Below are 288358 nucleotides of genomic sequence, written 5' to 3' on the forward strand. Positions count from 1 at the left end.
TTGTCTAAAGACCAATCTTAAAAAAATGTGGCATTTCAACTGACATGGGAGCATGATGCTTGTGACAGGAAAAAAGTAGCAAAAGATGGTTCACAATGGCATGACAAAGCTTGAAGCAAGTTGTTTTTAGCTAGCTGAAGAAAATAGAGCCCAAAGCAAATCAAGGAAAGATCAGTCCTTAGGTCAACGTGATATTTGATGTCCTGTGTGTGGGAAAACATTCCGTACAAAAATCGAACTGTGGTTGCTGGGTCAATTGAAATTTTAAAGACTGAGATTGATAGATTTTTGTTAGGTAAGGGTATGAGGGAATATGGATCAAGGTGGGTAAATGAAGTTGAGGTACAGATCAGCCATGATCTGATTGAATGGCAGAATAGACTCTTGGGGCTGAATGGCCTCCTCCTGTTCCTTGAAGCACTAACATTTAGTGCATGAAATTAGTTTGTACCTGTAATCCTCCCCCCCAGCGTCACTCACCTGTGCCTCGCAAATGCAGAAATTGTTGGAGCCAAAAAACATTCGTCTAAACATCTGGTTTTGAAGGTGAATGATGATGAAATTGCTCTGTGGATCAAGCTGGTAGCAGCCATGTTTCTTCTGACCCTGCTGCTTTTGCTTAATAGTTGGATAGATACCGAAAGTGGACCATGACAAGATGACAGGATTCAGGGTTGTGCTTCCAACATCTGGAAACCCAACCACAAGTCAAAGGGAACAAAATCACAGTATGAATCTATCACTGGTCTCAACAGATTATTATAAATAGATTATTGATTAGATAGAGAGATGGACATAGGAAGTACATGGCTTGGCATCAGCAAGACAGCTGATGTTGGTTTCCAGACCAAAAAAAAAGTTAAAAACTGGACCCTACCTTGATTTAATTGGGTACCCTTACTCTGTAGGTTATGAATAGTGATGCCTCAGTACATAATGTTAAGACTCTGATGCATGCACCCACAAGTTCCTATCTGGAAAAGTTCTAATTTTGGGATGATTGCAAACAGGTCATTGTCTCTCTGAGACACATACTGGAATCTGAATAAACACAGCAGCGCTAAAAATTTAGATCAAATTCTAGAATTCCAATGTTCCAGTCTTATTAATTAGTCTCATTAAAGTAGAACTAATGATTCATATATAAACTATTTACTAGTTATGTCTATTAGCTCATTTTTTTATATGCTACAATGAATCAGCTTCTTAATCACTGCTAAATATGAGCAGAAATGATCGGACACAGTTGTGTACCATACTAGTTCTGGTTAAAGTCCAGCATTTTCAGCCATCAGTCATTTATCATGCACCTATCATAAAATTCCAGTCAAGCATGCAAGATCAAAGAAGAATCATCAAAACATTAAATATTACAATAGATGCATCCTTTATTATTGTGGAAATGATTTTGTTTTACAGTCAGTTTAAAACACAATGAATTTTATTGTATGGAGTTATTTGAACATATGTTCTTTCCTTCAGAAAATGTTCAACAGTGGAAATCATTTAGTAGTAAATTAGAATGTATGGTAGTGAAAATGAGAAAACCATAAACAATTTTTAAAAACTTAAATATTTAATGTAACATCGTTTCAAATTTTTTTTTCAAACCTGCTTCCTCATTTAATAATAAGCTGGATGCAGACATGTTTCAATAAGATCTCTTTGTAAACTAACCCTTATGGTTTATAGGTATTCAAAAACAACCTTTTAAACAAATTGCCATATCAAGTACGCATAGTAAAGGAGTATTAGGTCATACTAACATTCTCTGGAAAGTACATGTATTGTACTTTATCTGCAGTAAATTATGTAATTCCTTATTCTTTTCAAAGAAAACAAACCCAAAAGAAAGTATGGTTAATTTAATATTAAACGCTACGTTGCGTTTAATTGCAGTTTATATTAAACTGAAAGGAATCTCCTCACTCATTCAATTTAAATGCATTTCAATTTAAATGTATGACATCGGAGTCCATCGCTTAATTCAGAGACGAAAAATAAGTAAACAAATGTTTTAAAATATTTGATCATATTTTCACCGAAATACTTTCAGCCATTTTAACAACTGGCTACAAGTTATTTTCCCACTGAGAATGAAAGAGTGACCTCTATCGTGTAATCTGTAGAACAGCACTAAAGATACAGGCAAAAATCATCAAAGTACTATAATTTAAGGGAGCACCATAGTGCACAGATAAATTAAACATAATTGAATTATTCATTGTCCAAAGTTCAACATGATATGTTTGACCATAGGATATCAGTAATCTGAACGGCATTAATGTGATGCTCCACATAACAACTTGCTGCAGAAATAGTCTCATGTAATTTATTTATTAAATCGGATCTCAACATTTCAAATACTATATATACTGAATTTGTAACAATTATCTGTTTACCCGTGCTTGGCTTTGAGTCAGAACGGTGTAGCAGAGTCATCAGCATTCCGTCACAAGCTGCTTGCGCATTTACAGCAATTCACCATTCGGAGAGGATCAAGTATCTGACAGCTCCACTGCAGAACCCAGCTGGTCCAGGTAATATAAATGGGGATGGAGTGATCCCGGGCAAGCGTCGGGGGGCAGCAATATTTGAGGGGCCAGGAGGAGGATTGGCCCGACGAAAATTGTTTAAAAATCTTTTTTGAAACTTTTCCCGAGCATCCCTTTAAGGACCTAAGAACAATGGGATTAATACCCCAACAAGTACCTCTGGGCAAATCCTTAACCCTTCACCTTAACTCCTCGTCGAGAACTCTCTGGGGTTTACGACCTAGTTTAGGCGTAGTGGTTAATGATGCCTAAATTTGGCACTTTGAACTGTCTTACATCAATATCGGATTATATTAGCATTTACACAACCAACCTCCCATCAGGATCCCCACAAGCTACTGAATGAATGAATTAACCCTTTCTTGCCAAGTATCAAAGGAGAATTCAGACAAAATCATAAACTAACAATTGTTTATTAACCTTAGAATCACAGTTAGCTCGTTAACATTGAGTATTCAAATAATTAGAACACAGGGTTAATTGATGAGAATGAAGAGAAGGGCAAAGTCGCAGGAAAAGGGGTCAGCCATTTAAGACTGATACGAGGAGGAATTTCTTCTCACAAAGGGTTGTGAATCTTTGGAATTCTCTACCCCAGAGGGCTGTGGATGCTGAGTCATTGAATATATTCAAGGCCGAGATAGAGAGACTTTTGGACTCGAGGTGAATCAAGGGATATGGGGATTGGACAGGAAAGTGGAGTTGAGGTTGAAGATCAGCCATGATCTGATTGAATGGCGGAGCAGGCTCGAGGGACCATATGGCCTACTCCTGTTTCGAATGAACTCATCTGCTTTGTAAGTCTATCTATGGCCATCCATTGCCATTCTTTTGTCCTTTCCCAGTCCCCTCTCCTCCATTGCTTAAGATCCCCTGCCCCAAACTGTGAATGCATTTTAGTTCAATCCAAAAGTTCAAGCTACAAGCTGAAAGCTATACGTGCAGAGCACATTGCCCACTCCCCACCCCAGCTTTATATCTTTGCTGCACTCCTTTCAATATCTGGAACTCTGCTCACATTTGATTTCCCAGACTCCTAGGGTTCAATTTTCCTAGAAAGTGAAATCAGTGTGGGACGAAGTCCGAAGTGGGTGGCGGACCCAAATCCCATCGTCGTTGTGAGGCCTGGCCGCTTTTAAATGCCAGACCTAATTATCATATGCTTGGCAGGCTGGCCAGCCAATTGTGTTGGCAGCAGGCCGCCACCCACCTGACGGGCATAATTTCCGGCAGAAGCCCTGGACCATCACATTTAACAGGTGAATGCACTTCTTAAAGGAGTTTGACAACTTCAAATTGCGAATCTGTTGGAGCTTACCGATGGCTCCAAAAAGGGGTAAGGTAACCCCCAGAATTTTGACACCTCCCTCAAGGTGTTATTGTTCGAGGTGAGGGCTAGGAGGGATGTGCTTCTCCCTTAATTTGGAAGAAGCTACCCAACAGTTTGTAGAAGAAAGAATAGCTAGATGTACCAGATCAGGTCAATAACAGGAGCATTACCCCAAGGACCTGGATACAGTGGCACAAAAGATTCAAATGACCTCACAAAGACAGCAAAGATGAGTGCAACAACTCAGTTTCCCATTCCTTGCATTGTAGCTGGTCACAGACCCCCTTCTCTAGCATTCAGAACAATCACTAATTACAAAGGCACACTGTGCCACCTAACACACACTCGCCTGCTGTTTGCCACCTTCACTGCTGCCACTAACGGCATGCACTTCTCACCTGCTGTCAATTGCAGAACCTGCAACTCCTCTCATGAGCTCTTACTCAATACACACTCAAGTCAGTTACTTCACTCAAAATATAGGAACAGGAGTAGGCCATTCAGCCCCTCGAGCCTTTTTCACCAGTTAGATCATGGCTTATCTTTATCTCAATTCAATTTACCCACCTTTGATCCACATCCCTTGATACCCTTACCTCATTAAAAAACCTGTTGATCTCAGTCTTTAAAATTTCAATTGACCCAGCACCCACAGTTTTTGGGGGGACCGAGTTCCACACTTCCACTACCTTGTGTGTGAAAAATTGCTTCCTGATTTCAGTCCTGAATGGCCTCGCTGTAATTTTAGGATTATGCCCCCTTGTGCTTGATTTTCCCCCTCAGAGGAAACAGCTTCTCTTATCCTTTTAACATTTTAAACATTTTGATCAGATCACCCCTCAACCTTCTAAACTCAAGGGAATACAAGCCAAGTTTATGCAAACTGCCCTCATAATTTAACCCTTTGAGTCCTGGTATCATGCTGGTAAATCTGTGCTGTACCCCCTCCAAGGCCAATATATCCTTCCTGAGGTTTGGTGCCCAAAACTGAAGTACTCCAGATGGGGTCTGAGTAAGGCTCTGCACAACTGAAACATGACTTCCTCCCTTTTGTATTCCAGCTCATTTGAGATAACAGCAAACATTCCATTAGCCTTTTTGACTATTTTTTGTACCTGTGACCTAGATTTTAGTCATTTATGACCTGGACACGCAAATCCCTTTGCTCCTCCGCAATTGCTATTTTCTCACCATTAAGAAAATATTCTTGGATCTTGGACCTCATTGATCACCATCTGCCAGAGATTTGCCCACTCACTTAATCTGTTTATGTCCCTTTGTAACTTTCTGCTCCCACATGCACAACTTACTGTGCTTTCCAACTTCATGTCATCTGCAAGCTTGGATATACAAGTCATTGATATATATGGTGAAAAACTGAAGCCCAGTAGTGATTTCTGGGGAATACCACTTGTCACATCTCACAAATCAGAGGACTTTTCCTTTATCCCTACTCTGTCTCCTACCTCCGAACCAATTACCAACTTATGTCACAACAACCACTTGCATTTATATAGTGCCTTTATTATTGTAAAACATCCCAAGGTGGTTCACAGGAGTGATTTTCAAATAAAAAATGACACTGGCCCACATAAGGAGATATTAGGTCAAGTGACCAAAAGCTTGGTCAAAGAGGGATGCTTTAAGGCGTATCTCAAAGGAGGAGAGAAAGGTAAAGAAGCAGAGGGGTTCAGGGAGGGAATTCCAGAGCCTAGGACCTAGGCAGCTGACTGCACGGCCACCATTGGTGGAGCGATTAAAATCGGGGATGCACAAGAGGCAAGAATTGGAGAAGCGCAGAGATCTTGGAGGGTTGTAGGGCTGGAGGAAGTTACAGAGATAGGGACGGGCGAGGCCATGGGAGGGATTAGAAAACAAAGATTTTTAAAGTAAGAATTAAAAAAATCGAGGTGTTCCCAGACCAGGAGCCAGTGTAGGTCAGCAAGAACAGGGGTGATGGGTGAACGAGACTCTATGCAAGTTAGGATATGGGCAGCAGAGTTTTGGATGAGCTCAAGTTTATGGAGGGTCAAAAATGGGAGGCCGACCAGGAGAGCATTGGAATAGTCAAGTCTAGAGGTAACAAAGGCATGGACGAGGACCTCCAATTCCATGAACTCTCATTTTTGCTAATAACCTCGTGATTATCAAATGCCTTCTAGAAGTCCATATAGACAATCCCGAGTCCAACATGTTAGTGACCTCAAAAAAATCAACTGGATTAGTCAGACATGACCTACCCATCACAAATCCACACTGACTCTTTGTTCAGCTCATACTTGTTCAAGTGCTCATTCACTGTGTCCCTGATGATAGATTTCAGTAACTTCTCCACAATTGACAGATCTGTAGTTTCCTGGATTTCTCTCTGCCTCCTTTCTTAAATAATGGAGTGACATTTGCAATTTTCCAATCCAAAGATACAATTCCCAAATCTAAAGCGCTTTGGAAAATTACTAATGCATCTGTAATTTCCCCACCTGTTTCTTTTACTACCCTAGGATGGAAACCATCTGGTCATGGAGACTTGTCTATCTTAAGTCCCATTATTTTCTCCATTACCATTTTTCTTTACTTATGTTAAATCCACTAAGTTCCTCCACTTGATTTATTTTTAGGTTCCTTTGTACTGCTGGTATTTTGCCCTCTTCTTCTACTTGAAAATGGATACAATGTACTCATTTAACAAGTCTGTTTATTACCATTATAGCATTACTGGCATCTTTAATGGGCCCACATTCTCCCTTACCACTCTCTTTCTCTGAATATATTTACAAAAACTTTTACTGTTAGCTTTGATATCCCTTGCAAGCTTTTTTTATATATACATACTCCCTTTTTGCACCTCATTACTTTTTGTATCTTTTTGTTGCTTTTTATAGCTCTTCCAGTCTCCTGGGTTTCTACATTTTTTTTTGCATTTGTATAAGCCTTTTCTCTTAGCTTGTTACTGTCTCTTACCTCATTTGTTGACCATGGTTGCTTAACTTCACAAGTGGAACTTTTGCCTTTTTTTTTAAAAAAGGGGTATGTACCGGTTTTATATTGTACCAAAAAACTTCTTTGAATACCTCCCATTGTTTGTCTGTAGTTTTATCCATTAACAGCTCAGCCCAGTTTACTGTAGTCAAATTATTTCTCACTCCTTTGAAGTTTGCTTCACTTCAATTTAAAATTTTAGTTTCTGACTCTCGCTTCACCCTCTCAAACCTAATATCAAATTCAATCATATTACAGTCACGATTCGCAAGATCTTCCCTTGCAGTCCGATTGTTAACTAATTCCAGTTCGTTACTCATCACTAAATACAGTATGGCCTTATCTCCTGTTAGTTTTAAACATATTGTTCCAGCAAACTGTCCCGAATATATTCTAGAAAATCATTGCCTTTACGAAAACTATTCTGCTTCTCCCAGTCCATGCGAAAATGAAAATCTCCCATTATAACTTTCTTTCCACTGCTGTAATCGCGCCTTTTATTAATATTACTAATCCTCCTTTCTCAATTTCCCTGTCCTTTCCAAAGATTCTATGGCCTGGAATATTTAGCTCCCAATCGTACCCAGCTTGTAGCCAGGCCTCTGTAATGGTTACTACATAAAATTTCTATGTGTTCAACTGTTCATTTACCGTTATTCTTTTCACAATTAAAGCCAAAAACAAGGTCTACTGTAATGTCATGGGCCTGATTTCTATTTCAGGAGCTGAATGGATGGCAATGGGTGGAAGATGAGGTCAAGTAAAAGATAACGGTGGAGACATACAGCAAGGACTGCTTGTACATGAGCGACTTTTGTTTTTAATTGAAATTGTTGTCTATTACACTTTGCTGAATTTTTCTTCTGGCTGCAGCTCCAGTGCAGCAGATACCCCTTCAGTCTCAGGCTCATTATCATCCTACATTGCTTGCCTGACACTTCTCTTCCACCCACTACATCGGAACATAGGAATATACCCTTACCTAACAAATCTATCCATCTCTGTCTACTGATCGACCTTTCTGGGTAGGTGCCACTGGGTGCAAACTACCTCAGCTGCAGGCAGTCCTGCCTCTACACATTCCTTTGGAACTCGGGTAAGAAAAAATCCCACAGGAATGCCCCTCTTTGTTCAAGATGCTTAAATAGTCATAAATTCATTTCATTGCTAGGTAGTGAAAAGAAACAATTAAAATAAATCCAAAAATTGCAAAAATACAAAATAAAAACACCAAAGTATATGGAACCCCCTCCCGCCAAAAAAATCTAACATCACAATCACTAACAAGTGACCTAAACACATCTTTAAGAAACTCATTCACAAAGGTCAATTAAATTCACATTTCTGTCTGTTTTATTCATGTCTTCAGCAATGAAGTCACATTTCCATAAAATTCCAGGTAAGTAAGTGCGAACTTCATTTACATCGTTTGTGAAGGCTTAAAGGCAGTGAATGCCTCCCCTGATCTCAGCACAGTTTGGCTGTGCAACCCTGGTGTAGGTAGGCAGCCTACTCTTGGGATTTTATGACCCTTCCCTCCTGCAGCACCGGTGCATACACTCAGAAAATCTACCTTAATTACACAGAAGCAAAAGAATACAGCTGTTGACCAGCATTACAATATGAATTTGACTGCCCTGAAACCAAATAATGAGTCTTGAATCTTCTAACCAAGTATCTGATGAATATAATGCAGGTGTTCATATCCACAGAGCCTCTCCACATGTCACATCATGGAAACAGGGAACCTGTATCTCTTATGCAATTCTTCGGAGTCTAATTACAACACACAAGATCGGCTCCAGACATCATTACAGCCTTGGCCAAACATGGACAAAGGAGCTGAATTCCAGAGGTGAGGTGAGAGCAACTGCACTTGACATCAAGGTAGCATTTGACCAAGTGTGGCACCAAGGAACCCTAGTAAAATTGAAGTCAATGGGAATCAGGGGGAAAACTCTCCAGTGGCTGGAGTCATGCCTCGCACAAAGGAAGATGGTAGTGGTTGTTGGAGGCCAATCATCTCAGCCCCAGGACATTGCTGCAGGAGTTTCTTAGGGCAGTGTCTGAGGCCCAACCATCTTCAGCTGCTTCATTAATGACTTTCCCTCCATCATGAGGTCAGAAATGGGGATGTTCGCTGATGATTGCAGTGTTCAGTTCCATTCGCAACCCCTCAGATAATGAAGCAGTCCGTGCCCGCATGCAGCACGACCTGGACAACATCCAGGCTTGGGCTGATAAATGGCAAGTAACATTCGCGCCAGACAAGTGCCAGGCAATGACCATCTCCAACAAGAGAGAATCTAACCACCTCCGCTTGACATTTAACGGCAATACCATCGCCGAATCCCCACCATCAACATCCTGGGGGTCACCATTGACCAGATACTTAACTGAACCAGCCACATAAATACTGTGGCAACAAGAGCAGGTCAAAGGCTGGGTATTCTGTGGCGAATGACTCACCTCCTGACTCCCCAAAGCCTTTCCACCATCTACAAGGCACAAGTCAGGAGTGTGATGGAATACTCTCCACGTGTCTGGATGAGTGCAGCTCCAACAACGCTCAAGAAGCTTGACACCATCCAGGACAAAGCAGTCCGCGTGATTGGCACCCCATCCACCACCCTAAACATTCACTCCCTCCACCAGCGGCGCACAGTGGCTGCAGTGTGTACCATCCACAGGATGCACTGCAGCAACTCGCCAAGGCTTCTTTGATAGCACCTCCCAAACCCACAACCTCTACCACCTAGAAGGACACGGGCAGCAGGCACATGGGAACAACACCACCTGCACGTTCCCCTCCAAGTCACACACCATCCCGACTTGGAAATATATCGCCGTTCCTTCATCATCGCTGGGTCAAAATCCTGGAACTCCCTACCTAATGGCATTGTGGGAGAACCTTCACCACACGGACTGCAGGGGTTCAAGAAGGTGGCTCACCACCAGCTTCTCAAGGGCAATAAATGCTGGCCTTGCCAGCAACGCTCACAATCCCATGAACAAATTTTTAAAAACACAAGATCAAAGAAGCTCTTCCCACTAGGCAGGCAAACATGTTAATAGTCAATTCTACCATTCAATTAGAGTATAAACAACAGTCTTCCATTCTGGTAATTTTGTTTGCTTTTGACATCTGCCTTACATATTAAACAATCTTACCTTTTCTCATATGGACAGTTTAGCTCCATGCACAATCTCCGAATGTCCAACAGGTGTCTGCAAGTTTGCATGTACGAGGTAATTTCCAATGGAATTGACTTACGAATACTAACATTGGCATTGAGATTATCCCTGGATAGATTTTGTATATGGTTTTTCTCTGACAAGGACAAAAGAACTCCATCAGTTTAGCTCAATTAGTAGCATTTCTACCTCTGAAGTTTGGAGATTCAAGCACCATCCAGCACTTTACACATAATTTAATGTAGTATTGAGGATGTGCTACAATGTTGGAGGTGCCGTCATTTGGATCAGACATTAAACTGAGGCCTAATCAGCCTGTTCAAGTGGATGTAAAAGTTCCCACAGTAGTATTTGAAGAACAGAGTGCTCTTCAGATATCCTGGCCAATATTTCCCCCTCAAGCAATATCAAAAATAAATTACCTATTCGTTCAACCCATTTGCTGTTGTGGGATCTTGCTGTGTACAAATTAGTTACCATGTTTACCACATTATGAAGTTGACTAATTCATTGTTTGTGAAGTGATTTGGAATATCCAAGGACATGATAAGGTGCTTTATAGATGAAGATTTTCTTTCTTAATCTCAGTCAACTTTAATATACATTTTTATTTTAAAGTCATATAAAAAGATACAAAACAGAAATGTTATGGTTTGTATCATAATAAGTTAGGATACAGCAGTGTAGTGGTTATAGTGCTGGACTAGCAGCCCAGTGGTCGTGAGTTCAAATTGCTTTGCAAGTTGTGAAACTGAATTCACTAAATCTGGTATTTTGTGGGCTGACACCAGAAAAATGACCATGGAAACTGCTGGATTGTTATAAACAACCAACTGATTCACTTGTGGTTTAGGAAAGGGATCCCCATCCCAGGCTGGCCTACATGCGACTCCGGTCCCACACTGCGTGGTTGACTCTCACTGCCTCCAGGGCAACTGGGGATGGGAAATAAATGCTGCCTTACCACCATCGCCCACATCCCAAGAACAATTAAAACAAATCAAATAAAAAATAATTGGGCTCTGCTTCCATTACCTCCATGTTGAAAATCATTAAATTGGATATAATACACAGTAACATCCAAAAAAAGTTACAACTGAGTATACAAGTCAAGCACAAAATATGTTTTATTTATATCTTTAAACAGTTACAATCTCTGTGATTTGAGTGCCACTGACCACGTCAGTAAAACAAAAAAAGTCAACTATTTAACAGGCAAAGCAATCCAATTGTTCTTAGTGCAAGCATTAGATGTCTGATTTTAGGTTAGATTTTCCATCTTGCTCATGAAGCATACAGACATAAATATAAACAAATAAATGCAAGATACAAATAACAGAGAACAGAAATCTCTTACTACAGGGTGTATTTTGCCAAGGCAGAAGACTCTGCACATTGTTCTATAAAATTCCAATTCTAACCGAATTGATGGAATATTAAAGGGTATAAACAAAACAAAAATAATTTAGACAGTAACAATCAGAAGTACAGTAACAATACAATTCTTCACAGCTTGGCAGCACAAGACATCTCTGCCTTTCAGCGTGTAGTATAAAATATTGCAGGAAAGAAATTAGAGCAGTATACCTTCAAGACTGATTTTGTAAAGCGTCACATCTACCTTGCTTACCTCTCATCTGCCTTTCTGTCCCCAAAGTGTTCCACTTGGTGTTTTATTTATTCAAGTTCTGCCTGAGGCTTAACAATACAACAGTAAGATTTGTTCCCTCATGCCATCAACAGATTATATTCAAAAATAATGCAACCTATATGCTGGATAAGTTACAATTTAACTAAACAGACAAAAGTCATCCAGTGCTATCCCAGTTACAAACAGACCTTCTGATCAATATTAATTTCAGCCAAATCCGTTCATGGTTAAGTATACATAAATAAAAAGTGTTCATATCTTTGAAAAGCAAAATATAATATGCAAGACATGACAGATTGCTGTGTAGTGTTAATACTGTTGGTATATCAGCAGTTCAAACAAAGTTCAATGCTTCTCTAAAACAATACCACAACTTAGGTGAACTTATGTGCAGATACTTAAACATAGCAGATAAAGGTCACATTTTTATTTTTCCCCTAAACAAATTTAGAATCAGAATTACTCTAGAGTTATCCCTACAGAAGCAAGTGGATTGAGCAGCAGCTAAATCATTTTGTATGCATGTGATATTAAACCCCTGAATAAAGGGAGACAATTCTAGCAGCATTAATTTAGTTACTTTCATGTGACAAAGACAGTAAAGCAACAGATATATTCATTGTTCATGTGCATGTAGCTAAATTACCACTAACAGACATCTTGTAAACCTTCAGGCCTCTCATAACTAAACTAAAACATGTGCCAACAGACCACAGCAGAAACTTAAAAAAAACCTTCCAAATATTTTCCAGCTGAAACTGAAAAGCATAATTCAAGGCACTGTACTCCTGCAGGGTTATTAAATTTATCTCAATATCCATTCAAGTAAGTTAAACTTAGTTTAAGGTTACTAGTGTTAAATGTACAAAGCAAAATATAAAGTGTCTGAATTGCAAGACAAATGCAACTATCACCCAAGAACTTTCTAGCTTTCAACAACTCTGTGAAAATATTTCACAGTGATTGCTCATTGCAATGTATGGCTATGTGCACTAGCAAGCCCACTCTGGCTGCCAATAGTATTCAGCTACAATCAAGTATATTTTATTTTGTCTTTATAAAGAAAGCAGTTAAACGAAACTGTTCTCAGAAATGTTTTCCCCTACGCCCTTATTATCTCAGATTCTTCACAATAAAGCTAGGTAGTCCTCATGTTGGATCCAGATGGGTTTATAATAGGTTTTTGGAGTGGTACTGGAAACATCTGTAAGCCTCCTTTGCTAAGAGATGGAAATGAGGATATTCCTTGAGTATTTAATACCCCAGGCTGTGAACTTGGACCTGAGACACCTGGCCACTGTACACCGTAGAGTGGTGCTGGGATCACTCCACCATATTGACACAGAGGCAGCATGTAAGCAGGTACTGTACCAGGGATAGGAGTAGCTGACATTCCTGCTGGTACTGTTGATTTTCCTGGTGCTAAAGCAGCTGACGTTGGGCATGTCACTGGAGCAGAGAACTTCCTAGTCATCCCTGGTGCAGATATTCCCTAAAATGAAGAGAACAGCGTTTTATAAATCTGGTTAGCAAATTGGTACGTTGCAGATGATGTATGGAAAAGCTTTCTGAAAATAGGTCAGAAATAATGCAACAAATACACTTGTGTAAACACATTTCAGAAATCCTTCCTGAAAAACTTGTTTAACAGAAGGGGAATGTAAAATAGACTGGTCTGTTGCATCCCAGTGGCTAGCCACAATACAGCTTCAAGTCTACTGTTAAACAGCATAGGATGCTAAACACTTTTCTGAGATTATGTTCTTAATTACTACAGCAATGGCTCCTATGTTTTACTATTAACAACCGTTTCGCTAATTGCGCAAATAAGGAAAGAACCTTTAAAGACCATGCATTACATGACCTGGAGGTTGTCTACCCACAATCTGAGCAATTGAATTACATGTCGTGTCGGAAACCTAAAGAGGAGAAAATGTGAATAAGGGAGTAAGCAACCTGTAACATACAATGGAGTCGACAAACATGTTCAATGGTTTCTCGGAATTAACGCTTTAAAATTGTGCTGTGCAATATTAGTAACAAGTGCATTATGATTAAAAGAAATTCCTGTCTATTTTGGTGTCTTATGTCTGAAATTTCTGACAAATGTGTTAAAATATTTAATGCCACTGCACAGCACGAGTTCAAGGCACAATTCCCTTAACACTCACATCAGATTGGGACGGTTTTTGCCTAGTTTCCATATCGAGTCGATGTTGGTTCTGCTTTAATTGGTTTAAAGAAGGCTTCAACTGTGCAGCTCCGACTGCTTCCTTGGTCCAATCATCTACAAGCTTGTGCAGGTCATCTGTAAAAGTTCCCTTCTTGTTGTTACTATTGTTGGTTTGAGTTTGCTGTTGAGGCAGCTGATGATGTTGGGGCTGGTGCTGTTGCAGGATCTGCTGCACTGAGTGATTTGTACTACTGCTACTTGAAGACCCTGAAAAAAAATGTTACAAGTATTGACTGTTGCACGGCAGCATTTTAGCCTGTTTATTTTATTTAAAAAAGTGCAACTGCAGATAAATATTCAGCCACTAAAACAAGAAATCAAAATGTTAGAATACAATGCTGATACAAATTAAATCTAACATCCACCATACATAAACAAACATAAGCAGAGGCACATGCACTTGTGTTGCTAGTAAAGCAAAATATTATGTTTACCAGTGACATGTCACCTAACCTAAAAAGTAATATTTGCCCCATGGTAATTACAGAAGCAGTTAATTTCTAGCCAAAAATTATACAGCTCATGCTATGTACAGCAAAATACAAAGAAAGAAAATTGGATAGTTACTACTGCGATCTTTGCCTAGACATAGCCGTTTCAGGGTAGACCCTACAAAGTAAAATGATACAAGACAAAAACAGTTACGCCTTAAAAGATTTCAAACAGCTCTGATGGAAAAGCTTTGCTGATGCAGTGCAGCGCCATTAATTTGATCAATTTTTAAAAAAAGTTCTCAGTGGTTCAAATGTTAAGAAATTAACAGGTTAATCCTGCTGCCCATTTTTTAAAAAACAAAATTTAATAAAAGTCATTGTGCAGCCACACCAGTAGAGTTTGCGTCAGTGACTTCTGGAAGAAGAGAGACACGTGATGATCAAGTTTTTTTTTAAAAAAGAAAAGATCTTATTTGATATTAGGGTATGTTAAAAATTTGTACATATTGCATAATGAGATGTTCCCTCCTCTTCTCTCCCCTATTAACAAAATGTGGCATTTTAGTATTGTTTGGGGGGGGGGGGGGGGAAGAGATTTTAACATTTTCTTTTCAAATGGATGTTTGAAGTATGAAGTTAAATGTTGCATCTTCGAAAAATACAATTTTTTTCTAAAACTGAAATCCTATAATCTTTAAAGAACACAGCCTTGAAATTAATTTATAAATGAAATATGCAGGAAATCAACATTATTAATTTCAAAAATATATTACATTTAAAAAAGCAACATTTCCTGAATTAAAACAAAATGACTGTTATTTTCACAGCAGAGTGGAAAAATAATTGCGAACTAATTATGTAGGGAATGGGGAGTAGATAAAATGCCACAAAGAATAATGGTTAATTTATGATGCCAGAATTGAGAATAATCTCATTGGTCTGGCTGCACGTAAACTGTAACACTCGTTATTCTTATAAAGATACATTGTTCTGCAGGTCCGTGGCCATTATATATCAATGGACGAAAAGTACATTGCATGCAACCTTTAAAACTTCAACTATTTTTGTAAGATACACAAATGCCGATTTAAGTTTTAACCACGACTGAAATTCAGTCACCGAGCTGCCTTCATTCAAATTAATTCAAATGCAAATAGCTAAATTATGGGACTTTTTTTTCTAAATGGGATTCCTCCCCTCCCCCCTCTGAAAATGTTTCTTTTTTTTCCTCTCACATAGATTCAATAGAACAAAACATGTTATGGCAGCAAATAAATACTGCTGATTTAAAACAAGATAAAACATCAGAACAATTTTGCACAATATGAATCAATAACTAGATATTACCCAGCCGATGAGTGCTATACTCTGAAAAGGCAAAGTTGGGGGACCTGGTGAAGAACTGCTTTATTTCTTTTACCTTTTTAATGCAGGCCATCTTCGCTTGACATTATTGATTACATTCTGATGCCATTGAGTTTATTCACCCTTCCGAGTGTGCATTTAGTCTGCAGGTTGTATCAAAATCTGCACAGTAGTTTGCAATGGTTAAAAAAAATACAAAATCTTCTTTTTTGAGCACTTTTGCCACAGTAAATTTGAGTGTGAAAACAAGTCTTCCTTCAGTGATCTGAACCCAGTCCAGACCAATGAAAGTTTCCTTTCTTTGCTGCCTGGAAGACTCCTTTGTAAATGATGTTGGGCCATAAAGAGTGCAGATGCACCCTCCCCCCAACTTTACCATTAAATAATAGTTTCATTTCAGGCCCTGGGCTCAGCTGGCTGGGAAATGCACTAGCACAACCTTTATGACATTGTAGCACATGGTTGGAGTAGGTATAGAGAGCTTTGCTCTATACCTGCCTCTGCAGTCTCAGGTCTAGTAGTGCTGCTCAATGCTGACACCAGGTGCCTGAAATACAGGGGTATTTCATTCCTCAGTGTTGACATCACACTCCCCGGTATACACAAACGAAAAACAAATGGAAAGTTAAAACTGCAGGACCCTTGCATAAATCTTGGGCCAGAAACCGCTCCCGAAATAACGGAGGAGCTCAATGGCGCTCTCAGTTTTTAGTGGTGAATTGAAGGAGCAAGTTTCCGCGTTTGCACTTGTGCAGTAAAACATGGAAATCGTGAACTTGCTCCTAGTGGCTCGCAAGCAATATGACAGCTTCGAATTAAAGGGACATCGCACACTGCAATCAGAGAAATCATTGAAAAGGTGCTAGCTTGCTTATCTGCCCAACTGGAAAGTAATTAATTGCACCATCAAACACGAACGTTTAAAAATACCAGGTCTAAACTAAATTTTAACAGCACGGTTAGTCTTAATGATTGCCAAACAACTAAAAATTCACTTTTAAAAATGTGGCGTTTCATATTATTCCTCATTTTAAACAGTTTTTGGTCATTAAAATTTTTTTTAAACAATTAAAAAATTTTAAAAAAACTTTTCCCTTCTGTCTCTAATTTAATTCAATTATTTCTTTGGGCTTTTTATTAAAAAAAAATATTTTTTTACAATGACATACAGAATACTAACTTCAAATGAATGAAGTCTGCTTGCCTGCTTGAGCAATGCAGCCTGAATCTGTGGGTGAGACTTTCTCTTCCTGACAGATTTTGTGGGTGTGTCTTCTCCTCAGACTTTTCCAGCCGTGTGACAACTCACGCTGCACAGAGGCTAGATTGATAGCGTACATTTTGTTTAAAATTCAAATTCAAGCAATTCAACGCCACAGAGCCTGCAGTAAGTATTTACTTAATTAAATTCGCTGGAGTTGCGGTGAGTGTTGCCTCGCCACTCTGCGCGATTTCTAACTCAATATAAATTTGGAGGAATATTATTTCTATCATATAGCTTGCTTCACAATGTGAAATGTGGTATCTGAAGACTATGGAACACTGATTTCTATACAGTAGCAAAATACAGCAACAAAACACTTTCCAGTTAGCCACAGTCACACCAGTCAAAAAAAAATCTCTACACGGTGAAGTCCGAGACATTCACTCAGCCAACTTTTAGCTGAAGCCACACTGCTCAAAAAGAATTAGACAAGTTTGATATGGTAAATTGTCCAAACTTTTGATTGCCATAGTGCATAAGTAACAGGTACATTGTACATAGTTTGAATAGGTGACACTACATGTATCAAAATGATTCCAACCCTACTTCAGCCCCGTGTTTGAGTTCCAAACAGAGATGAGTGGCAATGGTGGCTGCTGGGGACATCACTCCAGAATTCCACATATTTTAATCTTTGTTTAGCTTTTCCTTTGGTTGTACATTTATGTTGCGTCCCCTGTTGCCTCTTTACGCTACTTTCACTGAACTTACACGTTGGTATTCTTAGCATGGTTACAAGATGAATAGGCAATAGCTAATAAAGTACTGGAATTCTTTATGGTGGCAATCAAATCAATGGATAAAGCAACCAAGGCAATATAATTCACATGGATTTTCATAAGGGATTTGAAGTGCAGCAGACTGGATTTTTTTAAACAAGATAAGGATCTCAGATTTAATAGCAAATTAGCTAGTGAAAACTAGGTGAACAATAAAAGGTGGTATAACTGCATCACAGCCCCATCCTGCCTTACATTATAAAATGTCTTCTTTGTATGACATTTTAAATAGGCCAACATGTTGGGAAATTAAAATAAACTCAGCTGTATCCTGAAATAATTATTTCTTAGAAAAATAATTATTTTCAGTGGAGAAGTGAGACAATACCAAATCTATCTAGAGATAGTTTCAAGCTTTGGGGAGTGGGAAGTTTCCTATAGTGGTGTTAATTGCCTAAATATACAAGTTTCGATCATGGTTTTCAGACGTTAATGCATGCAAGCTTGCAGTCTCATATCTGTGTTTGAGGACTGCCAAACTATAGGATATGTAAATCAGTTGTTGAAATCATATCATCCCACAGGAGATTGGAAGTCTGACATCTGTCTAAATGGTTAAATTGATTAATATTTCTTGCCCAGTGGAAAAATATTCACTTTAGTTGGGGGACAGTCAGCCTGCTAGGAATAGTATAAGTGCTACCGGTTATCTCCAGTTCCGTTGCAATGTTGACATGGGACTATGTGGAGTTACATCAATCACAGTTCTCAAGTTAAAAGATGAGAAGGACTCATTTTTTTTAAACACTTATTTCTGAGACAATTTAAAGTGTTGTGCTGTTTAAGCATTATATCAATTATCGGCTGTACTTGTTTTGTTTGTGTAATTATAATGCTTGTACATAAAATTGGCTACTAGTTTTAGCCTGAATTATATGATTTGATGACATGGTGATTTTTTTACCTTTGCAATGGAGAGGACATGGTGTGCAATCCTTGCAACTTCCCAGTAATGAATTATCATGGTAAAAGGGTCATTCTTAATCTTATGGTGCACTATTCCCAGTCACAATATGCATAAATTTCAGATCATTGGAGATGCAGGTCCATCGATGAAAACCACATTTCAATGTGAACAAAGTTTGGGAGAAAACCCTTATTGTAACCATGGTGATAAAGAAGGATAAAAAAACTCCAGCTATGAGAGGTAATGGGGAAAAGGAGCAGCAGTCTGTGGAGATCTGCAGGGGTTGATTTGGACCCCGTGTTGTTGACACTTAATAAACAAAATGGAAGAGACCACTTTTTGTAATATTACAGAACTTGCTAACAAATGTTGTAACCACATGACAAGGATAAGTTAGATTGATATCATTCAGAAAGATCTAGACCAATGGAATGGATAGACTAAGGAATTACAATTATATTCTATATGGATAAATTTAACACACATTGCTACAGGAAATATGAAAGGTTTGTGCAATGGATCGGTGTCTATTGACAAAGATGAAGGAGGGGGAAATATTTGGGTGTTAACAATCATACACTAAATATCCAGTCAATGTGATGCTGTAATAAATATAGCTAATAAAGCACTGGGTGCATCTCAAAAGCATCGGAGTTGAAGAAATAAATTACTACAACCTTTAATAGTATGTTGGAAGGAATGAGCAGAAGACATAGATGAGTTTTCCTCATTTCATATTTTATGTTCTTAACTAACAAAGCCATTATGATGGAGCTAATTAACAGATTTGAATGAAAGTCTTGCATGCAAGGTATATTTGATATTTGTTGTAAACAGAGCGCCATGTCTCATGTCTTAGTGTGCATTGGTCACACCTCAAAGATCACATCACATGCAAAGTCTGTCACTTGATTAAAAATATTTGAGCCAAACAACAAATGACAACAGAAGTAACAGGTAGTGAAGCTACAAATGAACAAAAAGCAGTTATGAAAACTACCAATCAGCTAACAGCGACCAATAAAAGACCTGTCCATGAGAGCAAATATTTTTGAAAATTCTTTCAGCTGCCATCTGGTTTTGTCAGTAACCTGACGATATTGTAATAGGGCCAAAGCAGCTGAAGTCTTTGCCACCAACGGTGTGGCGCAGAGAGGGGATGAACAGAAGGCCAGAGTTGGTTGACCAAAGAGTGCAGAATGGGATGCAAGACTGGGAGAGGTTGCAGAGGTAGGGTAGGACAAAGCCATGGAGGGATTTGAAGATTAGATTTCGATTTTTAATTCAGTGTGTTGAGGGGCGAGTTTAGATCAGCGACGAGGTGATGCGAAATTAGGAGTTAGATTTTTTGGGGGGTGGTGGGGGGGGGGGAAAACAGGATACACGAAGTTACGTTTTGTACAAGCTGGATATTATGGAGGTTTAATTATGAAAGGGCGGCAAAGAGGACATTGGAGAAGTCAAGTCTAGAGGTACAAAAGCATGAACATGGGTTCTTCCAAATAAATTTTTCCCAACTCATTGGGAAGATTCCATTTGCCAGGGCCATTAGTACAGATATGATTTTCTTTAGAAGTAAATATTAGCCCTGTTTATTTTTATATCCTAGTTCACCTTAGTACTAAGCATCATTTATAAGCAGCAGTTGATAAGACAGGGAAATAAATTCCTGTGTAGAAACTTTTTTCCTCTAGAAGAATGGAATTTACTGATATGAAACTTTCCTTCTTATACAAGTCAGTTTGCTCCAAGTGCTTTGTCTCACAAACAAAAAAAATACAACTTCTACCTAGAGCCACCATTAAATATTCACCCAAATGTAGTCGTACTTCTCAGGATTTGGTCCCAGGTAAATGTGGCAAGGTTTTGCAGATCAGTTACAAGTGGTCACATAGTTATCAATTCAAACTGTGGCTGCATAAAGTTCTGCAAGTTGAAATTCAGGGATCTTTGAGGAACCGATTGGATATTCAAGTTATCTGAATAATCTGATGTCACTGATTCAACCCAAATGAAAGTCCCCCACTTTCTTAAACGCACTGCAACTGAAGTTGTCTAAATTAGCCTTCAGACAGTGGTCTAAAATTGCACACAACCACAGAAAATAAGTATAAGATGTAGATAAATTGCGCCAGTAAACAGATCGGCATCTCTTGCTACCATTTCTGAGCTAGTAGAGTATCTTCTTGAAGCCAAAAAAAGTAACACCTCAACGTTTAAAATCCAGCACAAGGAGATGCATCTCTTCAGTGGCATATAGGTTATGTTTTCAGTCCCAGACTTCCTCTCCAGTTGGACGAGCAATCCTTCTTTTGTATTGAAATCCATGTGCTTCTTCCACTAGGGTTAATAGCCGAGAACCAGTCCTGATTTGGCCAGTACAGTAATACTCAAGTGAAAAGAAGCTCAGTCATTCCTTAGTTTCTGAAGAGTTTTATTGCATTGATAGAAAAGGATGGACTGAAAAATGAAGGTGCCTGTGGTCAACTGCACAACAGGTCTTTGACCTCAAAGTATTTTTAACGTCAATATCTTGTACAGAAAAAAGGGACCTTGTCAATTAGATTTAGCTCTGGTATCCTGAATATTTGGACAATCTGAGAGTATTTGTTAGTTATAAGTCTAAGAGAGAGTAGTTTATCCATCAAGTTCATCCTCAAACCTGTTGTGCTCACTTGCGAAGTACAAAGACTTCACCTGAAAGTTTTATCTGCAAAATATTAAAATTTCCATACTGCACCACACTAAGTGTTGGAGATTTGGTGCAAGCTACATTTAAAAAAAAAACAAAGGTGATATGAGTTAACATTTCTACTGTTTGGTTCCTTTGGAGATGCTTGAAGTACTAAGGAGCCAAGCCCATTGGCATAATTTCTAAAACAAGGAGGCAATAACTCTTACCAGTTGCCCATCCAAAGTGACCATCCACGGTGTTCAACTTTCATTTAACACACCGTTAAAGAGTTAATTTTGTCACTGCATTCAGTTGGTAGCACTTGTCTCTCAGTGAAACTGTTGTGGTACAGTACTAAGAGACAAAAGTGCTACCAACTGAGCAGGTTAACTCATGATTCAGCACCATTTCAATTGCAGCTTTTTGCTGATTGGCTGATCAGTTGTGCAGCAGTTGCACCACATCTGAGATCCAAAAATGCATCATGTCAGAGGTACCAATTTTCAGATGAGATGTTAAACTGAGACCCAGTCTGCTTGCTTAGGTGGATGTAAAAGATCCCAAGGCACAATTAGAAGAGCAGGGAGTTCTTCCACTATCCTGGCTAATATTCCTCCCTCAAACACCACCAAAAACAGGTTATCTGGTCATTCATTCATTTCCAGTTTGTGGGATCTTGCTGTGTGCAAATTAGCTGCCACATTTGCCTACATAACAATGACTGCACCTCAAGAATTCCATTGGCTATAAGTGATTTTGAAGGTCCTAAGGATATGAGATACTATATAAAACTGATTTCTTAATGGATGTACAAATGCTATGAATAATCACTTTGCTATTCCATTTTCAGCTGGCAAGGCAGTTTGTATTTCCTTCCACTACACCTGGAAGTACTTACATTATTGCAGTTTTTGTTTCTGTCTGCAGAATTACATCTCATGGAATGAATATGGTTTCCTTGGAGAAGACAGCTTTCAGCAGGAACCACTGTGGGTATTCGACACTGGTAGAAATGCCTAGCCTACAGTTACTGTGGCAATAATTTTTATTTTCACCAGATTCAAAGCATTGTTTGTGTTCCACCAGAACACACAGCATATGCTCACCCTGCACCTTTTTTTCTTTTACAGAAAGCTTGCAAAGGAGGAAGCCAGCACTGTAGGGACCATCATGCTTACTTGAGCATTCCACATTATCCCTTTGAAGTTGCCATTCACTCAGACAAATTTTGCAAAGCATCAGTAAGTGTGAGAAGGGAGTAAAGGATGAATCAGGTGAAGAAGGATTATGTAGAAGTATAACATGGCCATGAACCCAAAGTCACTTTGCAGTTTCAACTTCATGGGGCCATCGACTAAATGCAAGCTCCTTCACAAGCATGAACAGGCAAGGATCTTGCCTCACTGCACAAGGCAACGCAAGCTGGTCTGGATAGTTGCAGATTCTGCCGCCCAGTTGGACAGCATTGTGCAGCTATGGTTGTCTATTCTGCAGACTTTCATTGAGCAGCATAAAGTATCAGTGGCATCTGCAACAGATACATCCGGCACATAGATGATGAGCACATTTGGAGAATCTTTCAGAAATGCTCCTGCTGATAATGTCAAAGCAGTGAAATCCACAGTCCAAGATATGAAGGAGGCAGGTTTTGATGTGTCTGGAAACACACTAAGGGCAGTCATAAGGAGGGATTCTGAAACCTATCAGTGCAATAGTTTCTGCATATGCAGATTCACTTCTGCAGTCAACAACTGCATAAGAACAGCAACAGGCAAATGGCTCTCAAATCATGGCCCATCCTTTCCCTTTGGGCAAGTGACAAGTAACAACCCAAAGCATGCAAGCTTTCTCAGCCAGAATGGGATTTAGTTTCTAGATAGGCAGCCAGTAAAATCACAAGCAGGTCCTCAGAAAACCTATCAGAGAACCTCCACAATTAATCTTTTCAATAGGGCATCACTTAGGAAAAGTACACCAGAAAGACCATGGGGCAATCATTCAATAAGCACAAGGGGATATCTCAGTGCCACATCATTTTAATCATATTGCACTTTTACATTAATAAAAGCAAATACTGAAAGTCTGTCAGTACTTTATAATGTAAAAAATGTTTACACATAACAACAGGGAGCACTCAGTATTGTGCCCCCAAAAAACATCAGGCAATTTTATTTAAAGTGTGAAAATTATGCATGATGTCCTGTTTGCAGAAAGAGACATGTGCAGATCTCAAGGGAACTCGTGCTAATTATCAGTGCTAATTACACCTCTGCTGCTCAGGGAACTCGTTGGAGTGCAGCAGGGGTTCATTATGTCCTCATTCTTTTCCTACAGCTTGCTTTGCTGCAGCTCTTCCTAAGCAAGCATGTGTATACCTCTTTCAATGGCAAATATTGTACAACACACAATCATTCTGTCAATTCATTCCAGATCATACTACAAGGCAGCAAAGTAGTCCAAATGCTGAAAATATTCTCAGTGGCCAAAGATTTTTTCTGTTATATTTCTGCCTTGCATTGTAGGCCCTTTCTTGGGAGGGGTGGGGGAAAAGAGGGCACAAGGGGAGGAGAGATCTGAGGGTTTGACAGAAGTGTCTGGCACATTTGTAGAGGGTAACCTATGTTGCTTGAAAACTAACTTTGCATTCTGTCTTCCTTCCCAAACACTTGTGAAATCCATAATATCCTCAAGATGTGAACGCCATTAACACTCCCAAGAAAACGAACATTAATTGGCCGGCGCGGACACGATGGGCCGAAGGGCCTCTATCCGTGCTGTATGACTCTATGACTCTAATTTGAATAATGTTTTGTTGATAGTCATACAGCATTTGAATATTGAGCAAATAACCATTTGTTGAAAAAAAGGAAGGGCACTGCCTGCACATACACAAATAGCAATATGGGTACAATCAAGTGTCTTTTACTCTAGGAATGCCACATGACTCATAAAATTGGGTTTCTCTCACCAGCTGGTATTACATGCAGTTATTGAATTTGAAGCATGCTGCTATGTATCAGAAAAGGGCACCTGTCATTTTAGTGATGTAGCAATGAACTGCAAATCTTCTGACCAAGGTGGCACCTGTGACGTAGAAGCTGAATGTGATGGTCTTTTTTCACTCAAGAGTGCGGTCGAGACATGACTCTGTAGCTGAAGGTCTTGTTCCATCAGCTGACAGCGGTCTGACATCAAATCCCTGACAAGGCATTTCCTCCTAACATACTGCTCTTAGCTGTGGTCCAGTAGGTGACCTGCTGTGATACTCACTCTGCACTGGCTAGTAGCAAGTCCTGCATCTGCCACCTACGACTGAGGTTCCATGGCTATGATCTACTGCTGCTCCTACTTGTTCTCCTATTTATTTAGCATTGCCAGATAGCTATGCTGCAAAGTTCATTAAATTATTAGAACAGGACGGTAAAATCCCTTGGGTAAAATCACCCATTCTGCTTACCATTGTAACTGTATCAGATAAATTTGATGCTTGGTCAGCTTTACATGGGAGAAATTAATGTGGGAATGAAGTAAATTTGTCAATACTTGGTTAATGCAAATGCACAAAATGACTGCTCTTTACTACATATTTATCGCATGTGCTAGCTCTAATGCACAGATCAAATGAAACTCCTATGTGATCATCTCAGCCTATACCCTTTCCAAATAGAGTGATTAATATTAGAGTCAAAGATAATTTGCATTCATTTTGATATTCCTTAGTGTTCTTCTGTTGAGTTTTGCAGGAAACCAAAGTGACTGGATACCAGGAAAAATTGTACCAGGCGATTCAGCTGAACAACATGTATTTCGCATACTGGTCCAACAATACTATGGGGAGTTGGAGTATTTGAATTTCATTTTCTTGCAGACAGTAATCTGCCTATGATGAAAATCCCTGTTGGTCTCAAGGTGGTGAGAACTTGATGTATTTATAGAGACACCCAGCCTGGTCTCATCTGGATAATATGAGCAAAAGATCCTGAGAAAATATCAAATATGATTTGGAGCATTTCACTAATATACCCATAACTATGTTAAGGCAGATTTCTGTTTAATTATGTTGAACAGTGTGTAAAGCTAGCCAAATACCAACAGACAGTTATGGATAGCTGAAATTCATCAGCTCCATCACAGGAAACAAACATTCTGTGGCCAGCAGCAATCCTGAAGGAAAACACTCTTACTTTTAACTGGTAGTATCAGCATACTGCAAAGTAATGATGTACATCTTCCTGGGAAGTGTGCACCTTTCATATCTATTGTGCACAATTCCAAACTTCTGGTTGAACTAATGTGTTTAAGAGAATTGTTTTAAATTATTCAACCTCAAGGGAATATTTCAAGAAAGGCTCACATGAATAGGTGTAAGGAGTCTTGGACTATAACCTGGTGTTGTAAGACTCCTTACATTTGTCCACCCCAGTCCATCACCGGCATCTCCACATCACATGAATAGGAACATTCCTCTTGTAACTGCAATGATCTGACACCAAAAATTAATTTAAAAAGCTTACCTGTGTCAGTTAATTATTTTCCAATAGCTGCCCCGATAGGATGGGAGGGGCTATCACAGGCTCTTGCACTCGGGCTTGGAGTGCTTTGGTGCCTAAAAATGATATGGCGATGCAGATGTGCTGGATTCAATATCCAACACTCCCTGGACTTTAGTGATGAGCCAGATGTTCAGTGCAAATCATTTGTTTTAATAACCGTATACCACCCTCTCAACAGCTAGTATATTTACATTTGTTTCTGTTTCTTGGAAAGAACAATGAAAAACAATGCAAATATTACATTTAGGATACTTTGGTGAAATTATGCAATCCATAAGATAAACTGAAATAAAAACAAAAAATTGATGGAAACATTCAGCAGGCCAGGCAGCATCTGTGGAGAAAGGAAGGCAGGGTTAACATTTCTGGTCTTATGACCCTTTGTCAAAACAACAAAGGGTCGTAAGGGTTCTAATGAAAGGTCATAAAACCTAAAATGTTAACCCTACCTTCCGCTCTCCAGCGATGCTGCCTGACCTGAATGTTTCCAGCATTTCCAGTTTTTATTCCAGATTTCCTGCACCTGCAGTGTTTTGCTTTTAGTGTATTAAACGGTCTCTTTTCATCTATCTACTATCTCATAAGGTAGTAGTGATACTAATCAGGTTGCATTGTCCAGGAATATTACCATCACTAGCTCAGTTTAGATGGTAATAATCTTGCAACATTGATGGGTTGAACTCATACTGTCTAAAATTAGTAAAAGTATTGTTACATTAAATAAATTAACATTTTCTAAAATGATAAAGGAATTTCATATGAATGCATTGGTGCTTTCGTTACAATATCTCAGCAGAATTTTAAATAGTAAGTTGGAATTGCTATAAAATGAATGTTTTATTACAGGATTTCTTTAGAAAAAATATTCCTCATGCACTCAATCTAAACAAAAGTACTTACATATGCAAGAAAAATCCACAATGAAAACCATAATTCATAAACACGTACCATTCAAAGCCTTCTTTACTAAAATCTAAATAGATTAGTTTAGTCAGAATGTCGACTTCTGGTCTAACTTGGTAATTCCAAAATTTTACCTGGACATTTCTTCCTTAAAAATAAAAACTTCATCACATTAAAATATTTATCACTTTACAATACCACAATGGCCTCCAGTACCTGATCAGGACAATATAGCTTTATATGTTCAAACCTGCACACAGATAGATTTACATTTTTTGAAAGAAACAGATACTTTTTTTTATTCTAAGTAAGAAAATGGTACAAATTGTGGTGCACAAAATGGGGTATAAAACTAAGTGCTCAGAGTGAAGCTTATGGATTACCATTTATATCTTGTACAAAATTCTAGATAAATTTAGCCAACTGCCAATCAGCAAATATGGAAAAATAATTACATTAATAATTTGAATGCTGGAAATAATGCCAGAGGTATGTGGTTGTCTATGGTTATCACCTCCTTGAGGAATTACAGGTTTACTATGCTATAGGAGCTTTGTGCATTAATACTTTGTGACCACTCAACAAACTAAATGAAAGAGCTATTCCTCATTCTAAATAATTTGTGAAGAAAGGTACTCTAATTATGCAGATTGTTAAACTGCATAAGTAGAGTACTTGTTTTAATTACTTGTGATGGCTCCGTATAAGTGGCTGATTATGACCAATCAGCCCTTTTTATAAATTCTAGTCCTGTCAACTTCACAGATGGGACTTCCAACAAATAGCTTGATATGCAGCCAGCACCAGCTCATCTGCCTGTGTGTTTTTAAGGAGGTGAGTGCATGCAGTCTTTACTCCTCACCCCTGTAATTAGGGGCCCATGGTTGGTGTTGGGAGACAAAGGCTGGATACCCCTGACTGTTGCCTCTGCAGAATAAAATAACCCTTGCCATATACCTGCCCAAGTCCTTGCATAGTAGTGATGTTTCAGAATAGAATAGAAACATTTTTTCCCAAAGTCTTAGCTTTCAAGCATCACTGAGAGCACAAAGTTTTGTTTTAAATAAAGTCATCTTAAAAATTAAAAGTGGATTTTATTGTGGAAGGATACTAGGGTTTTTTTTAAAAAAGGCAGTGTTTAAACAAACTACATCACAAATACTGTGGCAATTTACACAACAGCATAACAGAATTGATCAATTCTAGTGCTCCAGCCAGGATTTTCATAGTAAAGTATATTTGGCATAAAAATGATTATAACCCAGAACACACCAATTAGAACATCCTAAATATCTCAGTTACTTAACAGTTAATAAACTAGTAGGAAAATGGAGGAGTGATTACAAGTGTGATAAATGAGTAGAAAATATTCAAACGAATGTAGCTGCACAAAGCTTATTGAAAACAATGTTAGACAATTCTACTGAACACTAACTGGAGCACTGATGTATCAGCATTTTTCACATGCAGACATCTCAAAGATACAACAGTCTAAAAATATTAAAATATTCAACACAGTCCTTAAATAGGAGTTGTAGCCTCCAGTGACCCTCCTAGTATTGCATCAAGGAGATACACTGTTAAGTATCCAGCTTGTTACATGCAAGTCTTCATTGTCGAAACATGTGTGAAAGAGACCAGTCTTCTACAGGAGCTCTGAGTTCCCCATTTTTGATGAAATGAGATGCTAGGGGAGTAGACTTGTATATTTGTCATATTTAGAGAAAATTAAAAAAATTACTTAAAAACAAATTACACTAAAATACAAAAGCTTTGGTACACTCGGTAAATTTTCTGTGTAAACTTTACATGATAGCATTTTTTTTTAAACAGAAGATGAGCTCTTCCACATATGCCTTTAGTATTTAGTGATGAGCCAAAAGCAGTGCACTAAAGCATTTGTATGTGAAATGAAAATGTGCAATTATGATAACCAATAAATTAAAAAAATGGGCTAAAAAGCAGGCTTCCTGCAGAAATATAAAATGGACTGAGATAGCAAGAGAAGAAGATGGGATGATTAGTTTAAATACAAAAGAACAAATACAAACAGATGGACAAAGACACAGGTCCACTGAGGAATCTGGTACGAGGTTTGCTACTAGATTTATAGGTCACTCTCTCAGACGTTTGGTGGAAAACCGTCCAGCCTGCGAATGAATATAAAGGGGAAAAAAACAAGACACTAGTAAAGTACATACAACAGTGACTCGAGATCGTAAATAATTTAGCTGGATGGATATAACATCCACAGCTTTTTACTACTAATACAACTATGAAAGAGTTCTAGTTAAAAAGAAAATTGATAATGTGCAAATAGATGTAATGGAGGGGGAAAAAAAAAAATCAGAAACAAATTTAATTTTCATATCAAGGTTTTTAACTAAGGAAAATGGTTACCGAAAATTTACTGAACACAAATAACTTCCCTTAAAGATCTGCTATAAATCAGTGCTTCACGTTTAATAAATTAGTAATCTGCTCCCTCATATACAACTATATGTGGGCCATTTCAGAATATAAGCAATGCTTATAACATTAGTTAAAATGAAAAGCTGTTCTACCACTGTGTAATTACCAAGGTTTTAGTAAACTTGCAAATACAGAACTGATTTGTAAATGTTTTGTTCTTTCAAAGTCACAAAACAGGTACTGAAACATTGAGAAACACATTTGTACTAAATATGGTTCTTTCATCTAAGGTTCACTATCCTTGAACAGAATAATCCTCAGGTTATTCTGAAAAAGAACTACACATTTGTAGCTTTCCTTTTGCAACAGTTTGAAGACATATTTTATTGTCCAATGTACACTTAATATTTAACATATAGACTGTGAAATTGTCAGTGTGGTTCAGTGGTAGCATGTTGAGTCAGAAGGTTCTGGGTTCAAGCTCTACTCCAGATAGGAGAGTGTGCTGCATTTCAGAGGTACTATCTTTCAGACGAGACATTAAACTGAGGTCTTGTGTGCCTATTCAAGTGTACGTAAAAGATCCTATGGCAGCGGAGTTCTCCTGGTGTCCTGGCTAACAATTATCAGTCAACCAACACCACCAATAGAGGTTACCTGGTCATCTGCCTTATTGTTGTTTGAGGGACTTTGCTGGCTACCACATTTGCCTACAGTGACTACAGTTCAAAAGTAATTCATTGGCTGTGAAGTGCTTTGGGATGTCCGGAGTACATGAAAGGCACTATATAAGAACAAGTTTTTTTTATTTGTTTGAACATATTGGAAAAGAGTGCATTTTTAGTAACTTGGCCCTGTCATGTGATAACACATTTTCATGTAATGTCCCCTTCCTGTCATATGATGCAAAACTGCACTGCCCAGGCTCTACAGCTGTATTGGTGAACTATTCAACTCATTTCTAAACATTTCTCAATCAATATCTTTTACACCACAAGGTTCCCAAACATCAATTAATATTTATAGCTTTACTGAAATGTTATTGTATAATTTTATTGGCCACGTTATTCCGAGCAGTTGCCATGGTTCTACAACATGTTTTAGAAGTTGTTTCTCACCTCTCCCAATGCTTTGCACCATTTCCTGGTTAAGGACACAAGCTGACAAACCACCTTTGGTCGATGACACTCCAAATGGTCAAAAGTAGCCCAAATTGACAATTATTTTGTGCACAGTATCTCATTTCTGCTTGGCAAATCTGACAACGCAATATCAGAAACTTGCCATGTGGGAAATATCAGCTGCAAATCTATATCTTGCAGTTCTGTGGTGCCTTGTGTTCTCATAGCAACTGTGTTGCTGAACTACTGCATTGTTAAAGTGTTATATCAATATTTGTTTGGAGACTACAGCTTTATTCAACATTAGGCACTAGATCATAGCAGATATTTATGATCGTAATCAAGTACTGAATGGTACTACTTTAAACAATATTCAGTGATATGAGTAGGTAAATCAGTATTTTAATTATTTTAGTAAATTGGAAATGTACACAAAATGTCACTTTAAAACTAGCACAAAACTGGCTCAATATTGCTTTGCTTGAGTATTCACAATATCCTCTAGGACATCAGAGCTAATAAATCACTGTGGAGAATATAAAATGATACCACATTAGTATTAGATAGCATGACAATATTTTATTAGCACAAACTGCAACTACAACCATTAAACTGTATGTGTCAAAACAGCAACCTTGTCTGCCCATCTGTAAAAAGTACATATAACCAACAGAATAACCAGGGCTGGAAACACTAAAACCCACAGCATAACACTTCAAAGCCTGGATAGTTATGGTACCTAGACTTCTACCTCAAACCTACTTAACCTTCTTGATGTATGTTTGGCTTTTTCAAAACAAGCTAAGAGAAAATTTTTGTCCTCAAAACCTAACAAAGAATCTTTTATGTAGTTAAACTTAAAGTTGGTGAAAATGTTAGCATGATGGTCTAATAACTGTCTTTACCCTGGATCTGAATGCTAGAACTTCAGGTAACAGTGGCTATTTTTAACACCACAAATACCACAGTGCAACTTGCATCCAATGCAGACAGAAAAAATATTTCCTAAGGCTTAGTAGAAATTATTTATTTGTCACTGAACTAAAAGTTGGCATATTTTTTGCATGATAAGATTAAAACTATTTACTCAAAAATCAGGCATAATGTCATTTGTTACATTTTGATGAAAAAAATTGCCAGTTTAATTTGTATTTGAAAGAACAGAACAGCTTGAGATAAACATTGTTGCTGTCATAATTTGCTATCAAGGATTCTTCTAGAATACTAAAATAAACAGCAGGTTCATTTTTGCAATTTAAATGTTTTGCTAATTATAAATCTCTTCAAATTGTAAAAGCTGCATTCAAATCAGTATTTTAATACATCACAACTTTACAACCAACCAATAATATATCAAGTATATTTTGAGATATTTATAGATCTTCAAATTTTCTGGTTTTAAAAATGTGTATTTTTTTTAAATGCTTGAAAGTGTCTGCAATCTTTGAAAAAGGCACATTTTAATCTGGGAGAGGTCAGAGAAGTAAAAGGACGAGGAAACAATTTTCAATGAGCCAGAATGCATAAGCCCATAGTTGAGTCAGACAAGTTTGGTCATCCAGACACACTACTGCACTGTGGGCCAGCAGTAAATTTACTTGCCTATTAGCAGTCCCTTTCCATTTTCACATGTAAAAACATTTTGGATTTTCCTGTGAATCATTACAGTTGTGGATTTTCATTGGCTAGAACAAGTGTTGGAACTGGATTTCAAACAAACTCTTTGAAATTGACTCCCATCTTCAAAGTGGAGAATGGGATTCAGACGAACGAAAGAAAGGAGCTAAGCAGAGAGCTTAAAAGTTTTGTAGAACACAAGCAAAAAAAGGATAGGTTAGATTAAGTAGGAGAAAGGGGAAAATTGAACAGGGAATGGAAAGAAAAGGACAGAAGGGCAAGCAGAATTAGTGGTTTAAAATTTTCAGTTAAAAAGTTTTATTTTTGTGGTTTAGGGCTATAATCACTCGAAGGTTTATTGTGTAATACTGGTTTTGAGTTGCACAAGGTAGAAACGTAAAAAAGTATTTGGCCAATGAAGAATGAAGAATCCAATTTCCTTGGATCTGCCAGCAATGCACAGGTTAATTATGAAATTAGATTTTCACATTTTAAATCCTTTCCCCCAACTTAATGTGTATCTCTCAAAATGTTTACATGCTTTTTCAGTTAAATACATTACACTCTACATTACAGAATCCGTGATAGTTTCAGATGCCTAAATTGAGGGTCATATACAGTTACACAGTTCCATTCGTTTGTGTGGGAATACTTGGTGACAAGGCAGAGGTTATTCCTAGGCTAAGGATACATGAAATGGGGAGGAAGTTTCATCAGGCACTGGGCCAAGACAGTAGTAGTTGACTACAAGTGTTGAGTGGAACCCAGGGTCTGTCTCTTCAGCTATCAGCCCAGGTCTGACTCCAGCTGTGAGTGCATCATCTATCCGCAGTAAGGGTACCCATATTTCCTGATCTCATACACAGTCCATACTCTGATTGGCAAATGACTCACTGGTTGTGAGAGGTGTTGGGATATTGCGCATAAGGGGAATTCACTCACTCTCGGAAGACGACAAGGGAAGACTGAAAGGTGGGCAAATTATTGGAATAATTTCTGAGGGACAGCATAAACAGTCACTTAAAAAGGCACGAAGTAATCAAGGACAGTCAGCATAGATTTGTTAAGAGAAGGTTCTGTCTAACGAACTTGATTGAATTTTTTTTGAGGAGAACAAGGAGGGTCGATGAGGGTAGTGCATTTGATGTAGTCTACATGGATTTTAGCAAGGCTTTTGCCAAGGTCCTACACAGCAGACTGGTCAAAAAAATACAAATCCATGGGATCCAAGGGAATGTGGCAAGTTGGATCCAAAATTGGCTCAATGGCAGGAAGCAAAGGGATGTTTTTGTGACTGGCAGGCTGCTTCCAGTGGGGCTCACAGGGCTCAGTACTACGCCCCTTGCTTTTTGTGAAATATATTAATGATTTGGACTTAAATGTAGGGGGAGCATGATTAAGAAGTTTGCAGATGATACAAAAATTGGCCATGTGGTTGATAACTAGGAGGAAAGTTGCAGACTGCAGGAATATAGCAATGGACTGGTCAGGTGGGCAGAAAAGTGGCAAATGGAATTCAATCCGGAGAAGTGTGAGGTAAAGCATTTGGGGAGGACAAACAAGGCAAGGGAGTACACAATAAATGGGAGGATACTGAAGGGTGTAGAGGACCAAAGGGACCTTGGAGTTCATGTCCACAGATCCCTGAAGCGAGCAGGACAGGTCGATAAGGTGGTGTTTAAGAAGGCATATGGAATACTTTCCTTTATTAGCTGAGGCATAGAATATAAAAGCAGGGAGGTCATGCCGGGACTGTATAAAACACTGATTAGGCCACAGCTTGAGTACTGTGTATAGTTCTGGTCACCACATTACAGGAAGGATGTAATTGCATTAGAGAGGGTACAGAGGAGTTTTATGGGGATGTTGCCAGGGCTGGAGAATTTTAGGTACGAAGAAAGATTGGATAGGCTGGGGTCGTTCTCTTTGGAACAGAGGAGGCTGAGGATTGATTTCATTGAGGTGTCCAAAATTATGAAGGGCCTATTTCCCTTAACAGAGAGATCAATAACCAGGGGATATAGATTTAAAGTGATTGGTAGAAGGATTAGAAGGGAGCTGAGGAAAAAAATTTTCACCCAGAGGGTGGTAGGGGTCTGGACCTCACTGCCTGAAAGGGTGGTAGAGGCATAAACCCTCAACTCATTTAAAAAGTACCTGGATGTGCACCTGAAGTGCCATGACTTACAAGGCTACAGACCAAGTGCTGGAAAGTGGGATTAAGCTGGGTGGCTCATTTTTGGCCGGTTCGGACATGATGGGCCGAATGGCATCTTTCTGAGCGGTAAATTTTCTATGATTCTAGAAGGCTCGGTGATTAACCCTTAGAACCTCCACCTGCAGCAGAATCCTCCACTGCATATATTTCATCCTGGACAACTTCAGAACATTTATGAGCACCTTTCACGATTCAGGACGTTCCAAGGGCTTTACAGCCAATGAAGACGAGTGCTGGTAGAACTGTTGGCACAAGGGTACACTCCTGCACACATTCTGATCAAATACCAGCCTCCAGTCCTTTTGGACAGGAGTCCTGGAGACCGCAAGAGCTACCATTGGTCTTGCCATGTTCTCTGACCCAATCCCATGCATATTTGACCTGCTGTTGCCAGGTCGAGGAACCCCCCCGCAGTCACAGGCTTAGAGATTTTGTTAATTGAGCAAGAAAATCCAGCATATTTTTTTAAGAAATAAAAGGCAATGCAATTTCAAGCAAAAAAAGTCACAATGCTCAATGTAAATGCATATTGCTGTATTGCCTACAAAACAAAAGATTTTTTCTGAACAGCTACGTACATGCAGATATGCAAAATTTAATAGCTGACCCTTATTCAAGGCACTAAGGACAATTGGTCCAATAGTGCATTGTAGTTAGGTACAAACTGGTAGCAAACTAATCATTTGTGTTGCTTCTCTAATGAAGTATGAGGTACCATACATCTTGTAGTCACCATTTAGATTTATAGAGGCCTCTTCTATCTCCCTCAATTTGCTGTGCAGTTTATTTTGAAGGGTGCGCATAACCCAGTCATATTTTTCCTCCAATCTCCTTGAACAGAATTGCATATCCCCATTCTGCGTCTACCCTGATATCACAGCCAAGGTTCGAAACTCAATATGAGCAAACTGCAGTTGTGAACCCACATCCTAGTAATTTCACATAACACTCAACAGCTAGTGTGACATTTAATACAATGTGCTTTAACATATTTACAGTTAATTTCCACAATCAGAATTAAGTACTAATTTCGCCAGAATTTATGCTTCTGTCTATACTTAGCGCATTCTTTATATTTGTATTTATGTCTAAGAGAGTTTTTCCAAGGTCAAGCTGAATTCAAGTTAATGCTGTAGTTATATTGCCAATTTTGCATTCATGCAAAGTGGTTTTGGAGTGCATCTACACGAAAGTGAGTTAACTCAGGGGTATAATCCTGATCTAATTCCTGAGCACATTAAAGCCAAGGACACCATCTCACAACAGTTTGAGTTTGCATTGAGTGTAGTATAACTCCAACCCAGTGTGAATATGCATTTTAAAAATAAATATTCAGGGAGTGCCTGAGAAACAGGTTCTGTGCCTTTACATGGCTTTTTTTTTGGTGGGAGGGGGGGAAAAGAGGAGAGAGGAGGAAAGAAAAATTATGTATGGTTTGATTGTTGAATTACGAGGAATGCATTCCAGTGATCATTAAAGATTATTTGCAGCTGTAAGTTTTAAGTGCTTTCCTTTTCAAGTGCATAGATGATTTTTCACATTTTTAAACGTGGCTTGGAATCAGAACTTAATGTTTGTGTATTTTTTTCCCCAGTCGAGAAACTCGGGCCTTTTAAAAAAAAATCCCAGTCTTCATAGTACTTTGATTTCTGAACTAAAATACAAGGATGATAATTGTGGTAATATGTTCTGTATTAAGCATCAATAGAAATAGTTTTCTTATACTATTTTTAATAGCATTATTTTGCTGATAATTTGTCACATCTATACTGCTTCAGTAGCAAGGCTGAGACAGGATGATTATACAGAATGAAAGGCTAGAGTGAGTTACACATGTATACAAATTAAAAAATTTTTAGGCCAGCAGTAAATCAAAGTCTAATTCTTCCCTTTTCAGCAAACACATTCCATTTTTTATGAAAAGTGGTTATTCTGATGTGAGGTGAGTTAATAGTATTTTTGTTCATTACAAGCTATGTCATAAGTGCAACAGTACAATAGGTATTAGATGTAAGGATCTACCAGTTCTGGTGTAAGAATGTATGGATTGCAGTTACAGAATTAGAAAAGACAGTAAAACATACATTTTAATACTAGAATACCTTAATATTTTAATCACCATTGTCAAATTCAAGTAAAATGAAGTATTGAGCATCTCCATAGCTGCATTCATAAACAGCTCAATTCCAAAGGAACTTCATCATTCCATTCTTGACTGAGACCCACATTAAAACTTCCCAGAATGCGCAGGGGTTGCTAGTTTTCTACACATCTGATGGATGGAAAGGAAACTGGCAAGGAATGTTTGCGAGTCAACCCCTGCTGGAATTACCAAGAAACAGCATGGCATTTCTGAGACTAAATATCAGCTTAATTCTTTCAAATTTCTGTGTAAAATCAACACGTAGGCTAGGATGAGAAAACGTAACATAAAAGAAACTGTAAGCTGGAACAGATACTAAAGTCTCCTTGTATTTAAAACACCAGGAGTTCCTAATTTAAAAATCTCGCTTCATCCCTGACCTACCTTTTTCCTGGCCAGGGTGATCTCTGTGCTGCCCGATATTACGGTAAGCTGGTGAGCTGCACCGTGACACCTGTTCGCGGTGTGCAACTCGCCACATATACGTTAATGAGGCCCAGTCCTCGAAATGGACCAGGCCTCCCATTGGCACTATTGGGTGGCTTGCTGGCACACTCTGCTGCTGGTCTGTCCTATAGTTAAAATCTACCCCACTTTATGCAAAATAATGCTATTAAGAAAGATACAGTGGAGGAAAAACATTGGATCTATCTTAACTGATCCATCCAGAAAGACCCTTCAATTCCCCTCCAATTTCATATTAAATGATTTTAGGGTTTTCACCTCCAGTACTCTACCTGGAGGGCGGCTCATTCCACGTGTTGATAACTTGGTGTTGAGAACTTCCTGACATGAGTTCTAAATTTTCGTTTTACGAATTTCAACCCGTGTCCCCTTGTTGTACAGTCATTTATTTGTTTGTTCCAGATAGACCTTTTGCATACCATTTACTATCATATATCTCTCAGTCACTTTCTTTCAAGGCAGAAAAAACAGTTTCTCAAGCAATTTCTCGTAATTCAATTCTCTGATGTTACGGATCAATCTTCTGGTTCTTCTCTGAACTGCCTCCAGGTTTTGAATGTGTTTTTTTGGTTATATCATTCAGCATTCAATTTGCTATATTGATTGCTGCTCCTTAGCAACTGAACGTGTTGAGCGTCAAGGCTACTAAAACCCCATAATCTTTTTCAATTTCATACTTAACCATTTCAACTTCATTCTTGAAGTACTTACGTTGCCCATTTTCTTATGTGCAGTACTTTGCCATATTAAATTTCATCCGCCATTGACCTGGCCAATCACATATTTGCAGCAAAGATCAATTGTATTTGTATTTCTCAAGGAAGGTTTCCTGACATCGTTTAAAAAGAAATTTGGCAAAAACTGGTATTTGATCTTGCATACCATGTTAAAATCAAATAGATTTTCAGTAACCAAAACCTGCTTATTATGGTACCATATATTTAACAATAAACTGCTTATACAGTTACCTTGGCCAACGTCTCCTTGTGCAGCACCTGCCGTATCACTAATAAAGCCCGAACAAACATCGTCAGAGGATAAGGAGGACTTGATAGAGCAGGGCTGTTGTGTCTGCACAGCCTGAGATTGAACAGGTTCTGGTGTATCACAACTACAAGGGGCATCTTGAGCCGTAGAAACTGTGTAATTATCTGTTTGAAGAGCTATAACAGGAAAAAGAGCACATTCTAAGTACTTGAACAATTCCACATTATTAAGAAAACTGCAAGATCATGAAAATTGCAAGATATATTCAGTTGAACTTCTGGCTTTTAATTCCACTTGGTGATCCACTACAATTGGGTTTGAGACACAAATTTTGATACCTGGCCATATTCATTGTGTACCATTCTTTGCACACATTGATAGAATATTAATGACTTTTTAATGACGAACCATTCTGATTTTTGACTGATGAACTGTTCAAATATGTGCACTCACTCGTATTGGAGGCTGCATTCTTCAGTGACTGCACTAACGGATGAAGTAGCTTGCATGCTTTTAGTTTGTTCTTGCTGGCTCTCCGTCGTCGGCCTGTAGGTGGCACAGCTTGCAAAAATCCTAAAGCTGTTGGTAAAGGTTTCCCTAAACGTCTGTACAATTCCTCTATCTCATGTCTTTGATAAACTTGAAGTTCTGAGATCTCTTTCATGTGTCTAGGAAAGAGACATTAAAATGAATCATGTTTTAAAGTTTGTAACATACAAAAGTTACATGAATTACTGCTACACTGGTTAACAATAAAGAAAAATTTGCTAATTCAACTTGATCATCAGAATTTGAGTGCATAAATCAATGCAAAGATTTAAGGGAAATTAAGTGTACATCTGTGCAAATTAACTTGCATAAGTTAACGTGCGCCTGTTTCCAGCAAAACCATAGAATGTTAATCTACTCTATACTCCTCACAAACCAATATAATTTTTTTTCCATTTGTTGTATTGATTGACTTAAAAAAAAGGTTTTTATTGCAACTTCCAAAATAATATGCAAAATAATTATTTATCAAAGCAAAGACAAAGAATACTTGAACCGAAGTATTGGACAAACACACTTTTCTCGTAGTGTCTGTAGTTCTTTTTTCATGTCAGCATCTTCAAATTCAGAATCATTGTCGCTGCTCATGTAAGATGACTGGGAAGGCGATGCAGAATTAATAAGTATGGTTGGAGGAGGGGCTGCTTGGCCATTTGCAGGTTCAGGTCCCTGCGTGTCATCAGTCTTCAACAAAGCAGTTGATTTTCTTGGTAAAGGGAACTCTCCAGCTGATGTTTGAATAACCTTAGGTTTTGTACTGAATGGTTCATCAGAATCTGAAGAGGGCTGACTGCAAAACATAACTTCCACAGGAACAGAGGTTTGAGCTCGAGTAACCAAAGGCTTTAAATCAGGGCTAGTAGGAGATTCATTTGTATAAAGCTCAGGGGGTGCAGAATATCTATTGAAACGAGGATATTTTAAAGTCACTTCATCTCGTGTACTAATAACTGAAAACCTGCCAATTGTGTTGATTCTTGTAATGGACAGCAGCTTATTTTCAAAGTTTTCCTTCTTTGGATCTCTGTCTCCATTTGCTAATGATGAACAAAATGAATTTTCTGCTCGTGGATCTGGTGCTTCATTTGGCTGAGTTTCACTTTTTGCATAATGCTCAATTTTATTAACAACGTCCTGAGATGTTGGAACCACCTGAAACAAATTAGTAAAGAATGTTACTCATGAGATCAGCATCACTCTTTGGAGAGTGGGTCTCTGACACACTAAAATGTCTTACTACAACTATGCTTGCTTCATGCAATTTTCTGAGAAAATACAAGACAGCATGCAACTCTTGCTAACCCATTTTATATATAACAGTTTCCCCTCTTCCTCGACAACCTATTTGTCATGAATGTAAGGAATCTTACAACACCAGGTTATAGTCCAACAAATTTATTTTAAAATCACAAGCTTTCGGAGATTATCCCCTTCGTCAGGTGAATGAGTGAAAGGTTCTCAAATCGCATATCTTATATTAGGCTGGGACACCATCAAAAGGTGTCGTTGGTGTTCAGACAGATTAGCCACGGAGAACAGTACGTCCCAGTATACTGAATATACATTGTTTCAGATTACACAATTGTAAACAATTTTACAACACCAAGTTATAGTCCAGCAATTTTATTTTAAATTCACAAGCTTTCGGAGGCTTCCTCCTTCCTCAGGTGAACGATGTCGACATCGTTCACCTGAGGAAGGAGGAAGCCTCCGAAAGCTTGTGAATTTAAAATAAAATTGCTGGACTATAACTTGGTGTTGTAAAATTGTTTACAATTGTCAACCCCAGTCCATCACCGGCATCTCCACATCAGATTACACAGACAGAGAGAAAGAGACCCAAATGGCAGAGAGAGAGAGAATATTAAAAACAGATAACTTTTTTTTTTCCCCTTGCTGGTGGGGTTGCGTGTAGCGTGACATGAACCCAAGATCCCGGTTGAGGCCGTCCTCATGGGTGCGGAACTTGGCTATCAGTTTCTGCTCGACGGTTTTGCGTTGTCATGTGTCTCGAAGGCCGCCTTGGAGAACGCTTACCCGAAGATCGATGGCTGAATGTCCTTGACTGCTAAAGTGTTCCCCGACTGGGAGGGAACCCTCCTGTCTGGCGATCGTTGCGCGGTGTCCGTTCATCCGTTGTCGCAGCGTCTGCATGGTCTCGCCAATGTACCATGCTCCGGGGCATCCTTTCCTGCAACGTATGAGGTAGACAACGTTGGCCGAGTCACAGGAGTATGAACCATGTACCTGGTGGGTGGTGTCCTCTCGTGTGATGGTGGTATCCGTGTCGATGATCTGGCATGTCTTGCAGAGGTTGCCGTGGCAGGGTTGTGTGGTGTCGTGGACACTGTTCTCCTGAAAGCAGGGTAATTTGCTGCGAACGATGGTCTGTTTGAGGTTGGGTGGCTGTTTAAAGGCGAGTAGTGGAGGTGTGGGGATGGCCATAGCGAGGTGTTCGTCGTCATTGATGACATGTTGAAGGCTGCGGAGAACATGGCGTAGTTTCTCCGCTCCGGGGAAGTACTGGACGACGAAGGGTACTCTGTTGGTTGCGTCCCGTGTTTGTCTTCTGAGGAGGTCTATGCGATTCTTCGCTGTGGCCCGTCGGAACTGTCGATCGACAAGTCGAGCGTCATATCCCGTTCTTACGAGGGCGTCTTTCAGCGTCTGTAGGTGTCCATCGCGTTCCTCCTCGTCTGAGCAGATCCTGTGTATTCGTAGGGCCTGTCCATAAGGGATGGCCTCTTTGACGTGGTTGGGGTGGAAGCTGGAAAAGTGGAGCATCGTGAGGTTGTCCGTGGGCTTGCGGTAGAGTGAGGTGCTGAGGTGCCCGTCTTTGATGGAGATTTGTGTGTCCAAGAAAGAAACCGATTCTGAGGAGTAGTCCATGGTGAGTTTGATGGTGGGATGGAACTTGTTGATGTTATCATGTAGTCTCTTCAGTGATTCTTCGCCGTGGGTCCATAGGAAGAAAATGTCGTCGATGTATCTGGTGTATAGCGTTGGCTGGAGGTCCTGTGCAGTGAAGAAGTCGCGCTCGAACTTGTGCATGAAAATGTTGGCGTATTGGGGTGCGAATTTGGTCCCCATGGCTGTTCCGTGTGTTTGGGTAAAGAACTGGTTATCGAAGGTGAAGACATTGTGATCCAGGATGAAGCGGATGAGTTGTAGGATGGCGTCTGGAGATTGGCTGTTGTTGGTGTTGAGTACTGAGGCTGTTGCAGCGATGCCGTCATCGTGGGGGATACTGGTGTAGAGTGCTGAGACGTCCATCGTGGTGAGAAGTGTTCCTGGTTCAACTGGTCCGTGGGTGCTGAGTTTTTGTAGGAAGTCTGTAGTGTCGCGACAGAAGCTGGGGGTTCCCTGTACGATGGGTTTCAGGATGCCCTCGACGTATCCAGAGAGGTTCTCACACAGGGTTCCATTGCCTGATACGATAGGACGTCCGGGTGTGTTGGCTTTGTGTATCTTTGGGAGGCAGTAGAAGTCTCCCACGTGGGATGAGAGCACGTAGGATGCTTTGAAGGTCTGGATCGAAGGTCTTGATCAGTTTGTTGAGCTGGTGGGTGTGTTCTTTGGTCGGATCTGCGGGTAACTGTCTGTAGTGTTCCTGGTTGTCCAGTTGTCGGTATGCTTCTTTGCAATAGTCCGTTCTGTTCTGTATGACAATGGGTCCTCCTTTGTCCGCTGGTTTGATGACGATGTTGCGGTTGGTCTTGAGAGCGTTGATGGCATTGCCTTGTGCTCGGGTGACATTCTGGACTGTCTTGTGAGTGCGGCTGATGAATCTGGCATTGACTCATCTCCTGACAGCTTGAGCATACATGTCAAGCTTAGGGCAGCGACCCTCCAGAGGAGTCCAGTTTGACTCTTTCTTCTTCGGTTGCTGTACCGCAGATCCCTCTGTCTGCTGTTCCGGATCGTTGATTGTCTCATTGGGTTCGCTGCTGAAATCTTGGGATTTGTGGAAGAATTCCGGGGGTCTCATTCTCCTGATGAATTCCTCTGTGTCCGCCGCGAGACCGATGGGGTCCATTTTGGTGGTGGGGCAGAAATTGAGCCCTCCTCAGCCGCATCGACGACATTTTCTTCCTATGGACCCACGGCGAAGAATCACTGAAGAGACTACATGATAACATCAACAAGTTCCATCCCACCATCAAACTCACCATGGACTACTCCTCAGAATCGGTTTCTTTCTTGGACACACAAATCTCCATCAAAGACGGGCACCTCAGCACCTCACTCTACCGCAAGCCCACGGACAACCTCACGATGCTCCACTTTTCCAGCTTCCACCCCAACCACGTCAAAGAGGCCATCCCTTATGGACAGGCCCTACGAATACACAGGATCTGCTCAGACGAGGAGGAACGCGATGGACACCTACAGACGCTGAAAGACGCCCTCGTAAGAACGGGATATGACGCTCGACTTGTCGATCGACAGTTCCGACGGGCCACAGCGAAGAATCGCATAGACCTCCTCAGAAGACAAACACGGGACGCAACCAACAGAGTACCCTTCGTCGTCCAGTACTTCCCCGGAGCGGAGAAACTACGCCATGTTCTCCGCAGCCTTCAACATGTCATCAATGACGACGAACACCTCGCTATGGCCATCCCCACACCTCCACTACTCGCCTTTAAACAGCCACCCAACCTCAAACAGACCATCGTTCGCAGCAAATTACCCTGCTTTCAGGAGAACAGCGTCCACGACACCACACAACCCTGCCACGGCAACCTCTGCAAGACATGCCAGATCATCGACACGGATACCACCATCACACGAGAGGACACCACCCACCAGGTACATGGTTCATACTCCTGTGACTCGGCCAACGTTGTCTACCTCATACGTTGCAGGAAAGGATGCCCCGGAGCATGGTACATTGGCGAGACCATGCAGACGCTGCGACAACGGATGAACGGACACCGCGCAACGATCGCCAGACAGGAGGGTTCCCTCCCAGTCGGGGAACACTTTAGCAGTCAAGGACATTCAGCCATCGATCTTCGGGTAAGCGTTCTCCAAGGCGGCCTTCGAGACACACGACAACGCAAAACCGTCGAGCAGAAACTGATAGCCAAGTTCCGCACCCATGAGGACGGCCTCAACCGGGATCTTGGGTTCATGTCACGCTACACGTAACCCCACCAGCAAGGGGAAAAAAAAAAGTTATCTGTTTTTAATATTCTCTCTCTCTCTGCCATTTGGGTCTCTTTCTCTCTGTCTATGTAATCTGAAACAATGTATATTCAGTATACTGGGACGTACTGTTCTCCGTGGCTAATCTGTCTGAACACCAACGACACCTTTTGATTGGTGTGATGGTGTCCCAGCCTAATATAAGATATGCGATTTGAGAACCTTTCACTCATTCACCTGACGAAGGGGATAATCTCCGAAAGATTGTGATTTTAAAATAAATTTGTTGGACTATAACCTGGTGTTGTAAGATTCCTTACATTTGTCCACCCCAGTCCATCACCGGCATCTCCACATCATATTTGTCATGAGACATCCTATTCCTGCCAGAAATACAGGAGAGCCCTTGGGCCCGATGTTAGCAGGGCTGCGGGTTCTCGGCGGGGGGGGCTAACGGGCGCGTGGGTAACGCGCCCGGTGAAATTAGTCAGCTCCCCGCGCGATTGTAGCATACAATCCACTAATTGGATCCACTTATCTGCTCCTCCGGGTTCCCCACTGCTGATCTGCGCGGCGGGCGGACTGCGCATGCGCAGTAAGGTCTGTCAGCTGGAGGAGCTCTATTTAAAGGGGCAGTCCTCCACTGACAGATGCTGCAACAAACAGAAAAAATCACAGCATGGAGCAGCCCAGGGAGAAGGCTGCTCCCAGTTTAATGATGCCTCACTCCAGGTATCAATACATGGGGTGAGGAGGAGGGGGAGGACAGAGATCTTCCTCCCGGCGGGCGGGAGGAAGCGGCCTGCCTCTGCCACCAGGAAGGCCTGGCTCGAGGTGGCAGAGGAGGTCACCTGCACCACCAACATATCGCCCACCTGCATACAATGCAGGAGGCGCTCCAATGACCTCAGTAGGTCAGCCAAAGTGAGTACACTTACTCTGTCCCCTACACTCCGTCTGCCACATCACCGCCCCCAACCCACATCTCCTTCTGCACTGCCAACACTACTGTGTCACATCACCCCTCATACTCACTCAAACCTCATCCTCATCGTACCTGCACCTACTCACCTCGCCAGTACTCATCCCGCCACTACCACTCAACCCAATCCTCATACAATCTCATGGCTCTATCTCGTACTCACCCTCTCATGCATCTCTTTCACGGCCAGCTTCACTCAACCTGCCACTACCTGTGCTGCAGCCACTGGGCATGCATCACATATGTGCAGTCGGCAGTGTAAGGCAAACGTGTCGTGAGCATGAACGGGATGCACAAGGGTGTTTGAGGGTTTGTCATGGTTGTTACTTATATTGAATTTCTGACCAACTCACATCACATATTATATTGGCACCACTACTGCCATGTCTTCACGAATCTTGTCTGGTCTGTGCAATAATGCCCTTTCCTGAGGATCACTATGAAGACCCACAACTGATGCCACCCATTGTGTCACTGCAGAGTGGGTGTAGGTGTATTTGCAGGGCTCTTTTGCGCAGACGGCTGAGAGACGTCGGCGATGTCCCCGGTTGCACCCTGGAAGGATGCGGAGGAGAGGTTGTTGAGGGCAGTGGTGACTTTGACAGCGACAGGTAAGAAGATGGTGCTCGGGCCAGCCGGGAGCAGCTCGGCACGAAGGAGGCTGCAGATGTCCACGACTACATGTCGAGTGACTCTGAGCCTCCGTGTGCACTGCTGCTCAGAGAGGTCCAGGAAGCTGAGCCTCGGTCTGTGGACCCTGTGGCGAGGGTAGTGCCCTCTGCGACGCATCTCTCCCTGCGGTAGCCCTCCCTCCTGCTGTGCAGGTGGATGTGTCACAGCACTCTGTTGTGGAGCTCCACGTGTCAGAGGTGGACGGCGAGGCTGGTGATGCTGTTCGTCCTCCGAGGAGGTCATGACTGCAGCTACGGCGGCCCCCATCCGGAAGATGTACATCTGAGGGGGTCCGCAAGGTTGGTACATGTGTCTGGACACCGGGGTAAGTGTGCAAGTTGGTGACTTTGATCGTCAGGAGGAGGGTGGTGGAGGCCAAACTTTGTCCCAAGTGACAGTGGCCTCCTGCAATGAGTGAGGGTCTCCGCCCCCCCCCCCCCCCCCCCCCTCACCTGTCAAATGGACCTTTGCAGCTGCCACAGGCTGATGGCTGCAACAGGTCCATTTGAACTTAGAGTGTTTCCCCCAGTGTGGGAAACAGTCCCAGTTTGCTCTAAAATCCCACCCCTCCTCACATAATCCCTTAATCAGGTCAGTTAATGACCTGAAATACCTAAATAAATACTTTCAATTGGCATCCCACTGGCTTTAATTGCCTGCGGGATTCCCACCAGCGGGGGCTGCGTGCGCACGCCGGCGCTTCAGCGGGGAACCCGGAGGTGCGCGGGTTCGAGGCGGGCTCCGGTCCTGCTGCGGGATTTCACGCTTTTCGGGGCCCCCCCACCGCCAGGAACGCACCCGATAGCGGGTGCTAAAATGCTGTCCCTTATTTGACTTCATTTAGGCCTCATTGCATTAAGCAAGCTGGTCAATAATCAACTTTATTGGGAAGATGAAAGAACCCTTTCTGTTGTTCTAAAATCAATCCTTTGCAGAATGGATCAAATTTAAGTTTAGAGCAGAAATAGATCCGACAAGTGGTGCTTGTAAGTTTATATAAACCAAACCATAATACTAAAAATTTTCATTTTGACTTTAAAAATAAGGGAAACCAGTACATTATTTGATTTTTTTCAGTTGAAGGTCAGTCCATTTTCTCTCCAGTAATTCTCAACCAAGTAGCTAGAAGAAAACACCTGCAATCTTTCATTTGCTTTTGATGTGAACTGTATATTTCAATATATTTGGGTCAGATGCCCATTTGTGCAGTTGATCAGATTAGCACCCCCATCTTTTGACCCAGGTTGCACAAAATACTTCTATTTCCTTATAAGGAACAAAACACACAAGAGCGGGGGCGGGGGGGGGGGGGGGGGGGGGGGAGGAGGAGAGCGGGGGGGGGGGGGGGGGGAGGAGGAGAGCGGGGGCGGGGGGGGAGCGGGGGGGGGGGGGAGGAGAGCGGGAGGGGGGGAGGAGAGCGGGAGGGGGGGGGAGGAGAGCGGGAGGGGGGGGAGGAGAGCGGGAGGGGGGGGGGGGGAGGAGAGCGGGGGGGGGGGGGGGGGGGAGGAGAGCGGGAGGGGGGGAGGAGAGCGGGAGGGGGGGAGGAGAGCGGGAGGGGGGGAGGAGAGCGGGAGGGGGGGAGGAGAGCGGGAGGGGGGGAGGAGAGCGGGAGGGGGGGGGAGAGCGGGAGGGGGGGGGGAGAGCGGGAGGGGGGGGGGAGGAGAGCGGGAGGGGGGGGGGAGGAGAGCGGGGGGGGGGGGGGGAGCGGGGGGGGGGGGAGGAGAGCGGGAGGGGGGGAGGAGAGCGGGAGGGGGGGGAGGAGAGCGGGAGGGGGGGAGGAGAGCGGGAGGGGGGGAGGAGAGCGGGAGGGGGGGAGGAGAGCGGGAGGGGGGGAGGAGAGCGGGAGGGGGGGGAGAGCGGGGGGGGGGGGGGGGGGGGAGGAGAGCGGGGGGGGGGGGAGGAGAGCGGGGGGGGGGGGGGGGAGGAGAGCGGGGGGGGGGGGGGAAGAGAGCGCGAGGGGGGGGGGAAGAGAGCGCGAGGGGGGGGGGGAAGAGAGCGCGAGGGGGGGGGGAAGAGAGCGCGAGGGGGGGGGGAAGAGAGCGCGAGGGGGGGGGGGAAGAGAGCGCGAGGGGGGGGGGAAGAGAGCGCGAGGGGGGGGGGAAGAGAGCGCGAGGGGGGGGGGAAGAGAGCGCGAGGGGGGGGGGGAAGAGAGCGCGAGGGGGGGGGGGAAGAGAGCGCGAGGGGGGGGGGGAAGAGAGCGCAAGGGGGGGGGGAAGAGAGCGCAAGGGGGGGGGGGGGGGAAGAGAGCGCAAGGGGGGGGGGCGAGAGAGGCAGCGAGAGCTGAGAAAGAGGCGAAAAAGATTGGTGGTGACTATTTTTAAGAGCTGGATCACATCTCCCAGTAATGTTCGTTCCTCCAGCAAACAAGTGTCATTATTTAGTCTCCTAAGCCTTAGATTATTCTGCCTACTCTTATTCTGAATCCTTGCTACTGCACCTATATGCTTTTTGAGATAGGGTTCCAAAATTGCTTGCCATACTCACCACTTATCTGTACTGTCAGCAAAACTTGTTCAATCTTGGAACTGAATCTTCTTTAGAATTGTCCTAACACTTGATTTGCCTTACTGATAACTGTTTTACACTGACCCAATGCTTTCAGGTGTGATCAATAATCACTTACAAATCCTTTTGAGCCTGTGACAGTGGGTACCTTCTCATGTAATGGATATCGATTGTTACCTCTTTGTATATGCGTTATCCTATGTTTAACCACACCTCAGCCCAAGTCACCTTTCTATTCATCACCTGCTCACATAGCTTCAGGTCACCAGCAAATACATGATTATTATAACCATGATGTGGAGATGCCAGTGATGGACTGGGGTTGACAAATGCAAGGAATCTTACAACACCAAGTTATAGTCGAACTGTTTTATTTGAAACTCACAAGCTTTCGGAGGCGTTCTCCTTCATCAGGTGAGTGTGTGTATAACCTGGTGTTGTAAGATTCCTATGATTATTATAGACATCCTGTTACATATCATTCACAAATTAAATGATGGAAATGATCTGAATTTTCTGTTAGCACCTCAGCATAAATTCTATACAACACAGAAACCACCAGACTCAATTTTGGAAGACATTTATCCTCATTAAATTTGACTCCAGTTGCATTCTGTTAGAGCACAAAATACAAAACAGCATGCATTGTGTACTCCTGTCACTGTTCACTGAGTGAAAAATTTTATCCATGCCCATTCAATTACTACCCTCAATTTTTGGCAGCATATTAACAAGAGGATTCAGGAGAAAGGAAAAAAGAAAATAAAAAGCATTGCAAGGAGACAGCTGCTACATGTGAAAGAACACTGCAAATGCAAGTAACCTGTATGAACTACACAAAAACATTACTCTAATCTGAAATTGCACATGTTTGCTGAAGTGAAAAATCAGTATAAGCACTCCCTTGTCTTTAAAAAAACAGGTGGAACAGTAAGGGAAAACAAAATCAGAGAAAATGAAGTAGAAACATCAATATGACAATTAATACAAAAATACACTGAACATATTGAAATCCTTTGAGACATACCTGAAACCTATTTATTGCTGGAGGAACAAGATTCACTGTAGAAGATATAACATACATTGTATCGGATGATCCCGCCCCACTGATGTCAGCAATAGTTACTGAAATATATTAATAGAAGAATTATTAGGTTTTTGGCATTTTCAACATTTTACAATTGTCATGAACCATAAATGATCAACTCATTGCATTTATGGACTTTTTCCTGAAGAAGAATTTGAAGAACAAACTTATACATTCAGCTAGCACAGATGGAAGACTGGATCACTGCAGCCAACCTCGAAGATGCATAATCCCATTTGAATTATGCACCCTCGAGGCCAACTGTAGTGATCAAGTCTTCAAGAAATACTGAGAATAACTGTATGGTTAGATTTCTCAGCTTCTTCAAACTTTGCTGCACATTTCTTATACTTTGTATGGACAGCCAGTGATGCCGTGGGATTTCTCTTGAGTAACAGATATTTGAATATGATTCTTATTTAACAGAATATGTAGAAAACCATTTAGAATAAATATGAAGGACGGAGGCTTTTAAAATTCTAACAACAGTATACTAATCCAAGTTGAATCAATCATGGTCTTACATGTAACAATGAAGCTTGGAAAGCTTAACCTACAGGTTTGGACCACCTGCTTCCACCTCCATAATATCACACACATCCAAGCCTACTTCAGCCTACCTTTGTCTGCTTCCGACTTGCTCATTCCAATGCTTTCCTGGCAAGCCTCCCATCCTCCACCCACTATAAACCACAGCTCATCCAAAACTCTGCTGCCCTCATCCTATCCTGCATCAAGTCCTCTCTGACCTCTTTGGCTCCCGGTCCCCCAATATTCCAAATTAAATTCTCATCCTCATCTTAAAATCTCTTTTATGGTTTCGCCACTATCTCAAACCTCCTCCAGCTCCACTAAACACCCTCACAAACTCTCCGCTCCTCTGACTCCGGCCTCTTGTGAATTCTTCCTCCCCACTATTAACAGCTGTGCTTTTGGCCACAAAGGTCCCACTCTCTGGTATCCTTTCCACTTCTCCATTTTTCCTTCCTTTTTTTAAGATTCTCCTTAAAACCTATCTTTTCACCAAGCTTTTGGTCAGCTCTCTTAATCTCTCCTTCTTTGGCTTGGCATTAGTTTTTTCCTCACATCTCTAACAAAGCACTTTGGCACATGCTATTAAAATGCAAGTTTTTATTACTGCCCACATCTCTAATTCAATTTGATATATTTTAAAACACAGGACCGAAATAAATTCAGTATTAACCCATGGAGCACATCATTTTGGACTATAGATGCAACATAAGATACAATGTGTTGCTCAAAGACTTCATTTGTTTTGTGATCCATTTGATTTTGTACACAAAGTCTACTTTTGTTTGACGAATACAAGTAACAGTTGAGTTAACACACCTTGGCTGTTTAATATCGATGTTCCTGTGCACAATGCTGTCTGTGGTTGTATATAACTTTGAATACACTCTTTTACCTCTAGCTTTTGATTCTGTTGAGCAAGAAACAAAAATGTAAAAATATGAATTGGTGGATAAGCATATAGTTATCAGAGATGACAATTAAAAAAATATATATTTCAACTGCTTTATTGAAATGACTTGACTTCAAACAGAAGATGCAAAAATCTACTCAAGTACATTGCACAGGTTTATTGCCTTTTCTATATTTTATGACTTCACAGATTCTTAGATATATTACTGTATAAGTTCCCCTAGTCTCCCCTCTACCCAAAGTGTTTTGCTTTTCCTGCCATTACTTTGGGGCATACATCAGACCTCTATCAATAGCATTTGCAATCAGGTACCAGACGATTTGCACAAATCACTACTAATTAATTTAACCGTGTAATTTTTCCCACCTCTTTGAAGAATCCATTGCCTCACTCATGGCATTATTCAAGAGAGAAGGCGAGTTCTTTTGATAACCTAGCCAACATTTATCCCTCAAACACCACCAAAACAAATCAACTGATAACTTATCTCATTGCCTTTTGTGGGACCTTGCTGTGTACAAACTGACAGCCTTGTTTGCCTACAAAATAACAGTGACTGCACTTCAAAAGCACTTTGGGATGTCCTAAGGAGATGGAAGGTGCTTTATACATGCAAGTCTCTCTTTCTTTCTGTCCACTGCATTCCCCCTCAATGAGCTTCTGAAATCAGAAATTTATGGATGTGAACCTGTCATCATCAGGTTTGTACATCAGCAGCTTTGTAAGTAAGATCTTTACAACAATTAGCATAACTACAAATTACAAAAAAAAACACTAAGAAACCTCAGTGCTATTTGCGGTCTTACCATCAGGAGTACACGAAGTGGGAGTTTTAAGCGGCTGCATATGCTTGCTCAGTGAAGAACAGGCACTTCACCTAAACTGCAGATCATTATCATCCACAGCTTTGGGAACACCATTATAGAAAGGATATAAAAGCAATGGAAAAGATCCTACCAGTTATGAAGAGAGACTTGAGATGGGGCTTTTTCACTAGAGTTGAGAAGGTTAAGGGGTGACCTGGATGGGGAAATTCATAACAAATGGGCACAATCTTGAAATCAGAGCTAGACTATTCAGGAGTGAAATCAGGAAGTGCTTTTTCACACAAAGGGTATTGGAAATGTGGATGCTGGGTCAATTGAAATTTTCAAGACTTAGATCGACAGATTTTTATTCAAAGAAGGGTGTAAGGATAAAACCGACAACTACAGGCCAGTCAGTTTAACGTTGGTGGTGGGGAAGCTTTTAGGAACAATAATCCGGGACAAAATTAATAGTCACTTGGACAAGTGTGAATTAATAAAGGAAAGGCAGCACAGATTTGTTAAAGGCAAATCATGTTTAACTAACTTGATTTTTTGATGAGGTGACAGAGAGGATTGATGAGGGCAGTGTGGTTGATGTGTATATGGACTTTCAAAAGACGTTTGATAAAATGCCACATAGTAGGCTTGTCAACAAAATTGAAGCCCATGGAATAAAAGGGGCAGTGGCAGCATGGATATGAAATTGGCTAAGTGACAGGAAACAGAGAATAGTGATGAACGGTTGTTTTTCAGGCTGGAGGAAGGTGGTGTTCCCCAGGGTCAGTACTAGGGCCACTGCTTTTTTTAAAAAATATATAATCGACTTGGGTGTACAGGGCAGTTTCAAAATTTGCAGATGACACAAAACTTGGAAGGGTAGTAAACAGTGAGGAGGATAGTAATAGACTTCAAGAGGACATGGACAGGCTGGTGGAATGGGCAGACACATGGCAGATGAAATTTAATGCATTGGTGTCCTAGCCAACATTCCTCCCTCAACCACCAAAAACAGATTATCTGGCCAATTGTTCATTTGCTGTTTGTGGGACCTTGCTATGCACAAATTGTTTGCTGTGTTTGCCTATACAACAACAGTGACTGCACTTCAAAATTAATCCAATGGTCGCAAAACTTTGGGATATCTTGAGGATGTGATTAGGCATATTTTTCCTTCTTCTAATTAAGTTTATTTCTGCCTGAAATAAAATAAAGTGTTGTTGGTTTTGATTGTGATGCGTAACGCATTTGTACAATCTACTTTTTAACCACGTGAAAAAAAAGTTAGCTTACTTACCTTCAGTCTGGTGGGTCTTCATTCTTTGAAGATTATTTGCCACATACATTAAGATAGGTTAATTGACAAACAGGTTTAAAAATAGATCAGGGTCCTGTCCCTTTGATTTTTGTAATTTTGTGTGTCTGCAATCCTCCCTTGCTACCAACACTAATTAAATACTGTAAGCACAGATCAACCAACAATAACTTGCATTTATATAGTGCCTTTAACATAGTAAAATGTCCCAAGGCGCTTCACAGGAGCATTATCAAACAAAATTTGATACTGAACCACATAAGGAGATATTAGGACAGGTGACCAAAAGCTTGGTCAAAGAGGTAGGTTTTAAGGAGCGTCTTAAAGGAAGAGAGAGGGGTAGACAGGCAGAGAGGTTTAAAGAGGGAATTCCAGAGCTTAGGACCTAGACAGCTGAAGGCACGACTGCCAATGGTGGAGTGATGAAAATCGGGGATGTGCATGAGACCAGAATTGGAGGGGCACAGAGATCTCGGAGGGTTGTAGGGCTGGAGGAGGTTACAGAGATAGGGAGGGGCGAGGCTAAGGAGGGATTTGAAAACAAGGATGACAATTTTAAAATTGAGGTGTTCCCAGACCAGGAGCCAATGTACATCAGTGAGCACAGGGGTGATGGGTGAACGGGGCTTGGTGTGAGTTAGGATATGGGCAGCAGAGTTTTGAATGAGCTCAAGTTTATGGAGGTGGAAGGTGGGAGGCTGGCCAGGAGAGCATTGGAATAGTCAAGTCTAGAGGTAACAACGACATGAATTAGGGTTTCAGCAGTAGATGAGCTGAGGCGGAGACGGGCAATGTTACAGAGGTGGAAATAGGTGGTCTTGGTGATGGAGTGGATGTGTGGTCGCAAGCTCATCTCAGGCTCAAATAGGATGCCAAGGTTGCCAACGGTCTGGTTCAACCTCAGACAGCGGCCAGGGAGAGGGATGGAGTCAGTGGCTAGGGAACAGAGTTTGTGGCGCAGACCAAAGACAGTGGCTTCAGCCTTCCCGATATTTAGTTGGAGGTAATTTTTGTACATCCTGTACTGGATGTCGGACAAGCAGTGTGACAAATCAGAGACACTGGAGGGGTTAAGGGAGATTGTGGCGAGGTAGAGCTGGGTGTCGGCAGTGTACACGTGGAACCTGACATCGTGTTCTTGGATGATGTCGTGGAGGGGCAGCATGTAGATAAGAAATAGGAGGGGAACAAAGATCAGATCCTTGGGAACTCCAGGAGGTAATGGTGCGGGAGCATGAATAGAAGCCATTGCAGATGATTCTCTGGCTACGACCGGATAGATAAGAATGGAACCAGTTAAGCACAGTCCCACCCAGCTGGACGATGGAGGAGAGGCATTGAAGGAGGATGGTGTGTTCAACCGTGTCAAAGGCTGCAGACAGGTCAAGAAGGATGAAGAGGAATAGTTTATCACGGTCGTAGTCACAAAGGATGTAATTTGTGACGTTGATAAGGGCTGTTTCAGTAGTGGCGGGGCCGAAAACTGATTGGAGGGATTCAAGCATGGAGTTGCAGGAAAGATGGCCATGGATTTGGGAGGTGATAACACATTCAAGGACAGTGAAATGGTTAGTCCACTCATCAGTATATATCAGTTGAGGCCTTATCTGATGTTTCTTTGGCCCAGAGGTAGGCAACACGACAAAAATATATTCCATAAACCCTTTTAAAATGGATTCACTTAAAGCTTTATTGCCATAATGCAAAAAGAGCATGCAGATCCTAAAAGCCCTGGGTATATGATGCATATTTTAAATACTTAAAACAGTGAAATATGTTTCATTTTCAAGGGAATGGTAGCAGAGACACTTTCTGCATCACAATTTCTTGGGAGAGGTAAACTGCAGGAAATGTAAGTAAATAAGATGACGCGATAGATAAGCAGAGATGACAGCAGCACGAAATTTCAGTGAGTTTGGAAAGAGCTGTGTCTAGCACCATCAAACTACAAGAAGATTGCTGGTACCTTGCACTTCAGTGGATGGAGTGGTGGTTGTAGCTAGAGTGCATAAACCATTTCACTGTAAACATTCAACGTTGAAGTTCTCCTCAAAGCTAGTGACATTGCTGCAAGTGACTGTTGGAAACCCAATTCCTCTGGCTGGTCTCTCAAGAATCATGAATTAGAAAGAAATTGGTGACGGGGATTTGTTGCACCATGACTTAATCACAATGAACATGGTAATACTGAGGCCCAGTGTTTCAACATCTAAGTCTTTCTCAGCCAGTAGGGGTTACTGTGCTTCCTCTCACCAAATCTTCTGGATGACCCATACGATGTAGGTGAACTGGAGATTAGGCAATGTATATAGGAACCCTCCCTAGCCAGGCAATTGACAGACCGCCAAGGGATATTGCTCTATCATCTAAGGACCTGAGCAGAGTTCCAGTAGCTTCCTGTTCTGCAACACAGCCAACAGTCTATCTCCAGATAAATTTCCTCCACGTGAAGGGTCCATGCATACAGACTAACAAATGCAGGGGCCATAGACACTATTGCCATATCTATGCAGCACTGCTCAAGGGTACCAGGGAGTGCATTTTTAGAAAAGTGCAGGACTGGAAAAGACAGTGCATCTTGTCTGACTTAATGATGTAATGGACCACATCAAGTCAGTCCACATTTTCGCTGTCCTTTTCCAGGGCTGACTTACGGCCAGCTACATGCCCAGAATTCCAGCATTGAAATATCAGCCTCTGACTAATGCTGGAGGACTCTGTAGGGAATCTTTTTGCAGTGCGTCTATAAGAAAGCTCTCTAGCAAACATTTCCTTCTCATACTTGATTCCCCATTGAGCCGGGGGTTGAAAAAGCATCCTTTTCCAAATTCAAATCCAAATGTCTATATATCAGAACAATTTAAGTTTGGACATTCTGGCAGCCAGGACCGGTAGATGAATCAACGATGCTGTGCTTTGAGTTCATAATAGACTTCACACTTGGAGAAATCGTGCAACAGTCAAAGACAGTGATCTGAGGTCGTCCACATGAATTTTAAAGCCATGACCTAGCACAGAGCAACGGCTATGGTGGCGATCAACCAGGGTCAACTATGCAGACTTAAAGTAGCCTTGCTGAACAGAGTGCCCCACACAAAAGACTGTACTCCTGTTAGAAAAGTGCAGGACTGGAAAAGACTGTGCAGCTTGTCTGACTTAATGATGTAATGGACCACATCAAGTGGTCCATTACATCACTGGACAACAACTACATCTAAACAGTGTCAACCACTGGCAAATGTGCTTATGTACTGTCAACCTTAGCTAAAGAAAACCCTGGAAGTACAGCATGCACTCTCAAGTGTGTGGATTCCTTTAGGGGAGGGCAGTGCTAGGGTTCTTTTTCCTGTATATCAGTAACTTCCCATTCTTCATCCATACAAAGTAAATTACAAAAAGAGATCCTTATGCAATTCGTGAATTGGGAGGAGGGAGGGCAGGGAGATCATAAGCCAAAGACCCACAAGTAGAAAAGTCTAAAGAGGGATTGTTCATTTAATTCAAGTCAGGGATTGGAATTCTGAAATGGCCCAGCTACCCCAAACAACCAAAATATTCATCAGTATAATCAATTTTAAGTACGTCTTCACATGATTATCCATACTGGGTCAACAAATATCAGTTTTTAAAATTTTTTATCGTGTATTGTTTTCACAGAAATGAAATTTCAAAATTTATTACTCAAAATAATCTCTTAAAATTTGACACCAGTTAAAACAAAAGGAGATTACTTGTATTTGGTTGTGCAGTCAGAATGATTACCTACATTTCATATGGTCTTTCTGATTCTTTCAATGTTGCCCTTCATTCACATACAAATGAATAGGCTATTATACAAATGGAATGAATGCAACTGGGGCAATATTCCTTTACAAAGTTGGCATCACAGGTTAGCCACGTAGGTAGTGTTTTCCCACCAGCCCCAAGTGCACATAAAGCCATGTACCATACACTAGTTAATAATTTGATTCTACACTAACTTTAAACAATGTATTGGGATTTATTATACAAAATAAAAACAGATTTGTGTGTGTAGCTATTAAAGTATGGATCATTTTAGAAATACTAATTTTTATAATTCAACAGCAAATCAATTTCCAAAGATATAATTTCTGGCATAGCAGAAAGTAAACATGACTTACATTAATATCAGTGGATCCAGTCTCTGCAGTTTCAGAAGCCAAAATGGAGTCTCTGCCCACAGGTAATACTGGCGTTGTCACATGCTGATACAGAACCTCTCTAAGAACAACAGCTTGATTAGAAGTTTCTTCTGGCAAATCTGCAGGTAGAGTGGGTAAGCTTGGCAGTGATCCCACAACAGGAACTTGGGTAATTGGTAAAACAGAATGGATAGGTGCATCTATATTCTTCACATCGTGTACAGAAACAGCCACAGAAAGTGTAGCATTAAGCACGTCACCAAGGGGATCAGAATAAAGCAATTCTGTGCAACCCACCTCTCCCACAGGAGCAGTTTCAGAAGACTCTGCAGCAGGATGAACTTGGAGAATCCCCCCAGGTTCTTGATATAATAAAGTACGTAATTTTTCATCCAGTGTCTTTATTGTGTTATCTACAAACTCAATTTTACGTGGACCTTCACCATCTGATTCAACCACAAGAGAAAGCTGCTGTTGACTGCTAATAATACCAGTCATAGTAATCGACTGAGACTGTGCTTGTGCTGGATACTGTTGGTTAAGACCTGGAACTACTTGTGCAGGACTCTGGGGCTGAGAACCAATTGTTGTATTATTTACTGTTCCAGAAATGCCCATGGTTGATTGCATCTGGTTTGCAAAAGGTTGCTGCATTACAACAGGTTGTGGGATAACATCAGGCACATAGGTTGCTTGCGGAACAGGCTGGTGCTCCAAGACTAGGCTGTGAATTGGAGTAGGTTCAGCAGATTGCGTAGGAAGTGAAAGTTCTGTTTGGATAGATATTGACTGGATGGGAAGAGGCTGAACAACTGGACAACATGGCATGTCTACAACTGTAGGGGGACTAAAAACCGTATCTGATTGTTCTTCTACTGACTGCAATGGACAGACAATCTTTGGTTGAAGTTCTAAATGCTCATGAACTGCAAGCTGACTTTGAAGTGAAATATTAGATCCATTAGAAACAGCAGCATGAATCTGGTGAGTTTTCTGTTGTGCTTCATTTCCAGTCTTATCCTCTGTCTGGATTGGTGGCATAGGAATAACAGGGGACATTACCACCTGAACAGGCAAATTTGTTGAATGAGTAATATTAGTCAGTGGTGTTACCAAAGGTGGAGATGTAATGGTGTGGCCAGAGGTGATATCATTAGCAGCGAGTGAAGTTATTGCAGGGGATGTCTGTATTCCTAAAGAATCCACTTGCTCATCACCAATTCCATTTTCTGCTTCTGAAAATGTGAATATAAAAGGTGTTACTGATGAAGAATTTTTCTGCAAGTTTAAATGAACTGTTAAATTAAAAGACCTGTTCCTAAAATCTAATTTATTGATTCATTCCATATCAATTCATTAGAGCTCATTTGAACCTAAAATGTATAATCAATATTAAAAGTAGTAAATACTAAAATACTATCAATGTTCTGTTAATATTAAAAACCACAATCATCTAAATGAGATGTAAAATGTTGAATTATTTAAGGAACTTGTAGAAATTATTTACATACATCACATTTTATGAGGAACAGTTATAATTTATCATAGAATCATAGAAAGGTTACAGCACGGAAGGAGGCCATTTGGCCCATCGAGTCCACGCCGTCTCTATGCAAGAGCAATCCAGCTGGTCCCACTTCCCCGCCCTATCCCCGTAGCCCTGCAAATTCTTTCCTGTCAAGTACTTATCCAGTTCCCTTTTGAAAGCCATGATTGAATCTGCCTCCACCATTCCCTCGGGCAGTGCATTCCAGATCCTAACCATGCGTTGTGTAAAAAAGTTTTTCCTCATGTCACCTTTGGTTCTTTTGCCAATCACCTTAAATCTATGTCCTCTGGTTCTTGAACCTTCTGCCAATCGGAACAGTTTCTCTCTATCTACTCTGTCTAGACCCTTCATGATTTTGAATACCTCTATCAAATCTCCTTGCAACTGTCTCTGTTCCAAGGAGAACAACCCCAGCTTCTCCAGTCTATCCATGTAACTAAAGTCCCTCATCCCTGGAATCATTCTAGTAAATCTCTTCTGCACCCTCTCTAAGGCCTTCACATCTTTCCTAAAGTGCAGTGCCCAAAACGGTTGTGGCCAAACCAGTGTTTTATAAAAGTTTCATCATGACTTCCATACATTTGTACTCTATGCCTCTATTTATAAAGCCCAGGGATCCCGTATGCTTTTTTGACCGCTTTCTCAACCTGCCCTGCCACCTTCAACGATTTGTGCACATTTACCCCCAGATCTGTTCCTGTACCCCTTTGAGAATTGTGCCCTCTTGTTTATATTGCCTCTACTCGTTCTTCCTACCGAAATGTATCACTTCGCATTTTTCTGCGTTAGATTTCATCTGCCCACGTCATCAGCCTGTCTATAACCTCTTGAAGTCTATCACTATCCTCCTCACTGTTTACTACCCTTACAAGTTTTGTGTCATCTGCAAATTTTGAAATTGAGCCCTGAACACCCAAGTCCAAGTCATTAATATATATCAAGAAAAGCAGTGGTCCCAGCATCAACCCCTGGGGAACACCACTATAAACCTCCCTCCAGTCCGAGAAACAACCATTCACTACTACTGTTTCCTGTCCCTTAACCAATTCTGTGTCCATGTTGCTACTGCCCCCTTTATTCCACGGGCCGCAATCTTGATAAGTCTACCATGCGGCACCTTATCAAACACCTTTTGAAAATCCACATACATCACATCAACTGCATTGCTCTCATCTACCCTCTTTGTTACCTCATCAAAAAACTATCAGGTTAAACACGATTTGCCTCCAACAAATCCATGCTGGCTTTCCCTAATCAATCCACACTCGTCCAAGTGACTGTTAATTCTGTCCCAGATTATCGTTTCTAAAAGTTTCCCCACCACGGAGGTTAAACTAACTGGCCTATAGTTGCTGGGTTTATCCTTACATTCTTTTTTGAACAAGGGTGTAACATTTGTAATTCTCCAGTCCTCTGGCACCAACCCGTCTACGGATGCTTGGAAGAATATGGCCAGTACACCCGCTATTTCCACCCTTACTTTCCTCAGATACCAAGGATGCATCCCATCCAGACCGGGTGACTTATCTACTTTAAGTACAGCTAGCCTTTCTAGTAACTATCAATTTTTAGCCCATTCAGTATCTCAATTACATCTTCCTTTACTGAGACTCTGGCAGCAATTTCTTCCTTAGTAAAGACAGATGCAAAGTACTCATTTAGTACCTCGGCCATCCCCTCTGCCTCCATGAGTAGATCTCCCCGCTACGGTCCCTAATCGGCCCCACACCTCCACTTACTACCCGTTTACATGCCTGTAGATGACTTTTGGATTCCCTTTTATGTTGGCCACCAGTCTATTCTCATACTCTCTCTTTGCCCCCCTTATTTCCTTTTTCACTTCCCCTCTGAACACTATATTCTGCCTGGTTCTCACTTGTGTTATCAACCTGACATCTGTCATACCCCCCTTTGTTCCATTTCATCTTACTCACTATCTCTTGTCATCCAGGGAGCTCTGGCTTTAGTTGCCCTACCTTTCTGCCTCATAGGAATGTGCCTAGGCTGTACCCGAACCATCTCCTCTTTAAAGGCTGCTCACTGTTCAATTACAGTTTTGCTTGCCAGTCTTTGATTCCAATTTACCCAGGCCAGATCTGTTCTCATCCCATTGAAATTGGCCCTCTTCCAATTGAGTATTTTTACTTTAGAGTGGTCCATGTCCTTTTCCATAGCTGTTCTAAACCTTTTGATACTATGATCACTGCTCCATAAATGCTACCCCCCCCCCCCCCCCGACACTTGGCCTGCCTCATTCCCTGGAACCAAGTCCAGCAATGCATCCTTCCTCGTTGGGCCGGAAACGTATTGGTTAGGAAACTTATCCTGAACACATTTCAAAAATTCCTCCCCCTCTTTGCCCCTTATTATTGTTATTCCAGTCTATATTAGGATAGTTGAAGTCCCCAGTTATCAATACTCCATAGCTTTTGCAACTCTCTGTAATTTCCCTGCAAATTTGCTCCTCTATATCCTTCCCATTAGTTGGTGGCCTATAGAATACACCAAGTAGTGTAATGGCACCTCTTTTATTTCTTAACTCTAAGCAAATAGATTCTGGCCATGACCCCTCCAGGACATCCTCTCTTTCCAGTACAGCAATATTCTCCTTAATCAATACTACCACTCCCCCTACTTTCTTTCCTTCCCTATCTTTCCTGAACACCTTGTATCCAGAAATATTTAGTACCCAATCCTGCCCTTTTTTGAGCCAGGTCTCAGTTATCATCACGACATCGTGTTCCCATGTGGCTATTTGCGTCTGGAGCTCACCAACCTTGTTTACCACGCTTCGTGTGTTTACACACGTGCACTGCAAACCAGTCTTAGACTTTCTTGTACTCCCTTCTTAGTCTGATCCCACCTAATACTGTATTAGTACTTGCTCCAGTGCTATCTTTCTCCCCTGATCCTTTGTGCCCCTTGTTTCTAGGAGACCAATTCCATATATTGATAAAATTATGCCAAAATTTGTTTCTCGACTTCTGTTTCAAACCATATAACCTCAACAGTTACAAAGATTGAAATCATACCCAGAGCAGAAGTTGACTGTGGTTGAGCTGAAGGAATATCTGGTGCAGATTCTGACAGTTTTGTTGTAAGATTCTCCACAACTGGACATATAATAAACCATCTTCGGCCAGTATGCAATACTAATAAAGATTAAACAATGCATTAGAGTTTAATTGTCCTTCACTTTAAAGTACACTACATGAACTGTAATATCAAAACAATATTTGTTTTAACTAATATTCCAGCTCTTTTATTTTGAGGAGTTCCTCCACCACCTTAAAGAGGCTGTTCGCTACATTAGTCACTGCCATCTGATACAGCACAGGTTTCCTGTGGGGAGTGCTGTTTTATAACAGAGGGATGTAATGCCATGCAACACACAATGCACTATCACAGCCACTGATTTTTCTAGACACTTGCCTTGCTTTTCATTTGTATGGTCTCTACGTCTTGAATTCCAATTTGCTTCTGTTTTATTTTCACCCAAATCAACCAAATGCGATGGTTGAAGTACGACTGGGAGCACTTACAGGAAGTACATAATATTCAAGACTTTTAATATCCCGCTAGCAGATTTCTGTCCATTATTCTGCTAAAACCATAAATGGATGTATGCACTGGGGCAGACTTGGGCTTTTGCAGCATATGGGGATGGTCCTGGGATATAGCAGAAATAGAGAGGGGGTTTTGGAATATATTCTGGATGTGGGGTAGGTAGCCTATGTGGAGAAAAATACTATCACAGTCTTGGTCAAATGGCTTGTTTCTCTACTGTAACATTCAATGATCTATGAACTAAATTAAAATTGTTTACAGCAGGACTGCAGTGTGTGTGTGTGTGTGTGTGTGTGTGTGTGTGTGTGTGTGTGTGTGTGTGTGCGCGCGCGCGCGCGCGCGCGTCCCTCCGTTGTGCAGTTCAGTGGGACTGCCCTCACTTGGTTCTGCTGTTACCTATCCGATCATAGCCACAGCATCGCTCCCTGCCCTCACACTGTAACCTTCCGAGTCCCCCATGGATCTAACCTTGGACCCCTCCTCCACATGCTGCCCTTGGCGACATCATCTGTAGGCATGGTGTCAGCTTCCATATAAATGCTGACGACACCCAGCTCTAACTCTCCGCCAACTCTCTTGACCCCTCCACTGCCTCTGTGTTGTCAGACTAATTGCCTTGACATCCAATCTTGGATGAGCCACCATTTCCTCCAGTTAAACACTGGGAAGATCAAAAGGAATCATTCTTCAGCCTCTGCCACAGATTCCGTACCCTTGCCACCAATTCTATCCCCCTCCCCGGCCAGTGTCTCAAGTTGCTTGCAACCGTGGCAATCTATTCAACCCCGAGCTGAGTTTCTAACCTTGTATCCTCTCCATCAAAAAGACCACCCATTTCCACTTCTGCAACATCGCTTGCCTCAGCCCATCTGCTGCTGAAACTCTCAGACATGCAATTGTTACTTCAAGACTCAACTATTCCAATGCTCCCTTGGCCAGCCTCCCATTCACCATTCTTCGTAAACTTCAGCTCATCTGAAACTCTGCTGTCCACGTCTTATCTTGCACCAAGTTCCAATCATCCATCACCTCTGTCCTTGCTGACCTACTTTGGTCCCTGGCCCCCCCCAAAGTCTCAAATTTAAAATGCTCATCCTTGTGTTTAAATCCCTTCATGGCCTTCCACCTTCCTATCCCTAACATCCTCCAGCCCTCCAACTCTACCCAAACTCTGCTCCTCCAACTCTTGACTTTTGTGTCCCACTTCATTCCACGATTGGCAGCTGTGCCTTCAGCTGTTTGGGCTCCACGCTCTGGAATACCCTCTCTAAACCCCTTTACCTCTCCAACTCCCTTTCGTCCTTTAAAAGCCAACGCTTTAACCAAACGTTTGGTCACACCTCCTAATATCTGTTTCTTTGGCTTGGCATCCATGTTTTTCAGATTATGCCTCTGTGAAGCATCTTGGGGTGTTTTTCTATATTAACGGCACTATATAATTGCAAGCGGTTGTTTTGTTGTAGTTTGATGGGAGAGTAATTTTTTTTGTTCAGTGATTATTAATTTAATAGTTAAAGGTGACAGATGGGGAATTCTCAATATTTGTCAAGATACAGGCAGATGGAGATGATATATATATATATTATACATTCGGATGGCATGAGGATTAATTCAAGCAGACGGGCCTTTATTTGGATCACTCTTTCAGCTACACTGGTGATCGTATAATTCACTATCTTCAGCACAGTGTTCAGCAGTTACTTATCAATTAACAAATTCACAAAACAAGCCCACCTAAGATAAGCAAGTTGGAGTGAACTCAAATTCATGATTTTTTGATTAGAAATCAACCACCACCACTTAAGTTACTTTATTGTCCAGACATACATATTTTCAACAATGCAGCATTTCTGGAACATACTGATCGCACTCAGTAGAAATAACAAAAACAAAAAACTATGTATTTAATTTTTCAATAGGAGAAAATATGTACATTGCTTACCATTCTGTTGGCACTGCTGAGAAGCTGGTATCTGCAAAGCAACAGAGGAAATGGTACAAGCATTAGACTAGAACCTATAGGAACAAAAAGTCATGTGCGCTCAAGATGTTCATCTTTCTAATGTAGGATCCATCTTCATACAAAAACATTTCCTGGTGCAAACAATGTGAAATGTAAAATACTAAAAACTTATTTACAAATGGATCACTGTCAACAGATTATCATCTTTTTCAGAAAGTGTCCCAAAACCCAAGGGAGGGAAAATTAACAATTATTTTATTATTTCATTTCAGGCTACAGACAGGGGAACACAAACCAATAAGAAACATAAAATGTTCACTGTAATGGTCACTTACAATTGAATTTACATAGACCAAATCAGTTATTTCTTTGTACCACTGTCTTACCAAATAAATTACTACGACAGGGTAAAATTGTGTTTTGTATCGCTCAGAATCTTAGATTTATGACAGTTAGGATTCATTCCATGTTTGGAATTGCTGAATTGAACTGCTATATTCCTAGTTTGCTACCATAATTCAAATGCTTGAATGGATTTTTAAACAAATAATGTCATCTAACTCCGGGAAAAACAACAACAACTTGCATTTATATATTGCCTTTAACGTAGTAAAACGTCCCAGGGTGCTTCACAGGAGCGTTATCAAACCAAATTTGACACTGAGCCACATAAGGAGATATTAGGACAGGTGACCAAAAGCTTGGTCAAAGAGGTAGGTTTTAAGGAGCATTTAAAAGGAGGAGAGGTAGAGAGCTGGAATGGTTTAGGGAGGGAATTCCAGAGCTTAGGGCCTAGACAGCTGAAGGCAAGGTCGCCAAAGGTGTAGTGAATAAAACCAGGGATGCGCAAAAGGCAAGAATTGGAGGAGCGCAGAGATCTCAGAGGGTTGTAGGGCTGGAGGAGGTTACAGAACTAGGGAGGGGAGAGACTATGGAGGGATTTGAAAACAAGGATGAGAATTTTAAAAGTAAGGCATTGCCAGACATGTGGGTCAGCGAGCACAGGGTTGATGGGTGAACGGGACTTGGTGCAAGTTCGGATACGGGCAGCAGCGTTTTGGACGAGCTCATGTTTATGGAGGGTGGAAGATGGGAGACCGGCCAGGAGAGCATTGGAATCGTCAAGTCCAGAGGTGACCAAGACATGGATGAGGGTTTCAGCAGCAGATGAGCTGAGGCAGAGACAGAGACGGGCGATGTTACGGAGGTGGAAGTCAGCGGTCTTAGTGATGGAGCGGATGTGTGGTCAGAAGCTCATCTCAAGCTCAAATAGGACGCCCAGGTTGCGAACAGTCTGGTTCAGCCACAGACTTCATGAAGGAGTTTTTGGCAGGGACCGAAAACAATGGCTTCGGTCTTCCCAATATTTAGCTGGAGGAAATTTTTGCTCATCCAGCACTGGATATCGGACAAGCAGTGACACAAATCAGAGATAGTGGAAGGGTCGAAGGAGGTGGTGGGGAGGTAGAGCTGGGTGTCGTCAGCATACATGTGGAACCCGACGTGTTTTCAGATCATGTCGCCGAGGGGCGACGTGTAGATGAGAAATAGGAAGGGCCAAGGATAGATCCTTGGGGGACTCCAGAGGTAACGGTGCGGGAGCAGGAAGAAAAGCCATTGCAGGTGATCCTCTGGCTACGACTGGATAAATAAGAATGGAATCAGGCCAGCGCAATCCCACCCTGCTGGACAACGGAGGAGGATAGTCAACCGTGTCAAAGGCTGCAGACAGACAGAGAAGGATGAGTAGGGATAGTATACCACAGTCACAGTCATAGGATGTAATTTGTGACTTTGATAAGGGCCATTTCAGTACTGTGGCAGGGGCAGAAACCTGATTGTATGGATTCAAACATGGAGTTGCAGGAAAGATGGGTATGGATTTGGGTGGCAACACTTTCAAGGACTTTGGAGAGGAAAGGGTGGTTGGAGATGTGGCACTAGTTTGCAAGGACAGAGGGTTCATCGGTGGATTTTTTTTTTTTGAGGGGGCTGATGACGGCAGATTTGAAGGGGAGGGGAGATTGACCAGGGTGAGAGAGAGTCATGGTTTTAATGGGGACAAGGGCATCAAAGGTGGAGGCGAGGGTGTGATTGAGCAGATCAGTGGCTGCAAAAATATTGTGGTGAATGGAGGCCCAAAGGCTAGGCAATTGGGAATTTGTAAGTGCCATTGTACATGACTTGGGAGAAGAGTTTTTTCAGGGGAAAACACAGAAGGAAGTGGGGTTGGAAGGGGCTACAAGGAATTGATCAGAGATGGCCTTATCAGTGATTGATGTGATGGGAGTAGAGACAGGAAGGGAAGGTCGAGGGGGTGGCCGTGTATATGGGTAGGGGAGTTTATATGGAGAGAGAGATTTAGGGAGGATCGAAGGGCAGTGAACTCAGAGGAAGGAGAGCATGATGAGTTGAGATGGAGGTTGAAATCACCGAGGATGAGAAGTTGCTCGGTGCAGAGGCTGAGGGAGAAAAGCAGTGAAGATATTTCGGTGAGAAACTTGACGTGGTACTTGGGTGGGCGGTAGAGAACGAGGATTTTAAAGGAGAGCTGAGAGGGGTGGAATAAAGTGAGATGCTCAAAGGAGGAGAAGGTGCCGGAGGAGTGGGGGGGGACAGATCAAAGTGTGATTTGGTGATAAGGGCCATACCGCCACCGTGGCGGGGCAAGCAGTGGAAGATACAGCCAGGCGGGGAGGCTTCATTAAGGGGGAAGGTGTCATCACCCATCAGCCAGGTTTCTATCAATGGCAATGATGTCGATGCAATCATCCACAATAAGCTCATGGAAGGCAAGGGCCTTGTTGACAAGCGAACGGACATTCTGGAGGGAGATGTGGAGAGGGGCAATGATAGCTGATCCGCTGGCAGAGTCTACAGAATCAGCGCTTGGAGTGGTGAGTGGGACAGGAAGGAGATTGGCAATATTAGTCCCCAGTGGGTGGGCTGGGCGGGAAAGTTGTTGAGAGTACGATAGGGCAGTTGGGGTTGCTGCTCGTAAGGAGGCAGCGCCAAGTGTCTCAATGGGCCCTTTGGAGAATGCCAAGAGAGGCACAGAGGGAAGCTATAGGCTTATCCAACAGAGTCAAGCCTGGGAAGGCAGCAGGAGAATAGGAAGGGCGAGGAGTGCTGAAGGGTTGGGGTAGGGATTTGGGGGGTCAGAGTACCAGAGAGGGGAGAAATGAAAGGAGGCATGGCAACAGGAGAAAGGGGCCTAGGTGGGATAAAGAAGAAAAAGGTGAAATAGAAGCGATGGGCTCGGGTCCAAGCACATATCCAAACATAGGAACATACCCAGTCCAAATGTACCTAGGTGATACTTTGGTAATACTACACTCAGTTGTAAAACACATTGGAAATAACAGCATTTACTAATACTGACTTTTTCTTTCAGCAAAAAGCGTGTTTGAAATCAAAAAAATTGTTTTTTTGAATTTTTACTTGATATGAATTTATTAGTCAATCACTAGCAATCTATTTACTAACAGATGAATCTTCACAGAAGTCTAATGGTATGATTTGATTATTTGGAATATAACGAAACACCAGAGTGTAACAAAATAGGTTACAAACCTGACCCTCAATTTCAGACTTGCCATCAACTTGTTGAAAACCTATACTATGAGTAGAGCCTCTTTCTCCCTCTGTTTCTTCAGTGAGCATATCCTCTGCTTTATCCATTATATCTTTCATCTGTTCTATGAAAATCTCCTTCTCAATTTCCAGTATAAAATCATTATCTACCTGTTAAAAAAAAAATTACAAAGTAATTTTTTTTTAAATTGCTGGTTCCATTTTTCATTTTGATGAAACATGTTTGATTATACTTCAATGAATCAGATCCAATTATTACATTTTCACAGATTTCTTTGAATTATAAAACTTACCATATAATTTGCTATTTCATCTGGAGCATCACCATCCAAATCAAATTTAAAAGTTACCATTTTGTGATTGTGAGTTTCCAGTTGACATTCTACCATCTTATCTCCTACATTAGACACCTGTGAGGAAGTGAATATCAGTTATGCAATTCAGATAATTCAATCTACTAATTTTCAGGTCATGCTTTTTATGTAAAAGGTTTTGAAACACTCACATTAAGAATAGTCAACTTTGGCTTATTGGCCTTTTCTTGACGTGAACGAGTGCGTGTAGACCTTCTGTGATGCTTCCTCGAACTTTTGCTCTCCTGTTTCCCACTGGTTTGAATTCCTTCATATCCATCACTCATCTCTTTTCCTGAAGCAGCATCTGAATATACACTGTTTGGAGGGAAATAATTTTTAAAATGTTATATGTTAAACCCCTGTGCACTACAGAAACATAAATCTAATCCTAGTTTATGGCATTCTTACATTATTTGTATTTTGCTCAATACAAAGCCACTCTGCTGGGATTCCTTAAAAGGGAAGCCTGGATACCATGTACTATCCCATTTTATGATGAAAAACTAGAGATAAAAATATTGGCTTCTTTATCTGCGGGGAAAGATGAGATGCTTGTTCCGTCTTTGTTAGGCTGTTCTCTGACATCACTAACAGGGGCCACCCTCATTGGGCACAATACTAACCAGAACTTCTGACCCAACTAAGAGCTGATCTGCACTTGTGTAACAAGAATTTTTACCTTGTTTATCTTTTTTCTATAGAAAACTAGAAGAGTAGTTTGATTAAAAACCTCCCCTAGACTACCTCCTCCTTAAAAGAGTCTGAATGAATTCCCAATATTACACCTGATGTCACATTACTTACTTATCGTAACAGCCACCATATGTTGATGTCTGCTGTTTATCTTGCTGAGGATGAATCTCCTGTTTATAGAAACAAAAACTTTTTAATGCAACAATTAGAGGTCTTTCAAGATCTCAAACATTCGAAAAAGTTTTACTTTAAAGATTCAGTAATTCTACGAACTCTAGTACAGTTAAAACATGCAGAGAAAGGGACACATTCAAGGGTAAGATTGTGGTAACTTTAGTACATTGCAGTCAAAGTCCAAACAAAGAATACAGAAATAGCGGACTCAATGCACCACCAGTCCCTCCCTTAGACCATCATACATTGGATTATACACGTATTTACATCCATAAAAAGGTGCACATCTGCAATATTGTTTTATTTTAAATATAAAATGGGTGTTCAGTTTAAAGAACGATTGGCAAAGCAGAATGATTGAGCATGCTGACTCAAGTGGTAGGATGCAGAATTGCTCCACTAATTCCTGACAAAAATTTCTAATTTCCATTGAGTAGTAACTTTCATCAGGAAGGCCACAAGTATTAAAAGATGCTTCACCATGGCGGGGAGGGGAGAGGGAGGATTTGAAAAATGGAAAACTTCAGCACTCACTTATGCCTCCAAGCAATAGATCATTTACTTCCTTTCTTGGTCAAGTAATGATGCAAGCCATGAGGGGTAAGAATGGAGAAGTGCAAGTATTCATTGCTCCTGGCAGAACCGTTGGTACCATATGGAGCGGAATAAAGCATCTTGGCTTATTTGTATCACTGCATCACCCAGAAATATCTAATTGTGAACTACAGGTTTCAAATTGATTTCTTCAATAACAAAATTTAGACATACACTTTGACAAATATCAGTAGAGATCTGCACAGCTGACGAGGGAGTATCTTTGTTCTGTTGGCTTAATGACTGAGGAATATTGTCTTGCATTGGCATTGTTTGTTGCATTGAATGTGGAAGGCCACTGGATTGCACTTGTATTCGTCGTTCACTGTAGAAGGTACTGGTTGCTGGACCAATTTCAGCCTGGATTTGCAGAGATGATGGCAAAACTAAAGGCTGCACTGGCATAATTGGTATCTGATGCGTTTGAGGATGAACTCCTATTTCAACCGAATAGTGAACTGAAACTTGTGGAATGACCATCTGCAAATAAGTTTTATTTTCAATTAGTCAATGTATTTCAAAATCTGATTTGATCCGAAGTCGATATATTTCACTGATTAAGTTTGTTCCTTAATCAAATTTTTACAGAACCCAAAAACCAGAATTTAGAATCTAAACTCATTCTCCTCCTGGTACATTAATAACCTCAATGTATTTAACTCAAACGTCAGTAAACATAATCACATTTATGCTACTGCAATTCCGTCATTTTACTACGTTGTAACCTTTAATTTAAAAAGTCTAGTTTCAGATTATTGCACATTTCTGCAAAGTAGCCTGACATGGATTTTTTAATAAATTGTAGAATATGTAGGTGTTCACAGCTGAATCCCAGCAGGATTTTCAATCGTAAGTAGACAGTTGTTTTCTTCAAACAACTTGTGTTAACTTGTTCTATGTGTGGCTGAGTTACTTGCAACACATTTTGTTAAAATTTATTAAGCAGCTCAAAGTGTAATGGAATGTAATGTCACTGTAAGGAAAAAGCCTATTGACATCAATTTACCTGGGAAAAGGGTAAAGGGAAGTTCTTTAAATATAAAGCACTCTCATCTAATTAGGGGAGAATGTTTTCTAAGGCTAGTAGTGAACTGCAACTTCAGGTCTTAAGATCTTCTACAGGATTGGGGGGGGGGGGGGGGGAGGGTTGTGAAAAAGGGGAAAGTACCTCACATTGAAAATAGTCCCTTCCCCACACATTTATATTTTCCTTCATTATCTTCTGAACCATACCTGAGGGTATGGTTCCATTGGCGCTTGCAACTCTCCCATACCTTCGCCCAGCTGCTATTTTTTATCTGAGCCTCGATAGTGAGTGTTGGCAGGGATGTCACATACCAAATTAGCGAAAAGTTCTGAGATTATGTCTACATTTTAACGAGTCAGACAAGAACTATTTAAATTTAAATTATTACTACTTACAAAAAGAGAGAGAACATTTAAAATCTATAAACATATTTTAAAAATTTCCTCATTTCCTCCACTTTAACTTTACTCTCCTTTTGGTTTTCTTCTGTAGCAAACAGTCAAGAGAGTAGATAGGTGGCCTCTACAATGCCACTACACAACAGGGTGTCAAGAAGTCCACAGTACAACTGGAGTCTCACCATTTTTTTCCATTCTTCATCTGAGCCATTAGAAGAGCTATTATATATTAAGGAAATTAGCAAATATAATTTCAGTAATTACAACTATGGAAGCTGTTGTACGCAGTTGTGTTGCCTTTTTTGGTATTATAATGGATGCTTGGAACATTGTTATCGATCTGTCAGACAGGCAATGAAAATTCTAACCAATTATGTCTCAATGTATTATTCAGCAAACGTAAGCCTAATGTTATTTTAGATAATACAGCAAAGCAGTTTACATCATGGTTACAGAGCTTGTTAACATTTAAATACACAACACTAAATTCAAAAGATGTACATACTAAAAAGCTACCTCAAATTTAAACCTATCCAGGTAATAGCAATTGACAGTTACAAATATGCCTACAAAGGTGCTATTCTGCTTTTAATGGACTACAATTACACAGGACTAAAAAGGACCAAGCTTCAGTCATTTATTTCCTGTAAATATGATACAACGAATTGAAAAGTTGCTGAGTCTGACATTATGATGGAATAAATTCAAAACCACAATTTGTGTTAAAGGAACCTTAAGTTAATGCCCATTTAGACTGATCCAAGCTGACACTTCAGTGCAGTACTGACTCAGTGCTGTGCTGTTGCAGGCGCTGTCTTTCAAAATGACATTAACCAAGGCTCCATCTGCACCCCGCAGGTGAACTTAAAAGACCACATGGCATTCAAAGAAGAGTAGGGGAGTTCTCCTGTGTCCAGGTCAACATTTTATCCCTCAACATCACTAAAAAAGATCTCATATTTCACTGCTGTTTGTGGGACCTTGCTATGCACAAATTGGCTGCCATTACAACAGTGACTACAATTCAAAAATACTTCATTGGCTGTGAAGCACTTTGGGAAGTCCTGAGGTCATGAAAGGCATTATCTAAAGCAAGTTCTTATTTTTTACTATCCTTAGTAAATGTTTTAAGTTAGTGCTGACAATGATCTAACCAGAATTCGCCATTAAACAAAACTAAGTCGAACTGGACGGAACAATACAAAGAGAAGCAGTTAAAAATTTTGCTAGACAATTTCATGCTGTCCACAAGTTACCTTTGCAAATAGTTGTAAGACTTTATAGTTCTCACTCTGAAAGCAATAACTGCCCTACATCCTAGGATCCAATTAGAATTAAGGCTCCCCTATAGCATCTTTGCTTACTCCCCCTTTGTTGTCTTGAGTGCATTGGAGGAATTTAGCTCTCAGATCTTGGTTCTAAATTTGGCTTTTAAATGAGAATCTGATGTATGGATTCTAACTTAGTTCAACTATATTTAATTCACAGCCAAATTCGATATTGAATGTTCATTGTTATAAACAATGTTTCAAAAGTCAGAGATATGGGGATCGATATTAGCACCCGCGATCGGGTGCGTTCCTGGCGGGGGGACCATGAAAATCGGCGATTCCCGGGGCGGGTCGGGAGCCCGGCTATAACCCGCCCACCTACGCGTTTCCCACAGACGTGCTGACATGCGCGCGCAGCCCCCGCATGTGGGACTCCCGCCGGCAATTAAAGCCGGCGGGGTGCCACTTAGTGATTGCCGGCGGGAGTCCCACTTAAGGTATTTATTTTGGTATTTCAGGTCGTTTACAGATCTGATTAACGAGATATTTTAGGAGGGTTGCGATTTTACAAACAACTGTGACTGTTTCCCGTACTGGGGGAAACGCCCCCAGTTCAAATGGACGTGTTGCAGCCATCAGCCTGTGGCAGCTGCAAAGGTCAATTTGACAGGTTTGGGGGGGGTGGGGGGGTGGGGAAAGACCCTCACTTATTGCAGGAGACCACTCTGTCACTTTGGACAAAGTTTGGCCTCCACCACCCTCCTCCTAACAATAAAATTCACCAACTTGCACACTTACCCCGGTGTCCAGACACATGTACCTACCTTGCGGACCCCCTCAGATGTATATCTTCCGGATGGGGGCCGCCGTAATTGCAGTCATGACCTCCTCGGAGGGCGAACAGCATCACCAGCCTCGCTGTCTACCTCTGACACGTGGAGCTCCACAACACAGCGCTGAAACACATCCACCTGCACAGCAGGAGGGAGGGCAACTGCAGAGAGAGATGTGTCACAGAGGGCACTACCCTCGCCACAAGGTCCACAGACCGAGGCTCAACTTCCTGGACCTCTCCGAGGAGCAGTGCACACGGAGGCTCAGAGTCACTTGACACGTAGTCGTGGACATCTGCAGCCTCCTTCATGCCGAGCTGCTCCTGGCTGGCCCGAGCACCATCTTCTTACCTGTCGCTGTCAAAGTCACCACTGCCCTCAACAACCTCTCCTCCGCATCCTTCCAGGGTGCAACCGGGGACATCGCCGACGTCTCTCAGTCGTCTGCACAAAAAAGCCCTGCAAATACACCTACACCCACTCTGCAGTGACACAATGGGTGGCATCAGGTGTGGGTCTTCATTGTGATCCTCAGGAAAGGGCATTATTGCACAAACCAGACAAGATTCGCAAAGACGTGGCAGTAGTGGTGCCAATATAATATGTAATGTGAGTTGCTCAGGAATTAAGTATAAGGAAAAACCATGACAAACCCTCAAACACCCTTGTGCATCCCCTTCATGCTCACGACACGTTTGCCTTACGCTGCCTACTGCACATATGTGATGCATGCCCTGTGGCTGCAGCACAGGTAGTGGCAGGTTGAGTGAGGTTGACTGTGAAAGAGATGCATGAGAGGATGAGTATGAGATAGAGCCATGAGATTGTATGAGGATTGGGTTGAGTGGTAGTGGCGGGATGAGTACTGGCGAGGTGAGTAAGTACAGGTAAGATGAGGATGAGCTTTGAGTGGGTGTGAGGGGTGATGTGACAGAGTAGTGTTGGCAGTGCAGAAGGAGATGTGGGGTGGGGGTGGTGATGTGGCAGACGGAGTGTAGGGGAAAGAGTAAGTGTACTCACTTTGGCTGACCTACTTAGGTCATTGCAGCGCCTCCTGCATTGTATGCAGTTGCGCGATACGTTGGTGGTGCAGGTGACCTCCTCTGCCACCTCGAGCCAGGCCTTCTTGGTGGCAGAGGCAGGCCGCTTCCTCCCGCCCGCCGGGGAGAAGATCTCTGTCCTCCCCCTCCTCCTCACCCCATCCAATGATACCTAGAGTGAGGCATCATTAAACCTGGGAGCAGCCTTCCCCCTGGGCAGCTCCATGCTGTAATTTTTCCAATTTCTTGCAGCGTCAGTGGAGGACTGCCCCTTTAAATAGAGCTCCACCAGCTGACAGACCTTACTGCGCATGCGCAGTCTGCCCGCCGCGCAGCTTGGCAGCGGGGAACCTGGAACAAGAAGTAAGTGAATCCAATCAGCCTGCGATTGCGTTCGGGGCAGACTGATTTCACCTCGCCCCCCCCCCCGCCGCGAACCCGCCGCCCTGGTCATATCGGGCCCATGATTTTTCACATGGTAAACCAGTACCCCATCATAACTGTATTAAAAGAAAATCTCTACCAACTAGGCAGCCACTCATACGGTGGTGAGTGTCTGGAACGAGCTGCCAGAGGCAGTAGTAGAGGCGGGTACAATTTTGTCTTTTAAAAAGCATTTGAACAGTTACATGGGTAAGATGGGTATAGAGGGATATGGGCCAAGTGCAGGCAATTGGGACTAGCTTAGTGGTATAAACTGGGCGACATGGACATGTTGGGCCGAAGGGCCTGTTTCCATGTTGTAAACTTCTATGATTCTATGCTACAACGGGTCATTCTCTCTCTTTCTCTTCCTTTCGGATGTTTCTCTCTCTCTCTCTGTCTGTCTGTCTTTTGTCCTGGCCGTTTGTATATTTGGTGGTCCTGTATGTAACATCTCTCTGTCTGAACACTTTGATTGCCTTGACAACGGGCAGTTGGAAAGATTATCTGTAATCACCAGGCATTGTTCTCTGACAATAAATGCGGTAACCTTCAAGGAATCCCATACTTCACCTGACTAAGGAGAAAGCCTCCGAAAGCTTGTGATTTTCAAATAAAACTGTTGGACTATAACCTGGTGTTGTAAGATTCCTTACATTTGTCAACCCCAGTCCATCACCAGCATCTCCACATCATTGCATCTTGGGGGTGGTGATGAAGGTGAAAAAGAGAGAAAAATCATACTGTACTCACCTGACATATAAACATCTTTGTAAGCAGCAGTCACTGGATAGTCAACAGCAGCTGGAACCCCAGCCAATTTTACCCAACATTTGCCCATGGTACTCAGATCAGGTGTAGCAACTCATAGGCCAGGAATCAAACCTAGGATCTTCCTGCCTGTCTTAGTTCATGGTTATGAAATGCCCCCAGTGGATCAGTAGTCCCCATAATAGGCCATTTGATGAGAATTTTGTCTTTAATGACCTTGATACTGAGGAATGCCAAGAAGGCTTTTTATGAACATACAAAAATGACAGACAGAAAAAGTCCAGCTGGTCGATTAAGCCATAGTGCAACTGAGTATAATGATCCACAATGCTCCCATCCCACCCCCCCACATAATCTCCTGAGGGGCAAAAAATACAAGAAAAATCATATGCCAATTCAGGGGAAACTCCTCTCCAACTCCCAAAGGCGATCAAATCGAGTTCAGGGAGACCACAGTGACCATGAGACACATCGCCCAATACCTCACCTCGCTTTTGTAAATGGTGAAATCAATCACAACTAGGAACTCCTCCAGCTTCCTTTTGAACGCTCGCAGCGAATCTGCTCTGACTGCACGAGCCAGCAACTTGTTCAAAAGGTCAATGATCATCTGCGAAAAGAAAAACTTCCTGACATCTAACCTAGTTCTATGCTTCGGAAACTCACCTAATTTTCCCAGTTCCTTCCTAACCTATCTAACTCAAATAGTCTATCCACATGAACAGAGTCTAGTCACTTAATTATCTTAAAGACCTCAATCCCAAAGTCTACCTAGAGTAAAAGTAGCCAACACTCTAAGCTATCGTGGTAATTAAGGGCCTTTAAGCTAGGTATCAATCTAGCAGTCCTTTTCTGGACCTTTCCCAGGGTCGCCATCACCCATCACGTGACAGGACCAAAACTGGATACTGGGTATTCTAGATGATGCCTAATCAATGTCTTATACAAGAACCGTATATATAGTGCTTTCTGCTTTGTATTGGATTGTCCTCGCAATATTCAAATATTTGGTTTGCTTTTGCTACAGGTTTACAGCATTTGTTGTGAACCTTCAGCGAATCACGTACTATAACACATAGCTCTTTTGCCCGGTCAACAGTCTTTAATTCGGAACCAGAGATGGTATACACGTGCTTGGCGTTAACCCAATTGACTTGGATAACACTACATTTATCTATTTTAAATTACATCAGATGTGGGGCCCATTGCTCCACTGCATCTAGGTCTGATTGTGGTGGTTTTATTTCTCATATAAAGGTCCTAACACTTGCCCAAATCTTTGTATTATTCACGAACTTGCAGACAGCTCTCGAAACGCCTTTATCCAGATCATTAAAGATTGTGAAGAGCAATAGTCCTAACACTGATACTTGTGGGACTCCAGTAGTAACTTGTCCTGACGCAGAACGACTACCATTAATAATAACCTTCTGCCTATGAGAATCCAACCAATTCCTTTTCCAATCCAAGATCTGCCTGCCAATCCCACAGGACTCTATCCTAATTAGTATATTGTGTGGCAATAGATTGCTCCTGAATGTTATGTCCAAGAATGTGTATCTCTCAAAAAAAATTATTGGTTCTGTAAGAACCATGAGCTATAGGGCAGTAATGCAAAGGTACATGGATGTCACTGAACAGCCAAGTAAACATAGCTTGAAACACTTCTGTTGTTTTTAATGAAAAAAATAAAATATATAAAAATGCAAATTCCAGACATGGCAAATTAAGTTTTAAATGCAAAGGAAATCTATCAAGTAAAAACAATAAAGCTTTGAGCGATTTTTGTCTTTCACTGGAATCTCAAACTACTTGTTACATTGTATTGATCATTTTTCTGAAACAAGCTAAAGAAAATCCTTGTGGTCGATCACAAAACATTACTGCATTAAAGGCAAAATGAGCCACAATAAAGTGTTTCGTTCTCACCATCAAAATCACTTGGCAAGGAACACTATTCTAATTCTTCGAATTCTCCAGCATATACCGTATCAATGTACCAGTACAGAATGTGTTTCAACAATCATGGGTCTGACATAATACAGTGTTAGTTTCTTTGATACAATTTGAAACTCCACTTCCTTCAGATTCGCAGTTTCACACTGAAAGAGAATCTTACAGAAGCACTGATTCTAGTCTTATACAGGGCTAGTTAGCCGTTCTTTTAAAAAAAACTTTCAAGATATAAAACAATTTAACTTACTGTAACAGAAGATAAGCCCATTTGTAAACTTAATGGAATAGGTTTGCATTCAAACTCACACCATTACATAAAGATCAAAGGAACTGAAAAAGATACACTATTGTACACATTTACATTTCAGTAGCTTTTAAGTAGTGTGTTTTTTGATGAAATCCTGTGCGTTATAAAATTGCAAGATAATCAGTGTAAGGAACAATCCTCCAGTTTTTGTACCTGTTAGCACAGCTGCACATTTCCAGGTCAGGCACAGCAAAACTAGATGCAAATGGAAGCTTTCTCTGCTTTGCCTAACAGCTAACCTTGATTGCAACTGGACCAAGGTAATTTTCTTTTCATTTCTCACACCAATCAACTTTATTGCCTCCCAAGGTAATATTGCTAATTTATGGGCAGCTTCATGCCTACTGGGAACTGGGTTACGGTTCCTCATTTAGCTTAGGATGCATTTTAAGAGACGATCCTGACAGCGTGCTGGATTTGAAGCCATATCCCAGAAGTGAAATAAAAGATCACATGCTGCACATGGTCCCTTGGGATTCTGACATATTAATTCCTGCACAGGAAGAGTAAGCACAGTAATGCCCTATTTTGTCTCTTCCAGTTCACACATCTCCAGTGCTCAGTACAATTCTTAGAATTTGGTTGTCAATGTTGGTTTCTCCTGAACACTGTATTAAATAGCACATCAACTAGAATGTGCACGTTTTAGCTATATAGATCAAAATTCACCTAGTTTTGGGCGATAAAAACTCAACATAATGCATGCAAATTTACTACAAAATAAAGATGCCTTCTCCAAACAAGCAAAGTGACTGCTCCCATTTCCACTTGACTTTTAAAATATGCATCCAATCCTTGTATATTATATAATCATATTGATATGACGTCTAATGCATCACCTCAAGTCACTGGCGTTGCCTCAAATACAGTTGGGGAAAATGTCCAGAGCAGCACTTCAACCCCACAAATCTGATGCTAAGAGACTAGCTTTTTTTCACATTTTCCTTCCATACTGTATTTCTTAATTAAATACACAAGAAAAATTACCCTATTAGTTTTTCAAAGCTATCTGTAACTTATTTACCCCTGCCATTTCAGATTGCTTTTCAGTAAATTAAAAGCCCCACACTTTTTCAAATGGATGCAACGATAAATAGGCAACTTGCTTTAATTGCCCACAAGCAGGATAATGTTATCTGCAAAATCCATATGCACTAAACATATCCATCCACACAACAGTAATCACTCAATACCCAAAAATTCTTCAAAATAATGGTAAATTTAAATGTATGACACCATTTCAATAAGTTATATTAAAAATACCTACACTTTTTATATCCTGCTGCTTCTGATGAAATAAAGAAAACATGAGCTTGTCTACATTGCTAAAACTAATGTGGATGAAAAAGTTAACAGAAAATTTTTTAAAGTTTCTTTCAACTGCTACTTCACAATCGTGTAAGTTGCAAGGGAATTAAAGAGTAAAGCTATTTTCAAGTATTAGTAAAGCAGTTTAAAATATATATAAAAAACTAGCTGCATTATGTATGAATTTGAGCTGAGCTTAGCTTCATGGAACAATATTTTATTGACCTGAACAGAGACTGGTTATTATATTCAAGTGATAGTACTTTTGCCTCTGAGTCATAAGGTCATGGGTTCAAGCCCACTCCAGGACTTCAATGCATAATCTAGGCTGGCACGTCAGTGCAGTACTGAGGGAGCACCACACTGTTGGAGGGGGCATCTTTCGGTTAATTAAGATTAGTAAAGAAAAAGTACTGGAGAAATTAATGTAACTACAAGCCGACAATTCCCCTGGACCTGTTGGCCTACATCCGAGGATATTAAAACAGGCAGCTGCATTGGTTTTGATCTTCCAGAATTCCCTAGATTCTAGAATGGTCCCCCATGGAAGGCAGCAAATGTAACATGTTATTCAAGAAAGGAGGGAGAGAGAAAACAGGGAACTATAGACCAGTTAGCCTGACATCAGTAGTAGGGAAAATGCAAGAATCTATTATTAAGGACATGGTAACAGGGCACTTAGAAAATCATAATATGATTAGGCAGAGTCAACATGATTTTATGAAACGGAAATAGTGTTCGACAAATCTATTAGAATTTTTTTTGAGGGTGTATCTAGCAGGGTAGATAAGGGGGAAACCAGTGGATGTAGTATATTTGGATTTTCAAAAGGCATTCAATAAATTGCCACACAAGAGATTGTTACACAAGATAAGGGCGCATGGAATTGGAGATAATATATTAGCGTGGATTGAGGATTGGTTAACGGACAGAAAACAGAGAGTAGGAATATATGGGTCATTTTCGGGTTGGCAGGTTGTAACTAGTGGGGTGCTGCAAGGATCAGTGCTTGGGCCTCAGCTGTTTACAATCTATATTAATGACTTAGATGAGGAGACTGAGTGCAATGTATCCAAGTTTGCTGATGATGCAAAGCTAGATGGGAAAGTAAGGAGGATGCAGAGAGACTGCAAAGGGATATAGATAGCTTAAGTGAGTGGGCGAGAAGATGGCAGATGGAGCATAATGTGGGGAAATGTGAAATATCCACTTTGGTTGGAAGAATAGAAAAGCAGAATGTTTTTTTAAAAGGTGAGAGACTAAGAAATGTTGGAAGCCAGAGGGATTTGGGTGTCCTTATACACGAATCACAGAAAGTCAACATGCAGGTACAGCAAGCAATTAGGAAGGCAAATGGTAAGTTAGCCTTTACTGCAAGGGGGTTGGAGCATAAGGGTAAGGAGGTCTTGTTGCAATTATATAGGGCTCTGGAGAGACCACACCTGGAGCACTTTGTACAGTTTTGGTCTCCTTAACTAAGGAAGGATGTACTTGCCTTAGAGGGGCTGCAATGAAGGTTCACTAGATTGATTTGTGGGATGAGAGGGTTGTCCCTTGAGGAGAGATTGAGTAGAATGGGCCTATATTCTCTGGAATTTAGAAGAATCAGAGGTGATCTCATTGAAACGTATAAAATTCTGAGAGGGCTTGACAGGGTAGATGCTGAGAGGCTGATTCCCCTGGCTGGAAAGTCTAGATCTGGTCATAGTCTCAAGATAAGGGGTTGGCCATTTAGGACTGAGATGAGGAAATATTTCTTCACTCAGAGGGTTGTGAATCTTTGGAATTCTCAATCACAGAGGGCTATGGATTCATTGAGTATATCCAAGACTGAGATCAATAGGTTTTTGGACACTAAGGGAATCAAGGGATATGGGGATCGGGCGGGAAAGTAGAGTTGAGGTAGATGATCAACCATGATCTTACTGAATGGCGGAGCAGGCTCGAGGGGCCATATGGCCTATTCCTGCTTTTATTTCACATGTCCTGGCCAACATTTATCTCTCAACCAACATCACTAAAAACAGATTATCTGGTCATTTATCTCATTGCTGTTTTGTGGGACCGTGCTGTGCACAAATTGGTTGCCACGTTTCCCAATATTACAACAACTACATTTCAAAAGTACCTACTTGGCTTCTGTGAAGTTCTTTGGGACATCCTGAGGTCGCAAAAGGCACTACATAAATGCAAGTTGGTTCTTTCTTATTAATTACATACTTCATAGCATTAAATGTTCACTAGTTAACTTAATTCAAATACTGACAAAGGAACTTATTGACATTTAATTCTAAACACTGTGTTTAGGATTTAAAGCATATGTTAAAAGAATAACTGTGCAACTTGAGTTGGTTACAGTTTGTTAGTCTGAACAACGCTTATTATGGATGAAAGCAAACAATCACTGTTTTTAAAAAAAATTGAGTTGGTATTACATATAAATACAAAACAGGAGAACAGTGCTCAATATACCACAGTATTAAAAAAATTCAATATGCAAAATATCAATCCAGAATGATGCTGCAGAATATAACATAGATGGACTTCCAGTTAAATTAGGCTCCATTTTAAGGCATTTTTGGCTGGTTCTCAAAATTTTTTTTGAAGATTTTGCTGTCGATCAATAATAACACACTTTTCTTAAGTTTGGATTAAGTATGGGTCCTGGTCCTTCCATAATTCCCACAGGTCCTAAAAACCATACCTCTATCAGCAATGTTTGTTGAAGGATTTTTCCACTAGTAAACAATGCAAGATTGAGGGATGTGTTTGAGTATTTAAGAGAAGATATTCTTTCTGCTCTTTGAAAACAGTAGGAACACAAATATCCTGTCATGGACAAGCTCAATTTTCACTACTCTCTCCTGTCAATTTGAGCACACAAGAAAATAGGTTTGCTTCTTTTGTTTTTTCCCCCCAATTTGGGATATTGCTTTCTAAATACAGATAAGAAAACTTTGCCCACTGCACAAGAAATTAAAATCATGAACAGGCTAATTTAAATGTGAAAAATGTCACCTGCCCCAGTGTTTGCTGAAAAAGAGTTTCACTCCCGATGCATAGACAGTCCCCAACAAACAGGTTATTGATTTCTTATGCTCCACCTACAGCAATATTTAAAATATATTGTACAAGTATTGAAATAAGGGATATACCGGAGTTGAAGTCGCTTGGTTAAGTTGAAGTGGTACTGAAGAAATCTGCAATGGTTTCAATTGTGAGGGAGGTTGTGATGGCTGTGCTGGCATCGGAGGCTGTTGAACCTGATACTGTGGCAGTGGCTGAGATACAGGCTGGACAAGAGGCTGCACTGTTGGCACCGGTTGCTGGGGGGGAAAAGCACACCACAAGAATTCATCACACAGCTCATTTACTTACCTGTGTCTATATATAATTTCCATCAAAATTTCAAGTAAAATGGCTCCAACACAAAAATAATTGCTGACAGCATACCAAACCCTGACTTCAAAGCTATCTTGTCATCAGTCCTTTTTCATCAACTGGTAACATAAACCACCTTGAGAAATTAGTTCCTTTAAGATATCATTCTTACATGCAGTGACGTGATAGGAGGTTTTTAAAAATTGTTGAGAGACACACGGGACTGAAAGTGGAAAAATGCAAGCGATTCCAATAATAATGTCCACTAAGTTTAGAATAATTAGAGTAAGATCTTGCCATCTCATGAAGAACAATCCATTGAGAACAAAATGTATAATTAGAATTAAATATCTACCTGAAAATGGAATGTTGCAGTGCAGAAATATGGGTCCAACTATGAGAAATCAGAACATATGGGTAAGGTAACAAAAGTAAAAAGGTTCACAAACTGCGCAACAATGCAGTTCATTCATAAAAGGGACCTTAGTGTAACAACATATTGACTGACAGGAAAGTGGGCTGGTGCTCACCTGTTGTGGTTGTCCTATCTGCATTGTAGCAAATGGTGCTGGTTGCTGGTAATGTTGCTGGGGCACGTATTGATGAGGTTGCAGAGGCACAGCAGCAGATGGGGCATGCATCATAGGATTGGGCTATAACAAAAACAAAAGCAATGACATTTCCTTGTTTTTGAGAATTGCACTGCAATGTTTTTATTCTGTTTGCCTAGCGGCTGCTTTGGTTCAAAGTGAAAAGAGTTTATGAAATGTCCTGTGGACTCAAAACTACAGCACAACTACAGTTTATAACTTTCCATGGTTGACTAATTCAGGCTGGAATGGGAAATTGAAACTTTACACTGCAGCATTATTAGTATTACCAGGACAGATTAAATCCATCCACTAGCCCAGTAATTTCTCAAGTTTTTAATTTCTACCTTATGCAAAGATTCAACTACCTATTCAAAGCATTCTACTTTATTTTACAAAAAACTACAGCAACATAGGGGGTAAAATTCAACTTGAAAGGCGCAAAATGGGAGGCAGCAGATTGGTTGCCCATAATACATCCTGCCCGATTTTCCATTGAAATTTAGTATCCCCGAAGTTGAATTTTACTCTCTTCTTATAATTATGAGGTGGAGATGCCGGTGATGGACTGGGGTGGACAAATGTAAGGAATCTTACAACACCAGGTTATAGTCCAACAAATTTATTTTAAAATCACAAGCTTTCGGAGATTATCTCCTTCGTCAGATTCATTCATCTGACGAAGGAGATAATCTCCGAAAGCTTGTGATTTTAAAATAAATTTGTTGGACTATAACCTGGTGTTGTAAGATTCCTTACATTTATAATTATGAGCACTTTGCTGTAAAAGTAAGGATGCACCAAAGGAAATAGAACAAGCCGTCAAACTGTTGCCAATATTTGAAACAGAGCATAACTGACACTCATGAAGCTCATTAATGATACATAATAGATGATAATGCATTTCATGAATTAGGTTTATAAAAATTACTTGTGTATCAAAAGTTGGAGTGTATCATGAAAGTTTCTCATTGCTAATGCTCTGAAATATAAATAATTTTCAACTAAATTAACATTTAAACTAATCAAAATAGTGAATGAAATGTTTTCAGTAATCAAAGCATTCAAGACCTTTACAAAAAGAAAAGGAATATTTAAATAACTGAAGTGCTGTACATTAAAAGACGGACATTCAGGGCAAGTGCAAAATTATACTAAAAGGCAACACGATGGAATAATATTTCTTGCAAAATACAGTAGATTTGAAATATAGCCATGAAATTATAGTACTTCAGATTCCATGCAGTGAGGGTTATTTTGTAGTTTTAAATTGCTAACAGCCTGCACATTGTAAGTATGCTGAACACTTAGCCCACTTTTGAATTATTGCCGCTGATACAGTGGTTGTGTACATGGAGAAAGGACGTACAGTGGATTCTTAATGACCAAAATAGTTTTGATTACAAAGCTCGATAGGATGATACAAGAAACATTTGGCATGCTACCATCGGTTTTATTAATGGAAAGGTTCAAGGGTCATTAATACAATCTTCAAAGCTTTTCTCATGTTCAACCCTATCTAATGAAACAACTCAGTTTATACAGGAATTCAGAACAGGCCAAGCTCTCATAGTAAAAAGGAACATTTTTAAACACAAGATGCAGAATGGTGAGGCTGGACTTGACCACGAGGTCAGTCCTGAAAACGCTGAGGCATTAGACAAGACGACTCATTCGAACCAACCACAACAATTTTTTTTTTAAAGTTTAACCATTCATGCTGCCTTGTATAGCTGGAAGTAATTGTTCATTTTCTTCACGTCGTGACTCTTTCCCATTATATCCATCATGCAGCTGGGAAATCCCAAGAATAGCAATTTCTTCCCGACTGTAACTGATCAAGTTCAGTATTTCTCTTCTTGGGTCTCTTAAGCCACCCTCCCACCTCAAATTTTGCAGGTCCTGCTGAAAAGGATGGAGTCTTAGCAGAAGCAGGTTCGGTCTCATTATCTGCTACTCTGACCAGCAATCTGCCACACTTCTGCCCAGGGCACAATTAAAATTTAGGCTTTAATTTTCTTGGGAACAGTTCTGCACTTCCTTTTCATTATGTCCCTAAGATTGTTTAGGGAAACAAATGAACATACAAGTAAACACAAATAGCATTGCTGAATATTCACCTTGCAAGAAAGAATATAATTGTCTATGAATTAGTTTACATATGTATTGTTAAACCTAAAAAATGCAGCTATGGACAATGTCTACCAAATAGAGTTTTCCTGGAAGCTGCATTTTTAAAAAAATTTTTTTTTTAACGGTCAGCATGGCATGGTAGTCTTACAAACCAAATTCAGGGCTAGAGCACACTATATTTGACTTTGGGATGGGACCAATGGAATAAGTTATCTGAACCAGTACCAGAATGTAGAAGTTCACCTGCCATTAGTTTTCTCTCTTTCCCCCCCTGTTTTACTGTTTCTTTTTTCCATCCATTTCCTGATATCAAATTCTACTTCTTTATCCTAATAATTTCTTTTTAGTCATCTTTCATTCGATCTTTTGTTTTGATGTCCCCTCTGTTTCCCAACTTTGCTCTAATATGACCTCCTCAGGTGACTGAGACAGTGGTGCACCATCTCTCATCATTCTTAACTTCTCTGCAATCTTTAGCACAGTGGAACACACCATCCTCCAACACCTCTCCTCTGTTGTCCTGCAGATTGGGACTGCCGTCGCCTGGTTTCACTCTTACTTATCCAGTCATAGCCATTGAATCTCCTTCAACGGCTTCTCTTTCCGCTCCCACACCATTACCCCTGGGGTCCCCCAAGTATCCATCCTTGGCCCCCTCCTGTTCCTCATCTACATGCTGTCCCTCGGCGATATCATCCAAAAACACGTCAGGTACCACCTGTATGCTGACGACACCCAGCCCTACCTCTCTGGACCCCTCCATTGCTTCCGTGTTGTCAAATTGCTTGTCCGACATCTAGTCTTGGATGAACCACAAATACCTAAAATTATAACATTGGGAAGACTGAAGCCTTTGTCTTTGGCCCCCGTCACGAACTCTGTTCCATCGCCACCGACTCCATCCTCCTCCCTGGCCACTGTCTCAAGCTTATTGAGGGTACGGTAGCGTAGTGGTTATGTTACTGGGCTAGTAATCCAGAGGCCTGGACTAAAATCCAGAGTCACGAGTTCAAATCCCGCCACGGCGGCTGGCGAATTTAAAATTCAATTAATTAAATAAAAATCTGGAATTAAAATACTAGTATCAGTAATGATAGCCATGAAACTACCGGATTGTCGTAAAAACCCATCTGGTTCACTAATGTCCTTTAGGGAAGGAAACCTGCCGTCCTTACCCGGTCTGGCCTATATGTGACTCCAGACCCACAGCAATGTGGTTGATTCTTAATAGCCCTCTTAGGGATGGGCAATAAATGCCGGCCTTGCCAGCGACGCCCACATCCAGTGAACGAATAAAAAAAAAAGCTGAACCAGACAGTTCACAACCTTGGCTTCCTATTTGACCGAGAGCTTCCGACCCCATATCCTTTCCATCATAAAGACTATCTGCTCCATAACATGGCCCATCTCCGCCCCTGCCTCAACTCATCTGCTGCTGAAACCCTCATCCATGCATTTGCTACCTCCAGACTGGACTATTCCAATGCTTTCCTGGCCGGCTTCCCATCTTCCACTCTCCATAAACATGAGCTCATCCAAGCCTCTGCTGCTCATATCCAAACCCACATCAAGTCCCAATCACCCATTGCCCCTACGCTTGTAAGCCTACATTGGCGCCTGGTCCACCAATGCCGCGATTTTAAAATTCTCATTGCCCTATATCTGTAACCTCCTTCAGCCGTACAACCCTCCGAGAACTCTGCATTCCTCCAACACTGGACCCTTCTGCATTCCACACTCCCTTTGCCCTTCCATTGGCACCCATGCCTTCAGCCGTCTGGACCCTAAGCTCTGGAATTCTCTCCGTAAACCCCACCGCCTCTCCACTTCTCTCTCCACATTTAAGCTCCTCCTTAAAATCTACCTCTGCGACCAAGCTTTTAGTCACCGCTCCTAATATCTCCTTGTCTCAGTATTAATTTTGTCTGATTACGCTCCTGTGAAGCAGCTTAAGAGGTTGTCCTACATTAAAGGTACTATATAAATGCAACTTGTTGTTCTAGTAATAATCTCCTCACTCAGTCCTTCTTTATCAATGAGGTCCATCCCACAACATAGCAGCAACTGTTTCTACTTCGATTTCTAATCCAGTATTTTTTGCAGATTTGAAACACAGCTCAATGTTTTAACTAAAAATAGTGGAGAATTGGGAAATTTGATGTAAAATGCAAGTTTTTAAAATCTATTATAGGTAATAAAAACAGCAGGACTGAAAAATTGAAATGTGAACTGGAATAGCTTGCTTTTTCTCCCCCCAATGGTTTTATTTCCTATGCCATGCATCATTCTCCAGCTTGCAGAACAGCTGGGAGGCCTGTTCCCAGGCTTCTACCAATTCTGTTCCTGAGCTGGCCACTAAGAGATGCATAAGTATGACCAAGCATGCTTCACCTTCTAATTTTACCTAATTTATTATAGGGAAGTAGTGAACCTTCAACTTGGCTGTTCCTCTTGGCAGCCCAGCTGACAGCAAGAACCCACCATTGGGAAATGCAGACAAATTCATATCCTACTGCTCCATGGTCCTAATAGAGAAACAGTGCTTCAGTAATAATGATGCCCTTAGATTATCAACTTAAATGAAAAAAAATGGATCCACACAATTACTCATTTGCTGTTGATATCCATCTTACATCATAAAGTTTCCAGTGCTTATCAACCTAAGCAATTACGTAATTCAGATTAAGTAAACAGAATTCAATTGTAGTTTTATGTAAATTACTAAGGAACAAGAAAATTGTAGATAGTTCCAGTTAAAAAGGTACAGAGATCAAATTCTTACCGTTAACTACGCATGGAAAAAATAGGGCCCCTCACAGCATATGTAAAACTTAAAAGAATCCATATCTGGTGGGTGGCCTACTAGGTGTTGCTTCCATCTCAACTTTTCCAAGGCTAAAACATGATGTCAACCACATGTTGTCTTCGAACCCCAATGCTCCAAAAAAAGCAATAAGCCACACAAGTGACAAGTCAAGATAATAGGTTGCGGCACCCCAATCTGAGAAGTCAAAATATTTGCAACAAACTTGGCCAGCCCAACCACAGTACAGTGAGGTTTGCAAAGGTTTTTTTTTAAAAACAAGGTTTTTTTTCTTCCCACTTTCCAGCCAGATATTCCAGTTTAAGGACACTATAGGCTTACATTCCTGAATACTCAGAATATCCTTAGTGAATCCTGAAATTTACCAGCGAATAATTTTATTAGGAGCTGTTAGTGAAATTAAATATTCGGCAGAGATCTTAAACATTACAATTCACAGGCATTAAATTTAGTTACATTGATATTACTTTTGCGTAACAGCTCACGGTATACTTGGTGTCTCCATTCTCAGTCATTTAAATTAATAGACATCAGGCCAGATCTTGCTGGAGCGTGCGACGTTAGTTGAACTTGTTCTGCACCCTTCAGCTTGAAAATTTCTCGCGCCATAACTTGTTGGAAGTGCGAGCTGATGACGGGAGCAACGGGGCACCTGGGACCTCAGTAGACGGGGACCAAAAGTGTATCTCCTTAACCAATGAGATTTAAGGATTAAGAAAGAAACAGGAATGACAGAGAAGGAGGGTGGATTAGAGAGTGGGTGAATTAGTGTCAAATCAGGTACAGAAAGATAAAGAGAGGGAAAGAAAGATTAGATTAAGAGAGAGGAAAAAAAAACAAAGGAAAAGTAAAAAAAAAATTCACAAATTTAAAATCTGACATTTTTTAAATCTTACGTACGTTCACTAAGGTCCCAAATGCCCCACTGCCACCATTATCAGGCAGGAATGAAATTGAACCGTTTAAATTATTCCCTTTCTGGGCCAGAGTGGTTGATTGGCATTGCATTAACAATCATGTCATTAAAAAGGTACTTACATTTAAGTTCTAGCCCTAACTTTCTGCAGCGAGTTTAATGGGCAATTAATGTGCAAATCCAGCAAGTTCTTAAAAATAACGGGGAAGGTAAGGGAGAGATACCGTTTGTGCAAAGAAAATGGCAGAGTGGCAAAAATCAACCAGCAAGTACTGGAGATTCAGAACTCATGGCATATCTCTTAATCCCCTGAACTTGCTGGCTAATTTGCGTAATAATAACGGCATGCATCAGCAGGCTGTAACCGCAACTGAAAAAAAGCTTGGTTTTAGAGTGATGCAGACATTTTCTGTTCATAAAAGTAAAAATTGAAGTAGCATGTTAGAATTATAAAACTTACTGTAGGTGTGTGCTGGTAGTGAGCCAACAGTTGTTGTGAGCTAATGGAAGGTGCTTGGGTCTCACTCTGTGGTGGACTGCAGATCTGCTGTACTCCAGGGGGCATCGGCTCATGAACAGATGAGTAAACTGCACTCTGCTGGCTGCCTTGGGAGTCAGAGTAAAGTGTTGATCCTTGCCCGCTGTCACAAGTGCTGTCAGCTTTAAAATACACAGTTGATAAGTACGACATTTGTTTACAAGTCTAGACAAACAGCACAGTATAAACTAGACAGGTCAATTCTGACAATCCAAATGATAGATGACACAGTACCCTGAGCCACAAAGTATTATGGTAAGTGTTCACAACAAATCACTATTCCCATATGTTCTCAAACTCATTTTTGGGAGGTACAAGGTAGAAGTCAGCACTTCCAGAGGAGGAAGTGGTATGATAACACCCATTCTCTTTTATGGCTTCTAGGTTACTCAAAAGCAGCACTAACCAAAACCTGGAAGTATCTTGTCTTGTTATGTTTGCTCCCAGATAGGGAAGGGTACAAGTAAAACTGGAGAGAGGAGGCATCTTCCACTTCCCAAATAACAGTGCAAGAGCAAGAGACGGTTCTGCTTTGGTACAGCAAGCAAGTTACCACTCCAAACTTGATGGTGAAGCATTGGTTTAACTAAAAAAGTAATAAAATAGTTTTTTAATGGGCAAAGTTTCTCTTTGTAGTCATACTTTTCAGCCGTCCCATTATCACAAAAATATGTATGGAGTGAAAGGGGTAATTTTTTTTTTTATTCGTTAATGGGATGTGAGCGTCGCTGGCGAGGCCGGCATTTATTGCCCATCCCTCATTGCCCTTGAAAAGGTGGTGGTGAGCCGCTTTCTTGAACCGCTGCAGTCCATGTGGTGAAGGTTCTCCTACAGTGCTGTTAGGAAGGGAGTTCCAGGATTTTGACCCAGCGACGATGAAGGAACGGCGATATATTTCCAAGTCGGGATGGTATGTGACTTGGAGGGGAACGTGCAGGTGGTGTTGTTCCCATGCGCCTGATGCCCTTGTCCTTCTAGGTGGTAGAGGTTTGGGAGGTGCTGTTGAAGCAGCCTTGGCAAGTTGCTGCAGTGCATCCTATGGATGGTACACACTGCAGCCACTGTGCATCGGTGGTGAAGGGAGTGAATGTTTAGGGTGGTGGATGGGGTACCAATCAAGCAGGCTGCATTATCTTGAATGGTGTCGAGCTTCTTGAGTGTTGTTGGAGCTGCACTCATCCAAGCAAGTGGAGAGTATTCCATCACACTCCTGACTTGTGCCTTGTAGAGGGTGGAAAGGCTTTGGGGAGTCAGGAGGTGAGTCACTCACCACAGAATACCCAGCCTCTGACCTGCTCTCATAGCCACAGTATTTATATGGCTGGTCCAATTAAGTTTCTGGTCAATGGTGACCCCCAGGATGTTGATGGTGGGGGGTTCGGCGATGGAAATGCCATTGAATGTCAAGGGGAGGTGGTTAGACTCTCTCTTGTTGGAGATGGTCATTGCCTGGCACTTATCTGGCACGAATGTTACTTGCCACTTATCAGCCCAAGCCTGGATGTTGTCCAGGTCTTGCTGCGTTCGGGCTCAGACTGCTTCATTATTTGAGGGGTTGCGAACGGAACTGAATACAGTGCAATCATCAGCGAGCATCCCCATTTCTGACCTTATGATGGAGGGAAGGTCATTGATGATGCAGCTGAAGATGGTTGGGCCTTGGACACTGCCTTGAGGAACTCCTGCAGCAATGCCCTGAGGCTGAGATGATTGGCCTCCAACAACCACTACCATCTTCCTTTGTGCTAGGTATGACTCCAGCCACTGGAGAGTTTTCCCCCTGATTCCCATTGACTTCAATTTTACTCGGGCTCCTTGGTGCCACACTCGGTCAAATGCTGCCTTGATGTCAAGGGCAGTCACTCTCACCTCACCTCTGGAATTCAGCTCTTTTGTCCATGTTTGGACCAAGGCTGTAATGAGGTCTGGAGCCGAGTGGTCCTGGCGGAACCCAAACTGAACACCGGTGAGCAGGTTATTGGTGAGTAAGTGCCGCTTGATAGCACTGTCGACGACACCTTCCATCACTTTGCTGATGATTGAGAGTAGACTGATGGGGCGGTAATTGGCCGGATTGGATTTGTCCTGCTTTTTGTGGACAGGACATACCTGGGCAATTTTCCACATTGTCAGGTAGATGCCAGTGTTGTAGCTGTACTGGAACAGCTTGGCTGGAGGCGCAGCTAGTTCTGGAGCACAAGTCTTCAGCACTAAATAGCACTAATTTGAAACTATAGCTGATTTCTAGGAGACCACTCTTAAATGACTGCACTTTTCATCATCCTTTTTTCAGCATTACTAATGGCTGTATTTTTATTGAAAGTTGTAACCAATTGGCAAGAAATATATTCAGAAATTATAAACACAGAACTATTTATAAATAGTGAGACTAAGACTTCAACAAACAAGGACAGAATAAACTGATAAGGGAGACTGGGAGAGGTACAAAGAACAGCAAAGGGTGACAAAACAGATAATAAGGGCTACAAAAGGGGAATATGAAAAGAAACTTGCAAGGCATATCAAAATCAACAGACATTTTTTACAATTATATTAGGAAAAAGAGGGTGGTCAAGAGCAATGTGAGCCCCTTAAAAACGATAATGATGATATTGTAAATGAAAATAAGGAAATGGTGGACACATTAATTATTTTGCGTCAGTACTTATGCAGAGGAAGAGGATAGCATGCCGAACACCACAAGGAAACTAATTTTAAATCAGGGACAGGGACTCACCGTAATTAATCTAAGCAAATTAACAGTAATGAAGAAAATAACAGCACTTAAGCGTGACTAATTTCCAGGACCAGATGGTTTCCATCCCAGGGTTTTGAAGGAAGTAGGTGAAAACATTGCTGAAGCCCTAACTATAATCTTTCAAAGTTCTCTCAATTCAGGAACTATTCCTTTAGGTTGGAAAATTGCACGTCACTCTGCTATTTAAGAAAGGTGAGAAAGGGAAACCAGGGTATTGTAAACCAGTTAGCCTAATATCTGTTGTCGGGAAATTACTAAAGTCTATAATTAAGGATAGAGTGACTGAACACCTTGAAAATTTTCAGCTGATTAGAGACACCCAGCATGGATTTGTAAAGGGTAGGTTGTACCTGACAAATCCAAATGAATTTTTTGAAGAGGTGAGTAAAGTAGTGCACAGGGGAATGTCTATGGATGTATTAAGGGGATTAGCATCTTTGAAAGTAGATAAATCACCAGGGCCGGATGAAATGTATCCCAGGCTGTTAAAAGAAGCAAGGGAAGAAATAGCGGAGGCTCTGACCATCATTTCCAATCCTCACTGGATAAGGCATGGTGCCGGAGGATTGGAGGACTTCTAACGTTGTACCGTTATTTAAAAAGGGAACGACGAATAGAATGAGTAATTACAGAACAATCAGTCTGACCTCGGCGGTGGGCAAATTATTGGAATCAATCCTGAGGGACACGATAAACTGTCACTTAGAAAGGCACGGAGCAATCAAGGACGGTCAACATGGATTTGTTAGTGTCTGACTAACTTGACTGAATTTTTTTTGAGGAGGTAACAAGGAGGGTCGATGAGGATCATGCATTTGATATAGTCTACATGGATTTTAGCAAGGCTTTTGACAAGGTCCCACATGGCAGACTGGTCAAAAAAGTACAAGCCCATGGGATCCAAGGGAGAGTGGCAAGTTGGATCCAAAATTGGCTCAGTGGCAGGAAGTAAAGGGCAATGGTCGACGGGTGTTTTTGTGACCGTAAGGCTGTTTCCAGTGGGGTTGTACAGGGCTCAGTACTAGGTGCTTTGATTTGGATTTAAACGTAGGGGGGCACGATTAAGAAGTTTGCAGATGATACAAAAATTGGCCGTGTGGTTAATAGTGAGGAGGAAAGCTGTAGACTGCAAGAAGATATCAATGGAATGGTCAGGTGGGCAGAAAAGTGACAAATGGAATTCAATCCGGAGAAGTGTGAGGTAATGTATTTGGGGAGAGCAAACAAGGCAAGGGAGTACACAATAAATGGGAGGATACTGAAAGGTGTGGAGGAAGTGAGGGACTTTGGAGTGCATGTCCACAGATCCCTGAAGGTAGCAGGACAGGTAGATAAGGTGGTTAAGAAAGCATATGGAATACTTTCCTTTATTAGCCAAGGCATAGAATATAAGAGCAGGGAGGTTGTGCTGGGACTGTATTAAACACTGGTTAGGCCACAGCTTGAGTACCATGTACAGTTCTGGTCACTACATTACAGGAAGGATGTAATTGCACTAGAGAGGGTACAGAGGCGATTTGTGAGGATGTTGCTTGGACTGGAGAACTTCAGCTTGAGGAAAGACTGGACAGGCTGGGGTTGTTCTCTTTGGAACAGTGGAGGCTGAGGGGTGATTTAATTGAGGTGTACAAAATTATGTGGGGCCTGGATAAAGTGGATAGGTAGGATCTATTTCCCTTAGCAGAGAGGTCAATAACCAGGGGGCATGAATTTAAAGTGATTGGTAGAAGGATTAGAGGAGAGCTGAGGAAAAACTTTTTCACCCAAGGGTGGTAGGGGTCTGGAACTCACCACCTGAAAGAGTGGTAAAGGCAGAAACCCTCAACTCATTTAAAAAGTACCTGGATGTGCACCTGAAGTGCCGTGACCTACATGGCTATGGACCAAGTCCTGGAAAGTGGGATTAGGCTGGGTGGCTCATTTTCAGCCGGCACGGACACAATGGGCCGTAAATTTTCTATAATTCTATGTTGTTTATATGAACTTCCAAAAGGCAATTGATAAAGTCCCTCATACGAGACTGTTAGCTAAAGTTGAAGCTCATGGAATTGAGGGCAAATTATTGACCTGGTTAGGAAATTGTAGGGATAATGGGCAGATACTCAAATTAGCAGGATGTGACTAGTCGTGCCCCACAGGGATCCACGTTGGGGCCTCAACTACTCGCTATATTTATTAACGACTTAAGATTACGTGATAGAGAGCCACATATCCAAGTTTGCCGATGACACAAAGATAGGCAACATTGCAAGCAGTGTCGATGGAAGCATAAAATTAGAGATATTAACAGATTCAGTGAATGGACAAAATTGTGGCAAATGGATTTCAATGTCGTCAAGTGTGAGGTTATCCACTTTGGACCTAAAGAGGAAAGATCAGAGTACTTTCTAAATGGTGAAAACCTCGAAACAGCGAAGGTCCAAAGAGACTTAGGGGTCCATGTACATAGATGATTAACATGTCATGGTCAGGTACAGAAAATAATCAAAAAGGCTAATGGAATGTTGGTCTTTATATCTGGAGCACGAGAATACAAGGGGGTAGAAGTTATGCTACAGCTATGCAAAGCCCTGGTTACATCATACTTGGAGTACTGTGTTCAGTTCTGGGCACCGCACCATGGAAGGACATACTAGCCTTGGAGGGAGTGCAGCATAGATTTACTGGAATGATACCTGGACTCCAAGGGTTAAATTACACGGAGAGGTTACACAAACTAGGGTTCTTTTCCCTGGGATTTAGAAGATTAAGCAGTGATGTAATCGAAGTTTTCAAGATATTAAGGGGTACTGATAGGATAGATAGAGAGAAACTATTTCTACTCATTGGGGAATCTAGGACTAGGGGACATAGCCAAAAATTAGAGCCAGGGCTTTTAGGAGTGAAGTTAGGAAACACTTGTACACGCAAAGAAGTTTGGAACACTCTTCTGCAATCGGCAGCTAATCCTAGCTCAATGGTTAATTTTAAATCTGAGATTGATAGGTTTTTGTTAACCAAAGGTATTAAGGGATATGGGACCAAGGCGGGTATATGGATTTAGGTCACAGATCAGCCATAGTCTCATTGAATGGCAGAACAGGCTTAAGGGGCTAAATGGCCTACTCCTGTTCCTAAGATCCAAGATTGTAATTAAGTCTTGGAGCTCACATGCAACTCAAAATCAATTTTTGGAATTTAAGATGCCCTCTGTCCTCTTCAATTAGGCCGCAACCTTGTGGCTGTCCATTTTTCTTTTCATATACTTCCCCACTGTTTATCACAGTAGCACGAATTAGCTTTGTAACCATCAGAAAATAATAATAGGCTTGGATATAGTGGCACCAATTTTTTTTTAAAAGTAGCATCATGGGGGAAAGGGAAGCACAGTGAGACAGGATAAAGAACTAAACATGTTTCACGATAGTTGTTGCTTCCTTGCGATCAGTGGCAACATGTTACACAGCAATATTTATTCTAGAAGAGTTAATACACAATTAGATTTGGTCACAGTATAATTATGTGAAAAATACAATAACGAAATGTAGAAATATTGACCATTTATGTTAAAGTGTAATACATTTTTTACAGCCTCTCTCCTTACCCAGTAAACAAAAATGAAGAAATAAAGTTAATGAAAAAAACGTAATGATTTGCTGCTACACAGCCGACACCAATCAGAAGCAATAAGTAGAGCCTAGCATGCAGTCCACTGAAATTAAAAGTGATCATGGAAGCTATATTTCTATGATAAGAAGCATAGTGAAAATCTATGTCAGTTGGGGGGGGGGGGGGGGGCGGGGGGAGGGAGAAAAAAACCCACAAACAGTGCAAGTACTTTACACTGAATGTTCTTCCTGTTCCCTTTCGCCTTTAACACTCATTGCATCAATCATGTTTTTCATTTAGTGATTGACAGTTCTACTGCAAACCAGTTTCCTACCTAAATGGCCAGGCCAGCAGATTAGGTTATAAAAATGTAATTAGATATTTGTCTTTTCAAAACTACATTAGTCTAGTTTACTGCTAAAATATGACAGAAGGTTTGAGGATTTGTATTTTTTTCTTGGACACATAATTTCTACAGAAAATATCAGTATTTTGAAGTCCAGAGGCTATTATATTCATTTCAAAAAGTGGTGAGTTTGCTTCACATAATGTTGCCCCTCATTGAGCCATCTTGTGTACCAGTACATGTATACCAGTCAAAGTTACACATCCAGGATTCTCCCAAGAGATCCTGTATTTTGCAGAATCCAAACAAACAGATAATTCTACACATTTGATTTGCTGCAAAAAATCGATTGAACAGTTCTCATTACTAAAGATATGCTGCAATGATAGAGAGAATATTGATAATAGGAAAGCCACCTCCATTTACATTATGATCAATGCCTCCTGCATATTGCAGTTCTTCCCAAAATGCATCGGAATGGTGATTTTCCCACAGGGTGGATTTTCTGCAGAACCCTGGCCATTTAAGCAGCTTGGTTAAGGAGGGAAAAAGTTTCAAATATAGACCAGAAGTATATACAACATTTTGCATTCATTTCAAAGCCATTTTCTAATTATTATTTATGTTCACGCTAGCTCTTTGAATCATCCCTGACTTAAGTTACACTTGTAACCAAAACCACCAATTTCCTATTTAGGGAATGTTGGCAATTGTGAGCAGGCATTTCAGGAAGGATAAACTGGCTCTCAATGTGGATTAACATGGCATTATAGCCAATCAAAATTAAAACGATGGCCAATTAGGGAAAGCAGCAAATTCTGACTGCATGAGATTGAATTTGAGGAAGAATGGTCATTGCCATATTAACATTCAATTCTATATTTTCTTTTCAATCCATACTGTTCCTCTTTACAATTAATTTTATCTCTAACTGTTCATATATTTTTCAATCATTTGTATTCTCTCTTGTGGCTTACTTTTACTATTCCTAAATCGCTCATTCTCTCTTTTTGACTTCCTTTTCTCTGTATACAGTTTCTTCTGCAAGTTTTTGCTTGCTTTGATGTTTAGTATTTTGTTCAATAGTTCACTTGGTTACTTAGTGGGTGGAGTGGTACAGTATGGCACAATTATGCTTTTATTTTGATGAATTAGGAGAGATTGTAGAGGCACAGAATTTGGGTCAATCATACAGAATGGCCTTCAAACCAGCTGAAAACATTCATACTGGATGAAAAGCACATATAAAAAATGCTTTTAGATAAATGAACCAATAATCAGGTATAGCATCATGTTTGAGCTATATATCGTAAGTACTGGAGGAGAGTCACGGAAGCAGAGAGTGCAGTCATACTGCCCTATTTGCACTACCTGGAAGATGCAGGTGGAGTGACGAGAGGAATTGAAGATTGATGGCCCAGAAGTCCTGTGCATGTGTGCTTCAGCAGCCTATTCAGTACACCCATCTTGAGACCAATGTTATACTTTTGAAGCTTTCCAAAGCAGTTTTTACTTGGTTAGAAACATGAAGATTCTCAGTGAAGATTGTCTCTAGTCTATAGAGGAGGTAGATAGCATAGCCCAAGGTTAACACCTTGGCATCAGATCACAGCCCTATATCTAATATACTGCTGTAGCTTTTCTAGCTGTCTGAATAATATTATTCACACTAACCAGAGAATTATCTCGGAATGACAAAGATTTGGGAAACGGCAATGGCAATGCTAATTTTGGCACCCTACTGATGAATAAATTTGTCAAAATGGACCTAATGAAATGTCAGTCCCATTTGAAGATGCCCTGCCTGTATGCATGTATCTACACTAGTAAAACAATTTCAGATTTTTTTTTGGGAGAAGGAGGGACAATGGGCCGGAATTTCCTGAAAAAATAACAGCACCTGGCCGCCACCATTAACTTTGTGAAAATGGCATTCACCCTTAACCTCCATGAATTTCATGAAGTTGCTGCATTTGTACATTAATTGCCCATTAATTCGCCACAGAAAGTGAAGTCTAGTAATTAATGGTGCAAGTATCCTTTTAACGACGTGATAATTGTTAATGACTGTCAATCAACCTCTCTGGCGCAGAAAATGAACAATTAAAAGTATGGAGTCTCATTCCTTCAATTTGTGAATGGCTTTTAGGAGGTTTTAAAAACGTCAAATTTTTTTTTTCTTATTTTCTTTTGTCTCTCCTCTTTCTCTTAATCCAATCTTTCTTTCCTTCTCATTGTTCCTCTTTCTCTACCTGATTTGACATTGAATTCACCCACTCTAATTCACCCTCCCCAGTCCTTCCTCTATTTATTTCTCAATCCTTAAATCTCATTGGTTAAGGAGATACACTGTTGGTTCCGTCCTTCACTAAGATCCCAGATACCCATTGTCCGTTGTCAGTTCGCACTTCCAGGGCAAAATTCTTTTGAGCTGAAGGGTGCAGGAAAAAGTCTAACTAACCAGGTCATGCTCCAGCAAATTCCAGACCAGTGTCCTGTTTGGAAAGGATCACACATTTAATCTTAACATGAGGACATCTTGGCAGGCCGAGTGAAGACAGGCCTCTCGAGATTGGAGGGACTCTAACATTTAAGTCAGGTTTTGTTGAAACTGAAGCAAATTATACTCTCCAAGACTATTCTTCTTGAGATCCCTAAACAGCTTTTCTTTCTTTTTTTTAAAAAAAGGGGTGGAGGTAGAGAGAGAGAAGAAAAAAAATTTGCAACACTACTTTGATTTCAGAATTTCTGTGGATATAACCAAATGTAAATCTCAAGTGCTAGATAGCAGCAATTATTAAACATTAGCTTTTATTGAACTTGATTATCTTTCTGAAATTTAACATGCATTTGATAATTAAATTCATCCTAGACAGAATTTTTAAGATGATTCTATAATATTTGCATTCCCAAACACAAAGAAAGTCAAAATCAAATAACTACACTTACACATAATAGATGTGACACTGATGAGCAGACTCGGACACACATGTTGGTCAGCTTCAGGCTCTTCCAGTTGTGAGGGGATTTGCTGGCCTGACTGGGGAGCCCCAACAACTTGATGAAAACAATTCTTCTGTTTTTCCAACTCCTCCTTTTCTCTTTGTGCATCAGTCTCATTTACTTGCTGACTTCTTTCCCTTCTCCACTTAATTAAGGCTACTCTGTCCCGTATTGACTTGGCAACAGTCTTGGAATCACATTCTTGAAAGAAGCCAGAGTCAATCTGCAACCAAAACATCAACATTGAATTAAATGTGTACAAAAATGTCCTCCCCCATTTCATGAGTCTGATGGACAGTATTAATAAAAATGTCAAGATTACTGCAAATTTCAAGTTTAGTCAATGGTCTTAATTTTTCAAACTAAAAGAGCTTTGTACTCAAAATTGCAGAAGAAATCAAATTACACATGTTTAGTGCACAAATGTCTGCTGGCAAAGCACAATAAAAAGAAAGATATTTGCACTTTTTTTGGTATTCATCATTTTGAAGCTTCTCTCCATACTAAGTAAAATGCAAAGAATAGAACCAATTGACATTCTCTCTTTTCCTTCAACTCTCATCTTATCCCTTCATTCATCTTACTATAAAACAGAACAGATGTTCAAAAATGGACAGTGGATATAAAACTGAAGTTTGAACTACTTATGATTCCACATTTGATACAGCTAAAATTGAAAAATATGCAACTTGAAGAGCTGCTGCTACCATTAATATCCTTAAAAAATTGAAGCAACCTTCAATTCCCACCTTAAATACTTCTCAAAATTTGAACGGAGTGCTCAGTATATTGAGGATAGTGATTTAGAGGAGTTATTGAGCTTGGCAATGTGAAATGGCAGTGTTAAACATTAGTAAAGGTAAAGTCATGAAGAACTGAATTAACTCTTCAAACTCTGTGCACATCTGGTCTGCTGCCCAGTGAGCAAAGATTGTCCACGACATGCAGGCCTGCACAGTTTCCCATGCTAACAGCAAGATCAACTGTGGCAGACCTCAGTTATCCCCTCCTCCTACAATAAAAATGTGGGCAAAGTACCTGTAGGACATCTGCTGATCAAATCAGATATTCCACAGGCTACATCCGGAACTGCAAAACTAGCACAATTAATGGGCTCCCTTCTTAAGTGTCCACACCATGAGTTTCCTGCCCAACCCATAAGGGCCAAGACCTCAGGAGAACATTGACAATTTAATGGGTGCAAACAATCAAGAACCACTTCCATACTTGTGTATTGCTACCCAACTATACCTAACTGAATATATACCTCTCTGTACTTCTCCAAGTGCAACCTGACTTCAAGTGTATTATGTCTCTTCTGGATTTGTACACTGTAGATTTTTTTTTTAAAACACACACTCTTCTACCACTTCTTGTCACTCAACTGAATATATCAATTTGGGTCGCTTAAGTAACCAAATATAATCAAATTGCAAGAGCAAAATAGACTATAGGTATCTGAGGGTGCGATGGGGGTGTGTGGGGGAACTAGATGGTTGTTTCACAATTGTGCACTGTGGCTTCTGCTACTCTCATTAAATCTAGAGAGCTCCAATTGCTCCATTGCAGAAAAGGTGAAAAAATGCATTCTTTTGGATCCACAGCACAGAGTAAATCTCTGTGGTATGATTTTTAGTAGACACTTGTCATGACACTGTTTACCATTAATTACTTAAAAAAGGAATTTTATTACATCAAAAAGCTAAACTTAAATTTTATTCTGTCTGCCTCGACCTGGAAAAAAACATTCATTGTCAGTGCAGCAGTTATGCCCAAACCTCACTGAAGCCTCTTTAGCTTAAATCCTAAGAAAGTATTTTTCTAATACAATATACCTATGAACTATTTCTATTGCTGCTGGGCCATTTCAGATTTCTTTGATTTAAACAGTAAGATTTGTCCCAGTCTTCAGACAACTTGACATCCTGTATACGGACAATCAAACCAACTAAAATTGATGCATGGTGTTTTCATCTTAATTTGAAAAATAAGGATGAAACAAAGTTTCTGAATGCAACAAAGAGTTCACATGATCTCTTTGTATATGAACTTGTGCTGCTACACAGTTTGAATGCTGGGAAATTTTGTCATCTACATAAAGCCTTCATAATCATTTTAAACAACTATTAATTTTAGGGGAAAACAAACCTGTTCAGTGGCACCTCAAGACTAAACTCACACAATTCTGGCTTCTCATACTCTCGCTACAGAAGGCCAGCATCTCAAAAGCAGGTTGGATGCCATACATTACTGAAGGCTGTTTAATATCAAGAGCTAATACAGTAACTTTGTGCTGATCATTGAGATAAACTTATCCATAGCATGTGACTAAACACACCAAGAGTTAACTAATTTTCTCTGAAAACAAATTGGTGACCAGATAGAGAGTTGTTATAAGAAAAAGGTTAATTAGACTTTTCTAAAGTCTACTAATGTAATACTGCTATTGAATTTTCTTTACATTATAGTAATGTCAGCCTTTTGCCTTTGTTTGCTAAGCTGGGAAGTACAAGTCAATTTTAAAATAGTGACCAGTGAACTGTTAAACTGATGCTAACCCGACAGCAATGGTCTGTTTAAGGGTGATTTAATTACCTATGTAATGAGGGAACCTAATTAAAGACGTGTGATTGCATACTAATTCCTAAGTTTCAGGCAGCTGGTAATGGATGCAAGGACAATGGCTAGTCTGGCAAAAGAAAAACATCTGGATAAACATTATCTTTTTAATTGGAGCTTCTGTAGAATGGGTTATGATATACAGTCAAAGACAGACTTATAATTCAAGGTATCACTTGGTGGAATAGCAATTATATAAAACAAGAATGAAACTATTGATAACAAAGTAAGGGAATTTTACCAATCTCATTTGCCCATCAGAAAAAGAGTTTGTTAAGTAAGGAAACTAGTTTATTATAAGTAATTTTTGTTAAGGGACAATTCAATTACATTCTCCTTATATGGAGATTTATTTTAACTTTGTATAATCATATAATGCAGCAATGTGTGGATCACCTAGAATGGGTGAGAAAAATGTATTAAAAAGTGGCAGTTTGTACAGATATCTTGGATTTGAAAAAGGTCTGACCTGGTCAACCCGTATGCTGAGCTCGGAACTGTAATGCGTTTGAGTCCCCAACCTACCCATGCCCTGGTGCAGTTGGAAGTACTATATGCTCAAAATGAGCGCGCAAACTCTCCCTCGCTACGGAGGGACATCCCTGTTAGCATCTTGGCTAAGCACAGGAATTGTGTGTGTAGACGGTTGGAACATTCAAAAGGGGTAAGAAAATGAAGTGGCAAGAAATTCATGGATCATCTTGGCAGACTACAAAAATAACTTGTTAATTATGGGTAGAGCTTTTTAAACCAAATATCTACATTGGCTCAGTTGGTAATACTCTTGTCTCTGCGTCAGACGGTTAAGGGTTCAAGCCCCATTATGGACTTGAGTACATAATCTAGGCTAACACTTCAGCGCAGTGAAGGGGGTGCTGCATTGTTGGAGGCACCCTGGATGAGAAAATAACTGCCTATTCAAAGAACAGTCGGGACTTCATCTGGTGTCCTATCCACATTCCTCCCTTAACCACCACCAAAAACAGGTCAGTCATGCCAGTTTGGGGGACCTGCTGCATTTTCCTGCAGAACAAGTGATTGCACTTCAAAAGTAATCCAGTCGTTAAAATATTCTTTAGGATGTTCTGTGGATGTGACGAGGCACTATATAAATTCAAGTTTTATTTTCAATTTGTAACTACACTCTAAGCTTTACCTTGTATTAATAAGTTATTTTATGTACAAAAATTCCAGTAATAAGTTCACATTTGGTAAAACTTTAATCATTTGAGTGGGCACGTTAGAGTCAATGGCCCAGAAATTGTACAGGCAGCAAACCAACAGTGTTCACCACTCCATAGATTTATACTAACCCACTAACCTACAGTGGTCTTCACTGGGTGCACTTCCTCTAATAGGAAGCAGAGAAGAGCCCAACGTTAGCTCCAGTGAAGCTAGAGCCCATAGGAGAAGCGAAAAGATCACACTCTCCCCACGACCAATCAGATTGCAGCATTTTTGACACGCTGCAGTTTCTGCAAGCTGGAATGTAAAATCCAGGAATTGAAAGGTACACTAAAATAATTTGTAAAAACAGTTATGGACAGCGAAAGAGAGAGTAAAAATAATCGAATTAAATAAAAAAGAGACAGAAGGGAAAAGTTAAAAACTATTAAAAGGAGTAATGAGACTCCACATTTTTAAAAGTTGTTTTGCAGTCATAAGACTTACCACGCTGTTAAAACTTAGTTTAGACTTCGTATTTTTAAGCATGCCTTTTTGTGGCACTATTAGTTACTTTCCAGATGGGCAGAAGAGCAAGTTGGCGCTGGTCCATTGATTCCACCCAGCGATATCCTCTTAATGCGAAACTATCATGTCGCCAGCAAACCAGGAGGAGCAAGTTCCAGATTTCCGCATTTGACTGTGCAAGTGAACCCCGGAACTTGCTGCTCGATCGCCACTAACAACGGTGAACGCTGTTGAGCTCACCATTCTTTAAGCAATTTCCGGCCCAATAATTTTTCAACCATTGTTTTAAAAATGGCTACAAATCTCAAAACCATGTTATTTTTAAACTGAAAATATTCCCTCTTATTTTTCCTACTTTGGAAAGTCATCAAATAGAGTTTACCAAGTCCTTAAATACAGGTTGTACAATTGACAAGTACAGTCTAAGTAAGCTTTATTCATTGGGATATAATTCATGTGATCAACCTCCTTTGCTTAAACACCTCAAATTAACTGTCTTATTCTCTACTGTATACGATTTCAAGAAGAGGACTTCTTAAATTTGCACCTCCATATTACACTCTATTCCTTAAATATCCAAATAATCCTTCCTAAATGTAATTTCATAATCTAATAAGAACATTTAGATCATCACTGAGTAGAATATGAATCTTACCATTTCTTGTGCAACATCTTCAGGATTTTCTTTATTCAAATCAAAACTGAACTCAATAGCACCATTGTCTTTGGGCTTGCCCTTCAGCTTCTTAGGATCTTCAACCCAGAGTCTCATTGCTATTGAATTTTTTTTGCCATCATCTTCTTCAGCAAGTTCAACCCTTACCCCAGTGTCCTCCGCAAAGAATGCATGATTTAATAGATCCTTTATAGCATATCTGGAAATCAATTCAATATTCAATTATTCAGCTTTTGTTTAATCTCTTTGCGGCTGTACTTTAGATTTTAGATGTATTAAATGATGATAGAATACCTTAAAATTCTTATCAAAGTTAATTTTTTTTTTAAAATCTGACTTTACAGAAGCTATAAAACCAGTTAAAAATGTTATACAAGTAAAACAAGAGTTTATTGGGAAAAGTATGTTTAATGTAAATTACTGTGGATGAACTACTTGACTAAATTCAGCACAAATAGTACTCCAAAATTTGTTTAATCAGAGCAGTCATACAAATGATTAATACTGTACATAAATGTTGCATTACACTTTTCCATATTGAATAAAATATATTGTTCTTTAATAATAAACATTAAAGGCAAAATAATACACTTTATAAACTAAGTCAAGGACTCACTGATAACTGGCTAAAGAACATTTACTGCAAAGGCCTTGTTAATAATGTATAGTAATCAGTTATCAGGTCTGACAAACAATGCATTCCTGTTCATGATTTTGTTACAAACCTTTCTTCTTTATTTTGGCAGATGCATTCTCCAATGATCTCTTTTATTTCTGGATCTGTGACCTTGCCAAAACTTGCTGGTTTTACACCCTGCAAATTTAGAACAAAGTTGCACAAACTTAGTGATTTTTACTGTTCAAGCTTCGAGAAATATTAGTCAAAGCATTCAAGATCAATTACCAAAATCAACTTCAATTTCAAACTGTAGAAGTATAGTTTCTGAAGTCCGGATTCCCCATAATTGTTTGTATCCTCAAATTGCACTGAACTCAATCTATTTTGGTATTACTACAGTGCAATTAGCAATTAGGTAAAATTATTTAGTTTCAAAGGGAATACCTCATCACAATAACTCTTTCCATTATTAGATGTGTGTAGACTGGATGGAACTTCAAATTAATGTTTTGTAGGCTAAAAGTTGACCAAAAAAGTTTTTTAAAAAACTAAATGTGGAAAAGCAAATCATAAAAAGTACAGCCAATCCACAAATTACGACAGAAAGAGCATATGCTATATCTCTTACATACATACTATATTGGTGTACCAGAAAACATGACAGCTGCAAAATGTGCTTATTGGTTAGCTATCAATTTTCCAGCAGAAACACAAAGAAACTATACATAAAACATCACATTAAATATATTAAATGAAAATGTACTTCATCCATTACAGTAAAACTTTAATCCTCCCATCGCTAACATTTGAATTAAGCACGTGTGACGTCAGTGATACCATATGATATTTTCTAATTTCCAGACAGAGGATGTATTTCAAGCCATCTGGATTATTTTCTGGAGAAAAGTAAATTAGGTCCCCTAATTCCATCTCACAAACCCAACAACACACCCCTACAGAGGGAGGAATGGACTCTTGCCAGTGAGTACACCATTAATCTCCTGGTGTATAGGAAAAATGACCCAATCCACAAATTCCCCCAGAGAAGATCAGATAACGTTCATCTGGCTGAGTTGCTCTCACCAGTGTCTCCCTGAGATCTGAAACTTGTTAAATTGCAGTCAACATGTCCTGAAGTAAATTTTAAAAAAAATTTCATTGCCTTTCGAGCATATTCACAGTTTATACTTTGGGAACTCACATATCACACTGCTCAAGTCCAATAATTGCACTGGCATTCTATTTAGTACGTGTGCATGTTATAGGAATTTACATTCAAGTCCTTTGGCATGGATATGAATTTTAATTTGCTTTTATTTATAGTTTTGTTACTTTCCCTCTCAAACTAACAGTCTCCTCCATCAACAAAGAACCTATTTTCAAGACAGAGGCCACCAAAGTTAAGCTCAAGGTTCCACCGGGAAACATACTTCAATGTCAGAAAGCATCACCAACCAACCACTCAGTCCTCTGGACTCTGGACAAAAAAGACTGAAAGCTCTGCCACCAGTAATTGAGCAAAAGGAAGGGGGAAATGTAGAGGAATTCAGAGTTGAAGGACTGTGAAAAGTGCTGAAGGAGATGTATGGCTCGAGCAGGTTGCTAAGGTAGGGAAGTGTGAAGCGACAGAGGAATTTAAAGATGAGGTCAAGGATTTTAAATTGGATACATTAAAAGGACAGGAAATCAATGTAAGTAAGCAAGGATAAGGGTGATGGGTGAGCGGGACAAGATATGGATAACTGAGTCTAGGACAAATTAAAGTTTATGGAAGGTGGACAAATCTGTAGATGACAAAAGAGTGGATAAGAGTTTCAACAGCAGGGTGCGGAGGCCTTACGTAGGGGCAGAGGCAGGCAATAGTGCAAAGAATACAATGCAGGATAAGCAGCTGAGCTCGGGGACAAACACAATGCCAAGGTTGAACGTGGTTTTGTGCAGCCTAGACGAGTGGCCAGGAGGAAGGCATCTGTAGCTAGGGAGTGGTGGGCACGGAAAACAATGGAGTGGTCTTACCAATGTTCTGCTGAAGGAAGTTGTGATTCACGCAAAACTTGATATCAGATAGACAGTCCAACAGCATGGAAACATAGGAAAGCTCAACATGGTTAGGCCAAATCAGGCACTTGATGACCAGGATAGTTGCACGTCAGAAGTCCTCTTACATGTGCAGAGCGCTGTCCAGTGATGAATGTGCTCGGTACAGAAATCATTGAAACTCAGATCTGCTGCCTGCATATAGCTCTCTGGAAATACCAACTGGAGACTGATAATCTGTAGTATGACAATATACTCAAGAGTTTCTAGTCAGAAGGCCAACACTTTAGTGGTGGAACTGCCAGACCACCAAGAAATTTAATGTGTATGGGAACATTACTAGGGAGAGGAGAAATTGCCATGTGAAGTACTATTTCTACAATCTACTTAGCACATCAAAAGGTAGGAGATATTCAACTTAGAACTGCCTTGCCAAAGCCTCAGAGGCTTGACATTTCCACTGAGTCAAACAACTGCTCAAAGTGGCATAACAGCAGTTTTATTAACAAGCAGCTTCACAGAATCAGTAGTGATCAATATTTATTTGGTCCTTATGTTGAATGAGCATTTTTTTTAAATTGTAAATTCAGAATTGCCCGAGTATGGGCATGCACTTATCCAGCACAAGGTTTTTAAAACCAAGGATTGTTCCAAGGCAGTGGCAGAAGACCAGAAACAAAAAGAAGGATAATAATGCAAAGTTGCACCATCAATAAGCAGGCTTAAAAAAAAATGGAATTTCAAGATCCAATAACCTCCTTTCCTCTAATCACCCTTCGCCTGAAGGTTACACTTGATCTTGATTCCTCGTGTGCAACACCTCAGGAAATCAGCTATTTTGATTTAAAATAATGGCTTACCACCAGAAGGATAAGATGATTGTGATGGGGGTGTAACTATTTTCCTATGATGGCACGAGTTGATAAAAGGAAGCCAAAGAGGAGTTGAGTATTTACTGAATGTCAAAATGGGAGGACTTCAAGCTTATAGGAACATAGGAACAGGAGTTGGCCATTCAGCCCCTCGTGCCTGCTCCGCCATTTGACAAGATCATGGCTGATCTGTGATCTAACTCCACATACCTGCCTTTGGCCCATATCCCTTAATACCTTTGGTTGCCAAAAAGCTATCTATTTCAGATTTAAATTTAGCAATTGAGCTAGTATCAATTGCCGTTTGCGGAAGAGTTGCAAACTTCTACCACCCTTTGTGTGTAGAAATGTTTTCTAATCTCACTCCTGAAAGGTCTGGCTCTAGTTTTTAGACTGTGCCCCCTACTCCTAAAATCCCCAACCAGCGGAAATAGTTTCTCTCTATCCACCCTATCTGTTCCTCTTAATATCTTATAAACTTCGATCAGATCACCCCTTAACCTTATAAACTCCAGAGAATACAACCCCAATTTGTGTAATCTCTCCTCGTAACTTAACCCTTGAAGTCCGGGTATCATTCTAGTAAACCTACGCTGCACTCCCTCCAAGGCCAATATGTCCTTCCGAAGGTGCGGTGCCCAGAACTGCTCACAGTACTCCAGGTGCGGTCTAACCAGGGTTTTGTATAGCTGCAACATAACTTCTGCCCCCTTGTATTCTAGATATAGAGGCCAGCATTCCATTAGCCTTATTGGTTATTTTCTGCACCTGTTCATGACACTTCAATGATCCATGTACCTGAACCCCTAAGTCCCTTTGGACATCCACTGTTTTTAAACTTTTTACCATTTAGAAAGTACCCTGTTCAATCCTTTTTTGATCCAAAGTGGATGACCTCACATTTGTCAACAATGAATTCCATTCGCCACAGTTTTGCCCATTCACCTAATCGATCAATATCCCTTTGTAATTTTATGTTTTCATCTCCACTGCTTACAATGCCACCAATCTTTGTGTCATCGGCAAACTTAGATAGGAGACTGTCCATGCCTTCATCTAAGTCATTAATAAATAGTGTGAATAATTGAGGCCCCAAGACAGATCCCTGCGGGACTCCACTAGTCACATCCTGCCAATGTGAGTACCTTCCCATTATCCCCACTCTCTGTCGCCTTTCGTTCAGCCAATTTCCTAACCAAGTCCGTACTTTTCCCTCGATTCCATGGGGTTCTATCTTAGCTAACGGTCTCTTATGTGGGACCTTTTCAAATGCCTTCTGGAAGTCCATATAAATAACACCCATTGACATTCCCCTGTCCACTACTTTAGTCACCTCTTCAAAATATTCAATCAGGTTTGTCAGGCACGACCGACCTTTCACAAATCCATGCTGGCTCTCTCTGATTAACTGAAAATTCTCGAGGTGTTCAGTCGCCCTATCCTTAATTATAGACTCCAGCATTTTCCCCACAACAGATGTTCGGCTAACTGGTCTATAATTCCCCGGTTTCCCTCTCTCTCCTTTCTTAAAAAGCTGAGTGACATGTACAATTTTCCCATCTAGAGGGACAGTTCCAGCTACCCCTGGGTCTTCCCCTGTCTTGCTGCTCTCAACTTTACTCCCTTCTGACTCCCCTGCTCAGGTTCCCATCCCCCTGCCACTATGGTTTAAACCTTCCCCAACAGCACTAGCAAACACCCCCGCGAGGACATTGGTTCCGGTCCTGCTCGGGTGTAACCCATCCTGCTTGGACAGGTCCCACCTTCCCCAGAACCGGTCCCAATGTCCCAGGAATCTAAATCCCTCCCTCCTACACCATCCCTGCAGCCACGCATTCATCTGGTCTTTTCTCCTGTTCCTATACTCACTAGCAGTCTATAGCAATACGCACTGAACTCAATATACTTTGGTATGTTAATGAAATTTCAATTTAATTTTGATACCGAACCTTAGCCCCATTTGCAAATCCAGAGTAATGTATTCTTTCCAAACGCTAGAAAAAAGATCCGATTAAGTTAACCTAGTTATATCTTGCAAAGCTTAAAATGAGGAACAGAATACTCACGTTGAAAACAACTGATCAAAACATGCAATATATTATTACAAAGATGGATTTTTCCCAGAGAACAATACCTACTTAAATTCCACAACACAGGATTATATTGGTGCACAAATGACTAAAAATACTGTTCCAAGAAAAAAGGATTGAAATCTCACTGAGCAACATAAACGTTGTTTTAAAAATCAGGACTTGTGTCCAACTCCAATCACCATTTTATTGTTTACATTGATTACTCCAATTTATTGACCAGATTACAGACGTGCTTTCTGCCAAAAATACCCCACAAATATTATCTTCAATTCTGAGACAAGAAACCTGCTTGAAAAATGAAGCAAGTTGCAGCTGTATCCTTGAACTGATAAACTTAGATGCATGTACAACCACGTAACAGTGAATTTAACTTTAACTACACTGAACAGAAAACAGAATGCATGTAGTGCAGGAATAATGATGCACAGCTCTCAGACTCAGATGTAGGCCAGATACTTCCAAACATAAACTGAATGGGAAGGGAGACAAAGAGAAAAAAGACAAGCAGGGAAGTAATCAGGCAGCTCTTGTGCACCTTGTTGCAGTGGTTTCAAAATAGCATGGGGGGTTGAAATTAAGAAGATCGGGACATGAAGCAAGTATTTATGAATGAAAAACCTAGTTCTTTCTTCACTGTTTGCCATTGCCTATTGTTCTGAAACATTGAAGAGTGCAGACAATGTAGGTATAAATTATAAATGGTACATTTATAATTTATGTATAAACACTTTTTAATATACAATTGAAAACTTATGACAGATGCCATTATAAAATAGTCTCAGCCTGCCAGGACATATAATAAGACTCTTTGTGCAAGACTGAAAAGATAATTCAATTGAAAGTGGCTGGGTTGTCATCCCACAAGTGGATAGATCTTAATTGTGTCCAGGCTGGTATTTGATACAAAATTAAGTTATTGGCTTCATGCCATCAAATCAGCAAAAAATACTTCCACTTTCACTACTTCCCCCACACAAGCATTAATCTGTCAAATAGTTTTCATATCATTCATAAGTAGTGTATTGCATATATTCAACTGGCTGACATGAAGATATTTATCTCCAATAAAAATGCAAATCTTAAAGTATTTTATAAATGTGAAACAACACCCATCTTCTAACAGTGTCACCCTGAGCTCTATTCATGTATTTGACAATGGCCTTTTGGGGAGGCACTGTTGCCTTTCTGTCCTCTTACAGCCATGTCGGGCACAAGGAAAGCAGAAAATAAGAAAATATAGAAATATTTTAAATAATTTTTACTCTTAAAATAAAAATGCAACATTTTCTATTTATATTCCACTTTGATGACCTTCAGGCAGTATTCTTTGGTCCCACTGAACAGTGAAACAAAGTAGTTCCTAAGATAATGAGTTTTTCACTTGACTGAATTACCTTCCTCAAAAAAAGCCAGATAAAGTTCACAGTACAAATTACCTGGAAAGTAACTGCTGTCAAAGGAAAATATCAAATTTATGTGGCTGAGGTTAAAGAAAAACTGAATAACTTAAGAAGTAGTTACTAAAATACAGATATTTCTGTTCGAACAAAAGTATACCCTTTCTTTTAATCCTGGTGAAAACCAGATCAGTGTATTGCCAGTTAAACATTGTTTAAACATGGCAGCTCACTTGGTCATTCAATCGTACTCATATTTCAAATCTAATGGGAGAATATAATTATTGCAGAATAAATTACTATTTATTCTAACTTTTGTGAATCTAAATAATAGTTCTGTTAATGTAAGGAACAAAGCTATCTGTGTTTTAAACTAAATTTTGAAAAACTTGCATGGGGGTTAGGACATTGTCCTTGAACATGTAAAAAAAAAGTCCAAATGCAGTAGAGACTGATGGGATGAACCCCTCAGGCTACATTTTCTGCCCATTGACCACGAACAGGTTGTAAACCTAGCCCTTTATCTCCCTGCTAGTTGTTAAAGATCCTATTTGCAATGAGTAGGCATGGCCCACAGCCAAAAATGTCAGAATATTCAGCACAAGTTATCAACTTTACTCAAGACAATAAGGGAGGCTGGTGCAGGAAATAGTGCCATCTGGATCAAGCCACACTATTGGGTGAGTAGAGGCGGCTTTGCTCTGCACCTAGCCACATTATACTTGACCTGAGGCTCAAAATAGAAGAGCTCCCTCGTCAATTTAATTCAAGAAAAACAACAGAAGTAAACAAATTCTTGAACCTTTGTTTTTGCTGCTGGAGATATCTCCAGCTGCAATGCAGGTTTCCTGACAGCCAACATGTGCAGAAATATTGCAGGTAATAATTCCCAAGGGGTGCAGTTTACTCATCTCTATAAAATCCTGTAGCATACTACAGTATGTTTCAAATACATACTCAAGCATTTGGGCTCAGATCCAAGCTATCTGTTGTCATAAATCAAAACCTGCACAAGTGGCTATAGATTTAATCATCAGACTCTGCATCATTAGGATCTGCACCCTGTCCAGTCCCAAAACACTGCTGCAGTGTATTGCACAAACAGACAAAACTTCACTAGGAAGGACAAAGGTTAAAAGACAAAAGGGATAAAAATGCGACATCAGGAATATAATTCAACTAAATGTATTTACATTTATGTACTTCCTGAGCCACCCAATATTAGGTCAGAAAGAAAATAAATGGGAACAGATAGTAGGTTTCTTTGTTGTTCGTTTAACCGCTGCACATAAAATCGTACACCAAATTGGTACAGAAACTGGCAATGGGACTTCAAAGACCTATATATTCAATACAGCTTAGAGAATTGCAGTGCCAAAATATTAAGTGTCATGAGTTGTAGCATCAAGGCAGTATTGCTTTAAATTGAGGTAGTTGCCCTACAAAAAACTCAAAGAAGAATACTTTGTACATTGACCCAAAAGATAGCCATTGCACAAGTCAAGTGGGCAGATTTTTTGGTTGGATAGGAGTCGTACAAAGTTCAGAGTCTTTTTACCTAACAAAGGGCCATTTTTGGAGATCTACAAGAAAATCAAAGATCTTCAACTATACACATCTGTGCAATTTGATATCCTGGACCACTGTTCTAGTAGCAATGTCAGGGATATCCACAGAACAACAACTGCAGCACCAAAGCTACCTAGGTATTGTTATCCAAGTTATCTTACCTTGATTTTCAAAGGATGCAAGTGGTAGTCATAACAATCTTCATGCAAACATTTTCTTTCACAGGAATCTAACTGTTTTACTTTTTAAAGAGATTGGGAACTTTGCCTAGAATAGTAGATTTCCCATATCTTGTCTGACCATGAAAAATAATGGGAACTCTGCTAATGGTTGGCATCACTATTGATACTTAGTATACTTTATCTAAGCAAAAAGCTACCAGAACTGCCTGACAAATTCTCACAATTTTTGTGGTTGCTGACATGGGAGGAAGGAGTTGAAATCCAGGGAATGTCTGGCTGGCAAACACACCAACCAACGCAAAGAATTATTTGATGAAGTCTTTCTATGGACAAAAGACAACACAAGAGTATTCTTCAAATTTTGTTATTTTTTTCTCAACAAAAAAATCTGTTGAAACCTCACACTTTCTTTTCGAAGAATGTCTATGGGGGGTGTTGAGCAAATGGACCATCTTCCTCCTATTTCATATCAATTGAGGGGAAACACAGTGATTCCATAGCAATTGCCTAAAGCTGCACCAAAGCCATCTCAGCAGTCAAAGACAATTCTACAGTCACTCTGTGACACAAGTGACACTGGGCCAGTTGTTGAGAATTGATGATAGGCATACTTGTGACTAACAGTGGAGGATGGATGTGCCACAGGAAGAGCCCAATGCTTTCTCTTCCGCCATATAAGGCAGGACAGAACATTGCTTAGTCAGTGCATCTTTCCTTAAAACTTCCTGAAGGTATTCCCTTCCAACACACATTTCCTTTTCAAGTATGCTTCTGGTCAGACGCAGAACAGGTCCCAGTGTCTGGAGGAAATGGAACTTAGGTAACCTTGCAGCCAGAATAGTATTCCAAATTAAAAAACATCACAGCTAGTCCATTTACAGAGTTTGCAGAATATCCCACATTTCTGACATTCATTACATCACAAGACAGCACAAACAGGTGTTATGGATCAGTTAGCAGGAAAGATCCACGATATTCAATGTAAATTTTAAAATTTAGGAATCGCATCAACCAGAGGTCACTGGTAAGGTTCGTTAAACGCTTCAAGAATAAATAAACCTTAGGATTTCAACACTAACTGAGTTTATTCACAATAAAAAGAGAAATCAGAAGGATAGAAAAAAGGTTAAAATGTAGAACATTCTTTGAAAGCTGGTTGTTGGAAATGGGAGGGGAGGAAGAGAGAGAGATAAAGTAAACTAGAGACATTATTGCCAAGTCACTGCACGAGACATTTGCACCTACAGCTATCAATTTACAGTACAATTCTCGGTAGAATGAACTTAATGTAGCTGTAACAGCCTAGAGGAAACAATGTAAGCCCCACGCAACGTAGTCATTTTCCAAAACAAAGTAAAAGTAAACACACTTGCCTGTGTGCTTCACATACTGGTATGAAACAGTGTTAGCACTATAAATACAGATACACAAGAGCCATAATTTCCCTTCAATCTATGTTGCTGGTCTCCAGGAAATAGGTTGTCGCTTTGCTGAACATCTCTGCTCAGTCCGTAAGCGTGACCCTGAGCTTCCGGTTGCTCGTCACTTCAATTCTCCATCCCACTCTGACCTCTGTTCTTGGCCTCCTACACTGTTCCAGTACATGGCCGGTAGGATGGTCTGCACCCCTGGGGATCTACCTGCCTTTCTTCCTTTCCACCATCTACGAGGCACAAGTCAGGAGTGTGATGGAATACTCTCCACTTGCCTGGATGAGTGCAGCTCCAACAACACTCAAGAAGCTCGACACCATCCAGGACAAAGCAGCCCGCTTGATTGGCACCCCATCCACCACCCTAAACATTCACTCCCTTCACCACCAGCGCACTGTGGCTGCAGTGTGTACCATCCACAGGATGCACTGCAGCAACTCGCCAAGGCTTCTTCGACAGCACCTCCCAAACACACGACCTCTACCACCTAGAAGGACAAGAGCAGCAGGCACATGGGAACAACACCACCTGCACGTCCCCCTGCAAGTCACACACCATCCCGACTTGGAAATATATCGCCGTTCCTTCATCGTCGCTGGGTCAAAATCCTGGAACTCCCTTCCCAACAGCACTGTAGGAGAACCTTCACCACACGGACTGCAGCGGTTCAAGGCGGCGGCTCACCACCACCTTCTCATGGGCAATTAGGGATGGGCAATAAATGCTGGCCTTGCCAGCGACGCCCACATCCCATGAACGAATAAAAAAAAATGAAGCTCAACGCAAGCTCAAGGAACAGCACCTCATCTTCCTACTAGGCACTTTACAGCCTTCTGGCTGTAACATTGAGTTTAGCAACTTTAGACCTTAACCACCACTCCCATTTTCTCTCAAACAGCAGGTGCTGGTAATGGAGAATGGTTACACCAGAGCCACCGGAAGTGGAGGTGGTGTGGGCTGGTGCTTGGGGTGGGGATTCCCCATCAGTACATGGCCGGTAGGATGGTCTGCACCCCTGGGGGTCTACCTGCCTTTCTTCCGCCACATTCCTGGGCCATGGGAGCCTTCACTTTGTCAGATTTTCCATGCTTCCCTCCTCCTCTGGTATTCTACTGTAACCATTTTGACATCCTCTGGACCCATCTTTGGTTTCTATACTTGTCTCCTTATCACGTCAATTTGCCTTGCACCATTATAACTTTTTTCATTTAAGCACTCCTGCTCTCCCTTTTGTTTTTTTCCTGCTCCCCCCCACCCCACCATTTCTGGCTCTACACTTGCATAAAAGCTGTTCATCTCTAACATCGTCCAGTTCTGATGAAAGGTCATCGACCTGAAATGTTAACTTAGTTGCTCTCTCCAAGGATGCTGACTTCAGTGTTTCCAGCGTTTTCTGTTTTTGTTTTAGATTTCCAGGGTCTGCAGTATTTTGCTATTGTTTTAAGCTTAACTACAGTGTGCAATCCCTGTGTCTGTGTTATGCAATTCCATAGATTCCAGGTCTTCAATATAATCCAGACTTCTGATCACACATCAGCAACACTAAGTGAATTGCAATAGAATTATTCTGGATGCCAGGGTAGATGTAGTATAATAAGCAACCACTGTTTTGTTATACTTCACTTAACTAAAAATTTGATTTTTATCTTGGGTATACAAAATAATAGGATGCACAGAAGTGTAACACCAAACATTCACATTCCAACAGCTCTGACTCTATATAAAGCGGAGATTGGTGAAGTTTTAAAAATGTGAAATTGAGACGTTCTCCAACTTAGGCCCTTGGGTTATTCAATGTATCCTACAGAAAGACTCAATGAAATTGATTAGATGTTTATTAATGAAACAATGTAATTACAAATTTTAGATCTCCACATCAAAACTCAAAAGCAACTGGGAGTTACTCGTATGTAAATAATTCAGCATTACAGATGTTTTGGCTCTCAACCCAATTGCTCTGATATCACCTAAACCTAACTCGATTAAAGACTGTGACAGGTATGATAATGTTATAGTTATTTAAGAAAGAAGTGAAGAGGGCATTACAGCATATTTGTGGAGAGAGGGGCAGTGAGCATTAGTTAAGCTCAATTAGTGATATGCCATGGGCAACCATGGTCTCCTGAAGCTTGCTTGATTGCTTTATGGAAGAAGGGAGATATTTTCCACATCTTTTGCTGAAATTGGCCACAGGCTTTTTCTTCCGGTGTTCTGTTTCCCACAGACGTAAGTACTACCAGCAGTTGGGAAGTGGTGCACAAGGTTTCCCTATCCAGTGGGTGGATGAGCACTTGTATGGCTGGATGTCCTATCTTCCCAATTTTTGTAGGTTCATATGGCTTTAGCACAGGAAACTATAAAGTATGGCTGTGTTACACATGCTTCACCTCAGTCTAGTGCTGCTCTGGATAACTGTTTTATAGAAAGAGTGGGATATGCAATGAGATAATAACAACTTCATCAGGGCCATTAGCAATTTGCAGGCATGGATGTTCAAGTCCCATGTCTGAGGATTTTTATTTAAATGCTTAAATCATATTTTATGGCTATGATATCAAACGCATTCTTTCATTCTGGCTAAAATTCTGGGAACCCTCAGTTCCTGTGCAGCTCAGAAGTACACCAATCCATTTCTATTTTAATCTACATAGTGCAGATTGTAGCATATGCAAGCCTCTTCCGACCTATGTTTACACAACTAGCTCTCTGCTCAGATGCGGCACTGCACTCTGAGGAGAGTGTAAGATGATGGTAAGCTATCTCTCCCAAATACAAATGGTTAACTGGCACTACTAAGGCAATTCTGCAGCCCCAAAACCATTATTACTGCTTTTTGACAATGAAAGTTATATTATCGTAGCATTTGTTATTAATTTCAGTCAGCAACAGACGAGAGAAGACTTGAGAACTTAAAAATATGCTTTTTATTGGTCAGCCATGTTAACTAACCAAATGCAACTGACAATCATACAAACATTCCAGGTCAGATGACAAGAGTCAGGGAACTTCTTTTACTTGACTATGGACACGAAGTTACACCATGATCAATACATTGCCCTACTCAAAAATAAAACAAACTTTTAAAAAACAATGACAAAATCTAAATACTATTGAACATTACAATTGATAAACAGTTTGCACAAAGTCACAGATAATTATGTGTTTTTTGCACAACTCTACCATACCTCGTTAGAGCACTGGCACTTGTTAATCAGTGCTGAGAAGATAGGAACAGGAGTAGGCTATTCAGTCCCTCAAGCCAATTGCACCATTGAATTAGATCATGGATGATCTGTACCTCAATTCCATTCACCCAACTTTGATCCATATCCCTTGCTACTGTTACCTGGGATCTCAGTCTGGAAAATTTCAACTGACTCAGCATCCACAACCTTTTGGAAGAGAGCGTTACAGATTTCCACTATCCTTTGCATGAAAAAGTGCTTCCTGATTTCATTCCAAATAGGTCTAGCTCTAGATTGTGCCTCCTTGTTCTGGATTCCCCCAACAGAGGAAGTATTTTCTCTATCTTGTCCCTTTTATCATTTTAAAGACTTTGATTAGATCACCCTCAACCGTCTAAATTCAAGGAAATATAAGCCAAGTTTCTGCAACCTGTCTTCAGAATTTAAGCCCTGGAATAATCTCAGTTCTAATTACTGCACTGATTCACTGTTTAGTTGGATTATCTGTCACTGTCATTCCACAAATGATGGTTGTGTTTCCTACATGTATGCATGGTCCCTCCTAAAGATCCTTCCATTTTCATTCCTTCAAATTGCAAGATTGAATGTTTACTTGCTGTTGCACTTGTACTGGTATCAAGTTCCGGTTCCTTATAGCTGAGCTCTGACAACTTCTCTTTCTCTTAAAAAAACTGATCAAGCTGTTTGGTGCCTTTATTTTATAACCTGGCTTGTTTGGCTTTTCTGGGAAAGAATCTCCCTTCTACATCAGTCAGTTAAGAAGTCAACTTGCTGTACGAAGTAATATCTAATCTGCCAAACAGGCTTTGAGCTGCTGCGCTACCCAGTATCTTACATGGTACATTGTAATTCTCCACAGACAGCCTTGGATTCAAATATGGTTGAAATAGACTCTGCATTTCATCTATTCTCACACACAGTATAAATACTGAATTTCCTCAAATATCAATTTGTCCTGTATGCCGAGTTAATCTCTAATGTTGACATACACAGCAATTTGGAGTGGCACTTTTCTCTTGTGCGAGGTCAGTCAACCATTTCAGTTTTTCATCAATTCCAGAAGCTTTTTAAATCCTGTTCATTCCATCTTCATATAGGGTAAAAATTGCAGCATATTGCTGGTTTTGATCTCTTTTTCTGTACATGCATCACTTGACACAAATTCCCCATTCTCTGCTTTTCTGGCTATATGAGGTAGATGCACAATGCTCAACATGTTAACAAGAAACATCTCCTTGCCTCTCATTGAAGAGATCAAATCATTCCCTGGAGTTTTTTTGGGTGCGCTCATTTCCTCTTTTTTAAAAAATGATTCAAGCAGTTTAAGATTCCTTTCCAAAGATACACTACTTGAATTTCTCCAAACCAGAAATAATGGTTGAATTTTTTTTTTAGTAATTTATCTCTTTCAGTTCGAGATGAGGCATAAGCCACAAGCCGACCTTCTGGTTCGGGACGTGCTCCAAGTCCTCTTTCAGATGTGCTACACAGGGAAAGGACTTCCTATTGATGTCAAAAGTACTTTAGTACTTGACCTCTACCAGACACTGCTTATGGTGACATTCACATGTAAAGCAAACTCCTTTTCTTAGCAGGTCATAAAGAGGACCAGCTACCTCTGATAACAGAGCAAACTGATGCAGACAGCTCTTCAAGAATTCTCTGGATATTTTGTTTGTCAATGGAAGAAGGCATCTTAAGCACTACTTCAACTTCAGCAGGATCTAGTGATCGTCCACCTTCAGTGACTATGACCCAAACATTTCACTTCTTTGAACTTCATTTTAACCTTGTTCAGTTTGATGCCTGTGTGTCGACAGGGCTTCTAACTTCTGATCATGATCCTGTTTATCTCTACTATATATTAAAAAATCATTTACCACAACAGCAACTCCATCCAGATTTTCAAGTGCTTCGTGAATACTTTGAAATTTTTCAGGAGCTGCAGAGATCCCAAAAGGCATGCACAACCATCTGTATCTTCTAAATAGTGTTGAAAAGGTTGTCAGCAGACCCATCTCCATCTAAAATATACTCAAACCCATGCCTGGCATCAACAAATTAATTGTTTCACTTAAATCTTATGTATGAATTAACTTCCTGTGGTGCTGTTCCTGGGTGAAAGAGCACAATTACAGTGTGACAAGTTTACAGACAGTTACTATTATAAATGTGAACATAGGAATTTATAATGGAAATATATAAAAAGACAAAAAAATGACTTCTAAATAGGGACTGAATTATGTTTGTATGTACTGGTCCACTCATCCTCCACCCTGTAACCCTGCTTCACCTGAACACTATATTTGGCTTGTGACTTTGTGTATAGCACCACTGGAGATCGACTAACAGTGTATTAAAAATCTTGTCTGATAACTCTCCTGTGAAGCGCCTTGGGGCATTTTATTATGTTATAGACACTATAGAAATGAAAATTGTTGTTTCACAAGTTCAGGCCTATCATTCCTTTCATTACCACACTGAAGAGATCCAGTCAGTTGGGACACTGAATGGTGCAAGAGTTTTCCCATTAATAAGCTCAATGATGTGCTTCTTCACATTCTTTAACAGCTAGTAATAATTTTCCAGCTGGCAACTGTGTAAGTGAGATCTTGTAATCATTTTCAAGATCCCATTCTTTGAAGACATCCTGATTCTTGGACACACCATGTTTTCAGAGCTTTGATAAATCATGCATTATCGTAATGCTCTCATGAATCACTGTCACAGGTTGCACATACTTGAATAGTGCTAGCATCTAGAACAGGTCTGCATGTATTTGGCACTATTTTAAAATTAGTTTGTACTTCTGGTTGTTCTCTGGATTTTTAAACACTGACTCTTTTACTCAATGGCTTCATGAATTGAATAGAATCCTGAAGTGTTCTGCCACTTGGATCAGAGTCTTTCATTCATTCTCAGATTGAATATTGATTTCTGCACCACAGTCTAGCTGAAATCTGATTTACTTTTTGAGCATGTTGTATATAATTTGTTGGCATACTAATCTTCTTCAGATCCAACTTCAAGCGACGGAATGTAACCTTCATCTGAGTCATAAGCAACTTTATCTACAGTACATAACTATTTGCCTTTATTCCACTTTCTGGACTTTGGCCATTTGGCTGAGAAGCTGCTTCAGCTCTCTACACATATTGCACTTTCAACCCCAAGCCTTCTTTCTTTGACATGATATTTTCTGCAATATTTCTTTTTCAGGAGCTTTCCAAATTTTTTTGGGCTTGGCACCTGGAATCATTTTCTCCTTTTCCCAAGTATTGCACTTCTTCCTGAGTACCTTGTTTTCTTTCAGCTGCTTTACTGAAAATTCTCTGGGGGTTAAATTGGGCCACGTAGCGCCCATTTTTCAGGCGCTCTGCGGCCTCCTAAGGTCCCAAAATGTCAGGCAGGAAGCATGCACACACTTCTGACCTGAAGTGCGCCGCCCACCATATTGGGTAAGGACAAACAAAAAGCGCCCTTCACCCAAGCCTGAAGCAGGCATTAGGTCATTTGCATATGCAAATAAGGGTCTAACACCTACATCCAGTCCCTGCTGCAACATAGTTTTCCCCGAGGAGCAAACCAAAGCTTAAACATCGCATAAGTAAAAAGGTAAGCACTTAACATCACCATCCTGATCGCCGCTGCTCGCGGTCCAGAGATTCCCAATCTCAAACCTCCAGGCCCTGACCGCGACCACTTCTTCCACCCCCCCACCCCACCCCCAACTCACAGCCCACGACGCCGACTCCAAGAGCACCTACTACACCCCGCAGCACTGTCTTTATTACAATGAGGTCTGAGGTCCAATATCTTGAGCTCCTTGGACCTCACGATTTGCGCACAGGGGAATAACGCTAGAGATTTACATAAGTCAGTGCAAGCTTTCAATGTCAGTTTTGGTTCTTGTAAAAGTCTCTTCTATATTGCACTAACTATTTTACCTCTGATTACAATTTTTTCTAGGGTCCCACAATCACATTTTCTAGCTAAGATGTGTAGAATTGCTGAATGCGGCTTGTATTATTTTGTCTGGATCTTGGAGTACTCGGAACAGTTCTGGTCTCCGTATTATAAAAAGGATATAGAGGCACTGGAGAAGGTGCAAAAAAGATTTACCAGGATACCACCAGAACTGAGAGATTATACCTAACAGGAAAGATTGAGCAGGTTGGGGCTCTTTTATCTAGAAGAGAGAAGACGGAGGGGTGACCCGATAGGGTAGACAGAGAAGATGTTTCCAATTGCAGGGGAGACCAGAACTAGGGGCCATAAATATAAGATAGTCATTAATAAATCCAATAAATTCAGGAGAAACTTCTTTACCCAGAGTGTGTTAAGAATATGGAACTCACAACCACAAGGAGTAGGTAAGGCGACTAAAATAGATGTATTAAAGGGGAAGCTAGATAAACACATGAGGGAGAAAGGAATAGAAGGATATGCCGATAGGGTTAGATGACGTAGGGAGGGAAGAGGCTCGTGTGGAGCATAAATACCAGCATGGGCCAGTTGGTCTGAATGGCCTGCGTCTGTGCTGTACATTCTATGTAATTCTACGTAATTGATTGTTGCCTCTATAGGATTCGTTAGTCTCCCAAAACAAAATCGTTCCATCCAGTGAAGAACTACCTCTGTATGTGTTGTCTTTATCTATCTCAAAAGTAAAGATCAAGTATTTTTAATGCTTCTATGCCCATACCGATAATTAGTGTAGCAGCTCTGACATCTTTTGGATGCTTATTGAGACAGGATCCAATCTCACAATTGTTCCAAATTCTCCAAGAATTTCCAATTTCCTGCCACCTCAAGTTTTACTATGAATTGTACATTTGGTAATAGATTCACTGAACTGTAAAGTGACTATAATCCCAGTGCTTTACATTTTAATTTTCTTTTTAAATTACTCTTTAGCCATTATTGTCAGGGAGCAGGATACTTTATATGTGGAATTTTAGTAGTGAGTGAAATCATAATAGTTCTTAATTCAAGATATTGCCTCATCAGAAAAAAAAGCTTTCCACTATTGAAGCAGCGAAAAATTACACAAAACCTTTGAAAAGCTCATCTCACTCCTCAGTGAGGATAGCTTTTAAAATTCACTTGTTATTTTTGAATTGAGTGAGAAAAGCATTATTCAACTGATGTGGTACTTCCCAAATGCTTAACAGCAATATATTTAATTGGTATTTAATTCTCTTTGTTCAGAATTGGCAGAATTGATCCTCATCATCTCTGACCTGCATGCTCATTGTAGCAAAGTGAAAACTCTCCAACACAGTGCACTGTGATCTGTACTGTATTTTCTTCTTTTTACAGCATATGCCACTAATAAATTCATTCAAATCTTTTGCCTTTTATGCCATGGTTCAAGAAAAAAAATGAAAAGCTTCACCACGAGCTAAAGCCTGGTTACTCTCCTTAAACTAAAAGGATATTTTGTCCCTTTGAATACTGCAAGGATGAACTAGACCAGTTATATTATGACAGCTCACTGTTTTTGGTTGTCATCAAGTTCACAAAGCAGGAGCTGATAACATCTCAAAATTCAATCTTTTCTGGCTGCTATCTTAAAACCCTCCTGTATTCAACCACACCAAAGAAACAATCAGATTCTGTAACAGGAGCTGTCCAAGTTTATTTTAAAATTTCTTCTCTATTTCCCTCCTCAATCTTCAAATTAATGGTCAACACACTATTACTGGAGCTACCAAGTTCTCCTGCAGTATCCAATTTTCAAAGAGAAAAAGTTAGGGTTTTATTCAGACAAGAAATATTTTTGCTTGTTAGGAACAAGAATAGGCCTTTTTGCTTGTTAGGAACAAGAATAGGCAATTCAGCCCCTCGAGCTATTCCACCATTCAATCAGATCATGGCTGATCTGTAACTCAACGATATTTAACCACCTTAGATCCCGACCGCTTGATACCCTTGTCCAAAAAAACTCTGTTGATCTCAGTTGAATATTTCAATTGACCCAGTATCCAGTGTCTTTTGAGGGACAAGAGTTCCAGGTTTCCATGACCGTATGTGAAAAAGTGCTTTCTGGTTTCACTCCTAAATGGCCTAACTCCAAAGACTGTGCCCCGCTGTTTTGGATTCCCCCACCAGACAAAATAGTTTCTTTCTATCTACCCGAATGAATTCCTTTATCATTTAAAACATCTCATTAGATTACTCCTCAACCGTCTAAACTCAAGGGAATACAAGCCAAAATTGTGCAACCTGGCCTCATAATTTAATCCTTTAAGCCCTGATATCAGGATTACCGGCGCGGACACAATGGGCCGAATGGCCTCCTTCAGTGTCGTAAATTTTCTATGAAAAATTTTTTTTATGATCATTCTGATGAATATGTGCTGCATCCCTTCCAAGGTCAACATATGCTTCCTGAGGTGTGGTGCCCAGAACTGAAGGCAGTACTCCAGATGGGGTCTGACCAAGTTCCAGTATAACTGAAGAATAGCTTCCTCCCCTTGGTATTCCAGCCCCATGTGATAAAAGCCCACATTTCATTAGCCTTTTACCTCACACACTAAAATTATTGTGCTAGCATCTTTTCTTATGACTTCAGCTAGGCATAATGGTGTGAATTTAAAAGTAATCTTTGCTACCTACATTCCTAAGAGTGCGTGCGTGTGAGATTTTGAACTTGGTTTCAGAGCAGTTTTAATGTCATACAAGTATACTGTATTTCTGGCTTCTTGCTACATTCTTTTGCTTCTGTGTAATTATATTCCTTGTAAATAAATTTGACTATTAGCTATAGCCTGAATGGTAGTTCCATAGCATGATAATTTCTGCTTTTCAGATTGAGCAGGAAAATGTGATCACCCATGCAATCTTCAGTGCGAAATGCAGAGGTAAAACCATACTTGGTAATCCCACGGCATACTATACCCATTTGCGTCATATATAAGAAAACAAGTTTATGTTCAGAGGAGATAGTTGTTATGGAGAGTGCTTTGAGTTTAACTTTATTGGGAGCAAGCCTGAATTACAACAGTAATATTGCATGAAGAGAGCACATGGGACTGGCTGCCTTTGACTTTTTCAGTTTGATGGACTTGAATTTGGGATGTCTACAAAAGTAGTCCTCAGTGAATATTATTCAACAATCATATTGAGGGAAGGCTATAACTTTTCTTTCACAAAATATGTGTTGAAACAAGTGGTATGTATTTTGGAAAGATCGCCAATTCAGGGTTTACATTACATTGGTTCTTTTCCTGTGCAGCTGTGTTGTATGCAACATCTAGTGTCTAATAATCAATTAGAAAGTATTTGTTGAAACATAAAAAGAAAATGGAAAAAAGGGTGGGGACACATAGAAGAGGGAATAAAGGTTGAAATTTCTTAAATTTAAGTGGTGTAAAAATTATGCAGCACTGTACATTTAATAAATTCTCACATTAAAACAGTTATGTCCTTTGAACGTCAAAGTTATAACAAATTGAACTGTGTCAAAAATGCTGTTAACCTATTTGGTGCTAAATCCGACGGTACAATATGCAATTTGAAATATTCGTATATGGAAACTGTATATACAAAGGCAGCACACAACGAGACTTCAGGCAAAAAGCTTCTGCAAGAATTCTTGGAATAGTTCTATTCCCTTTTAGTACAAATCAAACTGATTTGGGAAACAATTGTGTTGTGCATAAAACTTTAGTGCACAAAACAAAAAGCTCACGACACGATTACAGCAAATTTGTTTACATTACTAAGCCAGCTTGCAAACTAGCTATAAATCAATTTGCTACCTGAAAAAGCATTGATTAAGGGCCATTCGTTTGAATGATGAACACTTACACTTGTAACTTTCCGATAGATCTGGGCAGCATTCTGACATTCTGAGTATGGGTATTCTGAGGTAGCCATTTCTAACATACACATTCCAAAAGCGTATACATCCACAGATTCATCATAGTGTTCTTCATACATTTCAGGGGCCATGAACTCTGGAGTACCTGAAAACAGTTAAAAGAAAATTTAACATTCTAACAACTTAACTGACAATTAATATAGTTATCACAGAAAATAGTGAACAAAAAAATCATAGGCTGTGGGTGTGTGATTTCTTGCTATGTGCTAGGCGTGCATGGTTAGTGAGTTTGACAATTTATACAGTCTTCAATAAAACAAAAAATACCTCATTAAACACACAGTTTATTGCTTAGGTAGTTTCTAAGTTTTAATATATTTAAAAAAGTCAAGTTTCAAAAAAAAAAATCCTGTTCCTGTACTAAGTACAGTCTAAAGCCATGCAGAACAGTGGACTCAATGAGGATGGTTTACTCCATGCCAGAGTCCTCCAACATAAAAGATGTGGTCAGCTCTCAGCATACTTCATGACTATAGCAGCAAAAGACTTTCCATGTTTTTGTCAGAAACACAATAATTGCTGCAAACTACATTCTGTATCCATCCAAAATGTGCAAACAGAATAATAGCAATAAACTTTCAGTTCACTTCTCCTGCCTGTGGAACTATCTGAGAGGGTGCCATCCTCTGGAACTATTGCATTCTAAGTAGAAGTTAGAAAGTAGTTAACCATCTCTTGCTTAAGTGGGCTGCAAAAGTATATATTAAGCAAGGGAAACCTGCAACTTGCCCACTGGCAATTCAAGTACAATTATCCAAGTCTTTCTGTGCTCCCAATGTCACTTTTGAGACTCTTCTGGCTTTGTTGCCATCTTTTCCATCTGCAGCCTGGTGTGCCACGAAACATTTTTAGGAATAAAACAAACACAGAACCACACATTGTGGGAATTTATCTTAAATGATCCTGGACTGAATCAGAAATCATCTTGCATTAAACATTTCAATAATATCACAATGAACTACAGCATATTAGATTTACCATATACAAGTTAATTTGGAATTCATACAGACATAATGATAGACAATATATAGAAAAATCAATTTTAGACATGTTAACACATTCATGATTAACAACTCAAAATAAATTCATGTATTTGCAAACAAACAGTGAAATTGAAAAGTAAGCAGATTCTCCTTCATTTCATCCCCATAATCTCAAGCTCCACATAGCAAGCCAGTTAAAAGTAGATAACTCAATAAGACAGCCCTCAGACCCAAATTCACACCTTTTTGAGTTGGAGTCAAGGTCTCAACTACTCAAGCTATCAAGCCACAAATAAACTATATGTAATGAAGTATAAAGTTTTTTCTATGAACTTGACCAGACTCCATAACTGACACAAAATACAAATATCAAAGAATACTTTAAGAAAATCTTCTATCCAGTGTTCCTCCCCCCTAACCAAAATGACTAAGAGCAGGATAACAACATAATAAATCTGAGGGAATTGAGGTATTTACCTATAACACTTTTGGCAAAAGAAGCTCGTTTTAGAGTTGCAAGCCCCAAATCTCCTATCTTCACTGATCCAGTAGGTCCAGTAATAAAAATATTATCACATTTTAAATCCCGGTGAATAATTGGTGGTGTTCTTGTGTGTAGAAAATGCAATCCTTTCAATATCTGCCTGCACCAGCTTCGCATAACTTTTGGTTTCATCACTTTAAATCTTTTTAAATATCTGCAAATAAATACAAGTATTTTACACAAGTTTACAGTAACAGCAGCATGCATGACCAAGATTAAAATAGCAATTCTGAGTACCTCAGAAATACTCAATTCAAATCTTAAGCTGAAGCTATGCATGTTAAGTCAAATGTAATAAAAGTTATGGAACTAGGAGATAAATTCATTAACTTCACGTGAAACATTTTGCAATATCTACAATAATTGGAACCTGACCGACAGTGAATTTCACCGGTAAGACTGCTCTTTATTAAGCCAAGATGCTAACTGATACAACATAGGGTTGTTTCATACAATGTGCAACATTTAATCATTAAGGATTCTATATGTGGCCGAGTGTAAGTAGTACATAGAAAAAAGAAAAAATTTAATAGAGAGTCATTCCAATGCTTCAAAATGTAACATCTTTGTAGCCAAACAGACCAGGTTTGACTCCTAACTTACATGAAGTTAACTGATCTCACCTGGGGCAGCAGTTGGTGTGCTATAACCAGCCTACAAAACTAGCAGCTTTGGATTAGGGAAGAGATAGCAGAGATGGGCAACCCATGGTAATGTACCACAGTAAATGAGTCAGCACCTTAAAGGAGAGGAGGGAAAAACTGCAAAAAGGTTTATACCAATTCCTCATTTTACTTATTTAAGAGCTTATTTGAATTTTTTTTTAAACCTACATACATCGGCACAGGCACGATGGGCCAAGTGGCCTCCTTCTGTGCTGAATAATTCTATGATTTTAGCTTAAGTCAGTATTGAGGGTCAAGAAAACAAGAATAATCTTTTACAACAAAGGCTACACATTGTTAAGGCCACAAGCTATAATATTTACTTAACTATTTTTGTTCCACATATGAGCATAGTAAAATGTGCCCATTTGAAATCTAATCAACCTCCCTACACCCACACAACAGTCATATGCCAACAATTGCTCCCCTGCAATCATACTGAAAATTACTCTGCTATTCCCAGTGACTATTATGCATGATTATAACACTTCATACAGAACACAGAGTTTGAGGACCCACTGGATACAATTCCCTCATGCATTGTTCATGCAAGGAAGTTGGAGTACAAGAGTAAGGAAGTCTTACTACAATTGTACAGGGTTTTGTTGAGACCTCACCTGGAGTAGTGTATACAGTTTTGGTCTCCTTATCCAAGGAAGGATATACTTGCCTTAGAGGCAGTGCAACAAAGGATCACTAGATTAATTCCTGCGATGACAGAGTTGTCCTATAAGGAGTGATTGAGTAGAATGGGCCTATACTCTAGAGTTTAGAAGAATGAGAGGTGGTCTCATTGAAACATACAAGTTTCTGAAGGGGCTTGACAAGGTAGATGCTGAGAGGTTGCTTCCCCTGACTGGAGAATCTAGAACTAGAGGGCATAGTCGCAGGATATGTGGTTAGCCATTTAAGACTGAGATAAGGAGGAATTTCTTCACTCAGAGGGTTGTGAATCTTTGGAATGCTCCATCCCAGAGGGCTGTGGATGCTGAGTCATTGAATATAGTCAAGGCTGAGATAGATAGATTTTGGGGCTCTAGGGGAAATCAAGGGATAAGAGGACCGGGCAGAAAAGTGGAGTTGAGGTATAAGATCTCCCATGATCTGACTGAAAGGCAGAGCAGACTCGAAGGGCCGTATGGCCTACTCCTGCTCCTTTTTCTTATGTGCTTATCTGTCCATTGACAACGAACATATTAAACAGGTGCCTGACATGCAGCCTCTATTTTTCCCCACACAGACCTTTATTTAGATTTTAAACAAACTGTGTTCCAGGTGGCATTACTTTCCATTTCAGTTGAAATTACATTTTTTTTTAAAAAAGGTTTGAAGAGTAAAACGTCATACCTGAGTGACCTCCTGTTAATGAAACGCAAACCCAATGTAAAATTTAGCAAAATAACTCCCCACATTTAACATTGAAGAAATATTCAGAACAACCAAAGCCACTTGTTGCACAAAGAATTTTTGCATTACATTTGGCTAATGACAATAGCTATTGATAATATTGCCATCAGTAAGAATTTTATGTCATATGTTCAAAACATTATGATGTGTTGAGTCATTTAGAAAGTGAAAATTTTCAACCTTCCTAAATCAGTCCAAATGCAGAGATAATATTGACCAATTTTTGCTTCCATCCTGCCTGGGTGCAGGATTCACAGGTATCCATCACTTTTTCCCTTTCCTTCTTTTGTTGGCCAGCAAGAGCAAGATAGGGAAACACACTGCAACTCAGAAGCAGAAATTATGGCACAATCAGGCAATTGTATTTCCACCACAGCTTGAATTGGCTCATTCTGCAAAATTTGGAGAGGGAAAAGGCCTCATAGAAGTTTTAAATTAAAAAAGTTTGCCATTAGATTTCCAGAATCAAACCCAATTATTAACTCCAGTCAAAAAAAAACTCAAGAGCAAACTCTTCAATTTTCATGTAGCTATCAGTTGATCTCCCATGGCATTCCACACAGGGAATCAAGACCAAATGCAGTATTCAGGTCAAGCGAATTAGAAAGGAGTGGGATCACTAGACCCAGGTGCAGGAATGGGTCAGGAAGAGAGGGAGCAACAGTGAATGGGGAAGGGTTGGGTGGCACTGGGCCAGGACCAATTTTCCTCTCAGTGGAAGGAGGCAGCTGTACTGGACCAGGGTCCAATTCCACCCCTTTGGCAAGGGGGTAAAGGTAGGTAGGTGAGTGAGTGAGTGAGTGAGAAAAAAAACCAAACATTACAGAGGGTTGCTTTTTAGCTCCATGTGGGGTTTGGTGCTGAGTTGCTTCTATGTGAGGAGCTAGAAGAGGCACAAGTTGTTTCTCAGCAAGTTTTGGGGAGGTGGGTGGGGTTGGACCTCATTGGCAATCATTCATAAACATGGGGTCAACTTCCACACGCACGCTAACACCCAGTTCTACCTCTCCACCATTTCTCTTCACTGCCCATGTTGTGAGAATACTTGTCCAACATTCTGTCTTCTATGAGTTGCATTTTCCTCCAGTTAAACATTGGGAAGATCAATACCATTGTCTTCAACCTCTGCCACAAACTCCATACTCTCGTCACCAATTCTACCCCCCTCCCCAGTCACTGTCTCAAGCTGAACCAGACGGTTTACAACCTTGGTGTCTTATTTTACCATGAACTGAGCTTCCGGCCCCATAACCTCTCCATGACAAAGACCACCTATTTCCATCTTCGTAACATCATTCGCCTCAATTGTTACCTCAGCCCATCTAATGCCTAAACCTTCATCCATGTCTTTGTTGCCTCCAGACTGTTCCAATGTTCTCCTGGCCAGGCTCCCAGCCTCCACCCTTCATAAACTTCAGCTCATCCAAAACTCCGCTGCCCATATTATTTCCAGCACCAAGTTCTGCTCACCCATCACCACTGTCCTTACTGACCTACATTGGTTCCAGAGTCCTCACTCTCAAATTTAAAATTCTCATCCACATGTTTAAATTCCTTTATGGCCTTGTCCCTCCCCATCACTGTAACCTCCTCCAGCCCTACTACTACCCTCCACCCCCCTCAAACACACTCTGTTCCTCTGACTCTGGCCTCTTGTGCATTGCCCCACCATTGGCAGCTATGCCTTCAGCCACCTAGGCCCCATGCTCTGAAATTCCCTCCCTAAACCCCTCCACCTCCTCTCCTCCTTTAAAACCCTCTCCTAATATCTCCTCCTTTGGCTCGACATCCTTTTATTTTCCTGATTATGCCTCTGTGAAGTGCATTGGGATGCTTTTCTGTGTTCAAGGTGCTACATAAATGCAAGGTGCTGTTTGCTGGGGGTGGGATATGGCTTAAGAGGACCAGGAACAGGCAAGTTTGTGCTTGGGGGTTCTCCCAAGGAACAGTTTTTTCTCAGTGGGGGGGGGGGGGGGGGGGGGGGGAGGAAGGGGTACAGTCACCTTTATCCTTGGTGGGGATGAGGCAGAAGGCCAGGTTTGCCCTCTGTCCTCAGAAAGGGGTGAGGAAGGCCAAATTTCTCCTCAGCGTGTGGGGTTCAACTGAATTTCTGCTGAATGAAGTGATGGGGGCTTAGTAGCTGGATTTCTGTTCCTGGTGCACAGATTGCAGGTTTCTGTTCTGTGGGGGTGGGTTTGTCAGACTTTGCCTTGGGTGGGAGGGGTTGGGTAATGTGTAATTCATTCCAATGTTTCACGATTTTTCCTTCCTAATTTAATTCTTTCAATTACTCTTATCTTCTCCAGGCTGGTCAGTTTATCTGCATGATCAGCCAACTCAGCTTGTCGGTCAATATTTGCTTTTCTGTTCTCAGTTTCCATTTGGTAGACTTTTTTTGATCGCTTTTATATTTTATATTTTTGTTTTGTTCAATTGAACATATCTTGGCCAGTCTGTAAACACGATTTTTTTTTGATAGATGGGATTTTAGACATTTGTTTTAATTTAGACATTAGGCACTGCGCCATTATAATTAAACAGTCATATAACATTACTTCACCATGCCAGCTACAGGTACAGTACCTTTAGAATCTTTAACCCACTCAATGTTTTGATATAGAATATATTTTAGTTCCATTTATCAGCATGGTAAAATGCACATAATCATTTAAAGTCCAATCGGCTTCATTCCCTTCGCTGAAGGACCTGTTTCCCGATAACATAATTTATTGAATAAATTACTGCAGTTCCTTTCTTTCCACCAAAACAAATTTTAGAAGAAATACTTACGTTTTCAAAGTTCCTGAGGTCATTAATTCAGTAACTAGTACAATGCATTTTTTCCCTTTCAGAGTAGTTTCCCAAGAGTCATAAAATCGAACAATATTGGGATGCTGCAATCCTTTAAGCATTTCTGCTTCCTCTCGAAATCGTTGACGCTCTGCCTTTGCAAGTTTTCTGTCCTGTATTGAAAATTACAACATAAGAACAGGTTAAACATCTAGTCAAATTGAGGAATGTACAATTAGTTTAACATCACTCTTCAGTTCACTTGTGTAAAAAATACAACTGAATCATTTTGCAGTTCTTATACCAATTATTCCAAGCCCATGAAAGATGAATATCCTAAATGTTGGAACACACACACACACACACTTAATAGAACTATTTTATCTCTTGTTCTCGCTCAGACTGTGTTCACACTACAGCTGCCAGTCCAAGATCAGTAGCTGCAGTTCAAGTTTCAGCTAGGTTTGCTCACATTACCTGGCTGAAATCTGAATTCCAGTAACCAGGTGTGATTTACACTCCATTGGCCAGCAAGAGCTGGAAACCACTCTGCATCAATGTTTAAGTTGTATGGTAAATGCACCCTCAAATGGTTTAAATCAGCCCTGTGTCCCACAACCTGAAAATTGTGCCCTATTGATAATCTGCCCTTATTGTGGGTGTGCAGCCAGAAAATTACCAGGGATCTGAATGGACAAATCCATAATGTAATTACTTAAAATATATATTTAACACACATACACCGTTAATTAACCCTGGTTACCACAAGGTGAATTTATACGGCTTCATTTCCTTATACCACTTTCAGTATCAGCATATCACATTTGAATGCATTGTAAAGGAGTCACATTTCAAGCAGAGCAAAAAAATGGAGCTTTCTGTGTGATCAAAATAGAATTTCTAAAAAATTCTAGAACTGTATGGAATCACAGCTTTTAAACCTCAGTTCTTTAGAAGTAAAGATTATCAGACATATTTAACATTAAATTTGCATTTATTAGAAAAAAATGCTTCATACTTTCCTGCAGTTTTGTAATTTATCCCTCAGAAAGCTTAGCCATCACTAACTGGGCTGGACATCTGTGTGGTGAATTTCCATCTATAGTCATAGTATTTTTTCCTTCTTTCAATGTCGGCTGTCTTTCAAGTGGAGCTAACTTTTTCTGAGCACAGAAGGCACTTAACTCTTACCTATAAGTGATGCACAAATATTTGCCTCTATCTAGCTAGACCTCAAACACGCTTCACCAGCTACTACTTTAATCTTCTGAACTCTTCAGATTTATCCAAGCCTCTTAACTCCCATAAAGTTATTTTTCACACAAAACCATCGTTCTGCTATTTAGTGTCAAAAACACAATCTTTTATATCTTTAACTCCATAATTGCTTGATATGAGCAGATCTGCTCATCAGTTGCAAAACCTCAAATGCATTGGCAGTTTCACATTGTGAATACTGTCAACATGCCAGTACAGTCTATTATAGTTTGGAGCCTACCTTTAATGAAGGCATGCTCCCTACAATGCTGCTATGCGCAAGGGACCAATTGAAAAGGCTATTAATCTGAGTTTTTTTTTAAATCCGAGTTATCTTCCTTTCATATCAGTTGCAACCACAGGTGATTCTCAGCTTATATTTTTGTTGTTTTTCAAAAATCTTCAATGCCCTAAATTAATACCATTTGTTGAAAATCTTTTAAGTTGTGGTGTTATGATATGATGCTTTAATTGTCCTTTGTAAAGATATTTGTTGAATACTTTCACTGAGGTTCTAAAATGGTGATCTAAAGGTAAAGTTAAAATTTTACTGGATTTAAATTTAAAATAAAATTCAGTGGCAGAATGGTTACATTTTAATCTTCTCCATTTTAATCTTCTCATTCCCTTCTTTAAAAAAAATTGGGGCAGGGTAGCAGAAAGAATGGATAAAATATGAAAATTGTCAAATCTAGTTTGATCTGGCATTGTGAGGAATTCATATCCTGCCATGCAATGCAGTTGAAATTCTAAAAAAAAACCCAAACATGTTGATAAATAATTTGAAGTGTTGGATTCTACTGAAACAGCATTAAATTTCTATTACAAAATGTTTTTGCTGCAGCAGTGCTATGCCAGTCCTCTGGTTAATAAAAAGCTAGATGCTAAAATACTATCCAACTGAGCTTTTTGAAACAATGTATTGCATTACAGAGGAAGTATTTGCTTGCATTATTTATACACTAGAGAGATATATTCCACAGTACAGTACAAAGCTCAATATGACCTCTAGCTTCTAAACAAAATGCCTACTTTTTGTTGTGAAATTTGCAAGTAAAAAGGATGCTTTCCAATGTAGATGCATCAGTAGCATATTTAATTACATTGTATGAGAAGTGCTGCTCTTCAAAATTCATTTGTAAACAATTTTACAACACCAAGTTATAGTCCAGCAATTTTATTTTAAATTCACAAGCTTTCGGAGGCTACCTCCTTCCTCAGGTGAACGATGCGGAAATGAAGTCCTCGAAATGAAGTCGCATTTATAATTCACAGAACAATGCTGGTGATAACAGACAGTTTTTTCAACTGCCCGTTGCCAAGGCAATCAGTGTGCAGACAGACAGGTGTTACCTGCCAGGTCTCAGAATATACAAATCACCAAAAAAAACAACAAACAAAAAAAAACAGAGATAGAAACATAGAAAAGACAGCAACTGACCCGTTATATTAAAAACAGATAACATTTGTTCGCTGGTGGGGTAACGTGTAGCGTGACATGAACCCAAGATCCCGGTTGAGGCCGTCCTCATGGGTGCGGAACTTGGCTATCAATTTCTGCTCGACGATTTTGCGTTGTCGTGTGTCTCGAAGGCCGCCTTGGAGTACGCTTACCCGAAGGTCGGTGGCTGAATGTCGGTGGCTGAATGTCCTTCAGCCACCGACCTTCGGGTAAGCGTACTCCAAGGCGGCCTTCGAGACACACGACAACGCAAAATCGTCGAGCAGAAATTGATAGCCAAGTTCCGCACCCATGAGGACGGCCTCAACCGGGATCTTGGGTTCATGTCACGCTACACGTTACCCCACCAGCGAACAAATGTTATCTGTTTTTAATATAACGGGTCAGTTGCTGTCTTTTCTATGTTTCTACCTCTCTATCTCTGTTTTTTTTTGTTTGTTGTTTTTTTTGGTGATTTGTATATTCTGAGACCTGGCAGGTAACACCTGTCTGTCTGCACACTGATTGCCTTGGCAACGGGCAGTTGAAAAAACTGTCTGTTATCACCAGCATTGTTCTGTGAATTATAAATGCGACTTCATTTCGAGGACTTCATTTCCGCATCGTTCACCTGAGGAAGGAGGTAGCCTCCGAAAGCTTGTGAATTTAAAATAAAATTGCTGGACTATAACTTGGTGTTGTAAAATTGTTTACAATTGTCAACCCCAGTCCATCACCGGCATCTCCACTTCAAAATTCATCACATTGTGTTGTACTAATTCTTTGACAAAGATCAATTAGCTGTAGATGTTTGTAAGAGGGATCTTATGACAATGACGCTTTCCTGATGTAACTAAACCTACTGATTCTCAATGATCTTTTGGTCCTGGATGCTTTATTTTAAGTTTACAAGTGACCAAACAAATTATTCTTTCTACTGAGTTATTGAGGGCATGGAAGGTATCTCTTCAGTATATATGTGCACAGTTTGTATTTATCTTTACGTGGTGTGAGTAGTACTGATGGACGTCTAACCAATAAGGATTTATTTTCCTGATAATTCTTTCTTTAAGACCTACTTAAAGAAAGAACTTGCATTTATGTAGTGCCTTTCATGACCTCAGGACATTCCAAAGATTTCAAAGCACTTTTGAAATGTAGTCACTGTTGTAATGTAGGAAGCGTGGCAGATAAATTGCATACAGTAAGGTCCCACAAATTTAGCATCTCTTATCCCATCTAGTGACATGTTTGTCTTTTTTCATTGTCCTACCTATTACATACTGGCAGAGTTGCACAGTGTCAAAACCGAGTGTAGTCGTCAGGTGGAATGGGGTTAGAGGACAGAGGACAATTGAGCCAGGATGCGCAGATGTAATTCAGTCACCATTTTGAAGTCATACATTCGGTCCTTATTTTTATTTAATATTTTGATTTTATATTATTTATTGTTAAACAGAAAACATACAGCAGTTTGGGAATCAGAAGTAGAGTGGGTTGAAGCATAGGAGTTTCTTTCAGTACAGGCTAAGGAGCCAGGAAATCCAAAACTGAGGCGTTCCATGTATAGAGATCTAGGCCCTTAAAATCACTGCTTCATTGATCATCTAGAGGGATATCCCCAAAACTAAATAGAATGGGTGGTGGTTCTGGAGGATTTAACTTCAGGAACGAACACCTATGGCAGATCCAAGAATTATGATGTTGTTGCTCATTTAAGGATAGGGTTATATTTATCTGAACTGTAACTCCACATACAAATCATCCAATTCCACAAGTTTGTATGGCATACCCACTGGGTCTTAAACCATATCAGGCAGGGAAAAAAAAACATTTTCTTTTATTGCTGCATGAGCTCACAATGAACTAGAACTGAGTGGAAGTAAGTCACCAAAAATCTTTTGTTATTCTATTAAACACCAAGTTATCCAGTGATTTTTCTCCACTGTCAAAGTGCATATGTAGAGCAGAATTTAAGTCTGGAGGAAACAGAGGGACCTAGGAGCATATTATGGTACATCAAGATAGCTTTTGTTACTTAATATTGGTTAATTGAAGATGAAGAGTGAAATATGTGTCTTGATACAGAGGAATATTAGTAAGCGTTGCTGTTATAGCAGAGGTCAAAGATGATTTTGCAGTGAGTTAAAAGTTCTGAAGGGATGATAACGGAACAAAAGGCTGTGAAAGATCATCGACCTGAAACTTTAACTCTGTTTCTCTCTCCAGAGATACTGCTGAGCATTTTCAGGTTTTCTGTTTTAATTTCAGATTTTCAGCATCTGCAGTATTTTGCTTTTGGAAAAGGTTGATGCAGAAGTTTGATGAATACAAGCAATTAGTCGGTAAACACGCTTAGACTTAGAATGGGTAGAGATGGCAGTGGGGGAAGGATCAATTGTAGGGTTTGAAGATGAACATATTGGGAGTATATTGTAGGAAAGAGACTGACCAAAGGATCGATAATTGCATAGCTAGAAGAATTACTGGAGCAGCAGGATCCATGGTGTCAAATAGATTTCAGCTGCTGGCTAACACAGAGGCATTTAAAAAAAAGAGGGTAGGTTGCTTCAGAAAAGTCACTGCAGCTTAGGCAGAAAAGGGTAGATATTGTGGTGCAAGAAATGGATCAGGGAAGTAATGCTGGTGGGAGAGATTCAGCAACACACATTGTGGACATTCAGTTCTGCCACAAGGAATGAAAGGTGATCATTTGTTTATAGTGGTGAAGATATTGGATACAGAGAGTGTAAGTTAGTTCAACGAGCAGCAAATAAGATCAACGTGGTCACTCACATTGGAATAAATATGCACGAAAGACAACCCAAAGATACTGCAGAGGTGGTTCAGACATTTTGCACAAAATGACAGGTAGGGCTCCGGAGAGTGCATGGTTAGCTGGTATGGTGGTGGAGGAAAGTGGATGGGGGTCATGATGAGTCTAAGTTGGACAATGAGAATATGAAACAGGACCAGCTGGATTTTTGCTGTCCTTCATTTTCATATGTTTGTACTTCAGCTTTATCTCAGCAGAACTCCACACACATATTTAGTCCTTATAATACAAACTACTTGTGTCAGTAATATATCTGGGAAACTGTAGAAAGTGAGACGCTTTTTTAAAAAAATGTCGTCTTATATTGTTTTTCTAATTACAGCCTTAGCAACATACATACTGAAAATCCATATACGCTACATCTAGTCCATTTTCTTGAGCTATCCAATTCAGTTCACTTCTTCAAAAAGTTAAAATTTCAAACATGACATAATTAAAATTTTACACTGGCCGCCCTTCAATAATCCATGCATTTCTAAATGCTTAAGAATTTTACCTGAAATGATAGATTTTAAGAGTTGTCCACAAATTACGTTAGACTAACTGGTGTATAGATACCACCATTCTTGATTAGAGATGTTAGGGCTGGAGAGCTTTAATCTGATCAGTTGTTTGAGAAACCCCATAGTTCTGTTAACAGTCTATGGATTTTCCTTCCAGTGATGTTTTAGATTATGTGCTAGTCATTTTACATAATCTATTTTAGTCTTTCAAATTCCCTTAACTCCCTACTATACTTTCAATATTCCTTACGATCATGAGTATTGTTAGTCCTAATTCTATCATACAGCTTCCTTTAAAGTTTGTTTAGTTTGGATCTATTTATCCATGGATTATGAGATTATTCAAGCAGATGAAAAAAGGAACATTACAAGAATAATTTAGCTTTTATAATGCAACTCGTTGATCTTCCATGGCAGTCCAGAGGGAATCAACATGAAATGCAGTCTTCAGGTGAAACCGAGTTAGAGGGTGGGGGATAATTAGACCAGGGCATGCAGACATAATTCAGTCCCCATTTTAAATTCATACATTCCTTTTAAAATCAAAGTGTTATATTATTACTTGTAGTTAAATAGCAAAATGTATGACAATTTGGGAAGCAGAGAAGTAAAGTTGGTTGGAGCATACAAGCTTCTTTGTCGTGCAGACTGAGGAGCTGGGAGATGCAAACCTAAGCTGCTACAGCACCACCACTGGAAGCATGACACATTTAGTTCCCATTACAAAATGGGGACACAAGAAAAGTTTACTTTTTTTTATTAAAAAGATATAACTGCAAACCTATTCTGACCAATTTTAACATCTCAACAATATGCATTACTTTAATTTTTAGACACATTAAATATAAGTCTATCTTCATATCACTCAGTTTTTTGTGTCCCAGTATTTTGCTGAAAGATAAATCTTGACCCATGCAGCAGTCCTAGCATGTTTTAACTCCCAGCTCTCCCTCCCCTCCTCCCACAGGTAGTACAAACATTGGTGGGTAATGTACAAAAGAATCTTAATAAATCTTGCTTCCAATACTCACAATCCAATATCCAAGCTACAAGATGATCAGTTTTTGATTTACTTGTTTGACAAAATCATTGAAGTATGGGTTATCCTTGAAGTTTCTATGCATTTCTTCTACTAGGTGATAGCATCAAAAGGTATAGGTACAACCCCAGAATATTATTTATCATGCACAAGATCAAGATGAAGTAATTGGTGTAAAAATTTACAATACTTAATTACACTATCTTAAGCTTCTGTAAAAACTTCTGTCCTTCAGTTGTACATATTCTTGCACATTTTTAAAATGTATCAAACAATATGGTGCTAAAAACAAATTACCTTCCTTGTTCCTACCTCAGTAAGATTAAAACAAGAACCCCATGGAAGTAGCCTAATAAACCAACACACAATGGGAAATGGTGAGAGATTGATTTGCCCAATGAACTCCCGAACTTCCTCCCACATTACTGTAGGAAAGTGCAGAGCAGAGATGAGGCACTTCCTCTTGGAGGTGGAGAAAAAGGTCAGTCAACGAAAGACTGCTGTACAGAATTAGAGACTCTACAGCACAGAAACAGGCCATTTAGCCCAACTGGTCAATGCAAGTCTTCATACTCCACACAAGCCTCCTTCCACTCGAATGACCTCTTCCCACCCTGCCGCTGTATGCCTCTATTGCCTTCTCCCTTATGTACATATCAAGGCTCCCCTTAAACGTGACAATGCTATCTGCTTCAACCACTTAATGTGGGAGGGAGTTCCACATTCTCATCGGTCTCTGTAGAGGAGATTGTATACAAAGTGATGCAAGTGCTATCGCTTGTATTGTCATTTTCTAAAAAATGCAACCTAAAACCTTCACTGCAAATTCTGTACCAAATTCAACACTACCAATCCTGAAGACATATTAATGAAAGCTCTGAAATGCTTATTCTATTTCTGAAGTCACATGATGATATACTATCTTTTATTTGGTTTATTATTTATGATTTTCCTTCTGCAAAGCACAACTCTAAGCTCAGATTCAATAAAGGTAATTGCCTGATTTGTGACAGTAATTGCCCAAGTTAAAAGCAATATTAGTTCCTTTTATGTTCAGTTACAGTGTCATACAATTCAACTCAGTAGGGCACATCACTATATCCTTTTAGCTGCAATAATCTTTGTTCAAGGCACAGCAGAAACAAAAACGCAAGGCACAGCAGAAACAAAAACACAAGGCTATCTGCAGTTTTGAAAATAATTCTGGAAACAGATCATATTAAAGTGGAGCTATTAAACACCAACTAAAATGCACGCTGCAGATACTTAATTTTAAAACGTGTTTGGACAAACCGCAGCAGTAGACAAGAGGCAGATCAGAAATTAACATACAATAAATGCAGTAATGTGGCAACCAGGAGCATTCAAAGACACAGAAAAAAAATGGAATGTTTAAATACTTTTACACAGCTAGAAGAAAAAAAAGTGTACACAAAATAGAATAACTAGTTAACAAGTGATCATTGATCAGCGACATGGAAGGAAATCAAAAACAGATTTTAGTTGCAAGCTTCAGGGAACATTAGTGGATTAAAGAGACACATTGAAAGTTTCAGGGTTGTATGCAATTGATCTATAATCTCATTTCTAATTCCTATAAAAGGGCATTATAAAAAAACATTTTTCTCAATAGCATGATTAAACTCAACTATGAAACTGTCTTTATACTATTCATAATACAGTAGAGAACCAGGCTGACTATAGAAAGTGCAGGGGAGATCTAAAAAAGGGACGAAGAGGGGGAAGAGAGTGTAGGAGAATAGATCAGCAGCTAACATAAAAGGGAACCCAAAAGTCTTTTGTAAACATATAAATAGTAAAAGGGTAGTCAAAGGAAGCGTGGGACAGATTAGGGACAAAAAAGGAGATCTTCTTGTGGAGGCAGAGGGCATGGCTGTGGTTCTAAGTGAATACTTCACATCCGTCTTCACTAGAGAAGAGGATGCTGCCACTGTAGCAGTAAAGGAGGAGGTAGTAGCAATATTGGATAGGATAAAAATAGATAAAGAGGAGGTACTTCAAAGATTGGCAGTATTCAAAGTAGAAAAGTTACCCAGTCCAGATGGGATGCATCCTAGGTCATTGAGGGAAGTAAGGGTGGAAATTGCAGAAGCTCTGGCCACAATCTTCCAATCCTCCTTAGATATGCAGACAGTGCCAGAGGACTGGATTGCAAATGTTACACCCCTGTTCAAAAATAGGGAGAAGGATAAACCTGGCAATTACAGGCCAGTCAGCCTAACATCAGTGGTGGGGAAACTTTTAGAGGCAATAATCCAGGACAAAATCAATTGGCACTTGGATAAGTATGGGCTAATAAATGAAAGTCAGCACATATTCGTTAAAGGAAAATAGTGATTGATTGATTCTTTGATGAAATAACAGAGAGTTGATGAGGATAGTGCAGTTGATGATATGTATATGAACTTTCAAAAGTCATTTGATAAAGTACCACATTATAGACTTGTTAGCAAAATTAAAGGCCATTGGATTAAAGGGACAGTGGCAGTGTGGACACAAAATTGGCAAGGGAACAGAAAGCAGACAGTAGTGGTGAATGGTTGCTTTTCAGACTGGAGGGAAGTATACAGTGGTATTCCCCAGGGATCAGTATTAGAACCAATGCTCTTTATGATATAATATTAATGGCCTGGACTTGGATATAGAGGGTATCATTTCAAAGTTTGCAGATAACACAAAACTTGGAAATGTAGTAAACAATGTGGAGGATAGTAACAGACTTCAGGAGGACATAGACAGACTGGTGAAATGGGCAGACACATGGCAGATGAAATTTAACACAGAAGCGTGAAGTGATGCATTTTGGTAGGAAGAATGAGGAGAGGCAATATAAACTAAATGGTACTATTTTAAAGGGGGTGCAAGAACAGAGAGACCTGGGGGTGCACGTACATAAATCTTTGAAGGTGGCAGGACAAGTTGAGAAGGCTCTTATAAAAGCATATGGGATCCTGGGCTTTATTAATAGAGGCATAGAGTACAAAAGCAAACTACAAATGCTAAACCTTTATCAAACACTGGTTAAGCCTCAGCTGGAGTACTGTGTTCAATTCTGGGCACCACATTTTAGGAAGGATGTCAAGAGATTTATTAGAATGGTACCAGGGGTGAGGGACTTCAGTTATGTGGAGAGACTGGAGAAGCTGGGGTTGTTCTCCTTAGAACAGAGAACGTTAAGGGGAGATTTGATAGAGGTGCTCAAAATCATGAACAGTTTTGATAGAGTAAATAAGGAGAAACTGTTTCCAGAGGCAGAAGGGTCAATAACCACAGGTCATAGATTTACAGTGATCGGCAAAATAGCCAGAGGTGACATGGGGAAACATTTTTTTTTTTTTTTTTACACACAGCGAGTTGTAATGATCTGGAATGCACTGCCTGAAAGGGTGGTGGAAACAGATTCAATAGTAACTTTCAAAAGGGAATTAGATAAATACTTGAAGGGAATAAATTTACACGGCTGTAGGGAAAGACCAGGGGAATGAGACTAATTGGATAGCTCTTTCAAAGAGCCAGTACAAGCACAATGGGCTAAATGGCCTCCTGTACCTACTTTGATACTATAAGTATCTTCATTAAAGTTTTTACTTGAAAGTCTCAGCCTCTCTCAAAAATGTGGATTTGGACTTAATATTTTCACACATAACTGTGACTCCATTAGCTGAAGACAGATCCTGCAATCTGAATATGTAGAGTGTGCCCAATTCCTAGGATGCATAGAGTCATCTTCAACTGGAAACGTTTCTCTTTAGCCTCCAAGATGATTTGCTTGCCTGTTTTCAAAATTAGATGAAAAAATGCTGGAAAACAGATTCTAAAAGCTTTATGCAGGGTCAATCGGGTCAGGAAGATGAATGTGTGGCTCAAAGATTGGTGTGGGAGAAGTGGGTTTCGATTCGTGGGGCACTGGCACTGGGGAAAGAGAGAGCTGTTCCGTTGGGACGGACTATACCCGAACCATGCTGGGACTAGAGTTCTAGCAAATCGAATAACTAGGGAGGTAGATAGGGCTTTAAACTAAATAAGGGGGGGGGGGGGTCCCGGTGGAGAGAAATCTAGAATGCTGAAGAGAAAAGACAAAGAAGCAGTGCAGGAAAGTGATTGGGGTAAGGATAACCAGATTGTGTCAGGAAGGGACAGAGCATACAAATAAAAGACAACAAATAGGGTCCAGGTAAGAAAAAAATAGTAATAAGACAAATAGGGCCATAGTACAAAAAGATGTTAAGGTGTCTAAAAATGTTAAAAAGACAAATCTAAAAGGCACTGTATCTGAATGCACAAAGCATTCGTAATAAGGAAGATGAATTAACAGTGCAAATAGATGTAAACAGATATGAAATAATAGCAATTACAGAGACATGGCTGCAGGGTGACCAAGGCTGGGAGCTGAATATCCAAGGGTATTCGATATTTAGGAAGGACAGGCAAAAAGGAAAAGGAGGTGGGGTGGCGCTGTTAGTAAAGGACGAAAATCAGAGCAATAGTGAGAAAGGATATTGGCTCAGAAAATCAAGATGTAGAATCAGTCTGGGTGGAGTTAAGAAGCACCAAGGGGCAGAAAACACTGGTGGAGATGTCTTTAGGCCTCCAAACAGTAGTGGTAATGAAGGGGATGGCATAAAGAGGAAATTAGAGATGCATGTAACAAGGGTACTACAGTAATCATGGGTGACTTTAATCTGCATATAGACTGGTCAAACCAAATTAGCAATAGTACTGTGGAGGATGAATTCTTGGAGTGCGTACGAGATGGTTTTTTAGACCAGTTTGTTGAGGAGCCAACCAGGGAATAGGCTATCCTAGATTTAGTATTGTGCATTGAGAAGGGGTTAATTAATTATCTTGTTGTGCAGGGTCCTTTAGGGAAGAGTGACCATAACATGATAGAATTAATTAAGATGGAAAGTGAAGTAGTCCAATCCGAAACTAGGGTCCTAAATCTAAACGAAGGAAACTACGAAGGTATGAGTGAGTTGGCTATGATAGATTGGGAAGCTTCATTAAAAGGCATGACGGTGGATTGGCAATGGCTAACAAAGAACGAATGCATGAATTGCAACAATTATACATTCCCTTCTAGTTTAAAAACACAAAAGGAAAAGCAGCCCAACCATGGCTAACAAAAGAAATTAAGGATAGTATTAGATCCAAAGAGGAGTCATCTCAAGTTGCCAGAAAAAGTAGCAAGCCTGAGGATTGGGAGCAGTTTAGAATTCAGCAAAAAAAGGACCAAGAGATTGATTAAGAGGGGAAAAATAGAGTATGAGAATAAACTTGGAACATAAAAGTGGACTGTAAAAGCTTCTACAAGTATGTAAAAAAGACTGAAGACAAATGTAGGCCCCTTACAGTCAGAAAAAGGAGAATTTATGATGGGGAACAAGGAAATAGCAGAGCAATTAAACAAATACTTTGGCTCTGTCTTCATGGAAGAGGACACAAATAAGTTTCCAGAAATGCTAGGGAACCAAGGGACTAGTGAGAAGGAGGAATTAAAGGAAATTAGTATTAGTAAAGCAAGTGCTGGAGAAATTAATGGGACTGAAAGCCAATAAATCCCCAGGGCTTGATAAACTGTATCCCAGAGTACTAAGAGGTAGCCATGGAAATAGTGGCTGCATTAGTTGTCATCTTCCAAAATTCTATAGATTATGGAACTGTTCTTGCAGATTGGAGGGTGGCAAATGTAACCCCACTATTTAAAAAAGGAGGGAGAGAAAACAGGGAACTACAGACCGGTTAGCCTAACATCAGTAGTCGGGAAAATGCTAGAGTCTATTACAAAGGATGTGATAACAGGACACTTAGAAAATATCAACGGGATTAGACAAAGTCAACATGGATTTATGAAAGGGAAATCATGTTTGACAAACCTACTGGAGTTTTTTTGAGGATGTAACTGGAAGAATAGATAAGGGAGAACCAGTGGATGTGGTTTATTTGGATTTTCAGAAGGCCTTTGATAAAGTCCCACTTAAGAGGTTAGTGTGCAAAATTAAAGCACATGGGATTGGGGGTAATATACTGGCAGGGATTGAAAATTGGTTAACAGACAGAAAACAGAGAAGTAGGAATAAATAGGTCTTTTTCAGGGTGGCAGGCGGTGACTAGTGGGGTACCGCAGGGATCAGTGCTTGGGCTCCAGCTATTCATAATATATATATCAACAATTTGGATGAGGGAACCAAATGTAATATTTCCAAGTTTGCTGATGACACAAAACTAGGTGAGATCGCGAGTTGTGAGGAGGATGCAAAGAGGCTTCAAGGCGATTTAGACAAGTTGAGTGAGTGGGCAAATACATGGCAGATGCAGTATAATATGGATAAATGTGAAGTTATCCACTTCGGAAGGAAAAACAGAAAGGCAGCGTATTATTTAAATGATGATGTACAAAGGGACCTGGGTGTCCATGCGCACCAGTTAATGAAAGCAAACATGCAGATGCAGCAAGCAGTTAGGAAGGCAAATGGTAAGTTGGCCTTCATTGCAAGAGGATGAGAGTACAGAAGCAAGGATGTCTTACTGCAGTTATACAGGGCCTTGGTGAGACCACACCTGGAGTATTGTGTGCAGTTTTGGTCTCCTTACCCAAGGAAGGATATACTTGCCATAGAGGGAGTGCAGTGAAGGTTCACCAGATTGATTCCTGGGATGGCATGACTGTTGTATGAGGAGCGATTGGGTCGACTCAGCCTGTATTCACTCGAGTTTAGAAGAATGAGAAGGGATCTCATTGAAACATAAAATTCTGACAGGGCTAGACAGACTGGATGCAGGGAGGATGTTTCCCCTGGCTGGGGGGTCCAGAACAAGGGGTCACAGTCTCAGGATACGGGGTAGGACATTTAGGACTGAGATGAGGAGAAATTTCTTCACTCAGAGGGTGGGTGAACCTGTGGAATTCTCTAACACCGAAGGCTGTGAAGGCCAAGTCTCTGAATATATTTAAGAAGGAGCTAGATAGATTTCTATACACAAAAGGCATCAAGGGGTATGGGGAGAGAGAGCGGGAATATGGTATTGAGAAAGAGGATCAGCCATGATCATATTGAATGGCGGAGCAGGCTCAAAGGACCGAACAGCCTACTCCTGCTCCTATTTCCATGTTTCTATGCAGGTACAGCTTACATATTGCTTTCTTTTTAAAAGAAGAGCACGAGAGCACAAGAGGGAGTCAGAGCCAACCAGCTGCTACATTTCCTATTGTACCATATGCCTGAATTTTTCCAAGGTTCAAGACACCTTGTTGGACATCTGAGAATCCATATGCACTCACTTCACTTCTTCAAAACAATTTTAAAATTTGTCAAACATGACTTGCCTTTAGCAAATCTGTGCCAACTGTTCATTAACCCATGCATTTTTAAATGCTTAAGAACTTTATCTCCAATTATAGACCCCAAGGGTTTACCCATAACGGATGACAGACTAAATGATCTATAGTTACCAAGTTTCTCCTTCCCTCCCTTCAACAAAATTGTTAAGTCAGCTACTCCAGTCCAATAGCACAACTTGCATATTTAATGAAGATTGAAAAATCATGGCCAAAACCTCTTATATCCTCTGACTTTTTTTTAAAAACAGCCGAGGGTGCCTGCTGTCAGGGCTTGATGCCTTATCCACCTAGAGTTTTAATTTTTTCAGAACTAATTACTTCTTTTTAAAACAGCTATCTAACAGTTGTTCCATATCCTCCTCTGGTTTTCACTTCCACAATCATTTATATAAAAGAAATGAATCAAAATATTTTAATTTCTCTGCCAGACCACGATCTCTCCTTCATCCCAGTGGTCCAACCCTCAAATTATTCTTTTATTTTTGATATATACTTATAAATGTAAAAAGGAGCTTTTATGATAGAAAGCTAGCAGACAATATGTTTCTTTTTAGTCCTTGAAATCTTCCTTTTCACCTCATTAATATACTTTAAACATTCCTCATGATTATTATTTTACTGTCAGCTCTAACTTTATCATATATCTTCCTTTTAACTTTCAGTTTCGCTTTAATTTATCAGTGGAACTCTATTCTTTGATACATCCCTTTTTGTCTATAAGAATATATTCCATTTGTACTCTATCCAGCTCATCTGTGAAGATTTTTGGTTGTCTGTCCACCTGTCGTCTAACTTTTCTGCCCAGTTCTTCAAACCTATTAAACAATGGCTAATGGCTGTGTTTCCATGGATGTGCAACTATGATTACTCCTAATAAAAAAAAATACTTCTAGTGTCAGGTTAATTACAGAATTCTTGGAAGATTTAGAAAGTTTTAATCCAAGGTTATAGGATGTTTTTTGGTTAGACATTTTTCAAGCAGATTTAGTGATATTACTAGGTTGCAATATGTGAAAAATAAATAGACATCATTTTGAAACTTCAAACCTTTTAAGTTTAACTTCATAAAATTCAAACGATATATTCAGAAGTCTTCAAAATGTGATACTTGGCATAAATTAAACATTTTACAGATTATTTCCAGTATATATCATACTTATTTAATTCAGAAGATCCAGAAGAACTGGAAATAGTAAGTGCTTAAAAGAAACTCAATTTTGATATGCAGTTATGGCATTGCAATCTCCATTTTTTTCCCAATGAAGTTTTTGTATAGAGGAAATCTGATGCCATACATATTCTGTGGCATAAATGGACAGGCTTTGTCAACACTGGTCTTATTTAATCAGTTTTTGTTCTTCATCTCAGTTAGGATGTATGGGTTGAGTTTTAGGAAGGAATGAAAGGAACGTAAAGAATTATCAAATAGAATAAACGAAACAAAGAAAGAACTTACATTTAGATAGCACCTTTCATGTTCTCAAGATGTGCTAAAGCACTTTGCAATGAATTACCCTTGTCCCCAGTAAAGCGATTACTATCTCCCATCCTGGTTGTTCCCCTGGTATAGTCTACCTTCTTCGCTATCAAGTCCAAGATCCTGCTCTCCTCTGCCAAAACTGTTCACTACTCCAGGAATGTCCTGGAATGCAAAGGTAACTACCAACCTTCTCCTTAACCCCCTCTCCCCTGGCCCCTCCACCCTCACCTCCAAGGGTGAGGAGCTCATTGATTTCTTTGTCACTAAGATTGAGACCAGCCATTCAGCTGCCTCTGCCGCATCCCTCCCTTCTCTACTAAGGCAAGCTTCCCTCAAAGTTCCTTCCTGTCCTAGTCCTCAACTCACATCTTTCTCTAGTTTCTCTCCCATCATGCCCTCTCCAAGCTCATCTTGTCCACAAGACATCACCTGCTCTCTCGACCCTATTCCCACTAAAATGCTGACCACCTAACTTCCCTTCCTGGCCCCCACGCTGGCTGATAGTGTAAAGGGTTCCTGCCTCGGGTATTGTACTCCTCCCTTTCAAACCTGCTGTCATCACCGCCCACCGCCTCCTCCCCACCTCAAAAAAATCCACCCTTGACTCCTATTTCGTTACAAACTACCACTCATCTACCTCCTTTTCCTCTCAAGTCGTTGAATGTGTTGTCACCTCCCAAATCCATGCCCATCGTTCCCATAACTTCATGTTTCAACCTCTCCAATTAGGGCCGTTTCAGTGTTGCGGCAGGAGCGGAAACCCAACGTCAAAAATGACATCCTCTGTGGCTGCAGTGCACTATCAGTCTTCATCCTTCTTGCAGCCTTTGACATGATTGACCACACCATCCTCCTCCAATGCCTCTCCTCCGTTGTCCAGATGAGTGGGACTGACCTTGCCTGGTTCTGCTCTTACCTATCCAGTTGTAGCGAGAGAATCTTTTGCAATGGTTTCTCTTCTCACACTTGGACCGTACCTCTGGAGTACAAGGATCTATCCATTGCCGCCTCCAATTTTCATCTACCTGCTGCCCCTCAGCAACATCATCCGAAGATATGACATCACATTCCATATGTATGTTGACAACACCCAGATCTGCCCCTCCAACTCTCTTGACCCCCTCGGTGTGCTCTGACACTAACTTACATGGACTGTGGCTGTTGTTGAGCTAAGCTTTCCCGTGACCTGCCAATTGAGTGAGGGGGCTCTTAAAATGGATTGTGCTTTCATAGCTATCGTTGCATGCATGTATGTTCCATTTTTTTCTTAAACGATTCCAATAGTGCCTCTACCTACTTCCCACAAACAGCTCGCTCATTAAATGGTAGTTGCAATAGCTGCTGCTGTAGCTCCCGAGGGAGTGACGCTAAACATAGCCTTGCCAGTCTGCCAAGAAATAAGCTGAAAGTCAGGTCTTGCTCAAGTCCAAGGCACATTGCAACAGAGCAGTCGGCTTTTGGTCCTCCAATGGCAACAACTGACAGTGGAAAATGTCATGATCTGAAGTGTCTTGTGATTCCTCAGCACAGTCATGGGAAGGATGCCATATACGTCTTTGTTGAGTCAAGTCCTCCTCTCCAGATAGAAATCGGTGTCTCAAAAAGGAGAAGCCCCTAATGAAAATGATGAGTGGGAGCATACATGCATGGATAGAGATGGATTATCTATCCCCAAAAGTGGGGGAGCTGAGAATCCTTAATTCCATAGGGGAATATCTGCACTTTGTTTTGACTACTCCAGAATATAATTGAGTATCATGGGCTGGCTATAAAAGGCTTGCTTTCATGGGCATTATTGGAACCATATTTACCTACAAGATATAATCAACCCACAGTTCACACAGAATTCAGTGACGGCCATTCATTGCGGGTGCATTTTGTGAACGCAAGACAAATTTGGCTAGTTGCAATATTATGTAAAATGCTTGTTGTCCAAACACAATGATTGTGAACTTCATGAATAGATAGTGGCGTTTTCAATAGTATGGTGAATGTTGGCGCAGTTGTGCTGGCTCTGCTAGTGAAGCATTGCCTTGTTCTGATGCAGGTGTATTCCTGTTTTTTTTTCCCCCTCAGGATATGGGTGATGCTGGTAAGACTGTATTTACCCATCCCTAGCTGCCTTGAGAAGCTGATGATGTCCCTTCTTGAGCTGCTGTTGCTCCCACCAAGGTGGTACAGTGAATTCCAAGATTTTGACCCAGCAATAATAAAAAGGAACAACAATGTATCTCCAAGTCAGGGTGCAAGACTTGTACTGGAACTTGAAGGTCATGTGTTGAAGGGTGTCCTCTGCTGACTGCAAAATTATAGTTTGTCCCTTAGTCCTTTGTGCACAAATGTTTGTTGTTTCTTGCTTTATTTGCTCCTGATATGATGTCTAAGTAGCATACGGTTAGGTCATATGGTCACATTTGCAACCAAAGATCACAACTTTTCTTCCTGTTTGCATGCTTTTCCGGAATTGTTATTTTCTAGAACCTGGACAGCAGGTGCTGACTACGATCACACCTTAGGTCCCGAAGCCTACTTCAACTGATCACAGTGTACCCTGGAGGGGGACTTGGCCTCACAGCAAGTATACCTCATTGCCAAAGCCAGTCACATGATAATCTCAATAAGCACTTGGCAATAAGCAAGCAAGGTACATGGCACTGGACCTAAAACATCAACGTCAAAAGGTTAAACATCCATGATGGAAGTTGTTCCATCTAGGTTCTGCCACCATGCTGAAGCTAATGAAGAAAATGAGACAAGGGTTATTAAGATTTTAACCTGAAAGAGATCACACACTCAGTACCTACCATGATTGGGTTGCAAAGAGGCATGTAACTGTTGTTGAAATTCTGCACCTCCAACTGGTGGCACAAGTATTCAAGGGAGTATTGTATGTTAGAAATGGAAGGGAAAGCCAAATAAATTTGGTACAAAAATTTCCTAAAAGATTTGGAAATGCAGTAATGTGTACAAAAGAAAAAAAATGGCATCATGTACCATGATCCCAGCTTATTACAATGATCCCACCATTCAACTGAATACACTCACAGCTTCATCTTACGTTCAAATCTACATTTAGTAACAGTTAATCTGGCATTGGGGGGTGGGGGTGGTGGTGAAACTGCCTTCAGAAAGTTATTGGGACAAAAGAAGAGCTGCATCATCATCAAATAAAAGGTCCATCCAGAAAAGGAATTTTTGAGTACTAATAATCTCCTTTTGCTCTCCCCCAAAAGTTTATGGGTAAAGAAACAGTTTTGTTTACGCAACATTGTACATAAAGCATTTACCTTATCTCCTCTTCTCACTCTTATGAAAATTAGGGAGGGGTCTTAGGCTCAGATTTAAGCAAAAAGTACTGCTTTTTGACAGGACAGGTGAATAACTTCATGTCTAGTACTGGAATTTATCTTTTGATAAAAACTGGTTTATGTTCAGCACCTAAAATTGGAAATGCTAAACACAGCCTTGCCCATCAAAAGGTTAAACAGATTTTTAAAAAATAAACACATGGTCTTGTCCATACCACAATATAGCAGCACAACTTAAATCAGTGAAAAGGCTTTTTGTCATATCAACATAGATGAACAGTACAACTGTGCTCAATTCACTGATTTGGTATTTATTTCTCGCTGTATGAGTCCACCTGAAATAGGCAGTGCCAGTGTTCATCTACACACTAGCATAACTGCAACCACTGCAAAGCCACTTTTGAAACAATTCCGGCAGTCCAGTGAATTGCCATCAACAATAAAGTGAGTGTTCATGGATTTTTTTAAAAAGTTGATGGGATTGTCACACCATTCAAAAAATGTAACTGCCATCAACCAATGCCTACTACAACCAAACTGTGTGAAAAGCTTTATATTAGACTGAACAGATAACTAACTACAGCAACTGAAGGGTCTTTGGGTTACACAATCAATTCCATGTTAGCTACATACTTTAAACCTACCCCACTTAAAACTATTGGTTTGATTTTCAATCAAATTCCTCTTTTGACAGATCTTGCACGAATATACGAGGGTGATTTTCCAACTTTGTGCTGCTGGCAGGGAGCCTGTTAGACGGCATTATATATCTGAAATTCTGACACGCATGATTTTTTAACCATTTAAAATAATGGTCTGAAAATCATGCACAGCACATGCTCAAATTTTTGCTATACTTTGCTGGCAGGTAAGGCTCTCTGCTGGAAGTGCAAAGTCACAAATTGTGCTTATAGCATCATCAAGGTTAGAATAGACTTGAAGTCTGTCCATTAAATTTCTATTCATAAAGAATAATTTATCACTGCTAACAGCTAATAAGGCTATTAAAACCCAGGGTACGACAGTTCAGATGCTAAATACAGAATTTTACTTTTCCACCAGGGACTCTTCCACTATAGAAACTGCCAAGTAAAACCACAAATGTCAAGACATGTCAACAATTCAAACAGTTGATTAAAAAACCCATCAACCACAGGAAAAAGCAACATAAAATTTGGGGGAAAATACTAAATGTGTGTTTTTGGATATCAAAGCTTTGCACTTAATATGTTTTAGAAAGGGACAGTGGTAACTTGGGTATGTAATTGGCTACAGCACAGGAGGCAGAGAGTAGTGGTGAACAGATGTTTTTCTGACTGGAGAGAAGAATGCAGTGGGGTCCCCTCGGGATCGGTATTAGGACCATTGCTTTTCTTATATATAAAAGTGACCTGCACTTGGGTATAGAGGGAGTACAATTTCAAAGTCTGTGGATGATACAAAACTTGGCAACGTGATAAATCGTGAGGAGGATAGTAGCAGACTTCAGGAGGACATTGACAGACTGGTGAAATGGACAGACACATGGCAGATGCAATTTAATACAGTTAAGTGTGAAGTGATGCACATTTGAAGGAACAACAGAGAGAAGCAGTATAATCTAAATGGTACTATTTTGAGGGGGGTGCAAATTCACAAATCTTTGAAGGGCAAGTTGATAAGGCGGTTAAGAAAGCATATGGGATACTTGGCTTTGTAAATAGGGGCATTGAATACAAAAACAAGGAAGTCATGTTAAACCTTCACAAATCACTGGTTAGGCCTCAATTGAAGTACTGTGTACAATTCTGGGCACCATACTTTAGGAAGGGTGTCAAAGCCTGGAAAAGGGTGCAGAGGAGATATACCAGGATAGTAACAGAGATGGGGGACTTCAGTTATATGGAGAGATTGGAGAAGCTGGGATTGTTCTCCTTACAGCAGAGAAGGTTAAGGGGAGACCTAATAGAGGTATTCAAAATTATGAGGGATTTTGATAGAGCAAGTCAGGTGGTAACCAGAGGTCATAGATTTAAAATAATTGGCAAAAGGAAGGGGAAATTAGGAGACATTTTATCACGGAGGGTTGTTAAGATCTGGAATGCACTACCTGAAAAGGGTGGTGGAAACAGATGCCATAGGAAATTTCAATAGGCAATTGGACATGTACTTGGAGAGGTCTAATTTGCAGGGTTTTGGGGAAAAGGCTGGTGTGTGGGACTAAATTGAACAGTTCTTTCAAAGAGTCGGCATAGGCATGATGGGCTGAATGGCTTTCTTCTGTGCTGTAAGATTCTATGAATCTATCGGTTACTTACCAGGTTTTGGAACAATTTGCCATTTGTAACATAGGTTGCTATTTACTTTAACTCACAAAGTACAGATGAGGGAATCTATCTTTCCATAGAAACTGCAGTACTCCCCTCATTACATCATGAAAGTGCCTCTTCAATGATTCCAGAGATTTATTTCCAGCAGACCATTCCAATTATTCATTGCTCTTCATGTAAAATCAGTCCTGAACTTGTTTTTTCCACCAGTTTGTATTTACATAGAATGTACAACACAGAAAAAGGTCACTCAGCCCAACAGGTCCATGCTGGTGATTATGCTCCACATGAGTCTCCTCCCTCCCTACTTCATTTACCCTATCAGTATATCCTTCTATTCCTTTCTCCTTCATGTGCTTATCTAGTTTTCACTTAAATGCATCTATGCTAGTCGCCTTGTGGTAGCGAGTTCCACATTCTAACCACTGTCTGGGTAAAGAGGTTTCTCCTGAATTTCCTATTGAATTTATTAGTGACCACCTTATATTTATGGCCCCTAGTTCTGGTCTCCCCCACAAGTGGAAACATCTTCTCCACATCTACCCTATTAAACCCTTTCATAGTCTCAAAGGCCTCTATCAGGTCAGCCCTCAATCTTCACTTTTCTAGAGAAAAGCGCCCCACTCTGCTCGACCTTTCTTGATATTTGTCCTACAGTAATGTTTCAACTTGAAATAGTGCTCTAAATTGAATTTTCAAATTCACTTTTTACCTCCTACACCTCCATAAAATCTACCCTCATTTCAAGGCCTAAGTGTACAATTGTTCTAACTATTCCTCATAACTCAGTACTCTAGCAGTAGAATCCAAGCCCCCTGACCCCTCTCTGCACCACTTTCAGGCCTTGGACGATTCCTTTGCCGCTTGACCAGAGCCAAACACCTGACTTAAACTATAGCCCGACCAAAGTACTACATAACTTCAACTTGACGACCTCAGACTTTTATTCTACGGTTATGCAGTACAGCTCAATGACTGATTTGCTTCGTTGACTCATACTCTGGCATGACAGGCCATGGTGAATTAGGGTCGGCAACTCTGGTTGGATGTATCCCGGAGGTTTCATCACACGACCTTCAACCGCTTCATCCCACGATCCTGTCATTGGTTGCCCAACACATCCATTCTTGCGGCTTACTGCCTTCCCATGCCAACTGGAAAGCCAACAGACTGTTATCCGATTGGATGATTTGTGACTGTCCGTTAAACAGCCTTTCTGCCCATCTCCAATATTTTCATAACTAATAAATGAAAATGTTTAAAGAAAATTTAAAAACACTTTTTTAAAAAAAATGCCTCTGATTTTTTTTTTAACTAGGTTGCTTGCAACTGTGTCTAGGAGATCAATCTTTAATTCTTGGAGACTCCAGGACAATCCAGGAGGATTGGTAACCCTACGGTGAACATAGAGTCAGTCATGCTCAAATTTTTTTTCTAGATACAGGTCTACTAGGACTCCTAGGTCTATTTCAACACCATTCATGGAGTACTTGCATTGCCCACTTTAAATTTCATCTACCATTATTCGGCCTGCTCATGTACTTTGTTTAGCTCATTCTGCAATTTCTGGGCTGCCTCCTTTGATTTAACTGCCGCTTCAAGTTAGCCATCATCTGCAAATTTGTTTCCATTGAATTTCTGAATCCAAGTCTTTGATGCAAGTTAGAAACAACAGTGGTCACAACAACAAACCCTGGGGCACCCCACTCAGTACTGGCCTTCCATCCTGACATTACTGTTCTAACTAGTACCCACTGTTCTCTATATTTCAACAACTTTAATGTAGTAAAACATCCCAAGGTGCTTCACAGGCATGATTTTCAAACAAAATATTTGACACCGAGCCAAATAAGGAGATATAAGGACAGGTTGGTCACAGAGGTAGGTTTTAAGGAGCGTCTTAAAAGGAGGAGAGGTTTAGGGAGGGAATTCCAGAGCTTAGGGCCTCGGCAGATGAAGACAGTTTTTAAAAAATCTTTACCCAAGTTTTGCTCTGAATCCCAACAGCTTTGAGCTTAATTAGTAGCCCTTTGTATGGAACTTTATCAAATGCCTTTGGAAGTCTAAGCACACACAGTTTACCACGGTCAATTTGGGTTATCAAGAAATCAAGGAGGTTGGTCAAGCAGGAATTTTCCCACCTAAGAGTATGTTAACTGCTGTTTAATAGGTAGCTGTACAGAATTATTTCTACACCTGATAATCAATTCTATTATTTTTACATGGAATTGAAGCAATATTAATGTCTTTTTTGTTTCAACATAAGGTCAGAAACTCAAATAAAATTGATACACAAGTCCAAATTTCACTCCTTCGCACTGTAACTTGTTCTGTTTTGTACATATTTGAAAGTATTCTAACAAATTTCCCATGGCACTGCAGTCCAGGATATGGAGCACAGTTTCTGATGCTTACTTCAGTCCCATGACAGCCTAAATGTGACTGTGACTCAATCATGTAATGCAGTAATTTTACTGAAGCAACATACTATATTTTTACTTTGTGTCAGTCATGTGGTATGTTATTAAATTGAAAGTTACAGGCCTCAAGATATATGTCATACAGTTTGATTTAGGATAGTCTGTGCACCACTTTTCATTGTCATGCAATAAGTATACTCCTAAAATGCTCAAAGGGAAACTTTTCACCCTCGTCACATGAAATGGGATAACTTATCAGTTCTTGGACATTTTCCAGCATTCGCCAGTTACTGAAAATGGGACAACAGCACAAAAAAGGGTCATCATGCTCAGCATAGGCATCTCCATTAAAAGACTTTTACTGTACCTTCATCCCAACATGGCCGGTTAAAACCAATGTTTAAAAAAGGTATAACTCACTAAGCATTACATTCTAATGAGTGTAGCGACGGCTCTGCTACGCAATTTGCTTTACATGTTTAAAAATGTGTTTTAGAGCAGGTGTTCAACATATTCTCTAGTTCTGCACGAGTATGACCTTAGAAGCCACGTGTATCAACTTAGAACAGTGATCTTCAAAACTTTTGTAAGCAGGTGTGAGGGAGCTGTAAATATTGACACAACCCAAGGACTGCTGAACTACCAGGTACCTAAAATGAAAAAACTGTCCTACAATTATTGGGGAACTTTTCTCTGTATAGAAAAACAGAAATAACATGATAGTAAGTCAACAAATGCTCAAAAAACCCAAATTCTCAAAACTGATAATGGCATCCTGTATGCCAGGCCACACAGACAAAAATCTGGGACTCCTTTGGACTTGCAGGTGCCAACCCCAGTTTGAAAACCTATAACTTAGATTATCTGTCTTTAGTACTGCCTTCCTCATCCTTTGCTTGAAGTATTAAAACATGGCTCAGTAATAGCACTCTCGCCGAGTCAGAAGGTTGCAGGTTCCAGAGACTTGAGCACATAATCCAAGCTGACACTTCAGTATTTCTGACATTACTGCACTCCCTTCATACAGCACTGAAATATTAGCCTAGGTATGTGCTGAAGTCCTGGAATAGGACTCGAACCCACAAATTTCTGACTCAAGACGAGTGTGCTATCACTGAATCAAACTGACAATTATAAAAAGCTTAAGATAAAAAATTAACTAATTGCATAATTCCTTTATTACCAACTATCTCTGCAATGGTACCTAAACGTTATGCTTCAATAAACTTTTCATTTAGGACTTCTATTCAGATCTTCTCTCCAAACTTGATCAAAAGTTACAGTCTATACAGACGTTTCTGCTGTATAGCTCATTTTGTTTCCCTGGTTGTTTTTGAATCCGGAGATAAATGTAAAGAAGAAATGCCGCCATGCTGAAGACGCTCTGGCTATAATCAGATAGGTAAGAGTGGAACCAAGCGAGAGTAGTGTCACCAAGCTGGATGTCAGAGGAGAAACATTAGACTAGGAATGTCAGCAACCATGTCAAAAGACTGCAGAGAGGTCAAGGTGGAATAATGCACCATAGTCACAGAATGCCATGTGTGACTATTGGGGCCGTTTTGGTGCTGTGGGAAAGGCTAAAAGCCGATTGGAGGGATTGAAAGATAGAATTGCTGAAAAGACAGACACTGATTTGGGACTCAACAACACATTCAAAAACCTGGAGGTGAAAGGAAGGATGTAGATAGATTGCAAGGACAGAGGGGTCAAGGATTTTTTTTTTGGAGGATAGGGGTGATGGGGGCAGTTTTAAAAGAGAGGGAACAATTTAAATATCAGCTAGCATGGGGCCAGGGAAGGAAGTTGGGTGTTTAGTGTCGTGGAAATGGGATCAAGGGAGGAGTGGGCCTCATGGATGAAATGAGCTCCGAGAGGGCATGAGAGAGATGGAAAAATTAGAGACGGGTTCAGAGATAAGGGGTGGGGTGGGGGGGGCGGTCAGGGCGGAAGAGAAACAGCAGAGGCAGCTGAATGAATGGTCTCTCTTCGTGGCAAAGAAATCCATGAGCTCCTCACACTTGTTAGGGTTTAAAGGAAGTGGTTGGTAGTGGAGAAAAGAAGCTGAGGGTTATCTTTGCTCTCCATGATCCTTGAGTAGTGCGTCGTTTTGGTAGAGAAGAGGGAGGCCCAGTACAGCTTGATGTGCTTTGGCGTGATCTGGCTATGGATGGCTAAGATATGCTCAAGGCTGTCTCCCTTGGACTTGGAGTGAAAATGGCAACATTCTGAGATGGGGGACAGTGTAGGCTTTGCAGCAGCTAAGGGCATCAAATGTAGAGGCGAAGGAATTAACAAATCAGCTCTGGTTGTTGTAGTAAATGGAGGGCTAAAAACTAGGTAGATTGAAAGTGTAGCTGTTAATGACTTGTGGGATACAGCATTTCCTTACTACTGCACTAGAGTGTTATTTTACATAATAAGATGAAACTCTTCGAAAGGGGCTCGAATCTTCTACCTCAGAGGCAAGAATGTCATTAACTAAGCCAAGTTGTAGTTGGAACAGCTACACCCAGAGCAATTGAACAAATGGACAAGAATATCAAGTTTTTAAATCTGCTATGCCAAAACTGTTAAATGCATCTACAATGCTGCAAAATAACACGAAAAAATAACAGGTTGCCTTTCAATTTGGTCAGTAACATATCTGGCAGGACACCTGAAGCTACAACAGACAAATTTGTAAAATTGCTGTTGAATGGGAAGGGCAATGGAAGATTTGATTTTCTGGCTGATGCCAATTATTGAAGAAAAGCATGGCTGCACCATCAAATTCTAGCAATTTCACAAGAGGATACATAACATTTCCCATTGATGTTCCAAATTGCCAAAAACATTTGTATTGTTATGATTGAAGAATTGACAATTTCTGAAACTTAGTAGAGAAAAAGAAAGTAGTCACTTTATCAAAAATAAACAAACAATCAGTTTCCACATCGGAACAGGAGTAGGCCATTAAACCCCGCGAGGCCATTCAATTAGCTCATGGCTGATCTGTATCCTAACTTCACCTACTCGCCTTGGTTCTATAACCCTTAATACCTTCTCCTAATAAAAATCTATCAATCCCAGTTTTGAAATTTTCAATTGACCTGGCCTCATCATGTTAAACACCTCAATTAGATCATCCCTTGATCTACTGTACTCAAGGGAAAACAAGACTGATCTATGCAACCTGTCCTCATAACCCTTTTAGCCCTGGTATCATTCTGGTGAATCTGCGCTGCACTCCCTCCAAAGCCAATATATCCTTCCTGAGGCGCACTGCCCAGAACTAAAAGCAGTACTCTAAAATGGGGCATAACCAGAGTTTTATATAACTGTTACATAACTTCCACTCCTTTGAGATAAGGCAAACATTCCATTAGCCTTTTAAATTATTTTTTGTACCTGTCCACTAGCTTTTAGTGACTTCTGTACTTGGACCCCTAAATCTCTCTGCTCCTCCACAGTTCCTAGCTTCTCACCATTTAGAAAGTACTCTGATCCATCTTTTAGGTCCAAAGTGGATGACCTCAGACTTCCCTACATTGAACTCCATTTGCCACAGTTTTGTCCACTCACTTAATCTATCAATGTCCCTTTGCAACTTTCTGCTCCCATCTACACTATTTACTGTGCCACATAATTTGGATATATTGCTCTCTATTGCTTCATCCAAGTCATTTATAAACATAGTGAAAAGCTGAGGCCCCAGTACAGATCCCCGTTGGGCACCGCCAGTCACATCCTGCCAATTGGAGTACATACCTATTCTCCCTACACTCTGTCTCCTACCTCCTATCCAATTCCCTACCCATTTCAAAAAGGTTGCCTCAAATTCTATGTGCTTTCATTTTTGTTAACAGTCTCTTATGTGGAACCTTATCGAAAGACTTCTGGAGGTCCATATAAATAACTTCCATAGACACTCCCTTATTTACCACATTCATTACCTCCTCAAAAAATTCATGACTTACCCTTTACAAATCCATGCTGGCTCTCTCTGATCAGTTCATGTTTGTCCAAGTGATCAGTCACTCTCCCTAATAATAGATTCTAGTAACTTCCCCACAACAGACATTAAACTAGTGCCCCTCCTTTGAACCTTTTCCAGGGCCTCTATAACACCGTGTGAGGGGACCAAAACTGAAAACAGTATTCCAGATGAGGCCTAACTAAACTTTTTAAATGAGGACAATCTTTTTTTTTGAAGTTATATACTGAATTGTCCTCACTATATATCCTTGTACCCTACTGCCTTACAATATCCTTCATCTGGATATAGGTAGTATCTATATCATCTCTGAAAGAGAAACTATGCTAGCTGGCTCAAAGTTAGGTTTGGAATATGCTAAATAAATTGACAGGGACATATGTATTTTTGTGTTTATTCAAATTATAAACTCAATGTGATTAAAAATGGAAGAATCTCAATCCTATGGTTTTATGTTGTAATAAATAAGCACTGAAGTTGATGGAGCATTTATGCTACTAATAATGGTATTAACAGTTAATGGAACCTAAAGTTGAAAAATAAACAGGCTTGGATACCCTAAACAGAATACAAGTGAAGATTAGTGATGTAATAGCAGAGGTACTAACCTAAATCTCTAAAAGTGGGAATTACACCAAAGAATTGGAAGATGGTTAATTTTACATCATTAATGCAAAAAGGGGAAGGGAATAATCCAGTTTATTGTACATCAGTGTACCTGCCTCACGTCAGTCATATGAAAACATGTTCAGGGAATGAGTGGATATAGGATGAATGCAGTTTAAAGTTTAAAAAAATACTAAATTTCAGAAAAAAAATTAAGAATGGAAGTAAACCCAAAATGGCAACAATTTCAATGAAATGAAGACCAGAGACACCAAGGATGCTGATACAAGTTTTCAAAAGCAGGATTATCCAGTGTTCAGTAACAACATGCAAGTACCATACATTATCAAGAAGGCTAAAGGTGGGATTTATTAGAAGTATAAAACGATGAAATGGTTTGTGAAGGTAAATAATGGAAGATTATTTCTGTAAATCAGTTAGATTAGGGTTATTGTATGGTTAAAGTATAAGTGATAATATGGGCAATTGACTGAGCTACTACTTCCAGAAAACCACAAGCTGAATTCTGAACTAAGTACCAGATTGTACCAATTCGCCTTCAATTCACTTGATGCAATTCCCAATCCAGACATAATGTACAAGCCAGACACAACAACATCCTCCTCAGTTATTGCTCAGTATGTGGCTTGATTTCACTTGACTGTCTTGGCCTATAACGTTCAAGTCATATTAGCACAAGACCTTACATTTGACAAAAGGCATAATTAACCGAGTCCTCTTGTTGAACAAAGAAAACACAAGGTAGCTGGAAAGGACAAGAAACATCTGGTACGCTGGATCCAACAGAACAACTTATACTTATTTTAAACATGGACAGAAGAACCAACCTGTAGCTAATGATTGAGGCAATTTAGGGTGCCTAAATTTACGTTTCAACTGTAATGCTCTCACTTCACACCGATACTACAATTATACTGTAAATGCAGCCTAAATTTAGAATCTGGAAGAAAGATGATCGTTACATAAGTTTAAACATATAGGTTAAATGCGCCAATTTATATTCAAGCTTCTTGACATCAACTCCAGTTTGTGAATTTTGTGCATTACTCCAGAACACCAGGTGCAATGTTCCGACATGCATAAACTCCCAACCCTCCTATTCCAATAAACTGCATCTAATGTTAAATGCTCAAGGGAACATTATTTTTCCATCCAAGCAGCATGACTATTTCCCAGAAGCAAGATTTTTAATATTTAGTTATAATCCTTTTGCTAGTTTTCTCTCATAATCGTACATGCTGTATTTTGCAACTTTATGCCAGGCAGTCCCTCCAATATCACCATTCACAACTTCAACTTTTTATTGAAAAGGAGAAGGGAATCTGGCCAGTCCAGCAATTTATCTAAGTTGTGATATGTAGACACTTGGGAGCAAGATAAGCTCCAATGTTCTTGTTCCAAGCATCATTTTGTAGTTTTAGCTCCTCATTTGATTTTCAGAGAAAATCAATTATAAAGCTTGATACCATTAACAGCTTTCCCACAAAAGCTTCACATGTAGGTTAAGAAAACAGCAGGTCTGGTCCCTAAAACTGGTTCATACAATACTTTACATATTTTAAAAGAGTGCTCACAAGATGTGCTAAAGAAATCCAAATAGGTTTCTACCTCTCTACATCTTTCACAGGCCCAAAAACCAAGATATAATCTATGCTAGAATCTAAACCAGGGTAAGCTCATCATCTGACAGGTGATTCACCTTTTCACCACTAGCCTACAAGTAATTCATATCTCTCTCTCTCTCTCTCTCTCTCTCTATATATATTTTATTGGTAGTGTTATGGTCAGGAATTATCATAGTAGGTACAACACAGGAGGAGGCCATTCAGCCCATCGTGCCCGTGCTGGCTTTTTGATAGAACTATCCAATTAGTCCCAGTCCCCTGTTCCTTCCCCATAGCCCTGTAATTTTTTTCCTTTCAAGTATTGATCCAATTCTCCTTTGAAAGTTACTATTGAATCTGTATCCACCACCCTTTCAGGCAGTGCATTCCAGATCATTACAACTCGCTGCGTAAAAAAATGTTTCATGTCGCCTCTGGCTATTTTGCCGATCACCTTAAATCTGTGTCCTCTAGTTACTGACCCTTCTGCCACTGGAAACAGTTTCTCCTTATTTCCTCTGTCAAAACCCTTCATAATTTTGAACACCTCTATCAAATCTCCCCTTTATCTTCTCTGATCTAAAGAGAACAACCCCAGCTTCTCCAGTCTCTCCACATAACTGAATTCCCGCATCCCTGGCACCATGCTAGTAAATCTCTTCCGCAACCTCTCCAAGGCCTTGACATCCTTCCTCAAGTGCGGTGCCCAGAATTGAACACAATATTCCAGCTGAGGCCTAACCAGTGTTTTATAAAGGTTTAGCATAACTTCCTTGCTTTTGTAATCTATGCCTCTTAATACAGCCCAGGATCCCAGCCTTTAGCAGTCTTCTCAACTTGTCCTGCCACCTTCAAAGATTTATATACGTACACCCCCAGGTCTTTCTGTTCTTGCACCCCCTTTAATATTGTACCATTTAGTTTATATTGCCTCTCCACATTCTTCCTACCAAAATGCATCACTTCACATTTCTCTGCGTTAAATTTCATCTGCCATGTGCCTGCCCATTTCACCAGTCTGTCTCCTGACATCTGTTACTATCCTCCACACTGTTTACTACATTCCCGAGTTTCGTGTCATCTGCAAACTTTGAAATTATACTCTCTACACTCAAGTCCAGGACATTAATATTTATCAAAAAAAGCAGTGGTCCTAATACTGACCCCTGGGGAGCACCACTGTATAGTTCCCTCCAGTCTGAAAAACAACCAACCATTCAACACTACTCTCTTCTTTCTCTCCCCTAACCAATTTTATATCCATGCTGCCACTGTACCTTTAATCCCATGGGCTTTAATTTTGCTAACATGTCTATTATGTAGTACTTTATCAAATGCCTTTTGAAAGTCCATATACACAACGTCAACCGCACTACCCTCATCAACTCTCTCCATTACTTCAAAAGAACTCAATCAAGTTAGTCAAACGCGATTTTCCTTTAACAAATCCATGCTGACTTTCAATTATTAACCCATTCTTTTCCAAGTGCCAATTAATTTTGTCCCAGATTATTGTCTCAAAGTTTCCCCACCACTGACATTAGGCTGACTGGCCTGTAATTGCTGGGTTTATCCCTCTCCCTTTTTTGTACAGGGGTCTAACATTTGCAATCCTCAGTCCCCCAGCACCATCCCCATATGTAAGGAGGATTGGAAGATCGTGGCCAGAGCCTCTGCAATTTCCACCCTTACTTCCCTCAGTAACCTAGGATGCATCCCATCTGGACTGGGTGACTTTTCTACTTTGAATACTGCCAACCTTTGAAGTACCTCCTCTTTATTTTTATCCTATCCAATATCGCTACTACCTCCTCCTTTACTGCTACAATGGCAGCATCCTCTTCTCTAGTGTATTTGAATGCAATGTATTCATTTAGTGCGGTAACCATGCCCTCCGCCTCCACAAAAAGATTTCCTTTTTTGCCCCTAATCAGTCCCACCCTTCCACTATTTATATGTTTATAAAAGATTTTTGGGTTCCCTTTTATGTTAGCCGCTAATCTATTCTCATTCTCTCTGATCCGCTTATTCCCTTTTTTAGATCTCCTCTGTACTTTCTGTATTCAGCCTGGCTGTCTACTGTATTATGAACGTTACATTCGTCATAAGCTTCCTTTTTCTGTTACGTTTTAATCTCTCTCTCTTTATTCATCCAGGGAGCTCTAGCTTTGGATGCCCTTCCTTACCCCCTCATAAGGATGTGTTGACTGTGTACCCGAACCAACTCCTCCTTGAAGGCCTCCCATTGTTCAATTACTGTTTTGCCTACCAATTTTTGATTCCAATCCACCTGGGCAAGATCCCTCTCTAACTCACTGAAATTTGCCCTCCTCCAGTTTCACATTTGATTGTTCCTTGTCCTTTTCCATAACTATTCTGAACCTAATGATATTATTATCACTGTGCTCCAAATGCTCCACTTCATTCCCCAGAACTATATCCAGCACTGTTTCCTTCCTGGTTGGGCTGGAAACGCACTGTTCCAGAAAGTTATCTTGTACACATTTCAGGAATTCCTCCCCCTCTTTGCCTTTTACTGTCTTTTTCCTTCCAAGCACCAAATACATCTTTCTATGTGTTCTTCCTCTTTCCTACATCCCATGTTGAATTTTTTTTAAAATATTTGTTCCTGGGATTACAGGAGACACTGTCAAGGCCACATTTATTGCCCATCCCTAGTTGCCCTGAGGTAGTCATGATGAGCCTTCTCCTTGAACCGCTAGTGTTGTTGTGGTGATGGTGCTTCCACCATCAAAACTTATCACATGCAGTCTCCCAATTCCAACTTGTTCTTTCTTGACTTCAAAACTGTGAAATTCTTGATCTTTTCCTCTTTCCTTCCTCCTATAATCTTTAGACCTTGAAAACACCACCTAATTTACCTCATCCCTATCAGCACTTTAATTTACCTTTTATTTTAAAAAATTTCAATTTTGGTGATGTAAGACACTATAAGCTTTGACCTTGATTTCTCAGTAAATATAAAGCTTATTCATTTCAGAATGCCATCCTCATAGTAAGAATAAGCCAATTATGATCAATCACTGTCAATAATGCTTATTTGTTTAAAGTGCCTGCTGCGTTTCAACATCTTGCTTTCTTCTAAACTTTGAGACAATCTCCCATATTGTATTATTACCACACTTTCACTCCTATAGGTTTTTAAATAGCTTCCTTGATGAGTAAATGTACCACCGAGTATGGTACACATGCATAAAAATCAAGAAAGTCCCAGGTTCATTTCCTGACTGTTCTTAGTTAGCAATCTCAGCTGAAGCAGCAGCTAAGCACTAGAAGTGGCCTCAGCAATTCTGGGTCAGGGGAGGTAGACAGAGATGGAGAGAAGCAGAAAAGCAATCAGCCTTCTGAAGACTTTCCAGTTAGGCTTGCCTGAAATTATACCTGTGTGAATGTGAAGGAAGGACAGGATCAGACTCAGCTGTGCTGCCCTTTTTTTGTTGAAGAGTAATTGAGCTTATTAATGGTAAAAAGATATGAGCTTAACTTTTGAGGTCAGTCAGAAAGAGCGAGCAACAGATATGCTTTTTTGGTCCAGATAAAACTATGTTGAACTTTTCTTTGGCGCACGCTGCTCAATTTCCAGCAGCACAACTTGGAAAGGGCAAACATCCAAGACTGGTAAGCAATCATACCTGGTCACATGACTGGCATCTGCCTTTGGTTGTCAATGATCAAAATATCATGAATGCAGCAAATTACCTCAGCCACCAATTAAGCCTGAGAAAAACACCTCATTCCAGATCTCAACTTGTGGAGACAAATACAAAATTAACAGTTAAGAATCTATGGCTATGTAAATTAAAAGCTTTCAAAATTAGTCTTCCAACCTGTCTAGCGCCCAGATTGATGGCTGCTTCCTTTGTACTATAACCTACCATGCTGATACCAGAAAGGAAAATATTTGCAAAGCATAGGGAAAGGAGAAACAGGACAAAATTCAATGATGGAACAAATATAAATCGGTTAATGTTCCAGTCATAGGAATGTTCCATTTTCCACCACTAATTCAGGCCTTAACAACAGAATAAGAATGTGCACTTCTTTAGCACCTTTAGGCTACAAAATATCCCCAGCACTTAGTGTAATATTAAGAGGAATGGAACACTGAGCCAGGGAAGAGTGTTTAGTAACGGTAATCAAAAACCTGGGAGAAAAGACCGATTCTGTAAAGGTTTTTTTTAAAAAAAAGAGGCGAGAGAAGTAGCGAGGTTTAATGAGGGAGTTCAAAAGAGCAATTCTGCTAAATACTGTGTATGGGTGCAGCAAATTACCTCCTACTACTCGTGGGACAAAGGAAGCTGAAACGCACTGGAAGATGGAATCAAAAGACCAAAAGGGTGAGAAGGGGAATCAAATGTGGAGGATGTCGCAGGGGTAGAATGGACAGAAGCGATGGAGAAATCTGAATTCTAAATTTAATGCAAATGGGTGATAGGGAGCCATTGTAGATCTATAAGGTGTCTGATGGGTGAGCTGGGCCTAGTAAAGGACTCGTTGGAGTTTATAGAGGGTAGTCAAAGGAAGTCTAAGCATGAGATCATTAGAATGAGAGAGTCTGGAGGTTGTAAAAGCACGCAAGGGTTTCAGCAAGAGGCCTAAAGTACTCATGGAAGCAAGCAATGTTGATGAGGTAAGGATAAGCATTCTTGGTGGTAGGATGAGAGATTTGAGCTGAGCTCATTGTTCAGTGTGAGTGAGTGGCCTAGGAGGGAGATGAGTCAGTGGCTGGTGCCAAGGACGATGTTTTTAAACATAATGTAATGTAAATAGGAAGAATTATTCAATTTATAAACATGCATTTAAACATCTCTAAATTCAATTAAGCATCTCAAAGTACTTTAGATGCAAAAAAAAATCTACCAAATATGCCATGCAGAAATAGTGGAATAAAATACAAAGTGTTACGAAGAGATAGAGCATCTAGATCGCAAAAATACACCAATAAAACCAGACACGTTGACAGGCAAAATTGTGGATACATTTATATACTATTCCTTTTTCTTCCCCCCACCCCCCCATTTTTTTTTGCATCAGTTACCAATTAAACAATGGTGACATCTCCCTCCTGACACAAATTGTCCATTCCCTTCTACTCAAAATACTCAATGAAAACCTGTAGTATTTAATTTCAACATAACGATGACATTTTGATGGGATAGAACCTGCTTTCTAGGACATGTCATTAAAGCAAGGTTTTGCTAGCCAACACAGAACAATGCCAGTATTATTTGACTTACTGTTATGTTACTTCATGTATTTCAATTGGTTTTCAAGAACATTTAGAGGAGTGAAAGGAGTTCAGTTTTATCATCAGGTTTCTCAAAAAACTTACAAAATGCCTATGCTTAGATTGGTCAGTCCAACTACTGTACACAAGCATTAAAAATATAGACAAAAATAATTAAGCATACTTCATTCTAGAAGTGAAAACAGAGCACCTGCAAGAACACAACAGGCTTTCACATCACTGTCAACCCTTACAAGCCCAATATAAACAATTAGACTGAAAACAAGAACTTGTGTAACCCTGCATTCCTGGAGACAAAATTTGAAAAGTTAAACTAACTAAATAAAACCCAATATTAAAAAGATGACCATGTTTACATACACTTCAATACATTTCTTTTTTGATCTTTATATGGATGCAATTCCTTTAGTGATCCACGTTATACAAGTAGTTTTCTAATTTTACCAAACCCATGTAACCTGAATGCAGTAGATTTCCGTTAATAGCTACACAGCGTCAAGGCGACATATACATGAGCAATATTGCAGCTCAAGTGTTAGCCGTTAAAGGTTCCATTATTTGGTAAATACTGGCTTTCTAAAATTCACTGCCAAAAACATATTTTAATTCATCACTTGTGTTTAGAATTATTAGTTATTCAACAGCAAGTTTTTAAAAAAAGACAATGCAAAACTTCAGCTAGTAATTTACAATCTTCACAGTGCCTACCATTATGCAAAACTGCAATTCCAGTACAGCATATACTTACTATGTTCAAAATTGAGGTCTTATTTTTACCATTTTATCTCCTATTGATAGCTGTGCTATGAATGTTCAACCACCGCTAGACTCTATGCTGCAGGGCCATTTCAGGAATTATTATTGAATATTGAAAAGGAAAAATTTGCAGGGTTATGGAGAAAGAGCAGGGACTAATTGGATAGCTCTTTCAAAGAGCCGGCTCAGGCATGAGGCCGAATGGCCTCCTTCTGTGCTGTATGATTCTATGATTAACAATGGCTTTAGGATACAGTAATAATGTTACTGAAGTGAGAACGTCTCACTTGGGGAATCACGTGCTACTATTAAGTTTCAGAATAAAATGACATATACAGAAATGTAAGTTGAAACAAATTAACTGATATGTACAATATAAATTATGCCTCCTCTTATTTCACAGCCATTTTTATCTCCAGCTTAAATATTCTTTAAGCTTAAAAACTGAAGTATTGCTGACCTGGCTTTAATATAGCCATATGTATTTGCAGTTGAAGATTTTCTGGAGGTTCATGTTGATACCTGATCCCTGTGAGGTAAAACAACAGCAGCATTCTAACTGATAGCACAAATAATTAAATTAAACAAGGTGCTAAGACATCAATTAAGAGTTAAGTACAGTCTACTGAACTGCCTAATAATCCTTGGTGTCTTAAAAAAGGTAGATGCAGTACATGTATCCATACATTTACTTGTGTTTGTCATGTCACCCACTGCATGCTTTGAACTGCTGGTTAGAGGCAGCTTTGAAAGGTTGTATGCGTAGAACATCCTCACTTGATTTTACATTCATTTGGAGAAATGAGTACTGTCCACACTTCACTATGTCCGTTCATGAGGGAGTGGGAAAAGGAGGGAAAGAACCAGTTCTACATGTCTGTTTCTACACTGCCTCTAACTAGCACTTCTAAAATAGGTAGATCGAATCGGGCCAGGACCTACTCCGTTAATGGTAGGGCGTTGGGGAGAGTTATAGAACAAAGAGATCTAGGAGTACAGATTCATAGCTCCTTGAAAGTGGAGTCACAGGTGGATAGGGTGGTGAAGAAGGCATTCAGCATGCTTGGTTTCATTGGTCAGAACATTGAATGCAGGAGTTGGGATGTCTTGTTGAAGTTGTACAGGGCATTGGTGAGGCCACACTTGGAGTACTGTGTACAGTTCTGGTCACCCTATTATAGAAAGGATATTATTAAACTAGAAAGAGTGCAGAAAAGATTTACTAGGATGCTACCGGGACTTGATGGTTTGACTTACAGGGAGAGGTTAGACAGACTGGGACTTTATTCCCTGGAGAGTAGGAGGTTAAGGGGTGATCTTATAGAAGTCTATAAAATAATGAGGGGCATAGATAAGGTCGATAGTCAAAATCTTTTCCCAAAGGTAGGGGAGTCTATAACGAGGGGGCACAGATTTAAGGTGAGAGGGGAGAGATACAAAAGGATCCAGAGGGGCAATTTTTTCACTCAAAGGGTGGTGAGTGTCTGGAACGAGCTGCCAGAGGCAGTAGTAGAGGCGGGTACAATTTTGTCTTTTAAAAAGCATTTGGACAGTTACATGGGGAAGATGGGTATCGAGGGATATGGGCCAAGTGCAGGCAATTGGGACTAGCTTCGTGGTATAAACTGGGCGACATGGACATGTTGGGCCGAAGGGCCTGTTTCCATGTTGTAACTTCTATGATTCTATGATTCTATAATGCCTATGCAAAGTTAGGCTCATTTGACAATTCAGTAGATGAATTTCTCTTCAAATTTTTAGCTTAAGTCATTCCAGTCAACAGATGAACGTTGAACAGGAAGATACAGTGGAGACAAAACAGCAACTGACAGAACAATTCATTTTTAGAGAAAAAACATAAATGTTTTCCTTCAGTTCCTATTCCATTTACTTTCTGCAGCCCCAATGCACAGTGATCCTTCCTCAGCCAGGAGAGTGGAACAATCAGGACCGCGAACTTTAACATCACTATGATCAACCAACTGAAGTCGCAAGTTCCAGGGTGGGATTAGTCCCATCAATTCCCTCTCCTCTCCTCCAGCAGACATCTAAACTTGTGACTGGGAACCCATTAATTCTCATTCAACCCCATTTCAAACCCCTGGAAAACTACATTGTTCAAAGAGGTTGTACAAAGACCTAAGAAAATCCTACAGAAAAATTGCATTCCCCCCCCCCCCCAGATTTCTTAAATTTATAGTAATTGTAATTTACCCCAATGTCATGCCAAAATTAACATAAAAGCACCAGTGTCATAACCATCTTTCATACCATGCAAAGTGAGCTTACGTTTACACTTACTATTGCTGGAGTACAAATGCTCAACCCTTACTAAAGAGAAGTGAGTAATAGTTAGGATGGTAAAGTGGGCTGCTGCAGAGTCAGTTACAGCTTCTTTATGTGGTAGAGATATCTATTAAAGACCTTTTAAATATTTGACAGGTCAAAAAAATCTCTGCTCTCAATTCCAAAATGGACACATGGCAGAGGGAACTTGTCTCCACACAATAACCACTGCCCGATCAACTTACAGCATGTTGGACACGACCTCTGTTGCACAAGGTAAGCAAATACAATAATTTCAGGATAGAAATCGAATCTCAGGTAATGCAAATTTATTCATATTCACTTGAAATAATAAGATCTCTTAGAAGGTTCAGATGCAATTTCCTTTAAGCTCAAATTGTACAACAATCTTACGAAATTGGAGTGTATCCACTTCATGTAATGGCTGATTAGAATCTGGACTGTCATCATGTGTAAATAAATGTTCTAGAAAACTTTACTAGTACTGTAATGCTTTCAGAATTTGGGCAATGCCTTGAAACAAATGAAGAAAACTCAAGTTTTTACTAGTGTTTCTTTGGAAAGAAAAAGTTAACACCCATGATTTTAAATCACGTCAATTTTCTCCAAGCATAAGGAAATGAGATGGATCGGTTTTACAGAACCAATTACTGTCGGGTTTAAGTGGTACTCATTGCGTCTAACCCGAAATTACTTTCAATAGTAAAGATAGAATGTTGATTCATACACACTGGACTAAGTTTAAACTATGATACAATATGCTTCGAACATGGGGCTCTTTAGAGTAAAGCACTTAAGGCAATTTAAAGAGTCAGTGAGGCAACACAGAAACTCCAAATACGTCAACCGGTATCACTTCACTCCGAGGTTCTCCATCAACTCCAGTGAAAGTTTTACGGGATAACATCATTAACGTGAAGTCAGTGGGCGACGGTTAGTGTTGTTTAGGTCTGCATATTCCATAAACCCGTGAAAAAAAAGAAACCATGCTATTAACTCAAGCAATGCGCGTAGTTTCTCAGGTTGACAAGTGTTATGCTGACTGCTTGCGTCAAAAAAACGATCAGCCTGACCTCAACCACTACATGTTATTGGCAGTGGTTGTATCCCCCTTCCTTAAATTTATATCCGCCGATAATTATGTATATCTATCTATATTTAACAATCTTTGAAAACAGTTATATTGATAGCATTGACTGACCAAATAATACAAGTAACACCGGTTACTAGAATATAAAATGTCTGTTTAGTATCTAGTCACATATTCAATGGATTATGATTTATAGTACAACCAGTCTTGATCACACGGCATTTTGAGATGTACTGTAGTAATATGCCATGCAATTACCAAGCGAGTGGACCTACACATAAACGCAATAAATATCGTGCATGGAGTTTCAAACAATCCAAAAACCTCTTCCTAAAATGAACTAAATTGGGTTTTATTTTACTACAATAAGCGACATCAGGAATGGTGAGCGTTTTAACCTATTTAACAAGTGCACAGACTATCGGTTAAGCACCTTACCTGAAGCTCACACCAGGCGACCTCCAGCCATGTCTCCGTATCCAGACCCTTGTAGACCGTTTTGAAAGAGCCTCTTCCAAGTTCAATATCAAACTTGAGAAATCTGCCGTCGGGTGAAGTGGCGACCGCTTTCATCTCGGCTTCTTCCTCGTTCTCTTCACTCTTGGACTTGGACAGGTCTTTGGCGCTATCCGGCGGCTCTTTGGATGCGCACTCGCCCGCTTTGCCGTCCTTCTCTTCGTCGGCGCTCACGCTCTCGGTAGCGCTGCCTTTCTTGCCAGCTTGGCTCTCGGTGCTGGACCCTTCGGCAGCGGCTTCCCCTTGCATGGCTCTCAGCACCACGCTTTTCGCGTCCCCGGCGCTCTGCGTCTCCGGTTCAGCCCCGCTCTGCAGCAGCGGGCTCGGTCCGTCAACAGGCACCGACACCGGTACCGACAGCGGCACAATCCGCCTGACAAACCTCTGAGTGACAAGCGGGTATTCCTGGGCGAGAGGATTCGCGCCGGGGACGGCTCTTCTCCTCCTCATCATCATCACCACTGCAGCAGAGTCCATGTTGCTGCAGCTGCTGCCGGTGCCGGTGGGAGCTGCAGGTTCATCCTCCTCCTCCTCACCACCGCCACCGCACTCGAGGCCATTCCCAGCCCCGACCGCAGACAAGGCACTACCATCTCCCGCAAACCCTTCCACACTCGGGGGTCCGGCGCTGTCACTGGCGGCTATCTCCGTCACCCCCGGCTTCCCATTGATATCATCCTTCGGCTCCATTTAAATTTGACCGGGGGGGAGGGGGGGGGGGGGGTAACGAATAAATGTATGGACGGTGAGGATGGGACCCGAGACAATGCCTCGCTGCAAACAGCGCAGCCCCGACTGACGCAGCTTCCTTCCCCCCCCCCCCCGCACCGACACGAGCCCCAAAGACGTCTCGCACAACAGCCCGAAGCTGCAACTTTATCCATTCAAATAAAAAAAAACCACAAGCCCCGTGTCGTCATGAACGCTCCAGCATCTCCCCGCTGTCCGGCGGCGGCGGCGGCTGCTGCCTCGGACGCAACACCACGGCGTGATGACGTCAGCGGCACGTTAGCGTCAGTGCGCGCGGCTGGCGACCCGGAGCGCGTGAGCTTTTTTTGTGTCTTCGGGTGCAGGGCACTTGCTCGGAGGTTGCTTTTTGCGCAAGAGCGAAACAGCATCGTTTAATCATGAGCGTTTTTCTGTCCGCCCCCCCCCCTCCACTCACCATATTATTTTGTTGATATCTTTTATTCTCTCTCATAACAATCAATCTCTACCCAGTACAGAAGAATGCCATTGCCATAAACAGCCTTTGCCTATTTTTAATAAACCAATAAAGGTGACACCGGGTCGCCACCAGCCGAAACACAGCTCCACCAGTGCCCCCCTCTCAAGGAGGCAACACGAATATGATTTAGACATAAAGTCTAATTAAAGAAACCTTTCATTTTAAAACATGATATTGTGGTTTGTGTCAATTAGACACCCTGTGCCCTGTGATGCCCATCGGTCTTGGAAGGATAAACATGCTTTGTAACGTAGTATCATTTGGTATAGCACCTTGTGCCTAATCTTTGGTAGAGCTATCCAATAAGTCCCGCTCCAATGCTCTTTCCCCATAGCCCTGTAACATTTTTCCCTTCAAGTATTTATCCAATTCCTTTTTGAAAGTTATTATTGAATCTGCTTCCACCAACCTTTCAGGCAGTGCATTTCAGATCATTACAACTTGCTGTATAAAAAAATGTTTTCTCATGTTGCCTCTGGTTCTTTTGTCAATTACTTTAAATCTGTATCCTCTGATTACTGACCCTTCTGCCACTGGAAACAGTTTCTTCTTATTTACTCTATCAAAACCTTTAAAGATTTTGAACACCTCTCAAATCTCCTCTTAACCTTCTCTGCTATAAGGAGAACAACCCCAGCTTTTCCAGTCTCTCCACATAACTGAAGTCCTTCATCCCTGGTACCAGTCTAGTGAATCTCTTCTGCACCCTCCCTAAGGCCTTGACATCCTAAAGAGTGGTGTCCAGAATTGAACACAATACTCCAGCTGAGGCCTAAACAGTCTTTTATAAAGGTTCAGCATAACTTCTTTGCTTTTGTAATCTATGCCTCTGTTAATACAGCCCAGGGTCCCAAAAGCTTTCTTGAACATTTCGCACTTCTCTCTGTTAAATTTCATCTGCCATGTGTTTGCCCATTTCACCAGTCTATCTATGTCCTCCTGAAGTCTGTTACTATCCTCCACATTGCTTACTACATTTCCAAGTTTCATGTCATCTGCAAACTTTGAATTTATACCCAGTATACTCAAGTGGAGCACCACTGTAGGACAGGCTGGATGGACCAGATGGTCTATTCCTGTTCATCATTGTTCATATGTTCCTATTTACCTCCAGTCGAAAAAACAACCGTTCACCACTACTGTCTGCTTTCTGTCCCTTAGCCAATTTTGTATCCACGCTGGCACTGTCCCTTTAATTTTGCTTACAAGTCAATTATGTGGCACTTTATCAAATGCCTTTCGAAAGTCTATATACACAACATCAACCGTACTACCCTTACCAACCCTCTCAGTTGCTTCACAAAGAGCTCAATCAAGTTAGTCAAATACAATTTTCCTTTAAAAAATCTGTGCTGACGTTAATTTATTAGCCCATACTTTTTCAAGTGCCAATTAACTTTGTCCCGGATTATTGTCTCTAAAAGTTTCCCCACCACTGACATTAGGCTGACTGGTCTGTATTTGCTGGGTTTATCCCTTTCCCCTTTTTTGAACAGGGGTGTTACATTGCAATTCACCAGACCTCTGGCACCGTCCCCATATCCAAGGAGGATTGGAAGATTGTGGCCAGAGCCTCCGCAATTTCCATCCTTATTTCCCTCAGTAACCTAGGGATGCATCCTGTCTGGACCTGGTGACTTTTCTACTTTGAATACTGCCAACCTTTTAAGTACCACCTCTTTATCTATTTTTTCTCTATCCAATATTGCTATTACCTCCTTCTTCACTGTTACATTGGCAGCATCCTCTTCTCTAGTGAAGACCGATGTGAAGTATTCATTTAGTGCCTCAGCCATACCCTCTGCCTCCGCAAGAACATCCTTTTTGTCCAAAATCAGCCCCACCCTTCCTTTGACTACCCTTTTACTATTTATATGTTTATAAAATACTTTTGGATTCCCTTTTAGGTTAGCCGCTAATCTATTCTCATATTCTCTCTTTGCCCCTCATTCCCTTTTTTGAGGTCTCCTCTATACTTTCTATATTTAGCTTGATTCTCTACTGCATTATGAACCTTACATTTGTTATAAGCCTCCTTTTTCTGTTTCATTTTAATCTCTATATCTTTAGTCATAAGCTTTAGCTTTGGATGCCCTTCTTTTCCCCCTAGTGGGAATGTGTCCACTCTGTACCTGAACCATTTCCTCCTTGTAGGCCTCCCATTGTTCAATTATTGTTTTGCCTACCAGTTTTTGATTCCAATCCACTAGGGCAAGATCCCTTTTTAACACATTGAAATTATCCCTCCTCCAGTTAAGTGTTTTTACACTTCGTTGTTCCTTTTCCTTTTCTGTAACTATTCTAAACCTAATGATATTATGACCACTGTTCCGCAAATGCTCCCCCATTGAAACATGCTCCACTTGCCCCACTTCATTCCCCTGAACTAGATTCAGCACTGCTTCTTTCCTCGTAGGGCTGGAAAGACACTGATCAAGAAAGTTCTCTTGTATACAGTTCAGGAATTCCTCCCCCTCTTTTTGCCCTTTACACTGTTACTATTGTAGAGAAATCCTTACTTCCTGTGATTCTTGGAACTGAATGAAAAGTCAAGCAAAGAAAGTCACCCTCATGGTAGTTTTGTCGATCAAAAGTAATTATTTAATGATGTTAAAATTCATATGAGCATTCATGAAGCAAAATCAAACCATACATATGATTTTCCTCTATAAAATCCTATTATACACTTAATAATTCGCAATGTTATTATTTAATGACTTAAACATTCATACACACATCAGGCAAATCATTAAATACATATAATCTTAAACCAAGTATATTTGTCATCAAGGCCTGAAGGTTGATCAGCTCTTCAGTCCATGAGGTCCTCTTCTTTTTCCGCAATGTTCAACCGCAGTGTGTGTGATTCCTTTTGACTGCATGTGGTGAAAAAACTGTTCTCTCAAAGTCTTTTTATATTGTTTTTACCATTAGGATGTAGGATTGGGGGAGTGTCATTCTTTTTGTCCATTCGCTCCCTGTTGCTATGCCTCAATCATTAACATGCTCAATGATTGACAGTTTAGGCTTTGGTCATGTAATTGGAATGGGTGGACCCTTTGACGTACTCAAACCATGGAATGTAAAAGGCCTCTTTATTATCTTTGTTTATAGCATTTCATGCAGAGATAGCCCCTTTCATTTCTATATACAGACATTCTTAATGGTCCTAATGTCTCCAATTTTGATTGTTTCAATGGTTTCAAATCTATTCCTTGTACCATTTGACCATATGCTCAATGCAACACTATTTGATGTTTTACAAATCCCAGAGATTACCAGAGAGACATAAGAGCCCTCATGCCTTTTCACACCTATCATTGCTTTCCCAAGCCAAAGCCTTTGATGTATATCCTTGTAGCAACATGCTCCATTCTCTTACACTACCCCCTGCTGTGTTGAAAAGCTTGTGTTTCCAAAAGCCTGACAACCCTTTAAGCTCAATATTATCCAATTAGCTTATTTATCCAATAACCTAGATATACATATATATCCGCACAGTACAATGTCTCCGATCTCGAAACTCATACTCTCCAATTCCATCAGCGTCATTGAAGGAAAAACCGGATTTGCGAGAACACAGTTTACTACATTACTGTGTTTACAGATTTTCAAATGCCTTTTTTTTTAAAAGGAGTACAGTTATCTCTTTCATTCAAATATCTTTTGTAAAAGGGGTTTTGAACCCCACAATATCCCAGTCTATATTGAGGTAATTGAAGTCTCCCATTATCACGACTCTATAGTTCCTGCATATTTCTGTAATTTGTCTGCAAATTTGCTTCTCTATCTCTTTGCCACTATTTGGTGGCCTATAGTAAACACCCAGCAGCGTAATAGCTCCTCTATTGTTTCTTAATTCTAACCAAATAGATTCTGTCTTTGACCCCTCTTATGCATCATCCCTTTCCAGTGCTCTAATAGTTTCTTAGATCAACACTACAACCTCCCCCCCTCACCTTGCTTTCCTTCCCTATCTTTGCTGAATACCTTGTAGCCAGGAAGTCTGCAAGCAGAGAGTACACATGTAATTTTCTGTGGGAAAAATAAACTAATTGCCACAATACGTCGTACCTTCAAGTCTTATAGCAGAAACATCTTTGTTAACTTATCATTTATGTTGCACTGAGCTAAGGATAATAGTTAACAACATTTATATTTTTTGCAACAAACACACTCTATAAAGAACAACTAATTGGCAGTAAAAGCTCATACTCAAGCACTTTAACATAATTCTTGCAAAGTCACTACCAGTTTTTTTTTAAAGTTCTATATCAAATGCACAACCAACAGTTGATATTTAATATAATATAAAATAAAAACAGAAAATGCTGGAAATACTCAGCAGGCCAGATAGCATCTATGGAGAGAGAAACAGAGTTAACATTTCAGGTCGATACGACTAGTTCTATTGAGGAGACTGAGGCATGAGGGACAGAATTATAGTACTGTCATGGAACATAAACAACAAGGTCCACAGGAAAGAGGGAGGCAACATGCATCACAGTTGCATTTGACATAATGTGCAAATTTTTCAGCATGTTTATTCATGCAGTACAATAACATTGAAATCTTGTATATGTTTCTGATTTTTCTTCCCTCCACTTCAGAAGATTCTGACTTATGCTGAAGTTCCACAGGCATCAGAACTTTCCATAATTTTGTCCACATCTCCAGTTTTCATGTATGAACCTAGACAGTGGGGCCAATTTTCCATGGTCACAGTACAGAGAGTCTCGCCCATGGGTCGCACATATTGGGAAATTATGGGCATGCTGCTGTGTCACCACCCCACGATTTCCCAGCCATTCATTATAATGGTTGGAAAATTGTAGTCAATGAACTTCTGTTACCCATTATGGGTGACTGACAGTAGCACGAACTGGAAAATTACCAAGTGAATCTTAGCAGGTTATTTAACCCACTGAGAGCATCACGGACTGTCAATTTTGTCCATATCTGCTGTAAGTGAAGGACACGGTCTTGAAAATAGGCAATCCTGGCTGTTTTTTGTTCTCCCTAACCCAGGGGTAGTGACGCCAATTGTAGTCTCCGTATTGCCATCCATGTTGAGATCAACTAACTCAACACAAACCTAGGTTCTTCCTGGTCTAACATAATAAATTGCTCAGAATTTAGAAATTGGTAAGTGTGAAATGTTAAGGACAGACAAGCATTCAGTGTGAGGGTTACAGGAATACCAGAGATGGTTAAAATGTGAAAATGGTTATATGAGAAATGGTAAACTTGCAAGAGGTGGTTAGGTGTAAAAGAGTGGATAATGCTCGAGATGGGCAGAAACCAATTCAGAGTGCTAGAAATGGATTGGAGCAGTTGTTCTGGGAGAACAAGAAATGGTAAATTTGCTTGATAAAGGTTTGTGACAGCCTTAGTGCAAGTGTTGCCTACTAAGTAGTGAACATGCCACAGCAAGTTGTGAAATTGAATTCATAAATTGGTAATTTTCGGACTGGCACCAGTTAAAATAAATGTGAAAACTGCTGCAAAAACTCAAATGGTTCACTAATAGCAACATAGGAACAGGAGTGGGCCATTCAGCCCCTCGTGCCTGCTCCGCCATTTGATAAGATCATGGCTGATCTGTGATCGAACACCATATACCTGCCTTTGGCCCATATCCCTTAATACCTTTGGTTGCCAAAAAGCTATCTATCTCAGATTTAAATTTAGCAATTGAGCTAGTATCAATTGCCATTTGCGGAAGAGAGTTCCAAACTTCTACCACCCTTTGTGTGTAGAAATGTTTCCTAATCTCACTCCTGAAAGGTCTGGCTCGAATTTTTAGACTGTGCCCCCTACTCCTAAAATCCCCAACCAGCGGAAATAGTTTCTCTCCATCCACCCTATCTGTTCCCCTTAATATCTTATAAACTTCGATCAGATCACCCCTTAACCTTCGAAACTCCAGAGAATACAACCCCAATTTGTGTAATTTCTCCTCGTAACTTAACCCTTGAAGTCCGGGTATCATTCCAGTGAACCTACCCTGCACTCCCTCCCAGGCCAATATGTCCTTCCGAAGGTGCAGTGCCCAGAACTGCTCACAGTATTCCAGGTGCGGTCTAACCAGGGTTTTGTATAGCTGCAGCATAACTTCTGCCCCCTTGTACTCCAGTCCTCTAGATATAAAGGCCAACATTCCATTAGCCTTATTGATTATTTTCTGCACCTGTTCATGACACTTCAATGATCTCTGTACCTGAACCCCTAAATCCCTTTGGACATCCACAGTTTTTAACTTTTTACCATTTGGAAAGTACCCTGTTCGATCCTTTCTTGATCCAAAGCGGATGACCTCACATTTGTCTACATTGAATTCCATTTGCCACAGTTTTGCCCATTCACCTCATCGATCAATATCCCTTTGTAATTTTATGTTTTCATTTACACTGCTTACAATGCCACCAATCTTTGTGTCATCGGCAAACTTAGATATGAGACTTTCTAAGCCTTCATCTAAGTCGTTAATAAATATTGTGAATAATTGAGGCCCCAAGACAGATCCTAGCGGGACTCCACTAGTCACATCCTGCCAACGTGAGTACCTACCCATTATCCCTTCTCTCTGTCGCCTTTCGCTCAGCCAACTTCCTAACCAAGTCCGTACTTTTCCCTCAATTCCATGGGCTTCTAACTTAGCTAACAGTTTCTTATGTGGGACCTTATCAAATGCCTTCTGGAAGTTCATATAAATAACATCCATTGACATTCCCCTGTCTTCAAAAAATTCAATCAGGTTTGTCAGGCACGACCTACCTTTCACAAATCCATTCTGGCTCTCTCTGATTAACTGAAAATTCTCGAGGTGTTCAGTCACCTTATCCTTAATTATAGACTCCAGCATTTTCCCCACAACAGATGTTAGGCTAACTGGTCTATAATTCCCCGGTTTCCCTCTCTCTCCTTTCTTAAAAAGTGGAGTGACATGTGCAATTTTCCAATCCAGAGGGACAGTTCCTGAATCTAGAGAACTTTGAAAGATTATAGTTAGGGCATCTGCAATGTGCTCACCTACTTCCTTTAAAACCCTGGGATGGAAACCATCTGGTCCTGGGGATTTGTCACTCTTTAGTGCTATTATTTTCTTCATTACTGTTGCTTAACTTATGTTAATTTTATCGAGTCCCTGTCCCCGATTCAATATTAGTTTTCTTGGGATTTCCGGCATGCTATCCTCTCTTTCGACTGTAAATACTGACGCAAAGTAATTATTCAACATGTCTGCCATTTCCCCATTGTCAATGACAATATCCCCACTTTCAGTTTTTAAGGGGCCAACACTGCTCCTGACCACCCGCTTTTTCCTAATATAACTATAAAAGTTCTTCATATTGGTTTTGATATCCCTTGCAAGTTTCTTTTCATACTCTCTTTTTGTAGCTCTTACTATCTGTTTTGTGACCCTTTGTTGATCTTTGTATCTTTCCCATTCGCCAGGATCTGTGCCATTTTTTGCCTTTTTGTATGCCCTTTCCTTATGTCTTATACTGTCCCTTACCTCTTTAGTTGTCCATGGCTGTTTTTTTTGGCATGCAGAGTTCTTGCCCCTCAGGGGTATAAACCGATTCTGTATCATGTTAAATGTTTCTTTAAACATTTCCCACTGATCATCAGTCGTTTTACCCATTAACAGATTTGCCCAGTTTACTGTGGACAGTCTCTGTCTCATCCCATTGAAGTCGGCCTTACCCAAGTCTAGAATCTTAGCAGCTGATTCACTTTTTTCCCTTTCAAACACTACATTGAACTCGATCATGTTATGATCGCTATTGGATAGATGTCCGCGCACAGTTAAGCTGTTAACTAAATCTGGTTCATTACTCATTACTAAATCTAGTATGGCTTGCCCCCTTGTTGCATCTAGGACATAATGCTGTAGAAAACTATCCCGGACCCACTCAAGAAATTCGCTACCTTTCTGACAGTTGCTAGTCTGCTTTTCCCAATCTATGTGAAGGTTAAAGTCCCCCATTAAGACCACTATGCCTTTGTTACACACTTGTCTAATCTCTGCATTTATACAATCTAGCACTTCAGAGCTGCTGCCTATACAAAACTCCCACTATTGTCTTAGATCCTTTCCCATTTCTCAATTCAACCCTTAAGGTCTCTGTTGGCTGCTTACCTCTCGTTATATCCTCCTTTATCATTGAAGTGATTTCATCTCTTATCACTAAAGCTACTCCTCCCCCTCTTCCATTTTCCCTAACTCTCCTGTAGACCTTATAACCCGGTATATTTAGTTCCCAATCCTGACCATCCTGCAGCCATGTCTCAGTAATAGCTATCATGTCATACCCTCCAATTTGAATTGAACCTGTAGTTCATTTAATTTATTCCTTATACTCCGTGCATTTGTATATAGAACTCTTAGTTGGGCCACACACCCTCGCCTGACCTTCAGCTTTGATGCTGGGTTAATCACCTTACGCCTTCTAGTTTTTACTTTATCTGTCGTGCCTAAAGTACACTTTTCCCTTTCACTTGTTCTTGAACAACTGTTTGTACTATTTGTATTGTAAGTTTCCCCTGGGTCTTCCCCTCTCTTACTGCTCTCAACTTTATTCCCTTCTGACTCCCCGCTCAGCTTCTCATCCCCCTGCCACTCCAGTTTAAATCTTCCCCAACAGCACTAGCAAACACCCCTGCGAGGACATTGGTCCCGGTCCTGCTCGGGTGTAACCTGTCCCATCTGTACAGGTCCCATCTTCCCCAGAACCGGTCCCAATGTCCCAGGAATCTAAATCCCTCCCTCCTACACCATTCCTGCAGCCACGCATTCAACCGGTCTACTCTCCTGTTCCTATACTCACTAGCACATGGCACTGGTAGTAATCCTAAGATCACTACCTTTGAGGTCCTGCTTTTTAATTTATCTCCTAACTCCTTAAATTCACCTTGCCGGACCTCATCCCTTTTTTTACCTAGCTCATTGGTACCGATATGGACCACGACGACTGGCTGTTCACCCTCCCCCTCCAGAATGCCCTGCAGCCGTTCCGTGACATCCTTGACCCTAGCACCAGGGAGGCAACATACCATCCTGGAGTCACATTTGCGGCCGCAGAAACGCCTATCTGTTCCCCTTACAATTGAGTCCCCTATCGCTATAGCCCTGCCACTCTTCTTCCTCCCCTCCTGTGTCCTTCATGGAAGGGATCTGCTGTCCCGACCTGGTCTAGCCCACATGTAAGTCCAGTCCAGTGCTACATGGATGACTCTTAATCCCTTTAGGGAATCTAGAGATGATGATAAATACTGCCTTGCCAGTGTAACCTACATCCCAAAAACAAATTTAAAAATAAGCTCTGTCTTCTTATTTAGGATTTATCCATGAATAATGCAACTGTACTAAAATGGCCCTTTCCAAACTTCCAGGCCCATGAAATTCAAACAGGATAAACCAACAAATAAGAGATATAAATAAAAATAGGATTGAGTTGCGTTGAATTTAAGGGCCACATTGCAAGAGCTTGTGAGCCATAGTTTGGATATTCCTGGATTAGAATACATTGCTGAAGCAGACCACAGGTAGCTTTGGTTTGCTCCCAATCCTTGCCAGTCATGACTCAGGCTATCAATGGATTCAAATCATGGAAAAAATATTCTACTTCCCAGACATCCCACACTTTGAAAAGCACAAAGCTTCACCCCACCGCAAGTGAGAGAAAAACATATTATCCTCTTTTTATACGTTTGCAAAATAGAAAGCTTTAAGTATGACCCTAACAGGCCTGTATTTCTCATGGTTTTAGCTTTGACCTTTTTTTTTAAGATGTAAGTCACATCCCCTATTTTCCAATCTTCTCTAGCCAAAGATGTATATATTGGGCCAGAATTTGCTGCAGCAGAGTGTCTACCCTTAGTTAGACTTGGCCCTGCACCCTTCAGCTCAAAAAATTTTTGCCCACAAAATTGCTGAAGGTACGAGCTGATAACGGCACAGCGAGGGAAACAGGGCAACCAACAGGGTATCTTCTCAACCAATGGGATTGAAGGATTGGGAAATAAATACAGGAAGGACTGAGAAGGAGGGTGAATTAAAGGGGGAGAATTCAATGTCAAATCAGGTACAGAAAGAGAAATAAAAAGAGGGAAAGAAAGATTTGGATTAAGAGAGAGAGAAAAAAGAGACAGAAAGGCAAAGTAAGAAACGTTTTTCTTAAATTTGACATTTTTAAAATCTCCTCAAAAAATTCAAAACCTCAAAGAATGAGACTCCACACTTGTAATAGTTAATTTACGGTGCCAGAGAGGTTGATTGGCAATCATTAATACTTATCATGTCGTTAAAAGAGTACTTACGCTTATATTGACAAGACTTAACTTTCTGTGGCAAGTTTAATGGCCAAATACAGCAAGTTCCTAAATAAAACGGGGAGGCTAAGGGCGAGATGCCATTTTGCGAAGCTAACGAAGCGGCACAACTCAGACAGCAACTTTTGAATATTCACATTTAACTGCCCATCTGTTCCTTGCCTAAAGCTGGTGTACCATTTATCCATAAATAGGGGCGATAAATAAGGGCAAGTGCCATTAGCCTTGCCGTTATTTTGAAAGAAAATTCTGGCCCAAGATCTCTCACACATGCTCTCCTGTCACTCCTGCTAGGTGGGAAAGTAAGCTTCGAGGAGGACACAGAGTCTGCAAAGGGATAGAAACAGGTTAAGTGAGTGGGCAAGAAGGTGGCCGATGGAGTATATTGTGGGGAAATATGAGGTTATTCACTTTGGTAGGAAGAATAGAAAAACAGAACATATTTTAAATGGTGAGAAACTATTAAATGTTGGTGTTTAGAGGGATTTGGGTGTCCTTGTACACAAAACACAGAAAGTTAACATATAGGTACAGCAAGCAATTAGGAAGCAAATGGTATGTTGGCTTTTATTGCAAGGGGGTTGGAGTTCAAGAGTAAGGAAGTCTTGCTGCAATTGTACAGGGCTTTGGTGAGACCACACCTGGAGCACTGTGTACAGTTTTGTTCTCCTTACCTAAGGAAGGATATACTCGCCTTAAAGGCGGTGCAATGAAGGTTCACTAGATTAATTCCTGGGATGAGGAGAGATTGAGTAGAATGGGCCTATACTCTCTGGAGTTTAGAAAAATGAGAGGTGTTCTCATTGAAACATATAAGATTCTGAGAGGGCTTGACAGTGTAGATGCTGAGAGGCTGTTTCCCCTGGCTGAGGAGTCTAGAACTAACGGACATAGTCTTAGGATAAGGGGTCAGCCAATTAGGACTGAGATGAGGAGAAATTTCTTCACTCAAAGGGTTGTGGATCTTTGGAATTCTCTACCCCAGAGCACGGTGGATGCTCAGTTCTTGAGTATATTTAAGACTGAGATAGATTTTTGGACTCTAAGGGAATCAAGGGATATGGGGATCAGGCGGGAAAGTGGAGTTGAGGTAGAAGATCAGTCATGATCTTATTGAATGGCGGAGCAGGCTCGAGGGGCCGTATGGCATACTCCTGCTCCTAATTCTAATGTTCTTATGTTCTTACCACCACCATTACTTTTAGCATTCCATCTTTTATTTTCACCTCAATTTCTCTGGTATTCCATTTAAAATATATGCTTTATGACTCTTCTCTTATTCTTTGTATTTTTGCTTTAAAGAAATAAACACAGACTCAACATACTTTATATAAAGTATGTTGTGTGTATGTATGTATGTATGTATGTATATATATATATATATATACACACACATATATATAGATAAATAAATCACAAAAAACAAAATAAATCATTTAAAAGAACCAACAGAAAGAAAAGAGTATGTACAACTAATACAAAGAAAAATTGCAAAAAAGAAAAAAATATACTGGGAAAATATGGATGAAAAAGAAATTATCTGATGGCTTATCTTTTTTAGTGTTCTATTGTCTATTAGACAAAAGGTAAATATATGAATAAATAACGGAAATAAAAATCTGTACAATTCGAATTTTAGCTGTTCATGTTTTTAGAGTTTTATGATGGATCAGTCTTGGTGCTTTGTCAGGAGATCTAAGGGTATCCAGAATGGTGATTGAAAGGATAACATGAAGGAATGCCATTTAACCACAATCACATTTATTCTTTTCGATCAGTTTTTTTTTAACTGAAGCATCATTTAACTGATAATATGCTAAAATATTGTTTGATAATTTCAAATTTACTAATTTTATTTTGCATTTAGTTTTGTCAATGGGATCCAACTACAGTCATTTTTTGAGGTCTTGATATTATAAAAAAAAACTTCCCCAGCAAACAAACCGTGATGAGACAAAGCAATGCATTTTATAAATTGTGTATATTTTACAATGAACAGAGGTCCTCCAGTCAATAAAGCAGGAGCGTTTCCAAACCATAAGAGCTAGATTTCCTTAGATGTATTGGAATAAGTATCTAACCATTTAATTACAGACCACAGATTTTGCATTGATCTCAGATGTACCTCTAACAATTTGCTTATAGAACTCAGAGTGCTAATGGCCACTTCTGTAGTGAATGTCAATGCAAATACGAGAGATATTTATACGTTCTCTGCTCTCTAGGCTTCTATGATACACGAAGGATCTATTCACAAGCCGTTAATCACTTAACCATAACCACTTATTTTATTCAATAGACAGGTTTTTCCAATGGAAGCATCATTTAACCAAGAAAATGTCCAAACATTTTTGATCATTTCCAATTTGCTACCTTAATTTTGTTTGTAATAGTGCCAGTGGAATTAGTCTACATATCATATTTGGGACCCCAATATTACAGTTACAAGGAGTTAGTTACAGTACAAGGGAAATTGTTAGCAGTCAAAAGGATCTGGATGGTGGATGCTGAAAGAGTAGCAAATGGAATTTAATGCAAAAAATTACTAAGTAATCAACACTTGTAGTGTAGAAAACATGGAATCAGTGAGGTGGTCACACCGCAGGTAAAGATTATGCAGGAAGAAAAGAAATGGGTGACCGCCAGGAAGAGAAGAAGAACTAGGCAGGTAGTGCAGGAGTCCCCTGGGGCCATCTCACTCTCAAACAGATATACTGCTTTGGATACTGTTGGGGGAGATGGCTTAACAGGGGAAAGCAGCTAGAGCCACATTCGTGGCACCACAGGTGGCTCTGCTGCACAGAAGGCGAGGAATAAGAGTGGCAGGGCTATAGTGATAGGGGACTCAATTGTAAGGGAAACAGATAGGCGTTTCTGCGGCCGCAAATGTGACTCCAGGATGGTATGTTGCCTCTCTGGTGCTAGCGTCAAGGATGTCAAGGAGCGGCTGCAGGGCATTCTGGAGGGGGAGGGTGAACAGCCAGAAATCGCATTGGTACCGAAGACCTAGGTAAAAAAAGGGATGAGGTCCTGCAAGGTGAATTTAAGGAGTTAGGAGATAAATTAAAAAGCAGGCCCTCAAAGGTAGTGATCTCAGGATTACTACCAGTGCCATGTGCTAGTGAGTATAGGAACAGAAAAATAGACCAGATGAATGCGTGGTTGCAGGGATGGTGTAGGAGGGAGGGATTTAGATTCCTGGGACATTGGGACCAGTTCTGGGGAAGGTGGGACCTGTACAAATGGGACGGGTTACACCTGAGCAGGACCAGGACTGATGTCCTCGCGGGGGTGTTTCCTAGTGTTGTTGGGGAAGGTTTAAACTAGAACGGCAGGGGGATGGGAACCTGAGCAGGGAGACAGAGGAGGGGGAAACAAGGATCGAAACAAAAGACAGAAAGGGAAGAAGCAATAGTGGAAGGCAGAGAAAACAAGGGCAAAAAACAAATAGGGCCATAGTGCAAAATAAAACTAAGATGACTAGCAATCTTAAAAAGACAAGTCTAAAGGCATTGTGTCTTAATGCGCGGAGCATTCGCAATAAGGTAGATGAATTAACAGTACAGATAGATATTAACGGTTATGATATAGTTGCGATTACGGAGACATGGCTGCAGGATGACCAAGGATGGGAACTGAACATCCAGGGGCATTCAATATTTAGGAAGGACAGGCAAAGAGGGAAAGGAGGTGGGGTAGCGTTGTTAGTAAAGGAGGAAATCAATGCAATAGTGAGGAAGGATATTGGCTCGGTAAATCACTATGTGGAATCTGTATAGGTGGAACTAAGAAACACCAAGGGGCAGAAAATGTTGGTGGGGGTTGTCCATAGGCCCCCAAACAGTAGTGGAGATGTAGGGGAGGGCATTAAACAGGAAATTAGAGACGCATGCAAGAAGGGTACAACTATAATCATGGGTGACTTTAATCTACATATAGACTAGTCAAACCAAATTAGCAATAACACTGTGGGAGAGGAATTCCTGGAGTGTGTACGTGATGGTTTTCTAGACCAATACGTTGAGGAAACAACTAGAACTCTACAACAGAAGGCAGTGGAGGCCAAGTCATTAGATGTATTCAAGAAGGAGATAGATATATTTCTTAATGCTAAAGAGATCAAGGGATATGGGGAAAAAGCGGGAACAGGGTACTGAGTTAGACGATCAGCCATGATCATTTTGAATGGCGGAGCAGGCCCGAAGGGCCGAATGGACTACTCTTGCTCCTATTTTCTATGAATCAGAGAAATTACAGTACAGAAGGAGACCATTTGATGCATTGTATCTGTGACAGTGCTAGATCTTCAACTGAAGCGAGCTCCTCTAAATCTATTTCTCTGCCTTTTTCCCATATTCTTTTATATTCTTCATTTTCAAATATTTATCCAATTCCCTTTGGAATGATGTTATAGGGGTCGATTTTAGGATGGCTGAGCGGGTGCGTTCGTGGCGGGGGGGCTCCGAAAATTGGGGATTCCCGGGACGGGTCCGGAGTCCGGCTCCAACCCGCCTACTTCCGGGTTCCCCAGTGACGCGCTTAGATGAAAGCCGGCGGGATCCCACTTAAGGCAATTAATTTGATAGTTCAGGTCATTAGGAGACATGATTGGGAGGATATTTTAGGAGGGGTGGGATTTTCAGGTCAACTGAGCATGTTGCCCGTACTGGGGGAAACACTGCCAGTTGAAATGGATGTGTTGCAGCCACCAGCTTGTGGCAGCTGCAAAGGTCCATTTGACGGGGGGGGGGGGGGGGGGGCGGGCAGGGGGGGGTGGTGCGGGGGGCGAAGACCCTCACTCATTGCAGGAGGCCACTCTGTCACTTTGGACAAAGTTTGGCCTCCACCAACCTACTCCTAACACAAAAAAATCACAAACTTGCAACCTACCTTGCGGACCCCGTCAAACGTACATCTTCCGAATGGGGGCCGCCATAGCTGCAGTCATGACCTCCTCGGAGGACAAACAGCATCACCAGCCTCGCCGTTCACCTCTGACATGTGGAGCTCCACAACACAGTGCTGTAACACATCCACCTGCACAGCAGGAGGGAGGGCAACCGCAGAGAGAGTTGCGTCGCAGAAGGCATTACCCTCGCCACAGGGTCCACAGACCGAGGCTCAGCTTCCTGGACCTCTCTGAGGATCAGTGCACACGGAGGCTCAGAGTCACTCGACATGTAGTCGTGGACATCTGCAGCCTCCTTCATGCCGAGCTGCTCCCGGCTGGCCCGAGCACCATCTTCTTACCTGTCGCTGTCAAAGTCACCACTGCCCTCAACAACTTCTCCTCCGGATCATTCCAGGGTGACACCGGGGACATGGCCGGCGTCTCTCAGTTGTCTGCACAAAAGTGTCCTGCAAATACACCTGCACCCACTCTGTAGTGACACAATGGGTGACATCAGGTATGGGTCTTCATGGTGATCACCAGGAAAGGGCATTATTGCACAAACCAGACAAGATTTGCAAAGACGTGGCAATAGTGATGATAGCAAATTTTTATGTTTTTTTGCAAAACAAACAGAAGTAAATCAAAAACATGACATTTTGTCTTACACCCTTGTGCATCCCCTTTGTGCTCACAAAACCTTCGCCTTACGTTTACGGGAACCTTTACGTGGTGCTACCCCTGTGGTTCAGCGGAGGTAGTGGCAGGTTGCTCTTGTCCATGCCCTGACCGATGAGATGCTTTGTGCGGACGCCCTCTGGGTTTCAGTGCCCATGAGGGCCCCTCCTAAGACTGCTCCACCAGCACCTGTGCAGGGGCAGACTCGGCCACTTGGCAAGGGGGCAGCATTGCGGGTACTGGTCGAGAGGGGGGCAACGGGTGAGACGTGGGAGCGCTTTGAGTGGCGTCCCCACTTCCATGTCCCCTTTCACCATCATCCCTCTTCTGGGCTAGGCCCATATCACTCCTTCCAGCCTGCTGGACGACAGTTTGGAGGACTTGTGTGAAGCCTTGGAAGGCCAGTTGTAATGTATCTGTCAGCCTGTTTAAGGCAGCAGAATGTTGCTCACCCTGAATCCGAACGGCCGTTGTCAGGACCTGAATGGACTCATTGTTGAGCCGTGCTTGAAGCTCGGTGGAGGCTAGCCTTTCCTCCATCGTAGACATTCCCGCACCTACCCGTGACACTATCTCAGAGATGCCTTCACGTCCCTGTGACAGTATCTTGGAGATAGCCTCCTGTACCTGTGCCACCATTCCACTCATGCAGGAGTTGGACTCCTCCATCCTCTGCGCGATTGTGGAGAGTGCGCGTGGCAAATGTTCCAGTACTTCGTCAATGTGCTGCTGGCCCTCGATGACTCTCCTTTTGATGGCTGACCCCCAGGGTTCAGCATCTGGGTCCAGCAGAGCCTGAAGAAGAGTGCTCCCACCGACGTGGACTCTCCACGGCTGCCCTTGCCACCAGGGTCTGCTCATGCTCACATGTGCGTGATGACTCACCATGTGCGAGCCCAACTAAGTGAGGACGGGGACCCACCGAGGTGTGTGTATCTGCGCTGGTGGATGGCTGGCTCAGATGTGACGATGCACCCTCAGAGGCAGGCAGGTCTCTGAGGAATCGCCCTCCGCAGTCACGGCAAATGGCCCTGCAAGCGAACAGAAAGCAATATTAAGCATGTGGACAGATGTTGAGGTGCTGCAGATGCCAAGTGATGCTAAGATCATTCGCTATCATGCGTGCTGAGTGTTAGATTTCTGTCACCAGCCGCTTGTGCACTCCCAGTCTCAGCGTCCGCCATGGACAGGTACTCCAGCATCCGGCTTACTTCCAATGCCTGCTGCTCTGCATTTGTTAAGACCACCTGGTGTAGCGGGCCCCCTCCGGTCCTTGCCCTCTCCCGGGCATTCTGGCATCTCTTCTCCTATCAAGGCAAAACACAGAGGCGTGATTGAGGATGGTTGCATGGTGACCCGCTGCATGCATTGGTGTGGGTGCGGGTGACCGTGAGGGAGATGCATGGGAGGGTGCGTGTGAGACAAAGCCATGAGATTATATGAGGATTGGGTTGTGTGGTAATGTTCGAATGGGAACTGGGGCGGTGAGTAAGTGCAGGCAAGGTGAGGATGATGGTTGAATGGATGTGAGGAGTGATGCAAGAGCATTGTGGTGGCAGTGCAGAAGGAGTTGTGTGGTGGTGGAGGAGATGTGGAAGACGGAGTGTGGGAGAATTCGTAAGTATACTCACTTTGGCTGACCTGGTTAGGTCATTAAAGCACTTCCTGCACTGGACCCAGATTCGGCACACATTGCCGCTGCTGCTGACCTCCTCGGCCACCTCCAGCCAGGCCTTCTTGGTGGCGGAGGGAGGGCACCTCCTCCCATCCAATGGGAACAGAATTTCCCTCCTCTTCATCACCCCATCGAGCAGCACCTGGAGTGAGGAGTCAGAGAACCTTGGAGCAGCCTTGCCTCTGGCATGCTCCATACTCCAAAATTGGTTCTTTGCTGCAGGAGGAGCATTGGAGGACTGCCCCTTTAAATAGGGTTCCTCCTGCTGACAGCCAGTGCGTCCGCTGCGGAGGTCTGGAACGGGGAACCCGGAAGCACGCGTAAGTACCTTCAATTAGGCTGCGATCGCGTGTGGAGCACCCCAAATTCACTGGGCGTGTTATCCACGCGCCCAGTCAACCCACCGTGCCAACCCGCCTCCCTCCTAATATCGGGCCCATAGTCTCTGTCTCAAAAGGCACTTGTAAAATATCCCATGGTGGTAATTTATAACTTCCACTATCATTCATTGAGTGATAACCATGAATGTATGCCCCCCTTGTCACTGATTCACCAACCAGTCGAAACAATCTTTCACTGTTTACGCTCAAAACCTTTCATAATTTTAAAAAACCTCTATTTGACTCCTCCTCCCCTTAACCTTCAGTTATGAAAGCCAATTTTCAAGCTATTCTTCATAAAGATAACTTCCCATTCATGGTCTAATTCTCGTGAATCTACACTGTAACTTTTCCACAGCTCTAATATCCTTCCTATAATGAGGTGTCCAGAACTGCATGGAATACTCCAACTGTAGCCTAACCAATTTGTTGTAGAAATTCTTGCTTCTATATTCAATGCCCCATATATCAAAAACCCAGAATCCCTTTATGCCCTTTTAAATGGCCATTCTACCTTCTCTTCCACCTTTAAAGATCTGTGTACCGGCACTCAAAGATTGCTCTGTTCCTTCTCTCAATATGAATGCCACTGTTTAGGGCCTATTTCCTGTCAGTGTTTTTTACCCCGAAATGCACTACTTCACATTGAACTGCATCTGTCATCTATTGGCCCACTCTGCAAACTTATCTATGTGCTCCAGCATCCTGCATTTTCTCTCACAGTTTGCTATGCCCCCCAGGCTCACCTAAACTCATATCATTCCTCTTGTGCCTATATTCAAATTATGAATATAAATTTAAAAATTTGCAGCACAGATCCCTGAAGCACATCACTGCCCATGTAAACATATCTGTACAATCACTAGTACCCATTGCATTGATCGAACTGAAAGGAATTTAAGTGTAATTGTTGACCACACACTGATGGCTTCCAATCAACGCAAAGCTGTCACAAGACTAATCAAGTACAGGGCATGCATCTCTAAGGAATTTGATGATAAGATAAATTGTTCATTTTAACCCTTTATTAATATATTAATGCCATATTTGTATGTAGTTTTGGGCATTCTACTTTCAAAATGAATCTGATGCATTGGAAAAGTTTCAGAGAAAAACACCAGAATGATTCAGACTTAAAACTCCAAATTAGGAACATAGGAACAGGAGTGGACCATTCAGCCCCTCGAGCCTATTCTGCCATTCAATTCGATCATGGCTGATCTGTACCTCAACTCCATTTATCCACCTTTGCTCCATATCCCTTCATACCCTTACCTAACAAATAATTATCAATCTCAGTCTGAAAAATTTTAATTGTCCTGGCATCCACATTCTTTTTGGTGGGGGGGGCGTGGGAGGGGGCGGGAGAATTCCCCATCAGAGGAAATAACTTCTCTATATCTACTCTATCGAATCCTTTTATAATTTTAAACATCTCAATTAGATCACCCCTCAGCCTTCTAAACTCAATGGAATACAAATCAAGTTTATGCAACCTGTCCTCATTATTTAAACCTTTAAGCTCCTGAATCATTCTGGTAAACCTGCACTGTATCCCCTCCAAGGCCAATATATCCTTCCTGAGGTGCAGTGCCCAGAACTGAACGCAATACTTCAGATGGAGTCTGACCAAGGCTCTGTACAGCTGATGCATAACATCCTCCCCTTTGTATTCCAACCCTCTTGAGATCAAGTCCAACATTCCATTCAGCTTTTTGATTATTTTTTGTACTTTTGCACTAGCTTTTAGTAATTTGTGTACCTGAACACCCAAATCCTTTTGTTCCTCCACAGTTTATAATTTCTCACCATTAAGAATATATTCTGATTTGTCTTTGTTAGATCCAAAGTGGATCACCTCACACTTCCCCACGTTGAACTCCATTTGCCATTTTTGCCCACTCACTTAAAGTGTCAATGTCCCTTTGTAACTTCCTGCTCCCATCTACACAACTTACTGTTCTTCCTATTTTAAGAGGAAAGATGACAGCATTGTTTTGAGTACAGTAAAGAAAATGGAAAAGGGAAATGTTGCAGTTCTTTAAAATTTTAAGTTATTGTTTAATCATAGAACATTACTGCACAGACGCAGGCCATTTGGCCAATCAAGTGTATGCTGATGTTTTTCTCCATTTGAGCCATCTAGTGTAAACTCACTCTCCTCTCCTGCCTGCTCCCCAAACCCTTCCATATTCCTATTTTTCAAGTAACTAATCCATTTGAAAATAATTTATTGACTCTGCTTTAACAGCTTTTTGTAGCAGAGAATTCAACACAGATATAAACAGGCTATTTAACGTAAAGTATGATTGAAGAATTAGAGAACCCAAATACCAAACTGGCAAACCTCAGGAAAGAATTTCCTACAGAGTAATGGTTATATGGAAGGTTACCCTCAAAAATTACCCCCTTTGAAAAGGAACTGAATTAATATCTGGTTAAGAATGTCATTATAAAGCTAAGTATAGACAGATGATCAAATACACTATGGTTTTAACCATGTTGGATTTAATAATGAATGGATTCTTAAATTAGTATCCTGAAGGTTTTAGTAAATTATTTTCAGTGGGCACAGAAAAATATCAGTGTTTGTTTTTCTTGAAGATTTTAACCTGTGATTATTCACCTCCCTTAGGATATTAATAAATTGGGGAAGAGGTGATAACAGCGCATATTGCAAATAACTAGTTCAAAGATGTGGGCTTGATTAGCCAAATGCACTTTTTTTTTGTTTCCTATTTTCTTGTGTTATTCTATGTACAGGAGTGGTCCAGGCAACTCACCCCAGGACTTTGCCTCCATTGCTGTATGGAAATATTTGCCTTGAGTGGGTGTCTTCCCCTATAATACAACTGAGATTGGTGGGTGAACATATTTCCAAATGTGACAAACAATTTTGCTACTCATTTGTCCTCATTAATTCTTAATGGACGCTACTGATTCTTTACTGTTATGTCTAGTACAACTGTATTTTCCCCTTTTCTTATAAGAACCACAGTGAACTTTTAAAAACACCTACTTATTCATCACAGATAATATTAGTGACATTGGCCCAGAATTTGCTGGAGCAGGGCAACAGGGCATCTGGGTCCTTGGTGAACGACGGGACCAACAGTGTATCTCATTAACCAATGAGATTTATGGATTGAGAAATAAACAGAGGAAGGACTGAGAAGGAGGGTGAATTAGAGTGGGTGATTTCAATGTCAAATCAGGGACAGGAAGAGAAGTAAAGAGAGGAAAAGAAAGATTGGATTAAGATTGAGAAAAAAAAGAGACAAAAAGGAAAAGGAAAAAAAATTAAATTTAAAATCACCAACACAAATTCACTACCTGAAGGAATGAGACTCCACACTTTTAATTGTTCACTTTCTTGACCAGAGAGGTTGATTGGCAGTCAATAAAAATTATCATGTTGTTAAAAAGGTACTTACGCTATTAATTACTAGACTTAACTTTCTGTGGTGAATTTAATAGGCAATTAATGCGCAAATGCAGCAAACTCATGAAACTCACGGGGAGGTTAAGGGCGAGATGCTGTTTTCATGAAGCTAACGGCAGAGCAGCGCAAATCATCCAGCAACTTGTGGCAATTCTCAATTCATGGGGTATCTCTTCCTTGCCTCAAGTTGCTGGCCGATTTGTACATTAATATTGGCGTGGGTCCCTCACACGCCATTATTTTTTCGGCAAATTCCTGCCCAATGACTGAGTGATAAATAGTTTTGATGCAGATGAACAACACAACAAGATGCAATTAGAAATGAAAATTCTTAATGATGTTCTTTCATCTTACTGCTGTTTGTGGGACCTTGCTGAGTGCAAATTGGCTCTTACGTTTGACCACATAACAATAGTGACTACACTTTGAAAAGAAATACAATGGTTGTGACGTGCTTTGGGATGGTTTGAGAACATGAAAAGTGCTGTGTAAATGCAAGTTTTTCTTTTTTTCTTGGCTTGGCTTTATGCTCAAGGTTCTTTGTGTTTCTTTTCTTGTAATAAAACCCTTACATCTGTTAATAAAGTTACACTTGTGCTTAAGGAGTTGGCACACTGTACACAGCAGGAATCATTGGCACAGTTATACACATACAAATCAATTTTATTTTGTACATTTATATACTGGAATCATAATACCACAAACATGCAAATGCACATAGACAGAAACAAAAGACATACTATAGTTATATACATGCACATAGTATATATGCACAAACATGCGATCAACTTATTGGATTCAAATATATGCTCTACATAATAAACACAGTTGCATAGGATAGTATAATATGTAGAAAGATCACTGGTTATAAATACATAGACACATTGTTACCATTAAGTATTGTGTGGACAGACAAATCCATGGCACTGAATACACATACATATACCTTCATCTTGTTTCCATCCACTAACCCCTCGAAAAGAAAGCATTTATTACAGCTTTTCTTTTGGTGAAACAAGCACTCTTTTATGATCAGATCACAACAGTAATTTATAGACCGTTCCACTATTCATAACGGTCACTCTAAGTTATGACCTAACATACTTTTTTTCTGCTGCTGCTATTCCCGTTGCTTACATTGGTTTTAAGATTCAAACCTTCATTGTGTTATTTTCAGTGAGGGTTTAAGATACGCAGTAAAATTCCAAATTGGGAAAAGCAATACATCTGAAATCATTCTTTAATTTGTCTATAGATGAAAAAGAATTAAACTGGAATTTAACTACTGCAAGAAAAAGACATTCAATTTTGTTGACTATTATTTATATCCCACAGCACTTGATATTGGCAGTCAGAACATAAAGTACAATGATATGATGAAATGATATAAACTGGCAGTACTTACTGAATCACGACAGTGTTTTTGGTACCCAAAGTAGTTATTTAAAACAATTGTGGAAAGAGACTGGAGGAGGAATCATCCAGTTGAAGTTTCTGTCCGCCTTTCAGTTTATTTTCATCCCACATGGCACTTCTTTGAAGAAATGAATATATAACACTCCTCTGTACACCTAGGCAAAATTTTTTGGTAGGCATCCCATCACGACAAATGTCAACAGGGGGGAAAATGTTAACAGGGGGAGAAAAATAGTCTCCAATCATAGCACTGAAGAGGATGCAGGGATTCAGATAATAGTTTTGTTTTATATAAAGTGCTTTCAGTGGGGGAAAGTATATAAAGGAGAGGCATTTATTCACCTGACACTCTCACATACAATGATTGCTCAAGCATATTTGGCAACAGCAAGTCACATTTAACCACAGTCTGCAGAACACTGTGGTGATAACTACAGTATTGTAGATTGTCACTGTTGCATGTTGCTCTGTGTGTGTATAAACACACAGTTATCATCATTGTTCATGTATTGCAGTTCTTGTTGGATGTCTGGACCCAGCCAAACAGTACAGAAGATTGCCACAAAAGGTGACAACATGCTAAAAGCTATTCAGGGAAATATTTCCAAGGTGCACCACATTCTGCAAATATTAAGTCTTATTCTGCATAATGCTTTAAAGAGCCAGAAATCAGTGGCCAGTCGGCATCATTGCTTCTGTTCATAGAATCTGTAAACTTCAGTTCTGTAAAAAAAAGCAGCAAATGAGGAGATGGTTCAGGTAGAGTCTAGGTACATCCCCACTAGGGAGAAAGGTAGGGTAACTATAAGATTCTCAAAATTCACAGATGCCCCAAAACTCGGAGAAAAACCCTAAAGAAATTCACCTTTTCCCTGAGTATGGAAAACTTTGGCCATTGACTAAAATCCTAAGATGGAAGGATAGGTGAGAGGTCACCAGACGAATCAACAACACACACAGAGGAATGTGGGAGAATTACTGCTTCAGACATGTCTCTGTTTTAATGCACAACCTACAGTAGGTGGTCAACACTCAGCACTAATTCGAAAGGCAGTAGGCCATTGAAAGAGGCAACTGCTCCAGACCTGGTGGGGCCATGTCTTTGTTTTAAAGCAAAACCGATCAATACCTAGGACGTTGGATACAAAAGGAAGCCTTGTGTGGCAAGCTCTACAAATTGGAATTAACAATGTCAAATCGAGAAAAACAATTGCAACATGATGAGAAACCATCAAAAGCCATCAAAGATTCTGAAGGACTTTGTAAGAACTGTTCAAACAGACATGAATTACCTTTTTTTTTTAAGTGACGAAGACCATTGTGAGAGAGGAATATAGAAGTGGAAACTCGAAACCTCTCTCGCTCTCTCTCTGGCTTGCTGGCTCTGGGGTTCTGCTTCTCTTGTTCTGCCTGTCTCTGGAAGGAGAGCAGCTTCCAGTGGAACCAACGAACCCTACGTGAGAGAACCGGTCAGCCAGACCTGCAAGGGCAAAGCAGTTCAGTTCAGCTAGGAGTTCGACAGCTCGGGAGATGACAGTTCAACAAGGCGAGGGGGCAACAGGAAAGCAGTTCAACAGAGGTCAGTAGCTCGAGAAGCAGGCCGACACACAAGAAGAAACCAGAGCAACAGCCCCAGCGACCATCAGACACCTCACGGCAACAAGGGCCTAACGAAACAACCAACCGAATATTACCACCAACCAACCGGGTAATATTGGGCCATCGCGACCAAAGAAAACCAACTCGGGAGAAAATCGAAGATCCGCAAAGTTTCCACTCTAGAATCTATTTCTGACTTGCCTCTGGGTGAATTACTGTCAAGGATTCGTTTGGTGAGCATTATCTCTGGTCCTTTAGAGTCCAACTTAGCTAGTATAGTGGGTTTGGGAGGGGTGAGATATCTTTCTACTGTAATTTCCCTCGTGCGTACTGAAGTGTTCTCCATTTTATTAGAGTGTTAAGATTGTTGTGTTGTATTTTCTCTCTTCAATAAAGATCAAAGTTTCTTGCACCAAAACCAGTTGTCCACTGCACTTTGTCACAACCCCCAAATACGTCCAAGGTCTAGAACCCAGGGAGTGGGAGCGATTCAAACCACTCAGAAGTCAGAGGTGAAGCTGACACACACCACCACCCCCTACAGTAACCAAAGCCAGAACTCCCTGAATGACGAAAGAGATAGAGAGATAGAGATGTATGATAGATGTCAGGTTGATAATACAAGTGAGAACCAGGCTGAATATAGAAAGTACAGAGGAGCAGTGAAAAAGGAAATAAGAGGGGCAAAGAGAAAGCATGAGACTAGGCTGGTGGCTAACATAAAAGGGAATCCAAAAGTCTTCTATAGGCATCTAAATAGTAAACGGGTAGTAAGAGGAGTGGTGGGGCTGGTTAGGGACCAAAAAAGAGATCTACACATGGAGGCAGAGGGCATGGCTGAGGTACTAAATGAGTACTTTGCCTCTGTCTTTACCAAGGAAGAAGATGCTGCCAAAGTCACAGTAAAAGAGGAGGCAGTTGAGATACTGGATGGGCTAAAAATTGATAAAGAGGAGATACTAAAAAGGCTGGCTGTACTTAAGGTAGATAAGTCACCCGGTCTGGATGGGATGCATCATAGGTTGCTGAGGGAAGTAAGGGTGGAAATTGCAGAAGTGCTACAGGCCAGTCAATTTAACCTCGGTGGTAGGGAAGCTTTTAGAAACGATAATCCGGTACAAAATTTATAGTCATTTGGATAAGTATGGATTAATAAAGGAAAGCCAGCATGGAATTGTTAAAGGCAAATTGTGTTTAACTAAATTGATTGAGTTTTATGATGAGGTAACAGAAAGGGTTGATGAGGGCAATACGGTTGATGTTGTTTATATGGACTTTCAAAAGGCATTTGATAAAGTGCCACAATACAGGCTTGTCAGCAAAATTGAAGCCCATGGAATAAAAGTGGCAGCATGGACACAAAATTGGCTAAGTGACAGGAAGCAGAGAGTAGTGGTAAACGGTTGTTTATCGGAAGGGAAAAAAATTGTAGGGCTATGGGGAAGGAGTGGGGAAATGGGAATAACTGGATTGCTCTTAGAAGGAGCAATGGGCCGAATGGCCTCCTTCTCTGCTGGAACCATTCTATGATTCTATGAAATCAGCTTAAAAAAAAACACAAAATGCCAAATGAAGAAGAACCTTAGAACTGTACAATGTGTCACATGGGGAAAAAATAAGCTGAAACTAGCACAGCTTAACATTCTGCAACTGGATTTTGGTTAAGGAGCTCATCAGGCCATTTAAGAAAGTTACTCAGGAGACGAGCTGCAATTCCCTTTCCTTCAGCCATGTCATCTCAACACAATCTCCAATTAGAGATAGCTCAGAAACACTCACATCCCCACTAAGGTAGGATATTAACTTTTACCATAATTTTTTGGATGATCTCAAAAGCAATATTAAGAAAAATATCTTTCATCCACAAATTTTTAACCTTCATTTCCATGTAATTTGTTTCACCTGATGGGCCCTTTCAGAGCACAAAGATGTTGTGGTCAGGACGCTGCAGACTGTCAAGCATGTCTTAAGTAAGAGAGGTTGACTAAGGTGAAAGTATTAGGTCCCACAACACCAGCTTTCCAAAAGTCATCTCCATTATAACTGCAGAACAATGCTGCTATACCGACTGCAACTGATGAAGGCATCATCTGGTCTCACCAGGTAATGCCAACAGGGACAGTCACAATTTGCTTTTATCTTCAATAATCACTCTTGGGAAATTAAAGTTTGCTCGAGGTACTGTAGGGGTAAATGAAAAAGAATCAGTGGCAGGGGAAAAAAAAGCATATATTTAGAACTATCAGAAAGGCACCATAAGCAGTATGTTACTATTACATCTAGGTAGCCATCAAATAGCAGTTATTACATTGTGACTCGCATATTAAGACTGGATCCCTTGAGGAAGTTATTGGAGGGCTCTTGGCACCCATGATCTGTGCCCCAGGAGTCACTGGCTTCAGGAAAACAGGGAGAAATGGGAAGAAAATAATTCCAGGACATCAGTGGCGGAGCACAGTCTTTGATCCTACGAAAAAAATACCGAGAAACAGCTTCCCACCAAAAAAATCTAAATCATCTCAAAAACTGGATTCCCCCTGTACAGTATTATAGATCATAATGGGTTTTTTTCAGTTCGTGTCATAAGATATCTTAATAAGATCCCTCCTAGTTTAGACAGACCTAAAATGTATCTTTTTTTGCTACCATGTAAAACTATTATTCAAAACATACATCTTAGTTAAGGATTAAAATGTTTATGGTTTCATGTAGTCTTTAGATGTCAATTCTAATTGATATTGATAGTCCCATCCAAGCATCAATCCAGGTTTCAACATTGTTACAGGATGTAGTGCTCAATCTGACTGTCAAGCACAAACGTTAAAAGGTCAAAAGTCAGATAGTGTAAACAAAAAGAGCAAACTGTATTGCAAATATCTATAAATCAAAACTTTCAAAGCCCTTCATAGTTCAAATCAAAACCAGTTATTATTATAGTTACAGGCCTCCTACAATTACATTCCCAACACAAACATGTAGCCACATTGTCTGCTGCACCAAGTCAGTTGTCCAACAGCAGTACTGCCAAATTGTGAACCTCCCTGTAGCAATGTTCCAACTTACTTTATACTTTAATTGCTGTTATTGCACAATACACCTATACACCGAGGTATGGTTAATTTCGCCCCTCCTTGCTTTTATTGTTTTACAAGCCATACCATCTTTATACATTGTTTCTGCATTCTTGTTCTGTTGGAGGAGCTGAAGCGGGTGATTACATTTCTCAAATTGTTACTTTGCCCTCTCCCCAGCTGATTGATACCTGCACATTCATAGGAACATAGGAACAGGAGTAGGCCATTCGGTCCCTCGAGCCTGTTCTGCCATTCAATGAGATCATAGCTGATCTGTATCCTAACTCCATTTTCCCGGCTTGGCTCCATATCCCTTAATACCCTGGTCCGTTTACACTCCGCCCAATTTTTCTTTCCATTGATTTCCACCAAGGTGACCGACTAAGTTAAATTTCTCTTTCTTACAATAGGGGTCATTTTAATCTAACCCAGATAGGTTAGGTTAATATTACCCCTAATGTACTAAAGGAGGATTTAACATACTTATTCAGTCACCTTGAAGCAGTCGCCTTAGTATTACACCTTTTTTCAGGGCTGTTTTTCAATTGTATGATGCTTTTTGAGTTTCAGCTTTTTTGGGGCTGTATCAGGTTTTGTTTTGAAGCTGTTCATCAGTTTTTCTGAGTGTTTCAGTTGGCATGTATGAAAGTGAATGATTTAGTCCTTAGATAATTTAAGATGCATTTAAGGGCAAGCTAGTTAAACAGATGAGGGAGCAAGGAATAGGAGGATATGCTGATAGGGTTAGATGAAGTAGGGAGGGAGGAGGCTCGTGTGGAGCATAAACACCGGCATGGACCTGTTGGGCCGAATTGCCTGTTTCTGCACTGTACATTCTATGTAATAATCACTGTTGTTCCTTTTAGTGAAATGAAAATAGAAAATTCTGAAAATCAGCACCTGTAAAGAGAACATTTTTTGTTTTTATTTCAGATTAACAACAGCTTTGTTTCTTTTTAGCTGCTTCTTTTACTATTAATTCAGACTTACTTTTTAGTAAACAAAGATTCCTTTCTGTCTGGTCCCCTTCATATTTGATGTGATGAAGTTGTAATTTCATCAGCTTTTTAATCACATTATTTGCATATGCACCTACATGATTGTCATTTTGTCATTTCAGGTTCACAACACATTACACTTCACAACACGTTATCACATGTTTAATTGCATTAACTAAATTGGGAATCATACACTATTAATAGTTCAGAGATCCACAAAGCTCTTATTAGCACATGTAACACAGTATTGAAACTGATCTGACAGTAGATTTGTACTGTGTTGATTACTTTTTTAAATTTTAGCAGTGCATTCATATACATATGCAAATATTTTGTTCAGCTAAATGAACCAGTTGCATAGAAGTACTGCACTCACAGCTTTCAAAGAGCAGTGTTAACCTTCAGCTTGGCTGTATACAATATGTCCAACAAGAGGATCTTTTACACAGAAATTGCAACACAGAAACAGTCCGTTAAGCCCAACTAGTTCATGTTTGTGTTTATCCTCCACATGAGCAGTAGTCCAAATCACATCTGTTCTCATATCCCTTTATCCCCCTTTCCATCAACCATCTATCTAACCTATTCTTAAATATTGTCATGGTCTCTGCTTCAATCACTAACTCCAGTCACGCATTCTACAGCCTCACAACCCTATGTGGAAAAACGTTTCTACTGCTCTCTGTCCAAAAGTAATTTTACATCATTGTTCTTGTTCTAGATCTTTCACTCACAGAAAACAGTTTGTTTCTATCTACTCTGGCACAGGAAGAGCAGCTGGCCGCACACAAGTTTTAAAAAAAATTCCTGGGCTGTTTTCTGGATGGCCTCCAGTGGTCCCTTTCATGCTCTGCTCATTTGTACCTGAAAATTGCAAGGGCCCACCCATCCAATTTGTGCCAGTCAAGTAGGGTTAAAATCAATGTGAAGCTATCACGTACCTAGGGTGTGAAAGAGCAGGTAAACTCATTACAGTCCAGTGTACAGTATCTGCTCCTGCTTTTGGGTGACATATTTAACATTAAAATGACCTATTATTGCACCACTTATAGGTATATCAAGTACTGCAGGTAAATAATGACACTTTTATAATGGATTATGCCATGACAGAGCCTGACATAAGAGTTTTCAATGCATTTTGAAATGGAATGTTGCAATCCACTCAGCATTTTTAAATATATAATAGATTATTGGGATTAAAACATTCTAGGTGCTATAAAAATGAAATATTTCTTCTTTTTAAAAAATTAACACTTTCATTATTCAACTGATAACTTTGAATCAAATCAATCCTTTGACATTGAGACTTGAAGAGTTTTCATAGAATTCCTTTAATGTGTGGAGAAATGAAAGTCCAGGCACAAAAGTTGACAGCATTTGCACTTGGAATTACTTTTATTACAGAGTAAGCAGATGGATTAACTCACAATTCAAATTTTTAACTCCCTCCTTGTTTTCCTTTCTCATATCATATATACTGAAAGCTTGTTTTGATCTACCCCACACCTTATCTGTACAGTGCTGTTATTTTATGTGTAAAATGATTTCCTTTACAATATCGTAGGTCTCCAAACATAGATTGGATAATTTTTTATAATTCCTGGCTGAAAGACAAGATAGCATCTCATGTGTTCATCTCAGTGGGGGAGATATTTACAACACCATGTATTTATATAACACCATTAATGTAAAAAAAAAAGCCCTGATACTTTACAGAGGCATAATACCGTAACAATATTCCCTCATTGCACTCATGTTCATGTCAAAGGAAGTGTAACATTTAAAAGATTTTTGCTCAATTTAGTTACTGAAATGCACATACAGAATTTGTAGCACCAGCTTTTACTTACTGAATTGAAACAGACAAGCAAAATAGTTCTTCCTTTAGAAAAAATATAATCAACAGGGTAGAAGCAAAATGATGAAACCCAGATGTCTAAATGCCAAATGAATCACTGAATAGGGGTGTTAACAAAAAAATTTGAAAAAAGAATGATTATCTGTTTAAAAAATAAAAACTGACTCACAAATCAAATTATATTTGGGAAGGGTTTGGATCGGTGAGTCAGTTCAGTTATGAGACTCTGATAGAAAAAAAGTTCAAGACTCAGGCACCAGCAATTAGAAAAGTATAAACTGAGCTTGGTTATACAAAGCCCCACTTGAACTGCAGGCGAGCTCATAGGTTAACATTATTACAAGGGGTTGGCACACTCAAAAATAATTTAACAGTTTTAAGATTTTATAATCCCGAATCCATTACATATTTAATGCAGTTTTACTGATATATTCAGAGTGGTGTCTAACCCAACAAGTAAGGTGATAAATGTTTAGGACCAGTGTCTCCGAATGTTAACTTCTTCATTTTTGGAATCACTTGGTTACTGTTTAACGGCTCCATCTGAGGATGAAGCAGAGACTGAGAATTTATGAGGGCGAGAACTGCAGGCATTAACCAACCTGCACTATAATTCCTCATTTCTACAGAAGCAACAATGAAAGTCAAAATGTTTTTTTAAAACATAGCTGGTAGGAAAAGATGCTGTCAAAGAGCTACAGAAAACCCACTGAGGGCATCTAGGAATTGGGCCAAGAAAAGTGGTGACTAATCTGCTGCCAAAATTATAGAGTGTTGATTCCGTCATCTTTAATAGAAGTGGTAAAAGTACAGTTTTGTCCTTTTAAGGAAGGGGGAAAAGATTCATATGAAAAGAAAGGATATAACTAATAAAAATAAAATCTTAATTTGTTTTGTAAATAGAAAGCAAGCCATGCCATATTTAGTGATGGTGGTCCCTCCTCCGAATTTGTATATGATGCTGGCACAAGAAAAGCTTGCCCAGAGAGATTGGCCCAGTGCACACTGGGCTGGGGAATGCAAAATCCAATAAGGCAACAATCCTGAAAGGACTGCAATTAAAAGAGAAGTTGTGGACTAATTGATCACAGTAGCAGAACACCTGCTCGGTGTGGGCAACACTGCTTCCCTTGGTGCTGATTTGGAGGTCCTGTCATGGAAGTACTCAAAAGGAGAATGACCCTATTTGGGAGGATAACATGCCAAGGCCACAGTCACATAGGACATCATTGGTGATACAATCCAGATTGCAGGTATTTGAACAGAGATTAGTAGGAAAAGTGGGCACAGTGTTGGGCGGAGATGATATGTTCGACCTTAGAGGAACTTGCAGAAGCAAATTGTGTGTCTGGACTGCAGTATGTGGGAGTTTGTGGACATCAAGAATGTCCCAAGCGAACACATCTGCAGTAGATGTCTCCGCCTCGAATCTCTCCAGATCAGAGTCATTGAGCTGGAGTGCGAGTTGGAGACACTCTGACACATAAGGGAGGGGGAGGAGTATCTGGACAATTTACTCCAGACCTCGGTCACACTTCACAGAGAGGTACAGGATCAGAACAGGGTTGGTGTGACCAACAGTGGACAGAGTAAGGGGAATCCAGGTGAGATAGAGAACAAGGATCCGCAGAAACTGATCCTATCCAACAGGTACAACGTACTTACTACCTGTGAGGATATGGATAAAGATTGTCGGAAGGACAGCCAGAATGCTGACCGTGGCAACCTGGAGCAGGAGGCTGTTCAAAGGGAGGACGATAAGGTGAAGCATGATGTGGTAGTTGTAGGGGATTCAATAATTAGGGGGACAGATAGCATCCTTTGTAAGCAGGATAGAGTGTCCCACATGGTATGTTGCCTACCTGGTGCCAGGATGAGGAACATCTTGAACCGGCTTGAAAGGACATTGGAAAGGGAGGGAGAGGATCCAGTTGTTGTGGTCCATGTTGGGACCAACAACATAGGAAAGAGTAGGCAAGAGGTCCCAGTCAGAGTATACCAGGAGCGAGGAGCTAAATTAAAAAACAGGAGCTCAAGGGTTATAATCTCTAGATTATTACTTGAGCCATGTGCAAATTGGCATAGGGATAAGCAGATTAGGGAGGTGAACATGTGGCTGAAGGAGTAGTGTGGGAAAGAGGGGTTCCATTTCATGGGACACTGGCATCAGTACTGGGACAGGAAGGAACTGTACTATTGGGCTGGGCTCCACCTAAACTGGGCTGGGACCAGGGTCCTGGCAGAATGGAAAAATAGGGCGGTCACCAGGACTTTAAACTAGTAAATGGGGAGGAGGGCCCAGGTGGAAAAGGTAGTGCAAATAATAATTCTAAAACAAACAAAAAGGAAGAGAGTAGAGTGATAATCAGAAATTCTGCTTTCGGCACTACAGGGAAAGGGAAAACTAAAAGATGTAAAGTAATTAAATTAGGAGAGAGAAATAAACGTGTGAGAAAAACAACATTAGAACAGAAGGACAGGTTAGGGTGTGTGGCCCAAATAAGCATTCTTTATACAAACACATGGACTATAAGGAACAAATTAAATGAATTGCAGGCGCAAATTCAACTTAGAAGATGCAACATGGTAGCCATTACTGAGATATGGCTGCAAGATGGTCAGGACTGGGAATTGAATATACCAGGTGATAAGGTCCATAGGAAGGATAGGGAAACTGGTAGAGGGGGAGGAGTATCCTTAGTGAATAAGGATGAAATTACTTAATAAGAGAGGATATAAGAAGAGGTATGCAGGCAGTGGAGACTTTGTCGGTAGAATTAAGAAATAGAAAAGGATTTAAGATTGTAGTGGGAGCTGTGTTTACGCCCCCTGGTAGCAGCTGTGAAGTGGCAGAATGTATAAATGCAGAGATTAGACAAGCATGTAGCAAAGGCAGGGTGGTTTTAATGGGGGATTTTAACTTTTATATTGATTGGAATAAGCATGTCAGAAAAATAGCGAATTTCTTGAGTGTGTCCAGTACAGCTTTCTGTAACAATACATCCTAGAACCAAGAAAGGTAATGAGCCAGATTTAGTTAACAGCCTAATGGTGCGTGAACATTTATCTAATAGCAATCATAATATGATCGAGTTTAACGTTGTGTTTGAAAGGGAGAAACCCGTATCAGCTACTAAGATTCTAAATTTAGTTAAGGCCGACTTCAATGGGATGAGACAGAGACTGTTCACAGTAAACTGGGCAAATCAGTTAATGGGTAAAACGACAGAAGATCAGTGGGAGGGATTCAAAAAAGAATTTAACATGATACAGAACCAATTTATACCCCTAAGGGGCAAGAGCTCTACTTACCAAAAAAAAGCAACCATGGAAAACAAAAGAGGTAAGGAACAACAGAAAACTAAAAGAAAAAGGCCTACAAAAATACAAAAAATAGCATAGATCCTGGCGACTGGGAGAGATACAAAGAACAGCAAAGTGTGACAAAACAGATAGTAAGAGCTACAAAAAGGGAATATGAAAAGAAACTTGCAAGGGATATCAAAATCAACACAAAAATTTTTACAATTATATTAGGAAAAAGAAGGTGGTCAAGAGCAATGAGGGCCCCTTAAAAACTGATAATGGTGATATTGTAAATGAAAATAAGGAAATGGTGGACATGTTAAAATAATTACTTTGCATCAGTATTTATAATGGAGGAAGAGGATCGCATGCCAGACACACCGAGGAAACTAATTTTGAATCGGGGCAGGAACTCACCATAATTAATGTTAGCAAATTAACAGTAGTAAAGAAAATAATGGCACTAAAGAGTGACAAATCCCCAGGACCAGGTAGTTTCCATCCCAGGGTTTTAAAGGAAGTAGGTGAAAAATTGCAGAAGCCCTAACTATAATCTTCCAAAGTTCTCTCAATTCAGGAACCATTCATTTAGATTGGAAAATTGCACATGTCACTCTGCTATTTAAGAAAGGTGAGAAAGGGAAACCAGGGAATTATAGACCAGTTAGCCCTACATCTCTTGTTGGGAAATTTGATCGAAGTTTTCAAGATATTAAGGGGAATTGATAGATATAGAGAAACTATTCCTGCTGGTTGGGAAGTGTAGGAGTTGGGGACGTAGCCTAAAAATTAGATCCAGGACTTTCAGGAGTGAAGTTAGGAAACACTTCTACACGCAAAGGGTGGTAGAAGTTTGGAACTCTCTTCCGCAAACGGCAGTTGATGCTAGCTCAATGGTTAATTTTAAATCTGAGATTGATAGACTTTTGTTAACCAAAGGTATTAAGGGATATGGGGCTAAGGCAGGTATATGGAGTTAGGTCACAGATCAGCCATGGTCTCATTGAATGGCAGAACAGGCTCGAGGGGCTAAATGGCCTACTTCTGTTCCTATGTTCTTAGAAGAAGGGAAGTTAGTGATTGGGCCGTTGCTGAGGAATGTAATAAATGTAGGTCAAATACTGACATTTCAACGTTAAGAGAATGAGATAGTCATTTGACCAGGACTGAACTGTTTATTGATATAGTTGCAAAATAATTCTGGAGTGTATTATAACAAATAAAGTAAAATGTTTTGGTTCTTCTTGGAAATAAATCTGTTTAAAGCCCAAAACAAGCCATGGCCTAGTTATATTAGGATGGAAGGGCCAAATGTGGCTTTTAAAGGAAGGGAATAATGATAGCAATTTTGACAGGTGAACATTGTCTGAGGAAAGGGAGCAGTGATGACATGATGCCTGATGGCATTGGGCCAAGAAAAAATATTTGAGCAGCCAGGAGCTGCATCAGGAGGGGTCAAAAGAACAGGTTTCTTTGAGGAAATGTGAGCTAGGGGGAATATAGAAAATAAACTAGAGTGTTGTGGGACCAGCATTGGGGAGGGAATGGGGCATGAGAAAGCTAAGGTAGCTGAGAGAATATTGGAGACAAAGAATTCCTCGGCCCAATTGTCAAGAGGACTGGCTGAAGGCCTGCCTCCACAGCTATCGGCTCCCAACAGCAACAAGTTCCATGACTTTCATAGAATCTTAAATTCTTACAGCACAGAAGGAGGCCATTCGATCAATCGTGCCTGGGCCAGCTCTTTGAAAGAGCTATCCAGTTTGTCCCACTCTGCCGCTCTTTCCCCATAGCTGTGCAAATTTTTCCATTTCAAATATTCATCCAATTCCCTTTTGAAAGTTACTATTGAATCTGCTTCCACTACCCCTTCAGGCAGTGCATTCAAGATCATAACAGCTCGCTGCATAAAAAAAATTCTCCTCAACCCCTCTGGTTCTTTTGCTAATTATCTTAAATCTAGGTTTTATTTAACTCTAATCTTTACAAGTATTCATTTCAAAAAAGGGCTTGCAATTTACAAATTACTAGAAAAGTTGCTTTTGACAAAATTGTGATTTGAGACTCTTAAGTATGTTGTCTCTGAAAATGTGTTCAAGTGCTTTACATAAATTTGGTCCTTTGGTTCCCGACCCTCCTGTTAGTGGATACAATTTTTCCTTATTTACTCGATCAAAACCCCTCATAACTTTGAACATCTCTCTTAAATCTCCCCTTAACCTACTCTGCTCTAAGGAGAACAACTTCTCTAGTTTCTCCACATAACTGAAGTCCCTCATCTCTGGTATTATTCTGGTAAATCTCCTCTTCAAGGCCTTTCCATCCTGTTCAGTATCCTTTTCAGTCATTGGCCCCCAACTGGAAACATCAGCAAAGTTTCATCACTGAATTTCTGATTAGAGTGATTCAAAAGGTGTCATTGTGACATAGCAACTGATGGAGCTGCTTACTGTTGGGAGCCGACATCTGAGGTGTAGCTCTGTCGAACCAGACCTCCAGTCATCCTCCTGGGCAAAGTGGTAAAAACTACCAATATAGGGAAGAAAATACACGCATCACCCCACTTCTCATAAAAGTTGCAAATACAAAAAATTATACTTTTTCTTTAATTCTTTCCTTCAGGAATTCTTTGTGCAATTCCCATGAATTTGCTAGCAATTTCTGGCTATGAATTTAAGGATTGATAAATGGAAGAAATTAAAAGCATACCACAGCAGAGTTTTGGAGAATTTGAACCACAGTTGGATAGTCAGTGGCGCTCATTAATAACATGTTGTATTCTATTTACTTGCAACTGCAGGATCAATTCCTATTTATCTCATCAGCCCTGCAACGTACTGGATTTGTTTATGTAACAAATGCCTCCAAAAAGCTTTCACTAAATGTCACTTTTTCCCATGCTACATCATTATCTTCCTTTCTGTAAACTCTGAGAATTTTTGGAAACAGAAAATGTTAATTTTTCTATGGTGAAAATATACAGGACTGCTTTACAATGCTCTACAGTTCATCAGCCATGCAACCCCCACCTACACTATTTTTAAAAAAATACACTGCCTCACATATTTATTATTCTCTGCATTATTTCAACTGTACATTTTAACTACAGAAAGGTGACATTAGCAGATCATCCCAGTCTATAACGGCAATATTTCTGTTGACTTGGGTGCTTTGCATTTAAAGCACCCCAGCTGTAGAAATGCTTTATTCTGAAATAGCCAAGTGTAAACGAGATATTAATAAGGGCCCGATATTACCATGGCGGTGGGTTCGCGGGGGTGGGGGGGGGGGGGGCGCGATTGGGCACGTAGGTAACGCGCCCGGTGAAATCAGTCTGCCCCGCGCGCAATCGCAGGCTGATTGGATCCACTTACCTCTTGTTCCGGGTTCCCCGCTGCTGAGCTGCGCGGCGGGCGGACTGCGCATGCGCAGTAAGGTCTGTCAGCTGGAGGAGCTCTATTTAAAGGGGCAGTCCTCCACTGACTGATGCTGCAAGAAACAGGAAAGATTACAGCATGGAGCAGCCCAGGGGGAAGGCTGCTCCCAGGTTAATGATGCCTCACTCCAGCTCTTATCGGATGGGGTGAGGAGGAGGGGGGAGGACAGAGATCGTCCCCACGGCGGGCGGGAGGAAGCGGCCTGCCTCTGCCACCAAGAAGGCCTGGCTCGAGGTGGCAGAGGAGGTCACCTGCACCACCAACATATCGCCCACCTGCATACAGTGCAGGAGGCGCTGCAATGACCTAAGTAGGTCAGCCAAAGTGAGTACACTTACTCATTCCCCTAGACTCCGTCTGCCACATCACTGCCCCCATCCCACATTTCCTTCTGCACTGCCAACACTACTCTGTCACATCACTTCTCACACCCACTCAAACCTCATCCTCATCTTACCTGCACTTACTCACCTCGCCAGTACTCATCCCACCACTACCACTCAACCCAATCCTCATACAGTCTCATGGCTCTATCTCATACTCACCCTCTCATGCATCTCTTGCACAGTCAGCCTCACTCAACCTGCCACTACCTGTGCTGCAGCCACAGTGCATGCATCACATATGTGCAGTAGGCAGCGTAAGGCAAATGTGTCGTGAAGGGGATGCACGAGGGTGTTTGAGGGTTTATCATGGTTTTTACTTGTATTTAATTTCTGAGCAACTCACATTACATATTATATTGGCACCACTACTGCCACGTCTTTGCGAATCTTGTCTGGTTTGTGCAATAATGCCCTTTCCTGAGGATCATAATGAAGACCCACACCTGATGCCACCCATTGTGTCACTGCAGAGTGGGTGTAGGTGTATTTGCTGGGCTCTATTGTGCAGACGACTGAGAGACGTCGGCGCTGTCCCCGGTGGCACCCTGGAAGGGTGCGGAGGAGAATTTGTTGAGGGCAGTGGTGACTTTGACAGCGACAGGTAAGAAGATGGTGCTCGGGCCAGCCGGGAGCAGCTCGGCATGAAGGAGGCTGCAGATGTCCACGACTACATGTCGAGTGACTCTGAGCCTCCGTGTGCACTGCTGCTCAGAGAGGTCCAGGAAGCTGAGCCTCGGTCTGTGGACCCTGTGGCGAGGGTAGTGCCCTCTGCGACGCATCTCTCTCTGCGGTTGCCCTCCCTCCTGCTGTACAGGTGGATGTGTCACAGCACTGTGTTGTGGAGCTCCACGTGTCAGAGGTGGATGGCGTGGCCGGCGAGGCTGGTGATGCTGTTCGCCCTCCGAGGAGGTCATGACTGCAGCTACGGCGGCCTCCATCAGGAAGATGTACATCTGAGGGGGTCCGCAAGGTAGGTACATGTGTCTGGACACCGGGGTAAGTGTGCATGTTGGTGAATTTTATTGTTAGGAGGAGGGTGGTGGAGGCCAAACTTTGTCCAAAGTGACAGAGTGGCCTACTGCAATGAGTGAGGGTCTCCCCCTCCCCACACCTGTCAAATGGACCTTTGCAGCTGCCACAGGCTAATGGCTGCAACACGTCCATTTGAAATGGGAGTGTTTCCCCCAGTATGGTAAACAGTCCCAGTTGTTTGTAAAATCCCAACCCTCCTAAAATATCTCGTTAATCAGGTCTGTAAACGACCTGAAATACCAAAATAAATACCTTAAGTGGCACCCCACCGGCTTTAATTGCTGGCGGGAGTCCCACATGTGGGGGCTGCACGTGCATGTCAGCGCGTCAGTGAGAAACCCGGAAGTGGGCGGGTTGGAGCCGGGCTACGGACCCACCCCGGGATTCCCCGATTTTATTGGCCTCCCCGCCAGGAACGCACCCGATCGCGGGTGCTAAAATCAACCCCTAAATGAATGAACGTATTATACAAGTAAATGTCTTTGGGGGAGGGGAAGTTTAGTTTTAAAAATCACGATGCACACTCTTAAGATCAGTGTAAATTGCTCCCATTTTTGGTGCTAATTAGCACCAAATTTGGGACAAATTTGTGCTGTGTGCCCGCCAGGAACCAGGTTGAGACTACTTCAAATCATTTCACTTAGGGCTAATTTTTCAACATTGGGTACAGAAATGTAATGGTTATGTTACTGGACTAGTAATCCGGAAGGCTGGACCCATAATCCAGAGAATGTGAGTTCAAATCCCACCATGGCAGTTTGAGAATTTGGATTCAGTTTTTAAAAAAAACAACTGGTTCACTAATGTTCTTTAGGGAAGGAAACGTGTTATGTTTACCCAGCCTGGCATATATGTGACTCCAGACCCCACACCAACATGGTTGACTGCCCTCTGAAGTGCCCGAGCAAGCCATTCAGTTATATGAAAGCCGCTATCAGCAGTTCAAGGAGACGGCCCACCACCAAGTAACTGGGGATGAGCAATAAATGCTGGTGTTGCCAGCAACAACTATGTCCTGAGAATGAATAAATGTATACAAACATATACAAATATTGAGACTTGCATTCTAAGGCTTACATTTATACCCACTTGTTTTACAAATACCTAATAATTTGCTATATGTAATAATCTATATCGAAGTATACTTGGAAGTATTCAACCAAATTAAAAGATTCAAAAATAACAGGGAAATGCAGATGGTTTCTAAACATCTGAAGTCTAAAATCCCTTCGACTTGCATCTTTAAAAAATCTGGTTTTATAACCATACACAACACGCAATCTAAGCATATAGTTGATGGTTCTTCTGCCAGAAAGCTCAAGAAATAGCCATGGGTTTATCAACACTCAATTCTCATGAGCAAACAACAACTTGCATTTACATAGCGCCTTTAACATAGAAAAACATCCGAAAGCACTTCACGGAAGCTGAATCAGACAAAAATTGACAATGAGCCAAAGAAGGAGATATTAAGAGAGGTGACCAGAAGCTTGGTCAAAGGGGTAGCTTTTAAGGAGGGTCTTAAAGGAGGAGATGCAGGTGGAGAGACAGAGAGATTCATGATGGGAATTCCAGAGGTTAGGGTGCAGAGACGGCTGAAGGCACAGCCGCCAATGGTGGGGCGAAAGGAGTGAGGGATGCACAAGAGGCTGGAGTTGGATGATTGTAGAGTTCTCGGGCTGGAGGACTGGAGGAGGTTACAGAGATGGGGAGGGGCAACCCTTGAAGGGATTTGAACAGGACTAAAAATATGACTAAATGGCATCAGGACATAAAACATACTTGGACTTTAAATTGATCCTCGGTTATTTCTAAATATACAATAATGATAACCTTTTGTCAGCAGCATTAAGAGCCATTAATGACTTTTATGCATCGATTTAACTGTACTATGTTTAATGAGTTTGGAAGCTATTTGTTGACTTGTACATTCTTAAGGAATGGAAGTTATTCTTTATTGGTTTAATTAAATTTTTAAAGAAAGTTTAAATATACAGGAAGCAGCTAGATAAAGTGTGTGCTGAATACTATTCTTGGGATTGTATGAGTTTCAGAAGAGTACTGAAGAGTATCTTTATCTGATACTCCTGGTGATAGGTTATGTGGTTCACAGGTTGTGTGATTCACAAATAGTTTGCCGCAGAATCAAGAGTGTACATAGAACTGCTATCTATTATTTTTTGAATAATAAGTTAGCTTTCAGTTACAGTTCAAAATGCTATTTCATCATTTTAGTTGTTCTAAATTATGTGAGGAATTTTTCCTCTACTTTGAGTTTCATTGCTTTATTCAGTTACTATTTGCCTCTCACATTCTTACAGCAGTTTCATTTTAATAAATCTTCAAAAACACATTTTCAATTCAAAGCTGGAACATATCCTGGGAGCAATTTCCAATTACATCATTTTTTTCAGCAAATAGTTACAAAACTGTCAACACTGCTTTGTCATTAAAAGATAAAAGGAGCATTGTAACATGGACAATAGAACTTTTAAGCAGTCACACAGTTAAACACTTTCAGGTGGAACAAACATCAATTTGGCACCAAGGCTGAGATTTTCTGATTGGATGGAAGTCCAACCAGAAGTGAGGGCCTGCGGGAAGTTGTTACTTACCCATGTTGGATATCAAAAGTAGAAGATTTTACATTCCTCACCAATGGCATTTCTCATGTTAAGGAGAACAACACTAATATAACTGAAAAAAAGGGTAAAAATTAAGAAGAGTATAAGGCCTAGGTCATCTGACAGCCCGGTTTTCTTGGAATTTCGACTGAGTTGCAACATAACTCTTTCATGTTTCCAGAAGTGTAGAACACATGGATTAAGTCTGAAAACACCTCTAGGGTTCCTAAAATTCAGGTGAAGAATGACAGAAAGGCCTATCAAAATATTTTTAATGCTAAATGGCTTGATTTTTAAAGTTAAACCATTATTAGCTATACTTAATTAATTAGCCAAAAATGCAGTTATTTGACCTGGTTTCATGCTTCTTCTGAAGCTGCACTGTAACTAGCCAGCTGTAGGTGAGAGTATTTTAATTATTTTGATTCTCCAGTTCTCCCTCCTTGTGTGGAAACATTTCACCTCTGCTCAATGCCTCCCCTGAAATCCTACCCAAGGCTGGGAACTGGCTTGAACCCATTACTAACATTCTGTGGCTTCACAAACTACCTAACTGCACCACTGAACTGCCACAGAAACTGTTATTTTTAAACTTAGGTTATCTGTTATGTATTATTCAAATATACCAGTCCCTGAAAAATAGCCACCATATTTGCTGCAGTCGCAGTTATTTAATAATTTGTGTGTATATGTTTCTGTTTTGTGACTTTGACATAACTATCTACTTCAATCATGAATTACAACAATTAGTATCTCAACGTTTAACCTATGAAAGATTTTTAATGCATATTTTAGAAAATAAGCACAAATGTAATGTTTCTTCCTTATTATCAAAAAATAGGGGTGTTAAACACAGTTCAAGAATTGTGCAGAGAATTAAAGTTAAATCACCAATCAAGTTATCCAGCAGATAATCTTTTTATAGTTACCTGGTTAATTACAAAGTGCATTCTCCATGACGTAGGACCTGACCTGCAAAACAATTAAACAAGTGAGAAATTTGGTAATTTTTTTGCAGGATCATTTTTGTAAGTTGTGTACAGACATCCCAAAGGTTGTTTTCTTTCTTATCTCACAGTTAAAATATTATGTCCAGTTAAGCTTTTCCAAAGCCAATTTTGCTGTTTTAAAACATAAAGGCACTACCAATTAATACACACTGGAATGATAATTTCAGAGTAGTTCTTGCAAGGAAATGCTATTTTGTTAATCGCTCACCTGGAGTTGACATTCGTGTAGGAGACCCCCATGCAGCTATAAGATAATTGAAGGCTTGGGTTATCTGGTGAATGCAGAGAAGACAGATGCAGTTTGCAGCCCAAGGTCTTTAGAATCCCACAGCAGTTATACAGCACAGATGTGGGTTGTGAACTCTTCTACAAACATCCCCAAACTGTACAGGCCACTTGGCACATTCCTGAATGACTGCATGAACTGCTGATGCTGAGATAACAAACCTTCATAAGCAAGCCCTGTGAAAGGCAAATCCCTGGGCTCTGCAGCTGTTGGGGCCCTTGAGCTTAGCCAAAGACAGTAGGTGCAACTCCTTCAATTTCATCTGTACTTGCTCCTCCTTACATGTGCTCTGTGCTTCACCAAGTGCTCCCTTCCACTTAACTGACCTCCCTTGGAATGGATATATTTAAGCTCGTGTTTGCCATTGTAGGTGTGGGTGACACATGATGCTTTGAGATGCTCAGTTGAGGCAGCACTGGGCCTTGTAATCTCCTCCTCTTGGCAACTTACAGAAGGAGAAGAATAGATTTTAGAATATTTGCCATAACACACCCCTTGAAAAAGAGCCTACTTGGCAATACATTCCAGTGCGTTATACTACTGTGCTGCAGTGGTTGCCTGTGTCTTAGGAGTGAATGAGTGACTAAGGAGATAAAGAATGAAAAACAAATGATGCTATCCATGAATTTGGGTGAGACCTTTGACCTCATCTTTTCCATCCCTCTATTATCTCCACACCTAGAATCTCCAGGACCCTCTCCTCATAAGGGGGTCAAAGCTTATATGTTAAATGACCACCTCATTCACCCCCCCCCCACCCGACTACAATATACATGCGCTGCTGACTGTTATGTGCAATTTTCTCTTGCAAGAAGATGGAAAAGAGACATAAGGTGGAAAGATGAATCAGAGAAAAGATATTTGCTGCCTGAATGCCCAGACCAGCAGCCACCTTATGTGAGTCTGTCAACATGCAACAAGCAGGTGGCTTGTGTTGGCAGCATACTTGATGTTTGTTGCTTGCCACATGTTATGGTCCACAGGGCAATTGCATTGCCATGACAGCAATACACAGTGCTCAGTGCATTTGGAAATTACAGCAAGAGTTGCTAGAGTGCTGTGTATATCCCGCTCTGCAATGCAGCCCCAACTGAAGTACTATTGAGAAGCTTTGTAAGCCAACATTATTCCATTAAATGAAATATGAGCATAACTTACCTTGGCAACCTTCCTGAGACCAGCAAATTTCTCCGTTACCTGCTTGCACATTCAGTGCACAGGTGAGACAGCATTCACTGTTTTAGCCACCTCCATCCAAGTTGCTCTAATACTGCTTTTCACTGGAGGGTGGCCCTCAGCTCCAAAAAGGACCATTCTTCTTCACAAGACCTCCAGCAGCATTTACTTCAATAAATGGAACCGCTCTGCTGTGTGTGCTTGAAACAACCATTGTTTCCACTTTTCGGGACCAGGAAGAGCAACTAGTAACCCTTTAAGTCAGATAGCCCACATCTTGAACCAGGGGCTTTCCTAGCATTTCACACACTGTGCAGCATTGTCAAGCTATAGGTACCTACAGCGTCCAAACAGCACCAGTCCCACTGTCACTGTGCAGGGAGGGGTCACATTATCAACTGCTTTAGCTTTACTATATTATAATTGGGTTGTTAAACTGTGGTACTTCCTTCAACTATAGTTTTATGAAAGCAACCTGGGAATTTTAGTAAAGTTTATTATAATATAGATACAGCTTGTGGAGCTATAGTAAATAATTACAAATCTATAGAAATGTCTTGGTATACTGAGAATTTTCTACCATTGCAATTCTTTCCTGCACTCAGTATTACTGTAGCACAATAACTTCAAAGTGTTTGTCTCATTAACTTGCGCCCTCCTCAGGTGTAATCAAATTCAAAATGCAGTGTGTATCCTATATGCTCCCTATGAAGCAGCTGCATTTCTAAGAGATGTGAGCTCAGCATTTGATTGACTCGTGGAGGTGTTATTCCTCCTGTTAATGGTTTATTTTTATTGTGCAGTGTATGATTCATGGGACAACATGAAATATGTTCAATTCCGGCATCCCACTATTTCCAAATTGATTATTCTAGTCATGCTATATGTTAGAATGATAAAATATTTCGTGTTAGAGGGAATATTTAGAGGACGAGGGCAGCTCCCACTTATAAGAGAATCCTGCAGGTCATGTTGATGGAGGTGGCGGCAAGGAGACACATCATGTTTGAGTGTGAGGGCCACCCTCCTCAGTAAGCTATGGTCAAGACCGCTCAAGAAGAGATGGCTGAGGAGGACAATGCAGTGTCTGCAGCAAAGGAAGAAATTCAACACCCTGACGAAGTTTGCCAAGATCCTTTTTAAAGTCCTGGGACCTCTGCCGTTGACCTTGCCAAGATCGCAGGGTCAGTGGAAAGTCTCTTAATTTTAATACCAGTGGCACATCTAGGAAGTTCCCCTTATCCCACAGGCTGCAAATTGTGATGGGGTCCAGACCGATTTATGGCTCTTCCAGCATGATCCCACTGAAGCTATGGTGGGACTGCGCCAATAGACCCACAGGTTTTTGGACCCACTTCTTCAATGGTATGGACGCAAATTTTATAATTCAAAGCAAAGAAAACAACTAAATATAGATCCAATCTGAATAAACAACAAACCATCAAAAGTGCAAATAAGCAATGCCAAAAACGAGCTTTCATAAATCAAAGCAAAAAGTCAGTTTGAAGACTACTTATGATGGCTGTGCACCTGCAGGTGTGTGCTTTGCTCCATATTTTAAAGGTGTACAGCAGTGGCCTGGCACCAAGGGTGCAATATATCAGAATTCCTGGAGCATCATGGACACACCCCAACATTCCCTCAAATGAATGCTGTAATGCGGCTTGCTCCTATGCCTCCCAGTGCAAGCCCATTGGAAAACTCAGAGCTGGTGCAAATCAGTGCAAAACGGGCCCCTAGGCCTCTGCACCTGATTTTCTGTCCCCTCTGCACCGGTCATGTGCCTGCACCATTGGTGCACAGGAGGAGAACTTCACCCCTAAGGTAGCTATTCTATTCTAAGAACAGAAAACTCATCCTAATAAGGGCCTTCATTACTGACATCTTGAAGTTTTAATCTATACCACTGTAATTTCACTATTGAAAGTAAAGTATCCAATAATTTCAATCTCTGTTTATATACGGTAATAAAACTACAACAAAAGAGCCATTCTCTTGCTGGCAGTCATAACCATTCATTTAGTTTCTCATTCCCAGAGGGTGATTTTAGGGGACAATGCGGGTGCGTTGGGGGCACTGGGGCTCTGAAAATTGCAGGAATCCCTTTCAGGTTCGGAAGCCGGCTCCAACCCGCTGACTTCCGAGTTTCCCAGGGACCCACCTGTATGCGCGTGGGCGACCCAAAAACGGAAGTCCCGCCGGCAATTAAAGCCGGCGGAATGACAGTTAAAGAGCCAAATGTACCTCATTGAAGTCCTTAAGGCACTTTACCTGTGACAGAGTAAGTGATTAGAACGGTTTTTAACTTACCTGGGCGGCTTGCCCACTGCTTCTGATTCACGCCTGGAAATGAAAACACAAAATGAACCCACCTTTGCACCCTGCTCCAATGTCCGATGTCTCCCTCTCCAACGTCCCCCTCTTCAACCCCCATGTCCCCCTGATGTCCCACTTTTCACTCCCCCCTGAATGTCCTCCCGATCTTCCCCTCCCCCCCCCCCGATCTTCCCCCTTTCCTCAATTTTCCCCTCTCCTTCCCCCCCACCCCACCCCGGTCTTCCAGTCCAATGCCGGATCTTCCACTCTTTCCCGCCACCTCGGTGTTCCAGTCCAGCACCGGATGACATCTAGCTCTCTCTCTTTCTCGCCCCCCCCCGCCCTCGTGTTGCAGCTCCTGACGGGAGCCAGCCTGTCAATCAGGCTGGCTGCCGGGCGCAAAACCCAGAGAGGACATTAATCATCAGCAATCAACATGCGATCGCGTCGGAAACGGTAAGTTTTGTTCATGCGGGTTTGCCACGCGCACCTTCACCGCCCCCCCCCATCGCTGCCAACCCGCCACCATTGCAAAATCGAGCCCCCTGAATCCATACATTTTTTTCTGATTCCAAATAACAATTAGCTCAATAGTAATTCTTTAGACTAGACATAGATTGGTGATCCCTTCAGCTCCGATGTACACACGTCTAGCAATTCTGCTCAGCAATCAAGACAGTTTAACACCAAAATTAATTTGAATTGTTGGCATTCCTTATGTAATTGTTTGAACTAAATGTAAATAAAGGCTGATGAGAATGGTATACTGCTGCTACTGATAGTCTATCAAGCAAGTCTGAGCAATTTCATATTTTCCGAAAAGGATAAATTCAGATGGTAATAGTTGTCCATTCAGACCATATTTTTCATTTGAAAAAGGAATAGAGACTAGGTAATACAAATACAGTTTAGAAAATGTCAAACTTATGTGATTTGTGTTTCGATCAGGGAGTTCCTTTGACCAACTGTTTCATTTAAACCAGTTATGTAAAGCAGCATCATGTGAGGGGACAAATGATCCACTCACATAAAACTGTTTTTTTTTAAAAGGAAAACTTAAAAGTATATTAAAAACCCAAATCTTCATACAAAATGGTATGAATGTAATTCTCGGAGTTATAAGGAGAGATAAAGAATGGAATGGTTTTCTTTCGAGGGAGTGCATCAACCTAGTCTTTAAAATGCTGTGGGGAGTGGATAATATAGTTTTAAGCAGGCAAGTTAACGTTGGACCATGAGCATAGAATTGGATAGGAGTTACCCTTTTGGATATTGCGCTGGATATTCTACTTGGGTTCAGCGTCATCCAGCACTCTGGAAGCAGACTTCGCATCTCCTATGATTTGGAGTGTGCCTTTACCGGCCCAATTTTGAGTTAAATGAGACACTCAGGGAAAAAACAGAAAACCCTTGATACTGTACTCTAGCTTACTGGAATGTATCACATGCTGCCATGTGATTCTCCTCTTCTTTAGTAGGTGGATTGGATATACAGACAGACTGAGGCTATAAACCACAGAATGTATTACATTTAGAAAATAATTAATGAACAGTATTCAATGCAAGCACAACATATTTACCATAATTTACAGACTTTGCTATCCTCTACAATATATCAAAATAATAAAGATACTTACTCTGAGCTATCTGTCAACTTACATTAAACCTTGAAAGCAGAAGTTCACTTCTCACACGGTGAACCACTGCCACTCAGCCAAATTAGCCCAGTTTTCCAACTGGTAGACTGTAAACTGCCTTATGGGGTATATTTACCCATCGAAGTATCATTCCAGATCCTTTGCCCTCTCTCAGGACGTCAGCACATCTGCTCGCTCATCATACCCTCAACCAATACCCACCATATTGCCTGAAAGCTGTCTGTGCTAGACTGATCAGGCAGCAGCCAAGGAGATACAGTCTGCAGCCGTGCTCTCATGGGCTCAGGCGACCAGAGGACACCGGCCACGAGCATTTCACGGGTCCCAATATCATCCACAGCAAGCCTACCACTAACTCTGCTGAAGCCACTGGAGGAGAGCCTAATAGGAGTAGCTGAGTTAACCTTCTTTTAAAAAGGGCACTTGGATGATTAATGATTTGAACCAACTGATTGTGCGGTTAGGTGCACATTAAAACCTTCATTACTTTTGAGGCTTTGGCCTGCAGTGCATTTGTAGAGCAGCTTATGCTCATGTGCAGGATTAAGGGAGTGGTGAATGAGGTTATCAGGATGTATTAATTAACCCCTTCATGTTAATACAGAGATACCTTGCTTAAGTTTTCAGTGGAGGGGACTGAGCAGACCTGAAGCATTGAGCTATTAATTCATCCCTTACATTTCTGGCTGCAAGGCATTGTGGTGGCATGCATTGTGCTAGTTGTCTGGGAAACAGGCACAGACTTGCATGATGCTCCTGGTGTGATCACATACAAGCTGCATATTAATGAAGCAAAACCCTTTCCTGTTTACGAAAGCTCCTGGCTGGTCTTGAGGTGCCCTGATGGCAACATGAGTGCAGTCAATAGCGCCCTGTACTTGAGGGAAGCCAGCCATTGCTGCAAAACCCAAGGCTCTCCCATTTTGACTGTTCTCATCCATAGTAAAAGCAATGCAGCTGATTCACCCTGGCAAATAGTGCACTGGTGACCTTCCTGATGCATTTGTGGAGTGCAGCCTGGCAGATTCAGGAGTTGTTACCCAGGAGCCACCTGGAAGGATCCTGAGGCAAAGAAGTTCCGGGCAGTGATCATTTTTAGAGGCACGAGCAATGTATGGCCCTTGGCTCAGCATGCAACAGGTCTTCTTGCAGGAGGATGCATAGGTCAGCAGCAACCTGCCTGGAGAAGCACAGCGTCCTCATGGACTGCTCCTCAGAGAGATCCAGAAAGGTCACTCGACCTATAGACCCTGTTGGCTGGGTGCCTTCCAAGAGCGACCCTCCACAGCTATTGTCTTCTCACAGACCCACATGCTGCTGCTTCTTGATGTTGACGTCTCTGCTGCTGTTGTTGGTGCTGCTCCTCTTCCTCCTCCTCTTCCAACCAGTACCAGTGACTGCCCTTGATATTAAGGCAGCATTTGACCAAGTGTGGCACCAAGGAGCCCTAGTAAAATTGAAGTCAATGGGAATCAGGGGGAAAACTCTCCAGTGGCTGGAGTCATACCTAGCACAAAGGAAGATGGTAGTGGTTGTTGGAGGCCAATCATCACAGCCCCAGGACATTGCTGCAGGAGTTCCTCAGGACAGTGTCCTAGGCCCAACCATCTTCAGCTGCTTCATCAATGACCTTCCCTCCATCATAAGGTCAGAAATGGGGATGTTCGCTGATGATTGCACAGTGTTCAGTTCTATTCGCAACCCCTCAAATAATGAAGCATTCCGAGCCCAAATGCAGCAAGACCTGGACAACATCCAGGCTTGGGCTCATAAGTGGCAAGTAAGTGCATTGACCAGAAACTTAACTGGACCAGCCATATAAATACTGTGGCTACAAGAGCAGGTCAGAGGCTGGGTATTCTGCGGCGAGTGACTCACCTCCTGAATCCCCAAAGCCTTTCCACCATCTACAAGGCACAAGTCAGGAGTGTGATGGAATACTCTCCACTTGCCTGGATGAGTGCAGCTCCAACAACACTCAAGAAGCTCAACACCATCCGGGACAAAGCAGCCCGCATGATTGGCACCCCATCCACCACCCTAAACATTCACTCCCTTCACCACTGGCGCACAGTGGCTGCAGTCTGTGCCATCCACAGGATGCACTGCAGCAACTCGCCAAGGCTTCTTCAACAGCACCTCCCAAACCTGCGACCTCTATCACCTAGAAGGACAAGAGCAGCAGGCACATGGGAACAACACCACCTGCACGTTCCCCTCCAAGTCACACACCATCCTGACTTGGAAATATATCGCCGTTCCTTCATCGTCGCTGGGTCAAAATCCTGGAACTCTCTTCCTAACAGCACTGTGGGAGAACCTTCACCACACGGACTGCAGCGGTTCAAGAAGGTGGCTCACCACCACCTTCTCAAGGGCAATTAGGGATGGGCAATAAATGCTGGCCTTGCTAGCGACGCCCACATCCCATGAACGAAAAAAAAATGCAGCAAGAATGGTTCCCATAAGAAGTTTTGACTGCTTATTCAGTTTGAGTAAGAAAAATAAACTATAGAAATAAGTAATATCCAGTGTTAGAAATCATTGCAACTCCAAAAAGCTCACTACCTCTTTAAGTATTACATCCTGCTGCCTGTGGAACCAATCCTACCAGGTTTTACCAATGGGCGGAACTTCCAATTTTTGATGTTTATTTTGCATCGGGGTCCTAGCTCCCAATGACCCCAATTTGCATTTATTTCAGGAGGTTACCATCTGCCTCTGGTGGGCACCTCAACCAACTAGAAAGTTCACACGGACAAACTGGCGCAGGTCGATGTAAGTGGCAACGGGTTAGTAAATACATCTGCGTGATTTTTACTGCTCACACTCCCCGTTTCCTTCCGATTGGGGGAGGAGGGGTTAAAATTCCTTCAAAGATTCCACAGGTTGCCAAAATTACAGCTTTTTTGGTACAACCTGAGTGATTGATTGAGGAAGGGGGTGGACTCAATGGCAAGGGAGCAGTGTGTGAGGCAGGAGCTGAAGAGGATGGCTTCAGTCTTTCTGATGTTGAGTTGGAGGCAGTTGTGACGCATCCGAGACTTGGGGCCCGATATTAGGAGGGAGGCGGGTTGGCAGCGGGGGTAACGTGCCCAGTGAATTCGGGGTGCTCCGCATGCGATCGCAGCCTAATTGAATATACTCACGCATGCTTCCGGGTTTCCCGTTCCAGACCTGCGCAGCGGGTGCACTGCGCACCCGCATCTCAGGCTGTCAGCAGGAGGAGCCCTATTTAAGGGGGCAGTCCTCTAATGTTCCTCCTGCACAAAGAACCAATTTTGGAGTATGGAGCAGGCCAGAGGCAAGGCTGCTCCAAGGTTCGCTGACTCCTCACTCCAGGTGCTGCTCGATGGGGTGAGGAGGAGGAGGGAAATTCTGTTCCCATCTGATGAGAGGAGGTGGCATCCCTCTGCCACCAAGAAGGCCTGGCCGAGGAGGTCAGCAGCAGCGGCAATGTGTGCCGAATCTGGGTCCAGTGCAGGAAGCGCTTTAATGACCTAACCAGGTCAGCCAAAGTGAGTATACTTACGCATTCTCCCACACTCCGTCTTCCACATCACCTCCACCACCACACAACTCCTTCTGCACTGCCACCACAATGCTCTCGCATCACTCCTCACATCCATTCAACCATTATCCTCACCTTGCCTGCACTTACTCACCGCCTCAGTTCCCATTCGAACACTACCATGCAACCCAATCTCATGGCTATGTCTCACATACACCCTCCCATGCATCTCCCTCACGGTCACCCCCACCCACACCAATGCATGCAGTGGGTCGCTATGCAACCATCACTCAATCACGCCTCTCTGTATTTTGCCTTGATAGGAGAAGAGATGCCAGAATGCCCTGGAGAGGGCTAGGACCAGAGGGGGCCCGCCATACCAGGTGGTCTTAACAGATGCGGAGCAGCAGGCATTGGAAGTAAGCCGGATGCTGGAGTGCCTGTCCATGGCAGATGCCGAGACTGGGAGTGCCCAAGCGGCTGGTGACAGAAATCTAACACTCAGCACACATGATAGCGAATGATCTTAGCATCACTTGGCATCTGCAGCACCTCAACATCTGTCCACATGCTTAATATTGCTTTCTGTTCTCTTGCAGGCCCATCTGCCGTGACTGCGGAGGGCGATTCCTCAGTTAGTTGGGCTTGCATATGGTGAGTCACCACGCACATGTGAGCATGAGCAGAACCTGGTGGCAGGGGCAGCTGTGGAGAGTCCGCATCAGTGGGAGCACTCTTCTCCACGCTCTGCTCAGCTGGACCCAGATGCTGAACCCTGGGGGCCAGCTGTGAAAAGGAGAGTCATCGAGGACCAGCAGCACATTGCCGAGGTACTGGAACAATTGCCACGCGCACTCTCCACAATCGCGCAGAGGATGGAGGAGTCCAACTCCTGCATGAGTGGAATACTGTCACAGGGACGTGAAGGCATCTCTGAGGTAGTGTCGCGGGTAGGTGCAGGAATGTTTGCGATGGAGGAAAGGCTAGCCTCCATCGAGCTTCAAGCACAGCTCAACAATGAGTCCATTCAGGCCCTGACAACGGCCGTTCGGATTCAGGGTGAGCAACATTCTGCTGCCTTAAACAGGCTGACAGATACATTACAACTGGCCTTCCTAGGCTTCACACAAGTCCTCCAAACTGTCGTCCAGCAGGCTGGAAGGAGTGATGTGGGCCTGGGCCAGGTGAGGGATGATGGTGAAAGGGGACATGGTAGCAGGGACGCCACTCAAAGCGCTCCCACGTCTCACCCGTTGTCCCCCTCTCAACCAGTACCTGCAAAACTGCCTCCTCCCCGGATGGCTGAGTCTGCCCCTGCACAGGTGCAGGTGGAGCAGTCTTTGGAGGGACCCTCACGGGCACCAAAACCCAGAGGGCGTCTGCGCAAAGCATCTCATCGATCAGGGCATGGACAAGAGCAACCTGCCACTACCTCTGCTGAAGCCACGGGGGTAGCCCCACGTAAGGGTTCCCGTAAACGTAAGGCGAAGGTTTTGTGAGCACAAAGGGGATGCACAAGGGTGTAAGACAAAACGTCATGTTTTTGATTTACTTTTGTTTGTTTTGCAAAAAAAACATTAAAATTTGTTGTCACGACTACTGCCACGTCTTTGCAAATCTTGTCTGGTTTGTGCAATAATGCCCTTTCCTGAGGATCACCATGAAGACCCACACCAAACGCCACCCATTGTGTCACTGCAGAGTGGGTGCAGGTGTATTTGCAGGGCTCTTTTGTGCAGACGACTGAGAGATGCTGGCGATGTCCCCGGTGGCACCCTGGACTGACCCGGAGGAGAAGTTGTTGAGGGCAGTGGTGACTTTGACAACGACAGGTAAGAAGATGGTGCTTGGGCCAGCCGGGAGCAGCTCGGCATGAAGGAGGCTGCAGATGTCCATGACTACATGTCGATTGATTCTGAGCCTCCGTGTGCACTGCTCCTCAGAGAGGACCAGGAAGCTTAGCCTTGGTCTGTAGATCCTGTGGCGAGGGTAGTGCCCTCTGCGACGCATCTCTCTCTGCGGTTGCCCTCTCTCCTGCCGTGCAGGTGGATGTGTCACAGCACTGTGTTGTGGAGCTCCACATGTCAGAGGTGGACAGCGTGGCCAGCGAGGCTGGTGATGCTGTTTTTCCTCCGAGGAGGTCATGACTGCAGCTATGGCGGCTGCCATCTGGAAGATGTACGTTTGAGGGGGTCCGCAAGGTAGGTAAATGTGTCTGCACACCGGGGTTGAGGTTGCAAGTTTGTGATTTTTGTGTTAGGAAGAGGGTGGTGCAGGTCAAACTTTGTCCAAAGTGACAGAGTGGCCTCTTGCAATGAGTGAGGGTCTCCCCCCGCCACCTGTCAAATGGACCTTTGCAGCTGCCACACGCTGGTGGCTGCAACACGTCCATTTCAACTGGGAGTGTTTCCCTCAGTACGGGGAACACGCTCAGTTTGGATGAAAATCCCACCCCTCCTAAAATATCCTCCAAATCATGTCTCCTAACGATCTGAAGTATCAAAGTAATTGCTTTAATTGGGATCCCGCTGGCTTTAATTGCCGGTGGGAGTCCCGTATGCGGGGGCTGCGTGCGCATCTAAGCGCGTCATTGGGGAACCCGGAAGTGGGCGGGTTGGAGCCGGGCTCCGGACCCGTCCCGGGAATCCCCAATTTTCTGAGCCCCCCCCGCCACGAACGCACCTGCTCAGCCATCCTAAAATTGAGCCCTTGATTTCAGATAGGTAGCCTGACAGCATGGGAGCAGTTGAAGGTCTCTATACTTCAAATGAAAATAAAGAATAGGAAAAAAATATTTTTTCTGGCAATGGCAGACATGTAGAACAGAGTTTCACCAAAATTAACATCTTGTCAATTAACTCCTTTGAAAAAAACTGGACACATACCTTGCTCACAAGATTTTGCTAAACCATGTTTCAGGAAAAGACTAAGTTGGGTAGAGTCCATAATAGGGAAAATTGTACATGGTTTGTCGGAGGAATAAGCTTGATGGACTGAATGCCTTTCTTTGTTCTTTGGTTTCTTAACCGGCACGTAGAATGGTCTTGGTTTCTACATTTATGAATCATGCTTATACTCAGGATTGCCTCTCAGCTATTATTGTATATTTCTTAAATGGATTACTAAAATTATGCTGAAAAGTTTTTTTGCCAGAAGTTCTCTACTTTCATCTTAAAATATTTTTGTTACTAGTAATCCTTTGTGGGGAATATGTGCACTGGAAATCTGTGATACATTTCCTGCATTTCATTGTACCCCTGCAACTCCAAATTAAATAAATTAATGGGGCATTTTCACACCATTATGTAATTATGTATGTTTACAGCCATTTATAAGGACAAAGGGGGACTATGATCCTGCAGCCAAGGACATGTGAACATTCCACATTGTTCACCTGAGGAAGGAGGTTCCCTCCGAAAGCTTGTGAATTTAAAATAAAATTGCTGGACTATAACTTGGTGTTGTAAAATTGTTTACAAATGTTACTAAGAAGTAGAGATAAATTAAATCACTATCATGTCAGTTCACGTGAAAAGCTTCCCCACATCCTGATGCTTTTACTTACAACCAACATCAGTTTATATAGCTAAGAAAAACTGATGACAAGATTGGCTCTTTCAGCAATTGTTCTGATATTAAGGCGAGGGAGCGGCAGACTTTTAACAGGAACGATAGTTTTTCCACCCTTATTTTGTATCTATGCTTATGGGATCTGCAGACAACTAGTCTGTTGTGTTTGAATGAGCCTTCTTGAATGAAATATTCAGCGATTTCATTCTACCTTAGCTACAACTATTCCAGACTCAAGGGCTATACTTCAAATAATAACATATACTTGATCACTGCAAAAACATATACACAAGGAAAAATATGTGGCATGTAATTATTCCATTTGCACTATAATTTGATTTCTTCCTTTCACAGAAACAAATTCCTTTGGCATAATGCTGCGTCCCAACATGTGAAACGCAAATTTGTGCACCATATTAAGGAAAGGTTTCCAGAAAATTTAATAACAATGGCACAGTATTTAAATGCATTTCTTGATGTGGTACTGGGCCATACAGATTGGAAGATCCTAAATGCAATCCCTAGTCTATACATTTTAATTGATTTCAACTCGGATAGTAGTGATGGAATGACAATTGGGATCAGTGTTCCTGGGTTAGGGAAGGAGGAAATGGCCAAGCTTCCCACTCCTCATTGCTATTCAGTAACCCTTACTGGAAGGAGTCCTCATGCGGAAATTGATAAGACTGTGATGTTCCTTTGGCCAAACACTCTGTCAACACATGTTGTCTAGGCTTGCATATTAAAAATGATAACTTGTGCAATATACTAGATGGCTACCATATCTGTCGAGCTCTAGTCCAGCATAAGGCACTGCTTTAAAGAGAAGGGCAAAAGAGGATTTTTTAAAAAACTTGAAACCTCCTGCTGATTACCACCTACCGTCCTCCCTCAGCTGATGAATCAGTCCTCCTCCATGTTGAGCACCACTTGGAGGAAGCACTCAGGGTAGCAAGGGCACAAAACGTGATCTGGGTGGGGGACTTCAATGTCCATCACTAAGAGTGGCTCAGTAGCACCACTACTGACCGAGCTGGCCGAGTCCTGAAGGACATAGCTGCCAGACTGGGCCTGCGGCAGGTGGTGAGCGAACCAACACGAGGGAAAAACTTACTTGACCTCGTCCTCACCAATCTACCTGTCGCAAATGCATCTGTCCATGACAGTATTGGTAGGAGTGACCAGCGCTCAGTCCTCGTGGAGATGAAGTCCCGTCTTCACACTGAGGACACCATCCAACGTGTTGTGTGGCACTACCACCGTACTAAATGGGATAGATTCAGAACAGATCTAGCAGCTCAAAACTGGGCATCCATGAGGCATTGTGGGCCATCAGCAGCAGCAGAATTGTATTCCAGCACAATCTGTAACCTCAAGGCCCGGCATATTCCTCACTCTATCATTACCAACAAGCCAGGAGATTAACCCTGGTTCAATGAGGAGTGTCAAAGAGCATGCCAGGAGCAGCATCAGGCGTACCTAAAAATGAGGTGCCAACCTGGTGAAGCTACAACTCAGGACTACATGCGTGCTAAACAGCGAAAGCAACATGCTATAGACAGAGCTAAGCGATTCCACAACCAACGGATCAGATCAAAGCTCTGCAGTCCTGCCACATCCAGTCGTGAATGGTGGTGGACAATTAAACAACTAACGGGAGGAGGAGGCTCTGCAAACATCCCCATTCTCAATGATGGCGGAGTCCAGCACGTGAGTGCAAAAGACAAGGCTGAAGCGTTTGCAACCATCTTCAGCCAGAAGTGCCGTGGGTAATCCATCTCGGCCTCCTCCCGATATCCCCACCATCACAGAAGCCAGTCTTCAGCCAATTCGATTCACTCCACGTGATATCAAGAAACGGCTGAGTGCACTGGATACAGCAAAGGCTATGGGCCCCGACAATATCCCAGCTGTAGTGCTGAAGACTTGTGCTCCAGAACTAGCTGCGCCTCTAGCCAAGCTGTTCCAGTACAGCTACAACACTGGCATCTACCCGACAATGTGGAAAATTGCCCAGGTATGTCCTGTCCACAAAAAGCAGGACAAATCCAATCCGGCCAATTACCGCCCCATCAGTCTACTCTCAATCATCAGCAAAGTGATGGAAGGTGTCGTCGACAGTGCTATCAAGCGGCACTTACTCACCAATAATCTGCTCACTGATGCTCAGTTTGGGTTCCGCCAGGACCACTCAGCTCCAGACCTCATTACAGCCTTGGTCCAAACATGGACAAAAGAGCTGAATTTCAGAGGTGAGGTGAGAGTGACTGCCCTTGACATCAAGGCAGCATTTGACAGAGTGTGGCACGAAGGAGCCCGAGTAAAATTGAAGTCAATGGGAAGCAGGGGGAAAATTCTCCAGTGGCTGGAGTCATACCGAGTGCAAAGGAAGATGGTAGTGGATGTTGGAGGCCAATCATCTCAGCCCCAGGACGTTGCTGCAGGAGTTCCTCAGGGCAGTGTCCTAGGCCCAACCATCTTCAGCTGCTTCATCAATGTCCTTCCCTCCATCACAAGGTCAGAAATGGGGATGTTCGCTGATGATTGCACAGTGTTCAGTTCCATTCACAACCCCTCAAATAATGAGGCAGTCTGAGCCCGCATGCAGCAAGACCTGGACAACATCCAGGCTTGGGCTCATAAGTGGCAAGTAACATTCGCGCCAGATAAGTGCCAGGCAATGACCATCTCCAACAAGAGAGAGTCTAACCACCTCCCCTTGACATTCAACGGCATTACCATCGCCGAATCCCCCACCATCAACATCCTGAGGGTCACCATTGACCAGAAACTTAACTGGACCAGCCATATAAATACTGTGGCTACGAGAGCAGGTCAGAGGCTGGATATTCTGCGGCGAGTGACTCACCTCCTGACTCCCCAAAGCCTTTCCACCATCTACAAGGCACAAGTCAGGAGTGTGATGGAATACTCTCCACTTGCTTGGATAAGTGCAGCTCCAACAACACTCAAGAAGCTCGACACCATCCAAGATAAAGCAACCCGCTTGATTGGCACCCCATCCACCACCCTAAACATTCACTCCCTTCACCACCGGCGCACTGTGGCTGCAGTGTGTACCATCCACAGGATGCACTGCAGCAACTCGCCAAGGTTTCTTCGACAGCACCTCCCAAACCCGCGACCTCTACCACTTAGAAGGACAAGAGCAGCAGGCACATGGGAACAACACCACCTGCACGTTCCCCTCCAAGTCACACACCATCCCGACTTGGAAATATATCGGCGCTCCTTCATCGTCGCTGGGTCAAAATCCTGGAACTCCCTTCCTAACAGCACTGTGGGAGAACCTTCACCACACAGACTGCAGTGGTTCAAGAAGGTGGCTCACCACCACCTTCTCAAGGGCAATTAGGGATGGGCAATAAATGCCGGCCTCGCCAGTGACGCCCACATCCCATGAACGAATAAAAAAAAATTGAACATGTTTGTTTGATGCTTTGAAGAATGTATAGAAAATTTAGAGCTGGCTGAAAGCCAAGATGTCTGAAGTAAAGGAAATTCCATCAAAAGATATATATTAAATATAAATATCCAAGGAATGCGAAAATAATGCTTAGCTTCTGGCCTCAACAGCTGGTTCCGCACCTGAAGCAGAACCATTTTGAACGAGATAAATTGAGAAAAATGTAAATAGAGAGGGAGTAGGATGAGACCTTGAGTCCTTTGTGCACTAAAAAGCATTTTAATGTCACAATTATGGCTATTGTTAGCTAAATTTAAAAGCATTATTTTGTTTAGGACCCGAAATAGCCATCACTATTTGTTGAAACCACGTTTGAATCTAGACCTACAAGTCAGCAATGTACAATTTTTGGACCTAAATTCCTTTGAATGCAGTTTCAAGTCAGTCACTCAGCTGGGTTTTATGTATCCATAATACTTCTTCCCTTCCTTATAAATGAGCTACACTGGTAGCAACTTTTAGATCCATAGGTTCTGTCATGGGGCCTTAAAGTCTGAGTTGCAGTAATATTTAGTTTGGACTGTCATATAGATAAACCATAAAGAAGTCACACAAACTATCTATTTTATAAGTTCAACTTAATGTTAAATACTCGTTTCTGTTAACATTATTCCTTTTTGTCATTCAGAATTCTCCAGTTAAATACAAACCTCGTATAAAAAATTACAAATCAACAGTATATTTTTTGGAGTACACACTGGGACAGTACTAATGTCAGATTGCCTGACTGTAGGAGCACTTACAGGAAAAAAAAATCAAGCCAGTAGCAAAAATGTCTCAAAGTAAAAACTGAACAGAAAATACTACAATTTTTTGCAAAAGAATTGTGGAGGAGATTTTATTTAGTGCCTTCAATGCACTCATAGACAATGTTTTTGCCAACATTTGCAGAATTGTTCACATTGTATTGTCACTTAAGAAGGGAAATCCCAGAAGTGGCAGGGGAAAGTCGGGAGCTGGCTCCCAAGAATTTTTTTCCCCATCTGCTGGAATTGCAATGAGGAACAGAGTTATATGGTGGTGCAGGTGCGCGCCACGGTTGAAAAATCAGGGACAGAGGCCTTGCACCTGATATGCACTGCAAACATGCTGCCCTGTATTTTCTGACCAGGCAATGGTGGAGGAACAGGAGACTGGCGATCTCCTCGGATGCAAGCCTTATTAGATCTTTAAAAAAATATTTAAATAAAGGCACGGCCCTCCCCTGCATTGCATCTCCCAGTAGTTTGCTGCATCAGAGAACAGACACACAGCCATCACAAGTGACTTCCAGGTCCTTTTAAAGTTGCGTACCTCTAGGTTTGGTGAGTAATTTTATTGCTTTTTTTACTTTTTAGTTTGTTTTTGTTGCATTTAGAAATAGTGTTTTCTTTTGTATTTCAGATAAATTTAGTATTTTTTGTAACTTTTTTCTGGAGACACAGTAAATTGTGTAGATGGAAGCAGGAAGTTATAAAGGGACATAAACAGACCACGTCGGTGGGCAAATGGCAGGTGGAGTTCAATCTGGGGAAGTGTGAGGTCATCCATTTTGAATCAAAGAAAGACAAATCAGAATATTTTCTTAATGGTGAGAGACTATGAGCTATGAAAGAGCAAAGGGATTTGGGTGTCCATGTGTACAGATCACTAAAAGGTAGTGTACGGATACAAAAAGTAATCAAAAAGGCTAATGGAATGTTGACCTTTATCTCAAGAGGGTTGGTACACAAAAGTGAGGAAGTTATGCTTCAGTTCTATAGAGCTTTGGTCAGACCCCATCTGGAGTATTGCATTCATTTTTGGGCACCAAAACTCAGAAAAGATATATCTCAGAAAAGATACACCAGAATTATATCAGAGCTTAAATAATTAAATTATGAGGACTGGTTGCATGAACTTGGATTGTATTCCCTTGAAGTGGTAATCTAATCAAAGTATTTAAAATGATAAGGAGATTCGATAAGTTAGATACAGACAAACTATTTCCTCTAGTGGGGGAATCCAGAACAAGGGGACATAATTTTATAATTATCACAAAGCCATTTAGGAGCTACATCGAGACTACAGCACAGAAAGAGGCCGTTCGTCCCAACTGGTCTATGCCGGCGTTTCTGCTCCACACGAGACTCCTCCCTCCCTACTTCATCTAACCCTATCAGCATATCCTTCTTTTCCTTTCTCCCTCATGTGCTTATCCTGCTTCCCCTTAAATGCATCTATGCTATTTGCCTCAACTACTCCTTGTGGTTCCACATTCTTACCACTTTTTGGGTAAAGAAGTTCCTCCTGAATTCCCTATTGGATTTATTAGTGACTATTTTATATTTATGACCTCTAGCTTTGGACTCCCCACAAGTGGACTACATCTACCGTATCAAACCCTTTCATTATCTTAAAGACCTCTATTTGCTGGTGCAGCACCAGGCGTACCTAAAAATGAGGTGCCAACCAGGTGAAGCTACAACACAGGACTACTTGCATGCTAAACAGCGGAAGGAACATTCTATAGACAGAGCTAAGCGATTCCACAACCAACGGTTCAGATCAAAGCTCTGCAGTCCTGCCACATCCAGTCGTGAATGGTGGTGGACAATTAAAGAATTAACGGGAGGAGGAGGCTCTGTAAACATCCCCATCCTCAATGATGGCAGAGTCCAGCACGTGAGTGCAAAAGACAAGGCTGAAGCGTTTGCAACCATCTTCAGCCAGAAGAGCCGAGTAGATGATCCATCTCGGCCTCCTCCCGATATCCCCACCATCACAGAAGCAAGTCTTAAGCCAATTCGATTCACTCCACATGATATAAAGAAACGGCTGAGTTCAATGGATACAACAAAGGCTATGGGCCCTGACAACATCCCGGCTATAGTGCTGAAGACTTGTGCTCCAGAACTAGCCGTGCCTCGAGCCAAGCTGTTCCAGTACAGCTGCAACACTGGCATCTACCCGACAATGTGGAAAATTGCCCAGATATGTCCTGTCCACAAAAAGCAGGGCAAATCCAATCCGGCCAATTACCGCCCCATCAGTCTACTCTCAATCATCAGCAAAGTGATGGAAGGTGTCGTCGACAGTGCTATCAAGCGGCACTTACTCACCAATAACCTGCTCACCAACGCTCAGTTTGGGTTCAGCCAGGGCCACTCGGTTCCAGACCTCATTACAGCCTTGATCCAAACATGGACAAAAGAGCTGAATTCCAGAGGTGAGGTGAGATTGACTGTACTTAATATCAAGGCAGCATTTGACCAAGTGTGGCACCAAGGAGCCCTAGTAAAATTGAAGCCAATGGGAATCGGGGGGAAAACTCTCCAGTGGCTGGAGTCATACCTAGCACAAAGGAAGATGGTAGTGGTTGTTGGAGGCCAATCATCTCAGCCCCAGGACATTGCTGCAGGAGTTCCTCAGGGCAGTGTCCTAGGCCCATCTATCTTCAGCTGCTTCATCAATGTCCTTCCCTCCATCATAAGGTCAGAAATGGGGGTGTTCATTGATGACTGCACAAGTGCTCAGTTCCATTCGCAACCCCTCAGATAATGAAGCAGCCCGTGCCCGCATGCAGCAAGGCCTGGACAACATCCAAGCTTGCGCTGATAAGTGGCAAGTAACATTCACGCCAGACAAGTGCCAGGCAATGACTATCTCCAACAAGAGAGAGTCTAACCACCTCCCCTTTACATTCAATGGCATTACCATCGCCGAATTCCCAACCATCAACATCCTGGGGGTCACCATTGACCAGAAATTTAATTGGACCAGCCACATAAATACTGTGGCTACAAGAGCAGGTCAGAGGCTGGGTATTCTGCGGCGAGTGACTCACCTCCTGACTCCCCAAAGCCTTTTCACCATCTACAAGGCACATGTCAGGAGTGTGATGGAATACTCTCCACTTGCCTGGATGAGTGCAGCTCCAACAACACTCAAGAAGCTCCAGGACACAGCAACCCGCTTGATTGGCACCCCATCCATCATCCTAAACATTCACTCCCTTCACCACCGGCGCAGCGTGGCTGCAGCGTGTACCATTCATAGGATGCACTGCAGCAACTCGCCAAGGCTTCTTCGACAGCACCTCCCAAACCTGCGTCCTCTACCACCTAGAAGGAAAAGGGCAGCAGGTACATGGGAACAACACCACCTGCACGTTCCCCTCCAAGTCACACACCATCCCGACTTGGAAATATATCGCCGTTCCTTCATCGTTGCTGGGTCAAAATCCTGGAACTCCCTACCTAACAGTACTGTGGGAGAACCTTCACCACACGGACTGCAGCGGTTCAAGAAGGCGGCTCACCACCACCTTCTCAAGGGCAATTAGGGATGGGCAATAAATGTTGGCCTTGCCAGTGACGCCCACATCCCATGAACGAATAATAAAAAAAAGTCATCCATCAGCCTTCTCTTTACTATAATATCTGGCCTGAACTGTGCATAGTACTCCCAGTGTGGTCTTACCAAGGTTCTGTACAAGTTTAACATAACTTCTCTGCTTTTCAATTCTATCCCTCTAGCAATAAACCCCAGTGCTTGATTTGCCGTTTTTGTGGCCTTAGAGAGTGGCGATAAAAGAAGGAGTGAGAGAGGAAAGAGAACGGAGCGCGGGATTAGCGTTAAAAGGTGAAAGAGCGGAGCGTGGGATCAGCAATAAAAGGAGGAGCAAGAGAGGAGAGAGCAGAGCGCGGGATCGGCGATAAAAGGAGGAGCAAGAGAGGAGAGAGCAGAGCGCAGGATCGGCGATAAAAGGAGGAGCAAGAGAGGAGAGAGCAGAGCGCGGGATCGGCGATAAAAGGAGGAGCAAGAGAGGAGAGAGCAGAGCGCGGGATCGGCGATAAAAGGAGGAGCAAGAGAGGAGAGAGAGAGCGGAGCGAGAGTTGAAAAAGCACCTGAAGTGATGTCAGCACAGGAGAAGGGACTGATTGGTGAGTAGCTGGTGAGTGTTTTTTTTTAAGTCTTTAAGTTTATTTTTGTTAAGTTTAGTGAATAATATAATAAATAGAGGCATGGCAGGGAACTTCAGACCCGTCGAATGCACATTTTGTGCCATGTGGATACTCCAGGATGCTTCCCGTGACCTGGACAACCACAGGTACAGGAAGTGTCATCCGCTGAAGGAGCTCGAGTTCCAGATTTCGGAGCTTGAGCAACAGCTGGCATCACTGCAGTGCATCCGCGAGGCTGGTGGGGGAGAAGAAAGGTCAGGAGAGCAATACTGATAGGGGATTCTATAGTTAGGGGAACAGACAGGTGTTTCTGTAGCCGCAGACTTGATTGCAGGATGGTACATTGCCTCCCTGGTGCCAGGGTCAAGGATGTCACTGAACGGCTGCAGAACATTCTGGAGGGGGAGGGTGAACAGCCAGAGAGATGATGCAGGAGGGAGGGCTTTAGATTCCTGGGGCATTGGGATCTGTTCTGGGGGAGGTGGGACCTGTACAGGCCGGACATGTTGCACCTCAACGGAGCTCGAACCAATGTCCTCGCGGGGAGGTTCGCTAGTGCTGTGGGGGGTTTAAACTAATTTGGCAGGGGGGTGGGCACCAGGATGTAGCAATGGAAAGGAAAAACAAGAAGCACAAAGGATTTGGAGAGAAAGATAGCACCAGAATAAGATATAGTATGGTATTAGGTGGGATCAGACTAAGAGAGAGTACAAGAAAGTCTAAGACTGGTTTGTAGCGCATGTAAAAATGCACGAGGCGTGGTAAACAAGGTTGGTGAGCTCCAGATGCAAATAGCCACATGGGAATATGATGTCATGGCAATAATGGAGACCTGGCTCAAAAAGGGCAGGATTGGGTACTAAATATTCCTGGATACAAGGTGTTCAGGAAAGATAGGGAAGGAGAGAAAGGAGGGCAAGTGGCAGTATTGATTAAGGAGAATATTGCAGTGCTGGAGAGAAAGGATGTTCTGGAGGGGTCAAGGACAGAATCTATTTGGTTAGAGTTAAGAAACAACTGCTGGGTGTATTCTATAGGCCACCAACTAGTGGGAAGCATACAGAGGAGCAAATTTTCAGGGAAATTACAGAGAAGTACAAAAGCTATCGAGTAGTGATAACGGGGGACTTCCACTATCCTAATATAGACTGGGGTATTAATAATATAAGGGGCAAAAAGGGGGAGGAATTTTTGAAGTGTGTTCAGGAGAACTATCTTGACCAGTACGTTTCCAGCCCAACAAGGAAGGAGGCATTGCTGGATTTGGTTTTGGGGAATGAGGTGGGCCAAGTGGATCAACTGGGGGAACATTTAGGGAACAGCGATCATAGTATCATAAAGTTTAGAATAGCTATGGAAAAGGACATGGACCACTCTAAAGTAAAAATACTCAATTGGAGGAGGGCCAATTTCAGTGGGACGAGAACAGATCTGGCCCAGGTAAATTGGAATCAAAGATTGGCAGGCAAAACTGTAATTGAACAATGGGCAGCCTTTAAGGAGGAGATGGTTTGGGTACAGTCTAGGTACATTCCCACAAGGGACTAAGGAAGGGCAACTAAAGCCAGAGCTCCTTGGATGACAAAAGAGATAGAGAGTAAGATGAAGCAGAAAAAAGGGGCATATGACAGATGTCAGGTTGATAACACAAGTAAGAACCAGGCTGAATATAGAAAGTTCAGAGGGGAAATGAAAAAGGAAATAAGAGGGGCAAAGAGAGAGTATGAGAACAGACTGGTGGCAAACATAAAAGGGAATCCAAAAGTCTTCTATAGGTGTTCAAGCAGTAAACGGGTAGTCAGAGGAGGGTTGGGGCCGATTAGGGACAAAAAAGGAGATCTACTCGTGGAGGCAGAGGGCATAGCCGAGGTACTAAATGAGTACTTTGCATCTGTCTTTACCAAGGAAGAAGATGCTGCCAGAGTCTCAGTAAAGGAAGATGTAGTCGAGATACTGGATGGGCTACAAATTGATGAAGAGGTGGTACTGGAAAGGCTAGCTGTACTTAAAGTGGATAAGTCACCCGGTCCAGATGGAATGCATCCTAGGTTGCTGAGGGAAGTAAGGGTGGAAATTGCGGAGGTACTGGCCATAATCTTCCAAACATCCTTAGATATGGGGGTGGTGCCAGAGGACTGGAGAATTGCAAATGTTGCACTCTTGTTCAAAAAAGGGTGTAAGGATAATCCCAGCAACTATAGGCCAGTCAGTTTAACCTCGGTGGTGGGGAAACTTTTAGAAACAATAAACCGGGACAGAATTAGCTGTCACTTGGACATGTGCGGATTGATTAGGGAAAGCCAGCACGGATTTGTTAAAGGCAAATCGTGTTTAACTAACTTGAGTTTTTTGATGAGGTAACAGAGAGGGTAGATGAGGGCAGTGCAGTTGATGTGGTGTATATCGACTTTCAAAAGGCATTTGATAAAGTGCCACATAATAGGCTTGTCATCAAGATTGAAGCCCATGGAATAAAAGGGGGAGTGGCGGCATGGATACAGAATTGGCTAAGTAACAGGAAGCAGAGTAGTGGTGAACGGTTGTTTTTCGAACTGGAGGGAGTTGTAAGTGGTGTTCCCCAGGGGTCGGTACTAGGACCACTGCTTTTCTTGATATATATTAATGACTTGGACTTGGGTGTATAGGATATAATTTCCAAATTTGCAGATGACACAAAACTTGGAAGTGTAGTGAACAGTGAGGAGGATAGTGATAGATTTCAAGAGGATATAGACAGGCTGGTGGCATGCGTGGACATGGGGCAGATGAAATTTAACGCAGAAAAATGTGAAGTGATACATTTTGGTTGGAAGAATGAGGGGAGGCAATATAAACTAAAGGGAACAATTCTAAAAGGGGAACAGGAACAGAGAGATCTGGCGGTTTATGTTCACAAATTGTCGAAGATGACAGAGCAGGTTGAGAAAGCGATTAAAAAAGCATACGGGATCCTGGGCTTTATAAATAGAGGCATAGAGTACAAGTTACTCATCTGGTTCACTAATGCCCTTTGAGGAAGGAAACCTGCAGTCCTTACTGGTCTGGCCTATATGTGACTCCAGACCCACAGCAATGTGGTTCATTCTTCATCGCCCTCTGAAATGGCCTAGCTAGCCACTCAGTTGTTCAAGGAAGCGGCTCACCACCACCTTCTCAAGGGCGATTTGGGATGGGCAATAAATGCTGGCCCTGCCAGAGACGCCCACATCCCATGAACGAATAAAAAAAAAAGCAAGGAAGTCATGATGAAACTTTATAAAACACTGGTTCGGCCACAACTGGAGTATTGTGTCCAGTTCAGGGCACCGCACTTTAGGAAAGATGTGAAAACCTTAGAGAGAATGCAGAAGAGATTTATTAGAATGATTCCAGGGATGAGGGACTTTAGTTAAAGGGATAGACTGGAGAAGCTGGGGTTGTTCTCCTTGGCACAGAGAAGATTGAGAGGAGATTTGATAGAGGTATTCAAAATCATGAAGGGTCTAGACAGAGTAGATCGAGAGAAGCTGTTCCCATTGGTGGAAGGGTCAAGAACCAGAGGACATAGATTTAAGGTGATTGGCAAAAGAACCAAAGGTGACATGAGGATCTGGAATGCACTGTGAGGGGGAGTGGAGGAGGCAGATTCAATCATGACTTTCAAAAGGGAACTGGATAAGTACTTGAAACGAAAAAATTTGCAGGACTACGGGGATAGGGCGGGGGAGTGGGACTAGCTGGATTGCTCTTGCATGGAGCTGGCACGGACTCAATAGGCCGAATGGCCTCCTTCCGTGCTGTAACCTTTCTATGATTCTATGATTATTAACCTACGTCGCTACTTTTAGTGATTTGTGTATCTGTACCCCTAAATCCCTTTGCTCCTCTATCCCATTTAGACACTTATTATCCAAGCAGTATGTGGCCTCCTTATTCTTCCTACCAAAAGTGCAGCACCTCACATTTATCTTTATTGAAATTCATTTGCCAATTACACGCCCATTTTGCAAGTTTATTAATGTCTTCTTGCATTTTGACGCATTCTTCCTCAATTTGGTGTCATCCACAAATTTTGAAATTGTACTTCTGATCCCTGAATCCCAATTGTTAATGTAAATTGTGAACAACGTTGGGCCCAGCACCGATCCCTGTGGAAAACCACTTCCTACCTTTTGCCAGTCTGAGTAGCTACCCTTAACCCCTATGCTTTGTTTTCTGTTTTGTAGCCAACTTGCTATCCAACCTGCTACCTGTCCCCTTACTCCATGTGCTCCGATCGTGGTCTACGATGTGGTACCTTATCGAAGGCCTTTTGAAATTCCAAATATATTACATGTACTGCATTACCTTTACTTCTTCAAAGAATTCAATAAGATTGGTCAGGCATGACTTTTCCTTCTGAAATCCGTGCTGACTATTCTTTATTATATTTTCATTCTCTAGATGTTTTTCTATCACATCTTTAAGTAAAGATTCCATTATCTTTCCTTCCACTGACGTTAAGCTAACTGGTCTATATTTCCCTGGACTTGTTCTATCTACCTTTTTAAATATAGGAATAACATTAGCTGTCTGCCAGTTCTCTGGTACTATTCCCTTTTCTATTGAATTTATATATATATATATATATATATGTAATAGTGCCTCTGCTATCTCCTCCCTAAGTTATTTTAATATTCACAGATGCAATCCATTTGGATTAGGGATTTTATCCTCTCTAAGTTTGATTAATTTATCAATTATCTCCCCCCTTTCTTAAATGTTTTTATATATTTTTTGATCTCTTCTTCTAATGTCATTTATGTGTATGTAGAATACTTCACTATTTCTTTTTATATTCCTTGATAATTTAATTTTGTAGTTCCTCTTTGCTTTCCTAATTTTTTAAAAACTTCTTTCCTAACCTATTCCCTTTTGTCACCCTCTCCTTTATTGTCTGTGTACTTAGAGTATGCCTTTTTCTTTAGTTTCAATTTTACCCGTATCTCTTTATTCATCCATGGTGTTTCATTATTGGCTGGTTTGTTCTTGCTTTTTCAAGGAATATATTTCTCCTGAACTCTATTGATCACCGTTTTAAATATTTCCCAATGCTTTTCTACCTCTTTGTCTGTCAATATCTTTTTTCAATTTACCTTCCCTAATTCCATTCTCATCCCTTCAAAATTAGCTTTTTTCCAATCTATTACTTTGGTCTTTGTCTTACTTATGTCTTTCTTAATCATTATTTTAAACCTTATTATGCTATGATTGCTATTGTCTAGATGTTCCCCTACGCTTAGTTCTCTTATCTGCTCTGGTTCATTTCCAATTACTAGATCAGGCAGTGATTCCTCTCTTGTTGGGCTTCTCACATTTTGGGCAAGAAAGGAGTCCTGTACACATTGTAAAAACTCCATTCCCTTTATTCCTTTCCCTACTTCTTGAAATCAGGAAGCGCTTTTTCACATAAAGGGTCGTGGAAATCCGAAATTCTATCCCCCAAAAGTCTTTGTATGCTGGGTCAGTTGAAATTTTCAAGACTGAGATCTGCATTGCATTTTGAAGGTGCACCTTCCTGAAACATGGGTATTCATGAAATGCAATGAACAATCTGTAAGGATGAATGAGAGTTTGGCTTTGGTGTGGAAAACATGGCTTTGTGGCCATGCCCATTAGTAACTAATTTCTGTATTCTTGACAGAGACAGAATACTTTTATTTCATTGTTTTGGGATGGAGTTAGAATAGAATCATAGAAAATTTACAGCACAGAAGAAGGACATTGGGCCCATCATGTCCGCACCGGCCAAAAATGAGCCACTCAGCCTAATCCCACTTTTCAACACTTGGTCTGTAGCCATGCAGGTTACAGCACTTCAGGTGCACATCCAGGTACTTTTTAAATTAGTTGGGTGTTTCTGCCTCCACCACCCTTTCAGGCAGTGAGTTCCAGACCCTCACCACCCTCTGAGTGAAAACTTTTTTCCTCAGCTCCCCTCTAATCCTTCTACCAATCACTTTAAATCTATGCCCCCTGCTTATTGACCTCTCTGCTAAGGGAGTTGAACCCCGGTCCCAATGAGAAGTCTAACCCAATGCACCACCCAGTTCCTGTTTTTGTAAAACTTGACATCATTTTGACATGGAGGTCATTGCTAGCAATTGTGGAGAGAGTTGAAAGCTGCCAATAGATGCATTTATGGGGAAGCTAGATAAACACATGAGGGAGAAAGGAATAGAAGGTTATGCTGATAGGATTAGATGAAGAGGGATGGGAGGAGGATGTTTTACTGTGTGAAAGGTGCTATATAAATGCAAGTTGTTGTTGTGTGGAGCATAAACACTGGCATAGAACTATTGGGCTGAATGGCCTGTTTCTGTGCTGTACATTCCATGTAATTCTATGTAACATCTAGGAAATATTATGAGTGGCAATTATTATTAACTCAGTTTTTGGGAAAATCAACCTTGTTAGTTTATGTATCAAAATCAAAAGGGTATAACATTCAGTCACACTCATTATCCAGCAGGAGGAGTAACGTTTATGATCAGCAAGCAAACTACCATCTGGTTTGAATGTATGGTGGGTGCTATTTATTTCTCAGTATCATATTTGTAAATAGCCCACATCTTCCCATCAGGCGAATGAATCTGAACCAGTGGCATTTTCAGATCTGGGAAAACAGCTTTACAATCCATAGGCTTAACTGACTTCAGAAAAACGGACATTGAGGCTTCGTAATACACTTTAAGGTGCTGAGCAGTTAAAGTAATTTCAGGCTTTACAAAATCATGAAGGGTCTAGACAAAGCAAATAAAAACTGTTCCCACTGGCGGAAGGGTCGTGAACTAGAAGACACAGGTTTAAGGTGATTGGCAAAAGAACCAAAGGCGACATGAGGACAAACTTTTTTTACACAGTGAGTGGTTAGGATCTGGAATGCATTGCCTGAAAGGGTGGTGGAAGCAGGCTCAATTGTGGCTTTCAAAAAGGAACTAGATTGGTACCTGAAGGAGAAAAATTTGAAGGGCGGGGGAGTGGGACCAGCTGGATTGCTCTTGCAGAGAGAGCCCCCGCAGGCCCCCTTTGTGCCGTATCCATTATGACTGGGTGGAAATAGCGAACCGAAAGGCTGTGGTTAATACGAGCCCACTAGATGGAGTTTCCCGGTAGAGCTAAGCTCTGCCTTGTCCTCCTCCAGTCCTGTCCATCTGAGCTGGGGACGCCTCCGTCTGGTCTGACCGACATAGATTGACACAGCGCACACAGCTTTCCCGGATTTGTCTCAAATTCCTCGATTCCAGTGAAAATTTATAAAAACGATGGAGTCTGAAAACATAGAGCTGAACGGCGATCCTGTGAACGGCGGGAGAGATCCGACTGATTTAGAGGTAGGAGCGGCAGAGTCTGGCTGGAACCCCGAGACACTCAGTCAACTCGATACATTGCGGACAATGTAGGCGAGGCGACAGGTCGCACCGGACCCACTTGGTTTGGAACGAACCCAGTCAGCGCTGCTATCGGCCGCGCTACTTACTGTTGGCTAAAGAGGGACATTTATTTTTGGCTTGGCTACAACAGTTAGGCCGTACTTCCATTCAGTGGCCGCGAACGCTTCATTGTATAATAGAGAATCTCAGAACAGTCAGGAAATTTAAAAAAAAATAGATATCAGAGTGGTCGCGTCCATTAATATATTTCATTCGCTTTGAAACTTAAGAACAGCCCAGCGGCGTTTCCATGACAATCGGTTGAAATCGAGAAGTACTTTCCCAGATAACGGGCACGCGCTCATTAAAGACAGGTATCTGGAGAAAGAATTGGCGATACTCCTGGCATCCGCTGAATTAAAGAGGTTGAGTCGAACAGCTTTGCTCACTACATTTCCATTTCTGGTTAATTTTGTATGAAGTTTTAGACATTAAACGATGAATGTTAAATGCAAGCAATTCTTCCAAATCCGAGAGTGCAGTTTTTCTATCACTGATTTGTTATTGCATTAGTATTTTATGTCTAAGGTATGATGGCTACTCAATAAAAAAGTTGTGCATGAGATAAATATACCTTATATGTCGAAAGGATAGGCAGACGGTAATCAAATCTGGGGGCCAGATAATGTCAGAGATTAAGAACGCAAACCTGGAGAAGTTTGAATCCTGAAAAATTAGTTTTAATGATTCCCAATTTTTTTTAACAATACATGTTCTGTGGAGGTCATAGGCATCCACATTTCCTTTTGTTGATCGCAGGTTTCACAGTGTACACGTGTGGTCTGTACAGTTTTTTTTCCATTCATTCTCAGGATGTGGGTATTGCCCATCCCTAGATGCAATTGAGTGGCTTCCTAAGCCACTTCAGAGGGCTTGTAAGAGTCAACCATACTGGTGCGGCACTGGAGTCACATATAGGTCAAACCGGGCAAGGACGGGAGGTTTCTTTTCCTAAATGACATTAGTGAGCCAGTTGGGTTTTTACCATAATCTGACAGCTTCATGGTCACTTTTACTGATGTCAGTTTTTTTTAATTCCAGATATTTTAAGCTGAATTCAATTCTCAAACTGCCATATTCTCAGGATTATTAGTCCAGGCCTCTGGATTACTAGTCCAGTAACATAACCAAAGCAAAACCACTACACTATCATACCCTGACCACAGTTAGATTTAACCGAAGAACTGTGATTGTGATTTAATTATTGCAACTGTACCAAGTAATCCACTGTTAAAAAATAAAGTCCATACTTATATAGAGATGGATACCAGAGAGTGATTACAAGGTAATATCTATCCAAGGGATTGACTACTGTTATAAATCATTTGAGCTTAGTTTACATTTGAATGGTATTGGGGACCCACAGATGAGATTACAACCTCAAAATTATCTCTAACAACTTATTTATAAATATAGGTGGTTTGAATTTTGTGTGTATGTCTGTTGGCAGGGAGGTTTATTCTGTTTCTGGTGTTTTGGTGACAGCAACTATCCAAATGAACACTAACTACCAGACCATTCAATCCTTGACAGGTGGCAAAACTCATACATCAAAATTTACAATTTTGAGAAAATTACTGCAATTTCTGAGAAACAATCTATAGTTGATTACCAAGACATTAAGTCCATTATGTGTTCTATTTTTTGTTAACAGTGTACTGCATCCAGCACAGCATTTCAATACAATGACACGATGGAGGGAATTTTAACCCCCTCCCCCCCACCAGGACGGGCAGGAGGGGGTCAGGAGTGGGGGGTTAAACTGTTAAAAATGTGAAACCCTACCCCTACCCACCACGAATGCACTTACTTCCAGTTTTACCGTGGTGGGTTTGGGGATAGTCGAGTAACCCACTCTGGAGAGGCGGGTCTGTCATTATTATATGTAAATGAGGCTCCGTCCCTTAGATTTTGGCAGCCCTTTCAATTTAATGACTGCAGGCCAAATTTCGCAGGGCTCGGGAAACCCGGCAGCTGAAGGGAGATGGGAGCTGCCAGCTTTGGCAGCTAAGTGTTTTCCAGCACTGTTTGTGGGCCAGGAGGAGCAGGAGTGCTTCCCCCGGCCCCTCAAGCAAACCTTCTGCCGTGATCTGTCCCACCCCGCGATCGGCCGACCACCCCGCGATCTATATTTCTCCCCCCGCTGCATTCTCTGCCTTTCCCCGCCCGCAGTCTCTCTTCCCCCCCCGCGGTCTCTCTCTTCTCCCTCTGCGGTCAATATCTTTCCCCCCCGCCCACGGTCTCTATCTCTTCCCCCCCCCCCCCCTGCGGTCTCTATCTCTTGCCCCCCCCACCGCGGCCTCTTTCTCTTCCACCCCCCTCCGCGGTCTCTATCTCTTTCCCCCCCCCCCCCGCGGTCTCTATCTCTTTCCCCCACCCCCTCCGCGGTCTCTATCTCTTTCCCCCCCCCCCCACCGCGGTCTCTATCTCTTTCCCCCCACCCCGCCGCGGTCTCTATCTCTTTTCCCCCCCGGGGTCTCTATCTCTTCCCCCCCCACCACGGTGGTCTCTATCTCTCCCCCCCCCCCACCACGGTGGTCTCTATCTCTCCCCCCCCCCCTCCACGGTGGTCTCTATCTCTCCCCCCCCGCAACGGTGGTCTCTATCTCTTCCCCCCCCAACGGTGGTCTCTATCTCTCCCCCCCCCATGGTGGTCTCTATCTCTCCCCCCCCCCCACCGCGGTCTCTATCTCTTTTCCCCCCATGGTCTCTATCTCTTTCCCTCCCCGCGGTCTCGACCTCTCCCTCCCCCGCGGTCTCGACCTCTCCCTCCCCCGCGGTCTCGACCTCTCCCTCCCCCGCGGTCTCGACCTCTCCCTCCCCCGCGGTCTCGACCTCTCCCTCCCCCGCGGTCTCGACCTCTCCCTCCCCCGCGGTCTCGACCTCTCCCTCCCCCGCGGTCTCGACCTCTCCCTCCCCCGCGGTCTCGACCTCTCCCTCCCCCGCGGTCTCGACCTCTCCCTCCCCCGCGGTCTCGACCTCTCCCTCCCCCGCGGTCTCTCTCTTTCCCACCCCCCCGCCCCCCAAGCGATCTCTCTCTCCTCGGTCCCGCGCTCCAAGCCTTCACCAACCCTCGATCTTCTTGATTGCCGGTGACTGTTCCCAGCAGTCTTTGGCTGCTGCCTTCTACAGCAGGCTTTCCCGCCCAGCAGCTGGCCAGCATCAAAATCTGGCCGTCTGGCACGCAGGAAACTGAGTAAACAATCCTAATGAGGTCCTGTCGTTAAATTCGTCAGGATGTCCGCCTTCCCGGTATTTCCTGGTTTCCTGGCCATTGACACGTGCCCCTGCTCCCTTCCCGACTCCCTGAAAGTAACAGGGCTAATGTTTCCAGCTATCAAAGTGCAAATAATACGTCACTGCAATCAAAGGCATCATAACATAAGCAATTCTTTTGTGTGCATCAATTGGTCAATACCTCACTTCAAATTTCCTCATCCTTTACACGTGCACTTCATTAATCTTGCATATATTCATTAAAAATTGAACAAAAATTATTCTTAACCTAACACACTTCAGCATTGTGCGATATACTTTATGTGTGATACTCTTAATACATCACTCCTAGGAACATAGGAACAAGAGTAGACCATTTAGCCCCTCGCTCCTGTTCTGCCATTCAATGAGATCGTGGCTGATGTGTGATCTAACTCCACATACCCGCCTTAGCCCCATATCTCTTAATACCTTTGGTTAACAAAAACTTATCAATCTCAGATTTAAAATTAACAATTGAGCTAGCATCAACTGCCGATTGTTGAAGAGAGTTCCAAACTTCGACCTCCCTTTGCGTGTAGAAGTGTTTCCTAACTTCACTCCTGAAAGTCCTGGATCTAATTTTTAGGCTATGTTCCCTAGTCCTAGACTCCCCAACCAGCGGAAATAGTTTCTCTCTATGTACCCTATCAGTTCTCCTTAATATCTTGAAAACTTCGATTACATCACCCCTTAATCTTCTAAATTCCAGGGAATACAACCCTAGTTTGTATAATCTCTCCTCATAATTTAACCCTTGGAGTCCAAGTATCATTCTAGTAAATCTATACTGCACTATATCAGGCCAGTATATCCTTCCTAAGGTGTGGTACCCAGAACTGAACACAGTACTCTAGGTGTGGTCTAACCAGGGCTTTGTATAGCTGTAGCATAACTTCTATCTCCTTGTATTCTAGTCTTCTAGATATAAAGGCCAGCATTCCATTAGTCTTTTTGATTATTTTCTGTACCTGACCCGACACTACAATCCTCCCTACAGCTCAAAATATTCTCTCCAGACATAACCTAGATTTGGAAGGAGAAAAACTACAACAATGTTACTTGGTGTTTTTCACTGTTCAAACGGACATAGTATGAACATTTTCTGCACAACTGCGCTTTACTAAACGCCTAGTGACAACACTGAATAAGGTCCTGATAGCCAGCAAAAAAAAATGTGACCTTCATTCCTTGAGTCAGAGCCAGATTTAAGCACATGTCTCAAGATGAAAAGACAATATTACTAAACCACTGTAGCATTTAATCCCCCAAAAAACATCAGCTGAGCAATAAAAGTGAAGTCTCAATCAATTGGTATAATCTAAACCTCTCAACATACAAGTTTTACAGTGGATGTAAAGAAGATATCTATTAAAGATGATACAACAAACAAAGACCTCAATTTTATTACACTCTACTTTTACTGTATACAAAATGAAATGAGAAAATGTCCAGGAATAGAAAATTGTAATGTAGACACAAGGTTAAATCAGAGAAATATTTCATATTAAACCAACTCAAAAAAGGTGCAAAAAACTTTTCTTTTACATGTGGGCTGAGGGATGTTAGTGCTGGGAAAGAAACACTCTACATTTTTGGACACCTCAGATGAGCACCCCCTCCTGTGCTAGTGTGACAATTTTTCACACCAGTCCTCGTGTGACCTGGGTGAAATTGAGGCCACTTTGGTGTCAGGTTGATAATACAAGTGAGAACTAGGCGAGAAGTGAAAAAGGAAATTAAGTGGGGCAAAGAGAGAGTATGAGAATAGACTGGCGGCTAACATAAAAGGGAATCCAAAAGTGTTCTATAGGCATATAAATAGTAAACAGGTGGTAAGATGAAGAGTGGGGCCGATTAGTGACCAAAAAGGAGATCCAGGCACGGAGGCAGAGGGTATGGCTGAGGTACTAAATGAATACTTTGCTTCTGTCTTTATCAAGGAAGAAGATGCTGAGTTAGACGATCAGCCATGATCATTTTGAATGGTGGAGCAGGCCCGAAGGGCCGAATGGCCTACTCTTGCTCCTATTTTCTATGCTACCAAAGTCATAGTAAAAGAGGAGGTAGTTGAGATAATGGATGGGCTAAAAATTGATAAAGAGGAGGTAGTAGAAAGGTCAACTGTACTTAAAGTAGATAAGTCACCCGGTCCGGATGGGATGCATGCTAGGTTGCTGAGGGAAGTAGGGATGCAGAGGTGTTGGCCATAATCTTCCAATCCTCCTTAGATATAGGAGTGGTGCCAGAGGACTGGAGAATTGCAAATGTTACACCCTTGTTCAAAAAACGGTGTAAGGATAAACCCAGCAACTATAGGCCATTCAGTTTAATCTCGGTGGTGGAGAAGCTTTTAGAAATGATAATTCGGGACAAAATTAATAGTCACTTGGACAAGTGTGGATTAATAAAGGAAAGCCAGTACGGATTTGTTAAAGGCAAATCGTGTTTAACTATTGAGTTTTTTGATGAGGTAACAGAGAGGGTTGATGAGGGCAATGCGATTGATGTGTATATGGACTTTCAAAAGGTGTTTGATAAAGTGTCACAGAATAGGCTTGCAGGAAAATTGAAGCCCATGGAATAAAAGGGACAGTGGCAGCATGAATATGAAATTGGCTAAGTGACAGGAAACAGAGAGTAGTGGTGAACGGTTGTTTTTTGGACTTGAGGAAGGTATACACTGGTGTTCCCCAGGGCTTCGGTACTAGGACCGCTGCTTTTTTTGATATATATTAATGATTTGGACTTGGGTGTACAGGGCATAATTTCAAAATTTGCATGTGACACAAAATTTGGAAGTATAGTAAACAGTGAGGAGGATAGTAATAGACTTCAAGAGGGCCTAGACAGGCTGGTGGAATGGGCAGACACAGGGCAGGTGAAATTTAACGCAGAGAAGTGTGAAGTGGTACATTTTGGCAGGAAGAACGAGGAGAGGCAATATAAACTAAATGGTACAATTCTAAAGGGGGTGCAAGAACAGAGAGACCTGGGGGTATATGTGCACAAATCTTTGAAGGTGGCAGGACAGGTTGAGAAAGCGGTTAAAAAATCATATGGGATTCTGGGCTTTATAAGTAGAGGCATAGAGTACAAAAGCAAGGAAGTTATGTTGAACCTTTATAAAACATTGGTTCGGCCACAATTGGAATATTGTGTCCAATTCTGGGCACCGCACTTTAGGAAGAATGTCAAGGCCTTAGAGAAGGTGCAGAAAAGATTTACTCGAATGATTCCTGGGATGAGGGACTTCAGTTATGTGGATAGACTAGAGAAGCTGGGGTTGTTCTCCTTAGAGCAGAGAAAGTTAAGAGGAGATTTGATAGAAGTGTTCAAAATCATGAAGGTTTTAGATAAAGTAAATGGTGGAAGGGTCGAGAACCAGAGGTCACAGATTTGAGGTGATTGGCAAAAGAACCAAAGGCGACATGAGGAAAAACTTTTTACGCAGTGAGTAGTTATGATCTGGGGTGCGCTACCTGAAAGGGTGGTGGAAGCTGATTGAATCTTGGATTTCAAAAAGGAATACTTGAAGGGAAAAAATTTGCAGGGCTACGGGGAAAGAGTAGCGGGAATGGGACTAACTGGATTGCTCTTACAAAGAGCCAGCACGGGCTCAGTGGGCCGAATGGCCTCCTTCTCTGCTGTAACCATTCTATGATTCTAATAGCAATTGCAAACTAACCAAACTCCCATAAAATCAGTAGGGCAATAACATCAAATCCAATAATACACCAGCTAGAAAATCCACATGATAATGCCAACAGTTTCACACACGTGTATGAAATAACTTTTAAACAGCTTTTTATTCACTGACAAGTGTGGATATTCAGCGAAGAGCATCTTTGAGACGAAATACATTTTTACACAGTAAACCACTGGAAAATGTGCTGCTAAAATAGTTGTATAGTGACTTGCCAAGTGTGCAGTTATAAAATATGAAAATGTCCAGAGAAAATAGTAATGTACAGTAGTTGCAAGATTAAAGAGGAATCCTATTTCATTCAAAAGGAGAAGAAATGTATCCAGGATATTAAGTCATAGGAGTATTTTAAAGTTTAGTTGCCGTAAGCAAATTCTTACTCTCAATTTCACTCAACATGTTGACGTTTATAATATATTTCTATAAATCCTTTCATGGCTGCTTTGTAGTGTTGGACTCACCCTGCTGGCCTGAGGTTGAAGGAATATTTTGCAATTCAACATATATAAAGTTAAAATGGAAAAAATAACTGTAGTGGAAGTTTACAGTGTGGTCTGTATGTTTACTAATCTAATGTTGTCTTAATGTAACTAATGTTTTAGGGATGAAGTCATAGGTTTTTCAATACCGGCCCTTCTCTTCCCGCCCCCACACCATTACCTCTGGATTTCCCCCAAAGATCTATCCTTGGCCCCCTCCTATCTTTCATCTACATACTACCCCTCGGTGAAATCATCTGAAGACACAACGTCAGGTTCCACATGTACGCTGACAATACCCAGCTCTACCTCACCGTCATCTCTCTCTCAACCCCTCCACTGTCTTCTGTGTTGTCAAACAGCTTGTCCGACATCCAGTCTTGAATGAGCTGAAATTTCCTCCAATTAAATATTGGGAAGACTGAAGCCATTGTCTTCAGTCCTAGCCACGTGCTCCGTTCCCTAGCCACCAATTCTATCCCCCTCACTGTCTCAGGCTGAACCAGACTGTTTGCAACTGTAGTGTCTTATTTGACCCTGAGCTGAACTTCTGACCGCATATCCTCTCCATCACAAAGACTGCCTACTTCTACCTCCGTAATATCGCCTGTCTCCACCCCGCCTCAGCCCATCTGCTGCTGAAACCCTCATCCATGCTGTTGTTACCTCCAGACACAACTATTCCAATGCTCTCCTATCTTCCATCCTCCTTAAACTTGAGCTCATCCAAAACTCTGCTGCCCGTATCCTAACTTGCACCAAGCCCTGTTCACCCATCACCCCTGTGCTCGCTAACCTACATTGGCTCGCGGTCCAGCAATGCCTCAAATTTAAAATTCTCACCCTCGTGCTCAAATTCCTCTGGTCTCACTCTTCCCTATCTCTGTAACCTCCTCCAGCCCTGCAACCATCCAAGAACTCTGCGTTCCACCAACTCTGGCCTCTTGTGCATCCCCAACTTTCTTCACCCCACCATTGACCGCCATTCCTACAGCCATCTAGGCCCGAAGCTCTGGAATTCCCTCCCCAAATTTCTTTGCCTCTCCACCTCTCCCTTCTCCTTTAAGACGCTGCTTAAAACCTATCTCTTTGATCAAGCGTTTGGTCACCTGTCCTAATGTCGACTCCTTTGGCTCAGTGTCAATTTTTGTCTGATTACTCTCCTGTGAAGCGCCTTGGGACGTTTTAGGATGTTAAAGGCACTATATAAATGCAAGTTGTTTTTGTTGGTATTGCAAATGCATTCATCATTGGTACATTAATGCATTGAACTGATATCCAATAGTACCATGTCTGAATTTATTTGTTGCTTATCACTTCAGAACAGACATATATGAATGTAAAATGTTAATATTTTAGGTTATCATGGTTTAATTATAGATTGAATTCAAACTCCAGAAAAATTTCAATTGTGCAAGAACTAAGAATATAAAACATGGCATGAGATAAGTCCATTCAGCCTATTAATCCAATGTTCCCGAATGTAACTAGAGTTAGTGGGATGGCTAACACTATTCTCTCTATCATGGATCACATTTAATCTTCTGAGAAAAAAGTTATTTCATGTGCCACCTAATATAAATTGAACAATACACTAGAAATCCACTTGTAACTACATTAATCATTTATCTCATCATTTATGATTATGTCTAATTTCAGTCTCTTCTCATTTCCATTGCCACTTATGTCTGTAAGATTTTATCCTAATTTACAACCTAAATATCCTTGTTCTCTGAGCCTTCTCCAATATATCAATGTTCTTGTGAAGGTAGTATGCCCAATAGTACACAATATTCTCAATGAGGGCTCACCAATGATCTGTACAAGGTTTAATCGTGAGCAAAGCAGGTTATTCTAACACTCTCAAGATACCTCCCAGTATTTGTTGAACCTTATTGATAGTTTCACATTGATTCACTGAACACTCAATAATTGTCCCCAAATCTGAGTGGAAGTGCAAGATTTAATTCAAACATATTTTAGCACTGGTGTTCTTTAATGGATTTAGGCATTATACTGGGCCAGAATTTCCTCAAACAGACTTACGCCGAAATTTCCTGGGAATCTAATTAGCATATGCTGCAATGATAAGCATAAACAATTGGGGTCCAAGGAAAAGCAAAACGTGTGCCATCTGCCTTCTTTAAGTCCCTCTTTATCTTATTCATGTTAGGAAAATTAAAGTTTGATGCCATCATCTATGCACAATAAGGACAGCATGTTTAAGAAAATGCAATTGTGGAAGCTTTTGTCTTTTTAATGTAACAGAGTCTGATGCCATAAAAAAGCATTCAAAGATATAGAAAATACAGTGCTGGTCTCAGTAAGGAGAAATAAAAAGAATCATCATAAAACACCAGCAATAGCAACTTTTAGCCCTGCTGCGCCTAAAATTGTGGTCTTTTGCACGGGTTGGGGAGAGCTATGTTAATGAGCTAAGTGGTGTTTCGGTAGATGTAACTCAGGAATGGTGCCATGATCAAGGAAATTCGTGAGTAGAGAGGTTCTGGTGTAAATCTGGCATAAGTCACTTTCGTGCGTATTTATTTGGAAAAACCCAGTGCAACGCGGCTCTTACACCATTCTTGAGCAGAAAATTACAAGGAAAATCTGGGCCTACAGGGACAACTTTACAGAATTGCATTCCCAGCAGAGAGCCTCACTTACCTGGAGCACATATTAGAAAATCGCAGATGAGATTCTCATGATTAAAATGAATGGACGAACAATTATGGGGAGCACCCCCTCATTTTCCTGACAGGCAAGGCCTTCTGCTGGGAGCAAGATTTTCAAAAATCAACCTTTTACACATTGGAGATACTAAGTCAGATTAAAGAATACTTTGTGAACTTAATTTGTACTATCTTGAAGAGGAAATGGGCATTATCCAGGCAGAGTATACCACTGCAACATTTCTTACATGGCATCAGACCCCTTAGGAAGTTTTCATCAAGTAACTTCCTGCAGAGCTGTAGGAAGAGACAGCTTTATCAATGCATTGTGAGCTTTTTAAAAAGTGTACATACGATTGTAATTTAATCACAGAGGTGTATATTTACTTTGTTTCTAACATAGGAAAGGAATTTTTTTACCACTCAGTGATGCACCATTGTTTCTTATGTAGACATATCCATTAGCGCAGGAAGAATTTGGAAAGCACCATCTGTAAAGAACAAAATCGTCCCCCTTGTAACTGTCTTTCATGTTTGACAACAGTGTCCCTCATATACTTTTAGGAAAAAATAAATTATTAAATCTGTTTGCTTCAATTCTGTTAGCAAAGCCAGGAGTTTCTGTTGTTCTGACAGAATAAACTCTATCTCTACACAGAAGGCAGGGCCGTTTTAAGAAAGAAAGAAATAACTTGCATTTATATAGTGCCTTTCATGAATTCAGGACGTCCCAAAGCACTTCACAGCAATGAAGCCAATGAGTATGATGTTAATTTGATCTACATACTGAAATACTGCACATGAAACAAATGTGATTCTGACTAGCAAAGAAAAATCCCCCACACAACTAACTGACTGACTCATCAGGCAGCCTGCTGATGCAAGTTTATGAAATAAAGTATTACTTAGAACAATGGCACAGGACATGGTTTTGGATTTTTATTACAAGAGTTATCTCAGCATTATGGATTGAAAGCACAGGGATTTAAATTTAATGGACCATTTGGTGGTTTTCTCACAAAATGTTATTGTGAAGAGTGACAGCAGCTGACAAAATAGTCTCATGAAAAAATGTAAATACACTGCTCCTGAAATCATATCAATTGCATAAAGGGGCTTCCCAGAGGGAGGGGATAAGATGAGATGGTGGAAGGCAAGCCAGTGCACTTATATGCCTCAACTGGCTAGTTGCAGACCACCATTGGTTTAAACTGGAGGTAATTTGCCGCTCTGCTCTCCCAACTGAAGGCAGACCACTTGTATTAGCTAATGGCATGGGAGTTTTAAAGGTGAGGAAAATTAGGATACCACTAAAACAAGGGCACATTTCATGCACAGAAAGTTTTGCATTAGGGTTGCAAAGCAAGAGATTCACTTCAGTCTAACAAGAGATGCTTATCTCTTGCAGATTCTATTAGAATTAAGTCAACAAGTGGATTTAATATCCCCCAGAGGCTGAACTGACACAGGATAGCCCTTTATGTAAATCGTACAGGAAACTACATCCAGTTCAAGGAGCCAGATCTAAACAGCATAATAGCATCTCCATGGTGATAAAACTGTAAATGATGCATCAGTTGCAATAGTTAAGCTCATTATTAAGATATCAAGCAAAGTATCAGCAAAATGGACCATTTTATGGCGCTGACACTCTATAACTTTTGAAGGTGTGAATCATTTCTTTGTCTGGCTTGCATTGCAGATACAACGCTAACATTTCTCTGTGGTAACCAAACCCACTGGTGATTCTAACTCATTGTGCAGATGGCAATTTTCAGTGCTTTTGATCTCTTATTTCTCCATAAATGTAACTATACTGATGTAACAGGAACAACAGAAAGACTTCAATTAGGAAGAGAAAGACAGTGGGCTGAGCTCTCGGTCTAGACTTTCCGCCCTCCCCTTGATTAGGGTGCTTCTCCGGTGACTTCTGCCCACCCCAGAGATACTGTACCTGCAAGCCTGGTTCTTATTCCGGCCCTGGGGTCAATTACATGTGACAGACAAGCCTCGGGTGGTCTGACACCAATGCAGCCAGCGAGCTGTCTGCTCCAATATTTTTTCTTTTATGTCGATGATGGCACTCCGAGAGTGCTTGCACAGGCTCTATGCCCCAAGACCCCAGCCGCCATCCTTTGAGCACAGCACGCCCAACAGACAGCCTCTGTGCCCAGCGTTTGAAGACTGCAAATGACAGGGAATATGGCAGAGGCCATGTTTCCCACATTTGCATGTTGTTACCATATGCCTGCCCACATACAGGGGGTATATTGTGCACTGATGGGCTGGCCCCTGGAAAATGGTGAAGAGACGGCTGAGTGTGTCTTGGGGTAGCTTTCTACTTCAGCTTACCTCAGAACTGCTGAAAAATTGGTGGCGCGATGGGGGTTCTGGAAAAAAGGCAGAAAGCCTAGGCCCTTAAATCAAATAGAGGATATTGCATTGCACAACACTTTGGGAAGAATTCTTTAACAACCCTACTTGTCAATATCAGTGCCTAGTGGGCTAAATGTGTCCAGCGATGGAATACTGTAAGCCTGTTTCATGGCATGCAGAAAAATCTCTTTGCTTCTGGACTCCATATAGTCCAAAGTTATACAGGTCAATGAACTTAGCAGCTTCTCTCTTTTAAATCATCGGCATATTTGTCTATGATTGTTTTCCACTCTCAGGCAAATTGCTGTTCATCTGCAACTTTCCTACACCTCTGTGTCTCTCTCTCTCTGCATATCTTTCACACAGTTTTTTTCTATCTTTATGTATCTGTCTCTTTGGGGGGTATTTTCATTCTCTGAATGAAATTGGGGCTAGAAACAAATAATTTTGGATCTTTCCCTAATTTCAATCCCTGTTTATAGGATTTCCATTATAGTGCACAAGTGCTTCACATTAAGGGATAAAAGAATTAAAGTGACCCCACACTTATTGCTCTTATTAACTTTCTGCTGCGCTGCATTAAGTAGCTACTGAATGAATATGGGATTTATCTGTCCTGCAAGGGGACCTGAACAACTTACTTATGAACAATTTGGACTCACTAACTTCTGCGCTTAGTTCCATCTTTGACAACTGAGCCAAGAGAATCTCCAATATTTTGTTAAGGGTATTGTTTATATCTGCCTTATTTAAGCTACAATTCTACAAATACTGCAGAACCAAAATTAGAACCAACATATACTTAGGCTAATCACTCACAATGCCATTAGAATTTACAATGACTCATTTCCTTTGGACCTGTTGCTAATGGAAACCACACGTTCTTTTGGATATATTCCAAAATGATAAATGAGATGGATGTACAAAAATAGCCACGAGCTAGAAATGACAATCGGTCATTACTTGTTTTAACATGAAACGTGAGAGATGTTAGTGTCAGGGAATAGAACAATTTTCCACTTCTTACAATATCAAATAGACCACATAGGCCTGGTGCCCACTAAGGGTTGAAACTGTCCAAACTTATCTTGTATGGTGTTTCTTGCAGCCAGAGAGAGAGAACTATCATCTCAGCCTGGGCAGAAATTTAACCTAGAACATAAATGCAACTATTTGAAGGAGGAAGGATGGAAAGGAGAAATGGAGTGTGTCCCCTCTCAAATTTTTAGGCACAAGTTATGTCTTCCTTTCCCCCCCCACCGCTCCAAATTGCAGAATTGTCCCTAAATGTTCCCCCCACCAACCCCACCGCCGCCCAGATTGGACAGGTGGTGTAGCAGATTTGCATATTGCCCTTTAACATTTGAGAACATGTCTTTGAATCTAGTCCAGTTAAATAAGATGAAGGCCTTCCCTCTCTGCTTGCTTTATGAGTTGTACGTGGGACAAGTTTTGGCAGTCTGAACCCATTTCCTAATGATGTGGACACAAAACTGCCTCAATTTAGCACTAATTGGCAATCTCACTTGAAGGTATCACTAGAATTTGTGAAATGAAACTGTCAGACAAGTGCAGAAAGACATACCCTTCTGAGGTTGAGGTTAAGGCATATTGATGGGCTTTGCATCGAATTACTTTTGTGCTTTATTCAACACATTTTTGACTCTTGTTTATTGATAAAGACTAATATACATGTGGCTTATTTTTACAAAGTCAAAAAACTAAAAAAGAAAACTTAAAACCAAACCTACAATAACACATTGTGCTGATAGAAACTCTGGTCACTAGCTTTGGAATTTAAATCTTTCTGCATTATGCGTTCATGTTCTTAAGAAGTCTGGATGTGCTTAGTCCCTTTAGCAATAGTGACTTTGTATAGGGCAGGATGTTATGAGAATAACAAGCTTACAAAGTCCTCAGTTATATATGTCCAAAGCAGTAAGTTCAGTGACACCAACAATGACAAACACTAGCGATGGGAAATGTCACAGCAAACCCTTTAACCCTTTGAGAACCACCTAAACATGCAATTTTCCTTTCAAATAATCTCCATTAAATTAATTTTGTGCAACTGTCTTTGTTATAAACTAGAAGAGGAGGAATCAATAAAACTCAACATTTTTCTTCTCTGCACAAAAACATTTTAATTTTGATTTGGTGCTGTTTCAGAGCTGAGGATAATTTTGGACTGTCTCTAACTCTTAAGTGAGAATTTCATATAATCCTGACTAAACACAGTCCATAATAATATGTCTGCGTAGACTCACAATCCACTGCCATTTTTGGCATTACTGAACAGGCTGCTGCATCATCATGCAATAAGGTGGTTGTCATTTCACTGGAATAACAGTTACTATTTGTGGCTATACTGGGCATATTCTTGAAGTTAAATTTCAATAAACAACTTGTGTAAACTTCTGTGTTTGTCCTGTGGCCGGATAAGATAACCTCAATCACCAATGGGGACTTCCCACTTGTGCCAATCTTTCCATGGCTAGATTTCAATACAATCATAGTCAAATTTTTTAGTCACTTCCATGAAAGATGCAGTCATCCCAAAATAGTTCCCACTTCGATCAAATTTCTCTAGGGCAATCTACCTTGTGCATATGTTGTACACTGCATCGAGGGGTGGTTGGGTTAAGAGGTCATAATCGTACTTTTTCTCTCATTCCTTTTTATTCTCCTCCCCATGTATTTTGAATGCTACTGTACCTACACTTTGTAATAATTTTTCTTTCCTTTCCGCATCTATCTTATTCTCTTCATTTAGGAAAGTGGGACCGTCTGGCCCAAATTAACAGGCGTGATATGACACTTTCTCAGGCCAAGACACGAAAACTCACCCCCAATAATTGATGGGGTGGAAATCAGTTCAAACTGGAATTTTAACTCTGGTTTCCTTGTCTCCTTCCAATGACCTTGCATGTTATAGTAAAACCAATATGGTCTTATTGGAATTTATTTGTACAGATAATGGCGTGGACTTGGATGCATCATGCTAAGTGGTCTGGATTCTTGGCAGTTTCTACAGTATGCTTGTTTGTATGGTGGTTTTTTTTGGCCTACAAATGAGATGTGTGGGTAGGGGCTTATATGGGAATTTTGAAGAGGCCCAAGTCTTGGTGGAATTTCTTTTTGGCTCCTTGGGACATCTATAGCTCAAGTTTAAATAGAGGGTATTATTGATGTCATTGACAGATTTAAAGGGGCAGTAACATAAAAAATATTGTGTATACCCTCAATTCAGCTGAATGTGTCTTTATACAAGTTGAAATAGAGCATCCTCTAGGTCTTCTTTTCCACATGGTCTAAAACAAGGAATTGCTGTGTAAATGCAATAACCCCTGCGCTACATTTGACAGTCATCACATTCTGTTGGGAAAAAACTCAGTAAGAGGGGTGAACAGTTGCACACTCCTACTTTTGTTGCAGATGCACAGTTGGAAGCCAAGTGAAGAAGATGTGACAACAGTGAAAATCTGCCTTTATTTTATATAATGATTTAAAATGACTAGAGTTAAAATGGAAGATGTGTTCCCTTACCAAATTTCAAAATGGAGGCCAGGAGGTAAGACATATATGGAATTTTCCCGATTGATCTGGACATTCGTCAGGTTATAGGGGCTTTTAAGTCAATTTTTGCTGTGAGCACAAGACAAAAGTGTTTGCAGAAAGCTTGAACCATAAAATAAGGTTTGCAATATTGTCACTACTATTTAAAGTGTATTGGTGTCTGTGCGTGTAGGAAATGTTCACACTATATCTACTTAAATTGCGAAAAACATCCAGTAGTCCATTATAGATTTTATCCTTTCATACTTATGTTGTATATGGAGAGAGCATTTCTTTAGCTATTCAATGCCCGGGTGAAGTATTCGTGATTAGTCTGTCACTGGTGGCAATTGTGGTGGGAGGAATTTAAGGTGATGAATTAAGATCACACAATAAATGTATTAAGTGCAACAATAAATCATCTTAAATGTGATTTTTTTCCTATAGCATACAAGCCTATATGCATACAACGCGGGTTTGCACTTTTCTCTCATTTTAGTTGGCTCGATTCATTTCATAACAATAAAAAAATACTGCACAGTATTAGTGGTTCTTACCATTAATTATTCAGCAAGATAGGATTGTTCCTGTTTATCAGCTTGCAGAGTGTATAAAAGTCACATTACAAAAAATGCTAGCAGATCACATCAGTGTCATTTAACAAATGTTATCACAAGGCTCCAAAGTTTATAAGCATGGCTAGAATGATGTGTTAGAATGGTCAATCTTTGGGGACGGGGAGACAACACCGCTAAAAACAAAGAGTTGCAGCCTTTGTTACAATTATTTTTTGTTGCAAGATTGAGTCATATAATCAAAATAGGATTTGTTTTTTTTTCCTAGTTTTCTCTCCTGAAGGCATTGGCTGCGACACAACAGAATGCAATCCTGTCCTCATCCAATCTCCACATATTTGCACTTCTAGCTGAGGTCCCTGGATAGCGAGTGGGAGCAGGAATCCTGGCCCGTATTTCCCTCTCTAATCTAGGCGCACTGAGATATCTGATCTGATTTATACCTTAAAACGTAATCAGATTGTATAGTGCTGATGTGACAAGCTTACCCTATTTTTTTGATTAGTTTGATGACAAGTTTACCAAACAACATTTTGGCTTTGTCTGCTTTGTTGCACGTAGTACTCTAAAAGGGTTGATGCTAACTCGAGTTTTAAAAGTAGCCAGTCGAATGTCATCAGATCAGTACTAAATTCTGTCTATAACTGGGTCAAGAGACAGAGATAGTCTTGTGCTGTGAGTCTGGTAGGTGCCAGTTAAAACGTAATTTATAACTTTTACAGCTGTTCATTTCAATAGCAGTGCCTTCAGGAAAAAGGCAGTCACTTTTTTTATTCAGGATCTAAGTAACAATGATTTGGACTGTATTATAGGATGATGGAATGTCCATACACTTCACAATTAAATCTTGCACAACCTATTACTGTGTGTGTGCCAAGGAATGGTCAAATGTGGATGGATACACCAACATACAGTACAAGCAGTCTGTTTGCAAAAAAAATCATCTGTTTCACAATTACCCTTAATAAATGTCAAGTCCAAAATATAGGGCTTGATTTTAGCACCCGTGATCGGGTGCGTTCCTGGCGGGGGGGCTACGAAAATCGGGGATTCCTGGGGCGGGTCCGGAGCCCGGATCCAACCCGCCCCATTTCCGGGCTCCCCACTGACACGCTGACATGCGCGCGCAGCCCCCGCATGTGGGACTCCCGCCGGCAATTAAAGCCGGCGGGGTGCCAATTAAGGTATTTATTTTGGTATTTCAGGTCGTTTACAGACCTGATTACCGTGACATTTTAGGAGGGTTGGGATTTTACCCCGTACTGGGGGAACACTCCCAGTTCAAATGGACGTGTTGCAGCCATCAGCATGTGGCAGCTGCAAAGGTCCATTTGACAGGTGCGGGGGGGGGTGGGGGGTGGGGGGTGGGGGGAGACCCTCACTCATTGCAGGAGGCCACTCTGTCACTTTGGACAAAGTTTGGCCTCCACCACCCTCCTCCTAACAACAAAATTCACCACCTTGCACACTTACCCGGGTGTCCAGACACATGTACCTACCTTGCGGACCCCCTCAGATGTACATCTTCCGGATGGGGGCCACCGTAGCTGCAGTCATGACCTCCTCGGAGGGCGAACAGCATCACCGGCCTCGCTGTCTACCTCTGACACGTGGAGATCCACAACACAGTGCTGTGACACATCCACATGCACAGCAGGAGGGAGGGCAACGGCAGAGAGAGATGCGTCGCAGAGGGCACTACCCTCGCCACAGGGTCCACAGACCGAGGCTCAGCTTCCTGGACCTCTCTGAGCAGCAGTGCACACGGAGGCTCAGAGTCACTCGACATGTAGTCGTGGACATCTGCAGCCTCCTTCATGCCGAGCTGCTCCCGGCTGGCCCGAGCACCATCTTCTTACCTGTCGCTGTCAAAGTCACCACTGCCCTCAACAACTTCTCCTCCGCATCCTTCCAGGGTGCCACCGGGGACATCGCCGACGTCTCTCAGTCGTCTGCACAAAAGAGCCCTGCAAATACACCTACACCCACTCTGCAGTGACACAATGGGTGTCATCAGTTGTGGGTCTTCATTGTGATCCTCAGGAAAGGGCATTATTGCACAAACCAGACAAGATTCGCAAAGACATGGCAGTAGTGGTGCCAATATAATATGTAATGTGAGTTGCTCAGAAATTAAATAGAAGTAAAAACCATGACAAACCCTCAAACACCCTTGTGCATCCCCTTTATGCTCACGACACGTTTGCCTTACGCTTCCTACTGCACATATGTGATGCATGCCCTGTGGCTGCAGCACAGGTCGTGGCAGGTTGAATGAGGCTGACTGTGAAAGAGATGCATGAGAGGGTGAGTATGAGATAGAGCCATGAGATTGTCTGAGGATTGGGTTGAGTGGTAGTGGCGAGATGAGTACTGGCGAGGTGAGTAAGTACAGGTAAGAGGTTTGAGTGGGTGTGAGGGGTGATGTGACAGAGTAGTGTTGGCAGTGCAGAAGGAGATGTGGGGTGGGGGCGGTGATGTGGCAGACGGAGTGTAGGGGAATGAGTAAGTGTACTCACTTTGGCTGACCTACTTAGGTCATTGCAGCGCCTCCTGCACTGTATGCAGGTGGGCAATATGTTGGTGGTGCAGGTGACCTCCTCTGCCACCTCGAGCCAGGCCTTCTTGGTGGCTGAGGCAGGCCACTTCCTCCCGCCCGCCGGGGGGATGATCTCTGTCCTCCCCCTCCTCCTCACCCCATCCAATGATACCTGGAGTGAGGCATCATTAAACCTGGGAGCAGCCTTCCCCCTGGGCTGCTCCATGCTGTCATTTTTCCTATTTCTTGCGGCGTCAGCGGAGGACTGCCCCTTTAAATAGAGCTCCTCCAGCTGACAGACCTTACTGCGCATGCGCAGTCTGCCCACCGTGCAGCTTAGCAGCGGGGAACCCGGAACAAGAGGTAAGTGGATCCAATCAGCCTGCGATTGCGCGCGGGGCAGACTGATTTCACCGGGCGCGTTACCCACGCGCCCAATCGCCCCCCCCCCCCCGCCGCGAACCCGCCACCATGGCAATATCGGGCCCATAGTGTCAAGAAGTTTCCTGCAGATTTTTACCAGTACCAGGACTTCACTGGCATGTTAGTTCTAAGATGATTCACACTGTGCAGATAGAAGATCAGTTGGCATTTGTCAACTCATCCCTTTGTATCCAGTAGTAGTACTGAATACTCCCTTGTCATCTGACATTTAACATCACCGGCATCTCCACATCATGACATTTAACATGGCTTAGCAGCCATCGGGCTGTACATTGCCGCAGCATTTCAAGTTCAGAAGGGCACCCCACATTGTGAATTATAATTAGATTAGCACCTTGAGACTTTTTTTCTATATTAAGCCGCTATGTAAATGCAAGTTGTTGTCGAATGCAGAAGGTGTACCACAGGAAGGTGGCCCTATTTGGAGCTGAAGACAACCCTCAGGTAAAAGCACAAGTGCAAGCTTCACAAGAGAGATTGTCAACTAAGTCCATACATCAACGTGCTGCCTTTTGAGAATCGCAGAGTATGGAGAAGAGTGTATTTAATTTCAGGACATTTCCAGAATTACTGAGTTATTTCTGAACCACTTGTGGATAAACACTTACAAATACTGAAAAAATTCAATATAAACAGTTAAATATGATTGATTGAGTCTCTATAACTGTAGTTAGGAACATTTTGATGAGATTACCCCATTGCTTTAATCGATTAAAATTGTCCAAATATTGATCTTACCATCTGTTCTTGTGCATAATTTCTATAAATATTTACATGGAATACATTTCCAATGCAGTCCTTAAAAAAAACACATATAATGTAGTCTAACGGAGTCTCGATATCTCCTGACCTCAGACTAGCACCAACTAGCATTGTTGTGCATAAAACAAAAGAAAACGAAGTATTTCCTAAACAATTTGTTCTTCTATCAAAAACATTTCCCTTACCTCTTGACCTTAGGCATACAAAGAAATTGTTACAGGTACTCAGTAAGATAGTGCCTGCATTTTGCTATCTACCTCCTGCCTCAGACTACAGATTTTGAAATAGATTCAAGATTCTTAATACCAATTTGGCATGACAAAATGTTGGATGCATTTGAGTTGACATTTTGGTAATAGAAATGTTGCTATAGTTAGCTTAATGTGGAGTGCTGAATAAAATGTTATTAAAAAGGGGATTGTCAACCAGTCACACACACGATAAGTCAGTGGTTAAGTAAACCAATAAGAACACAGAGAAGCCCATATTATTTTGTAATTAAAGACCAGTGAAAGTTAAAATCCTGAGTTTAATATATTTTACATTAATATTAAGAAGTACAGTAAACTCTCACATACTCACTTTCCAGCATAAATCATTGGATAGTGATCAGAAACAGGAAACCTGAGTACATTTTTTCCTGTCTTTAATCCAGGACACTTATGCCAGTTATAGTGTCCCTCCCACCCTAGCTGAAATCATCATGAGCCAGAGATCACATCTTCCAATCTGTATGGCTCAGTGCTACATCACACAGTGTATTTACCTGATGAGACACTGCACCATCAACTAAGACGCTATTGAGATCCCTATCTTTGTTGAATCTTGTACTCGGGCTTTGCCAGTGTCACTCTCAGTACAAACACCACCTGATGAATCTTTGCTGGATTATCAGATGCAGCTCTTCAGCCACTGGGGGCCCGATTTTACCAGGGGTGCGGGTTCTCGGCGGGTAGGCCAGCGGGCGCGTTGAAAACGCGCTCGGTGAAATTAGTGGGTTGCCCGCGCGATCGTAGCAGGCAACACACTAATTGGATCCACTTACCTGCTCCTCCGGGTTCCCCGATGCTGATCTGCGACTCGGGCGGGCTGCGCATGCGCAGTAAGATCTGTCAGCTGGAGGTGCTCTATTTAAAGGGGCAGTCCTCCACTGACAGATGCTGCCACAAACAGCAAAAATTACAGCATGGAGCAGCCCAGGGGGAAGGCTGCTCCCAGTTTAATGATGCCTCATCCCAGGTATCATTAGATGGGGTGAGGAGGAGGGGGAGGACAGAGATCTTCCCCCCGGCGGGCGGGAGGAAGCGGCCCACCTCTGCCACCAAGAAGGCCTGGCTCGAGGTGGCAGAGGGGGTCACCTGCGCCAGCAACATATCGCCCACCTGCATACAGTGCAGGAGGCGCTCCAATGACCTCAGTAGGTCAGCCACAGTGAGAACACGTAGTCTTTCCCCTACACTCCGCCTGCCACAACACTGCCCCCACCCCACATCTCCTTCGGCACTGCCAACACTACTCTGTCACATGACCCCTCATACCCACTCAAACCTCATCCTCAACTTACCTGCACCTACTCACCTCGCGAGTACGCACCCCGCCACTACCACGCAACCCAATCCTCATACAATCTCATGGCTCTATCCCATACTCACCCTCTCGTGCATCTCTCTCACGGCCAGCCTCACTCAACATGCCACCACCTGTGCTGCAGCCACAGGGCATGCATCACATATGTGCAGTAGGCAGCGTAAGGCAAACGTGTCGTGAGCATGAAGGGGATGCACAAGGGTGTTTGACGGTTCGTCATGGTTCTTACTTCTATTGAATTAAAGAACAACTCACATCACACATTATATTGGCACCACGACTGCCATGTCTTCGCGAATCCTGTCCGGTTTGTGCAATAATGCCCGCTCCTGGGTATCCCTATGAGGACCCACCACTGATGCCACCCAGTGTGTCACTGCAGAGTGGGTGTAGGTGTATTTGCAGGGCTCTTCTGCGCAGACGACTGAGAGACATCGGGGATGTCCCCGGTTGCAGCCTGGAAGGCTGTGGAGCAGAAGTTCGGGAGGGCAGTGGTGACTTTGACAGCGACAGGTAGGAAGATGGTGCACGGGCCAGCCACGAGCAGCTCGGCATGAAAGAGGCTGCAGATGTCCACGGCTACATGTCGAGTGACTCTGAGCCTCCGTGTGCACTGCTACTCAGAGAGGTCCAGGAGGCTGAGCCTCGGTCTGTGGAACGTGTGGCGAGGGTAGTGCCCTCTGCGACTCATCTCTCTCTGCGGTAGCCCTCCCTCCTGCTGTACAGGTGGATGTGTCACAGCACTCTGTTGTGGAGCTCCACGTGTCAGAGGTGGACGGCGTGGATGGCGAGGCTGGTGAGGCTGGTGATGCCGTTCGCCCTCCGAGGAGGTCATGGCTGCAGCTACGGCGGCCCCCATCCGCAAGATGTACATCTGAGGGGGTCCGCAAGGTAGGTACATGTCTCCGGACCCCGGGGTAAGTGTGCAGGTTGGTGACTTCGACCATCAAGAGGAGGGTGGTGGAGGCCAAACTTTGTCCCAAATGACAGAGCGGCCTCCTGCAATGGCTGAGGGTCTCCCCCACCAACCTGTCAAATGGACCTTTGCAGCTGCCACAGGCTGACGGCTGCAACACGTCCATTTCAACTAGGACTGTTTCCCCCAGTGTGTGAAACAGTCCCATGTTTATCCAAAATCACACAGAGTCCCTTAATCAGGTCAGTTAATGACCTGAACAACCAAAGTAAATACACTCAAGTGGCATCCCGCTGGCTTTAATTGCCTGCGGGATTCCCACCAGCGGGGGCTGCGCACGCACCTCCGCACGTCAGCGCGGAACCCGGACGTGGGCAGGATCGAGGCGCGATCCGGTCCCGCTCCGGGATTTCGGGATTTTCGGGGCCCCCCCGCCGAGAACGCACCCGGTAGCGGGTGCTAAAATCGGGCCCTGGATGTTAGAATGAAATGGGTGTTCATCAGCAAGTGAGCACTGGCTGAAGCCATGGGATCCCCACAATCACCTGCCTTTCAGTTGCTGTCCGGTGTGTGCAGCTGGACGCCATAACAAAATAAAATTGTATTAACCTGCCCTTAGGGAAACCAAGCAAGAAACGTTTGTCACAATAACATTGCATTCCACTGCTTATGTTCCTGTAGCACATTTCCAAACTGATTGAAGGGATGAAGAATGATTGACTGTGAATTGAAATCTATTCACTGTTGTATTTTGTTTTTAACATGTCCTAAAATTCTGATTAAAAATTCTACATTGTCGGAGGAGAGAATAGTATCATTACGTAAACCTTCCCATACTTATATGATTCAAAAGGGTTTTAGTAGTCTTTATGTTTAAAAGTTACACTTCTTGTATTAATAGAACAAAGAAATTTTAGTAATTACAACATATTGCTTAATTAAAATAATCTTTCCCCGTTACTGAAAAATTATAAAACATTGTAGGTATATGTGGTGTACATGCTAAAAAGCAAGTTAATTAAAAGTTCTCATTTCATCGAGATACAAAAGATTTAGATATAAAATTTAGATTAATTGGAAAACACTTTTGCTCAAAAGCTATATATCCAAGATTTATACAAATTAAAGGATTAAGTCATACTGGTATTAAACGGGAAATAGTCTAACAAATACTGTGGCATTGCTCACAGGGAGTGAAGACTAACAGTCGAAGGGGTGATAGAGAGTGGGGAATAATTGGATCAGGGCGAGCAAATGTAATTCCATCCATTTTAAAGTCATAAAGTTTGTCCTTAATTTTGTATATATTTTGATTTTACATTATTATTTACAGTTACATAGCAAAACTGTAGGCACTTTGGGAAGCAGAGTGTTAAGATCCAACTCTACTTCCCAAATTACCACCAGTCTTGCAATTTTGGTGCATAGGGTAGACTAAGAAGCTGAGAGATGCAAAACTGAGGTGCTACATGGCCACCACTGGTGGGGGAGTATAATTACAGTGTGACAAGTTTACATAGGCTGTTTCCATTATAAATATTTATAATGGAAAAGGATGACACAAAAACATGACAGTAGGAAATAAGGTTTTGTAGACAGGAAGTGTGCACAGATGCAAGATTTTTAATATATTATAGATATGTAACAGGTGTGTTATAGTCCTTAGTGTCCATTGCACAATTCAGAATCACTGTTTGATAGATGATGCTGCCCAGAGAAAAACTTTGACAGGCTACACTGTAGTCAAAAACCAACCGGATTTTTGAGAATATCAGTCAAATAATGTGAATGTTTAAGTTTTATCTGCACCACAAATCTAACTTTGTCTCAACATATTTTGCCCACAACAGAATCTGCCCAGAAGGAGACGAAACCAATCCATCAACTTCAATCACTATGCCAACAAGAAGAGTGCAGCAGAAAGCATGCTGGATGTTGCCTTGCTGATGGCCAATGCATCCCAGCTCAAAGCAGTGATTGATCAAGGGTCTAGTTTCAACTACTATGTGCCAGTCATCATTCTCATAAGTATATCACTCTTACTTCAGATAATAGTGGGCATCTTATTACTGTTCATTGGTGAGTTAAATGCTGAGTCACATTAAGATAATTACATTTTGCATGTAAGACCCAATTGCTTGTTATTAGTACTCCACATAGATTCCTGGTGTATCAATTAACAGTGTAATGACAAGAGAATTTGCAGAATAGAAATTTGTGACTTAAATGCTTTTAAAGTCTTTGTAAAATAACGAACAGTGCATTTTTACAAAGAATTTTCAGTCAATTGTTGAATGGTGAAATTATACCCAGCAATTATTTGATTACAACTTTTTATAAATGAGAATGTTTGTGGAGAAAAAAGTTTGTATTGGTATGCTGTGGAATTCTACAACATTCTAAGAGGCAATGAAACCCAAATTTTCAAACTCGCCCAATTTCCCTCTCTTATCCTGAAGGCACCGATTCTTACTGGGGTACAGTTCTACATGCACTGGCAGCCTTCTGCTACATCACCTGAGTGGCGGAGCAAGCCTTTAGCTTAAAGGTAGCATTCTTGCCTCTGAGTCAGAAGGCACAGGGTTGGAATCCCGCTCCAGACAGTTTCGGTGAGTGGAGGACATAGCTCCGGGTCTGAATTCTGCACTGTCTTCCAGCGGGATACTCGCGTCTGGGTGGGTTCGCCCCCCTCATTGTATGGGTTGTGGGAGCCCATAAAACACTTCCGCCATATAAGACTAACCACCCTATCGGCTGGTTTAAAAAGATGGTTATGACCATGGAAGAGGCATTCATGTTGCAGCCTGTCAGTCTGTGAATCCTTCCACTACTTCACACTCTTCTCCATGGGAAGGGCACAAAGATAAGAAAACAACAACCCAAGTGGCCATTGTTCTGATGTGAGCGAGTGCTGGCAAACTATTCGATTATTGAGGGCATCAGAACCCTCAACATCGCCCCAATGGTTATTGGGACTGGGAATCCTGGCTGAATTGTTTTCACTTCCTAGCCAATGTATACTGAGGCCAATCGCTGCACCCTGCTTGAGACCAGCTAACTCAGCACATGCTGGGAATTGAACTTGATATCTTCTGGTCTGTACAGCTTATTGCCATAACTCACTTGGCCTTCAGGGGAAACCCCAATTATAATGGAGTGGGAGCTGAATAATTGCAGTTTATTGATAGTAGTTGCATGTTGAACTTAAAGAAAATTTAAAAAAAACTAATTTGGCTGCTGTTTGGAAGTATTAAATATAGTCAATTTAGTCAATGAATAAGAAAGGTAGATTATTCCAAGTAATCTGAATGCAGAGTCTTGCCATTATGGATGAATTTGCAGTTGTAAAAACATGGACACCACCAGCACACTCACAGCCTCAGTGCACCCAAGTGCACACTGCATTAAAAGACAAAAAAAATGTGAAAATATAATTTTTACATGCACCGATATAGTTTCCTTTGCTGCGCTGCTGCTTAAATAAGGTGTTAGTGTGCTCAGTTTGTATTCAAGGTCATAGTAATTTTTTGCTAACAGAGGAAACAAAATACCACAGTTCCACAGATTTGGACCAGGAGCCAAATACAAGACGTTGCTATATTCCTGATCTCACTTTTTTTTGGTGAAGCTTGCCCAAACCAGCCAAAATTTCAACAAATTATGCCCTCCTTACAGGCTTGCAGAGAGCCAGGAGTTCTCATTGAATGTGCATACCTTGCATGACTGTATTCAGACATAAAGTCCACTTCACCTTATGAAATCTGCCCAACCACCTTTTGGACCTAAAAGTAAGACTTAACTGTGAAGGGAAGAAAATATGTTAGAAGGAATTTCATCCTTAAAACAAAAAAGTCATGAAACTGAAACTATTTGGAACTGCATCTAAAGCTAAGATAGTTACTCCTTTCAACTTCTCTCCTGGTATTTTGCATATTATATACATATTCTCTCCATAAATTAAGTTTATTTCTTACCAAGAGCAGGATGCTGGTGGCAATCTTTGAACAAGATCAGTACAGCAGCTTGACACAGTGGGCTCGATTTTAGGAGCGTGTTTCCGGCGGGTTCCCAGCGGGGTGGCCCCGAAAATCCCGATCTCCGGTCACGTGACCGGATCGCGACGAAATCCCGGCCACGTCCGGGTACCGCGCTGACGTGCGGGGCTGCGCGCGCAAGCCCCGCTGGTGGGAATCCCGCAGGCAATTAAAGCCAGCGGGGTTCCACTTGAGAGTACTTAACTTGATCGTTGTGGTCGGTTAATGAGCTGAAGCAGCTGTCAAAAGAGGAAGTGTGGGATTTTAGGTTCAAGGCAGTGAGTTTCCCACACTGGGGGAAACAGTCTCCCTCCAACCAGGCGTGTTGCAGCCAGCAGCCTGTGGCAGGTGCCAAGGTGCACTCCACGGGGGAGAGCCCTCACCCACGCAGGAGGCCACCGCGTCACATAGGGCAACCCCTGCCCTCCACCACCCCCCGCCAAGCCAGAGGACAGACCGACACGAAACCGCAGCCCCAGTCCGAGGAACCACACACCTACCCTGCACAACCCCTCAGACCAACACCTGCCAGTTGGGTGGTGTGTAGAGACCCTCGGAGGACGAAGAGCATGACCAGCACCAGCAGCCTCGCAGTCCACGCCGTCCGCCGCAGGGACGTGGATCCCCCCAACACGGTGTTGTTGCACGCCCACCTGCACAGCAGGAGGGAGGGCTACCGCAGAGAGAGACGCGTCGCAGAGGGCACTACCCTCGCCACAGGGTCCACAGACCGAGGCGCAGCTCCCCGGACCTCTCCGAGCAGCAGTGCACAGGGAGGCGCAGATTCGCTCGACATGTAGTCGTGGAGATCTGCAGCCTCTTTCATGCCGAGCTGCTCCTGGCTGGCCCCAGCACCAACTGCTTACCTGTCGCTGGCAAAGTCACCACTGCCCTCCACACCTTCTCCTCCGCATCCTTCCAGGGTGCAGCCGGCTACACCGCCGATGTCTCTCAGTCGTCTGCGCGGACGAGCGAAGCAAATACACCTGCACCTACTCTGCAGTAACACGATGGGTGGCATCAGTGGTGGGTCCTCATAGTGATACCCAGGAGCGGGCATTATTGGACACAACGGACAGGATTCGCGGAGACATGGCAGTGGTGGTGTCAATATAATGTGTGCTGTTTGTTGCTCTGAAATTCAATATGGGTAACACCCATGACAAACCCTCAGACATCCTTGTGCACCCCCTTCATGCTGACGAGACGTTTGCCTTACGCTGCCTAAAGCACATATGTGATGCATGCCCTGTGGCTGCAGCACAGGTGGTGGCAGGTTGAGTGAGGCTGGCCGTGAGGGAGATGCACGAGAGGGTGAGTATGGGATGGAGCAATGAGATTGTATGAGGAGTGGGTTGCGTGTTAGTGGCAGGGTGAGTACTGGCGAGGTGAGTAGGTGGAGGTAAGATGAGGATGGGGTGTGAGTGGGTATGAAGGGTGATGTGACAGAATAGTGTTGGCGGTGCCGAAGGAGATGTGGGGTGGGGGCAGTGTTGTGGCAGACGGAGTGTAGGGGAAAGACTTCGTGTTCTCACTGCGGCTGACCTACTGCGGTCATTGCAGCACCTCCTGCACTGTATGCAGGTGGGCGATATGTTGGTGGCGCAGGTGACCCCCTCTGCCACCTCGAGCCAGGCCTTCTTGGTGGCAGAGGCAGGCCGCTTCCTCCCGCCCGCCGGGGGGAAGATCTGTGTCCTCCCCCTCCTCCTCACCCCATCTGATGATACCTGGGGTGAGGCATCATTAAACTGGGAGCAGCCTTCCCCCTGGGCTGCTCCATGCTGCAATTTGTCCCATTGGTTGCAGCATCTGTCAGTGGAGGACTGCCCCTTTAACTAGAGAGCCTCCAGCTGACAGATCGTACTGCGCATGCGCAGCCCGACCGACGCGCAGGCCAGCGCCGTGGACCCCGGAGGAGCAGGTAATTGATTCCTATTAGTGGGTTGCCTGCTACGATCGCGTGGGCAACCCACTAATTTCGCCGAGCGTGTTGACCACGCTCCCGGAGGACCACCCGCTGGGAACCCGCAGGCCTGGCAAATTCGGGCCCAGTGTTCCTGTAAGGCATTTATTTGAACCAGTCATTCAAGGCATAGTGTTTCAAGCAATATTTTCAGTGTTCTGTTGTTATTGTCTCCCTTGATGTGGTGAATTTACCAGTTGAGTTAGGGCAGTGAGCACAGGATAAAATAATGTAAGTGTATGAACATAACTGCTGTTGAGGTTTGATCTTAATGGCATCATTTGACAAGTAATGTAATGTAATAATGTGATTATTTTTCATACTGAGGAGCAACACATAAAGTATAGATCATATAGCAATGCAACAGATTTACATTTCTAGCCATTGAGCCTTTATCCTGAGAGGTGGCAATGTAACCAAGGACAGGAAGCTCTGATTAGAAGCTCTTCCTGTATTGGTAATAAGCCAGATGTGCATTTGGAATGCTTTTCTTTTTTTTGCCCCATATATTACATAGAATTACTTAGAATGTACAGCACAGAAACAGGCCATTCGGCCCAGCAGGTGCATGCCAGTGTTTATGCTCCACACAAGCCTCCTCCCTCCCTACTTCATCTAACCCTATCAGCATATCCTTCTATTCTTTTCTCCCTCATGTGTTTATCTAGCTTCCCCTTATATGCATCTATTTTAGTCGCCTCAACTACTCCTTGTGGTTGTGAGTTCCACATTCTAACCACTCTCCTGGTAAAGAAGTTTCTCCTGAATTCCCTATTGGATTTATTAGTGACTATCTTATATTTATGGCCCCTAGTTCTGGTCTCCCCTGCAAGTGGAAACATCTTCTCTACGTTTCCCCTTTCCAACCCTTTCATAATCTTAAAGACCTCTATCAGGTCACCCCTCAGACTTCTCTTTTCTAGGGAAAAGAGCCCCAGCCTGCTCAATCTTTCCTGATAGCAATAACCTGTCAGTTCTATCATCCTAGTAAATCTTTTTTGCACCTTCTCTAGTGCCTCTATATCCTTTTTATAATATGGAGACCAGAACTGTTCACAATATTCCAAGTGTGGTCTAACCAAGTTTCTGTACAAGTTTAACATAACTTCTCTGCTTTTTAATTCTATCCCTCTAGAAATGAAGCCCAGTGCTTGGTTTGCTTTTTTTATGGCCTTATTAACCCTAGTCGCTACTTTTAGCGATATGTGCATCTGTATCCCTGGATCCCTTTGCTCCTCTATCCCATTTAGACTCTTACTATCCAAGCAGTACGTGGCCCCCTTATTCTTCCTACCAAAACGTAATACCTCACACTTATCCATATTGAAATTCATTTGCCAATTTCACACCCATTCATGTAGTTGCAACTAGACTTTCCATTACAGGAAATACTTACAACATTGCAAAAACATCTCTCAAAATAGATATCCTGTGGAAAGCACTAGTAGCTTTACATCTGTGAGCAGTCTTAATCGACAATGTCAGTCAGGCCATGGTTAGTGCTTAGATTTTACTCTCTGCCATAATTTGAATCACGATTTGAAAATTGCATGGGTGGCACTCAAGATGATAATTAATAGAAATGATGTTAGTTAGATTTGGCATTTTTCTCTTGCCATTATTATTTAATAATGAAAGTCAAAATTTTCAATTGCAATTGCTCAATTACAGCTTTTGACTTCCTTTTCAGTCAAATATGATCTGAATGACCCCAGGAAGCAAGCCAGGCTGGACCTTCTCAACAACATTACCACAAGCCTAGTGTTCATAATTGTCATTGTTAATATTTTAATCACAGCATTTGGAGTACAGAGGCCTGCTTCTCACCAAGCAGTTCCACAGCATCTTTAGCAACAACTAAAATAAGGTAGATCCATCATTCCACCTTTTTTAATACAAGGCCTGTGTGAATACATGTATCTGTCTGATTGTATAAAGTTAATGCAATTACTGTAAATTCACTTGAAGAAATACTCAGAGAATGCATGTAAAAATCTGTGAGCCTTATCACAGTAGCTGCCAGTTTCTAATGTAAACATTTAGGAAAGTATCTGCTTTCATTATTTAACTCTTAAAAATTTGGGAACTTCTAACCTGCATTTCGGGAATGGTTTAGCCATTATTCTCAAAGAGCAGAGAGGTTGGGAAAGACAGAGAGTGAATCTCTAACGAAGTGAAATGCTAACAGAGTGAGGACATTCAACTGGGAATTTGGTGAGTGTGAGAATTAGATACAGAGGGGGAAGGAGGTGCTAAGTGATTTAAAGCGAAGGACTATAAACTAAGACTGAGCGGTGCATAAAGGGAGCCACATGAAGAATCAAAACAAGACAAGGAGCAGCACCGAGGATAGTATTTAGTTCATTGGGTAGTGTTTTTAATGGTTATTGGAGATAAAAGGAGAGGGAGAGGAAGCTTGAGAGCAGAGCGAGGTCAGCAACCGAGAGCAGAGTGGGGATATAAAGCGAAGACCAACTCAAACACAGGCAGAAGTTTGAAAGAGTGACATCAGAGGACAACAGGTTGTCTGGTTGGTAAGTAATACATTTTTTTGTTCTCTAAGGTAGGGGAGTGGTTTAAACCAGGAACTAGGAACCCATAACTTGCTAATACCTTATTAAATTAATAACTTAAACTAGATAAATTAATTTTAAAAATAACTAAAAATAAATCAAGTGAATTAATTACATAAAAACTTTAAGTAAATAAATAAAACAAGAATAGATAGAGATGGCTGTGCAGGTGGTGTGTTGTAACTGCAGCATGATCCCAGGTAACCACATCTGCAGTAAGTGTCTGCAACTCGAGGATCTTCGGCTCAGAGTTGTTGAGCTGGAGTCCGAGGTGCAGACATTGTGATGCATCAGGGAGGGGGGAAAGTTATCTGAACACTTTGACCCAGGAGGCAGTCACACCCTTTAGGTTAGATAGTGCTTTCGATTTGGTTAGTGGTCAGGGACAGGAGGATGTGACTGCGAGTCAGGCAGGTATGGGGACCTCAGATGCAGCGGCAGAGCAGCCTCTGCTTTTGCCCTTGTCCAACGGGTACGAGGATGAGAACAAAGACTGCAGGGAGGTTGGGTAAATTGACCACGGCACCGTGGTGCAGGAGGCCATTTAGGTGGGAGGAGCGAAAAGGAATGTGATAGTGTTAGGGGATAGTATAGTCTTGGGGATAGATACAGTTCTCTGCAGCCGCGACCAGAAGTCCCAAAGGCTGTGTTGCCTGCCCAGTGCCAGGGTTAAGGACATCTCCTCGCAGCTGGAGAAGAACTTGAAGCATGAGGGGGAGGATCCAGTTGTTGTGGTTCACGTAGGAATCAACGATATAGGTAGAACTAGGAATGAGGTTCTGCTAAGGGAATTTGAGGAGCTAGGGTCCAAATTAAAAAGCAGAATCTCAACAGTAATAATCTCTAGATTACTACCTGAATCATGCGCAAATTGGCATGGGGTCAAACAGATTAGATGGTTAAATGCATGACTGAAAGAGTGGTGTGGGAAGCAAGGGATTCAATTCATGGGGCACTGGCACAGTACTGGGGAAAAAGGGAGCTATTCCATTGGGACGGGCCCCACTTAAACCGGGCTGGGACCAGTGTCCTGGCGAAACGAATAACTGGGGCAGTAGATAGGTCTTTAAACTAATAAGAGGGGGAGAGAGTTCAGGTAAGGGTAAATTTATAAGTCTAAAGAGAAAAGGCAAGGCTGTGGAGTAGAGTAGTGATTTGGGTAAGAACAAGCAGAATGTGTCAGGAAGGGATAGAAAATTTAACAAAGGTAATTGGGCATTAGTGACCAAGGTCACATCAGGGAAAATTAGTAAAAAGTTAAAATTAAAGGTGCTATATCTGAATGCACGCAGCATTTGTGACAAGATGGATGAATTAATGGCACAAATAGAGATAAATGGGTTTGATCTAGTAGCCATTACTGTGACATGGTTGCAGGGTGACCAGAGTTGGGAACTAAATATTCCAGGGTACTTGACTTTTAGAAAAGACAGACAAAATGGAAAAGGGAGGGGGGGGTAGCCCTGATAATAAAGGATGAAATAAAGGCAATCGTGAGAAAGGATCTTAGCTCAGAAAATCAGGATGTAGAATCAGTATGGGTGGAGTTAAGAAATAACAAAGGGCAGAAAACACTGGTGGGAGTCGTTTCTAGGCCCCCTAATAGTAGTTAAAGTGTTGGATAGAATATGAATCAGGAAATTAGAGGAGCATGTAACAAGGGTAATGCAATAATCGTGGGGGACTTTAATCTTCATATAGACTGGACAAACCAAATTGGCAAAAGCAGTTTGGAGGACGAGTTCATGGAATGCATTCAAGACAGTTTTCTAGAAGGATATGTCAAGGAACTAATGAGGGAGCAGGCTATTTTAGATCTAGTATTGCGTAATGAGATACGGTTAATTAGTAATCTGATAGTTAAGGATCCTCTGGGGATAAGTGATCATAATATGATAGAATTTGAGAGTGATGCAGTTAAGTCTGAAACTAGGGTATTAAATTTAAACAAAGCCAATTACGTAGGTATGAGGGGCGAATTGGCTAAGGTAGATTGGGAAATTAGATTAAAAGATATGACAGTAGATAAGCAATGGCAAACATTTAAAGAAATAATTTTTTATAATTCTCAACAAATATACATTTCCTTGAGGAATAAAACCTCCATGGGAAAAATGATCCAACCGTGGCGAATTAGAGAAGTTAGGGATAGTATTAGATTAAAAGAAGAGGCTTACAATGTTGCCAAAAAGAGTAGTAAGCCTGAGGACCGGGAGGGTTTTAGAAATCAGCAAAGGATGACCAAGAAATTGATAAAGAGGGAGAAAATAGAATATGAGAGATAACTAGCAAGAAATATAAAAACAGATTATAAGAGCTTCTACAAGTATGTAAGAAGGAAGAGATTAGCGAAAGTAAATGTGGGTCTCTTAGATGCAGAGACAGGAGAGATTACATTAGGGAATAAGGAAATGGCAGAGATGTTAAACAAATATTTTGTATCTGTCTTCACAGTAGAAGACACAAAAAACATAGTGGGGAACCAAGGGTCTAATGAGAGTGAGGAACTTAAAGCAATTAAGATTAGCGAAGAAAAAGTACTGGAGACATTAACCGGACTAAAAGCTGACAAATCCCCTGGATCTGATGGCCTCCATCCTTGGGTTTTAAAAGAGGTGGCTGCAGAGATAGTGGATGCATTGGTTTTGATTTCCAGAATTCCCCAGATTCTGGAATGGTCCCCATGGATTGGAAGGTAGCAAATGTAACCCCGCTAGTCAAGAAAGGAGGGAAAGAGAAAACAGGGAACTATAGGCCAGTTAGCCTGACATCAGTAATAGAGAACATGCTAGAACCTATTATTAAGGTCATAGTAACACGGCAGTTAGAAAATCATAATATGATTAGGCAGAGTCACCACGGTTTTATGAAAGGGAAATGGTGTTTGATAAATCTATTAGAGTTTATTGAGGGTGTACCTAGCCAGATAGATAAGGGGGAACCAGTGGATGTAGTATATTTGGATTTTCAAAAGGCATTTGATAAGGTGCCACACAAGAGGTTGTTACACAAGATTAGGGCTCATTGGATTGGGGGTAATATATTAGCATGGATTGAGGATTGGTTAACAGACAGAAAACAGAGAGTAGGAATAAATGGATCATTTTTGGGCTGGCGGGATGTAACTAATGGGATGCCACAAGGATCGGTGCTTGGGCTTCAGCTGTTTACTATACATATACACCACTGACTTGGATGAGGGGACCAACTGTAATGTATCCAAGTTTGCTGATGATACAAAGCTAGGTGGGAAAGTAAGCTGTGAGGAGGACACAAAAAGGCTGCAAAGGGATACAGACAGGTTAAATGTGTGGGCGAGAAGGTGACAGATGGAGTATAATGTGGGGAAATGTGAAATTATCCACTTTGATAGGATGGAAAAGCAGAATATTTTTTAAAATGTGAGAGACTAAGAAATGTTGCTGGTTAGACGGATTTGGGTGTCCTTGTACATGAATCACATACAGGTACAGCAAGCAATTAGGAAGGCAAATGGTATGTTAGCCTTTATCGCAAGGGGGTTGGAGTATAAGATTAAGGAGGTCTTGCTGCAATTATACAGGGCTCTGGTGAGATCTGGAGTACTGTGTACAGTTTTGGTCACCTTAACTATGGAAGGATATACTTGCCTTGGAGGAGGTGCAATGAAGGTTCACTAGATTGATTCCTGGAATGAGAGGGTTGTCCTTTGAGGAGAGATTGAGTAGTCTGGACCTATATTCTCTGGAGTTTAGAAGAATGAGAGGTGATCTCATTGAAACGTATAAAATTCTTAGAGGGCTTAACAGCGTAGATGCTGAGAGGCTATTTCGCCTGGCTAGAGCATCTAGAACTAGGGGTCATTGTTTCAAGATAAGAGGTCAGCCATTTAGGACCAAGATGAGGAAAGATTTCTTCACACAGAGGTTTGTGAATCTTTGGAATTCCCTACCCCAGAGGGCTGTGGATGCAGAGTCATTGAGTCTACTCAAGACTGAGATTGATGGATATTTGGACACTAGGGGAATCACGGGATACGGGGATAGGGCGGGAAAGTGGATTTGAAGTAGAAGATCAGCCATGCTCTTATTGAATGGTGGAGCAGGCTTGAGGGGACGTATGGCCTACTGCTGCTCCTATTTCTTATGTTCTTGAGTACATTGAGTTCGGTATTGACTGAAAACACAGGCCTTTCAATGGGTAACCCTCCCACATTGTCAGCCATTTCTAGATTTAAGATGAAAACATATCTGTCAAAAACTGATATGAGCTCTTAAGCAGGGATGGTGATGGAGGAGTCTGGGGGTTTGGCTGAAAGATATGATTCTGTGAGTATGACTATGTCAGGCTGATGCTTGACTAGTCTGTGGGACAGCTCTCCCTATTTTGGTACAAGTCCCCAGATGTTAGTGAGGAGGACTTTGCAGGGTTAGCTGGGCTTGGTTTGCCTTTGTCGTGTCCGGTGCCTAGTGGTCCAATGCCGGGTGGTCCGTCCAGTTTTATTCTTCTTATGTCTTTTTGTAGCGGGATTATATGGCACAATATCCTGCTGAGCTCAGACATGAGTTGCTTTCCATTAAACCTCGTCACCATCTCTTTTCAGAGCGGGAGGCCAGATTCAAGTCTGTAAAACATTCTCTTCTTTAGCCTTTCAGCTTGAAGAAGAATATTGTGTTATTCTGAAGTTGCAGAATAAAAGCCTCGTTCTGCATCTTTCTACAGTTGGCATAAATAAGAGTGTCGATTCCTAACCACTTAGAATAAACACACCCACAACCAATCTGATCTCACGGTAAAGATTCTACAAGCAGTCCACAACACTAGAACACATTCACAAGAATAAAATACATGACTTGAAAATAATCTCTGTCTGTCAAAATGTTTGAAAAGGCAGTGGTCCTTTCGTTGTATTGCCATCTCTCAGATTGTTTAAAGACAATAAGCTTGCTAATAAATCGCCTCAGAATATATACAGTCAATTCAACACCCGTGCAATCTTGGCATCAATTCCAACTTGATCATTTAAAACTGTTAAAATTACAAGTAAATGCTCCCAACAGAAATAAGCATTAATTAAGGTTTGAAAGTTTGGTATGAACTCACTATTTTTCAGACTGAGATTTAATCTTATGATAGACTGTTTCACTTCAGGCATAGTATTAGTCAACAGCATCCTGTCTGAGCTCTAGCTTTCTTAAGTGAGGTACCACATGGTTTTGTTCAACAAAAGAGATGGACACCAAGCAGGAAATGAAGGAATTGGGGAGGGGAGGGAATGAAAGGTATGCATCAAAGTTACATTTTAAAGAAGGCTTTTGAAGACAGGGAAAGGGAAAAGTACAAAAATTGCAGCAGTCCATCAGTATGGAAGTGCCAGACTAGATTATGTACTCACATTCTGGAGTTTAAAAAAAAACATTCTCAGGATGTGGGTGTTGCTGGCAAGGCCGGCATTTATTGCCTATCTCTAGTCACTCTGAGAAGGTGGTGGTGGTCGTCTTCTTGAACTGCTGCAGCCCGTGTAGTGAAGGTGCTCCCACAATGCTGTTGGGTAGAGAATTCCAGGATTTTGAGGGTCTTGCATGCCTGCATTACTGGGATCAGCCTGTGCTTTGCAAGATCAATTTATAAAGTTACTGAAAGAAGGACCCCCAACCCTCAGCCCTATTACTGCGATCTATCGCCATCACCAGTGTAATTGACTGATAGGAGGTAGAATCATTTTTTCCTTCTTGTTCCCCAAGGATTGAACTCTGCTGTCACAAGGCACTGTTCTTGCCAGGCCAACCACACCACAACTGTTGAAACACATCTTATTACCGATCAATCTAAGGCAGAATTCCTATTCTGCGATTTCTGATTGTCGAAGGAGTTCCTTATCATAAACACTGCCAGGCTGTTCTTAATGTAAAAGAAAATAAAACTGTAACAGAATATCTATTCTGAACATGGTTGTGAAATAACTGAATGTTGGAATTAGCCATTCTAATTGGGGCTTCCCATTTGCTGTATTCCATTTTTTCCAGCTCAAAATGAAACACCCTGAACCAAAAAAGAAACTGGACATTGCATGCATCACTGGCACAGTTACAGTATTAAGAGAGGTTCAGAAGGCAGGCCTCCTCACAAAATGGCTCTCTTAACATGATGCTCTCTGGTTTGAACAATGTTGCCGTATTATTTAAATATTTCCATTGATTAAAGAATCCTGTATCAGTATTTGAAGTGTATTTAAGGTTTTGTAAGAAACAGCCTTCTATTATTTCTATTGATACATTTGCTTAACAATATTATAGAGACCAATACATGTCTGGAAAAAATGCCAGTTCTAAATTCAGTAAAAAATTGAATTGTTTTATTGCAAATTATAAATGGAAACAACTGCACCTTAATAAATAGATAAATTATTTTGAAAATTAGAGCTCAGAAATAAGAAATCGGTTATGAAATAGACCAGAAATGATTAAATACATTCGAACAATCTACTAAAATATGGAACATTTCAAATGCATTTTAATATTGCCGTTCTGTAGCGCAGCAGAATGGGAAACCTGGCTCCAGAATGTTGCTGTGTGATAAAAAAACAAAATAATGGATTGTTTCTATATGAAGCACAGAACACACACAAGCCATCACCCGCTTAAGATGCAATCATATATCTATTGGTCAGTCTTGAATTTTTTCAAACTTTTTTGCATATAATATGAAACATTTAAAATGTTGCAGTTTCGAAGTTTAAGCCCTTTGTTTGGAATTATTCCTTAATTTGTTTCTTGTTCCTCCCTCTTCATTGTATCGTTTATGTTTCATTTTTGAACTCTTCCGCCATTTTGGATTTTGGTTGTTTTTACCTCTCTGCAATTTCTCCTGCGTATTTTTGTTAGTTTATATTTCACCTTCCTCCATCTGTGCCTTATGATTCTTCACAGTGATGAGCAACTTTTTATGTTGGACTCTAATTCCTTGCTTTGTAACTGTCCCATTTCTTATCACTATCCAGCATGTGCACATAGTATGACCCAGCAGATCTCATGTAAAAGATGTCAAAAAATCTATTATCAATTACAACCAGAAACATGTATTAAATCTATTATATGGTCACCACTGGGAGAATGTTCTCTGTCTTGCAGGCTGGCCACCTGGATGGGAACAGACAAAATAAAGCGGTTAGAATTAATTGTCAGCTTGTACCTGAACCCATGACCACAGCACTGTGAAGCATGATTACTTCCTTCATTTTCATTATGCCTGTCTATATCAGTTTACAGCATAGACAGTTTTAAAGGGGGTCAAGTGGACAAGGGGTTGGGGAATAAACTGCTGCCTAATACATTGAATGTTACTTTTTAATTAACAACACTATAAACTAAGACAATCATAGCAACAGCAGATTTTAAATCATATGATTACTGGATTTCTGTGTTTTATCTTTGCATTTTTTATCATTATGTACAGTTTATATTGCGCACATGCATAGTGCATACTTAGCCAGGCAAATCTTAATATCAACAGTCTTTTGTTTATAAATTAACAGTTTAGATTTGGCTTTTGGATAACTATGTTAATGTATTCTACTTTGGGTTGTTTTCAGTATATTTCACTTTTTGCTTTAACATTTCCTATTGTGCAAACTTTTATAAAATAAAAAGATAACTGGGTTTACAAGATAATTGAACATTTGATATATTGAATGCCATAAACTGAGAAAGTCCCAAAATGGGACTGTGCATTAGTGAGAGAATGGTGAATACATCGCTGTCATAAGACCTCTCTGGGACCTAACTTCATAGACTGGATATGTGACCTTTTCTGAAGAACAACATAGCACAAACTGAAAAAAGTATTTTATGACTCATTATCCTGCATATCTAATTAACTCTGACCCAAGAAAATGACCCCACCAGAAAGAGGGAAATCCAACCCATAATTTCGTCTGCAGTAAATAAAGCATATGCATTGGGGAACTGTTGAATTCCACAACTAGATGAACGCTGTGACCATGTAGCTCATACTGGAAGGGGCAGTAGTGAATTGGCAGACCATTTTACACTCCCCACATGTTTTTTTATTCATGAAGTCAATGGAAAAGAAGATCGGGCAGAGTGCAAAATGGGTGTCCGATTTGCTATCATCCATTTTTGCTCTACCACCCAAGACTAATTTATACCCCCATTGCTTTCTTTTCTGGATGGTTGCCTTTCCAAAGATGGAGTAGCACCCAGCTTTGTCATATGCGACAAGTTGAGTCAGCACCATTCATAATCAGCAGACATTCCCTTTATGCTACGATGCTGCAGCATTGATGCATCTTTCCAAACTATCAAGTTTAAATTTTCAAGCAATGCTCACTTAACAAAGCAAGAACTGAAAGATCAAAAATAAGTTATTCATGAAGTATTCAACTTGCATTGTAGATCCAATGCCAGTGTATACAGCAGCTGTAAACATATTAGACATCTTGTTTTCTATTTCACACGACTGTTTAAATGTATTTGTTTTAAAATATTGCACTTTACAAATAAAATACTTTCTTTAATAAAAATGCATCCATTATTGCATCTCTGACCACCTCTACCTGTTCTTTTTGTTTTGAGTATGGATCTTACTTTAACTTACAGCAATTTTCAACATAGGTCTTCAGCACTATGTTGAGCAAAATGGAAACAAGAGGGACTTATAGAGAAAAGAAGAAAGCATGAAATTAAAAAAGGTAATCCTGTTCATTCTCCATCCACTCAATACATTTAATTTCCTGAGTAAAGGTTCAGCAATGTTTTCTCCTCCCTCTCCCAAAAATAAATCAAACAGAACTGGGAATTGGATAAATACTTGAAGGGAAAAAAATTACAGGGCTATGAGGAAAGAGCAGGGGAATGGGACTAATTGGATTGCTCTTTCAAAGAGTCGGCACAGGCATGATGGGCCGAATGGACTCCTGCTGTTCTATACCTACTATGATACTATGAACTGCACAATATCTATCCAACCTTATACTCTGCATTATTCATCCCGGCCCAGGTGCCTTCCTAAGCAACGACGCTTTAACAGTTTAGGAACCATCATATTCCACACAGTATTTGATCATCTCTAACCATACTTAGTACAGTCCTCAACCCCATTCCCAACCAGACATGCATTCAACTTGTTTATTTTAAATACTCAGTTAGCACAGCATTAACTGTTTTGACTGGGAGTCTATTCCATGATCCATGACTCAATGAGGTGAAAAATGTCAAATCTTGCCTGAGGTTTGTTAAATTTTATGCTCGTGTTTTATAGTTCTGTGTTCGGAGTCTAAGTTAAATATCCTTATTTTTTCTATACTATTGATTTCTGTTAGCTTTTTAAAATCTGGATTATGACTTTTCAGTTTTTTTCACAAAAAGAAAAATTGTTCTGTGAATTTTATTTCATAACGTAGAAGTTAAGTCTCATATTGTATGCATTGTTTATCACTCCCTAACATATAGCCCACGTAGAACTCTCTAATTGATTCCTAATGTCACTTCTCTTTTTTGGATGACCCTTATAATCGGAATTCTCGAGTGGATTGACTGGAATATAACATTTTCTCATGACTATTTTCTTTCACATGCATAGTTACTTCCCTTCTGTATATTTCCGGTTACTCAACAGCATTTAAAATAAGCTATTGTTCAGTTCTAGCCCAGTCTGAATAATTTTAAAGGGGAAAACATATTTTCCCGATACTCCTAAATCATACCCCCATTCTGTGATTAACAAGTTCTATTAAAAACTGCACTCAGTGAAATATATTTTCAATGATTGTTCTGTTGTCTTGTTTTCCCCTCAAGGTGTTGTATGCCCCAACATAAGCTTTTGCAATAGAATATAATCACATAACAGGAAAAGAAAGTTTGATAACTCAGTGGGTAAATATTTCACGTAGTGTGTTACTAAGCCATATCGACAGAGGTCCCAGGTTTGATTCCTGATCTGGACTGAGTTGACTGAACTTAACCAGACAGCAATTGGGGCATTAAGTTGGTCTCAGTACCCTTGCGAAAAAGTCAGGCAGGGATCCTGATCCTGGTTTTTATTCATTGACTCCAGCTGGAAAGTACATGTCTGGATGTCAGATGAGGACAGGATCAGCTTGGCTGTGATATGCTTCCATGGTATACTAGCCTGTTGCCACTTGTATCTAGCCTCATACACAAAGAATGGCGAGTTAGTGAAAGGCTGCTGATACCTGCAAACCGTGTCCCTGCACCTTCAGGAGTAGAGGGAAGAGAATTGAGAAAGAGGAAAAAAGGAACGTCTGACAGAAAAAACCTGTCATAAGTTCACTGGGACTCTAAATAAAAAGATACTAAAAGATACACAACATACTTAAATTGCCAACTGGAATTAAAGAAAAACAGAAAATGTGAGAAATACACAGCAGGTCAGTAAGCATCTGTAGAGGAAAAAGAAAGGCTAACGTTTGATGCAGGACATCAATTCAGAGCTGAAATACTAAAGATAAACAAGCATATTAATGGAATCAGAAAAAGAGGGGAAAAAGAACGAGATACTTCAATCACAGGAGGTTCATAGGTGAATGACCTGCAAACTACTTTTTAAAAAAAAGCAGGAGACTGTTGGATGATATAAAAAAATCAGCTTCGTCAGAAGGATGTTAAAGGAACAAAAAAATGTACAAATGACCAACACACTGAAGGGATGGGGATGTGGAAGGGGGGAAAAAAACAGAAATGAAATCGAAATGCTGGAAATACACATCAGCTGCATCAGTTCCGCAATGAGAGAAAACACTGCAATACTGAAGGCACAGACGCATGCCTTTCCGATCCCACCGGACCATGTTGTGGCAAAAGATTTACAATCAGAGCATCAACCCCCCCACCCCCAGGAATCCAATAGGTCCCCCCCCCTCCACCCATCAGCAGAATACCTTGCAGTAAAGAAAATGGTTGGGACAGCTAAGGTCTTGTTACTAAAATCAATGTTCAAAAAAAGGGCTGTAACTGACAACAAAGAGATGAGATATAGTTCCTGAAACATATGGTTTATCATGGTTGGAACAGTGTGGAAGACCAAAGACAGAGAGATCAGAGTGGAAATGGGATGGGGAATTAAAATGGTGAACTACAGGAAGATCAGGGTCACATCCCTTCTGTGTGAGAAAGCAATTACGAGTACTTCCTCCAATCTAGAGTGCGGTATTCACTGCTCACATGTGGTCTCCTCTACAATGGGGAGACCAAATGCAGATTATATAATTGCTTTGCCAAACACCTCCATTCTATTCACATGTGACCCTATGTTTCCTGTGGCTCACCACTTTAACTCCCACTCTGTCTTTGGCCTCTACACCGTTCTAAAGACGCTCAACACAAGCTTCAGAAATAGTGCGAACAATTTTCAACTGCTGTTTGCCCATTTCTTGCCTAAAAACGGATGACCAGCAAAGGAAAATTGGGTGGGCAACTTGGACACCCCTTTGATGCACAAATTCCACCTGATTCAATTTTCATGCAAGCCTTGAAATGGACACCCAGCACTCCTGCCCAAAACAGAGTGGAGGCTGTGTAAATATACAAATCAGGGTCCTATGTCAGCTGTAGGACCCCGATTAACATTTTCATATGCAACTGTGGGGAGCATGTGCCATCTATGGTAGGCTCAATTGCATCAAATGTTGAGCGGTCTAACTAGCGGTCCTTCTCCGAGCCCCACAAAAGTACAGTGGCCCACTGCTGGGTTGTTCTCCTGCTCCTAGAATCAGCTCCCCTTCCCCTTACAGGCTCCAACTGCCGGCCGGCTCCATGCAGCTGCCAGATGATTTTTTGGCCCTCCAAAACCGGCAAGCTGCAGCGGAATTCAAATGAGGCCTGAATCGGAAAATGGTTCAGGCCTCCTGACAATGGCTTTGGGTGGGCGTCACGGACACACCGTCGACTTCCTGTCCATTTTGGGTTGAAGTTAAAAATTGCCCCCAGTATCTCATCTTTTTCCTGGTACCCTTCAGCTCTCTGGTCTGATCATTGACTGAAACATTAGCTATCTTTCCCATTTTCTATACTGCAAGGGATGCTGTGGCAGGGGGGTGGGGTGGGGGAGGTTTGGGCCTATGAGTCTCCATGGGGAGATGGGTTGAAGTTCGAGGTTAAACCTCTGGGAGAACACATTTCTGTTTGTGGGGGGGGGGTGCGGGTCAGTGCTTTTAATATTGCTGCCTTTTCATCTTTTTGTGGAACTGATGCATTATGTGTTTCTAGCATTTCAGTTTCATTTCTGTTTTTTTTTTATCTTCAACTTCCCCATTTTCCTGCCTTCATGTTTGATTGGGCTTCTTAGCTATTTGCACTTTCTTTTGTTTCTTTAATGTTCTGCGGATTGAGATGAATTTTCATATCATCTAACAATCTCTTCCTTTTTTAAGCAGAATACAAGTCATTCAAACCCATTAACTGCCTGTGATTGGAGTACCTGTTTCTTTGCATCCATCCCCCTCCTCTTTTTTTCCTGATTCTATCAATGTGCTTATTTATCTTTCATTTTTTTCAGTTCTGAAGAAGGGTTCTGCCCGAAATGGTAACCTGTCTTCTCTCTACAGATCCTGACTGACTTGCTGTGTATTTCTAGCATTTTCTAGTTTTGTTTTCGACTTCCAGCATTTGCAATTTTTTGCGCTTTAACTTGATTTTCCAATTTGAGTGGTCAAGCTGATCAAAGTGAAATTTGTGCTCGTCTAATCCATGTATACATATCTACCAGTTTATTAATAGTATTGAGTTAATGCTTATTCAATAAATCTTCAGATGTCAATTGTAAAATTTAACCTGGAACCAGCAACTAACAGAAATGAAAACAAGTCATTATGATGTTACTCGGGATTTGGAAGCTTCAAATTGCATCAGTTTTTATTTCCATGATCCCCCATGACATGTAAACATAGATTAAAATATTTTGGTATTATTTGATACTCTGTCCTAGTTTCAGCAGTCAATCCACGTCAACTAAAATTACAATGTCAACAGTTGTGTGCACCACGGTCTTCAGGCACAAATAGGCAGTCGTGCTCAAATCCACTAATCAATAAATAGCGTCATTCACTTGATTGATATGATAACAGGAAATTTGAACAGCCTTTCCAGAGGTGGCATGCTGGTGCTGTAATAAACTGGGCATCAACTGGTTTGCACTTACAACTTTCAACACATGTGAGTCAATGACCTTGACTATGCCACCCGAGTGAAGAATCGAGCGAAAATCATTAAATAACTCTTCCCATGACCATCTCAAAAAAAAGTGCTGGTAGAGAGCTGCCAGCAAAGTTCTTGTCCAATGAGTGATAAATAGCTGGATGGAAGGCGGAGCAAAAAGGATAAAAAATAAAATTTTAAAAAGGAAGAGAATAAACAGTTTAAAAATTGGCTCTAAGAATCATTGATAAACAAATATTAAGTGCATTATGAAAAGAATCAGGTGTTTCATTCCAGTCACAACACCCTCAATATTTCTTTTCTGCTGACGTTCAGGGGCCATTCTGACATCCTAATGTAATGTGAGGAGAACAAATGCACAAGATAAACAAAATTCCTGACTCCATCCAATGGCCCCGATTCCAGTTTGCACGTCAATGCTAAAGTCTGTTACATCTGGTTAGAATTTGTGCAATATCAGCTGTTCTTGGGAAGCCTTCAGTCTGGTGCGGATCTGTAGCTCTGTTCAAAAATTGTCAGCACAGCCATTACTGCTTGGTCAGACTGGAATTTACTGAACTAACAGCTCTAAGAGAACTATCCAGTGTTTCTGCAGTACATGCAGAACATTACCAGAAGTGGATCTTCTCAACATATTTTATATACAATTTAAAAAAGGACTTGATTTTCCCCTTCCCTTGCATTGATGTGAACCTTGTTGGCATTCCCACAGTTACTCTGCTGTAGTGCAGTTATTTTCCCTCTTGATCTGAAGTATGTTCTGTTACTGATTTATTGCAGGAACCAATCATGAATAAATAGCAGGTGCTTAGGAGTCTGATGCAATGCAAGTGTAAAAGCGAGTTACATGGGCCATGTGTGTCAC

At 41.4% G+C, this 288358-nt stretch overlaps 2 protein-coding genes across 5 annotated transcripts; one reads left to right on the plus strand and one right to left on the minus strand.

Moving 5' to 3' along the window:
• Positions 1-11168: 11168 nt before the first annotated feature.
• Positions 11169-171994, minus strand: LOC137334164 (serine/threonine-protein kinase WNK2-like). 4 transcript variants are annotated; one of them, XM_067998718.1, is made up of 28 exons: positions 171056-171994; positions 131033-131205; positions 126104-126324; positions 124571-124728; positions 104073-104161; positions 103327-103546; positions 98307-98583; positions 88588-88787; positions 82195-82317; positions 82020-82058; positions 81439-81609; positions 68293-68351; positions 67638-67803; positions 67426-67542; positions 67112-67282; positions 63518-63548; positions 61041-61160; positions 56439-57694; positions 50082-50172; positions 48672-48769; positions 38852-39486; positions 38239-38453; positions 37767-37961; positions 28874-28972; positions 14511-14552; positions 13882-14150; positions 13570-13629; positions 11169-13202 (listed from the first exon to the last, which is right to left on the minus strand). In XM_067998718.1, exons 1-28 carry the CDS (start codon positions 171821-171823, stop codon positions 12849-12851), a joined length of 6417 nt encoding a protein of 2138 aa, XP_067854819.1. In that variant the 5' UTR covers positions 171824-171994; the 3' UTR covers positions 11169-12848. The 4 variants fall into 4 exon arrangements, with proteins under 4 accessions (XP_067854819.1, XP_067854823.1, XP_067854820.1 ...); XM_067998722.1 differs by lacking the exon at positions 28874-28972; XM_067998719.1 differs by lacking the exon at positions 13570-13629.
• A 70554-nt stretch (positions 171995-242548) lies between these two features.
• Positions 242549-282858, plus strand: ninj1 (ninjurin 1). Its single transcript, XM_067998724.1, has 4 exons — positions 242549-242786; positions 267602-267830; positions 273439-273615; positions 280327-282858. The coding sequence occupies exons 1-3, from the start codon at positions 242718-242720 to the stop codon at positions 273597-273599; spliced, it is 459 nt and encodes a 152-aa protein (XP_067854825.1). The 5' UTR covers positions 242549-242717; the 3' UTR covers positions 273600-273615; positions 280327-282858.
• Positions 282859-288358: the final 5500 nt, after the last annotated feature.

This window comes from Heptranchias perlo, chromosome 17, assembly GCF_035084215.1.
Source record: "Heptranchias perlo isolate sHepPer1 chromosome 17, sHepPer1.hap1, whole genome shotgun sequence".
Classification (NCBI taxonomy): domain Eukaryota; kingdom Metazoa; phylum Chordata; class Chondrichthyes; order Hexanchiformes; family Hexanchidae; genus Heptranchias; species Heptranchias perlo.

Coding starts and splice junctions, on each gene's coding strand:
- LOC137334164 (XM_067998718.1), bottom strand. CDS start 171,823: ATGGAGCCGAAGGATGATATCAATGGGAAGCCGGGGGTGACGGAGATA. Junction 67,543..67,637: donor CAAAGTTGACTATTCTTAAT/GTGAGTGTTTCA, acceptor ACTTCCTCACAG/GTGTCTAATGTAGGAGATAA. Junction 67,283..67,425: donor ATGAAATAGCAAATTATATG/GTAAGTTTTATA, acceptor TTTTTTTAACAG/GTAGATAATGATTTTATACT.
- ninj1 (XM_067998724.1), top strand. CDS start 242,718: ATGGAGTCTGAAAACATAGAGCTGAACGGCGATCCTGTGAACGGCGGG. Junction 242,787..267,601: donor GAGATCCGACTGATTTAGAG/GTAGGAGCGGCA, acceptor TGCCCACAACAG/AATCTGCCCAGAAGGAGACG. Junction 267,831..273,438: donor CATCTTATTACTGTTCATTG/GTGAGTTAAATG, acceptor CTTCCTTTTCAG/TCAAATATGATCTGAATGAC.